Source organism: Liolophura sinensis, chromosome 8 (genome assembly GCF_032854445.1).
Source record: "Liolophura sinensis isolate JHLJ2023 chromosome 8, CUHK_Ljap_v2, whole genome shotgun sequence".
Lineage (NCBI taxonomy): Eukaryota > Metazoa > Mollusca > Polyplacophora > Chitonida > Chitonidae > Liolophura > Liolophura sinensis.
The window spans coordinates 35,230,344-35,497,302 of record NC_088302.1 but is presented as its reverse complement, the minus strand read 5'-3'; the positions used below and the strand labels follow the sequence as shown (position 1 = coordinate 35,497,302).

The 266,959-nt window shown below is 38.7% G+C and overlaps 12 protein-coding genes and 1 non-coding gene across 15 annotated transcripts; 6 read left to right on the top strand and 7 right to left on the bottom strand.

The window, feature by feature from the left end:
* The first annotated feature begins 10,001 nt into the window (after positions 1-10,001).
* On the top strand, positions 10,002-14,115 carry LOC135473748 (tripartite motif containing 13-like). Its single transcript, XM_064753627.1, has 2 exons — positions 10,002-10,157; positions 12,387-14,115. The coding sequence occupies exon 2, from the start codon at positions 12,395-12,397 to the stop codon at positions 13,790-13,792; it is 1,398 nt and encodes a 465-aa protein (XP_064609697.1). The 5' UTR covers positions 10,002-10,157; positions 12,387-12,394; the 3' UTR covers positions 13,793-14,115.
* A 3,763-nt stretch (positions 14,116-17,878) lies between these two features.
* Positions 17,879-26,968, bottom strand: LOC135473464 (protein SGT1 homolog). Its single transcript, XM_064753315.1, has 13 exons — positions 26,949-26,968; positions 26,799-26,847; positions 25,668-25,758; positions 24,875-24,944; positions 24,080-24,150; positions 23,753-23,806; positions 23,300-23,334; positions 22,623-22,738; positions 22,040-22,136; positions 21,039-21,146; positions 20,043-20,136; positions 18,942-19,138; positions 17,879-18,401 (listed from the first exon to the last, which is right to left on the bottom strand). The coding sequence occupies exons 1-13, from the start codon at positions 26,966-26,968 to the stop codon at positions 18,294-18,296; spliced, it is 1,110 nt and encodes a 369-aa protein (XP_064609385.1). The 3' UTR covers positions 17,879-18,293.
* Positions 26,969-29,748: 2,780 nt separating this feature from the next.
* Positions 29,749-39,800, top strand: LOC135472925 (nocturnin-like). Its single transcript, XM_064752658.1, has 2 exons — positions 29,749-29,901; positions 37,734-39,800. The coding sequence occupies exons 1-2, from the start codon at positions 29,754-29,756 to the stop codon at positions 38,843-38,845; spliced, it is 1,260 nt and encodes a 419-aa protein (XP_064608728.1). The 5' UTR covers positions 29,749-29,753; the 3' UTR covers positions 38,846-39,800.
* An 85-nt stretch (positions 39,801-39,885) lies between these two features.
* LOC135472486 (macrophage-expressed gene 1 protein-like) lies at positions 39,886-42,550 on the bottom strand. The gene has a single exon (XM_064752008.1). It carries the CDS (start codon positions 42,416-42,418, stop codon positions 40,082-40,084), a length of 2,337 nt encoding a protein of 778 aa, XP_064608078.1. The 5' UTR covers positions 42,419-42,550; the 3' UTR covers positions 39,886-40,081.
* Positions 42,551-49,087: 6,537 nt separating this feature from the next.
* Positions 49,088-72,188, bottom strand: LOC135472456 (uncharacterized). The gene is made up of 21 exons (XM_064751973.1): positions 72,087-72,188; positions 67,589-67,913; positions 67,115-67,223; positions 65,221-65,337; positions 64,537-64,598; positions 63,784-63,960; positions 63,046-63,159; positions 62,421-62,501; positions 61,873-61,975; positions 59,659-59,735; positions 58,812-58,876; positions 57,649-57,800; positions 57,324-57,355; positions 56,677-56,776; positions 56,130-56,266; positions 55,474-55,642; positions 54,695-54,831; positions 53,227-53,321; positions 52,880-52,958; positions 51,915-52,023; positions 49,088-50,870 (listed from the first exon to the last, which is right to left on the bottom strand). The coding sequence occupies exons 2-21, from the start codon at positions 67,910-67,912 to the stop codon at positions 50,776-50,778; spliced, it is 2,334 nt and encodes a 777-aa protein (XP_064608043.1). The 5' UTR covers position 67,913; positions 72,087-72,188; the 3' UTR covers positions 49,088-50,775.
* Positions 72,189-87,106: 14,918 nt separating this feature from the next.
* LOC135473463 (uncharacterized) lies at positions 87,107-102,267 on the bottom strand. Its single transcript, XM_064753314.1, has 20 exons — positions 102,013-102,267; positions 101,571-101,670; positions 100,888-101,004; positions 99,308-99,375; positions 98,841-99,014; positions 98,062-98,175; positions 97,644-97,724; positions 95,659-95,761; positions 95,003-95,079; positions 94,569-94,633; positions 94,021-94,172; positions 93,141-93,172; positions 92,291-92,390; positions 91,557-91,693; positions 90,434-90,599; positions 89,795-89,931; positions 89,199-89,293; positions 87,947-88,025; positions 87,478-87,586; positions 87,107-87,201 (listed from the first exon to the last, which is right to left on the bottom strand). The coding sequence occupies exons 1-20, from the start codon at positions 102,265-102,267 to the stop codon at positions 87,119-87,121; spliced, it is 2,244 nt and encodes a 747-aa protein (XP_064609384.1). The 3' UTR covers positions 87,107-87,118.
* Positions 102,268-118,974: 16,707 nt separating this feature from the next.
* LOC135472893 (alpha-amylase-like) lies at positions 118,975-122,920 on the bottom strand. Its single transcript, XM_064752610.1, has 5 exons — positions 122,770-122,920; positions 121,330-122,459; positions 120,307-120,495; positions 119,442-119,673; positions 118,975-119,221 (listed from the first exon to the last, which is right to left on the bottom strand). Exons 1-5 carry the CDS (start codon positions 122,799-122,801, stop codon positions 118,978-118,980), a joined length of 1,827 nt encoding a protein of 608 aa, XP_064608680.1. The 5' UTR covers positions 122,802-122,920; the 3' UTR covers positions 118,975-118,977.
* Positions 122,921-126,791: 3,871 nt separating this feature from the next.
* LOC135473841 (stromal interaction molecule 1-like) lies at positions 126,792-181,635 on the bottom strand. 3 transcript variants are annotated; one of them, XM_064753754.1, is made up of 15 exons: positions 180,938-181,635; positions 173,347-173,468; positions 165,493-165,607; positions 163,082-163,193; positions 152,404-152,519; positions 151,946-152,120; positions 148,780-148,870; positions 147,206-147,292; positions 146,400-146,564; positions 145,951-146,051; positions 140,798-140,960; positions 136,104-136,199; positions 134,261-134,320; positions 132,261-132,437; positions 126,792-131,494 (listed from the first exon to the last, which is right to left on the bottom strand). In XM_064753754.1, exons 1-11 carry the CDS (start codon positions 181,272-181,274, stop codon positions 140,897-140,899), a joined length of 1,485 nt encoding a protein of 494 aa, XP_064609824.1. In that variant the 5' UTR covers positions 181,275-181,635; the 3' UTR covers positions 126,792-131,494; positions 132,261-132,437; positions 134,261-134,320; positions 136,104-136,199; positions 140,798-140,896. The 3 variants fall into 3 exon arrangements, with proteins under 3 accessions (XP_064609824.1, XP_064609823.1, XP_064609825.1); XM_064753753.1 differs by lacking the exon at positions 134,261-134,320; XM_064753755.1 differs by lacking the exons at positions 134,261-134,320; positions 136,104-136,199.
* A 76-nt stretch (positions 181,636-181,711) lies between these two features.
* Positions 181,712-194,716, top strand: LOC135473462 (steroid receptor RNA activator 1-like). Its single transcript, XM_064753313.1, has 6 exons — positions 181,712-181,730; positions 186,333-186,494; positions 188,771-189,048; positions 189,950-190,058; positions 190,518-190,588; positions 191,096-194,716. The coding sequence occupies exons 1-6, from the start codon at positions 181,712-181,714 to the stop codon at positions 191,297-191,299; spliced, it is 843 nt and encodes a 280-aa protein (XP_064609383.1). The 3' UTR covers positions 191,300-194,716.
* Positions 194,717-196,881: 2,165 nt separating this feature from the next.
* Positions 196,882-218,389, top strand: LOC135472966 (PGAP2-interacting protein-like). Its single transcript, XM_064752714.1, has 15 exons — positions 196,882-197,020; positions 200,512-200,824; positions 202,081-202,235; positions 202,469-202,649; positions 203,691-203,827; positions 205,378-205,614; positions 205,836-205,916; positions 206,622-206,701; positions 207,623-207,728; positions 208,535-208,670; positions 210,052-210,116; positions 210,448-210,589; positions 212,435-212,584; positions 214,627-214,782; positions 215,424-218,389. The coding sequence occupies exons 1-15, from the start codon at positions 196,906-196,908 to the stop codon at positions 215,503-215,505; spliced, it is 2,136 nt and encodes a 711-aa protein (XP_064608784.1). The 5' UTR covers positions 196,882-196,905; the 3' UTR covers positions 215,506-218,389.
* Positions 218,390-225,544: 7,155 nt separating this feature from the next.
* Positions 225,545-233,563, top strand: LOC135474027 (testis-expressed protein 26-like). Its single transcript, XM_064754010.1, has 8 exons — positions 225,545-225,632; positions 226,054-226,264; positions 228,237-228,327; positions 229,094-229,256; positions 230,194-230,347; positions 232,029-232,205; positions 232,750-232,911; positions 233,263-233,563. The coding sequence occupies exons 1-8, from the start codon at positions 225,561-225,563 to the stop codon at positions 233,469-233,471; spliced, it is 1,239 nt and encodes a 412-aa protein (XP_064610080.1). The 5' UTR covers positions 225,545-225,560; the 3' UTR covers positions 233,472-233,563.
* Positions 233,564-236,485: 2,922 nt separating this feature from the next.
* Trnan-guu (transfer RNA asparagine (anticodon GUU)) lies at positions 236,486-236,559 on the top strand. The gene has a single exon. It is a non-coding gene; the product is annotated as a tRNA-Asn (tRNA).
* Positions 236,560-239,360: 2,801 nt separating this feature from the next.
* Positions 239,361-248,658, bottom strand: LOC135473461 (aquaporin-11-like). The gene is made up of 3 exons (XM_064753312.1): positions 248,538-248,658; positions 243,018-243,683; positions 239,361-239,554 (listed from the first exon to the last, which is right to left on the bottom strand). The coding sequence occupies exons 2-3, from the start codon at positions 243,658-243,660 to the stop codon at positions 239,361-239,363; spliced, it is 837 nt and encodes a 278-aa protein (XP_064609382.1). The 5' UTR covers positions 243,661-243,683; positions 248,538-248,658.
* Between the last annotated feature and the right edge of the window lie 18,301 nt (positions 248,659-266,959).

The window sequence follows — 266,959 nt, the reverse complement described above, 5'->3', positions numbered from 1 at the left end:
TATACTTCTCGTCGATTTAGCTATGTCTGTTACTGGTGGCTTACCAAGTGCCTCCATGCCAAGGGGTCAAAGATTTTCCCCGGACGTGCAGAGTTGAGTTTCCTTTATGATCGTGCCAATATAAACCTAATCGTGAATCATTTGTGAGGAGCGGCATCGAATAAGTTAAATTGTAGGCCTACATTTGGTACCCTCATTGTGTTGTCGCAGCTAAGAAGTGTGAAAAAAGGGATAGCACAATTTGCGGAGTTTTTCGCATCATGGTTGTGTTTTCTGGGGTATATAGACATACATAAATAGCAATGATACAGAGTGTGCACGTGTCCAGACTCAACATTTGTGTTGTAATCCTTTGGAGAGGGTATGTCACCCAACCCCTACCCCTCCTCCCCGCCCCCCTCAATAAATGCGAGTGAAACATTCGCAGCTAAGAAGTGTGAAAAAAGGGATAGCACAATTTGCGGAGTATTTCGCATCATGGTTGTGTTTTCTGGGGTATATAGACATACATAAAAAGCAATGATACAGAGTGTGCACGTGTCCAGACTCAACATTTGTGTTGTAATCCTTTGGAGAGGGTATGTCACCCAACCCCTACCCCTCCTCACCGCCCCCGCCCCCCTCAATAAATGCGAGCGAAAATAACTTGAAACTTAATATTCACGTATTCATGCTCTCCGGAGTTGTGGGCGAGACACTTGCTGTATTCCACTACTTGTTGGATTCAATGTATATAACTGTAGCTATTTATACATAAGACGTGTAGACTTACTATAGTACTCTATACTACAGAGTTCCGTAGAAATATGCTTTTATATATGCATAAGCACATACAGATATGCATGTGATCTCCCGTTTGATCCTATACCTTACAGCTGCTTAAATGCTAAACGTGTCAAAATAAAACCACACGCAGGCAAAAACAGCACCCGTACATTGTATCCCAGTGCAACCCTTGTGTGAAAAAAAAAATCACAATAGTTGTTAAATTAGTTCACTTTATATAATAGATCAAAGGCAGATAGCTAACTGAATTTTTTGTCCTAGCGTTACCGGTATGTATACCGTATATACTTAAGATTGTATATAGTATATGTACATGGCATTGGTTTTTTTTTGTTTAGATGGTTTTTGTTACAGATAATAGCCGGGTAACTTCAGAAGGCATAATAACTACATCCAGTTATACGTCTGTTACACTTCACATTCACGTGGCAGAGACCAGACATATATATCCGTGAAAAGACCGACGAGACGTCTTTTCAGTACTAGTTTGGCTCAAGGTCACTCTGTTTGACATGAGATATAGGGTATATATAGGCCTAAGTTTAGCTTTGTTCCAGTGACGTTTTGTTTGGTTCTAATTGATTCGTCCATCTTAAAGGCACACTTAAAAGGGTTTTGTAAATTTGATTAATTTCTCATTAGAACAAACTGAAGTGTTGATATCAAAAGTACCGGCGTGATTTTAAGGCCTTTGTATATGTGCTTCTAAAGGCTCATTTCTACAGGCCAAACTTTAGGTGAAATACTGTAGGTATGAGTAACCCGAAGCTGAACAACTGTTATAATACGGGATCACACCTTACCTGATAATACCAGGGGTAGTTGTGTGCTTTATGACACGGTGCATCAAACAAAGTTCCATGATAGCTGTAAGAATAGGTCTGACATAAAACACCATAATTTGCAGCTCGTTTGTTGTGGGAAACATCAGCTTGGATACACTCGCAGAGCTATGCCCCTACTTTTTATTGAGGAAATGGAGTGGGGAGGGGGGTATGTTGATATATTTGTCACGCTAGTGTGATTTACTCATTTTCTTCGGGTGCCACCGATCGCGGTAGCTTCTGCTGAATACAGTGACTCATATCAGTCTATCACCCAATCTACAGAACGCCTGCGGAAATGTTTGAGAGTACACCAACAACCAAACCTTATAGCTATTGTATGCCGGTTGTACATCAGATTTACCTCATGACAATTCCCTGCATGTTTGTCATGGGGTATAGTACGAGGCACCCGACCGCGTGTGATCGGCGCTCTGTTCAGCCGAATGCGCCCAGTCCTGTTCAGGATAAATGGGCAGTGTCAGTTGGTAAAGCGGGATAGAGTTCATATGATGAGACGCACTCGATCTAACCACATACTTTGATCACCAGTCGACAGACCCAGTTATAATTCTGTGTTTGTATGCATTCACCGTTGACAGAGGCATCGAAGTGTAGGATATGGTTGAAAAGATCATGCGCACGGGAACAGACTATATCAGTATATAGGTATATCTCGGCTAAAATGCAGGGTGCATTCTGGAGTCGCCTTCACAGGAGGTATGTACATTTTTTTCGTCGGTGCGGGAATTTTTTTCTGTGAAATGCGGCGTTTATCCGTTGGAGTAAATGATTATGGGAGGCTGTCTGAAATACTCAACGCTGGAGCAAGAAGATTCTGTGGTATATATCTGTCACCCGTTTCGATGCTCTTTGTATGCGCCCACCTTTAAACTCTGACTTTACTTCCTGTCTATTGTCAAGAGTTTTCAGCATCTAGGATCGATGCTATTTTCAGTTTCTTGGATTGAATGGAGTCTCGTGTACTTAGGAAACCGAGGCTGGTGTTCACCATGCAAACGGAGGAGGCGTACCGTCAACTACAGCTAGACTGTGGAACATTATCGGAGGGACAGTCATGGACGGGCGACAGTGAAATGGTACCTGACGGACAAGTATCTACCGCCGACTGTGGGATGGTGCCCAGAAGACAAGCATCTACCGCCGACAGTAGAATGATACCTGAAGGACAACCATATAGGGGCAGTTGTGGACAGATACAGTTGGGCGACGTACCTGTACCATCGTCTGGGGAGAGGGTTTCCATTGAAAAAGAAACGAACAGAAGAACAATTATGACAAGAGAAGACAGTGACAATAGTAACCGAAACTGTACCACGCGTCACGAAGCAACACGTTCCCCTACGTTTCAAAAGACCTCTGGAACCTCCTTGGTGTCTCCAAATAATGAAAATTTGAGTGACAGCTCTCAAGACCACCAAGGCAAGACAATTGGACAGATGACCAAGGGGTTTGACCGAAGTGAACAACGTGACCGATGTGCATCACAACGGGTTAGTGGAACAGTCACTCATCGCCCAGAACCCGATAGCAACGTTGATGCAGGATCTTCAAGGTGTGTAGCACGGTGTGAAAAGGACACGACTGTCACTAGATGCAGCGTCCAAGTGGGAGCCAACAGAAACTATTGCTCTGTCTGGAAGAAGCCAGACGGCAATAAAACTCGCCTTCCTAAAGCGTTAAGAGATTTTCCTCGAAAAGCAAACTCCTGTACACAAACTGCAATGCTGTCCTTCAGCGCCCCGGCTCAACTTGGCGGAGCCAACCCAGCCGTCTCCAGTCAAGACTGCTCCTCCACAGCACTTCAGCAAAACGCTAACAACGACTCGGGAGGTCCATCAAATAGTCCAAGCCTGGATGTAGGTGTGCACGACGATTTGCCGACATACGAGGAAATTTCTCGCACCCACCTGCTGACACCTTCCTCGGACCCGCCTCCAGGTTATCAGGAATTGTTCGGCACCGTCATCCCGGAGTCTCTCAACCGAGTACACTCCGGCGGAGGTCCGTCTCTGCCGAGGGGTCCGGCAGCCAGGACCTTCTGGAAACCGCAAACGACACGCCGCCAGAAGCGCGGGTGTTGTTTTGGTTGTTTGAATGACAAAGAGTGTTGGATTCTTGTGTTAGCCAATAGCGGTTTTATCCTGATATTTATTTTAGCTGCAATATATTCCAAATAATTGTTTGACGGTGGTGGTGTGGAAAAACTCACCAGAAGGGTTTCTCCGACACTAGAGCCAGACAATTTTTCCACACGACACTTCAGTGACGTGTGTTACACAGATGCAGCGCGCGCTCTACTCACGACACCTGATAGGTGATGCAATGTGGGTCACCGGAACGTGCGTTTTTGAGGCTTTGTTTTCATTTTAACAATGTGTACAGACTACTCAAGCTATGACCTTGAAAATTAGTCAGTGTATTAACAAAATCATGCCATTTGAATATCTAAAGTTTGAAAGGGTTTGAACAAAGGATAATGGAGCAATGCAGCTTCAAAATACGGCCCATTTTTTATGCCCACCGGATATACACTCTTGCGGAAAATGTATACACTCAGCAATTAACTTATGCAATGTCGAATGCATTGAGCTTTGAATATATTTTTTAACTTTTATTAAAAAAATTGACCGCAATGTCCAAAGAAGTATATGTGCGTTTTCGCGCTGCATCATAGCGGATAGTTCATAAGTCAGAACCATTCAGCTCATCATGTGCAATGCAGTGTGCGCTTGCATGAAGATTTTGTATCGTCACGTGCTCCTAATTACCATGATAACACCACGTCCTTACTAATGGTCGGTATGGTAATTAATAAGCACGTAACTCTAACAGTGCTTAGGGAATTAGCAACAGAGTGGGTTGTCCCATTCTGAAGGATAGATCACTTCTGATGACATGACCGTTTGGTCGTTCTTAAAGATCAAAAGGGAATACCACATGTTCCACTAATTTGGACGCAATAGGTGATATATGGTGATGTAATATAATATATAGTTAAGTAAATGACCTGTATACGCATGATATTGTCGTGCAGTGAAACTAACAATCTTATAGATAGTGAGACGCTTTAACGCTATTATATTACTTATCCTAAAACCGATTGTTTTATTTGCTTAGAGGCATAACGGGGCGTTCTTGTAGAATGCTGATCTCTTTGCTGACACAGGTGTAGTGCAGCCTCACTGGAACGCCATTCGAAAACCGCCAAATATGCCTGAAATCACGCGCACGTTATAGGCTATGCCAGACGTCCATTACCTAGAAGTATGCAACTTTCGTATAGCAGGTCTCCACGGTACAGTACACAATTTACGTCATCTGTATAAGCTCGGGCCACCCGGTGGAGAAATATGCCAGGCTCTTTGGTGGAAATTGTGAATGTCATGGGAAATCTAACTGTAAACGGCTGCAGACCAGGCCACACATTAAAAACGAAACTTCTTATTTAATAACTACGATTTCAATAATCATAATTGGTATGCAGTTATAAACCCATTGACTATTTTTATACTTCTAATCAACTCTAAAACAATTACTATCAAAGAACTCTGCGTTCTCGTAAGTTTTCAAGTCTATTTCAACACAACTGCGTTTGGATCCCACCTGCGCATTAGAGAGACAAAAAAAAAAAATACATGGCTGCGCATATACGTCACATAATGTGTTAGAAATGGAAGAAAAGTGTGAGTGAGTGAGTGAGTGCTTGGGGTTTAACGTCGTACTCAACAATTTTTCAGTCATATGACGACGAAGGAATCATTAGGGTGCATGTACGTGTAATTTGCCTCCTTGTTGCAGGACGGATTTCCACCGCTCTTTTATTTAGTGCTGCTTCACTGAGACGACTTACCGAAGGCAAGTAAGCCGTCCCGCCCGAGCCGTTATACTGATACGGGTCAACCAGTCGTTGCACTATCCCCTTCATGCTGAACGCCAAGCGAGGAAGTTACAACTTCCTCTTTTAAAGTCTTAGGTGTGACTCGATCAAGAATTGATCCTGGATCTACCGGTCCCGAAAGAAAAGTGTGAAGTGCTGTGAAGATCAGCTGTAGGGAAGTTGCATACTTTAATGTAATGGACTTTTGACTATACTGATGTCGCGCTGATCGATAGAAGGTCTATTTCTATATATGATGAGCACTGTAAACCAATGAATTACACAATACGCCTATTTTTAAGGTCTTGCAGAATGATGAGAATTTTACTTGGGTATCTCGCCTGAGAGGAAATCGGTGTAACAAATTGTTGTTCTACGCTGCTGTTCTCAATTGCTGCTGTCACGAAGGCCTATATCCCCTGCCATGATACGTGTATTCACAAGTAAATCATTCTTATTTTTGAAAAATGTTATTTTATAATGTAGGTATTTTTATACTGTTGAACGAGGAGCAAATAAAGATGGTGCCTATAAATAAAACGAAGCTATGTTAAATCTGCAGCACTTCATTAATCTATATAGCTATTCCTAGATACCTATAGATGAGTGGCACCAGTGTAATATTACTGCGGCCATGTATACAGAGATGGCGGCAGTATACGAGTACAAACTGCACTTGTAACATTAAGCCGGCAAAAACTGGTCGACTGTTGATAGTGTATAAACAAATATCAGATCCAGTGCTGAAATCTCGCAGATTATTTCTACAGTCGTATATACGTTGTTTATATCGCTGACCCAGCTTTTCCCATATCAGATTTAGGAATTATAAATGTTTAGAGGCTGTCGTCTATTATATAATGTTTTCAAGAAGTGCACAGGTTGATTGTTCCATTAAGGGGTTCCATATGCTAACGTAAATCTCAGTTATGGAAAGTCAGTGTCCATAATAGGAAAAAAAATCAGTTCATTTTTTCGGTGGTCAGCTTTTTTAAAATTTATAGCTGTCTACTTTTAGCGTGCATTCGTTGTTTTTTTCCATCGATCGAATAATGGAAATTGAGGTTTGTATAAATATAATATACAACTTTTGTTTTTGCTTAAAAATGTCTTATTAGTTTTTGCATCTCGTTATTGTTACTTTCTAGTAGTGTTCCGAGGGAGAGAAGTTTGTGAAGCAGCCAGAACAATTGTAAAACTGATGAACTGATCTTGCTGATACGATTAGCAGCTAGACATTTTGTGGTTTTCAGCAAAACATTTTGAAGGGTTATCGGTAAGAAAAGACCTGGTACGGTCAGGCGGGGAATTGGCCCCAGTGCAAGGGACAATGCACCTCGAGAAGCGAAACTGTCTATAGCTGTGATTGACAGCTGCTGGCACACTCGTAAGACAATTTCTTTTTTCAGTTTTATTTTGCTCCGGTCACGCTGAAATCTGTTTTTTTCTTTGTGCATTAGACACTGTATCACTGCACCACAAAATTCTTGAGCACATAGTTATGCACTAATCAGTTAAGTACATATATGGCAAATGATCAGGCTTATACTTCAACGCATAACATGTTAATGTTAATGATATTTGGAGGACCCCGTAATTCACGTATGATTTCGCAATAGTTGCCACACGTGGCTTAATAACTTTGATTCATGATAACACTTATTTAATTCAAGACTGCCTACATCTTTACTCACACAAAAAGAGTGTTGCCAAAGAAAAAACCCCACCAAGATTCGAATTCCCTCACGAGGTGAAACCTGTTCTCTATCGTTACTTTAATAGTTCGCTGTACTATAAACGATACATGACAGTGTATAAACATGAAATACGGATTTTAAACTTGCGAAAAATATGACAAAACTTATTGCATGATAATTTTTTTTTTTTTACATATGAAGACAAACGTTAATCAGAACGAAACTTTGACAGCATGTAGAAATGCACACATGAAAGTTTCAGTAAAGATATTTTTCTGGTTAGCGTTAATTTTCATACTGTAAATGAAAGACAGTCCCTCGTTTGAAGGAAAAATTGGCGTTTTTGATCGAGAGTATTTTTTTGCGAGTTATTACTAAACAACCTTTGCTTTCATGGCCATATAGCTTTTATGGGTGATTCGACCAAGCTTTGTACTTCTGATTTTGAAATTTACAGAATTTTAATGGGATTTTGAAATTTGCACTTATCTTATCGTACATCTGTGGGACCGATTCTCCGCCTTACTGTACCAGGTCCTTTGGCCAATGTGGTATAGACAATATAATTCCTGATATGTACTTCATGGTTAACAGTATTGGCCTGTATGAATCTTAGATGAAGTTGATTGTCCAAAACGTTGAACTTCAATCGTTTAATCATTAGTGGTATAATGATTTGATATATGGTACGTGTTATGTGTATATGTCCGATAAGGACGTATTTTGACAGATGTTTTGGATTCTTTTATGGATATATTTAAGTCAAACGTTCTTGATCGAAGGTCAGACAGCGCAAACGGCCAATCAGGCGTTGTAGACCGCTTATAGACCCTTTAGAACCGTCAATCAAAAACACACAGACCAATCAGAAACAGTATTTTTGCAAATAGGTCAACCAGGTGTCCCACACATTGGTTACAGATGTTCAGTCTTTCTGTGACGTAACGAGATCACGATTACTTTCACCACGAATGGAATGGAATGAAATATAATGTATGAAGAATGGAATGGAATGAAATAAAACGTAACGTAACGTAAATCCATTGGGTGAGTCCATTGTCACCAAGGACTCAACAACAGTAGCAGCGGAGGAGTCCACAAATTCCCAGTCCAAAGCCTTGACTGAACACGTATCTCGTGATTCCTATTGAGTGATTGATATCGACATTATATTACATGTCACAATAAACCCGCCCTTATTCTTTGCACGCGAATGCATAGTATATGGTTGAGCTACGAACCGCATTTATGGCTGTGCCGGATAGTCTATTCATAGTCCCGTGTCAAACGGTAATTGCATGTCAACCGTAGAGGTTGTCCCTGCATGGGGCCCGTTTCCAAAATAACGTGTACCCAAAGACTACAGTTTACTTCTATTCAACCAAGACCTATTATCTTCCCTGATTGCTCCCGGTATGGGGCCTATGAACGTTTCTTGTTTATTATATGTCATTCAGTTAGCAGTCACCACTGTTTAGTGCCAAAAATACCTTACCAGTGTTCTTGGAACTTTTGAAATAGGTCTATACACCTTAAACATTGTTTTATCATTTTTTGTATGGTAGGCCTAGGCCTACATATCTTGTAGCGGCTGTATATAGGATTTCATAGCCCGGACGCCAATTTTCATGAGATGTACTCGCTTATGCTGTAGCTAAATCGACCCGTATGTATACATGAGTATTCTTCCACCACGCAGGCTATCGCTGCATGTATAGGCCTGGTCGTTCGAAAGAGTAGGCATATTAAGTATAAAGCTAGCTCTCTATTAACATATTTAGTCTACGATGAAGTATAGATTATATTACAACAAGACCGATATTATAACTTAAACCTGGCGCTAACTTTAACTACTCAATGAAATAACTCTTCAATCGGTTGGCGGTATTCTTAAGTTCGGCGTAAAACACCAGTCAAATAAATAAATTGAATCGGTTGGCAAATCCATCTCGGAAAGCTTCAGGGAAGGTAACTCTAATCCTACTGTTTGCAAAGGGAGACAACTTTTCAGTGAAACCTTACTTGCACCAGAAAGCAGTTTTTATAAACGTTCTTGCTTAAATATAATGTATGAAGAATAAAAAAATGTACCACAATCTATGGTGCACACGAACGTCGGTCAAATACTAAAATTTTTATTCTTTTTAGATTTTTAACTTTTTTCTTTGACGTATTTAATTCAACCGTTCGCGCGCCGAAGGGACGCATGTCCGGACTTGTCTCCATCGTTACTCTCTCTCGAGCATTGTAACCACAGTCGCTCATGGCTCCGACAAAGGACTCGCAGTTTCGGACCGCAAAGGTGAGTGTACATTGTCTTCTCTCTGACCCGTACCTACAGGCTTATTTATAGCGGATGAACATCAAAGTGGTGCATGTGTTGAACAAAGTCTCTTGGCCATGCATTCTACCATAAGCCTACCCGACATACGGACGTCTACTTCAAACACGCTTGTCCTCACATATTAAAACGTCTGGCTTTCTTTGGCAACGTGCCCGGTCTATTCCCGACGGCCCAACTGTATCTTTGACCCAGCACACTGGACAGATGTCCCTATTTGGATTATAATTTGTATTTATACAGCCCTTTTCGTCACATGGTGACCCTGTGTATTTTTGTTGATGTCAGCTTTATGACGACACTGGGCCTGCACTCACAAGTACGTAGTATTGGTAAAGGTTTTCTGCCAAGCCTTTCCCCCGTAGCGTCAGCTGATCGACACGCATACCTTTGTACAAGGAGTGATTACTAATACTGTACACAAGTGAGATCAGCTTTGTGACTATGGTTCCAACATAAACAGTCAACATTGTCTTCTGGCTTCATAAAGCGAATGTAACATACTTTGTGTCGAAATATAGAACAAGAAAGTTTGAACTGAAGCACTGGATGAAATTCGGCGTCGTACCAGTACTGAATAGGTAGAACAGTGTCGGCGTCAATATAAGGTAAAGGTTACATTATTACGTGATATTGATGAAATATTCAAGTGATGAAAAATTGTTAAACCCCTTAATTCAAAGTACGATAGTCAATCGATCTGACACAAAATAACATGTTTTGTTTTACACATTTTTCCCGGACCACTGATTTAGCCTTGATCCCAACAAGATTTTTTCCCCGTGTTTAGGACTGTATATAATGACATATACGTAAGCTACATCTTGTATTACACTACACACCACGGGGACTTGCATTTTATTTACTGTATCATATCTCATATTACAAAGAGGTTCATTAAGAGTATATGGAGAAAAATCGATCGTGGCAACTGACTGGTTGTGCTAAGTATACGGGCAACGCAACGTCTCGTAGGCTACACTGTGGTTACCTATAGTTCGATCTCTGATCAATAAAAGATCATAGATCTAGTGTAGATATATGAAGCGGAACATGTATATGCCTTAATGCTGCAAAGCGTCTTACGGAGTGTTCCACTTGGCAGCATTCATAAGATATGTATACAAATTTCAACATCTAATCAAAACGGACAACAGAATCTAATTAACGGTGGCCACACCACGCGCTAATTACTTGGCATTTATATACATGCATGCGTGCTGTTTATACGTCTAATGTCAACATCTGTCAAACAATGCTGGCAGTTTGCCAAAACTGTGTTTCCTCTACACAACTTACTAAGGTGGGTTAATCGGTTATTGATCAGTAAGTTTAACGGTTTGCCTGTTCAACGTTCTGTCTAGGAGGCAGTGACCATAAAAATTACTGCGTCTTACATTACAACTGTGATTTATACATGTATAAGTGTACTGACCAATAGAGCGCTGCGTTAGACACATTTTAAAGGGATAGATCAACGTGACTGTAAGCTACACGAACGCTATATATATATATATATATATATATATATATATATATATATATATATATATATATATATATATAATATATATATGAGGCAAAGTTCTATTTAGAGAACAATTGATATTGCTACACTTACTAGTGATACTTAAAAAGCTTTAGAAATTAGGCATGGAAATCCACCCGTGACGTGCGGCCTCGTAGCTAACAAAGAAACTTTCGTAACAAATTTTTGCTTGTTTACTTCTAACTTGTGTAATATTAAACTTGGCCTGGTATTTCCTATAGCTATCTTAATATAAAAAAAATTGAAGTTTGTTTTCTTCTAATATATTTATCTTTTGTTTTAGTGACACCACCATTGAATTTACTGCCTGAGTACATAAGCTTTAAGTCTGCAAGATGACATACATAGTATTTGTGTTTTGTTGTGGAATGTACTGTCAGACTTATTATTCACATGGAGGGCCTCCGTGACAGAGGGAGTTAGCACGACAGCGCGGCGCAATGACCCAGGAGCCTCCCCCACCAATGTGGTCGCGGTAAATTCAAGTCCAGCTCATGCTGACTTCCTCTCCGACCGTACGTGGAAAGGTTTTCCGGCAACCTGCGGATGGTCGTGGGTTTCCCCCGCGCTCCGCCAAATTTTCACCCACCATAATGCTGGCCGCCGTCGTATAAGTGAAATATTCTTACACATGATGTAAAACACCCATCAGATAAATACATAACTAATACTTACGTGCACGTATTTCGTAATAACATTTTGTAATTCAATATGTAAAAAGGTGAAATATTAGGATTTCATTTAGTGACCAAATAATTTTTTACGTTCTTTGCACGTTTAGCTTTAACATGTATCCAATTTCTTATTACTCACAAAACTGTTAATATAAACAGGGATTGGAATATTGCACAATAAAGCTTTAATACCATGAATGCGTATATGCATATTATTATTATTATTATTATTAGGTTTTATTGCAATCTCAAGTGCATGGAATTCAAACATGCATAATAAATACTGAGATTACATATAATGAGCGCTTAGAGCCAGGCGATGTATTGATAGTATATGTGACAGTATATGTGACTCCACTTGGCACACATTGCTGAATGAACACGGACATCTGAGGTCCGTACAGGAGCTACTGTTTGCTTGTTACTGTATTCAAGTCACGTCAACAAGGAGTAAAATGGACCTAAAATGTAGTCCGTTACTAAGATACTTATTATTTTGTCTGATGAAAAGTGTTTTGAACATTTTTGAAGGCAGATGATATAGAAAAATGAAATATTTTATTACCATTTTTTACTTTAAGTTTAACGCCATAAATTCCGTATTATGCTTTCAGGTAGCACAATGGCTACGAGCGCCGTAGAAGATGACAGTATGGCCAGACGGAGCGTCGTTGTGGACGAGGAAGCGTTTGAGGAGCAGTTTCTCAGATGCAACATCTGCCACGAGAAGTTCAACGAGAACGAAAGACTGCCAAAATCTCTCCCGTGTAACCACACGTTCTGTCAGCCATGTTTGCAGAGAGTGTTCGACATGCACGAGCAGACAGGCAGACGTGGCCTACTCTGGCACGACGAAGACAGGGAGGGGGTTCTCAAATGTCCAAGCTGCCGGGTCGAGATTTACATCAGCAGATCCGAGATCAACGCCTTACCCAGCGACCATCGGGTCATACAAATGATTGACTTTCTGTCCAAGGCCGTTTCCAAAGCGAGCAACAACTGCCCGAAGCATGAGAATCAACCCTTGAACTTCTTCTGTAAGCGCTGTTTAGTGCCAGTGTGCAGAGATTGCACTGTCTTGGATCATAAAGAAAACCAGGGCCACGATATCGTGGATGTGTCGAAGACGTTGGACGAATTCAATGCAGAATTCGATAATATTGAGATCAAGGGTCGCGAAACGATGGGGCATTTGAAAGAGAAATCGGACAGTTTGGCAAACGCTTCGAAACGGTTGGATCTCCTCGAGAGACAACTAAGGAGCAAAATAAAGGACACGTTTATAGAATATCGCCTTTTGTTGGAGCGTCGACAAGACGCCATGATCTCGGACATGAAGGAGATGATACAAGCTCAGAAATCCAAGATAAACGCGGCCTTCGTGAAAATTTGCGAGAACGGGAATGACATGCAGAAGAAACTGGACACATTTACTCAGGCGAGATCCACGAACGACGTGAAACAGCTGTTCGAGCTACATCAGAACATTAAGGAGACGGAATTGGAGAGCGAAGAAACAGTCCAGGGCATAAACGAAGAGGAGATGTTTGTAGGTTTTGACTTCGATGTGAAGACAGAAGGACAGTTTCTGGTGGACATGAGTGGGCTAGGAGAGCTCTCGTCACACCAGGATCTCGGTCTGAAGGCGCCATTGCCGGCCCATCAGCTTGTCATTCTGGAAACCCCCGAACAACCGCCATACAATCCCGACCCAGACGACGTCGTTCTCCACTGTGACGACAGTGACGACACCGCTGAAGAGATGTTAGGCGTCATAGACTCTGATAGGTTGAGAGAAAGAGCTGCTGTCATAGCAACGGCAGAACGATTGGCTCAGCGGGCTGCAGCAGCCGTTGTGCAGGCGCAGCAGGCAACAAACTCCGCGAGATCACGCTCTTCGAGTTCCCGGAGACCGCGTAGATCTGAGAGCTACAGAGTGGTTCGCCACCCCACCAGTAGCCGGCCTGCTGAGTACTCATCCACAAGGTACTCTACCGACAGAGACATGGACGAAACGTGAAGTCTGAATAAACATGTCTGAGACAATTTGTTTGTCCAGCTTATTGACATATATGACAATTCCAGATATAAACGCACGATAAATTTGTTGACATTTTCACTGCTACGACATAAATCAACCCCAAAGTTTTTTTCACAGTGGTGAAAATCACAAAAACTGTGAATTTGGTACATATTCACAAGATTTAGGTGTTTGAATGCTAATACAAGTTGTTAATATTTTGTAAATTTCCCATTTAGACCTTTAAATGGAAAAAGCTTTGTGTCAGCTAAAAGTCCTTTCACATTCAGTTAAGACCACTTCATTATTGTCGACTTGTATTACACACCATTTTGCTTTTTTGTTCATCATGAATGTTTATATATATATATATATATATATATATATATATATATATATATATATATATATACATACATACATATGTACATGCACGTGTATTTTCTTTCAAACATCGACCGGAGCATTAAATCATGACTAAGTATATCTTTCGCTGAGTTCTTGTTGTTGATTCATGCACCATATTGTCATTGTTCTTGGTGTTAAGCAAAATAAGAAAAAATAATAATAATAATAAATAAATAAGTAAATAGCCATAAAGTGTTTCCATGGCACCTTCAGCTTTATGACGTCCAGAGATCTAGAACTTTGAAAGCAAGCATGATCTAAAAATCCCATATCGGTAAGGAAAATAATCTTTGTTTCATTAAACACGAAGCCATCCATAGCTTTTGATTAACTGATTTATTGGGATTTGGCCAAACGCCGTACTTTAGAATATTTTCCATAGGCCTTTATACCGACGAAGCCCCTGGGATACAGTATATCATCTTTTGCTAATTATCTTCACTACGCACATACTCGCAGAGCGAAATTAATGTGTGGACCAAACATTTCCAAGGAACTTCCGCAAGCTCACATAAACACGAGCATTGTGGACAACTTGTTGGACCGTTCCTTGAATGAAATCTGGGTTGGAACCAAAACGTCGTGTGTCTGATTGATTTAGACCACTGCCTCTACCGATAGTCGATATACAGGGCTTAAAGCCACCGAGCAGAGATGTATAACGAAAGGTTTGGCTACAAAACTCAAACGCCTATAAACAGTTTACTACAAGTCGGTAAGCGGACTTAGCACGGGGGAACTGGTCTCGATGTTTGGCAGGCTTTGGACATGATTTTCTTCCTAAATTAAACCTCCACCAATATCATTCTCGCACCAAAATTGTGAGCAGTGGCACAAGTTTGCAGCTTTCTTAGCCAGTGGCTTCAGCTGAATCAAATGGCACAAGAAATTTTAAAATGACAAAACTTGCCCGGACAAGCAATTTCGTCGGAACAGTTTGCTGTAAAACTTTTCTCTTTGATCGTGATCAAAGTAAGCGTTTAACGACAAAGTTTAAAGACATTAAAATCTTGTAGACCAGTGATTACGTCGACTTAAGTGTTTGGAATGTGTTCTTGTGCATTACTGTATTACTTACTGACACGGAGTTCCGCTGAAGGCAAGATAAAGCACGATCAGCTTTCTTTGCGGTAAAAAGCCGGATAGCCGGGCGAAACCCAATGACCTTTGGCAAGGAACTGAAGAATTTATTTTGTGAAGTTCAGATCTATGTCATATTCATGGACGGCAAGTACCAGCCTTCAAACTCCATTTAAGGCCACTTAAACGGTCCTACTAGCGCTGTAGACCTCTACATAAGCTTCAAAGACTAGAGAATGTCAGTGATTCCAAGTTTGATGCCCAGACTGAACTAATACGATGCCCTTCCTAATGATAGCATAGCAATCGTATCTCAACGGCGCACGCCATATCGTTATCTTTTTCAAAACTCCGAAATCACAGGACTTGTTTATCAGAAAGCCATGCAACATGCTTCTGAAGGCGACTGGATGACAAAAGTTGTTTGGCTTCCAGGTAATAACCATCACAATTGTCACACTCAGGGAAGAACTGCTATTAGACATAAGGCTACATGTGTGAATGTTATCAAGCGTGCACACCTTTACATCCCACGCCTGTAAAGTTGTTTAAAGACAACAAAAGTTGTTTGGCTTCCAGGTAATAACCATCATAATTGTCACACTCAGGGTAGTACTGCTATTAGACATAAGGCTACATGTGTGAATGTGATCAAGTGTGCACACATTTACATACTACGCCTGTAAAGTTGTTTAAAGACAACAAAAGTTGTTTGGCTTCCAGGTAATAACCATCACAATTGTCACACTCAGGGAAGAACTGCTATTAGACATAAGGCTACATGTGTGAATGTTATTAAGTGTGCACACCTTTACATCCTACGCCTGTAAAGTTGTTTAAAGTAAAAACAACAAAAGTTGTTTGGCTTCCAGGTAATAACCATCACAATTGTCACACTCAGGGAAGAACTGCTATTAGACATAAGGCTACATGTGTGAATGTTATTAAGTGTGCACACCTTTACATCCTACGCCTGTAAAGTTGTTTAGAGTAAAAACAACAAAAGTTGTTTGGTTTCCAGGTAATAACCATCACAATTGTCACACTCAGGGAAGAGCTGCTATTAGACATAAGGCTACATGTGTGAATGTTATCAAGTGTGCACAACTTTACATCCCACGCCTGCCATGCCAACGGATAAACGCAACATGCTCCTACAGGCAACTGCATGACAAAAGCTGTTTGTCTTCCAGGTAATAACCATCACAATTGTCACACTCAGGGTAGTACTGCTATTACACACGAGTCTACACGTGTGAATATTATCAAGCGTGCACAACTTTACATCCCACGCCTACCATGCCAGCAGATAAATGCAACATGTTCCTACAGGTGACTGGATGACAAAAGTTGTTTGGCTTGCAAATAATAACCATCACAATTGTCACACTCAGGGAAGAACTGCTATTAGACATAAGGCTACATGTGTGAATGTTATCAAGCGTGCACAACTTTACATCCCACGCCTGTAAAGTTGTTTAAAGACAACAAAAGTTGTTTGGCTTCCAGGTAATAACCATCACAATTGTCACACTCAGGGTAGTACTGCTATTAGACATAAGGCTACATGTGTGAATATTATCAAGCGTGCACACCTTTAAATCCCAGGCCTACCATGCCAGCAGATAAACGCAACATGCTCCTACAGGCAACTGGATGACAAAAGTTGTTTGGCCTCCAGGTAATAACCATCACAATTGTCACATTCAGGGTAGTACAGCTATTACACACGAGTCTACAGGTGTGAATATTATCAAGTGTGCACACCTTTAAATCCCACGCCTACCATGCCAGCAGATAAACGCAACATGCTCCTACAGGCAACTGGATGACAAAAGTTGTTTGGCTTCCAGGTAATGAACATCACAATTGTCACATTCAGTACAGCTATTACACATGAGTCTACACGTGTGAATGTTATCAAGCGTGCACACCTTTACATCCCACGCCTGTAAAGTTGTTTAAAGTAAAGACAACACAAGTTGTTTGTCTTCCAAGTAATAACCATCACAATTGTCACACTCAGGGAAGAACTGCTATTAGACATAAGGCTACACGTGTGAATATTATCAGGCATGCACACCTTTACATCCCACGCCTGTAAAGTTGTTTAAAGTAAAAAAAAACAAAAGTTGTTTGGCTTCCAGGTAATAACCATCACAATTGTCACACTCAGGGAAGAACTGCTATTAGACATAAGGCTACATGTGTGAATGTGATCAAGTGTGCACACCTTTACATCCTACGCCTGTAAAGTTGTTTAAAGTAAAAACAACAAAAGTTGTTTGGCTTCCAGGCAATAACCATCACAATTGTCACAATCAGGGTAGAACTGCTATTAGACATAAGGCTACATGTGTGAATGTTATCAAGCGTGCACACCTTTACACCCCATGCCTACCATGCCAGAAGACAAACGCAACATGCTCCAAACAAGTATCGGAAACAAGTTATACCCTTTTGAACAGTTGGCAAGCCTAGAAATACTAAATACTAAAAATGTTGGTAACATGACCGGTGATAATCAATTGTGAGATTCTCATGCTCAAATACCATCAAGAGATAGAAAAAGACGAGTCTTTATGTTTTTTTGTACCATTTATTTTGGAAGGAAAATTCCCGCACAGTAAATATATTATACAGCTGTAGTAACTGCACGCAGGTAATTCAATTTTCACACAGGCACGTGTATAAGCTCTTCCTGGCTACCAATCTCATTGGTTTCCTGAAGCTCCAAGGTTACAGCAATGATGTGTTGGCCTTGGTGTTCAATGCCAATACTGACCAGTTCAAACCATCAAAAACCAGCCAGAGCTGGCAATATGGAGGCTTGGGTGGTAACCTGCTTGTTAACGAGTGTTCTCTGATAATGACTGACTGCTGTGATTGTGGTTAATGAGAATTCAATAAAACCTGTGAGTTGATGATCCAGTACTGACCATCTCACAGGAAAGATACCGACTCAAATCATACACAGAATGGAGAGTCAGGAAATTGTCATTAGGGCCTTCGATCAGCTCTCCCATTTCTTAAACTCCATCCCATCTGGTGGTTTTACTTCAACTTTTTGACTTCCAATTTCATTCCAGTTGGTGCTTAACACAGTTCCACCGGATTCATACTGCAGAAAGAAAAGACAAAAAGTCAACAAATAAGTAAATGTCTGAGGTAAACATGACTTACAAGCATTTGCAACTAATAAAAATTAAATACACCATTTGTTTATATTTGTCCATTTTAACAAAGTTTAATATACACATGTACACGTCTGTCCTGGATTTGGGGATGATTAAAAAAAATATCCATTTATTTATTTGATTGGTGTTTTACGCCGTACTCAAAAATATTTCACTTATATGAAGGCAGTCAGCATTGTGGTGGGAGGAAACTGGGCATAGCCCAGGGGAAACCCATGACCATCTGCAGGCTGCTGACAGACCTTCCCACTTACAGCCTAAAAAAAAAAAATTAGACATGGTTCATCCCACAGTATTGCTATACTACTATGCAAATAAATTAGCCTTTGCTTAAACTCTTGTTTAAAGATAAGAAAATTGTTTGAAACGAGCCAAAATATTATAATCCATGTCAAGTATAAGTCGACATAGGACTTAATCTCTTGGAAATGGTAACGTATCATATGAACTACAGCAGAACTTACAAAGGATTTCATCATGGCTTTTTTAACCTCATCACTGCCATCAGCATAGATCTGCTGGAACAGCTGATTCAATGCAGCATCTCCTTCCAGTTTCTCATCTTTCTCTTCCTTGGCAATGTTCTGGGCCAGTTTGTCCCAGTCTGTGGTGTGATGGCTAGACGTTGGGTACTTGGGTTTGGCATCTGCCCCTGAGGCACCTACAATATGCATGGTTAGATCACACCCACACAAGTTGAAGGGTTTTGAAGACTTTGGATCACCATGCACTGACTCCTAGTAAGATTAAGTACAGTGCTTAGGCAGCATACATTTAACATCCATAATCATGAGAATTTAGAGCAAACTGTTCAGGTATAGTGCAAGTATGTTTTATTAAGGAAACAAAACTAAAAGACCTGTTTGGAACACCATATTTGAACCATGTGGGGGAAATGGAAAGAGTCAAGTTATTTTAATTTGGTGAAAACATTAAGGTGACATGTTACATGAAGACACCAGATATGACACCAACCAGTTACATGAATGACTACGCCCAAACCAGGCCAGCCAGGATCTAATGGCTAGATGCAATGATATCATGTGATCTTGCAGTGGCATCAGAAGCAGTATGGCCCTGGTCATACCACTTTTCATCAAAAAAAAAAAAAGATAAAAAAGTAACAAAAAAAAAATATATCAAATTAATCTAAAGTGAAATCAAACCGCTATAATGGCCACCATCAAACTGAAGGCACATGCACATGCATGCACTTACACGCATAAAATTACAAGTTTCCTCGTATATTTTTCACTGACCTAACAAAAGATGAACAATGGTAACAAAACTGAACACAACTTCCTTGTTTAGTTTTAAATAAGCATTCAACAAACAATTTATAAATTCACTAGTTTCTTTTCTTTCCCTTTCAAGCCACTTTCTCTGATGTTAAGAAACAACAGGTCACATTTCCCCAGTCCAGACCAGTCCCCAGTTTCATGAAGAATACTTAATGTAGAGTAGTCCTTAGCTAAGTCCACTTTGTAAATCTACAAAGTACGTAATCAACTGCTTACTTTAAGTGGACCTCATGAAACTGACCCCTGACCCCTACCTGAGCTTACCTGATACACCGATCTGTTTGATATTGGAAGGCTCTCCTTTGGATTCCAAAGATGACCACTGGATACCTTCTACCTTCTTCAACTTTACTTCAATCTGCAAACGTTAACAAATCAATCACTCAATCCTGTGGTGAAATAATTGACCTTAAATTGTTTTTACCTATTTATCTGATTCCCGTTTAATGCCATGTTAATGCATTTTTCACATACATGATGGCTGTAAGTTTTATAGGTAAGGGAACCATATAGCTTTTGTCAAGTTACTGACGAACTTTTTCACATGTAAGGTACAGATATGTACACAATATTGACATAGGGCAAGTGGTTGTAAAACTGCCCACACAGCCACATGCGCGTCTCTCACTGCTTACTGTCCCCTAGGACCCACGAACAATGACAAAAGACAGGAATTTACAAATTTCCTGTTTGCCACCATATTCGACCCCATACCTTGTGTGTCCCAGTGACTAAAAGGCAATCAGATTGTAAAGTGTCATTTAGAAAGTGGATGTTAAGGGACAGTATTATTGTTATTAGGGAACTGTGTCATTTCTGATCATCAGAGGGGTAATGCATGTTTGCTGTAAAGTCTATCGATCAGCTACCTTCTGCTTTTGAGGTCAAGTGGTCTAAATGGTTCGCCTGTATAACTGGCAATTTGGTGTCTGACTCTGAGGTTCGAATCCTGGATTCGTCTCAGCCAACTTTGGACACTAGACACTATAGTGACACTATATACTCTAATTCCTCAACCTTTTTTGCATATGAAAGAACAACTGTGAGTGCAATTTTTACACATTATTAATTTGATTCTGGAGACAAAACTACATTTTCAGCGTTTCACAAAAGGTAAACTTATATCACTCTACACAGAATAACGCCTTCATAATATGTCTGAATAAACACCATGCAAACATGCCAGAGAAAAATTACAGTAGATGTTCCTGTCTTGACGTATTGCAAAAACTTTTGAGTTGTGAGCCACAAACCACTGACCTTTGTAGTGAGGAGTTTAATCTGAGACTGGTCAGGAACCACCTCATGGGCCAGGTCCAGGTTAAGCTGGTAGTCACGGCCACTGGACAGCTTGATGGTAATACAGAGCTGAGAAGAAAAGAGGAACGGGTAAAAAACAGAGTGTGTGAAGCCTTATCTGCCGATAGAAGGCGAATGATTAGGTACAGGATATCTTCTCGTACATTCATCACGTGACATGTGAATTATGTTGATGGCTAGTTAGGTCAGTGTTATGAATGCAGGGGATCAAGGAGAGACCTGGAAAAACCCTCATTTTATCAGTATTTCAAAAATATTCTGACTATGATATAAACAAAACTTCAGCACCACCTGAGACTTAAATTACAAGTGCTTAAAAAGCACCCCCCCCCCAAAAAAAATGAATCCATGTACAAATTTTCTACACCAAAACATTTTAATTGTGGCTGTGTTTGAATTTTTGACTTAAGTCTTAAGACAATAAATATCAGCATGGGTCTAACTGATTACAGTTGTCATGATATAGTATTAGCGATGTGGCACTCAGCCATAATCATTAATTCCTTAAGTATTAGTGATGTGGCACAAAACCATAATCAGTGATTGCTGAAGCATCAGTGATGAGGCACTAAGCCATAATCAGTGACTCCTGAAGTATTAGTGATGAGGCACTAAGCCATAATCAGTGTTTGCTGAAGTATTAGTGATGTGGCAGTAAACCATAATCAGTGACTCCTGAAGTATTAGTGATGAGGCACTAAGCCATAATCAGCTATTGTTGAAGTATGAGTGATGTGACACTAAGCCATAATCAGATATTTATTCATTCACTAATTATAAATATACAGTGGTCATTAGTTTTTCTTTCAACAAATATTTTAATATCCTTGTACTAGACAGGAGTTTAAAATCAAAGGATGCTATTTACAACATAAGTTTTCATTATACTGGGTGCTATAACTGCATCTTTTCACATTTGCCTCGTGAAGTAAAGCACTTACAGATGTAGGTTCAATGTTAACACTCAAGTCTTCTTTCTTCACATTCTTCTGCATGACAGCCACAATAACCTGGGACTGGGTCTGGTACCAATCATGCCTGAATCACAACCACCATCAACATATAATGTCAACTTTTAATGTGCAAAGATATGCATGTATTTGTCAAAATCTACATACAGAGTTCTGAAGATAGTGGGTGATATGCTAATATTCACAAGTGTAGAATAAACCAAATTATAACCTCTGGATTAAACATGCTTTAGTACATCTAAAGAAAGCAAGTTATGATCTCTTGTGATAAATGGCCCATTTTTTTCCATGGTTTGTCCAGGTATTAACTTCAATCTCTGCTGAGCATTGGGTTTGATCTAAAGAAGGGAAATTAGGTTTTCTCTTCTGTTTCATTTTAGTCTGACATTATCAAAAATAACTGCAAATATAGTGTCTTCAAAGCTTTTTCCTACTTATTTACTGTAAATTAAAAAAGAAAAATCAAGAAAAAAAATTAGCATTATCTGAATATACAAAATCAACATTTCCTTTATTTTATGAAGAGGACTAAGTTAAAAGAGGTTGTTCAAACCTTATTTTTGGCACCGATTCTTCTGCAGGGGGGACAACTTTGGTGGTTTCTTGTTTTGCATCCATCACAGAGTTTGAGGATGTTTGCTCCTTCATGTCTCCCCCACCAACAGATGGCTAATAACAACAGATAATGAAATGGTTCTTTCACTTATTTATTTCAAGGTGTAACACGTATAACAACATAAACCATTTTAGGATACAAAAATGTCTAATAATTTGTGAAAAACTGAATACAAAGCAAGAGTTAAAACACATTTGAAATGAAAAATCTGCATTACATTCTGCATGGGAAAGGCCCACAACAAAATGCAAATTCCAAAGTTATTTCCCCTGCATGGCCTGATCTCGTAATAACGACAAGTCAGTAAAAACCTTCTTTATAAAGACAAATCAGGACAGATCATGTAACAACGACAAGTCAGTACAGATCTTTTAATAATGACAAGCTAGTACAGATCTTGTAATAACAAGTCAGTACAGCTTTCATAACAACAACAACTCAGTATGAATCTTGTTTAAGTCAGATCTTACAAGTGTTTACAAGTCAGCACAGGGTTCACCTACCAGATTTCAGTGACTTCAGTGAGATTGTGTTCTCTTGTATAAGTAAGTGCCTGACAAAGCACACCACTGTTTGAATAAAAGGCAAGTACATACATGATGCTTGGTGCTTACCCCTTTCTGGGATGGTAAATCATCCTTAGATTGCACTAAAAAAGAATGAGACCAAAGGTAAAGGCTTCATGTCAACAATATCATGGGTCATTTTTTCATCAAAAATAATTCACTCAAAAAGTGGCAGTATAAACTCACAAACAGGCTAAAACAGCAAAAAACCCCCACAAATTTCTAAACAACATACGTGCATAAGCAAGAAAGCTTTTCATAAAAGATCCTAAATGAATACACATCAAATGTTAAATCTCCAACTGTAGAAAAACACAAAAAAGTACTGAAATTACTCATTATAGTTGCAAATTTTTTATTAGTCACAAAAATCAACATTTCAGTTGCATACATGTATGTAGTCAGATTGCTGTAATCATTGTGGCAAGACATGCATATCCTCCATCAACTACAGTAAGAGTAAAAGTCCTTTAACATATAAAAAAATGAAATTTCACTTACATTCCATTTCAGCCTCACACTTTCTTATCAAAGTCTTCAAACTTGTGTCAGACTCTACAAAACAAATAACACTGATGACTTAAAAAGCACAAAAAGTAAACTAAAATGCAAACATGCCAATTTATCAGTTTTTGCAATTAGCTTAAGTGATCAGGCTAGAATAAAAATTAAATACACACATCAATCCAATAGTATTATCTGAAATACACTGGATATTATGGCTTGAAAGTGACTGTTAGCATTAAACTCTGTATTTCTTGTAACTGGAATGAAATGATTTCTCTTTCTCCTTATGCCATGGCGTTTTAAGTGGAAATAAGAACAAACCGTCAATCTCAGCTCCTTTGACAAACTCCTCCTTAGCAGACTTGAAATTCTTCTGAGCAAAAAGGGCTGTTCTATAAAGAAAAGGATATGTAAAAAAAACTTACGCAGAAGATCTCATGACTATCAGCTAAATTTGTATTTCGAATTATCTTGTTATCTAAATAGGCCTGCTGTGAATTACCTCCCTTGTTACACAACAACAACTGTGACATAACATGAGATTAGTTTTTCAGGCATGATACTACGAAAAGCGGGACCTCATCTATTAAAACATGTAGTATGTAGGCTATGCCACAACAGTGACAACTATTTTCTAGGCAACTGAATGTAAAAAAACATGATATCACCCGTTGGGTCTCGCAGAAATGTTGACAGATCTTAAGTAAACGAAAACTTTTTCAGCTCAGATAGAATATATATATTTGATGGGAGTTCACTCAAGCTGGAAATATGGCCAGGACTTTAAATTAACTTCAAATGGATTAAAGAAATACATCTTGTTTATCCTGCGCTTTCCAAATTATAATTTGTCCTCAAATCGTGCCTTCAACTAGTCTGCGCTGTTTGACTCCGAAACTTGCCATTAGCCATTCACTGATGTCCCTCCTAACCACAGCTTACTCATTGAGACGTACCTTTTAAACTGGAGAGTGAAATCAAGGGAGGTAATTTGGAGTGGCTCCATTAAACCTTACAGAAGTTTTGTGTACTGAAATTTTATTATGTACAGGTACATCTGTATGCATGGAAAAAACCACTCCAGATCAATCCACATAAATATGTACATTAACTTACCCTTTTCTCAAATAAGCTTTAGCATTTTTGGGATTTAATTTAATAGCTTGGTCTGCATCCACAACAGCATCTAAAAGGAAATAAAAAAACATACCACGTCATTTTGATGTCCGCCAACAAAATGTATTTTCTAAGCTAACAGTGTATCTCTATAAAGCCTACCGGGGCATTGAATCACCATCAAAATTTCATCCACACCCGTCCAGAACTTTGTATGACAGACCAACAAATAAACAAACGCCTCGCAAATCATCCCTTTGCAGAGATAATAAATAAACAAGTCAAGTATTTGTGTCCATTTCTCCAAGGTGTTCCTGTTGCTTCATGAACGTGTAGTCGTTTGATCTTGGCTCTGGTAAGATACTTAAACCCACAAATCTGACCACTGCCTTGATTACCCATACAGTGTTACTGTGTACATCATCATCCATTCATTTCTCATTCATAAGCCGCCATAAATCACACATGGTATGCTCAGTAATGCTTCAAAGCTAACTTTTGCATGCACATTCGTGTAGCACAAGCTACCTGTGACCACTCAAATATAATCAGCAAATCAGGGGCAACAACTATAACTTTACATGTTACATTTTAAACAACGACCAAAAAATCAATCCCTCTATACACAAATTCTGCCAGTGTCCGTCACATCACTTCCTCTATACTGCCATCTAAAGAAAAGTATGTAATGAAATTCTTGACCCTTATAAGTTTTATATAAAGAAAATATCCCCATTCAATGTACAGACATACATGTACACACAAAGTAAAAAAGGAAAAATGACACAATCACCTTTGTACTTTTCTAATTTGATGTTGGCATGGGACCTGTTGACATAGTACTCATCCTTGGTACTGTCACCATTGATAGCCAGAGTATACAGCTGAAACAAGGAATGGTTCCGCCATAAGTGCGAAGTCTTCTTAGCGTTATGTAGAAGCCAAATTTCACAAAGGTAGAGTCTTCATTCAAAACGCTTAAACTCTTCACTTTTATTTGACTTTCACTAACATTCAGATTCTGTGAGTTAAATCATTTGCCTCCTTGTTTAACATTCAGACATTTACCTTGTCAGTCGACATTTAGCCCAATGAATTCCGCTGTTGGCAGCCACTGTCATGTCTAATTGCCGTGTTTATTTGCAAGAGCTCCCACTTTGTTTCACTAAACTTGCGTGAACTTGTGAGGCTCCTGAAATGTCGTTCAATTAAATTAAACATTGAGGCCTATATTCAACAATTTCTGATATTTTTACCTGTCTGAACATTTAATCGTTGAATTAAACGAGATAGGTGCATACCACAAAGGAAATATTTCCTTCTCGCTCATCAAAATAACTTTGTACTCTCATGGCGAATCAAGAATACTAAAATCTCCGAACCCCGCACCAAAAATGGAAATGGAAACAATCCAGATTTTGGATATACTTGATGAGCCGCACGTACACACCGCGATTTTGAAGAGAAAAAAGTCAACACACTGTCAGGTTTTCTGCATATAACTAGTCTGAAATTAACTGAAACTTGCAGGAGTGATCAAAAAGACAAATTTCTTATCAGTAGGCTACACACCAAAAGTCGGCTCTTTCGTTCCGCAAAGAGCCATGCAGAATGGACCTACCACAGTTTTGAATTCAACGATTAAACTGAGGCTGGTAAATATCAGAAATTGCTGAAAATACACCACATCGTTTAATCTAATTGAACTACATGAAATGATTATTCGGCTTCTTACACAGCAATAACTTTTCTACCCAAACGAAGCTCACTCTGCCCTACTGTACATATTGTCGTGACGGCACGCCCGTATGCCTCTGTCACGCTTTCAGAATGTGCATTGATGACTGGAAGTGATCACTTACTACTCCGCGAGTGGCTTTTTTTCTATCTACACTTAAGCAGACGTTGTTGTTGTAATGTTTACCTCAAGTGCGCGTTGGTAATTCTCTGCTACAAATTCAGCATTGGCCTGGCTGAAACACAGAACATAACAACGTAAGCATGACTTCTATATATATGTCACGGATCGAATTTAATAACACGCTAAAATGAGGATAAAATTTTGTCAACAAACCCGAACAAATCGGCAGCCATCGTTGCTCTGACAGCACGTTTGCGCGAGAATGTTCGCTACAAAAGGACGTACGTTGAGTTCGGAAATTGTCATCTGGTTCACTTCTTGTGGAGCGCGTTGTATGCGTCTGTTTCACCGTAAAATATTTTGACCTGTCTCAGTAATAACTCGTCTGTCCACAGTCCCGTACAGTACTTTACTTCAAGTTTTAACACGCTCGGATTCAAAGTTGTTTATTTTAGGAGGATTAATGGCCTATTATCTTAATCCTACTTATGCAGCTCCCTTCTTCCCAGTTTTATAATCAACGTAAACTTTTTAACGGTGGACCTGATATCCGGAGATTAAAATTTAATCCCAGATGGAATTCATAACCTTTATACTATTTGACCTAATATTTCAAACTGTTTTAGCCTGCACAATAAGACATATTAAATACAGGACCCGGTTGTTCAAAGCTGCTTTAAGACTTAATACCAGATCGAGTTAGCTTTAAGCCAAGTCTTCAAATTTGCACTTCGCGTAAAAAAAAAAAGAACATGTGTACCATTATTGGCCTATTAAATATGAACTAAAACTGCTATACTGCGACTTTGGACAACTGCGATTATTACAGTCCCCATGTATTCGAAAGTGTATTAGCTGTATAATACCGGTATAAATTTATATTATTTCAAATTTAGCAAAACCAGCCAATGCAGCTTTCCAGATTCAAAGCTACAATTGGGCTCAGTACAAAGCTGAAGGCTTTGCTTAAAATTTAATTCTCGTATCTTAAAACAGTTTTGAACAATTGGGCCTACCTGAGTTTTTATATAGTATACCAGTTTTCTTAAACCAAAAAGATAGGCTTCACACAGCGTTGCCGGTAAACAATCCTGAAGATGACAAATAAAATAAGGGCGAAATATGGATATGTCAAATATGCGACGTCTCATTTTTTTCCCCCGGGAATACAGGATATTTCTTAATCCAAGAGTAATTATGCAGGTGATAAATTTTTTTTAGGACTACCCGGTATATTGTTTCGTGCTTTGTTTTGTTTTCAGACTACCAGTAATGCACCTGTGTTTACCGTTCTTTATCAGAAACCGATTTATTCGTTACCAGGAATGCAATCCGTCATCAATTTTGGAACGGATTTAACTTAAGGTATATTTTAAGGGTAGGCTTGTATGGTAGGCATCTCTTGGTGATATAAGAGTTTCACACCAGCATATAGTAGGCCTGCCTACTCATCAATCCGTTATTTAAAACTCTTTTTTTTAAAGAAAAAAAATGCATTTGTGAATTTGTAAGAGGACAGAGCGGATTTCCCACAGGTCCATAACCAATGCTGTCTAAATCCAAACGCAACGCACGGGGCACCTGCTGTGGTTCAACTGTTGACTGTAGAACAACCCTGTTCAGCGCTTGTTGACAGCTCTTGACTAATGTGGTTGGTGAGTCCGAAGTGACATGAACAGGCGTGTGGGCACACATTTGTTCCGCCCTCACATCAGTATGTTTAAAATATTGCAAATGCGTGTCATGCTCTGATCAACTCGAGTCGACACTGAGTCAAACAGGTATTGCCAGTGGTCTGAGGACCCTGATCCCAACAACTTCATAAGCCCATGACCCAGCACCAACCAGGAAAAGGCGTAACGTCAGACAGCTAAAGCATCGATCCCCGTCTGTAATTTCTTCCTTTGTAGTAAAAATGCGCCGCTATGGGCCTCTGTATTAAAACAGCCAACTGCCATTTATCTGTCTTTTTCAAGGTCTCGCGCTATGTTTATAATGTGCACTTTCCTAATATTTATTTATTCAGCTATTCCTATTTATTTGATTGGTGTTTGACGCCCTACTCAAGAATACTTCACTTATACGACGGCATTATGGTGGAAGGAAAGTGAACAGAGCTCGGGGTGAACCCACAACCATCCGCAGGTTGCTAACAGACAGTCCCACTTATGGCCTTTGAGGAAGCTCATCAGAAGCTGGACTTCAACTCAAAGCGACTGCATTGGTGTGCCAATTCTTCGCGGATTTTCAGTAGAAATGGCAAATGAATCAGGATAACCAGAATCATATTGTATAGGACTTGGTACATGTCATATTGTTTTCACATTATTGCATGACGACATACACAGCTAACAATTAATAACTTGGTGTGCGTAAAACAGCAAGACTAATATATTATAACCATCATAAAGTATTTATTATTATTTACTGAATTATTATATTTTCCTTGATGTATGCTTAATTGTACAAAAGATAACAAAAACATCAAATTTGTGTACGTGAGTACCAGTGCTGTTTTTCTTATCTATTTTTGACATATTTTAATCATACTTTTTAAGATTTTATTACAGTAGGTCTACTACCCTCTCAGTTGTGAATAATTGTATTTTATGTAAATTTATAATAGTTTTAATTGTTGCAGATTTCTTTCTTCAAGTTTTGCAGAATTGAAAAATCTTGTGTACCAGAAAACTCTTGGTAATGGGTAAGCAGTTGGTTAACTGAAGATGTTAAATGTCGACTTGGGGTGACTTTTGAATGTCACATGTTGACTTGGGGTGACTTTTGAATATTAAATGTTAACTTGGGGTGACTTTTGAATGCTACAGTAAGAAACAAATGTGCATATTGGAATAATTACTTCATTTAGTTCTTACAAGCAGTTATCATTATACAGGAATGTATGTTATGATGTTTTTTTTCTGTAGTAAGAGACTTCCTTACTGTAAACTTTTTTTTTTTAGATAAAAAAAAATAATTTTGTTTTGACTGTTTTTTTTTCTGGTTAGTTTGAAAAACATGATGAGTGACAGACTTAAGGCGTTGAAGCAGAAGAGTGATGACCTGGGACTTCCGTCATTGTTGCCCAGACCATGGTGTCAGCTAAAGGCTCCAGCTGCTGATGATCAGATTATCCGTGTGATGCAGTGGAATGTTTTAGCTCAAGGTCAGCCATACATCTCAAGGTCAGCCATACCTTGATACATTGTTTTAGCATTACAAACTTGCTTTATATGTAACTAACAATGGAGGATAGAAGACACAATGAAGCGACTCATTCAGCAGTAACCAACCACCCAGTGGTAACCCTACACTCATTCAGCAGTAACCAACCCACCCAGTGGTAACTCCACACTCATTCAGCAGTAACCAACCCACCCAGTGGTAACCCCACACTCATTCAGCAGTAACCAACCCACCCAGTGGTAACTCCACACTCATTCAGCAGTAACCAACCCACCCAGTGGTAACCCCACACTCATTCAGCAGTAACCAACCCACCCAGTGGTAACCCCACACTCATTCAGCAGTAACCAACCACCCAGTGGTAACCCTACACTCATTCAGCAGTAACCAACCACCCAGTGGTAACCCTACACTCATTCAGCAGTAACCAACCCACCCAGTGGTAACTCCACACTCCTTCAGCAGTAACCAACCCATCCAGTGGTAACTCCACACTCCTTCAGCAGTAACCAACCCATCCAGTGGTAACCCCACACTGATTCAGCAGTAACCAACCCACCCAGTGGTAACCCTACACTCATTCAGCAGTAACCAACCCACCCAGTGGTAACTCCACACTCCTTCAGCAGTAACCAACCCATCCAGTGGTAACCCCACACTGATTCAGCAGTAACCAACGCACCCAGTGGTAACCCCACACTGATTCAGCAGTAACCAACCCACCCAGTGGTAGCTCCACACTGATTCAGCAGTAACCAACCCAACCAGTGGTAACCCCACACTGATTCAGCAGTAACCAACCCACCCAGTGGTAACCCCACACTGATTCAGCAGTAACCAACCCACCCAGTGGTAGCTCCACACTCATTCAGCAGTAACAACCCACCCAGTGGTAACCCCACACTGATTCAGCAGTAACCAACTCACCCAGTGGTAACCCCACACTGATTCAACAGTAACCAACCCACCCAGTGGTAGCTCCACACTCATTCAGCAGCAACCAACCCACCCAGTTGGTAACCCCACACTGATTCAGCAGTAACCAACCCACCCAGTGGTAACCCCACACTCATTCAGCAGTAACCAACCCACCCAGTGGTAACTCCACACTTTTTCAGCATTAAGCTAATAATCCACCCAGTGGTAACTCCACACTCATTCACCTGTAAGCTACATGTAACCAACTCGCTCGCTTATAGCCCTCATTTTTTCAGCACTAAGCTAACCAACCCACCCATTCGATCGGGTTTAAGTGCTGTGTAATAATCGCTAAGCTGCATGAATTTCGGGATTGCTGTTCTGTCCTGTGTCAGCTCATGCATTCAAAGGTGTAATCTTTGTATACCAGTAAAATGTGTTCTGGGTATGTACTGCTCAGTATCCTCGTGGAGAGACTGCACGGACTTCCCCGATCACAGGGGCGGTTGTGTTCGTAAATTTGTGTTATTATATTATGTAATCGTGCCAGATTTGACCAGCGGACTTTAAAACGGATCATTCTGTTGGTAGAAAGCTCCGGTGTCATCCAGGCATCTTAATGTGTCTTCATGTCAGGATCATCTAAACTGAATGTAAATACCACACCTGTCAGATTTATCAATCTCTTTTATCAACTTTGGATGAAGATGAGTTTCTTTTTGATTGGTGTTTTACGTCGTACTCAAGAATATTTCACTTGTACAACGGTGGCCAGCATTCTGGTGAGTGGAAACCGGGCAGAGCCCGCGGGAAACCCACGACCATCTGCAGGTTGCTGGCAGACCTTCCCACGTACGGCCGGAGAGGAAGCCAGCATCAGCTGGACATGAACTCAAATCGACCGCATTGGTGAGAGGCTTCTGGGTCATAACGCTGCGCTAGCGCGCCAACCAACTGAGCCATGGAGGCCCCCTCATAGTAAATTAACCCTCCCTTTGTTATGCCATACTTTAGGTATTCACCTAACTCATGCTGTGTATAGTGTTATGTTTTTATTTTGTGTCACTTTGCTTTGTAAGGGAACAATCAGTTGGATCGTTTTGGTTAATTTGGTCAAGAAATACGGTATTTTGGATCAACAGTTACTGTTACATTTAATAATCTTGAAAAAGTTCATTATGTCTTTGAGGAACTGGATATTTACATGAAGGTTTTAGTGCATGTGCTTTCACTCGCTATCTCTTTGTTTATTATGGGTACATCATGGATAACATAAATCAGTACAGAGTGGCAATTGGGGCATGGCACAATTTTATGTGTTATAAAGTGAGTCTACATCTTCGAAAATTATTTACATTATTTGAAGACATGCTAATTATGTTCCTGGGAATTGAATCCCTAACTGGTATATTTATTTTTTCTTTTCTGAGTACATTATGCAATCTGCATTACTCATTAGTTTTAAACATATGGCAGTCTTAATGAGGTGTGGTGATGTACATAGAAACCCGGAACCCCCAAATCAGCACAATTTATCTTGTTGTCATTTTAATGCCTGGAGTTTATTGGGCCAAGGTGATGATCAGCTGTCATCTTATTTTAAGTTAGATGAATTGTCCACTGTATTATCAAAGGAATATAATGGTGATGTTATGTGTGTGAGTGAAACCTGGCTTAGTGGTGATATTCCTGATGATACTGTTTATCTAGATGGGTATTGTATAGAAAGAAAGGACGGAGACGGATATGGAGGAGGGGTGGCAATTTATTGCAAGGAATCTCTTAATGTTACTAGACGTAAGGATTTAGAGAATGGCACTGAGATGTTATGGATAATGGTGGAACAGAATAACAAAAGTGTGCTGATCGCATCGTGTTACCAGCCACCTAACCAACCGGCTCATTTACGTAATCTGGAAGAAAATTTAACTTCAATCTTAAGAGAAAATCCCAATGCCATGTTAATAATGGGTGATTTTAATGATAGATGTCTACACTGGGAAAAATACCACGATACGAGCGAATTGAAAATGAGCCTTTATGATAGGGTAGCTGAGAAAAATCTTTTTCAATTAATTAATGAACCCACTGGATATACTGATGATGCTGCTTAAGTATTGGACTTAATTAGGAAGGATTGTATTGGTTATGTAATTGACTATGGAGTTGCCTCACCAATGGCTAATCTTGACCATTGTAGTATTTATTGTACTGTAAACATCTTATGTAACGAAAAACCGAAGGCTTTTGTAAGACATGTGTGGGACTTCAAATGTGCCGATTGGTATGGTCTGCACAACCTTCCCTCTGTTACATCATTTGATGCCATTGGTAATACTTTCTCTCATGTTAATGACAAATTATTTGTCTGGAACAGTTTGTTTTTGTCATGTTGCAATGAATGTATTCTGAATAAGAAAGTCATTATTAGACCACGTGACAAGCCTTGGATGACCAACGATGTTGGATACAAGATAAGAGTGAGGAGTCGTTTCAAAAAATACAAAAAAAAAGAGGACGAAGTCCAATGGGGATAAGTTTCGATATTATATATCTAGAAGGGAGGCCAATAATGCTAAACGTCAGGCAATACTCCACAAATTACTCCACAAATTTAAAAGGTAAACTCTCCAACCCTTAGCTGGATACAAAAACATACTGGTCGATAATGAAATCTCTACTAGGATCGAAAGCAAAATCGCCTATTCCTCCTCTTGCTGTCAATGGCAAAAACGTGTCAAATGACGTTGAAAAGACAAATGAATTCTTTACATTTTTGGCATCTCGGTCAGCCCCTCACCACACCCCTCTTACCACCTTTCACGTATGTTACAAAATCACGTCTCAGTTGTATACAAACCTGTGAAAATCAGATTAAACATTTCCTTGAGACTCTGAATACACGGAAAGCCTCAGATACCGATGGTATAAACAACTTCATGCTTAAAAATTCTGCTGATTGTATTGCAGCTTCCCTGACAAATCTTTTTAATTATTCCTTATGGACAGCTGTCTTTCCAGCAGCACTCTCAAGTCTGCCCTGTGTTTAAAAAAGGAGATAGACATGACGTTTCTGATTATCGATCAGTGTCCCTTCAACCCTCTCTTTCTAAGGCCTTGGAGAAGGTCATGTAAAAACATCTGTATGAGTATTGTATGTCAAATAATCTTCTTATACCACAGAACTCTGGAATTAAACGTGGGGATTCAACTCTATGCCAGCTTACAAAAATTGTTTATGACATATACAAAAGTCTTGACAGCGGAAATGACACCTGTTTACTATTTTTAGATGTCAGTAAGACATTTGATAAAGCCTGGCAAGATGGTCTCTTAAGTTAGAGCTGTTGGGTATTGAAGATCCTCTGCTTGTGTGGTTAAAAGATTATTTGTGTGACAGACAAATTAAGGTTTGCCTTAACGGCACAGAGTCCAAAACTTATCCAATATATGCTGGTGTCCCGCAAGGCTCTGTATTGGGTCCTATTTCTCTTCTTAATTTGTCAATGATATAAGTATGAATATTGAATGTGATATTAACATATTTGCAGATGCAAATTTAGCAATATCTTAGGCTAAACTTTATCGTGATCTTGAACGTCTGTCCATCTGGGCTAGTCAATGGCTTGTGTCATTTAATGCTACCGAAACTGTTGATCTCTTAATATCATTGAAAAATAATCCCTCACATCCGAGATTGCATTTAGATTGCGTAGCTGTGAAGAGCATTCCGTCCGATAAACATCTCGGAATTATTCTGCAACACAATGGTAAATGGAATGAGTATGTAAGGGCTATAGTTAAGAAAAGTAATATGAAATTGAGTATGATCTTCTATTGAATATGGAGACTGCAGCGATTCAGTATCCAACTCATTGGAAAATGTCCAACGCCGAGCAGCATTGGTATTGGCAGGGGGCTTACGTCCAACTTCATATAAATCTCTTTTAAATGAACTAAAATGGGAACCCTTATACAGTCAGCGTAGATCCAAGCGCATTCTGTTTTTTCATAAAATCATCAATGGGCTCTCACCTCCATACCTAAAGACCTTACTAATTCAAAGGTATAACAGTGAAACAGATGCCTACAATCTTTGAATATAGACATATCTTTCGATTATTTAAATGCCGATTTCAGATTTTCTCTTCTTCCTTCTTTCCTGAGACTACCAAAGAATGGAATTCAGTACCTGTTCATGTCCAAAACTCTTCATTGGAAACAGTTAAGAACTTTTTGTACTCTTAAGACAGTATTAACCGTGATCTAACATCTGTGTATAATTCATTCGACACCTTTCCCTCTATTGTGCTCTGTAGAATTAGAATGGGACTGAGCGCTCTTCATGGTGACCTCTTTAAATATAACATTATTGACGATCAGCCATGTAGTAAATGTAAACATAAATGTGAAAATGCATCTAATTATTTCCTTGACTGCCCTGCCTATGCCACTCATAGAAAGCATATGCTAAAAAGCATCTTTAGAATTATATCTCCTGGGGTTGACCCTTCTGTATTTTTGACCAGTTGTTCTAAACACATTTGTACTATACTCTTATTTGGTTCACCTGAACTAATCGTTAATAATAATCAATTGATCTTAAAATCTGTACATACTTATAATCATGTCCAATAGATTCACCATCCAAGTCCAGCAGTAATATGATTTGATTTTGATCTTTCTTTGTTCCAATCACTTTATTCTGTACATGTACATGTCATTTGTTCTCTTTGTTGTCTATGTTATTTTATGTATATACGTTGATTTTATTGTTTTGATTGTTGATTTTTTATTGTTTTATTGAGATCCCCTCGTGGCTATCGAGCTGTGGGAAATACTTGATAAACAAACAAAGAATTACAATTACCCATTGGAAATCCCACAATCTCCAGCATTAAGCTAACAAATTTGCACATTGGTAATCCCACACTCATTCAGCAGTAAGCTAACCAACTCACCCAGTGGTAACTCCACACTTTTTCAGCATTAAACTGACCAACTCATCCAGTGGTAAGCCCACACTTTTTCAGCATTAAGCTAACCAACTCACCCAGTGGTAAGCCCACACTCATCCAGCTGTAAGCTTGCTAACCAACTCACCCAGTGGTAATTCCACTCTTATTCAACAGTAGGGTAACCAACCCACCCAGTGATAAGCCCACACTCATTCAACAGTAAGGTAACTAACTCACCCAGTGGTAACCCTCCACTTTTTCAGCATTAGGCTGACCAGCTCACCCAGTGGTAATCCCACACTCATTCAACATTAAGCTAACCAATTCATACAGTGTTAATCCTACACTCATTCAGCATTGAGCTAACCAACTCAACAAAGTGGTATTCCTACATTCATTAAGCAGTATGCTGACAAATCTACCTAGTGGTAATCCCACACTCATTCAGCAGTATTCTAACCAACTCGCACAGTGGTAATCCTACATTCATTCAGCATTAAGCTAACCAATTCGCACAGTGGTAATCATACGCTCATTCAGCATTAAGCCAACCAATTCGCACAGTGGTAATCCCACACGCATTCAGCAGTATTCTAACCAACTCGCACAGCGGTAATCCTACATTCATTCAGCACTAAGCTCACCAACTCGCACAGTGGTATATCTACACTCATTTAGCAGTAAGCTAATCAACTTGCACAGTGGTAATCCCACACTCATTCAGCAGTAAGCTAACCAAATTGCACAGTGGTAATCCTACATTCATTCAGCATTAAGCTCACTAACTTGCACAGTGGTACCCTATACTCATTCAGCAGTAAGCTAACCAACTCGCACAGTGGTAATTCAACGCTCATTCAGCATTAAGCCAACCAATTCGCACAGTGGTAATCCCACACTCATTCAGCAGTAAGCTAACCAAATTGCACAGTGGTAATCCTACATTCATTCAGCATTAAGCTCACCAACTTACACAGTGGTACCCTATACTCATTCAGCAGTAAGCTAACCAACTTGCACAGTGGTAATCTTACGCTCATTCAGCAGTAATCTAACCAACTTGCACAGTGGTAATCCCACACTCATTCAGCAGTAATCTAACCAACTTGCACAGTGGTAATCCCACACTCATTCAGCAGTAAGCTTATCAACTTGCACAGTGGTAATCCTACGCTCATTCAGCATTAAGCTCACCAACGCGCACAGTGGTAATCCTACACTCATTCAGCAGTAAGCTAATCAACTTGCACAGTGGCAATCTCACACTCATTCAGCATTAAGCTCACCAACTCGCACAGTGGTATACCTACACTCATTTAGCAGTAAGCTAATCAACTTGCACAGTGGCAATCTCACACTCATTCAGCATTAAGCTCACCAACTCGCACAGTGGTATATCTACACTCATTTAGCAGTAAGCTAATCAACTTGCACAGTGGTAAGTCTTACACTCATTTAGCAGTAACCAATCAACCAAGTGGTAATCCCAGTGTCATTCAGCAGTAATCTTTCCAGCTCGCACAGAGATAAGCACTCATTCTGCAACCTTCAAGCCCTTCACTAATGTGGTTGCAAGTTCAAATCCAGCTCTCACTGCTTCAGTTGCAACTTTAAGTCAGGGAGGTATGTTAGGTGACTGACAAATGTTGGTGTTTTTCTCCGGACATCCAATTTTCTCCACCTAAAAACCTGATTGCCGTTGTATGAGCGAACTATTCTTGACCAAGGACAAGTCAATTCAGTAAAATGAATCCATCAGTCAGAAGTAGAATCACCAACATCCGCACCAGATACAGTCCTTCAACATTCAGGTTCCACTGAGTCAGATCAGATCTATTCAGTTAAACAATGGGTCAATAATTGACTGACTGACCTATCCCAGTATGGTATTTTTTAAGATTTTTGGTGTTTTTGACAATTTTTTTTTACGTTTCAGCTCTAAGCAAGGGAGAAGATAACTTTGTGCTGTGTCCTGGGAAAGCCCTCCAATGGGAGGTGAGGAGAGTGCGCCTGATAGAGGAGATTTTGACTCGCACTCCTGGTATTGTATGTTTGGAGGAGGTTGACATGATGACTCATTTTAATGCTGAATTGTCACAGGTTGGATATGAAGGCCTGTTCTTCTCAAAACTCTGGTCACCTTGTCTTGATGTCCAGGATAACTCTGGACCAGATGGTTGCGCCATTTTTTACCTCAAAGACCGACTGACACTCCTCAGTCATGATGACATTAAGATTTATGTCCCACCTGGCCGGACCTTATGTAATCAGGTAGGGCTTCTGGCAACCTTCAGTCAGAAGTGTGTCAGTCAACCCCGAGCATTCCATGTGGTGGTCACACACCTGAAGGCTAAGTCAGGCTATGAGGACTTGAGACGAAAGCAGGCTGAATACTTGACTGATTGGGTGTGGCAGAGGGTGGGAGAAGAACCAGTTATTATTTGTGGTGATTTTAATGGACAGCCGACAGAACCTTTCTACGAGGTTATGCAGAACAGTAAGCTCAACTTAACCTCTGTGTATAGACTGCTAACACAGGGTCACCAGGAACCTCCATACACAACCTGGAAGGTCAGAGGTATGGTGAATGGGCAGGCAAAGGTTATTGTGGAGGAGCAACACATGACAAAGGTCATAGGAGAGAAGCAAGAAACAGCAGAGGTCAAGAGGGAGGAGCAAAGGAAAGCAGAGGCCAAGGGGGAGGAACAAAGGAAAGCAGAGATCAAGAGGGAGGAGCAAAGGAAAGCAGAGATCAAGAGGGAGGAGCAAAGGAAAGCAGAGGTCAAGAGGGAGGAGCAAAGGAAAGCAGAGGTCAAGAGTGAGGAGCAACAGAGACAAGAGGTCAAGGAGACTGTGCAAGGCAGAAGAATAGCCACAACAGAAAGCTGCTCCACTATTGACTACATTTGGTTAAGTGAAGGTCAGTTTTCTGCTCTTGGCCTCCTTGGACTTCCACGTGAGCAGGATATAGGGTCTGGTAGACTGCCAAGCCTGGCTTATCCTTCTGATCACCTCTCCCTTGTGTGTGACTTAATACTAAAGAACTGATGGGTGGGACATTTTGGGAAATAATATAACAAAAATCAACAGCCAAAATTCGGTTAGAAATTGATATTTCTAACAAAATCACAAATATTTTCCCTTCCCAGTGGTGTTTCAAAGAATAAATTATCTCGGAGAAATAAGAAAAAATCAACAGCCACTGTTGTATAACAATAGCATGAGTTTCTGAGAGCATTGTTTTTATAATTCTCTGTCATTCCTCTAGGCAGACATTTCCATAATTATTCATTCGTCTTAAAGTCATAATAATATAATATTATTAATGGTGTTTCTGAGAATAAATTATCAAACTTTTTTGACCCATTTCGTCGTCATTCAGTTCGTATAGCTTATAAATGCCCTCTGTATTGTATCATCTAGATGATAACAATTGAAACTATATGTGACGGAAAGCGGACAAAGCCCAAAAAGGACATCACCTGTCATCAGGTAATTTTCAAATTGGGCTTGACTTGAGGAGTGTTTTACGGTCGCAGACTTTCCCATTTACGACTGGCGAGGAAGCCAAAATAAGCTGGACTTGAACTCAGAGTAAACGCATTTCTTCGGACTTGAATCCGCAACCTAGCCAGCTGTAGTTAGATTGGAACTGGCTGGATTTGATGGTGAAGAGCTATTCTGCTACAGCGTAAGATAAACGAGCCATTGAGTTGTTATCAACACGTATAAATGACATGTTGTTATCACACTTTATCTGTGTGTGTGTTTTTTTCTTGGCACTAATCGGTGCATTACACCTTATTCAAGAATACCTTGTCCACACGTCAGGAATCAAGTTCATGGATCGTAGAGTTCTGGTAGAGCACGGAGAAACCACGGCACTTCGTCAGGTAGCAGAACACCATGTTCCATGATCCCAAAACTCTAATCCAACGGTCACGGGTTTTGAACAGACGACAGTCTTAGTCAAGGGCTAATTTCTCTTCCTGTAAAATCTCTGTTCGGCCGAAAACTCATGTGTCTTACATGTGTCTTACTAGACATGCCCAAAGCAAATAAAGTCTAATTTTATTATGAATTTACCGAAATAAAACTAATTTTTTTATTTCAAAAATAAAGAAGATCAGGACAAGTACATATTATTTACAGAACAAGTGAACTTTGATAAAACAAAACAGAGTACCCTGACAAAAAACACGCATACCAAAAAAAACTGTCACATGATCACCTCCTCCTTTCACACATGGTTTGACTGATTGCTGTAGACGCCAGTTGGCTTATTTACTGAATGAGAAGTCTGGTTTCATTCACATATGTATCAGAATTGACTTCATCCACAGTTCCGTACTTTTCCGTCTGCGAGTTGATGGGTATCTCTCGCTCTTCGATTCTGTTTCGCCGGCCTCGGATGCGAACCACGATCACTACAACGATAAGACCGCACAGGACCGTGGCAGCTATACCAATACCAGCCCCTACCCCAGCGGAAACCTCTGTCTGGTCATCACCGTTGCTTCCCTCCCCCATTTTCTTTAGATGCTGCTTAGCCCACTGCGCTAAAGTTTTATCAGACTTGTTGTCAAGGCGAACCCAATCGCCTCGAGTTTCGTTTTTGATCCAGACTCTTCCAGCAACACCATAAACGATGATTGTGGTGGTAGTGTTGGGGTTGTCGCTAGGCTGAGGTATAAATGGGGGTCGGCGGATGCTTGGTAACGTTTTGTCATCCAGAGCTCCCATTTTGATGCAGAAGTTAATTTCACACGACTGGTCCAATGCGGCCAAATGTTGGCTGTAGCCATCTGGACAGCGATGAGGCCATTTTTGTGGTCCGGAGCTTTCCATGAACATTCGTAGTGGTTTGGATTCGCCTTGACGGAGGAGATGGCTGGGGGTCCCAGAATTCGGAAGAACCGTCAGGGGGTTTCCTGACGCACAACTGAAGAAACCAGCAAACGGCAAGGCATACTTACTTCCGAGTTCATAGTCGTCACTTACGCACACGTCAAGGTCTGTCCCGACCCTAAGTGGATAGAAGGCAACAGGGCATGACCTTCCTCCTGTCATTGGGTTGTTCGTTCGAGATGTGAACAGCCCTCCAAACAAGTAGCCCGAATTTTGGCTGACTTCTCCCTTCGCGGCGCACCAGTAAGCTTCATATCTGGCCATACTCGAGTAGCGCTTGTCTCCACATTCATCATGGCAACATTTCGCGAACAACCAGCACCGATGGCACTTTCTGTCGCATTCTCTTCGTGTGTCCGACTTTGTGGCGTATCCTTGGTGGAGAAGAACACTCTGGTATTCATCAGGACAGCTGTTACGTCCAGTAAGTGGGTTTTTCTGGGCAAGATTCGTGCACAGGTTTCCTGCGCCGAATGAACTCTGAGAGCACGTTTGGTACACGCCTCCAAAAGTGAAATTTGTCAGAGTTTGTTTACAGGAGCCGTCGTCAATGTTTGCTTGAAAACTGAAGTTGGGGGAGTCTTGCTTCGTGCAGCCAGCATACGTGTTGAACTTGTAGTAGAGGTCGATGGAAGACCGGACGAGTTCGGACAGATCTTTAATGGTGGGTTCCGGGAGTTCCGGCAGCGTTGAAGGTGTGATCACGAAGTGTAGAGGATCACCAGATCGGTCCACGGCCACGAGCTCGTTTTGCAAGCCGTCCTCCCAGAACTGGATGGTGAAATTGGCGCGTATGGCTGGACCGCCATTGGTTCTCACAGTCGAGTGTGTCATGTTGCCCATATACTGGTCTTGAAAGGTTTTGCTGGTTTGCTGAGAATACCCGGCGTCGAACTTCAGAACTGAGAAAAACGACGCACTGGCCGAAGCGGAGATGGAACTCTTGGAGTTCTCGTAGTTACTGGTGAAGGAATTTTTCACTTGGTCCTCCTTGACGAGCGCCGCTCCAGCGTCTGCACTGGTGACCACGTGGGTCCCGTAATCCCGCACCAGGAGCTGACTCAGGTATCCGGCGACTGCCGTGTTGTTGTTTTGGATTTGCGCAGCGATGTTCATCAACCTGCCCTTGAAGGCCGGGTGGAGCGGGGCGTCAGGCTGGAGCTTGGCCGTGTATAACGTATGGCGTATTTGAACCCGGGTCGTCGTGGCCTTGTCCTGAACCTGATGTTTCTTCACCGATTCGAACTCTGAGGAAAATTTGCCACTGATGCTGACGTGAGAGAAACCGACACCGACGTCGGCGTTGATGCTCCTGGAGGTGGCGCTGGAATAAGATGACCAGTGTTCGAACATCTCGGCAAAGACGTCTAGCTCGCTGGACTTGATCGGCACCACGAATACAGAGTCCGGGATCAGGTAACGACCGTCCTCCGTCGTCTTACACTGGTCAAATGTCCAGGTGACTACCTGTCCAGCATCCAGGTTTCTCAAGTTGTCGAAGCCGACTCCGGGGAGCACTTCGAAGCGGGTGAGAGGGGCAGCGGTACCTGACGTTTGTGAAGCGGACAGGCATCGACGTGGATCGTTCTGATCATACACGGGGACGAGTGACGGAGCGGCGTCTGTGGCGTAGACCTCAATCACTGTAAATGTAACTGTTAGCAGTGTTAGGGGAAGAGCCATCCACAATATGTTGTGAGATACTTGCCCCATTGTCTCGTATAATGTTAGTGCCCGACTTTAAAATAAACTGTGCCACCGTTGTATTTAGCAAGGAGCTTTCAGAGATAACCTGGACTGACTGCCAGTTAAATGTTCATCTCTAGGCGCCCAGCACAAGACTGGACTGTTTATTGTAATGCGAACAGATCATATGCCTAAGTATAGGTTGTGTTTGAATAACCACACACTTGTCACGAGGGATAACTTCCTGGTAGATATAACCCACTGTAGTTTCGTTTTCCCGCGATGACTCAAAGTCACACACTGTATTCAGGACCTACCGTCTACGCGCAGATCATGGCATTTCATCTGCTCTTGCTTTGCCGTCTTACCGTCTTCTCTTGCCCCCTCACTAAATTCCCCTAAATAGGAAAAGCTGTGGCAGTGATAATAGAACTGCTTACCCTTGCGTGTTTGTGAAAAGCCCCGTCATATACGCACACTGACGCACCCCACTATTTCAGTGACAATGTCAGTGTATACAACGTTTACATATATTTAGTGAGAGTATAGAACACGAACATATGAGGTCTCTACCATTAGAATTTGTACATGTGAATGAAGAGGGCTGAATTTGTCACATGAAATAAGGGACATATACTGGAGATGTTGCCGTCTATTGTCAGGAAATGATGTATTTAGAGCTCACGTCGACCAGAAGCAGTTATACAGTACCTCGGCAGAAGTCTTCTTATTTCGGTGAGAATCGCAACTCAAAATAGATACCTGATGAACTTTCAACTGCTAATAGCGGTATTTGAAGGGCTCTATATTGGACCGAGTTACTCCCAAATCTGCATATGTCGATACAGCAAAAATGTTAAAATAATTTTTTTTCAATTTAGCACACAATTAATTTGGCTGGTGTATTCAAATCTCTTAATTATTAATTTATGCACATAATTATTCTGTAATTTATTTACAGTATATTGTTTATAATGAATGTTTTTTCCCCATTATGTCTAGTTATAGTCTATTTCTTTTTGAGAGTCGCCTATATTCATCTGTCTGTAAAATCAGTCATACTGGCTACCAAAACTACCTTTAATCAGTGACACGTAGCAACACAAGCTCTACACATGGATAAGTTTGAAGTTCACATTCTTGCTAGGAAAATGAAGTAAGAACACTTTTTCTAATTCATAATGTTAAAGTTCATAAGCTCGGTTTCTACCGCAAGAAGCAATTGCCTCGGGTGACGTCATAATTATTCAAAAAGCAGTGGTATGCTGGGTACTGAGCGGAGTTCAACATGTTTTGAAGGAGGGTGACACCAGTTACCTGAACTGCTGTTTCTGACATTGCCATATTTGAAATCGTTCGCACGTTTTAATATAATATAATCTTAATAAATGAATTTTACTTTATCTCTTATAGTATATGATCACACGACGGTATATTTCAGAGGTGGATATTAGGAAATTAAAGCAATCTATTTATTCTCAGAGACACCAGTGTAGGCTGTGTTATTGCATGGGGTTTGCTCTAACTGCTTGTTGGTGCAGCAAGTGTAAAACAAATTACTCTCCACGCCCAAAAACAAGCATGCAACTTGAATATTTTTTTTTTTATTTTTTTTTTCTTATTGGTGTTTTACGCCGTACTCAAGAATATTTCACTTATACGACGGCGGCCAGCATTATGGTGGGTGGAAACCGGGAAGAGCCAGGGGGAAACCCACGACCACCCAGCTGAATATAGGCGACTCTCTGAAGGAAATGGACTATATAGCTACAAGTACATTTTGCGATTTTACATTGTCTCTATATGGTATTTAGGAAAGAGGGTTAATTGTGGAATGAACATAAGTTAAATGGGAACAGCTATGCTTAATTCTGTGTAATTAGTTATTTTAGTGACGAAATGCTTGTAATTGTGAGAATCCTCAGGCCATTGCTTGCACCAACAAACACATCGTTTTCCTCACTATACATTCATCAAGTGTTTTAAAGCGTGAAATGTTACACGAAAGATCAAAGAGTAATCATATATAGCTGTGGACAACTTATTGAATGGTGACCGAGTTAAGACGAGTTCGCTCTTTCCTATACATCTTGCCAGAAAGATCCCAAAGCACACATACCTTCAGTACTTTGTGTATGGTACATGATAAGTGACTGTCTAACATCGTTATCAAGTTACAAGTTGTTATCCATAAAGAAACTTTGTGATGCTATTCTGTCAACTTCTGTATGACTTCTGTAATAAGAACTTGTGCCTATTGTAGTTTTGAACTTAGCCGTCTTCGATCGCATCGTTAAAATGTGCCTGACATGCCTAAACCGTGAACTTAATACAGTAAAAAAGAAATATATAGATAATTTTAATAGTTCTAGCACAAGTTGTAGAGTGTGTTGCATGGCCTGTATTTAACATTATAGGCGAATTTTCCTTAACGTTACCTGTACATATGATGTATAAGGTCTTATTTAGTTGTTTGGTCACTGTAGCATGTGCTCTACCACCAAATCCCGTTGAAGTGATTCAAGTACATTTAACTCAACTCAACTTCCGTATCTTGTTGACATCAGTTGGGTAGGACAAACTATTATTGTCAGCCCTTAACTTCCTCATTGGTGTGGTATAGTGCCTATATTTATTGAACATGTGATGAACAATAACGATATCTGTGTTGTGACATTGAAAGATTACATCATCATGCAGCTCCATCATTATCTATTGTGGTTTCTGTTTTACCATAAATAGTAAGTTGTCAGCACTATTACATGGTTATTAAACATGTTAATCATACTTTGCCGACACATTCGTATATTGGTCTAAATATCAGCCAATAATCGCAGGCTGTCGCCCTTTGCTAGATATATATAGCTGAAGATCCGGACGGCTCTGTGCCGGTATATCGAGACTGGGTCTTTTTTCATATATACACAAACTGGCATATTATCAGATATCGTCTGCCTTCGGGTTGATGACTCGGTTCAGCATTTTTGTGGAAGGAAATATAGCCGTCCCATTCTGGGTCGACATTTTGTTGAGAGTTTTCTTTTGTTTTTCTTCTCCTCTTGTTTGTATATATAGTAATATCAGTCTGAGCTGGACATTGAACTCACTCACATAAGTTAAGACTTATATACTTCGACGCAGTTTTTCTGTTGAAATCAAAGTACGGTACTATAGGAAGTGTTCCTGGCCTTTACCTTGACCAGCTGTTCAGTGTTTCGTTAAAACATATGTAAACGACGTTAATTTAGGCAATATTTCAGTATGTGTGAAATGTTACCCTTATTGGAGATGCAAGAATACCGTAAAGTAAACCAGAGCGTCGTATACATGTAGACCAGAGCGTATATATATATATATATATATATATATATATATATATATATATATATATATCGGCCTATACCAGTCAACTATAATGGAGATTCCAGCTTGATAACCGCAAGATCATTTACCAAAGCAATGTTTAACAGAAACCACTAACCAAACAGGAAATGTAAAAAGTATGAAACTTTGATGGAGTTTTGTTAAGGGGAATAAGTGAAGACGCAAAAGAATGTTTTAGGCGCGTTAATTTAATCAATAACAAATCATTTACCACGTGTATAGATAGCAGATCATCAGTATTCAAGACTTATAAAGAGGAAACACAGACAGTGTGATGGTTTATCAATGGTCACAGGCCACCGATGAAATACGGTCTCTTTGTCAGTTTACCTCAGTTCGAATTTTATCCTAACTGTTCATGTAAGAGCGTAAATAAATGCACATTACATGCCTTCAAGTACAATGGCTAAAGCAGATTTAGGTAAAAAAGGAATGCAGTGATGTTACTTGCAGTTTATTGGTGATCAGTATGTTGATTTTAGAACATCAAAATCAACACTCCAGCTAAACCCTGTGACTGTAAACAAGTGGCCGCGTTTAATTGGTTCTATATGATCAGATATAAGATCTTTAATTCGTCTGGTGTCTTTCTTCAATTCCAAATAGAAACGTCATTGTATGAGTGAAAATATTCTCTAGTAAAGCGTACGAGCCAGCGGTTTCTCCACAGGCTTTGTCGGGTTTCCTCCTTCCACCAACCTGACAGCCGTCAAATCATTGTAAATTTCGAGAATAGCAATCCTATAAAAAAATCAAATGCAAATGACGCCACCCAAAGTTTTACCATTTACATAGCAATTTATTCAAAAACACTGGTTGTATAAAACGTTTTGTTCCCATTGTAACGATCAAATTACTCGTGGTTATATTTACTACAATTATCTGCTGATCTCTTATAAACAGTGGAGAGATCGAGCTGGACTTTAACAAATAGCATCTATTTAAATACAACATGGTTTTAACCATACACATAACACAATAAACATCCCGTCACAAGCCACGCCATAAGGACAGTAATTTTTAAGACAATTATTTTCACGACTTGATATAACAGTTTAATATTCATATACTATATTTTTTACGAATTGGACAATATGGAAAATACACATGTATATAACAATATATACCTGCACCACCGCAATGCATCGCTGACTAAAATTGTCATGTTCCCAAATGGTACAGTCTGGACTTTAATGAAGTTGCTTCACATTAACATCATATGCAAAACTACTTATGCATAACACATAATTACTATATAATCCTGTCTGAAATACTGCATAAGACAATGCCCACCTGTAATAATTAGGTTACAATCAATACAATGTCTTCTTTTTTCTCTGTGACAGTACTTGTTTGTAAAGCGAATGAAACGAAAAGTGCATTCTAATATAAATTACGTTTAGTCTGCATATATATATATATATATATATATATAGAGAGAGAGAGAGAGAGAGATTGCTCTTTTGAAATGTGTATTCAAAAATTTTTTCGTCTACAAATAAACAGGCTTAAGTCCCTCAAATCAAACTTGCTGTAGCAAGTGACCATTGTTATATCCTGATCATGAGTAGAGGCAGCCAATGAACTCAACTTCCGCCTACGTAAATTGGGCCACACACACATAATTGGCGTGTACCAATTATGGCATGACCAATGTGGGAAAATGGACGCCTCCGTCTTTTCACAAGCATTTTATCACCATTCAGAGGATTCTTAAAAAATGCATTAAATACTTAAAATCAAATCTGAAAAGAGCAAAGACATCTTTTAGGTGATGTATAGTGTTTTGTTAGAGATTTATAGATTGTTTGTTCTGCTGGAGTCTTTTATATTTCGCATAATTTGTTTTCCTTTCAGTTTATTTTTATGTTAAAGTGAAAGACAGCACCTGACTAATGTTTACGTCCACTGAAAGACTCATTCCAGACTGTAAGACTGTATCTTAAACCACCGGCATTAAATATTTTTCTTTTTTTTTAAATATTTTTTAAAACCCAGTAAAAGTTTAGAGAAACTTGTCGGGTCACAGCTTTAGCGAGTCTCCATTGTCGACAGCAAAGTGATGTCACGTTGACTCTAGCTCTCTAACGCCCAAGGTACTTCCCGTATAATAGCCTAAGCAATAGCCTATGATAGATTAAAGTTGTGGTCTTCGACCATGGAGGCCCAACTGAAAAATAGCATTCGCGGAAACTGGATATACTGGAAGGATATTTCTTCCACTGCTTGAACTGTTCATACAGTAGACCCACTATATCATTTATACAGTTTACGAGTATGTCCACTGAACGCCTCAGATATCTCACAAGCATTTTATCATCATTCAGGGGATTCTTAACTCCAACTTACGACTCGTCTTACGGCATTTGTGCAGTATTGTCTTGTTCTACATGTTATTCGATGAAATCCCATTGAAATAATAAAGTATGATATTTTTTAAGAAAACTTGACTATCCTGCTTTCGACTGAAATAAGTTTTAGCCAGGCGCTGTCTTGTCCTTTAAACGAAGTTGTGGTCATGCTTAATACCATAATCAGCAATTTTAACCTTACATTTATACACATAATAATACTACATCATAACCCAATTGCTTATTTCTATACATATGCGTCACTAAGACTGGACCAAAACAACATATACCAGAATATATGTTTATGTACATACAAAACAAACTTTCTCGTCATTCACATACAAAAAATGATTTTCATTTGTTCTGGCTTTCCCATCTCACTCATAAAATTTGGACTTTGTGGTTAAAATTAGAACTACTGGCCGGTAAAACTGAAGCTAATGACAGCAGAACCTCTACAAACCCAAATAATATTAGAAATTTGATATTTTGAAATAAATGTTATGCATTAAAGTAGATATGCATTTTTTAGTCATCAAATGTAACTGTTGCCTAATGAAACAATACTGTTATCACGATCAAATATACCTGTAATGCCCTTTTAGCTGTTTGTTCGTTTAAGAAATCCATTCAACAGAGGTATAATTCAGAGGTGCACAGTTTGTGATAGTAATACAATTGGGGAATGGACTGAGACACTGATAAGAGTGGTCTCGCAACAAATCCACATGGCATGTATGTTAATCAAACATACTTTACCTGAGCTCTACTTGTGGCAGAGCGACACAGTGTATGAATATACATATAATACTGTTGCAAATTTTTATACAGAACTTTCCATACCATTTTTTGCTTTCACATAACTATGTCAGTTTTCAAAGGGATAGCTACATCACATCCTGAAGTCTCTGTTTCGTGCATTACAAAAAAACAGCAGAAAATTGTACCTGTAATGTACTAAATGTATTAAAGAAGAGGCAAAGCGCATATATGTTCAATATGTACTATGTAGAATTACTGGACCACATAACCAGATCAAGTAATACCCAATTCTAACAAGTATATTTTCAACTAGAAAATACATCCTTATAAAAACTGATATGTCGCTAACAAGTATTCTGGACATTCTGTATACATCAGGGCCCAGTTTTACAAAGCAGCATATGATATTTTTTTTACCGTACATTTATCGGATGATATTTTGTACGTCACTATTACGGTACCATTGCCCTGTATGTCGGATTATCGTACATGTGAAATAGGGCCCTGGTTATCTGACATATATAGGTCAAGGCAATTAACAGGGGAAATAGAACACCATAGAAATCATGTTGTATTACAGCTTGCAAACAAGGTTGTGCTTGTGTGATATGAACTGATGTACACGTTTCATGTCAACTTCTTGCACGTAACTGTCCAATCACCCAAATCACAATGGAGAAATAAACCAATGACTGTTTTATATGTAAAATCATAGGTTCAGGAAGAAAAAAAAAAGTGTCATATTGCATGATAATTACCATAATGAACTCCTCACCAGGAATGAGCACTAGTTTGGTCACCTCTCAATCTCTCATGACCCACAGGCCCATGATTTAATATAATTACATTAGTTCACATTTACCGTCAAAGACTTACTGCATTTGCCTTCAAATTTTGTCCGTGTCTAAGTTTCTGAGTTTAAATCATTTTCGGCGTTTCATTGATCTTACAATATTGGTTTGAGGTTTGTTTGGAAAGTAGAACATTCTAACAGAAAATATAAGGTTCAGCACAAAAAGTAATAATTTATAAATACAATTTGCAATCCCCCCCCCCCCCACCACCCCCCTTTTTTTTGGGACAAACTTAGTTCTGAAACTAATTCTATCTAAAAAAAGAATTAAGTCAAGCATTTATATGTAAAGTAATTTAAACATATAAATCATATACAAGTAGCTCATTTTTTGTGCACACTAATAGCAATTGTAACACTTCCAACACATATACGAGTACTTCTACATTTGTTTAAATACTAATACTTGAAACGCACAAAAAATTTGCTGAGTATTTTCACCTTCATGTACTGGAGAAGTAAAATCACATTTAATCATGTAAAAACGATTCATACTTCCCCATAACACTATAAAGCTGAGGTAAACAGGTGATCACATATACATGTAGGTGGCCCACTTGTATGAAACCCACTTAACCTTACGGGCATCTAACAGCCATGGCAACGTAATGCCTACATCGCTGGTAGCCATGCTTGTAACATTAACAAGGCTTCGTACAAGCAGGCTCATGTCCCTGTCTTGCCACCCACATTGTAACTGCAAGCATAACCTTGTCTGTTAACAGGTCTTTAGCTATCAAAATCATTTATGATGTAATCCCCACTTCTTCTGGCAGTTATAAGCGCATAAAAGAATTTCTGGTAGCTTTCGTAAAACGTAAGATTTCACCAAAATGGCATTTGAACTACACTCAAATGTGAGCACTGCATTAAAATTTGAACAACGCCACCTTAGAAAGTTTTGTTCTCATATAAAATAAGCCGAAATAAACTTCATGTTCCCTCCTGGACGCACTATGAAAGACATAGCATTGAGGTACAAGGTGACTTTCACTTTCAGTCAGCACTTTATTCCAAATGCGTTGATCTGAGGGCTAGTCTGGGGTAGCAGAGCACCTGGCTTCTGGTGGTACAGGAGTGAAGAAATACATGGCCAGTATCACCAGGTAAATACCAACCAGTATCCAACCTGCAAAAGGTAAAACAGGAGCATTTATTATTTATACAAAGATGAAATGTCGGGACTTCTATCACTGATAAGTGATATCTCACTGGCTAGAGTTAGATATCACTTTTGTTACTGCACACACCGGCATCATGAAGTGAAAAAAGAACCATGTTGTTTTATGACGTTCCAATATGAGCTCAGTACAATGACATCATAATACAACTTCAGCCAATTTTAACATTTCTTGCACTTCAAACAAATTTAACGTTTTCTTACAGAAGACATTACGTTCCACGTAACGCTATATGTATATACACATGTCCATGAAGGCCTACAGCTAGAAACAACATTTTAAACCTGTTCCAATACAAGAAATCACAACATTGTCAACATGTAAATATTAAATAGAATATTGCACAGTGAAAGTGAAATATCTCATGAATATTCTTGTGAAAGATGCGAATGATAATCCACTTGACGCTTCGCATCTTTTGGGATATCATTTTCACCTCTCACACGAAGAAGAGTTATGATATTCACCCTTCACTGCGTATTATCTGCTTTTCATTACCACCGATGTATTTCACACAAATGTAGTTTAGAAGAAATGAAGATGACAATGAAATATTTTACACGAGCACATCAGGGTGATGTATGCAGCCAACCTACACTGTTCTACTGTAAAAGTACAACACAAGGTATACAGAGACCTACGATGATGAAAATCTGATTGTCTGAGCCATTGGTGTTTCATGCCTTGCTCAAGAAGTTTTCGCTATCATGACCGTGGTCAGGAACCGACTTTTGCTGGGCGATCCTCCTGACTTAAAGCCGCAGCCAAAACAGTGAGAGCAGAATTCAAACACACAACCTCATCCCTCAAGGGTCTGGTAGTTGCAGTGAGGCAGAGTTTTATTATAAACCATTTAAGAATAACATAAAAAGAATCAATTCCTCTTAACAACCCACAAAGCAAGGACTGTAGACAGTAAAACAGACTGTAGACAGTAAAACAGATTGTAGATAGTAAAACATGCTATGTTGTTTTCAAAGAAAGAGGCTTACCTTGAAAATAGTCGCTCTTGCCATCTTGAAAGGTGTAATTCATCACAATCACAGAAAATATCACAGCCCATAGATGAATATCATTGAAAACCAGATAGAAATCAAAAGGCTGAAACAGAGAATACCACAAACCAAAGATAACACTGAAATTCAGCAAGAAACCAAAAGGCTGAAAGAGAAAATATCACAGACCAAATATAACACTGAAATTCAGCAAGAAACCAAAAGGTTGAAAGAGAAAATATCACAGACCAAAGATAACATTTAAATTCAGCAAGAAACCAAAAGGCTGAAAGAGAAAATATCACAGACCAAAGATAACACTAAAATACAGCAAGAAACCAAAAGGCTGAAAGAGAAAATATAAGAAAAGGAATATCCTAGTACAAAAATTAGTATCATTGATAAAGATATATTAAAGGGTTGGAAGACAAAAAAAATTAATGGTTAAGAAAAAATCCCAGACTGTCTGCTTATTGTGAGCATAAAGTTCAAGACGAATAAAATGTTTGTGTCATTACTTCACTCTGGTGAATGTGTAAAAGAGATGACCTTATCCCAATCACTGTGTACACAATTTGGATATCTTACCTTAAGCTGAATTGATTTCTGATATGTAATATGTTTTTCTTAAGACACAAACTATAAACATGGCAAACCTGATAGAAGTTCACAAAACAGGTTTCAGGGTTTACAGTAGCATAGTATCTTCTAGAAAAAAACATCTTTTTCATTCATAATTTAAATTTGGGAAAAAATCTGATAAATTCCTTTTATCTTGGATTTTGTTTTTATGAATGCTCACAATATTGATTACTGTAATTCCTCAACCTTTTCACATGTTTGCAGGGTGTTTATTTTATGCATATTCTAAAGGCATTGTCCTGTGTGGACTGATAAGGCATTGTTCTGTGTGGACTGATAAGGTATTGTTCTGTTTGTCACTGTTGTTTTCCATTACTTACATAAATAAGATCAACCAGAACCATCAGTGGAATCTGGACCAAGCAGACCTGGACCGCTGTTGAACTGCCGATTTCCAACCTAACAGTAACAAGGGAAAATAACCTTAAACTCATGAAGATCAAGGGGAATAACTCACATGCTACTTTTTATCCAGACTATGTAAAGTATACCCAAGAAAATGTTACGCGCAATATGAAAATTATGTTCCATCCTATTTTCATAAAAAAATACATCATACATGTAAGAAAACAAAGTGTTAAATCATGTTTCATATGGATTTATACTGCCTTAACAAATAATGTAAAAATTCTTCAGTCAAAAGACTCCTTATTTGTGAATTACATACCCTAATGCCACATTGTTCTGTAAAGCAAACTGTATTCCATTGACCACTTCCGGTAACTCTGGTACTACTGCTAGAAGCGTCACTCCAATGAAGTACTGAAATCACAATGCAGAATATCTGGTCATTTGCGAAATACAATGCAGTGATTCCAAGCTACTTTTAAGTGAATTTTACAGTTATGGAAAGAAGTACCTTATAGCTGTAGTAACATAAATCAGTGGATTCATACCAAACACATGTACCTCAAAGACCGAAACACCTGAAGATGAAGCTGATCCTTCATCTCAGAGATACCAGACACCTTGAGTAGAGGATGATGACTTAATATTTCATAGATACCAGACACCAGGAGTTGAGGTTGACCACCTACCTTATGAGATACCAGACACCTGGAGTAGAGGCTGATGACTTACCTCAGAGATACCAGACACCTCCATGTAGAGTAGAGGTTGATAACTTACCTCAGAGATACCAGACACCTGGACTGGAGCTTGATAACTTACCTCAGAGATAGCAGACACTTCCATGTAGAGTAGATGTTGATAACTTACCTCAGAGATACCAGACACCTGGAGTGGAGAATGATGACTGAGAGCTATCAGACATCTGGATTGATCATTTAGCTCAGAGATACCAGACACCTACATGTAGAGTAGAGGTTGATAACTTACCTCAAGAGATACCAGACACCTGGAGTGGAGACTGATGACTGAGAGATATCAGACATCTGGATTGATCATTTAGCTCAGAGATACCAGACACCTACATGTGGAGTAGAGGTTGATAACTTACCTTAGAGATACCAGTTACCAGACATATGGAGTGGAGACTGATGACTAACCTGAGGGCTACCAGACACCTGAATAAGACTGATCATTTACCTCAGAAATACCAGACACCTCCATGTAGAGTAGAGGTTGATAACTTACTTCAGAGATACCAGACACCTGGATTGGAGCTTGATAACTTACCTCAGAGATACCAGACACTTCCATGTAGAGTAGAGGTTGATAACTTACCTCAGATATACCAGACACCTGGATAGGACTAATCACTTACCTATGAGATACTCGACTCCTCCATGTAGAGTAGAGGTTGATAACTTACCTCAGAGATACCAGACACCTCCATGTAGAGTAGAGGTTGATAACTTACCTCAGAGATACCACACACCTGGAGTAGAGGCTGGTGACTTACCTCAGAGATACCAGACACCTCCATGTAGAGTAGAGGTTGATAACTTAGAGATACCAGACACCTGGACTGGAGCTTGATAACTTACCTCAGAGATACCAGACACTTCCATGTAGAGTACAGGTTGATAACTTACCTCAGAGATACCAGACACCTCCATGTAGAGTAGAGGTTGATAACTTACCTCAAAGATACCAGACACCTGGAGTAGAGGCTGGTGACTTACCTCAGAGATACCAGACACCTCCATGTAGAGTAGAGGTTGATAACTTACCTCAGAGATACCAGACACCTGGAGTAGAGGCTGGATATTCTCAGTAACCAGGTCTGCACAGAGGGAGATCAGCACAGCACAGGCCAGCATTATGATGGCAGACTTCAGCTTAGACCAGTGTGCTTTGGCATGGTGACCTACAACAATCCACCAGTGTCAAAGAACATGCACAAATTATTTAGCTACTTCTAAATGATATGCAATAGACGGGATAACCTTTCATCCAACTCCAATTTGCTCAATTTGCCTGATTTTGATGTTATAAAGGTGTTTTGAGGTTTGAGTGGAAAGTAGGATGATATGGCAGTGGGAAATGTAAGTTTCAGCACCGGAAGAAATATTTACCTTTAGACATAATAATAAACCTTTATTTGCCTCTAATAATTCATTTTTTGGGGTGAATTATTAGGTCAAACACCGTAATTCATTTTTATTGATACCAAGGTCTATGCTTATGACATTCCTCAACATTTCTGCACGTAAAAGAGCAACTTTCAGTGCAATTTATACACATTCTTGATTTGATTCTGGATGGATGGGCCAGTTTGAGTTTGGGCTTCACAAAAAGTATAAATTTATCAGTCTACACAGAATAATGGCTTGAAAACATGCTTAAGTAAACTCCAAGCAAACATTCCAACAGGTTGAAGAATTATAGTAGTTAGCAATCTATATGATAGGTGTTAAAAGCCATACCCAAACTGAAATACACAGTTCCATAACTTCGGGTGTTAAAATCAAATCCATAATCAGACAAGTCTCCTAATCAGTGCTCTTACCCTGTGACTGTGGTTCCCCTTCATCCGTTGTCTCGTACAAAACAGACTTGTGTGTCTTCAAGGTGAATATCAGTCCTATTATGTAGGAGATCGGCAGCATGATGGCACAAGCATACACAAGGGGCTTGATGTGAGAGTCGTACAGAGTTTTGTCCCCATTTAGACCAAACTGGAAACAAGGTTCATACATGGAATAATTGCAATGTGAATTAAGACAAGATTCACCATATTTTTCTCTCGGTTTTGCTTCTGAAGAATGACAAATTCTCAGCAGTTCTAAACCAGATTAAAAGCTATATCCCTCTAATTTTTTGCCCCAAAATTGCCACATGCTGTCCTTGTCGACAAATTTGAAGATCACACAACTATTTCTTACCAATACAAGCCATTGCCCAGCTGTGTAAAACTACATCATTTTATGATGTTATGCTGCAGTGTTTGTGAATTACCTCCTTGCTCTGCAAGTAAAACTATACAGAGACAATGACATACATGTATATGTGTTACAGAAAAGAACCAAAGACTACACTGCTTGGAATAAATGTATAATTCTTTCAAGCACTGATATAGGTCAACACAAAAACATATTTATAAACACACAAAAAACTTGATTCATGAATAAAAAGAGTGCTGAATAATTCAACAAGTGATCTTACAATAGATTGTTCACACTCAGAGCACTGAATCCCGACATTCGATCCATTGCCTGTGGTACTATTTGTGGTATAGTTTTCACACTTCTGACACTGAAGAGTTCCATAAACCTTAGAGAAGATTGTTGGGGCAAAAATCCCTGGACAAATAAAAATGATCAACAAAATGGTAATATAAAACAATTTAAAAGAAGTAAAATTAATAATAATGGCAATAGTACATACATATATCTAAAAAAGTTAAATGCATTACAAATAATTCCAACTGTGTAATTGTTGTAAACATCAGTGATGATATCTCATTATCTTTTACTGCAATTTTATAGCAGCTTGAACATAACGAATTCAAATTCAAACTGTTGACATTGAAAATATGATTTTACCCATTAACCGATGTACTACAAATTTTTCTGGAGGGACTTTTCACTCAGATTTTTGAATTTTTCAAGATTACCATGCCAATGACACAGCTAAGGAGAGGTAATTTTAAGGCTTACATACCAGCCAATATCTATACCCGAGTAGAACTTTATTTCTTAAGCCAACCTACCTGCTACAGAGACAAAGAGCAGTGATGCGCTGACCCCAGCAGACTGAGGGTTGAACCTCTGTGTTCGATACTTCAGGCCCCCTGCCACCATGCTTAAGCCCTGCAACCATCATACTGTGTTAAGTGCACATTCTTGTTCATGCAAACTGCCAATAGCTGGATTTGAATTCCGTAAGTCAGGCTCTCAGATACAAGAGGAGCTACCTCATGCCGTAATATTAACCACTCCCCTCACACATGGGGCACCTTTCAATTGATTCATTCAAAAAAATAAGGAAATACTGACTCATAAAGAGATTAGTGACGGATTGTTCAGAGTTCACACCCACCTCCCAAAAATGTCCATCCTGTACTCTACTGGACTTTCGGCTCTGAGAGGCCTAAACAACTACATGTACATGTAAACTTCCACAAATCACATCTGCTATATTATATTAAGATGAAATATATGACAGTAGTTAGTTCTTGGCAACAACTGAGTGAGTGAGTGCTTGGGGTTTAATGTCGTACTTAACAATTTTTCGGTCATAGGACGACGAAGTAATCATTAGAGTGCATGTAATGTGCCTCCTTTGTTGCAGGATGTTTTACCACCGCTCTTTTATCTAGTGCTGGCAACAAGATTTAGAACCTTGAATGTCACTCACCGGAATTAACATCATGGTAGCCAGCAATGTTCCTACAAGCAAACAACAGATAAATCACCATTCCAAAAATAATACATATGTTATTAATTAATAAAATCATACTCAAAAACACTGCAAGTATAAATGGTATTTAAGTAAATAGAGCAACAACCGATACCTATGTCTGACAATAACACAGCTTCTACAAGAGACTACCGTGCTAATCAAAACAGGTTTTCTCTTCGTAAATGATTCAATAATTTTAATCCAGGTAAAGATATACATAGGGTACAGAATCAAATTCCAAAGCCATAAGATTCATTCAAATTAAAATAAGCAGGCTTACCTGCCATGGCTGACTTCACTAGTTCAACATAACAGTTGTTCTTAGCCTTTAGTCCATTCACAAGAAAGATGATGTACAGGATCACCTCCACAGCTGATCCAAATGTGGCATTCATGATAGCTCCCACGGCCAGAACGCTCTGAGCTGCTATACTAATGGCCAAAACAGAAACAGTCAGTTACAACAGCTGATCCAAATGTGGCATTCATGATAGCTCCCACAGTCAGAACACTCTGAGCTGCTATACTAATGGCCAAAACAGAAACAGTCAGTTACAACAGCTGATCCAAATGTGGCATTCATTATAGCTCCCACGGCCAGAATGCTCTGAGCTGCTATACTAATGGCCAAAACAGAAATAGTCAGTTACAACAGCTGATCCAAATGTGGCATTCATGATAGCTCCCACGGCCAGAATGCTCTGAGCTACTATACTAATGGCTAAAACAGAAATAGTCAGTTACAACAGCTGATCCAAATGTGGCATTCATGATAGCTCCCACGGCTAAAACGCTCTGAGCTGCTATACTAATGGCCAAAACAGAAATAGTCAGTTACAACAGCTGATCCAAATGTGGCATTCATGATAGCTCCCACGGCTAAAACGCTCTGAGCTGCTATACTAATGGCCAAAACAGAAATAGTCAGTTACAACAGCTGATCCAAATGTGGCATTCATGATAGCTCCCACAGCCAAAACGCTCTGAGCTGCTATACTAATGGCCAAAACAGAAATAGTCAGTTAGAACAGATGGGCCAAATGTGGCTTTCATGATAGCTCCCATGGTCAGAACACTGAGCTGCTATACGGATGGCCAAAACACAAGAAAAACAATTATATGGCTAAGAATACCCACCAACAACCAAAGCACTCTGCTACACATATCAATGCGCAAAAATGGCAAACACCCTAGTCTCTTTATCTGATATAAATGCCACATTTAAGAGGGGCAGGTAAAAACACACAGGTAAATAACCATCATGCACATAAATCACTTTCTTTACAACTACATTAAATACACATATTTTGTGAAAAAGAAGACAACTATTAAAATCTGCCTAAAGAACACACAAAAATCTGTAACTGTCAGTAATGCTTGTACATTGTCAAACCTGATTACACTTAATCAGTCTAAACAATTTGTTCTCCCTGGAGGACTTACCATGCTATGCCCATTCCGATGTAGTAAGTAAGAGGAACAATAGCCAACAGGGACATGATACATTTCTGTGAGGGAGTAAGAAGGCAGAGTTAGGACATTTATTTCTTAATACAATACTGTATGCAGCAATACTCAGGTACACAACTACTGATAATAAGATGTGCTGCTGCAAACGGCACCTCACTTTAAAATTAATTCTTCATTTTCCAATGTTGGAATTACATGTTCTTGTAGGACAACAATCACATGTGGGGTCTTGGGGTGACCTCAAGATCACACGCTACCATATTGTGATCAATCTGTGAAATAATCTTTTTCTTTCCTATTATTGATTTGTTTGTTTGTTTGATTGGTGTTTTACGCCGTACTCAAGAATATTTCACTCATATGACGGCGGCCAGCATTATGGTGGGTGGAAATCGGGCACAGCCCGGGGGAAACCCACGACCATCTGCACGTTGCTGGCAGACCTTCCCACTTACGGCTGGAGAGGAAGCCAGCATGAGCTCACAGCGACCGCATTGGTGAGAGGCTCCTGGGTCATTACGCCGCGCTAGCGCGCTAACCGACTGAGCCACAGAGGCCCCTTCCTATTATTGAAACTAAAATAGTTTTAGTCTCCACTGACACTTGCCCACTCATAGAAATTTCAGTTAAAAACCGAAATCTAAATTCTGATGTTTAATAAAGCAATATTCCTTCCACACCAACCAGCTGGTGTTTTAAACAAAATCAAAATATAATAACCAGTTTGACCAACATTTGCTCTTTCTTACACTTTTTTTATTGTTTTTTTTTTTGCTTCAGGTGAATGCTCCATACATGAATTCATAGGTGTAGTACTTACCACAAAGCCACTGGTGTAGTTATTGTCAGGATCAGAGTAGCCAAGGATAAGAGCAACAACCACAAACACCAATAAATCTGATGGCATTAAGGAACCAGCATATGCGAAGACAAGTTGGCAACAAATTTACATCACAGATTCACAACATTTATCCTAAAATAAACCTTTAAGCAACATGGCTCCATACAATGTACATTTATATAAGGTCATTGTATCTCTGCCCTTAATATATTATTTGAGCAACTGTAAAATACTTTTACAAATGAAAGAAGAGAAAGTATGCTTAATAGCAAAAATGTGTAATTATGCGTGTGAAGAAAAATTTTCTTTAAAATTGACTTCATGTTCATGCAAAATTTAAGTAACGTGTTGAGAAAGAAAACTGGAATAAATGTATACTGCAACATGGTACATAGTCAACATGGCCTACTGTCCTGCTAAATATTGATTTCAGTACACTCCTGCCAAATATAAATCTTACTAATGTTGATCAGGAATAAAAATCTGTTCAAATATTAAAGCTCACTTCCAATACACATCTGTGTTCACTTCAGTTTGGTAGAATGCAAGGCATCCTCTACTGTGAAAATCTACTTTAGGTGACTTCTTTCGTAATAATGTTTTGTTATATGATATTATTTCATTCTGTAGTATTACATTATAGTATAATCCTATCCTGGATAACACTTGTTATTTATATACTTGCACACAGCTAATTTTTTTTGCACTCCACTGAACGTCTTAATTGTTAACAATTCTGTATATGGACTTGCAGAGCATGGAATAAATGAAATCAAAAAAAAAAAAAAAAAATTAGAATTGATAGCAAGGCAAGGCTCCCAAATTCTGTTTGAGACTCAAGAATGCAAAACTTCAGCTCAATGCATAAAGAACTGAAATTGTGAATTTGGTTATTTAGGGTAATTAACAGAGCATCAGCGATGGAACATCCCCTTTGTGTGCTGTATATGCATGTAAAACTTCAGGTCATTATTTACAATACTTTTTAAGACAAAACCCTAGCATTTTGTTCAATAGTGATTCTTATACACTATACACTAAGCCAGGAATTCAGCAATTTACGATATTTAATATGTACACACGGAATCAACGATGGAATATCCCCCCCTTTTGATTCTGCTCTACATGTGTGCGAACCCTGAGCTCAATACATGCAGTACTTCTTGAGAAACCACCCTTAACACTTTGTTTAACATTGATTTTTACATGCACACACAATACAGTCAGGAATTCAGTGATTTACAGTACTTCATATCCACAAATCAACGATGGAATATCCCCGTTGTGTTATTGTGCTCTACATGTGGGCAAACCCTGAGCTCAATACATGCAGTACTTTTTGAGAAACCACCCTTAACACTTTAACATTGATTTTTACATGCACACACAATACAGTCAGGAATTCAGTGATTTACAGTACTTCATATCCACAAATCAACGATGGAATATCCCCGTTGTGTTATTGTGCTCTACATGTGTGCAAACCCTGAGCTCAATACCTGCAGTACTTCTTGAGAAACCACCTTTAACACTTTGTTTAACATTGATTTTTACATGCACCCACAATACAGTCAGGAATTCAGTGATTTACAGTACTTCATATCCACAAATCAACGATGGAATATCCCCGTTGTGTTATTGTGTTCTACATGTGTGCGAACCCTGAGCTCAATACATGCAGTACTTCTTGAGAAACCACCCTTAACACTTTGTTTAACATTGATTTTTACATGCACACACAATAGTCAGGAATTCAGTGATTTACAGTACTTCATATCCACAAATCAACGATGGAATATCCCCGTTGTGTTATTGTGCTCTACATGTGGGCAAACCCTGAGCTCAATACATGCAGTACTTTTTGAGAAACCACCCTTAACACTTTAACATTGATTTTTACATGCACACACAATACAGTCAGGAATTCAGTGATTTACAGTACTTGATATCCACAAATCAACGATGGAATATCCCCCGTTGTGTTATTGTGCTCTACATGTGTGCAAACCCTGAGCTCAACACCTGCAGTACTTTTTGAGATATCACCCCTATTCATCAGCCCCCTATTTTTTTAACACTGCTTTCTCTATAATTGGACTATAACGTCGACACTCAGGGTGCCACCCATACTTTTTACAGGCGAGCTAATAAATACAATATCATGAAAATAACGATCCACTCCAACAAGGATACTGACAAGAATGACATTCATGCCATCCACTGTGTACTTGTAGTAGTAGATGTTCACAGACTGGTGTGTGTACATGATGATCTCACTGTGAAGGACACTCAAGTCCTAGAAATCAAATCAAGGAAGAATTACTGCATGAGACACAAGACACAAGTTTCTAAACACAAACGAAAAAGCCATTCTTGTTCACAACTATTCACAGAACTACAATTATAAAATTTACTCCAGACCTGCAATATCTGAATGAAGCCAGATTCACAGCCTTAATTAATCTGTATGTTGAAAGGCTTATGGTAAATGACCTTAAAAATCCCCTCCAAAATGCCTTTTTAGAGGCCAATAAACGTCAGAAGATATTTTGGTGCTGAAACTGTTTTCCAGCAGGTGTCACATTCTATGTTCCAAACAAACCTCAAAATACCTTTCTATTTAGGGCCAATAAAACTCTCAAAATCAGGTTAAATGTGAAGCTAAGTCATGGGTGAAATTTTGGTACCATTTATATTATTACTAACACATTGGCAGCAGCTAGCACACTGGTATGCCTTACCACTGTCATGACCCCGGAGTCCCCAATCTGAACTTGTTCAGGGGGCAGAAATAGGATCTTCTGAACTGTCTTAATATTGACCTGTAAGAGAGTATAATAAGGCAGACATGTGTTCATTGTAGTCACAAATTTATTTTTTAAAGAACAGGGCAAAACGGTAATGGTTTCATAACTGTTAAAACTTTTGCCAGATTTGCCAACACTTGAAGTTCTGTCTACTGTACAGTTACAATTAGTCCATACTGTAAAGATGGATAACCAAAAACGCATTAGAAGCCAATTTCTGATGCACCAATAAAAGTTAATATGCTTGACAACAAAGTAAGAAGATGCCGGCCGTAAGTGGGAAGGTCTGCGGATGGTCGTGGGTTTCCACCCACCATAATGCTGGCTGCCGTCTTATAAGTGAAATATTCTTGAGTACGGCGTAAAACACCAATCAAAAAAAAAAAAAAAAAAAAAAAAAAAAAAAAAAAAAAAAAAAAAAAAGAAGATGCCTGCAGCCACTTTCACAAAAACTTCTTAGTTTGTTTTAATTGTTTCGTGTAGCCTCCTAACTCTATGGTCTTATAACACATAGGATGTGGCCTAAGGTTTGTGAAAGTTGCTCTTGTGTTCTGAATACCTTAGCAATAGGTATGGTAACCACCAACAGCCAGCTGATGAAAATGGTTATCCCATGAGCCAGCAGCAACAGTGGACAGCCCAGGATCAGCCACACTATGGTTCTGGGACGACACTATGAAGAAAAGACATTCAGAATTAAATCTTAGTTTTACCAAGGCGTTCATATCAGCTATATGTACATGTATACAGCTAACTGTGGAACAACACTGAAATCGAGGTGAGAATTCACAGAAAAAATCCTCTTAAATGAAGTTTTACATGGATATTTCACCTGTCATGTGGTATCAGTATTGTAATGCAATTCTGTCAAAATGAAGTCTTGCAGCTGCATCAATGTGGTAGCTAAATTTTGACAAAATGAATTACATTACTGGTTAAAATCTTCAGTAGCTGTCGCCTAAAAATTTCACTTGAGAATCGTCATGACATTCAGCAGAATAAAAACTGCAACCGTCTTCAAGAAACAGGACATAATGGCAAATCTTCCACCCATTCATATTATTAAAACAGTTACTTACAATGTTACTTACACGGAAATTTGGCCCTGAACCAAACAGTTGGATTCTGTCAACATACTATTTTGGTACAGGACACTGATCTTGTCCTTCTGCTTATTTTCAGGGTTGGAAAAGGAACGGGATGAGTAAGGAAGTCATCAATGATTGATAGTTTTTTTTTTTTTTTTTTTGTTTATTATATACATCTATTTTACAGATGTATAGTAAGGGGAACTAACCCAGTATGACTTGTCACATTTGAATCTCTTGGGTTTTTCTGGCTCTGTGACTTCCAGAGATACATTGCCGGACAGAAGAGCTGTAGTCTCTGCCACATAAATTCCACCCTCGGGCGACGGGACCAGGCCGTTTTCACTCGTCTTCTCAGCTACATACGCCAAAGGAACAGGATGGATCTGATGGTAAGAATGTTAAGTCCCAGTCAAAGATTTTGTTCACAATTTCTATTCATACAAATTATTAAATGTACATTTAATCTTAAAGTAATTTAAAGATTCAAGACATGTCAGACATGAAAGAAATTCTTAAACCAAATCTGAGGAAATTACATCTATATCCAATGTTTGCAGATGTATTAAAATAATATCAAGTATTGTGCTGCTCCAACAAAGTATGAAGTATTAAAGCAGTATCACCAACCACATCACAACCATAAAACCAATAGCAACCATAAACATTCATATCCAACTTACCTAGAGGCCTCCATAGCTCAGTTGGTTAGCGCGCTAGCGCAGAGTAATGACCCAGGAGCCTCTCACCAATGCGGTCAATGTGAGTTCAAGTCCAGCTCATGCTGGCTTCCTCTTTGGCCGTACGTGGGAAGGTTTGTCACAACTCTGTGGGTGGTCGTGGGTTTCCCTCGGGATCTGCCCAGTTTCCACCCAAAATAATGCTGCTGGCTGTCCTATAAGTGAAACATTCTCGAGTATGGCGTACAACACCAGTCAAATAAATCAAATCAATCAACTTACCTGATGAACAAACTTTCCAAAGGGCCATATGAAATATTTTGCCATCTTCCAACAGAATGGACCTGCAAAATACATCAGCACTTTTAGATTACTACAGAAGAAAGGACAGTGTAAACATGAAATGTCTTGAAAACAGATTTGTTTGTGATCATTGGTCAGTGACCATTTCTGCACTGTTGCCACAATTACACATGTGTATCTTCTTAGTTTATATCAAAATCTTGCTTTATTAACACTGAACTGATTGATTTGTGTTATCTTCAGCCCTTGTACATTTTTTTGCACTACACTTTCATCAACCTGTGCTAACTTAATTACCATGTCCTCTTCAGAAAATAGTTTGTGCCAACTTCCCACATAAAGCTTTCCCACAATAATATTCATCAGCCTGTGCTAACTTACCATAAGCTTTCCCACAATAATATTCATCAGCCTGTGCCAACTTCCCACATAAAGCTTTCCCACAATAATATTCATCAGCCTGTGCTAACTTCCCACATAAAGCTTTCCCACAATAATATTCATCAGCCTGTGCTAACTTACCATAAGCTTTCCCACAATAATATTCATCAGCCTGTGCCAACTTCCCACATAAAGCTTTCCCACAATAATATTCATCAGCCTGTGCTAACTTCCCACATAAAGCTTTCCCACAATAATATTCATCAGCCTGTGCTAACTTACCATAAACTCTACCAACAATTGTGATCATCAACAAGGCTCCAACAAACAGATAGATCAGTGATATCCACCAGCCAAATAATAAAACATATAGCAGATTACTCGGTCGCACTGTTGACACTGAAATAAAGACAAAGAACTTATTATTTATTTGTAAGCTGTAACAGAGCCAAATCCCGAGAATGCACAGCCTTTCAGGAATTTGACAAGGTATGAAACAAGGTTCAGCAGTATTGGGTTACACAACAAACACCAAGACGAAAGTGTTAAACCCTTAAAACATATGCCAGATGAAAGACCACCAAACCACGTCTTGGAAAACAGTTCAATTCATATTTTGGAATTTTTCCAAAATTGGTGAAAAATTAGTGTTATATCATAGGTGACAATATGTTTCAAAAGCATCTTAACTGGTTGAAATAATTCCAACTTACATTTGGTAGTAAATGTAAGTTGCAAAAGGTTCACCTGTAGGAACCACACGAAGGCAAAACTTCAGCTCAATACAAAAAGTACTGAAATCGTGAATTTGGTCATTTACAGTCATTAATATGCACAGAGAGCATCAGTGATGGGACATTCTCCTTGTGTGTCATTGTGCTTTATACGCATTTAAAACTTCAGGTTAATACATGCTCTACTTTTTGAGATACAACGTACCACCCCTCACATTTTGCTTAACTTCGATTCTGATACACAATACACTGAGTCAGGAAGCCGCTAATTTACCATATTTAATATGCACATGCAGTATCAATGATTGAATACCCTCCCCTCATGTTATTCTGCTCTACACATGTACAAAACCTGAGCTCAATAAGTCCTGTACTTTTTGAGATACCACCTATAAACTTTTCTTTCATACTGATTTTGATACACAATACATTAAGTCAGGAATTCAGTACTTTATGGTATTTAGTATGTACACACCAAATCAACAATGAAATTTCCCCCTTGTGTTATTGTGCTCTACATGTGTTCAAACCCTGATGTCAGTACCTGTAGTACTTTTTAAGAAACCACCCCTAACATTTTGTTTAATACTGCTTTCCCTGTTATTGATTGCCAACAGTCAGGGTACAATATATTGCTACGCCTGTACTTTGTACAGGTGAGCTAAAAAACATATCCAACTATGTTCCTGAACAGTGTTTAATGGTCTTTCATTTGACATGTACATTCTACTTCGTGTTGGTATTTTTAAATGTACAGAAATTTTATATCCATGTATTTCACCCATATTTCATTACTAAATTACTAAAGCTGAATGTACTAGTATATCACAGATAAATAAACTGAGGTTAAGGCACATTTTTACAACCCAGAATTGACCAATCACAAGCAAAAACTTCCCACTAAATGGTGACAAAGGTTATTATGCCCTATAAATTGAAGGCAAAGAAACTACTTAAAGGTGTGAAAGTATATATATATATATATATATATATATATATATACATAAGATGAAAGACCATCAATCACTGTGCAGGAAAATCATGTGATATGTTTTTTTAGGATTTTCCCCAACCAAGTAAAATGGTTTTAAAGCATAAGATTCTACAATGGTCGGTAAACCCAGAGAGCATCACATAAATATTTATTGCTTGATATATTTTAGAAAAGATTCAAATGCATTTTACTACATGAAGAAAATAACAAAATAAATCAAATTACTGTGTTTTTATCTTTCATCTGTGATATACATCATATTGGTGTTTTCTTTGCCTGTAAGTCTACAGGTCACTGCAAAAAGGACTGACAAGCATGTACCTGTGCATGTGCTAAGTACTCAGCACCTGTACAAAATTAGCCTTTTAAGTATAACGATCAACATGCATGACCGGTGCCAAATTTAGAACTGTGACTTGGTGGTGTAAATAAGGTTCTATTTTCTCACCTCTGACAGGTTTGATCTTGTTGATGTCATCATATAGCTCCTTCACAACATCTGAGCGCTCAGACAGAGGTCGAGAACTCAAATGACTTTTCCACTTCTTGAAACCAAACTTTGAATCAAGAAGAAAATAAAAATAAGCATGACCAAGACCTTTTTAGTTCCCATATGCAAAAACATTGAATTGGACCACAGTTAGATTCCACTGTGTATGGAGCCGCTTTGAAAAAAAAAATTTTTGTGTACAAGACGTTGTCTACGTAACAGCACTATACGGGGACAAGATTTAAAAGAATTTCAGATAATCAAAAATAGATTTTTAAGTTTTGTGCAAGAGGGCCAAAAGATATTAGTACCTTACAAGCTGATTGAACAACATGACAAACAGATGCCGTAAAACAAGATCACTTAACATCCAAAATTATGGTGAGTTTTGTAACTGTAAAAATATAAAAAAAAATAAAAAATTGTATTTACCAAGTGATTGTTTGCGATCTTGTGTGCCTCTATCTCATTGTTTGGTCGGCCTACCACTACGTAGGTGTCCATGTTTGCTGGGGTAGACGACACAGACGTCTGTGATTTGTAGGAATGGTGGAAGACATCGGTAGGCTCTATACCTCCAGCAGACTTGACAATGGGCCCGTTGACACTACTGTAGGTGTTCCTCCTCCCAGCCGCGGTTTCTGAGAACGACTGTGATAATGGGTCAGTCTGTACTTCCTCGTTGGTGGTCGCCATGTAGCTGGGCAGAGGAGACGGCGGTAGCGAGGAAGTTAGGTTCTTTCCAGGTTCAGCCATTCTGCAAACACCAAAATATACAACACTATAAAATTCAGTCATTTTGCAAACAACAAAATATGCAATAAGATGAAGTTCAGACTTTTTAGAAATAACAAAATATACAATCAGATAATGTTCAGCAACTTTCCAAACATCAAGAACACAATATTCTGAAGACAAATGTCAATCAGCCATCCTGCAAACCCCAAGAATACAATAAGATAAAATTTAACAAAATGCACCACCAAAAGACAAGTTTCAGCAATTCTGCCAAAAAAAGGTCTGCCACCTGTTGATGATTGTGGGTTTCCGCCGGGCTCTGCCCGGTTCCCTCCCACTATAATGCTGGCTGCAGTCGTATAAGTGAAATATTCTTTAGTATGGCGTAAAACACCAATCAAATAAATATGTAAATAAATAGATAAATCAAAAGGCAACAAATAATGAAGAGGGGTGAAAACAGATTAAAACAGTCATGCACACTTTTTTCCGACTGTCTTACTAAATGTGCATAATTTTGCTTCCTTTGAAACTGCGATATCTCTGTTGTGAAACACCAAAAAAATAAAATGTTATGCTGTTTAAACATGCTGCTGAATACTTTATCAAGGCATATACATTTATTCTAGCATTGTCTTTTCCTTTCACATGGATTCTAATACATATAAGAGACGTGAAATCATGAATTTTGTCATATGCAGTAATTAAAACACATGCAGTGCATCAACAACAGAACATCCTACTTATGTTTCTCTGCTTTATACATACATATATATATGCACAACCTGAGCCCAATACATGTAGTACTTTTTAGATAAGACCTTTAACATTTAACACCTTTGATTCCAATTAAAACACAAGAGGGCTACAAGCAGGATATGTATTGGACTTCCAATGCCTTTGGGGCCATTCCAAATACATCACTCACAGACAGAACACATGATCTACACTACAGGCACGTGTATGGATGAGTGAAGCACTCCCATCCCCACCCATTCAAAGGTGACAAGTTGAGGATTACACATATCCAGTATATGAAAATGCTACACTACATGAGTCATAAACATGTGATATGAGGGGTGGCCTGTAGGCAGAGATAACAGCTTCTAACAAAGCAATTATGAGCTGTCCGATTACTAGGTAAAACCACAAGTTTAATCTAAACATGCACAATGTACAAGTATATATAACAATGTTCCTGAAATCATCAATTCCAATTTTCTGAAATCTGATCAACAGGTATTCTAATTCAATTGAGAGAAGCCACACAAATACTCAGATTTAACAGAAATCAAGATACAGGCTAAACAAAATTTTGCATACTGTACAAGCGTTCTATACTGACACCACAATATTAACCCCTAAATGAATCAGCTGTTCCACACACATGTATTACATGTGTGTGTTGGGCAGAACATGTCAGTTCAAATCAGGGTCAGGTACAAGCACACACACAGTCCTGACCCTTATTAATGGTGAATCAGGTCAGCTCTATTGGGTGTGAATCTAGAACAGACAGCTAGGACTGGACTAACATGAGGGGTAGTTCATATTGCCAGTATGACAAATAATTGTTGCAGCATAAAATCTGGCTAATAATGACTAAATTTGTTACCTTCCAAGCAAACAAAAGCTACCTAAATTAATTTTCCTTCACTTTTATGAATTTTTGCCCTGGCATAACCCAAAAAGGAAGGCAATAAAAATATTAAGCCTAAGATCAAAACTATATGAAAATCGAGGCAAAATTAGTTAATGGCATTGACTCCATTGACATATTATTTACTTTCTGATAATGGCTGTGGGAAGAAATCACTTTACAAATTTGACTATACTGTAGATTACTTCCGCCTTACCCTTACCATCTATCCTTTACTCTTTTCCAACCAAGTACAAAATGAAACTCTTGTGAGATGAAGGGATTGGGCATAAACCATAATTTTATGAGGATTCTGTATGATTTCAGGACTGGACTGGAAAAAATAGGTTCTTTTAAATGGAAAGTTCGGCAACACCAATCACATCAGCATGACATCACAAAGTGCGGACAGCAGTTTCTGTTTAAATGCTGCTCTATCATACAACCAATATTTTAACCCCTGAAGTTCTTTTAATTTATAGAATTTTCTGTTGAATATTTATACCATTATATTTGCTGTTCACGGAATCAGAAAAGCTAAAAATCACTCAAGTATATGTATATAAATAAAATGTAAATCCTCCAGGTCAGTCATTTTAACACTTTAGCACAGACAACATTATGATCTCGTCTATAGCATCAAGCCTTAATAATGTCTAATGGCCACCAGTGTGATCTGCAACTGCTTCAAGTTATTCACCATTCCTTTAAAAAGGTCATCTGTTAGATCTACTATCAGCACCACAAAAACAATTACATGTAGAAGGCTATTAATCATATATCACAAGAAAGTGAAGGATTGGCCGACAAAACAAGGTTCAATATTGGGAGCTCAAACAGGATGAGTCTGAACAAATAGTCATTCAGCACAGAGAGAGTCGTCACATTTATATGGTGCTACCATGCTGGTCATAGACCCTGTGCGTTGTTAGAATCTAATGCTGACAAAAATACACTGTAGATGTAGTCTGAATTTTTTGACTAGAACTTACAGAACTGACATTGCGATAAGCATGTGACAGCACTTTGTGTACACAAAGGGGAAAGTGGGGGGAGGAGTGTCAACGAAAGTGAAAGACAGTAAAATAGTGTGGACGGAGCAGATGTGTCAAACAATTTGTTTGTCAAAATATTGTTCAAAATGGACTTACCAGGCAAAAGCTAACCTTGGATGAGGAGAGAAGAAGTGCCCGAACGTAGGTGAAACAAGAGGATAAGGTGGGTAATATAAATAGAATGTTATATGGCTCTACCAGAGTGTTAGGAAAGGTAGATATCAAGCTATGTAGGGCTAGTGTGGAAGTCGGTACCGGTATAACCAAACCCGAGCCATACGTAATAGTACAAAGTGACTAATTAGCTCAGTTAGCTAGCTGAGCAACCTCAGCTTAAAAGCTCTCGAAAAAATATTTTGTCCTGCCATCTTTTCTGCACCTCAGTTTCTTTGATTGCTTTCTGCATGTATCTCACTTGCTGAACTTAGTTGGGCATTGGAATATTAAGATGCAATCGAAGAAACCGATAAGAATTTAAGTTCAGACTGTTATCGCAAGGTGCAGTGTCATCAATAAGCCTAGTCAGCATCGCAAGAATCCTGTGAGTTCAAGCAAGCTGAGACAAAATAGGGTGGACGTTCTTGCGAACTAATGGTGCTAAAGGCGTGATTTTATGGCAGCTGCTGATAGTAGTTCATCTAGAATTTTTTGTTTGAATAACACAGATTGAAGTTGTTCTTGCGGACGACTATGGAAATACAATAGTTTTCTAGAGGATTTCAATGCATTTTAAGACCAGAAGTGTCACACGACACTTCAAAATGGCTGTCTTCGGCGAGGCATTCAGTACCGCTGAAGTTCTAGCAGTAAGTGTAACCGTAAGGCAGCGTGTGAACTAGTTTCACTGGTGTGAATACTAAATTAAAACGATAGTATTCGAGATTCAACCAGAAAATTACATTTAAATGTGCAGAGGGTGCGAGTTGGACTGCCATAATTTGGAACGAAGAGGGAGTTCGAAAATACGCCCCATGTTTCTTGAGAGGCGGCGATGGACTCAGTGTTACCATGGAATGTCAGAATTATAAAATAGCACTCCGAGTCTATCTACATGGACCATTGCTGATGGCAGATGTGTATTAAGTCTTGCTAGTATCATAAAACCTCGCCTTTTAGCTGCGTTAGTTTGCAAGAAAACACATTGTGTCTTGTCCATATCTCGTGGAACTCCTGAAATGCTGGCACAGCTTATTCCTTGATGAACCAGCTTTCAAAAATGAATATCTGAGAAGGGGTTCATGCATGGACTAACAAAAGCATCAACCTAGTCTTCACAATTACCCAAAATTCTATCATAAGTTGCAATTTGCGTCTAAAGTACATCTTCAAGGTAACCCAAAGACAACATAAAAATGACATTATGGACATTCTTTAAAAAAAAAAAAAAAAAATCTCCGCAGCAACAACAACGGTGTGTTTGGGCCTAACCAGTGTTTTGGTGCTTAACTGTCGCCTTTCAAGAAATAAATGTGTCATTTGTCCACAAATAGTTACATACCTCCATTCCTAAACGGAAGCCAGACGCTACGAGCCCAAAGGAAGTAGACAAGTCAGTTTTACTTCAGTAAGCTGCATTCGGAGTCATGTGCATACCTTGGCTGACAGCTAGAGACGGTCCTCGTGACTGGCTTACGAGCGCCCCCTAGACAATAACAACTCGAGCACGTGGTCAGACGAGCGTAGCGGTCAATGAACCCATTCGGATGTTCTCCGTGAACTCTGTCGTTACCGGAAGTTCACCTGTGGACTTTAAATTCCCTGACCCATATACTGTTCAGACGACGAATGCATCACACTAAACAAGCTGTAGGTTTACGGGTGAAAACATTTAGTCCCTTTGACCGTACCGCGAACTGCTGCCTATTCTGTTATTTCAAACGACTGTGCCCATGTGACTTGTCATTAGCCTGTACTATCTTTATACATTAAAAATGTACTGTGCATCTTTAAAGGCTTGCTCTCCTTGACTGGGGCCGTTATTAACACAATATATCGCCTATATATAGCTCCACTCACCGGCTGCCAATAACAGACCGTTAGTTTGTTAAACTACGGGGGTTCATCAGTTGCTTGTGAACATTTGTTTGGGGGGGGGGGGGGGGCTCCGCAGTGTGGAAAGAGGTGATTGAACTGGTCGTTTGCTACAACAGTGGCACGATGCACGATGCACTTCCATTTTTATACAGGCCTGTTTATCGTCGACATTGTCGCTACATATAAAATTGTAAAAAGCACTTATCCCTATATAGCTGTAACAAAGGAAGCAGAAGCAGAAATTTTAGCTATTTTTGTTTTTGCATATTATTTTATTTATTTATTGATTTATTTTTTATTTATTTATTTATTTATTTTTCTTTTTTCTTTTTGGTTGTGGTTTTAAGCCCATACTCAAGAATATTTACTCATGAAATGATGTCGGCTAACATTGGAAGGAAAGCTACTGCCATCCGTAGGTTGCTGGCAGAACTTATCACGTATGTAGGCCTACGGACTGGAGAGGAACCCAGCAGGGGCTACGTGGACTTGAAATCACAATGACCGCATTGTTTGAGAGTCTACTGGGTCATAATGCGAAGCTAGCACGCTAATCACTTGGCCACGGAGGCCTCCTCATCGCTATTAAGCCTACTGTGTTTACATATATGATATTTGGAATTATTCTGGAAACATCCGTGTCTATAGTTATATAGAACCGTATTATGTCCAGTTCTTTTTTACAGGTGTACCATTTCTTGTACATGTGTGAAATAGCCTACATTTGCATAGGATTTAATGGATAAATACGAAAATGGCTTGCCATAGCCGATTGGCCCATAATTGACCAATAGGAGATGCGTAGATGAAATCAAACGCTGCAGATTATAGCATTCTTTTATTATCTCGCGCTTTCTCGTTTGTCTATCTGTCAGGATTTGATTTTCCGTGCTCCTCCAAATATTGTCCGATTTCGATAAAATTTTGTGTGCAAGTTGACAGAGTCAAACCTCAAGTCTTAAAAGCAACCCGATCAGTACATAAATTTTGCACATTATGGATTCCGTGTTTCAATGTTTGTTTTTTTGGTCGGTGATGGTCAGGTTTATGTCCAATAATAACTAAATGCAAAATGATTTAAAAGCTAGTTTTATGCGGAAAACATTCTTATGAAATGGTATAAATGATGGTATCTCATGATATATAGCTATAATTTTTTTAACCGCCTTTTATTTTACGTTTATCCGACAAATTCTTTGTTACAAGCATCTCAGTCTGAACGTGATCTCGGACAATTGTATTGAACTATAAAAGCTTGTACTCACATTGAGGTTTCCTCAACACCTACTATATATTGCTCGTCTTCGTCGTCCAAGTCATCGTTTACTTTGTCTTTCATTATATAATGCTGCCTGAAGCAAAATCACAGCGTACAATTTTCCCCGCAGTAGTTCTGTGTCAAACGTCTTCCATGAGCTGGGGAACTCTTCTAAAGCATTTGACGAATATCTTTACCCACTCAGCGTCAGGTGCTGTTAATTTTTGCCCAACAATAATCATATATAGCTACATCTGTTACGCGGTGAAGTTATTATTAATTGTATAAGTCTCGTAGACATATAACGTTACAGAAATGTACATATATTTGCCATAGAATGATTAAGTCATTAAGGTAGCGAATGACCACGATCATGAGACTATAACAACTGAATGGTTTTTGCACACTTATTGTCACGACTGACCTATGACAGTTAGTCACGGGTCCAAGATGTGCTGCTAAGATGTATAAATAATTACACATAATCTCTTTTATGACACTCAGTTAATGTGAAGTTGTCGGATGGATGTTTAATTTGTCATGCATATATAATACTGTTTTGCTTTCAGATCTATATTTCCATATATATTTATATACGCCACCTATACACACCTCGAAACAGATGGTGCATATACACTATATATACTACTGTTCTTTTAAGTGTCCGGACCAAAACCTATTAAAGGCATGCGATTTTTATATAATAACGTCTTGAAAACTTCAGCTAAACGTCATTGTGATATTTCAATAGTACCAAAGACGATAGGACGGCAGCTGGATGATATGGAATCCCGATGAGGACATCTCGCCCCAGCGAGATTGGTGCGGTCGCGGACCGCGGCACGAGGACGGTGCAAATCGCGCGCGAACAATACCGTTCTCGTGGCGTTCTCCCGCGGGACGCGACACGAGGGGACGAGGACGGTACCGTTCGCGCCCCGCGGCATGCGGCCACGTCGTGTAGGACTACGTGCTACAGATCAATAGTAGTCTATTAGTCTGGAGGGCAACCCGCTAACAGAAACTGACACGTGTTTGTCGGAGTCATCTTTAAACCTTGCACTCGACTTATGAAATGGACAAACCTGTAGACGCTAGCAATGAAAATTATACACGAACGGAGTTCTTACATATCGTCTGAGTAGAAAAATGCTTAGAATCTATGTATAAATGTTTTACAAAGTCAACCATGGAATATGCAGATGTGGCTTGGGACTATATCACTGAAGTCCTGAACAAGTCTGGTTTGGAATTAAAGTCAGTAATCTACATGGAATTAAAGTCAGTAAAATAAAACACTGATTAACCTGTAGCTTAGTTTATACCTTGAATCCCGGACCTGAGGTTAGTATCGATAAAACTGACCTAACCGAGGCCACACACACACATGCACATATGTACCAATATAAATGCGCACATGCAAAGTATACGTGTTTGCGTATGTTTTATTTATTTGTTTGATTGTTGTTTTACGCCGAACTCAAAAATATTTCACTTATACGACGGCGGCCAGCATTACGGTAGGAGGAAACCGGGCAGAGCCCAGGGGAATCCCACAACCATCCTCAAGTTCCTGACAGATCTTCCCACATACGACGGGAGAGAAGCCAGCATGAGCTGGAATTGAACACACAGTGATCGCATTGGTGAGAGACGCCTTTGTCATTGTGCCCGCGTTGACACGTTAACCAAACGGCTTGCCTGTTCGAGAGCTATTTATGAAATATATCATGAAACATGAAATAAATAATATATCATAAAATCGGAGAGTATCTGGGTACACAAGAAAAATTCAGGGGAAAATGGACATGAACTAGAATCTTATAGAAATTATATTACATTGTCACTGAACGAGCTACATCAAATTCATAGTCTTCAGAAGATTATACTTGAATATCGGTTACCAAGATTATACCATGCAAGCTATATACAGTATGTGCATATTCCATTGTTGATGTTATAAAACATTTATACATACTTTCTAAGCATTTTTTTACTCAGAGAATATGTAAGAACTCTATACATGTATAATTTTCATTGGTAGCACCTACAAGTTGGTCCATTTCATAAGTCTAGGGCAAGGTTTAAGGATGACTCCAACAAACACATGTCATTTCTATCAGCGTGTTGCCCTCCAGACTACCACTATTGGTCTATAGCATGTAGGCCTACATCACGTGGTCGCCGGCCTTGGGGCGCAAGCGGGACTGTCCTCGTCCCCTCGTGTCGCGCCTCGCGGGGGAATGGAACGTACCATTCGCGCGCGATTTGCACCGTCCTCGTGACGGGGCGAGATGTCCTCATCCGGCTTTCATACGATAGCATGCATGAAGAGTAAAACTAGAGCAGCAACGACGGTGTGATATATAGATGGAAAATGATCACACATAACCGGCGAAGTACGGTCTCTTGTCAATTTATCCCAGGGCTTTATTCTTTAACTGTTGACGTAAATGCTTAAAAATCAACAGCTTAAACGCCCCCCTCGAACCACAGAGCATCAAACAATTAAGTCATAGCGGTTAATGAGACTTGCACACAATTAAAGCGAAATTCATGCATACTGAATTCCTAAACACAAACACATTTTTAGTGATTGTGGTGAAAACACCTAAATACTGTACCTTTCATCCTTAGCAAAATCGTAACTATGTATTGTTCTATCTGACTTAAACCCACGCTTAGGGTGCCAGATACCATGAAACATTTTACATTATACTTACATGTTAATGTGTAGAGACATAACTCGGCCCTTGAATCTTGCTAGACCAAACGCCTAAATACCCTTACAACTATTCAGCCGTCTGGATATCCCTGGACGGCCAAACACTGATAACGCATGGTCAGTGACATTTTGAACAACACGGATGTAGGCCTAAAGATTATCAGGGGGTCATGGCCAGAAACGTCGTTTAGGAACACCCGAAACTTGGACTGCGTCATTCACTCGTATGGACAGACATGCACAAAATTATTTCTTTATTTGTTTATTTGTTTATTTGTTGGTGTATTTTTTTTATCGCAATACATTTGACTAACTGAATCTTTCATTATATAACGGTGGTCAGTTTTATGGTGTACGACGTATAGGATCAGGAGTGCCCGTGCAGAGTAAACTCACCCTAAAATAGGACTGACCCTGTCCTATATACTGTTAGGAAGACGATGATAGCGATGCACCTCGATCTGACCAGGAAGATAGCCCGGCACAGTGGTCGAAAATGTGAGGAAATTCCGACTAAGATGAAGGACAGGCCTTACTGCCCCCCCCCCCCCCCCCCCCCCAACCCCTGGCCAACCCCCAATCCTGCGAGGATCCCATTCCCTCCACTCGACCTCATTGATCAGTAACCAATGCTTCTCTCTTGACAAAATGATCACAGCTTCTCTAGGAGCTTCTCAGCTTCTGACATAAGCTGAGGATTTCTTCGAACTTTCTGACCTTATTGAAAACTTCTTACATCACTGAAAATGGACGACTGTCTCGTTTATCCTGACATAGTCACGATATCATGTTAAATCGTAATTAGTCATCCGCTATATTGAAACGACATGATGACTGCATCTCACATCAGTGAAAAATGATGACTGCTTCTCTTTTTCTGACATCAATGAAAAATGATAACTACTTCCCTTTTTCGAACATCAATGAAAACTGATGACTACTTCTCTTTTTCGAACATCAATGAAAACTGATGACTGCTTCTCTTTTTCGGACATGATTAAAAGCTTCTTCCTGACAACGGAGTTAAAGGTGGAGAAAATATAAAAATAACATAAAGTTCACATGAAAGAGTGCGAAAAGTTATTCTTCTTCAATATTTTTTTCCGATTTTTCCTTAAGGAGAAAAAGACACTTGAAAATAATTTTTGTATGACGGGTATATGGGACCACCTTGGTATTTAAAATCTTTGTTTAATAATGTCATAAATGAGGATGCAACACAGGTTTAATAAATATGTTTGCGCTAGAATTTGTTCTTTTCAGCTAACACATGTATTAAAGGAAAAGAAAATTTAAATATCAACCAAATACCATTGAAAGAGTATGCAATTTACTGGCAGGTGCATGCCATAAAAATTCTAATATGTACCTCAAGTTGATAAATTATAAATAAAGTCAGCGCCAAAATCCGCTGTGGGCCACTCCATTTTGCCTAAGAACTAGTCCTGAAGTCTTCTGTGTTAGGAAGAAAATTGCCGTCGGAAACCGCTGAAATGCAGTTCGTACATTTCCCGTAGAACTCTTCTTCGCAGAGGGTAGCGAACAGTACAGTTCGTTTTCCGTTTGACGATCGGGAAACCGGAATGTTGGACGTAGGTTCCGAGTTTACACCAACAAGCGGGCAGTTTTAACGACTCACATTGGCTGAGAAGCAACACACTCCCAGCATAAATAACAGGGTGTTAAAGATGGAGGACGGTATGGACTAAGCGATTTATGGCCAGCTTTGCCGTTTTCAGGCTTTACGTGTATGGCGAGGAAAAATCGCAAAATTATGCAACAGGCACCACCAGATATAAAAAGAAAATGTGCTCTTTTCAGCCTATAGTGTCATGTTTTTAAGTTTTCTTCTCCTTTATACTCAGTTTGGATCATATTTATATTTTTAATATGTTCATAAATATTATCATAATTTTGGTTAAATGCATGTGTTTCGATATAAACAACAAATTTACATTCAAATAAATTTATTAAACAAGCATCACATTCCTTATTTAGGACATGATTATGCAACAACGATAACTACCAAAAGTTGGTCCAAATACCCACCATACAAAAATATTTTCAAATACCCTTTTCTCTTGAAATATGAAATCCAAAAAAAATTATATAACATTATATTTGCAAATAAGTTTTGACGCTCTTTCATCTGATTTTGGCATCATTTTTATGTTTTCTTCCCTTTAAGACATGGATTTTAAGTTAGTAGAAATCAGAAAACAATTGTTTATTAATTAAGCCGAATTATTATGAATCCTCACGGTTATGACAGTTACGATTTGTCTATATATGTAGAAATGCTGCTCAAAACATTAAACGCCAAAGCAATATGTTGGCAAAACGTCAAGAATTGCAGATAAAAACTGTCATATTTGTTATTAATTACGTAATTACGGGATAAGACAATTCGTACTTTTGACAGAAACATTTGAATTAAATGCGTTTGATGTTATTGCGGCTGAGGCCCGGGGATCACGAAGTGATCTTATGCATAAATCAAAATTTAAAATCACTTTAAAATTGTTATTTCTGATGTAACCAGGCCAAAATATTGCTTGACAACGTAAATCCTGAGAGTGTAAGTTATTGTTCAACAAATTTGTGCTAAAACAACAAAAGGAACATACCAAATTTAATGATTAATATTTCGACTTAAGTTTAAGATCGCTTCGTGACCCCTTGGCCAGGTATATATGATCTATTCATAGTTTCACGGTCCGTCCGCAGGGCCAAGGAGAGACGGAGCAACAGTGATAAGCATTATCCTTATTCATGCCGAGTCATGCAAATCTGCAATCCATACCAATCTTGATGAAGAACTTTGGTCGACACAGAAGAATACTCCATGTCTACCATTATCACTCTTCTTCTCTCCACCATATATTGGGACTTGCCGAATGACTGAGCCAACATTTTAATTTTGCAGCTTGATGGAACACTCTCCACTATGTATTCTAAGACGCTGTCAACCAAGCCGATTGTTTTCACTCTGTATAAACAAGCGATTTTTACCATGCGTGGTGAAAAGCTTCTCGTAACCACATGCCAATTTGGAAAATAAAGAAAAGAAGAAAAGTGGGATCAGTGTACATTTAAACTAAAATATGTATGTTGTAAAACCAGACTTACAATTTTTTTGGACTCCGCTGTCCATCCTTTTTTTTTGGCGTATTGAGCTCCGATGATTTATGTATCTTCCCAAGGAAAGTGTATCAGCTTTTGTGTTCAGGCACAGTATCTCCTCGTCTTCAACACACAATATGAACTTGACTGTTAAGTTTACAGGACTAGCGTAGAAACTTTTCCAGAGATTTTATATACAGTACGAATATGTTTCCAGTATGTGCTATCTTATCTAGATTCCACATACATATGCACACACTATACCCTTTCACAGGTCATATATCCTATTGTCTTCAGACATGTCCCTTCAGGGTCAAATCCTAAGCTTCACGAATGTCCCCGTTCTCTGAAGCCAGATGTCCAACAAATGTGATTATAGGACCATGGTTCACGTGCACAGCTAGGCTATATCGCCAAGGTGCTCACTCTGAGCCAGCGACAACATGTAATCCGTATACTTGAATTGTGAAACATGTATATAGCAGAGATATAACACACAAGAAGATATTCAAGACATGCTTCATGTTTGTCCTGATTTCATAATTAAATTCATAGCCATGAGTCATTGAAGTTTCGTGGTCATGTGTGTATAGGAACCCGTACCTAATTGTGCATACATGTAAGCATGTAGCCTGCTAACTGAATCATAAGAAGGATATTCATGCATACGTACTTTTAAGCTTTTAAGCTCACAAAATGCCGGGCTTTAACGGCTTTTTAACGTCTATCTTCTAACCAATTACTGAATTGACTGAAGCTAGAGACATACATTCGGCATTCAGAATGAATGAACTACCTTTAAGTAGTTTCTGTGTGTTTATTGGCAGATGGCCTTTAGTTGTTGAGAAACACCCGCGTGGTAAATCTATTTGAGACTGTAAAAGTATTTGATGGCCTATATACTTGAAAACCAAAAGGAATACAACTTGTCTTGTATATTTTCGTATTGGTGTTGGCGGATTATATAATTATTATTGTATGTATGCATTTATACAATAAAACATGAAGTCTGGTTTGAAGTATAAATGTGAAGGTTTATTTAAGGAAAGTGTGTGTATGAATCTTAGTACGCTGGAAGGACGTCAAGCACGTGTCAGATCGAGTTCCGGTGGAACAAACACCATGTTGCGCATATACATGAATGTTCATGCCTCTTTATAATGTTCGTGGCCATTCAGTAGGACTACCGCATGTCGAAATTAAGTAAGACGCCATTTAGACATGGTTTTTGCACATAATTGATTTAATATGTGGTGGTGTTAACTCCAAGTGTTAATTTCAATAGCTAAGTAAGATGTTTTACAGTTACATTACACAACATGTCATTACACATTATATACTGAGGTATCGTGATTGGGGAAAACACGTGTAGTGCAGATTCCAACGGTTTTTTTTAGTTTCTTGGATTCTCTCTCTACTGGACGGAATTCTGAAAGAAAAAACGCTTTATCATAACTCTTAACTTGTGAAATGGCAAAGAAATCAGTAAAGCTTTGCTAGAAATTAATCAGCAACGAGAATGTGTGGAGGAATGGGTGTATATTTGCACCAGTACACAGTTTTAAGTCGTTAAGTTGGTCATTAACCAGTAGAGGTTCGGGTGTTTCCCATTGCTCGGCCTGATTTCCTTCACCCTGACCCTCCTGAGAGTTAATTATGGTTGAGTATTGCTCAAACATCAGTCTAACAAACAAACGATTTGACAAATACGTAAATAAATAGTACACATCGGAAATCCGCTTAACCCAAGGTTACAGGATTTATGAAACGCATACAAAAAAACTTCTAATCTTTCTTCTCGGGTGACCAAAATTGAATTTAAAATAAACTTTTCTAATTTCCAGCGGTTTCGGAAATTAAGTAGCCTACTTTGGTGAGGTCAGCGGTGAGTGAGTGAATGAAATTATAAATTTGGCGTTTACCAAGCCCTGAAAAGGATAATGCACGCCACACCTAACTGCAAGAGTAAATCTATACTACATTACTAGAGATAACACTCAAATAAACAGGATGAGGGTTGGGGCGACTCAAAATCGCCTTGAATTAACAATGAATTTCGCCACTTCATAGAAAACTTTAACTCTGTTTCGTGGAGGACACAGAACTGCCTGTAATGCCTGCTGAAAAATACCATAATGTGATAGCTTTGCAAACATTTGAGTTCTGACTATATTACATCTGGGACATCTTAAAGGAAAATGTACTTCAGACTCATCTACATCACAAAAATCACACCAGCCAGCTTGTTGACAGTTTATCTTGAAAAGGCGTAAATTAAGAGGTAAGACACCAGACATTAATCTGAAAAATAAGACATCGTGTCGTCTTGGAGATAAGCTTACATAACCACTGGAAATAAAAGGCTGAAATTGAAAATAAAAACGACCATTATTGTATCCCACTCATTCTGCCAAAGCGAGTAGAAGTGTGACTTGACTTCGTTGAACATTTCTCGACATGGTAACGTGTAAGAGACAGATAATTAATTCTTAATTGCCTGCAATGCAGCAAGTGAATCAGAAAAAATCACATCCCTCACTGGTCTATATTCCTCAAGCCAGCGTAAAGAACAGAGGATTGCTAATAACTCACATGTGAAGACCGACAATTTATCAGACACTCTAAGTGATTGGCATAATTTTATATCCGGTACTGAAAACCCAATACCACACCTCCCTGTTTCTGGGCACTTTGATGCATCTGAGAATAGTTTTTAAAAAGCAGACCAGTTGTCAGACACATAGTTTTTAAAAGACAAGCAGATAAGGTTAGGTTGGTCAGATTTGCGGGTATACTCACGTAACGCCATGCAAACATTAAGTACATGGAGGAGCGAAAGTATACATGGAAGGTCCCTTTAAAGGTCAACGGTGATGGCCGTCTGCAGAAATTTATTAGGGGCAGAGCCCGGCTTGGGGGCGCTAAGCTGGTCCCGCGCTCCCAGTATAGTCATCGATGACGTCGATTAAATGCTAGTATATGACGGATATATATGCATGAAATAGGGCGGTTATTTAAAATTATAAAATACAAAGAAAATGATCTTTTTTCTCCTTTTTTGGCAAGTTTTTCTTCATTTTCCTTAAAATTATCCTCTTCGTTTACAATACCTTTTCATGTATCCTTTAATGTTAAAAAGAATAATTGAAAACATCATCGGTTTCGTTGTGTTATTTCAGATACAAACAAAATCTCATCCTGCTCAAAATGCACTTGTTTAATTCAGCCAGATATTGAGTGCTTGTAATATTTTAGAAATGGAGACTTATTTATTATGGAGGGAGAAAACCTGGCAGAGTCTGGGGAAATCCCACGACCATCAGCAGCTTGCTGGAAGATCTTCCCATGTATGGCCGAAGAGGAAACCAGCTTGACCTGTACTTGAACTTACCGCAACCGCATTGGTGAGAGGCTCTTGGGCCTACGGGCCGCGCTGGCACACTAACGACCACGGCCACGGCTCCTGGTTACACTTGATCCACAATTTATCAAAGACAATATACACTCAAGAAAATTTCACTTATGAACATTTTTTGATGGCGGAAACTGAATTGCTTGGAGAAAACCACCGACCTTGGCAGGAAACTGGTGGACTTTCCTACATGAGACGCCTTAACTGCCATATATGCGAGACCACTTATTACCAAAGTCCTCCAGAATCAATGACATCGATTTTTGACAATTAACCTAGCTGGATGGTATTTGCAGATGACCCCAAACTGACCCTTTCTGAGTATTCAGGTCAGACTCTTTAAGTTTAGCTATGCTAATCCAGCTAGGTCACCCCGGCAGTTACATGACATACACTATGACCTTGTATGTGTGATGTCAGAGTTTAAACAGCCGTTGCAGATAAAACGTAGGGCAAACACGCAAGCCTATCTAGATTGACACCGTGGTGAACTTGACACTGGACACTTGACATCTTTAGGCCTGTATATCTTATTCAGTCAAGATTTTGTTCTGACTTCATAGCCATTATTAGCCCTTAATACACCCCTTTATCAACTCAAACGCGGTTTGAACAGAAGTTAGAAAAAGATATTATATAACATATCTTGATACAATATAATTAATGATTCACTACTTAAAAGGTTTGTTAGTTTACTGTATACTGGTATACACCTTAAACGTTAACCTCATGCTGAACGGACAAATGGGCAATGGGCAATCTCCCAACATTTGTAAAAAGATTTTTCAGCGCCCACTGTTATGGCACAGATTTCACACTTGGCTCTGTCTGCTCACTTCCACACATAAATCTGTCCGATGTCATATATATTTGAGCACGGTGTATAATACCTAAAACACCAATAAATGAATAATTAAAGTTTAATCAAATGACCAAAAACTATTTTAGCTACATACATTAAAGAATTGTTTGCTTCTATGACGGTCCGGTGCACCGCCCTTCGCCATAGGTACCTGACTTACGGCCGCAACGACAACTGGCTTCGAACACACAATCAAGGGTGCTTCAACCGTATGATTCAGCGAAGGCCACGGGACCATTTTAGGACGCGAAAGAGCCTAATACAGTATAAAAATACGTCAATATTTTTGTTAGTAATATCAGCATAACTTGCTCACAGGTATGTACACGTGTATAGAAACCTTTGTGCTGGAAATGCCTCCACACTGTAGGCTACAGTATTTGTTGCTGTACCATCTTTCGCTAGTTCGGTTGCGACTTTATGTCAGGAATTTTGTCATTTATCTGACGAAAGGCGGTGGTTTACTCCGGGTACTCCCGTTTACTCCACTCGTAATCCTAACAGCTGTCGGTCATATAAGTGAAAAATCTTAAAGCTGTAAACACCAGTCAAATAAATAAAATACATCACAACGGCCTCTAACAAAGTCCCTTTATTTCGTAAAAAATTAATTATGTGAGATTCTTAGCTGTCACTGAATACTGTTTATCAAGAAAATTGTTGAGGCGATTTAGGCTCCAGAATACATGTCTCAGTTTACTGACTGACAAAGTAACCATTGAAAAGCCACAGGTCTTTCATTGAAAGGAACAGAATTTATTTAAATTTGATATTAATTTACAAAGATTTGACTCCTAAAAATAATATGGTATACAAGCAAGTACAATCAGGTTTCTCTTTATACAGGCAGGAACTGCATCTTTAAACCGGTGTACAAAGAGGTAATGGAGATAGTTATACCTATATATATATTTTGTGCATTTCTTGTTTTGTTGTTTTGTTTTTCTGCCTGAAGTCAGATTAACCCCATTGGAATCAGGGCAGTTCGTTTGCATTACCATTTTTGACTTCTACAAGAAGAATTTTCAAGTGACAATATCTCAGAAGGTTATTGGAATTTTGTAATGAAATAATACACAAAGTTCGTAAAAATAGACAATTTTCCTCCGATAACAATATATAGGATCAAATGAGTTTAGAATATGATATCTCTGTGTCTTGAAAACGTCTATCCCATAAACACCAGCGTGTAGCTGTAAATGTGTGTCATGACGTGTTAGAATAAAACGCTGATTGAGGCGAATTGGAAAGAGACTAACCGGTATTTCACCGGTTACGTGTGACCATTTGCCAGCTATCACACCGTCGTACTCTCTATGCTGTACGTCTTAAAATATATTCATTGTCTAACCAGATACCAATATTTGACTGCCATAATAAGGCTCACTGCCGCTTTGACTCACCTTTATCTATAATTACAGGCTGTTTCCTGGTTCCCGATTAACATTTGGATTGGGGGGGGGGGGGGGGAGAGCAAGCACTGGTTTCCTCGTGTATTTAATCTTTGACTGACCTGGAGGGATCCAGATTCACAAAGCGATCGTAGTCTAAGTTGATTATAAGCACCATGACAATACATGTTGTGTTGGAATGGCATTAAGCTTGATGAAGTCGTCATAATATATGTATGTACGTTTGCTGGAACTGCCCTAACAGCGGATATGCTGTCGTTATATGGCAGAAATATATTCAAAACCGAGACAAACATGAAATAATGAACAATGAAAACAATGAAGTAAACGGCAACGGTAAACTGTACTGAGCACAGGCTCCAATATACAACATTTATTTACCTATATATACATCCAAGTCAGTTTTTTTTTAATTAAGTAAAAAAAAAATTAATTTTAATAATATTTTTGTCAGTCCTATACGACCTCATATATTCCGTGCTAACAAACATGAACATGTGGCCTTATCTGAAGCCAGCACTTCCTCGAGAAAATGCCTGCAGCTCTTCGTGTAGTCCGGCTTGTCTCTCCCACTTAAATACACACTGCGTGGAGCAAGTACACAGGAACTAAGGAAGCAGGATGGAGTCATGTTCTCTTCTGGACAGGCAAGGATGTGGGAACGTGAAAGTAATGGCGGTGTGATTTATCTTTACTTGATTGTATATAGTCCCACAGTAATGATTATGAATGGCGATTTTAACATCAAAAATTAGGCTGTAACAAATTTAAAAAATATATATACATATTTTTAGAAAATGCTGTATATATACCATTTAGTGTAGGAGAAAGTGGGCAGAGGTCAATGTCACATGATGTTAGAACATTATATCTATTCATTAAAGGCAACAAACACAGCAGCTAGGGCTACAGAGATATGATACAGACCACAAGAATTGTGGTGGTATTATTTATTTACAATCCTTAAAGTCTTTAAGAAGTCTTATTGTAAATGAATTTACAACCCCTAAACCACGCAATGGTCAATTTCTCCGAACATTGTAGCTCTAACAACATTTAACCAAGAACTTTAGATTCTTATATTACTATAGTTGATATGTATGACTTATATTATTAATATATCTAATATTATGACTTATTGTGGTTTATACATCAAAAGCTAAGTTAAGTCTTTCAAGAAATGTTCGACTGGTGCAATATGCGATCACACAGACTATCATCACATATATGGGTCTACTGTAACTGTCATCACATATAAAAATATATTGCCAAAATGTTTTTCATCATGTTCCTTTCTCCTCTTGAGTAGCATATGTGTTTCATACTTTATCTGACAGATGCTAGTCTCGCATCATTGGGTTATTTGCGAGACTTAATGTGAAATGTAATCCAGTCCCTATTGTCCAACTGTCACGGAAAGCGACACCTATATGCATACATATACCAGTATGCATCACACAGTAATTACTGTGTTTTCATCCATTCAATCGTCGTTGGACTCATGGCAGCGTGGAATCATGATGGCCACATTTTATACCTCAAAACGAAACCTTGCCAAAAGTCAATCTAACCATGTTGTATCATGTACAAATTGTTAACTGACCAGTTTTATGTTATCCACGTTTAGATCCATCACGGACACAATTTTCAAAATTTTCTGGCAAGGAGTAAAACCGACAGTCATAAGCTTAGTGAGGGAGACAACTAGGAACATCTGACATCAGGAGGTACTGGTGTGAAGAAATACATAGCCAGTATAACGAAGTAAATACCGAGCAATATCCAGCCTGAAACAGATGAAAAGATGCAGGGTCACTTAAGTATCATTAAACGTAATCCTGCAATGATTTCAACATTAAATGTAATAATGTGATAATTAAACGCGTTTTAGTTCAATGGTTAAACGGGTATTAATTTAATCATTAAATAGCATAATGTAACCATTAAATGTAATGATATAATCATTAATCATTTAATGTAATTATTTAAATGAAATAGTTTAATTGAAAGCGCAGGTTCTCTCGAGCTCATAAGTGTATGAACCTCTGAACAAAGTTAATTACCTTGAAAGTAGTTGCTTTTGCCATCTTGGATCGTGTAGTTCATCACAATGACAGAAAAAATCACAGCCCAGAAATGAATATCATTGAATACCAGGTAAAATCCGAAAGGCTGGAATAGAAAAAAAATTACATCTCATATGTGATTATTATTGAATAACAGGTAAAATCCGAAAGGCTCGAATAAAAAAAAGAACACAGCCCAGAAATGAATATCATTGAATACTGGTCAAATCTAAAAGACTGGAACACAAAGTAAATCACAGACCAGAAAGGAATATTATTGAACGCCAATCAAATACGAAAGGTTAAAAGAGTAAAGTCGTATTGCGTAAGTTACCGTTTTACCGTTTAACTATACAGGTAACCCACTGCGCATGTGTCTCTAGACTTATTATAAATCAAAGATTAAGTTTCGAGAGGGCCAGAGAAGAGTATTTAAAGTATCAGGCTCCGGGGTTGTGTCACTTACATAAATCAGATCAATGAGCACGAGGGTAGGAATCTGCACCAGGCAAACCTGGACAGCCGCTGAACTGCCGATCTCTAACCTGGAAGAAAAACAGGTTGATAGAAACAGAGCTTACACATACACATACTCTTCACAGCGCATGTGCCGCTCCTTAGGCTCGCTTTACATAACTGCCATCACTGGACAAGCTTGGCCTGTGTAGTCTGTGCGAATTACGTAGACTTGTTTAGACTTAGCGTTACCGCTATTGTCATCTCGCGTACCTATATTCAGCACCCATCCATAAAATTGTTTCAGATGCCTAACAGAATCATGCTGTGCGTGTTTTTAGATAAAGAAATCGCATGTGTATCAAGTTTAGATGGAAACAAATGTCGACACAGGGTTAGCATTTTATGACATCGCTGCATGCCTTATTACCCTGACCCCATTGACATTGGCGTTGTTTTCTGGACAAAATTTGCTTGTGGTGACAGTGATCAGCGAATGTAAAGAGTGGTGCATGCGCGGTAAGGAGTTTGGGTGTGTACCGGTGACAGGGATAGATTGGAATATTTGTACATTCAATTGGACATGAAATACATTCAAACATATGTGATGTGATAGTTACTGAATCAAAGATTTTCGTTGTGACTGTAAGATTTCTGTGATTGAGTCAACTATAAATCCATTCAATGCTGACGCCAAGACCTTGATATTTCAAAGTGTCTCTTTGTAGGCTAGTCGTTGGACTCCCCAAAATATGGCATGGTGAGGTAGTATTTTTTTCGGATTTGCATAATATACGTATAAATGTTTGTATATATTTAACTTTGTTTGTTCTCTATCAACATGTTATACTCAAGAATTAATCTATTAATTTTAACAGAAAGCCTATACCTGAGCGATGCCAGGATGTATATATTCTGTTATTATAACACAATGTTCTGTCATACTCAACATAATATCTCGTTAGTCTAACAGAACAGAATATGTGTGTTACATTTAACAGATCAGTCGGTTGTAATTTTAGCTGTACATTCTAGAATCACCAGACTTTCTGTTAAACCTAACAGATCAGTTTTTTTAGTGTACCTGCATTTGGACTGTCCAAGCTTTAGTCACATACAGCGTGTAAACTGTAATCAAATTTACAGAACTCAGCAGAGATTTAACCAGCAGATAAAAGACAATTAAATCATTTAATCATATAAGTGCTAACCGTGGTGGTCCATGGACATAATATAGTTGCATTCGGTTAAGTATGACATACCCTAATGCCACATTGTTCTGTAAAGCGAACAATACGCCGTTGACCACTTCCGGTAGATCGGGGACGATTGCCAGCAGCGTTACCCCGATGAAATACTGCAAGGACAAAATGAGTTATGAATAAACAATCTTATAATACCAGTTAATAAACGTATCTTAGTTTTTTGTTGCTTATAAGAGCCTAACCAAGTAGTAGGATAATCCATACATATACACAGAACTAGGAAGTTAAACCTAAATAAAGTCAGGGATTAAGCGGAATGCTAGGCAATATGATGTAGGATTCTTGCCAGCCCGTTCATATACAGCATTGGACCACTGGTCAATGAGGTCGCGTTTTCGAATCCAACTTCTCTGGTTCGTTTGCGACCTTAAGTCTCTGAGTGCCTAACAAATGTCGGTGGTTGTGTCCTGGATCTGCACTCTGACCTGGCTGGCTGTCTCACTCTGCAGCGAAAGCTGATCACTTACCTCAGAGATACCAGACATCTTTAGTATACTGTCACGACTTACGATGAAGATACCAGACACCCGAAGTAATCTGTGACCACTCACCTAAGAGATACCAGACTACTTCATTTTGTTGTGATAACTTACCTCAGATATACCAGATACCTGCAGCAAAGGTTGTATATTCTCTGTAGCCACATCAGCACAGAGAGAGATGAGGACAGCGCCGATTAGCATGATGACGGCTGACTTGAGGATGGACCACTGGGCCTGACCACGGTGAGCTGGTAAAAACAGAGGGTCAACAGGAATGTCACGCAGAAATTAATATATTACGTCTTTGATATAATTTTGCATATAGTCAGTTTGGAAAAAACAAAACAAAACAAAAAAAACAAAAAAAAAAAGAGCAACAATGTGCTTGCTAGTTTCCGGTCACATATGCATCACTGGCGGAGATTATAAAACGATGACAAATGCTTAACTCCGAGAGCACAAGAGGCCTCCACAGCTAAATGTACAAATCCTCACACTATAGACAATACTCTGCATTTTGGACCTATCTGTAAATCTTAAAGTATCGTTTAAACACGACCTTTGATCCGGACCCCTATTTGGATAACAACCAAAATTTAACTGATTGGTCCCTAGCCCTAAGTCAGTGATTTCATTCCTGCATGCATAGCTTTTTTCTGAAAAAGTAGCAGAAAGACAGATAGACAAATACAGGCCGACAAAAAACACAACCGTACCGGAGGAGGTAAATTTGTTTAATGAATCTACTACCGTTTGACTGTTCCTCGCCACTGTCCTTCCCGTATAACAGCTCTTTGTGTGTCTTCAGGGTGAACACCAGTCCTATTATGTAGGAGATCGGCAGCATGATGGCACAAGCATACACAAGGGGTTTGATGTGTGAGTCGTAAAGCTTTGTGTCACCATTAATTCCAAACTGTAAAGAAAATCAGCGATGTTTATTTATTACAGGTTATTTCTTAATTACTTGATTGGTGCTTATCGCCATCCTCAAGTATTTGTCATTATATATATGACGGTGCTTATGTTGACATGTACATGTATACGTAGCAAATTGTTATACGTAGACCGATCGTTCATTGTTGTTTTATTCCGTACTCAAAAATATTTCACTGGACACATCAGTATTTCGATGGACTGGTTCATGTGTGTAGAAAGACGGGCAGTGCACAAAGAAAACATCGGCATAAACTTGATCAGTCTCCCAAACCGAGCTTCAAATGAATCCAGCAAGAGCTAGATTCGCACATGCGACTTCTTAGGTTAATGAATGTAGTTGTCTTGCGGGAAATCTCGTTACATTTATTTATTTATTTATTTATTTACAAGGGACCTCCGTGGCTCAGTTGGTTATCTAATGACCCAGGAGTCTCTCACCAATGAGGTAGCTGTGAGTTCAAGTCCAGCTCATGCTGGCTTCCTCTCCGGCCGTATGTGGGAAGGTCTGTTTGCAACCTGCGGATGGTCGTGGGTTTCTCCCGAGCTGTGCCCGATTTCCTCCCACCATAATGCTGGCCGCCGTCGTATAAGTGAAATATTCTTGAGTACGGCGTAAAACACCAATCAAATAAATAAATAAATAAATAAATAAATATTAATTTATTTATTTGATTGGTATTTTACGTCGTGCTCAAGAATATTCCGCTTAAAATTTCACTGGAAACCCACAATCTTCTGTAGTTTACTGTCGGACCTTTCCACGTATGACCAGAGAGGAATCCAGCAGGAGCTACACGGGAGTTCACAGGGGTCGGATTGCTGAGAGACTCATCGATCGTTGCCCTGAACTAACACGCTAGCCATTTGACAACGGAGGACACATCCCGTTACATGGCGAGTAGCTGAAGTTAGGCAGCGGCATATTGAGACTTACAAGGGAATGGCTACAGTCCGAACACTGAAGACCGACATGCGTTCCGTTGGTTGAGGTACTGTTTGTTGTATAATCCTCGCACTTTTTACACTGTAGCGTTCCATACACTTTGGAAAAAATCGTTGGGGCAAATATCCCTGATGAGAAAAGATAAGGAAATGTGACTTAATTTTTGGAATCACTTGATTAGGAAACTATTACACAATGGCCCATTCCATCGCGGTGTCTACATTTGGTACGAAAATTGTGAATTCCTCTAGAAGAAAGTCTAACGAAACAAAATAAAGTTGTATAACAAAGTTGAGCCTAGCTAATAAACGATACCATTTTCTTATCAGAAAATAACACTAATATGATGGATCTCAGTTTTGGTATATAAACAATTTTTAAAAAAACTGAATGGTAAAGGTATCAGAAGTGAGCATATAGCTCATTTAAGTGTCCCCACCATTAGATATTCGACAGCATTCAATACCGGTAACAAAAACAGAAATAATACATATGAACAGTTTCGATATGCGTGACTCTTTTCTACAACTGTATAGTCAGACAATGAACACATCATTCTATACTGGCACGACGAAAAAACCTGATATTTGAGCGTACAGTGCATTGTTACGAAAAATTGTGAAATTTGAAATAAATTTTTAAACGTAAATGCTTCGACATATCTTTTCAGCCAATCAATAATACTTCATCTGTGGAAAGTTTTTAAAGTTGTGGTCTTATCATACCTGCCACAGATACGAAGAGAAGCGAAGCGCTGACGCCGGCAGATTGAGGGTTGAAGCTCTGAGTTCTGTACTTCAAGCCCCCAGCCACCATGCTCAAACCCTACAAATGAACCATGCCCAAAATAACCTGCCACATCCCGTGCAAATACCGTACAGCCTTATCCTACACTTTATGTCCCTCAGTAAATGAATGTCTCATGTTAAAACGCAGAATTCTATAATGTGTTTGACTGGTCTCATGTTAAAAAAGAGGAGTCAATAACTTGATCGACAGACAGACAGATAGACAGACACAGACTTTTAAAGCTGCTTGCTGCCGCTCACAGTTACATTCACACATTCATCTGAAGTTGTTACCAACGACATAGCAAAAAACTTCGCAGTGGGAAGACAGAAAAAGTATGGTAAAAGTTATATCCGAACCGAGCAATCAGAAGTACATGGAAGTTAGTCTGAAGTTCTTTCCAGAAATACAAACAATCTGAACGCAGTGGGAATAGACTGTATGAGAGTTTATTTTGTTTTGCTTTGGATTTATTGCGTCGCTTCCATCATTAGTTTGGTCAAATCACGACCCCCCCCCCCCCCGCAATGCGAATCAACAAACTCTCATTGTCTCATGCATGATAAGCGTCATTAGTACTTGCTCTACCGCACTCTGCAAAAAAAAACAAACAAACCAAAACTGTCCCCTAAAGTCCTTGGAAAATCACCAATGGAATGTGATAAGCAATGTATAGTAATATCAGAAGAGAAGTACAGCAAATCGACATATTTACTTTAGTTAGGGTTTTTATTGTAAAACAAGTCAAGCTTTAAGGTCTTAGGACTGGAGGATTATTCTACTCACGGGAATAAACATCATAGTAGCCAGCAAAGTACCTGCAAGCAGAGAAGTTATAAATTTTTGCGTCAAAACATTTCGTGTATCAGCCGTCAACCAAAATGGACGGCCCGGGTCAATAATTGCTAGGCCAATTCTCAAAGCGACGTTCAGCACAATTTAAAAAGAATTCAAAAGTATGTGAAGTACGAAATTAGGACGGAATCATGCAAAGAAAAGCAGTTGACAGTTTTCATTTAAAGCTGGAAAGACGTAAGGAATGTTCTAGGCGAATGAATGAAATCTGTACTCCAATCGTGTACCTTGCAAGTATATAAGCTATCGACGATCGAAATATGTATCTCGATTGAACTTTGACTGCAGCTGTTCAAATATCCAACGTGGCGATCTAATTCATCACGATGATTATATAGCCCCTAGGCCGGGATAATCGGAACTGGACACAATTATGAACAGAGCGCAAGAGATTCTGGGCTTTTTGTACTTATTTATTTAGCAGAAAACTATACTCATTGTGAAAGGTGATTACTTAGTACTTGCTAGATCGGTGATTTGATTAAATTTTAAGGCAGAACTCTACACTATTTCACTTATACCACGGCGATCAGGATCTTGGGTGATGAAATTTGCGTCCTTTGGATTAAGGGCCCATCAAGAATATAAAACAAGGCCTTAGATGAAAAAAACTAGGTTTAGACAAGTTACAGCTCCGCAGGGTATAGCCACGGACTAAAAGTTGTAACCAAACTCCGGGCGGTATCCTGGCATTATCTTTCATAAAATATGATCCATGTAAAATGATGCTCCTCGTGTGCCCAAAGGAATTGATGTAATGTGGTATTTCTGATGTTAGTTTTATTGTTGTTGTCAGGTGCCAAAGATGTACCTGCCATAGCCGACTTCACCAGCTCTACGAAGCAGTTACTGGCATTTTCCAGACCGTTAGCCAGAAATAGCACGTACAGGATGATCTCAACAAGTGAACCAAATGTTGCATTGAGGATAGCTCCTACAGCCAGTATACTCTGAGCTGCAATGCTGGAACAAAAGCAGTAAAGAGTTTAACAGCAGGGCCAAATGTTGCATTGAGGATAGCTCCTACAGCCAGCATACTCTGAGCTACAATGCTCGAACAGAAGCAACAAAGAGTTTAACAGTGTGGTCAATGTAGCACCTAGGACATCTCCTACAGCCAGTATACTCTGAACTGACATAGTAAATAGAGAAACAGTTTATAGCGCAAGTGCTATGTGATCTGGAAGATTTTTAATGTATCCTGTGAACGGTATATTATTTTGCTGATCAATATAACATCATTTTAACTTTACAAATTAGAAACAGCAGTCCTCTTAACACGGCAATCAAGCTTACTGATAACAGCATAATGACGTCAATTTGTATTACACTTGGAAGATTTTTTCTCTCTTAACTTACCATGCTATTCCCATTCCAATGTAGTAGGTTAGGGGAACGATAGCCAGTAGAGATAAGATGCATTTCTGATAACATAAATTGCAGGCTAACAATTATAAAATATGCAACAAAAAATTCTATTTTTTTAAAACTTATATTTCCGTTTACTAATAGGCTCTTACTTTATTAACACTAGTAATAAATACATTGTTGGGATTATTATTTTTCTGATTAGTGAGATCATTTTTGATTACCTTTGATATCTCCTTCCGAAAACTAAATAAATCATTAACATATACACCAAACGAAACACAGGTCAATATTGCTCTACACTGCCTTACACGTTTCCACAATTTTATCTTGACACGAACATTTGGACCATCATGAATCGCCAATACAATGTTGTGGTAAGCGTGACGTCACAGTGTTCACGTCATTGATTTTTGTGTACTTACGACAAACCCACTCGTGTATTCGTGTTCTTTGTCTGAATAACCAAGGACCAGGGTTATCACCACAAACAGAAGCAGGTCTGAACGCGCTAAGGAAAATGATATTTGGATTGGATGATTGATTCATTGACTGATCGGTTGATCGTTGTTCACAAACATGATAAAGAGTTTATCATGCCTCACATGACGTGATCAGTTTTATTGGTGGAGGAAACCGGATATTAGATATCACGCACCTTTCTACGTGACCCCAAAGTGCCGAGACTCATCGTGAGTAGTCTCAACGGAAGCAGTAGGTACATTTCTAGTTTAGAATAGAAACCGGAGTGTCAGGGGTAGATGTTTAGAGATTGCAACATTATTTTGTTATAACTGTTTCACCAGGGGTTTTTTTTCTTCTTTTCAACACGGAAAGCTAGTTTTAACAACATTTTGTCCAACAGGCTTTAAGAGATTAGAATATTTGATACTTTTTGCAGTTTCTGACCTATCTGTCTAACCTTCAGAAGACGACAGTTGGCATAGAAATGGTACATTTCGGGTTTTGATGTACTAGAGCCTGCAGAAGCAGTCACGTGTAGCCGGGTCATATCATCAGCATACGCATCTCTGGAACGTCATGCCTTGACATGCTATCTTGACATGCTATCAAAGGATACTGACGAGGACGATGTTCATCCCATCAATTGTGTACTTGTAGTAGTAGAAATTGACAGACTGTTGGGTGTACATGATGATCTCGCTGTGTTCAATTCTTGAATACTACAAAAACACGCAATATGCTATAAATAAACCATAAAAGGAGCATATAATAAAACAAACTGAAATAAAACAAATTAATCTTACTTGTGTATGTTTGTATGATATGCTTGGTGTTTTACGTCGTACTAAACAATTTTTCAGTCATATGATGACGAGGAGTCAGTGCTGTGTCATTTTGTGGCAAGGCGAGTCCATGCCGCCAAAGTGCTGCCATCACTGAAGTATCATATCGAAAACATGACACCCCACCAAGTCACACTGTACCGACACCAGGACAAGAAGTTTCTTTGTTCTAACCTGTCAATCTTGAGAGTCAAACCGTGCAGCAACAAGAACCATTTTAAAAGTCTTTGGTATGACCCGACCCGGGTTTGATCCCATGTGTCCCGAGTTCGAGGCGGTCGCAACCCTGTCTGTGATTATTTGGGGTATGTACTAGTATGTTCAGTGTTAACCTTAGCCTTAGGGCATGTCACCGTGAACCGAAGCAGCTCGAATCTACTTTGGGTTGGGTTTCTCACAAAATTCATTTACATGTAATATAAAAGGCTACAGCATTGAGAGTAAAACCAGAGTACTGATGACAGTGTGGTAGTAAATACAAATTTAAGATCTGAAATCGGTTTTATGAGACAAGTCTAATTTATTCTTGATCTATCGTGCAGTTTTACCGAAGTGATGGGTTTTGTTGTGAGAATTAACAACAAATGCTTTAGAAATTTTGGCATTAATCTTCTTTGGATATGACTTCAAATTAATCAAGTTGGCTCTATGCGATATAAGGGAATTGTTAAGATGATAATAAATTAGCCCTTTGCTTTGGGACAACATTTAATGAGTGAGTGCTTGGGCTTTAACGTCGTACTCAACGTCATATGTCGGCGAAGGAATCCTTAGAATGTATGTAATGTGCCTCCTTGTTGCAGGACGAATTTCCACCGTTCTTTTTCCTCGTGCTGCTTCACTGAGACGCCTTACCGAAGGCAAGTAAGCTGCCCCGCCCAAGCCATTATACTGATACGGGCCAACCAGTCGTTCCACTATCCCTTTAATGCTGAAAGCCAGGCGAGGAAGCTGCCCCTGGATCTGCCGCTCCCCAAGCGGGCGCTCTACCAACTGTGCTAGCGGGACCGATTGAAGAACTTTTATGACAGGTGGGTCTTAAGATAATTGTCAAAGATAATATGCGATCTTTCATTTTCGAACAACTGTTACGCCCGATGCTTGGTTTACACAAGACCGGAAAACAAATGTCACTCGGAGAAACTGAGTCCCTTGCACGCATGGTTGCAAGCAGCAAAGGGACTGAATTCATGGGCGTATTTGTACCAGGAGCATGTTACAAAGTGCAATGTCCGAGGAGAGTGAGGGTTATTTTGTCTTGACGGGACTTAATCAAGAATACAATTGAAACATACGGGTAAATTTGAAACAGATTTTGCGCACGCTGCATTAACGGATAATAATCTTGGCAAAGAAAGTGTAAGAACGAATAGCATGTGAAATTATTATTACTCTTTGCACATAATATATAACACATGTGATGACCATATGTAATAAATACCACTTGCTCAAGGAATATATATGGGCGAGGTCTACCATGAAATATGAAATAATTATCACCGTATCAAATGAATATATAGGAACGATTACCATGTGAAACATGGTAATCTGTATTTCTATCTGTATAGTTGAAATAACTATATCCGTATTTCTATCTGTATAGTTGAAATAACTATCACTCTTCCAAGCAATATATAATAAAGATCAACATGTAAATCAGTATCACTGTTTCCAAAGAACGTATACGAATTGAAATAATTATCACTCTTTTCCAGGAATATATGAGGACGACCGACATGTGAAATAAACTTAAGATTACCAGGTGTATGGTTCCAGTGTCTTCTATTTGAACCGCCTCTGGAGGCAGGAATAAGATCTTCTGGATAGTTTTAACATTCACCTGAAAGAGAGTGAAATAAGTGTGAATGATAATATTGTTGAATAGGAAAAATGTCAAAAAAGTATGGTAACATTCATAAAAAAACCTTTTGCAATAAAGTTAGATCAATAATTTAGTCACAAATATTTTCAATGAACACTGCATATGACATGCTGGGTTTGTACACAAAACTTACGTCTCCCGATCTACAAAACGGTCTAAAGCGACTGTAAAACGATGTCTAACACAAAAAACTAGGTTCCTTGGATCTCGAATACGGCTGAATGACAGTTACACGGTTTCTGACATATATTTTACTGGTACTGCACCAATTTTTATAAATTTCTCAGGAACATACCTTAGCAATAGGTATCGTGACCACCAGTATCCAGCTTATGAAAATGGTTATCCCGTGAACCAGCAGTAACAGTGGACAACCCAAGATCAGCCACACTATGGTTCTGGGGTTCGTCTGAGAACAGCAAAAAATATTATCTTAGTTCAGTTAATATTCCACCAATGATAATTTCAATTTTAGGATCGTAATGTACTTATTCTAAGAGAGCAGTGAACTGAAACAGTCTGCCTTTCTCACACCAACTTTCTTCACAACGCCCGGTGAAGCCTTCAAATCTTTGTCGCAGACACGACTTTTCCAATTCTTTTTAAAATTTTACAACCTGCATACCACATTTCTCGGCCTTCTTTCACAAACCATTGTAATTCAGTTTTTATTCAGTTTTCTGTGTAACTCTGAAAACGATATCAACGAAGAAAGTTACGAGAAAATGTTTGCAAAGTTTTACAAAACGTTTCAAGTTTGCTTCGTTATTTAATATTTATCTCATTGGTGTCTAACGTGGCACTCATTAATTATTTATCTACATGACGGCTAACAGTTTTATGCACAAAACGTAAAATGAACATGGGACGTCAGTGAAGAACCTTTCTTGCCTAAAATAGTTCGGACCTGTGTAAAGAAAATTGTTCATTAATTTCGATGTTTGCAATATTGTTTTTTCGCAAGCTGGTTTAACGTATGACTCATGAGAACAAGGACCAATTGCGCTTGGGCCCTAGTCGCCACATTGTACAGGAAAAGGTATTCCCTGATTATATATGCAACGGGTCACTTACCCAATAGTCCTTGTCAACCGTGACATCTTTGAGTGCGGCATGCTCAGAACCAGACCACGTGCCCGTCAACAGAGCCGTCGTCTCCTTGGCGGCTGGAGTGGCGCCCTCTGACGGGATCGCTCCGTTCAGGTGAGACTTAACTACTGCCAAATACATCGACGGAGAGTTGTTGATCTGAGGACAAAGCATGCGCAAAACACCGTGATTACACCGAGTTGTCTTAAGCCTTGCACAAACTCAACCTTAATTTCTGGTCTTATTCCTGAACTTGAACTTACTCCTGCCCTGACCCTCAGAGTAATAAGGGTGGGAAAATTCCTTTTCCAAGACAAAGCATGCAATCCAGTGATTGTCCACAAGCAAGAGCTTGGCCGAAATATGATGTGGAAGTACGCATACAGTTGGCCTCGTTATGATTACAGGAGTGTAGATAGTTCACTGTGAAGGTTACCATTATTCATACTTACATGTATTTGGTGGACAAACTTCCCAAAAGGCCATAGGAAGTATTTGGCCAACTTCCAACAGAAGGGACCTGTCAACAGTATTGGTACAATTTGAGCGACATGTTGTATCAGTTAAGGAATGTGCTTCACCAAGCTTTAAGTCACGTCAAGCTTTTAACCGTGATACATTAAGTTAATCTGTGGTAATTTACAGTACGCTCTACAGTACATCATAATCCAGAGGTCAGTTATCGGAAGCTTTCCCCACAATGTAGATCATTAGGCTGTGGCAACTTATAGTACGCTTTACCACCGACGAAGACCGTTAATCTACGGCAACTTATTGTAAACTTTTCCCACAGAGTAGACCATCATTCTGGGATAACTAGATCATTATCCTGTGGTAACATTACTGTTATCTTCCTCCACAATGAAGATCATTGTCTTGTGTTAATTTACAATAAGCTTTTTCTGACAATGTAGATCATTATCCTGTGGTAACTTACAGTAAGCTTTTCTCACAGTGTAGATCATTATCCTTTGGTAACATTACTGTTGTCTTCCTCTACAATCTAGATCGTTGTCTTGTGGTAATTTACAGCAAGCTTTTTCTGACAATGTAGATCATTATCCTGTGGTAACTTACAGTAAGCTTTTCTCACAATGTGGTCAGTTACAGTAAGCTTTTTCCCACAATGTGGTAAGTTACAGTAAGCTTTTCTAACAATGTGATAAGTCACAGTAAGCTTTTCCCCATAATGTGGTAAGTTACAGTAAGCTTTTCCTACAATGTGGTAAGTGACAGTAAGGTTTTCCCACAACGTGGTAAGTGATAGTAAGCTTTTCCCCATAATGTGGTAAGTTACAGTAAGCTTTTCCTACAATGTGGTAAGTGATAGTAAGCTTTTCCCCATAATGTGGTAAGTTACAGTAAGCTTTTCCTACAATGTGGTAAGTGACAGTAAGGTTTTCCCACAACGTGGTAAGTGACAGTAAGCTTTTCCCCATAATGTGGTAAGTTACAGTAAGCTTTTCCTACAATGTGGTAAGTGATAGTAAGCTTTTCCCCACAATGTGGTAAGTTACAGTAAACTTTTCCCCACAATGTGGTAAATTACATATAGCTTTTCCCACAATGTGATAAGTTACAGTAAGCTTTTCCCACAATGTGATAAGTTACAGTTAGCTTTCTCCCACAATGTGGTAAGTTACAGTTTTTTCGACAATGTGATAAGTTACAGTTAGCTTTTCCCCACAATGTAGTAAGTTATAGTAAGCTTTTTCTACAATGTGGTAAGTGACAGTAAGCTTTTCACCACAATGTGGTAAGTTACAGTAAGCTTTTCCAACAATGTATTAGGTGACATTAAGCTTTTCCCAAGTTACAGAAAGCTTTTCACCACAATGTGGTAAGTTACAGAAAGCTTTCCCCACAATGTAGATCATTATCCTGTGGTAACACAGTAAGCTTTCCCCACAATGTAGATCATGAGGACATTCTTGAGTGAACACCAATCAATCAGTCAAAAATGGATCATTAGGCTGTGTAAACATAGGGTAAGATTTGCTATTATGGTGGTCATCACCCAGTGTTAACTTACGGTAAGATCTCCCCACAATGGTGATCATCAACAAGACCCCGACAATCAGATAGACGAGAGATATCCACCAGCCAAACACTAAGACATACAGCAGGTTACTCAGCCGTATCGTGGACACTGAAATAAAGACATTCTGAAGGCTTAAACATTGATATTAATCAATTGTGAAATAGTTACACTGAAGAATGAAGACAAAACTTCGGAGTTGATACGAACTGAATCTCATCTCTGGAACGACTGTACTTTATAAACTAAAATCTTCACTCTGGGTGAGGCGGGGTGGAAATCGATTGGACACTTTCAGTGTTTCAGTTGGCAGAACACTCGGAGAGGGAGAGGGTTCAAGGCTATGAGTAGAGGATTTGTGAATTCCCCGGCTGTCAATGTCCGTGAGCCCTTGGGGACATTCAGGTTCCCCCACACATAACACTTACAGCAATAGTATAAGTAAAAAATCACAACCATGGTTTTCAACAAGAACAAAATAAATAAATCCTCACGCTGAAGTTAAAGATTATATCTGTCATAGCGTTACCGGGTACGTCGTGAGCTCAAGTGCGTATTTTTAAGTCTATAATATAAAATCACATTTCAACATATAAATCTGTGATGATACTCAGCGTTTTGAAATCGAGAACTGTACTAGATAATTTCAAATTCCCAGTTCGTTTTTGTTCATTTACCTGTGACAGGCTTTATCTTGCTGTCGTCATCGTACAGTTCCTGGATGGCGTCTGGTTGGTCATCCAGTGTCAAACGAGTCTTCCATTTCTTAAAGCCGAACTTAAAAAAAATTACAACAGTGTTAAAACAACTTTAACGCTTCAAATTAATCAATCATAGATTATATTTCTCCATCTCTGAACTTTGGGTTCGAGATTCAGAAGAAATCTGTGCATCAGTTCACGAAGAAAAAAGTGCGAACCTAAATCAACATTTCTATGACATATTTCCAAAATAATAACGAAATTCAGGGGAAAAAAATGAAACTGATGTCTTGAGTAAAATCTGTTTTTGTGAAATATTCACCCGTCTGTAAGTATTTAAACATACTAGAAATGCTGAAAAGTTATGATTTTGAATATTTTAGGAATGCTTTTATTTGCATGTACGTGTCCAACTTACCAGATAATTGTTTATTGCTTTCTGGGCCTCAATGGAGTTTTCGGCTTCATCGATTGAGTTGTATATTTCCAGGTTTCCAGCGGACTTTGACATGGGTTTCGTTATGCCATTTTCGGTTGGCCTCCGTCTCGGTGTAATATCCGAACACGAAGAAGAGAAGGGATCTGACTGGACTTCCTCTTGTGACGTCGACCAGTAACTAGGCAGAGCTGATGTCCCGGCAGAAGTAGATTGCTTCTTCTCAGAGTCAGCCATTCTGAAGGATGAAAATAGGCTGTTTATTAGTAAAATAAATAAATAAAAAAATAAATAAATAAATAAATAAATAAATGTCATGAAGATGATCAGCAGTTCACAGCTGATAAAGTTGTCAATATTGGTACAGTAAAGGTAAAGAGAAGCAGCTGAACAAAACTCGCCATATTTTACTGCCACATATGTTACATAAAACACATAGTCATCATTATCGGTGTGCACTTTTGCCTTCTTGCAGGAATGGTTAGGCCGTGGTTGGTGGTCATCTTACAATCGCTGGGACACACTAGGTGCGGGTTCAAATCCGGCCCTAAGCAGAGAATTTGTAGATTCTCCCGTTTTTATAAGTGAACAATTCTTGAATATGGCGTTAAACAACAATTAAAATCAAAATTAAAATCAAATTCATTGCCTATCGTGTTCAATCAAGGTTGCATGCGTTCTACTGTGAAAAGTCGAGTCTAAGTTATCCTTCTCGTATACACCATAGCTGCCCTGGGCAGATGACTTAAGTAGAATTTATATGCATCAAAATGTGCTACGGTCATAATGCAAGCTAATATATAATCGTGAGGTTTGATATCTTTCCACCATTTCTCTACGCACATTACGTGTGTGTATTCGTCTGTCAACGTCAATCCTTGATAACTCCATATCAAAATGTGCGAATTCTAGGTGTGAATTATTTCAGCTGTCATTCCCTTGAAGAAGGCTAAACCCTTAACCTTGAATCCCAGCTCTAATTCGTTGGGTCTCAACCTGCGACCAAGGGATAAAAAGTCTACATCTGGTAAGCCAGATGCCGGGTTTATGTCGAGTCGTGTCAACCCGAAGGCTTATATAGTCAGTCACAGTATTTGTGCGCCTGATATTCCGCACATGTAAGCAATGCCCAGTGCATGCACTGTGTGAATATTGTGACCGTGTGCGGTGTTCCACTGAGGTAGTATCCACTATTAATATGTTGGCATTATATACAACCGCATATGCACTGACACAAAAGGAACAAAATCACCGCATATGCACTGACACAAGGAAACAATATCACCACATATGCACTGACACAAGGGAACAATATCACCACATATGCACTGACACAAGGAAACAATATCACCACATATGCACTGACACGAGGGAACAATATCACCGCATATGCACTGACACAAGGAAACAGTATCACCGCATATGCACTGACACAAGGGGACAATATCACCCTGTAGGCACTGACACAAGGGAACAATAACACCGCATATGCACTGACACAAGGGGACAATATCACCGCATATGCACTGACACAAGGAAACAATATCACCGCATATGCAGACACAAGGGGGACAATATCACCCTGTAGGCACTGACACAAGGGAACAATAACACCGCATATGCACTGACACAAGGGGACAATATCACCGCATATGCACTGACACAAGGGAACAATAATAAACAGAAGGACATGTTTTCTTAATTTGAAGGGATCGTGTAGTAAGAGAGAATTACGTAAGAAAGCATTGCGTTGAGCAGCAATCAGTCATTCAATCAAATGAATTGTATTCAATTAAAATTTTCATCTCGCATAACATAGGGTGGGGAAATTATAAATTATGGGCGTGCATGGGACTCCATGGAATATTTACTTTTTTTACGGGAAAAATATGTATAAGGTTATGCGATTTCTGGAATATACTATAGCAAAATGCGGGATACCTTGATATTGACAGTAGTCCAGCATTGGTAAGGTCTAATGCAACATATGATCAGAGAAATGTTTGAATTGCCTGACGGCTAGATTTAACTTACAGTTATATGTATGTATACTCAAAAATGTTAACATTTACCTATACTTTTGTTCACAGTAGTGGCCTCAGTGGCTCAGTTGGTCAGCGCGCTAGCGCAGCGTAACGACCCAGAAGCCTCTCATCAATGCGGTCGCTGTGAGTTGAAGCCCAGCTCATGCTGGCTTCCTCTCCGGCCGTACGTGGGAAGGTCTGACAGCAACCTGCGGATGGTCGTGGGTTTCCGCCGGGCTCTGTCCAGTTTTCTCCCACCATAATGCTGGCCGCCGTCGTACAAGTGAAATATTCTTGAGTATGGCGTAAAACACCAATCCAATAAATAAACAAATAAATTCTACATAGTATTTAACAGAATATTCCGCTTCATGAACGGGCTATGGTCTTCAAATACAACGCAACCATATATAGGGTGTCAGACATCCAAACCCATGCGGTGTCTCGTCCTATACGGATTTTCAACACAACATCAACTCGTACAAAACCATTCCAGAATTTAGAAAACACTTCACAATAACCTAATAGAGTGATGTAAAATCGCAGATCTATACAACAAATCAGTTTTTTGACATATCGAAATTTAAAATGTTTGTATACAACACTTATTTTGTGGTTCAAAAAGCTTTGTGCAAATGTTAAATTTTGTGCGTTATCGGATATTCAACACCTAGAGGAGAAAGGGCTTCTGGCAACTAGATAGGGAATCGTCCCACTTCGGTGCAGCAGTGAGATGTAATTTTTTTTTTCATGCAGAATCTTAGCAGAAGTTCGTGAAAAATTGGAGTAATGCGATAAATACTTTTTCTTCTATCGAAAGACAAAACTAGGGTTAAAAACAGATTTTGCTATTTTAAGGCATTTTCTGCGGGGATTCCCTTCATAATAACAATATGATTACGTGATCCAAAATCATTGCCACATATTTCGTGTCTAGGTACGGAGTAGTAAGCTATAACGAAGTATCGTGTTGGTTCACGCAATCATATTTTTTCACATCGAAAAAACAGAAATAATTTGGAAGCTCAGAAGAACCGTATATTCACCCTTATATTTTATGGCTTTTAACGTATTAACGGCATTGATCCAGTTGTGACATGATTATTTTGAAACCGTTCTGTCGAATACGATGACACGTTCCATTCCTATAATCACAAGCTTTTTTTTTAGGGCTTAACAAAGTGAGATAATGGAGGGAGTGTTGAAATTGAAAAACACAAGAAATTCTTTTTTTTATATTTCTTCATATACTGTCAAGTTACCTGTTAGATAAGTTTAAATATATTATTGTAAATAGATACAGATTATATGTAGTATTATTCCAATCAATCCAATAATCGTACAATTACACTGAGAAATGGGGTGTTTTCAGTTTAGCTTCGTAATATATGTTTATTAAAGACACTCTCATATATTCACTGTATAATTCGTAAGACAAAACTTGTTTCCAACACCAACATCAGACGAAAAAAGATATTATCCTATGCAGATTGTTAACAACGAATAGTTTAGCTTGGCCTTTTTCATCGGCTACACCTGTAACATTACATTTTAAATCGTATACCGGGGAAGCCCTTGCGTCAGTTCACAGACGATATGTCGCCGTTAGCAGGTTGGCAATAGATCTGAGTGACAGCGGGACGATTTCCCATCTTGTTGCCAGGGGTTCTTTAGGAATAAATTATGGTTTCAGACTATGATACAGGCTTTGTGGAATTTTCCCCACATGTATACGTTTCAGTCCGACATATATTCAATGACCTCTGTAGTCTAGAAGCGATGAAACCATTTACGGAGGGCTACCTCCTAGGGTATCTAAAGAGTGGCTGCTTGTGGGTGGTGCCTTGTACGTTACGTCAGTTCTGGCTGTCTTAGACAATGGTGCACATAACTAAACTCTGGTAAATTGAATCCTTGTTTACACTGACTATACATAACCAAGTTATCTTGTATACGGTCAGTTGTCACGGGTGGGGACAGCTGCTAAGTCACACAGTTCTTAACCTCAATGATAAGTCATACACGCTTAATGTATATATGGTATCCTTTATACAGTGCAACACCAAACCAACTGAAATACAGTATTATGCTTTTCACAGTAGTTTTCGTTTATTTCCTGTTCAACAGTTATTTATTCTATAGAATTTGGTATTGATTTATCTCTTGGAAAATGCAACATGCATGCAGTCAAATTATAGTGTTAAAAATTAAGGTTAGGTAATAAGAGGTGATTTACAAGAAAAGTTATGAAAAATAGATTTACATTTATTCTGACTATGGGTTCCAGTGTCTTTTGAGTGAAGGAATAAGTCATATTTTGACAGTTCTCATGCTTATTTTGTATTCAAATGAATAATAATCTCTTAAAAGTGTCTTGAAAACTTTTCAGAATGGTTGACTAGCTAGAACTGCACCTCAAAGCCATGACGAGGTAAGGCTGCACGTACTTTTCACGAGGAAAGTTGAGAAAGGCATTGCGATCATTAAACCGTTCAAGGAGCACTTTTTCCTGCAAACTAACGATTCTTCAGACTGCTTAGAGAGTAACATAACTGCAACCAGATTTTAAAAAAAAAGCCCAACCTACCTGTCCGAAACGCATCAACTGACTGAGACGAAAACTCTAGCTGATCATGTTATCAAATGTGTTGTCGTCTGCCCTTTCATGACTTGGTGGGATATAGATAAGTACACAAAGATTTTCCCCATAGTAAGAAAAGGTTAGATACTAGCTGAAGATTAGCACCTGTCCATTTTATATCTAACACCGGGCTCTATCAGTAGTCCAAATTCCATTTGTATAACATAACCGATTTTAAAAGGCTTCACTTACGCCTCAACTCTCAACTATGATGTCATTATGTCTGTCCAAGAAAACGATACCTTATTAAATAATTTGTGCGACGTCAATAATCAAGTACGTGTCCAGGCATGTAGGTCTGTTCGTGAAATGAATTTCACGAGCAAGTTTTCAGTAGAACGACGATATCCTGGTAAGTCTGAAACAAAACGATGACAATGTTACAAACTTGTATTCGTCTTATCCTGCGCGTGCTTCTGTCCCTTTTCAAGGTGACACCTCTGTTGGATGAAAATTGACAGAATATCTGGTATACTTGTGGAGTTCCGAATTCCTCTGATCGAATATTTCAAATTGAACGATTTCAATCTGACCATAAAACGGGGGATGTCATAAAGTGGATAAGGTTAGACCAATGAAGATGACAGTCCTTCGCCTTTGCGGTGGCAACGTAAACTCATTAAAAGAATTCCGTTCGATGGAAAACAATATGTATGGTAAGATTAACATTATATCATGATATGAATTGACTTGGTCAGTTAGCCAATATTTACATAACAATAGAATTTAGTGATCCAGTCCACTTTGCAAAATATATATGTTTGAGTCATATATAGTGCTACCTCAATAAAATGCTATGGCATGAGACATGCCATTTAAGACATCAGACATGACACCCTGCACATTCACAGTATGATAATATTGTACTGACCAATACTAGGCTTGTAGACCTGTATCCTTCACAAGTAATGAAATAATAAGAATGTCCACAGAATTTGACCAATATCTGGACTCAGCCTGGGTCTTTTCCTTACGAAGAAGTTAACTTCATTGGTCACCGGTTTCTGGTTATCAAAATTGACACATTAGATATGACACCCCAAACAATCCTAGTATACCCACACCGGACCATTTAGTACTTGGCCAATTCACTTATTATTAACCTCAAGCGAGCAATTACCTATATTGTATTTAAAACAATTTTGACTTGACCCAATTTTTCACAGATTTGGAGTAACAAACTTTCGGGAGGGGAGAAACAAGAAGTTAACTGATGAGTGAAGATGTATTTATAAGGCTTATATAGAAAATATTATTACTGAAACAACAAACATTGGCATTTCCAGTTTATTTAAGACGCATGTGAGCTTTTAAATATCATGAAGACCATTGACTACGATGATGAGGTATAATAATTAAACAAAAAAGCAGGGGAACAAACTAAATACAATCGTAAAAGTAAAGGGCAATTCAGGACAGTTTCAGAATATTAGTATTCTATTAAAATTGATCAATCTTAAGTGCTGGTGTTGGCTACATCTGATATAATAATGCCATAAGCAACCCATGCCAGTTTCAGAGTATAGCATAAAAATACAGATTAACAATAAAAGAAATACTTATCCAGTTAAGAAAGATGTTTACACACAACACAGCACCAAGCATGTTACTATTTATTTCAGGTACAGGATGCAAAAATGATTCCAGAGAATTAATTTTAACGTATGGGCTGTATTTCATATCTCATGCATCTTGCAGTGAACTTCACTTTCATTTCTTTCCAAGATGATGTATATTTAATAACTGATCATTTCACAATAATTTTATTAGCATATAGGTATTATATATAGGTACGAGATATAGTGAAGTAAACTTGAACTACAAACAGTTAAATAGCTTTAAAAGCAAGCACCTTACGGTCACCATATCTGACCGTTAATTTTACAAGATAACTACAAATCCAGCACATTCAGACTCAACATGCTGAGGGACTGCTTCTTAGGGTTGTACAGCCGCTTTCTGGGTAGACTCGTACCTTGCAGTTTCTTAAAGTTTCCTAAATTTCTTTTCCCCTTAGTTTTGTTGTTGGAGGATATGTTAACTCGGCGCGTGGCGGGAACTGATATATGACTGTCTGATAAATAATTCACTTCCTGGTCATCGACGTCTTCTAGTCTGAAGTGAGATATCTCTGTGTCAGTTTCTGTGTCCTTCTCTAATTCAGTCGTGGAATCAAAAATCCCGCTCTTTCCCGGTCCATTGACGACGATGAGACGCGAGGTGCTGGACCGCCAGTCCACGTCACTATCCTCTTCGTCGGTTGAAAAGACAACTTTTGCTTTGGGGCGCAGGAAGCTTTTCGGGGTGCTCGGCGACTTTGGAGTGGCTGCTACATCCACATTTGATTTGCGATTCAGTTTAGTGCCAAACGACCAAGCATTTGTCAACATGCCATCAGCCACCGGAGGATTTTCGGGTGTTGGCTGCGAATCTTGTTTTTCACTTGACCCATTATTTTTCTGCGCCTTCTTACTATTGCCGTCCTCTAAGTTTGATTTGTTTGGTAATGGTCTACCCAATGGTTGCTGTGTCACTACGGTGTCAGGTTTCGCTTTTCTTGTCTGCTCAGTTTTGGGTTTCACATCTTCGGCCACCCAAGACTTATTGGCTCTAGACGGTCCCGTGGTTTGAGCTTCATCGCCAAAGTGAACTGATCGTCTATGACTGGGTATGGCTGTGACGGGCCTCTGTGGCGCGGCCTCCGACCGGGCGTACTCATCCATGCCATTCCCCATAATTCTGCTCAACGCGCCGTCCGTGGTCCGTCGAATTTCCTTCAAAATGCTCTTCGGTTTACTTAAAAATTTTCCATGTTTATCCTTTTTAACTTTGTTAAAATACGCAACCTGCCCGTCAGACACGACAGAGTCACACGGGGACGTCGACGTCAGACCGGAAGAGTCGGAGTCCAAAGTATCACAAGACAAATCGCTTCCGGATTCGCTTCGGGTAAAGCGTCTTTGCTCCTTAAATTGTTTATTTTTAAACCTTTGCACGTGAGTATTCAATCCATTTTCTTTACCTTTTACTGTCTTCTGCGGGGACCTACTTGCGGGACTGTCCGTGCCTGTCGTCCCAGAGGATGAAGATGAGTCTTCCCCCAAGGATATCACATCGCCCCCCTTGTATGCGTGACCTTTGCGTTGGATGTGACCTTCGTCTTGGCCCCGCTCATAAATCTTACTAAATCTTGTCAACTCTACTGGGTCAGCCGTCAGAAGCATTTCACTTGTGACAACACGATTGGTCAGTCCTGAACGCTCGTTCTTCGGCTTTCCGGAACCCAGTCCAGGTGACTCCACCTGGCGGATATTATCGGCGTAAAGAGGAGAGGGCGTGTTACCGGAAGTATTGCTACTTTCGGACAACTCAAAACCAGAGTTGTCTTCGCCATTCCGCCTGGAAAGTCTAGGCGTTCTTTTGTCCTTTCGTTTCCTAACCCTGGGTGATTTATTCCCTCCATTGGTGTTCCGTGTCTGCTCTAGTGTTTCACTGCCTTGCATCACTTCGCTTATATTGTCAGAGACATGTTCATCTTTTGGTTTGCAATTTGACTTCCGTCTGTTGTGTTTAGGGGACGAGCATCCACTATCATCTGATGTCTCTGTGACACAAAGGAAATCGTTATATATTTTACTTTTGATAAATATAAATACTTTAGAGACTGTATTTTTAGACCAAACTTCAAAATTACCACACCGTAATTTAAAATATAAGAAAGTGATGTTTTTTTAAATACATTTTTTGTTCATAAAAAAGGAAGAATGTGTGTAATCTGAAACGAATATCTATTCAAACGTTATCTATACTGACTTCCGCGTCGACAAGAAATGGCTGCCGTCTGATAAACAGTCCGTGGATAAACTGGATGATGTTACGTATTTCCCAAAAAAATAATCACGATTTAATTAATACCTATTTTCGACAAGCATCAAACGACATTCAATACACACCGTTTGCTGACCTTCGTTCCTTTTTTACCCAACAACCATCATGCAGTCTTACATCAAGGTTAGGACTGATGTTGTAGTCATCGTATGTACTCTTTCTTTGGATCTGAAACAGTTTAAGGGCCGTTTTTGTGAGAAGAATTCATCCTATAACTACTGATACGCGGGTTTGTTAAAATAGGTATCACAGAGATAGGTATAGTATATGTTTATTTGATTTATTTGATTGGCGGCCGTACGTGGGAAGGTCTGGCAGCAACCTGCGGATGGTCGTGGGTTCCCCCCCTCCCCACCATAATGCTGGCCGCCGTCGAATAAGTGAAATATTCTTGAGTATGGTGTAAAACACCAATCAAATAAATAAATAAATTTATTTGATTGATATTTTACGCCGTTCTCAAAAATGTTACACTTATACGGCGACGGCTAGGAGGAAATCGGGCAGAGCCCGGTTGAAGCACACGACCATCCGCAGGTCGATTATAGACCTTCTCACGTGCGACCTGAGAAAAAACAGCATGAACTGGACTTGAACTCACCGCAGCCACATTGGTGAGAGGCTCCTGGTTCATTGTGCTGCGCTATGTAGTCTAACGATTAGGCCGAGACACCCTCCGCCCCACCCCTCCTGCACCACCCCTCCGTCCCGCCCGCAAGATAAGTATAATAAGTTTCAAATATAACTGCCCAATGACAACTATGTTAGAGCAGATATTTTAGTTCACTGGCGCTCCGCGTCGTGCTTTGTTTTTCATGACTCCGGCTACTGGATTCTATGGTGAATAGCTTATCATTCAAACAGCCTGCTCTTACTCTTATTAAAAGACGGCGGACGTTGGTGAGGCTTCTTCGATTCAAAAATTTAAACGGCTGTAAAATGGACTGGCTCCTTGCAAGAGACTGTTAACCTCGGAATCCAATGATCAATTACATTTAAAGGAAGAAAAAAGATGCGATACAAATCCTCGGCGGAGAATTTTGGAACCGCCATCACTTACCCTGCCCGAACTTCGCGAAAGTTCGAATTCAAAACATGGTGGACGTTAGTCCGAATACTCCGATTCAAAAGTTTAAACGGATGGATTATTATCAAAAGATAGTTTACTGGTGCACGCTTTGCCTTGTCTACTCTTCTGATGCGTTATGTAATCAGTGCATACCAAATATAAGGACGGGCTCGTGTTGCATCGAAGCTGAGTTGCCCGCTTCGGGAGGGTCCAGGGTCAATCCTGGGCCGAGTCCCACCTAAGACCTTAAAAGAGGAAGTTGCAACTTCCTCGCTTGGAGTTCAGCATGAAGGGGATAGTGCAACGACTGCTTGACCCGTATCAGTATAATAGCTTGGGTGGGACGTCTTACTTGCCTTCGGTAAGGCGTCTCAGTGAAGCAGCACAGGATAAAAGAGCGGTGGAAGTCCGTCCTGCAACAAGGAGGCACATTGCATGCACTCTAAGGATTTCTTCATCGTCATATGACTGAAAAATTGTTAAGTACGACATAAAATCCCAAGCACTCACTCACTCACTCGAAGTGAGTTTTACGTAAGGATGGGCCAAGCCTACCTTTACGATATCACAGATACATCACCTGGTACAGACAGGACTGGACACCCCAAAGCGGCAGGCACAGCACGCAGCAGAGAACTCGGTCCCGGGAGAGGACTGGCTGGTACGGCTCCCCGCTCGTCACGATCAGTTTGGCACCTAAAGATTCGCACCTTGGCCCCAGGACCGCCCGACACCATGCCTCAACACTGCCGTTCAGATCAATCTAACAACACCACACCATATACAGTTTGCAGGAAATCAAACGTCAGTTTTCAAACAAAATGTCAGCTGTGAGTTACGGACCGATTTTCAAATAAACTTTTACCACTTTTGAAGTATGTTACGCCTTTGAAATAAAAGTTACCACTTCTGTAATAATCCTGCTGACTACTTTTGAAATAGTATTATTAGTTGACCTATTACAATGAAAGTTACTCTTTCGGAAAAAAAATTACCAGTCTTGAATAAAATGCTTTTTGTATTTCCAAAGTGGTCATTTTTCAATTTCAAAAATGGAACTTATATTTCAGCATGGCCAATTCTTTACAATAAAGTGGTTTTGTTCATACCTGGTATTTATTTTAAAAGTAGCAGTTGCAAACAAGAATTAGAGACAAAAAATGATTTTAAAGAATCGGTTTTCAGTACATGAAAAGCTTTCCTTGGTTAAAGTGCAAACGTTGCTAGCATATAGCTTAAACAGAAAGAACGACAGAAAGAACACAAAGTATATTTCATAAGAAATACAATTTAACACTGCCCATGAAAATAGATTAATTTACCTTTTTGTCAACCGAGTAAATTACATTAGAAGCAATGGATCCAAAGTACGATTAACAGACCACGGGGAAGTCCTGTATTCTAAAAGAGTCTTTCACTTTTAAATGTAAAGCCAAATGTATATTTGCTAGAAGAGGAGGTTTGTATTCCACGGGATCTGCCCGGTTCCCTCTGTCCATAAACCTGGCCTGAAAAATTCTTGACTGTGGCGTAATAAATAAATAATAAATAATAAATGTAATAATAATGTAAATAAATAATACATAAATAAACAGAATGATATTCTAATCATCACAATAAACATACCTGAAGACAGAAGTTCTTGCCTGTACTCAGACTTTGTTCGGCCTCGTTGAAAGCCGAATCGAAGGTTTCCCTGACTGAGTCGTCATCGGGATCTATCATCAGCAGGCATGGCACTGAGGAGGAAACCAGAGCAAACTGGCGTTAAAGCATGTCGTTCTGGTGGTTGTATCGCGAGTTAACATTGCATTTACAGCATAAAGTCATGTAACATAAGTCGAAGGTTTCCCTGACTGAGTCGTCGTCCGATTCCATCGTCAGCAGCTGGTTATATGTGGTTTAAGTGACTTGGAATGTAACAAAGCTCTACTGACATATCAGGATATTGTGGAGTTCACCAAACCATAGCTGTACCGGCAATTTGTACCTAAACTTAAAATCAACGTGCGCTCGTGTCGCCTGTCCCATGATTTTTTTCTACGATCATTGAAAACTGCTGACTGTTTCTCTTTGCGTGAATTATTTTCTTAATGTCGTACTTTCTTAGTTCTTTCTTGGTTTGTATCGAACGTTGAATTGGCCTTGCGATTATTGGCGTGGAACGTCTATTTTAGTTGGCGGCTAGTGTAAGAATATATGTGTTGACGCCTCGATTCGTAAAGTATAATGCCGTAAGTGTTAAGCCATCGTAGGTTTCTTGCCTGTTCAAAGTAATACTGGCTTTCGGTAAAGCCAAGGTGTTGGCTATCTGCCCTATACGTAACCGTGCTCAAGTCTACAAATGCCAGTTCCATTAGACAGCGCTTGTGACCTCAGCAAAACCCAATGAATGTCTCTTCGGCCTACATTAATATTACCACACGTATGTCATAACGTCGGGCGCTTAACATCTGATTAAGATATTTATACAAGGCGTTCTTTATAATGTCCTGCTCGAAACGTGAGATAAACCATTCCATAAGGCATTGTTTACCATCTTCCAATCGAGATACGAATTATTGTATTCATTGTCTTCATATTCACCTCTAATCTAGATAAGACATTCTTCAGCATGCTCTAGATTTGTGATGGAAATATGTTTTACGGTACCGCTATCCTTTATCTATGTTATTATGTAAGCTTGGGGTTTTACATCGTGCTTAGCAATTTTTTAGTCATATGACTACGAGGAGTCATTAGGTGTGTGAAGGCTACATGTACTGTTTGTGTCTTCTTGTGGCAGGGCGAGTCCATGTGACCAAAGATCATGCTGGACGCCAAGGTCTTAGGTGTGACTCGATCCAGGATTGACACTGGATCTACCGCTCCCGAAGCGGATGCTCTACCAACTGTGCTATCGGGACCGGTTGCATAGTTTGCCACAGTGTTTACCAGTACCAGTTTATTTCATGGCAATTTTATTAATATAAATATTTTTAAATACTACATGATGCGACAGATATGTGTATTGATTTTGTCTTACCCCTGGTAGCGGTGCCCCACCTTGTGGTATAGCGGGCTATTGACATCCCGAGTATGGACATCCGGCCCGTCAGTAACGTCCTCAGTTTACCAAGTTCCCGAATACTCTCCACTGTGATTACCCTGAACATTAAGATCTCAAGTAAAGGGAAAGTAGCAACTGGGCAACATTTCAATTAAGAGTGGAATAAACACGATTCTGACAATTTCTGCAAAATGCTTAAACTCAAGATGTTTGGACCAATTTTGATCTAGGTAAATTTGAGCGTTTTGATTGGCCTGAAATGTCGACTTTTGCTTTGATGCAAAATCTCCAGACAATCTTCACAGTATTAGTTCAAACCTCTGGCCGGTGACCATTCATGTCGTTTTATCTGACGTAGTTAGGTCATAAACTTGACCACCGTCACATAGGAAAAAAAATCCCTGTGCTCAGTCGACAACAACAAATACATAAATATATATACTGATCCATGCGAGAAATAATACACATGTTGTTTGCGTGCATCTTTTGCTTAGTGCCCACAAAGTTCCTTTTAATATTATTTTTTTCCCATTTCATTATTCTTGTTTCCTTTCATCAGAAATGTCCTCATGATGATATATTTATATTGCCCGACCCAGTGGCTATATAGTAACACTGGTCAAATCATCACTAGCATTGCCTCTCCGGGAAAGTGCCAAAAGTGCAGGGTTTAAAGCCTAAAAGTTATGAACCGCCTGGAAATTCAAATACAAATTTTCGGCTTCATTCAGGTAACCATTTGGGAAGATAATTACAATTCTTGTCAAGCAATAAACAGTTCCTATACCAGTAGCTTCTTTCTTTTAGCCAGTCGCCTATATCCAGCTGTCTTTAAAATCAACCAAATTCGCTACCACAATTGCCCTTAATCAGTGACACGTAACTACTCAAGTTTTAAACATGGATATGCTGGAAGTCCATATTCTTGCGCAGAAAATGGAAACAGGAACACTTTTTCTAATTCATAATGTAAACCGCATAGGCTCACTTTCAAAAACCAATGGCGTGCTGCATAGTGAGCGGAGTTCAATACGTTTTGATGAAGGGCAACACCAGTTACCTGAACTACCATCCACCTCAGTCTAAACCCTGTTTCTGACACTGTCATATTTGACATTATTCGCACGTTTTAGTATAATATAACCTTCATGAATGAATTTTATTTTATCTCTGGTAGTACATGGTCACACGGCAGCCTGATTTCAGAGATGGATGCTCGGAAATTTTGTTATAAAAAACGATGTGGTCTGTTCGCCGAGATAGTAGCATGTTGGTGCAGCTATTGTAAAGCAAATTACTCTCTACGCGCATTGTCCATCATGCAACTTGTTTTTGAATAATTATGGCGCCACCCAGAGCAATGAGTTCTTTCCGTCGAAACACGGCTTCCGGTTAAAATTATGAATTAGAAAAAGTATTCTAACTGTATTTTCCTTGCAAAAATACAGACATGCAATATATCAATGTTCAACTACTGCTGTTGCTGTGCATTCTATGTGAAGATTAACAAAACGCTGGAATCAGATTTTGTTTGCTCGGCCTGGTGGTGTCATAGATCACTACTTCAGATATTCTGTGAAACCTTTGTTTATGGACTCTGAGCCTGAAACAAAGACTTTATTAGTACTAACAATGCCGCATGAGTCCACAGATACAAGTAACCTTACCAAGAATCTCCTTGTGCTGAAATGTCGCCAAAAGCCGGATTGTCCATGAAGGTCGCCCGGAACAAAGCATTGACAGTGTCTGGGTCGTAGGAGATATGGTTATTCGCACCAAGCTGGAGGATGTCTCTCAGTTTGTCCGGGTCCCGGAGGAACATTTCCCAGGGCAGAACGGAGACTCCTCCGGACGTGACCCGCCTTCTGGGTGCTGACTGCCCCTCCAAGAGGAGAGAGGGGACGTCGCTTGGATCACCGGTGTCCGGGTTACTGTACAGGAGTTCCAGTACTTCCCTGATAGCCTGTTTACCGGGGTGACAGGGTGAGGACTTCTCCGGGGTAAGATCTCCGGACTGTCCCTTTGCCAGTCGCTGAGTCTTCGTCCGGTCCGGTCGTATTTTGGCCACAATGGACGCCATCACCCGTGTGTATTTCGGGTACCAGTTGAAATTAAGTGAACGCCAACCGCAACAACGACTAAGATGGCCTCCGAACAGGTAGACCTATGTCGATACTATTACACTATACACGTAAATCCATCTTTGACACTCAATTAGCTTTTTGGTCTTTCAGTTGACAGAAGGTAAATAGGCACTAAAACCGGTAACTAAAATTCCCTGCGATTCCACAGAAGTTTCTTCAAGCAGTTTCGATGTTAACAGATCGATCTATACCATCGAAACGTTTCCACCACTGTATTTCCGAACTTGGTTACGTCGACTGGAGCCAACACAAGAACACAGTATATACATGTCAGAACGCTTTCCTAAATCTCGTTTTCACTTCTCCCCAAAGCTCTAACCTTAATCCAAAACCCCCTGTGTGTGTTAATAACTTAATCTATTCCGCCTTCCGTCGTCAGTGGTTCACTTAAGAGTAAAAAGTCACAACTGTGCAATCTTAATCTTCTTACGGGGACCTAAGTCTTCGTTAGAACAACTCGTTCAGGCGTTTAACAGTATACTCGCGCATTATAAGGACAGGCGTTACAGCGTGTTCCCTTCGAAACCATTAAATATTTAGTCCTCAGCATGTACCTGTATAATGAACTGTTATTAATTGTGCATAACTCAGGACGGAATGTGGCGGACTTGTTTCGGGAAACTCTTTTGTTTTTGATCTACCACTGATCCAACGTTGGACTAGCAGAGAAGATCATCTATGTATTTGAGAAGTGATGGTCTCTCCTGTTGCACTCTAGATTATTTCGGTGTGTATACGACTCCGGTAAAGGTTTGTGGATGAAAGACACATGACTGAGTCTGAGAACTGAGTAAACACCTGGCTAGATCTTGGAAGATGACAAATTATCGTCTTAGCACAAGCGGCAGCTAGATTCGAACACGTTGCCTTATTAACAATGTATCAATATTCTTAATTATTTCGATCATTTCACGACGTTGTCTCCCTGTCCACTGTCACCTTATTTATATGGTGCTGCCTGACTATAACGCCATGTTAAAAACAGCATAGCGGTTTCCGCAGTCGAACTGCACTGACAATAGGCCTAACACCACTTGGCCTATCCAGATATGGTGAGAGCTAAGCCATAAAGGACCAGATCGTTAAGTTTATAGTGTAGGACACTTTAATACAGTAAAGTTTATTGTCAACCTGACAACGTAATCATTACGTCAGTCATAGAAAAATGATCGTGTCATGGTCGTTCAGTAAAGATGGAAACAACAAATTGGAGCTTCTCGACTACTAACCGAATCTGCGTACTGTGTTGTATTACATATAGGCCTACACCTTCTAGGATCAAACGATCAGTGTACTGTGCTGTATTATATGTAGGCCTACACCTTGCACTGTGCTGTATTACATATAAGCCTACACATTGTAGAGGTAGACGTTGTAAGTACCGCGCTGTATTAGATATAGGCCTACACCTTGTAGAGGTAAACGTTCTGCGTACCGTGCTGTATTACATATAGGCCTACACCTTGTAGGGGTAAACGTTCTGGGTACCGTGCTGTATTACATATAGGCCTACACTTTGTTGGGATAAATGTTGTACGTGCCGTGCTGTATTTCATATAGGCCTACACCTTCTAGGGGTAAACGTTTTGTGTACTGTGTTGCATTGCATATAGGCATACACCTTAAAGGACCAACCGATCTGCGTACTATGCTATATTATATATAGGCCTTTACCTTGTATGAGCAAACGTTTTGTGTACTGTGCTGTCTTACATATAGGCCTACACCTTGTAGGAGCAAACGTTGTGCGTACCGTGCTGTATTACATATCGGCCTAAATCTTGTAGGGGTAACGTTGTACGTACCGTGCTGTATTACATATAGGCCTACACCTATATCATGATCATCATTCCCACCAAGTTTAATAAAGATCATGTGAAAACGGTGAGACTAGCAGACCCAAACATAAAACCTTAGTCAGCTGACCCAAACATAAAAGCTTACTCGGACACCGACACCAACACCGACCCCACTTACCCCCCGCCTCCACCACACACACTTACAATACTTCGCCCTACTTCGTAACGGCGAGCTAAAATGTCAGATTAAAAAAAGAATAAAAGTCGATTAAAAACTCAGACACGTATGAAACAAAAGCGTAAGCTATATATTTAGGGGTTAAAGGCTTAGGGTCAGAATTCGTTGATTTCACAGGCGTTGCTGTCGAAGTGCAAGACGTTAATAAAGCCGCAGCGTGCCGCATGGTTGGCAGACGTGAACGGTGCGCTTCCCCCAGCCGTCCCGGTGCATGACGCCGCTCCTGTTGATAATCTACCCTCCCAGCCACCGTTAACCACTGCTTTAACTTCAAACCAACCGCCCAGGGTCCGTGAGCAGTCCATGTCCACGTCCACCATCCAGTAGTGGTCACCGTACCTGTAACACAGAAGAACATCTGACATATATATGATTAACTGACGTAGCTTATTGGTTATCACCGTATCCGTAACACTGACGGACAACTGAAAATCGACTTAGATGGTCACCGTATTTGTTACACAGATGGACAAATATCTACATGACCACCCGGTATCTGTCACCCAGATGGGCATCTCAGATACATAATCCAGTTAGAGAAACACAGGTAAACACGTACTTATTTAAGGGGTCGTATGACGGGTTACTGGGTTTGTTGGTTGTCCACAGCGCCGGGGTTCCCTCGGCTCGTTGCCCGTTGTATGAACCTTGTCCAGTTTCGGCACCATACCAATCCAAATAGTTATCTCCTTTTAACCATGCGTGGAATTTACCGTAGCTTCCTGTTCCGGCTTCCGGTCTGTGTTTGATGGGAATGGCACATTTGCTCGTCGTGGCGTCGTTAACGCAGCCTGTAATTCGGATGGATTTATAAACTATCTATTAGACATGATCGACATTTCTTCTCCATTTCGTATACCATTACTTAGTTACGTGTACCTACGTGTGGAATATATCACACTATATCACACTAGTACTATATCAAGTATTTCAATTTTTGCTTTGTTTATGTAATCTTCTACCAGTATACCTGCTCTGCTTCATTTCAGTGAAATATGACGTAATGCATGGTGTAAAACCCCAGATCAATAAAGTTCATCGCTGATGTTAAGGGTATAGTAGCTTGTCACGATTAACAGAGCAATCATGAAAATGTCAAACATCACTAAAAAAAAAAAAAAAACAATCTTCTTTTAGAAAGTCTGTTGTCTGAGTGTTGCAAGAATGTATTCTGTTATTATAACACAATAGTGTGTCATATTCAACATAACATCATCTTAGTCTAATAGAATCGCTGTGTTGAATTAATAGAATATGTGTGTTATATTCAGTAGAATTATCTGCTGCCATAACAGAATGCATTGTAGCATCACTCAGATAACAGAGTTTTTGTTAAATTTAGCAGATTATTTTTTGATAGATGTTGTAACGTATAAAAGCTTTGCTATGACCAATAGCTCCGTAATCGCATTACTACATTTTACCAGGTCGTCTGGTGTGATCTAGCCCGCCTCTCACGAACATGTCCTGGCCTGGCATGGTCGGTTTGTAGATGAAGATCACCGTTCTCTCCCATCCTTCAGTGAAGCCCGGCCCAGAGGTGCCCGGGGGTAACGTCACATGAGGCTGGGTGACGACCGGACCCTGGGTATGACCATCCCCACCGTGCCCACCTTCAACAAAATATTTATTTATTTATTTGATCTGTGTTTTACGCCGTACGACGGCGAAACAAAAAAGATAAGCCATAAGTAAAAATGGTACGCATATGTCTGGCGATTGACGTACTTCTGATGGAAACCTATTTTTCTGAAACCTCACCTCGATAACACGACGTGCATGCATGTAGTTCGAGTCTCGGAGTAACCTCCCTTGTTACAGGACTATGACGTACGCATGATTAGTTTTTGAGGCGTGAATGTTTGAGGCGTGAATGTTTGAGGCGTGAATTTTTGAGGCGTGAAACTATGAGACTTCGCCTGTTAAAGTATGTAGAATGTAAACAGAATGTGAAAAAAAAACAAAAACAACATGATATCATCCTTTACGAGTCGGAGAAATGTCGAGATCTTGAATGAAGCCCATGTTTTCCAGCTTAACAATGTGTCGAAGCTGTTTATTGTGTTTAATTAGGGTAAGGATTTTAAAAATACCTCCGAATGGATTGAAAAAATACATACCGTCTATCATGGGCTTTCCAAATGAGTCAAATAAACAAAATTAAAGCATTCCTTAATGTTAAATCTTCAACTAGCTTACACCGCTCACTCCGAAACTTGTCAGTCATTTGCTGAGGTCACACCAAAGCACACTTTACTCCTAAAAGCCTGGGACTAATACATATTCACTAATTCACCTGGGACAAATACATAATGCGTTTCAGTCAAAACGCATCTTTGAAACTGGAGAGGGACTTCAGGGGAGGTAATTCAGTGCAATAAACGCATATGGTTTGACTGAATTGTTTTGCTATAAGTGTTACAGCGATTATATTGTCCAAGACTTACCTACGTAGAATGCCGCAATAGGCTCATCATTGTTGCTGATAACAATATGGGCCATTCCGCTCCCGTCCACGTTGATCTTTGTTGCACAGTCATGGATGATATCACAGTATTCACCGGGTGGCAACCCCGTATTTAACGTGACATCCATGTGGCCTTTCTTTGCCATGGCGAAGAAACCTTTCCCGCCCCTGGAAAAGGAGACCTCGTCGTTTTCATTCCTCCAATGAGATTTGCCGGTTCCCGCCACCGCATTCCTGAACTTCACCATGTTGGCGATTGGTTTCCAGCGATGCTCGCAGACCCAGCCGTTGCCACAGCTCCCGTCGGCGTTGATGGTCACATCCTTGGCGGAGTAATCGGCGTTATGGGGTGGACCGTCGGAGTCGCCGTTGAAATTGTAACTGCTCATCACCCGTGTGAACCCATAGTCATTGGCCAACATGAAGGCAACGGCGAACTTGTACTTGCGAGGGTCTTTAAACGTGACGACATCCCCGCCACCACCATGACCACGCTGGTTGTCATGGTTATCTACGAACACAAGCGCGCGATCCGACTTCTCCATCCCCCAACCGTAGTCGACGACGCCGTTGAGTTGGCCGAAATTCCCTGTGCCCCAGGCAAGTTTCTGGGAGTATCGGAACTCTGTTACAATCCCCAGATTCTCATAGTCCTGTGTTTTCACCGCTCCGTCATTCCTGTCAATGACTTCGTGCATGAAAAAGGCTCTGGCTCCCGGTTTGAACCACTTGCTGTTGAGATCCTTTGTGGCGTGGATGATGGCGCCTAAGTCGTTTGGCCACATATGTTTAGAGGCATCTAACCTGAACCCCGCTACACCGATGTCAATCAGGCTGTTGAGGTAAGCGACTTGTTTCTGGCGGACGTAAGACTGACTCTGATCCAGGTCCGTCAGTCCCACCAGGTAACAGTTCCGTACGTTCTTCGGGTCCCCGTAATTGTTCACATTGCCGTCCCCAGAAGGACAATCGGACCTTGAGTGGAAGTTGGACTTGCTGTAGGGGACACCTGGAAAGTCGAAATCATCCGAGTTAAAACTGCTGCCGGCTATCCCGGTACCTCGTCTGTTCAGTCCAGCCATGTGATTCAGCACGCCGTCCACGAATATCCTACAAAATCAATCCGGCATTACAACATACCTAACTCCAGTATTAAAGCAAACCACAAGAACAAAACTTCCGCATTACAGTAATTATGTTACGTACATCTGACGTTCAACAAACAATATTACCTAAACCTGGCATTACAACAAACCACATAACCTAAACTTCTCTATGAAAGTTAAACCGCATTACTTAAATCTGGCATCACAACAAACCACCTTACCTAACTACCGCATTGCAACAAACCACATTACCTAACTCTGGCATTATAACAAACCACATTACCTAACCCTGCCATCACAACAAACCGCATTACCTAACCCCCGCATTATTACAGGTGGCGACCATGTCCTTCAGCTGCTGCTCAGTCCCGCCTCTACTCTTCAGCTAGTAGCTGATTGGTTGATAGCGCTCCCACCATGGCCTATCCGCTTCCGGCTTGGTTATCATGATATGTTCATTAGGCGGGGAAATCTGCGGACAAACATATAATTACACACCTAAAGGAGTGAATTAGAATTTTTCAAATATTTAATTTGCTAGGGTAGTTACTTTTGTAGTTGCTTTGTGTGGATAGTTATTAGTAACAGTAATGCCATTCAATGCTAAGGCTTTCAGGTTATCATCACCAGTGACAACCAAGTAAGGAGTAGAAGTTTAGCAAAATTTTCAATTATTTGAAGACATTGCGATGAATCGAAGCTTCATTTGATTTATTTCAATTAACGATTTCTCTATATTACTGTGTTCTGTGGAAAAGAAGGTATATCCTTAAATGACCACACAACTGAGTGTGAACAGGTAGAATGAAGAAGCTAATTCAGCCTAAAATTTCAGGTTAAGCCAGTAGTGTGAATCTTCACCAATTTGTTTATGGCCATTCCTATTCAATAAAAGAGCTCAACGTTTATTTGCACACCTGAATAATTTTTATATTCAATTCAGGACAGTCCATAACCTTATTTTACTCTTGCGAATAAAAATATTATCGCAAACCGAGATTCTTACATCGATATTGTTTAAAATTTCATTACAGTTTATTTATCGTGGTGTTGGGTACCACGACTAGTTATACAAGGGGAAATTTAAAATATCATTTCGTTTTTATGACTGGATATTTCATTCTGTGTGACTTACGAAGTATTTCAATCGATTTCAACAATTCTCTCTGTTTTATTAGTTATCCTTCCCGTGAAAAAATTCTGACTGCCAAGGAATTTCTATGTTTGTATTTGGGCATGGACACGAAAACCCTTGAACTTACAGTACCCCTGGAAACAGTGGCAAGATGCTAATTATATAGTATGAATTCTTGGTCAGAATTCTAGGAGAAACATATATTTGTTTATGTAAACTCTTTTTATCCACCAGGGCTTAACTGTATAGGCCACCATAAGTAGTTTATGTAAGCAGGAGTGATTTCCGGCTTATGTACATATGACATGTATAGGTGAGTCTGAAAAGGTCGGTTTGCACGCCACGTGCGTGCTTAGTTTGACTAACTGCAATGAATTTGGTAGGGTCAGTATGTGGCATAACAAAAAAAAATGTATTAAGATTATGCCTGTATAACCTTTGCAGATATGGTTAACTCCAGATTCATGATTATTATTGATATATTTACTAGGAGTTCAAGCCATTCAGGCATTGTATGTGTTAGGATTATCATTATTCTTCTGCTGCTTATATTTAGTGGTACACGTAAACTCAAGTTAAAATCAGGGATCTTTGTCAGACATGGGTTCTGAAAAGGCCTCCAAAAGCCTGCGATTTTAATGACTGTCCATTCTTTACATTGTTGTTACATTGAAATAACCTTGTATTTGGATAAGACAGTCATAAAGGATAAATAGGAATATAATAATCATTTAAGCCTTCTCGAACAAAACCGATTGGCTTTTTGGTGTGAATGAAAAATTCATAAAAGAGACGAGTAACTGACAAAGCATAATTTCTTTATTATTTCTAAATGTCTGAGGACAGTCAACTAGATGCTAAGGTGCTTCGAGTGCATATGTGGCAACGGTGTTGCACTTGATAAAAAGAAAAGAGGCATCTATATTTTCCCTTTTCCTATACAGGCGCAGTTGTTTGAATGAACTTATTGGGTTGAATGCTAGAAACTATATACAGTTGAAGTTATGGATACAGCGAGGGTCCTTCTCGACCACCATACTGATTACACACGGCAGGCTGTTGCTTGCTGAACTCACCTGCACACCACAGAACCCCATCGGCCCAAGGAAGCGCGTACATTCTTTGGCAATATCTGTCCATTTCCACTCGAACAGGTGAACGATGACCTGCTTTCCGTCACAGTTAGGATCGAACTGCGCGCTGGCCAGCCCTGAGCATGACACATATATACATGTATAGTCAGATGTTATACAATAAATATAACATCCAAATTAGGGACTAAATAATTTAGACCTAATGTTGTCTCCATCTGACATTCTCTTTATATGTAATTATAAAGTCACTGGCTTATTAAGACAATATCTGAAAAAACTGATATGATCAAAACTTGTATGAATAAAGGATTCCATGCATCGCAGAATAAGCTATTAAGAATGTGTCCTATAGCAATCAAGCCTGTACATATTCACATAAGATATTTGTTCACAGAATATTGCATTTCACTACTTTTATAAGCTTATAAATACGAAGATCGTCGAAAGACCAGTGCTCACACAGTGCCATTGCTAAAATCAATGTATAGCAGGTCTTTATATAGACTTCCTTAGGAGCAAAAAATGCATAACCCTTCCTCTGTTGAACATTTACTCGTTTTCTTGGCCTCTGATATGTCCCAATATGCATTTAGGGAAGATCTCGAAAGCAGAACTCCAATACTAGTCAAGTGCATTCAATATTGTTTTCACGTTTAATTTTTCTGGATATCTTGTCTGTGATTCTGCTTTTCGACGACTCCATGCATTTCCCTTACCTTAGATCAATATCTCAATCAAAAAACCCGACAAACAATGCGTCTATATTTCAGTTAAATGAAACCAACACAAGATCACATAAGAAACTTAAAATGCATTGATCGTCGTTTCAATCACAAGTATTCCCGTTAACATTTCTTCACACGTTGAAAAATTTTTCGGTTCATTATTCCCCGGTAAAAGTTGCACGGGTAAAACATATGCCTGGGTCAGATCTAGTATTAATCGGGATATAACTAGACCTTAGTACATCCTCACATGTACAAGAGGTCAGATATTCCCGTGGTTTAAAACTAAATGAAAAACTACAATGCACATCCCAATATCAAAATGGTCAATCAGTCCCGAGCAGAACAGAAGCAGGGTGTGTAGGTTACATTGAACGATTTGTTGAATTTCTTCACCTGCCTCCTGAAAAGAAAAGACCTCAACAAACGGTGCCTGAATATTTTGAAGTCATTAATTAGTTGAACAAGGACATTTTTTCAAAACCTTGTATGGATTGGAATAACCACTTACCAAAGGTCACCGCTCCAACCAAGAGCAGTAAATAGGACATGTCTATTCGCTGGAATCTACGTGCCAAGTGCACACATAACATAAGAGTGGAAGGTACAATAGTATATGCAGGCACCGGTACTTACAGGCCTTATCTTGAAACTTTCACTAGCCCAGGTGTTTTAATACCAGTTTTTATCAGTGTCCAGGTGGTTGTTCATTGATGACTCTTGCTTTTAAATCTTAAATCTGAACTCACATTTTAAGTGCAGTGTTTATAAGCAAGTGTATCGCATTCAAATGATCCAAGTTGTGAAAAGATTATGGAAACCGCGCAAGAAGTAACCAGTGGAGATATTTTCATTAAATTTGATCGTCTTTTAACGGCTACATTAACGACAATATAATATTGCATCATATCTAAAGGAACCTAAATTGGTGAGTGTATTTCAGATGTCCTCGGGATCGATTTAAGTTTGCCACAGACCGATCTTAATATTTAAAACAGATTTCTGTCCAAAACATAAGATTCGCAGTCACATGACCTTCCGTGATATCGACCAAGTCAAACTTAAATTTTAGTGTGAAATCTTGATATAAAACAGATCTTTGACTCAAGTTTGCTTCGTGATCCCCAGATCTGATGTTAATTAAACGACGCCAGTCTGTTCGAGATATAAAGGAAAATCAGGGTAAATTATCCACCTTTCTAGACATACAGACGAACTTTCCAGAAAAAGATTTGCTGGTCATACTGGTGAAAGACGATCGGTATTCGATAAACTTTAGAATGTTCAAAAGTGTCACAATGTTTGTGGTGGTATCAGCATCTTTCTATACAGGAATAGATAAAAAAAAATGAATGAAAGAAGGCAAATCACGTGGAGCTTCTGTTTCAGTTTTTAATCATCAACAATTTTATGTTTACCTGTATATCATCAACGGGGCAAATACAATCAACAATTTGCACTCGTTCGCCATAAAAATATGTCCACATTCGATTTCTGTACAACAGACGAGCGTCATAAACAACCATTCAACGGCTTAATTGTACATGTGGACTTTACATCAGCAGAGGACATTCACGAACAAGTATCAGAGAAACCATCATCATCATCACATATGGCGACATTAATGTTAAAAAAAAATGAATACATCCAACCTGAAGAAAAGTATTGGTCACCAAAATTGCTAACATCAGGAACGAAGAACATCAGGCTATTAAATTATGAGGTCATGCCTTCAAAACTTTCCAACATGGCTGCAGACATGGCGTAAACCAAGGCCTACAACTCTGGATAGATTCCACAGAGCGATATTTTTCCTCAAAAATTAAAATCACAAAGTGAAGTCAAAACTGGATTTGTGGAATGGGTCTAGGATGTGATCAAAACTGCATTTACAAATTCAAACAATCACCTTTGTTACCAAGATGACAAGATTTCCAGTTCCGTACCATGACCAGTACCAAAATACAAGTCTTCCTCAGTGTGGGCCTCGAGTTGACACAAATAATGTCTTTTAAGGCCCTTGTCTAATTTGTATATATGTATATACATGTCTGGTATAAAATTCGACTTGTTTGCTCGTTTTAAAAGACACTGGAAGCGTAAAAAAAACTGTAACTCTGTAAGACGTATCACAGGAGCTGATGTGCACAGTAAATAATACCACAGAACATATTCAAAAGTTGCATACCCTAAAAACAGCCATAAGAATCGAATAATAAGGCATAGAGAAACTCCCTACACGCAATAATACAGAGCAATTTAGCCGTCACTTTACATTTTAAGACAAAATATGATATGTTTTAAAGTACGACTCGGAACACATTCTGTACTTTAGCATAGTAATTTTGGTTGAAACGAAACGAATTGCTCTGATTATATTTCTATGATTAGTTCCACACACACAAAAAAATTGATCACACATACTACTAAGTTGTTAACTACAGATCTAAATGGCGAATGGTTGGTGGGGAGAAGTTTGTGTTAATCCTGGAAAAGGTGGATTAAAATCCAGAATTCGGGTTAATCTGAAAAAGATCACAGCTAATGCCTTTGCTACAGGCATTGTTTGACAGAGAGAGTGATAGTGTCCAATGTATTTGACAGAGATGATATCACATCTGCCCACCACGTTCCCTGGACATTCTCACAGGCATTTTCTGAAGGAGATTATATCTTATTTAGGCATCAAGATTAACCTGTCCACATGCATCCACTACTATGTCTTAATTAACCGACAACATACAAAGACTTCAGAAGATGCAAATATATTTCTTTGTGTTACAATCTTAAAGAAGAAAATATAAAACTGATTCCAAAATCAGAAGAAACATCATCAAAACTTATTTGCAAATATGGTCTTTTTATATTTGATTCAATTTTTTTTTCCAGAAGAAAATACTATCTGAAAATATCTTTTGTATGGTGGATATATGGGTCATCTTTTCGGTATTTATGGTTGTTGCATAATAATGTTCTAAATAAGGATAAGGTGCACATATAATAAATTTATTTGAATGCAAATTTGTTGTTTATATCCAAACATATGCATTTAATCTGAATTATGATAATATTTATGAATATAATAAAAATATAAATCTGATCAAAATCCATGATGAACACATTTGTTTGCAGAAAGAACTAAAATCTAGCGCAAATGTATTTATTAAGCATGTGTTACATCTTCATTTATAACATTATTTCACAAGGATTATATATACCAAAAGATGGTCCCAAATACCCACCATACAAAAATTATTTTCTAGTGTCTTTTTCTTTTTACAGAAAAACTGAAAAAAAAGTTGAAGACCACATTTGCAACTAACTTTCCTCACTCTTTCATCTGAACTTCATGTAATTTTTCTGTTTTCTACACCTTTAATACAATATACCTGTGGTGACCAGAAGTGATATATAGTCAGGTGATATAGCACTGCACCCAATAACATCACTGAAACCAGAAACATCAAATGTAATTTGACCTTACTAGATGTCACCACTACAAACAATCTATTAGCTTGAGGAAACAGATACACAATGAACCACAGCGATCCTACATACACTGTCCAGTCAGAGTAAAAACAGGCTCACATCAGCTAATTAACTCCATCTCCTGATGTTTATTCTATTTCGTAAAATGCCCACGCAATGTCTAGATACTCATAACAAACCTGAAACATAACTGCCAGACTGACCAGTGTTGACAGTAAATATTGCATCAACAACAATTGCATGCTCTGCCTAAGCTGTCAACATATTAAAAAGAATCTTCCTAAATGTTAGGAATAAACAGGCTAAATACTAAACAGCAGCAGTTTCATTTATCCAAAGATAAATTCATGTTGAATTTGACTTGACTGTGATGTTCATCAATGAAAGAAAGAAAAATTCACTCTGTACCTTGTTTGGCCACAATGGAAGAGGAATACATGCTATACATCTAGTTACATAACTGCTTAGTACAACTACTGACTGTATTCACCCTCATAATTCCCCCCAAAAATGTATTTTTAAAGCAAATAAAGGTTATAAAATATTGGTATTGAATGGTATAACTTACATTTTCCATTAAGATATCATCTTACCCTCTGCTCAAACCTCGAAAGATGAACAGTACTCTGACAAAGGGCAAAAAGAGGAGCTTACGAAAGAAATTTTGGGTCAAATACAGTAGTTCAGGTATTGTTTATTGTTACCCTTTGCCAGGAATCATGAAGATTAAGAAGACAAGACTGTTTACTCTTGTATGGTCTACATGTAGTTGCTCAAAATGTACACTAAGATTCATTACTATTGCATTTCAGAATTGTGTTCATGGAATAAAACAGGTTTGACACAGACACATGTTTATCTTGTATCTTTGTACTCTTCACCAAACATAGTCACATGTATTACAAAATGAACATGGTTGAGTTGCTGTAGTTTACAAATGACCATTATCAGAAACAAAACAAAAACACATGTCCACATCAGACAATACAGGGTTAAATATGTACACCTAGAGCTAGGGAGAAATAAGGGGCTTTTGTGAGCCTTAAGGAATGTCTTACAATAGGTACATGTAACTCTCAATAGTTCATCCAACACAAATTCGGTTCTACTGGTCAACGACAACAATAATTCCACAATACAAACATGACACAACATCAAAATATTTCAAAGAAAAAGTCTACCAAAAAATAAATCTAAATCAAACATGGATTACATCAATGAACAGAAGAAAACGACACTTTACCGAACATTAAGGTAGTCAATAGTATTTACAAGATCAGTGGAAGTACACAAATCAGTACAGTCTCACAAAATCTCACTGTTTTGTGCTACCTGTCATCCAGGAGACGGTCCTAGAACAGAACTGTGTGAAAGTCCCACATACAGCAACAACATGCACCTGATGTGAGCAAACTGACTCAGTCTAAAGTCTGATATGCGTTCATCTATTATAAAGTTCCTGCTCACTAGCATGTACTGGTTGGGGCTCATGTGCCTGGAAATACCATTTTGAACAGCCATGTGTCAACTGTGTGTTTGAACTTTGTGATGCATCTGTTGCAAGACTGTCTGCAGGATGCCAGATAATGCGAGACAGTCATCGTTTTGAGAGACTAACTAACAGGGAATCTGCACAGAAATAGGACAGTAGACATCTCAGGCACCAGAAAACATATCAGACTTTGTTACACTAGGGACAACGCATTGTATATGCATATTCATTTCTCAGTACACTTCAACAGACCACATGTGACACTGTACAACAAACAACTGAGTTTGACAGAAAATAATAAACATCAAAAATTTGTCCTAATAACTACCCCATTAACTATCTACACAAAGAGCTACATTTAAGTTATGAAAACAAAAACATTTAACTTTTCCAAATAAAATCCACTTTGACACAAAAAAAAAAACAAAAAAAAAAAACACCCAAAGACGATTGACATGTACAAAGTACAGTATCCTGACAGAGCATAAACTAACCTTTTATGATAGAGGAGAAGATTTCAAGGAGACAGGTATAAAGTGGAGAAAACTATACATGTAATTTCTACATCAAAAAATAAAACCAAACATGTCAAAGACATAGACAATAAATTAAAAACAGCTTACACATGATAAATAAGGTATCACAAATATCCTTGTATCTTTATAGAAAGGTTTCTGATCTGACAATGTCAATTGGCTTTTTTTCTAGGAGGACTTCTCTTTCTTCAGGAAATTGTGCAGAAATTTCCTGCGCTTTTTCTCCTTGTCTTTCTTGCGATCATTATCGGTGCTATCTGTGGACTCGGTGCCAGAGTAGCTGTCCTCCCTCTGCACGTTGGCTGACCGGTTCGAGCTGTTGGAATTCACTCTAGGCCGGTTGGGCTCCCCAGGTCTGTGGTCACTGAGATTTGGCACCGAATGATGTGAAGACAGATCCCCACAGCCATTCTCTGCCCGTTGCTGACCATCGATCAGAAAATGGGACTTGGACTTTGTCATACCCTTCGAGGGGCCTCTTGTAGTGACCATTTCTTTACCATTCCTCGCAGATATGCCATTGGTATACAACTGACGAGGTAAACTCTTGCCTCGCAAACTGTCAGAGCTGTAAAACAACAAAACTCATACAAAACTTCCGCCAGCATTTTTAAATACAATTTATTCTATCCTGCTATTCAAACGTTGCATTAAACAGATTTCCTGATCAACAGTATTTGCATTTTAGATGTTACTGATGTGTCAGCCATTAAACTTCCACATAAACATAAAATAGTAAATCTCTACAGATTCCAAATAGTTTTAGATATTACATGCAGTTAATAAGTTTTAAGGAGAAAAAAAAAACATGATGCAAAAATCAGATGAAAGAGTGGGAAAACTTCTTTGCAAATATGTTCTTGGAAAATATTTTTGTAAGCTGGGTATTTGGGACCTCTTGTCGGTATGTATCATCTTTGGATAATAACTGTCTAAATAAGTATGTGATGCATGTCGAATAAATTCATTCGAATGTAAATTTGCTGCTAGCATCCCAAACACATGTATTTAATCTGCATTACGATAGTAATAATGGATATTTTCAAAAAATAAATATGATAAAAATTCAGTCTGAACACATTTGTTGGCTGAAAAGACTGAATTATAGTACAGTTTTATTTATTAAACATGTGTTATATCCTCATTTATAACATCATCAAGAAGTGGTCCAAAAAACCCACAATACAAAAATTATTTTCGAAAGTCTTTTCTTCTTTAATGGGAAATCAACAAAAATATTGAAGACAACTTTTACAGCTAAGTTTTCACTAAACTTTTAATTTTTATGTTTTCTCCACATTTAACAACAACAGATACCAACATGAAGAACTTACTTTTCACCGAGATCAAATGTAACTCTTCCCTCCGGTGTCACAGAGTTACTGGTCTGGATGTTTCAGAATCACTTATGGTGGCCAATGAATGTCTTCGAACATCTTTGATGGTTGTACGTTTGGATAATGTGTTTGATGAAGGGGACTTTTTCTTCAACGTCTCCAACGGACTAACAACTGGAAAAACACAGACAATAACGGTTTCCTTGTATCCTGGCATCCAGTTTTGACAGCTTCTTATAACTAAACAATGCCTGATTTTTTTTATCGTTAAGTAGCTTTTGATGCTTTGTGACTATAGAATTGAAGGACTGTTAATGCGATGATAAAATTGAGTCTTCTCTTTCATTTATTTCAAATCCATAAAAATTGCATATGGTATTGGTATTTAATACATACATTCCACTGAAAAAAGCATTTAAACTAAAATTCATCAATGAAAGGAAATGTACCAGTCAACCAACAAACGATTTTATTCAGTGATCCTTAGCTTTAAAAAGGTCCAGAAGCAAACACACCTTAAGCCAGGACCAAGTTTAAGATATGCATTTGGGACAGAACATGTTTACAAGCATCATGTCTATATATTGTCATTGAATCGGGCTAATGGAGCTTGCTGCAATAGTAAGCATTACTTTGCACAATATTGCTGAAGAAAATAACAAGTACAACAGTATTTTCCAAAATAATATCTCCGGTATTCCAACGCATTTCAATCAAATTTTAAGAGCGACAACATTTCTTTTGCAGATATGACATGCAAGGAAACTTCCTTCTTAGCTCCAAGTAGATATGGCAGCCATTACAAGACAACAAAGCAACCTTGTCAAACAGTCAGGAATGTACACATTATCTTATAGCTAACACAAACATGTATGCAATGCAGACTTCTGAGATAGACAAGCAAAGAAGAACTTTTATTATTCAGACAAACAAGGGACAAGGAGTTGAAGTTACATTTCAAATCAAATAAACCAAAATGCTGTGTGGGGGAAAACTGAAAAAACGTACAACACAGGCTTATTGGCTGGGTACTGCACACCCTTCCCCCATTGGAAAGCTGTTAAGGTATTGCTAATGTCACCATAATGCAGTTTTGGTGCCGACAGTATCATCTGTTTATTTTATTGTAATGCGGCACTCAAGAATTTTTCATGTACATGATGGCAGTCAGGAATATGTGCTGATGAATGTGGATTAAACCCTCACTCTTCGTCCAGTTCTTGACAAATCTCCTAACTTAAAGTGCATCCGGATCAGCGACAACTGGATTCAAACAAGCAACCTCATTGGCCTGACAGTTGCAGCAAACCAGGGCTTTATCAGTCTATGTAAAGTGAGCTAGGCCCTCAATCAGCAGTACTGTATAATGTACCCCCATTATGCATCACAGTTAATATGGTTGACATACTCAGCTATCATCCTAATGACCTGTCTTAATGACAGTCAAGAAGTGTTCTTATATCCTCAAGGTTATATCCAGATTTTTCATATTTTGGAAGAAAATATAATCAAAGGGTTTTAGGGCAATAGAAATTACTATGAAAACAAACAGTTCATAGTAAAATGTCAAATTAGCCAGAAAGAGTTCTTGAAGAGAATGTCAATTTCATTTCATGCCACAGGGTGAAATTTTTTTTACCATTTGATTTTCCGAGTACACGAAGGGATCTTGTGTAGATACAGATATTTCACTATCAACACAAGGTAACAAGTGTCCTTTTGGAGGGAAGCGTTGCAAGTGCATGTAGAGTTAAAAACAAATCAGCATAAAGCGCATTATCAAAGAGAACAAGCAATACTTGCATTCACAACAACCAAGGAGTGTATAACTCATCTACTCAAGACGCACACGCCTGTACTCATACTCATACTGCTTGATTTCCTTAACATTCTACATTTCTGAAGTTACAAGAAAACCATAATATATCAACACAATCGTACAAAATGCAACACGGTGCTCCATCCTACAAAATCAAAACAACTCAAATGCTCCATACCTGAATAAGGGTGAAATGATTTTAGACAACCATTAATATAAGCAGAGTTGTACAAAGTAGCTGAAACAAAAATGTGAGGACACTATTACGGAACCTCCTAAAGTGACATGGACAACGTGAAACAGTTTGCACACATATGTGTATACAGTTCTAATAACATACTAATAACCTAAATATCAGAAAAAAATTCACAGTTCACTCTATCGACAGGAAATGTGAAAACCTGATTGGCCAGGTTGGAAAAGGTGCACAAAACATATATCAAATAATAATGAAAAACTGGTACACTGCACGCACAAAACAACTAAAGTATGTTAAAGAAACTGCAAAAAATAATACCTTCACACCGAACACTCAACAAAACATTATTTGATTTTCAACTCAAAGCATTATAAAAAAAGAAAAGTGCCATAACTTCAAAAACAGTATTTAAACATTAAATCAAAATACAAATGGGGGAAGAGAAATGACTTGGACTTCTTAAATGCCAATGTAAATATATTTGACTATTCAATTTAAGAACATAAAAGGTAAAAAAATTAAGCAAAAGTACAGAAGTGTATAAATTAAGGTACAGTTTTCAACAGTCTCTCGAATGGTTAGTTAAATCTTGAATTTTCATTTGCCCCTTCAAATTTATACCCTTTATTAAAATGAAAACAAAGAAAATTCAAGGTTCTTAAAATGTTTACATCATATCTATGCCACAGCCCAACATGATACGTGAATAAAGACACAAAAAACAAGCTTCTACTCAAGTTACCATATTAAATCATATTTTCTTAACAATATGCAATTTGCCAAAGCATTTTACTGAGTGCAGTTTTCTCAGGAATGTCAAAATTTTCGCAGCATGTGTAATGTTTCCTTACTCTTTTATCTACGGTAATTCCTCCAATTATTTTCATGCAGTTATGTTTACATATTTAGTTGCAAGCAGAGACCACTTGTCACCTCTGAATTTCTAATCAAAGCAAGAATAGTAGAGAAAACGGTTACATGGATTTAATAGAAAAGTATTCATTTACTTGATTTCAAACTTTGACCCAATAAAAATATATACGCGCAGAATATCCTGTAACATTTTTTATTATCGTCACTGATTTCGTTTTCAGAAAAAAAGTGTAATGGAGTGAATTCATATCCAGATCTTTCAAAAGAAATTTAAATCAAAAGAGTCTTGTCAAAATTTTATTAAAAGTTTATATTAAAGACTTAATTAACATTCAACAGAAAAACACCCAAGAAACAGAAGTGTCAGTGTGAATGTGTGCATCTAAAACAAGTGTAGGAAAAACAACACCAGTGCCAAAATATAAAAGAACCCAAGAGACTATACCATTTCCAAAACTGGACAAAAGCAAACCAAGCCTGCTACACAGAAAACACACAATCCAAAGACTGCTCTACAGGCCATTTGGTCAACAGTGACATAATGTCCTCAAAATAAACTATTGAATTTTCCCTAACCTCAAATCCAGAAAATAAGGTTTAAAAACTGATTTTCTATGATGATAAATGAAATTTGCTTGGCTTATTTCAGTATCTCCTGTATAAAAGGAATGTAAAAAGCAATATAAAACCTTAACATAAAGGTCTTCAAGTCTGTGTCATCCTTTTAATAATGTGGCCCTTAATCTGTTAAGAACTTTTAATGACATCTGGTCCCATGTATTTGAACATGAACAAAATTTCTTTTCTCGGACTGACCTTTCCATCAGTTAGTCTCTACATTACTGTTGACAATAATGGCCATGAGCAGAGTTTGATCAGATTCATATTCACAGAGATTCTGACAGTGAATCTGTGTGACCATCACCCCAGGGCTAGTTTGACAATGTACCTGTAGCGCTGGTGTAAGATGGGGGCAGATCCTCATCAGCATCATCTAGATTAACTGGACCCAGCAAGGGGACAGGCAGAGCGACCCGCGCAGCTCCTAAAGGTAACACAGGCATGGCGGAAGAGTTAACACAGGTTTGACCAACAGTAGGCTGGCTGACCTGACTTTGATGTGAGGGGAGGGGAGAAGTAGCAAAGTCTATCTGCATTAATTATCATTTATTAATCATAATTATCATGACCAAATACTTATGTGTATACAGCTTATACATAAAATAAGGCGTGCTACCATGAGTGTGATAAAGTGAAATGAACATTTAACAAACATGAAATGAATTATTTGCAGGTCACAATAATCTATGCATTTTTACCGAAGTGAGCCATTTTAGTGCACCCTTCTGTGCACCAGGAGCGAAGTCCCAAGGTTGGATAAGTGAGCTAAAGCAGTCCTGTTCAATGTTTTAATTTTTTGTTGAAGTGATTTATGGTGGAGCACACTTCTGTGCATACTGAGTCCAGGCTGTGTACAGGAATTCCAATGTGTGACAAGTGAGTCAAAGCTGTCCTGTCCAGTGTGTATAAGTTATGGTGAGTAAGCTTTGACGGAACACACTTCTGTGCATACTAAGTGCAGGAATACCAATGTGTGACAAGTGAATCAAAGCTGTCCTGTACAGTGTGTACAAGTTGTGTTAAAGTAAGCTTTGACGGAACACACTTCTGTGCATACTGAGTCCAGGAATACAATGTGTGACAAGTGAGTCAAAGCTGTCCTGTACAGTGTGTACAAGTTGTGGTGAAGTGAGCTTTGACGGAACACACTTCTGTGCATACTGAGTCCAGGCTGTGCACAGGAATACCAATGTGTGACAAGTGAGTCAAAGCTATCCTGTCCAGTGTGTACAAGTTGCGTTTGAAGTAAGCTTTGACGGAACACACTTCTGTGCATACTGAGTCAAGACTTGCACAGGAAAACCAATATGTGACAAGTGAGTCAAAGCTGTCCTGTCCAGTGTGTACAAGTTGTGTGTTGAAGTAAGCTTCGAAGGAATACACTTCTGTGCATACTGAGTCCAGGCTGTGTACAGGAATTCCAATGTGTGACAAGTGAGTCAAAGCTGTCCTGTCTATTGTGTACAAGTTGTGTTGAAGTAAGCTTTGACGGAACACACTTCTGTGCATACTGAGTCAAGACTGTGCACAAGAATACCAATGTGTGACAAGTGAGTCAAACCTGTCCTGTCCAGTGTGTGCAAGTTGTGCTGAAGTGAGCTTTGACGGAACACACTTCTGTGCATACTGAGTCCCAGGCTGTGCACAGGAATACCAATGTGTGACAAGTGAGTCAAACCTGTCCTGTCCAGTGTGTGCAAGTTGTGGTGAAGTGAGCTTTGACGGAACACACTTCTGTGCATACTGAGTCAAGACTGTGCACAGGAATTACCAATGTGTGACAAGTGAGTCAAAGCTGTCCTGTCCAGTGTGTACAAGTTGTGGTGAAGTGAGCTTTGACGGAACACACTTCTGTGGCATACTGAGTCCAGGATGTTCACAGGGAATACCAATGTTTGACAAGTGAGTCAAAGCTGTCCTGTCCACTGTGTACAAGTTGTGCTGAAGTAAGCTTTGACGGAACACACTTTCTGTGCATACTGAGTCAAGACTGTGCACAGGAATACCAATATGTGACAAGTGAGTCAAAGCTGTCCTGTCCAGTGTGTACAAGTTGTGCTGAAGTGAGCTTTGATGAAACTTACTGAGTCAAGACTGTGTACATTGAAGTACAATATATGGTGAACACTTTCAAAAGTAAGAGTAAGAGTTCCAACTTCAATAACAAAAAGTTTTTTTGTTTTTTTTTGTACTCTCCCAGATACCCTAATTATGGTATATGAACCTACACAAAAGGATTAACATACATAAGTGATTTCCAGTGACAGACACATCTTTTGGCAGTGTACCGGTATCAGCAGGTATATAGTGTGCAGTAGCAAAACAAACAAAACTGGCACTTATCTGCCTAATTCCTCAACATTTTTCGCATACAAAAGAGCAACTTTCAGTATAATTTAGTATAATTTAACCTTTTGCATTGATTTTGAAGACAAAACTATATTGGTTGAATTGGCAAATTTCAGGGCTTCACAAAAAGTATAATTTTATCAGTCTACACAGACTAATGCCCTCAGGATATGCTTAAACAGCTTGCAAACATGCAAAAAGGTTGAAGAATTACATTAACTGAACCATACCAAGTGAAAGAGAGTAAGAAAATCTGTGTCAGAAAGATTTATAACAACTTGTCTGCTAAACACAAATTTTGTAAAATCAGAAGTTGCACGGGTATAACATCCATGTGAAAGTGTCAGTGATTTTTTCATACTCTCAGTCTTGTAACATAAGTCAGAAATCAAAGGCATTAAAGACTGTTTGAACCAAGACAACATCACGCCTTGAATCCAAACACAATCTATTAACAAATACAGCTATAATACAGGTAAAACCAAACATACATGTTGTTGCCATTTAGTAAAACAAAGACTCTTCTTTGTTATATACAAGAAATACATAAATGTGAAATGCTCTTGTCCATGACCTCCATGTACACAAGACTGACAGACAAAGGGCTGTGATCTAAACATCACACAGACGGAAAATAGCTTAAAAACATTTGGAGTTATGCTAAATTTTACCAATTATTGCATCACTTTTACTGTCCATCAGAATCAAATCCAGTCTAATGCATAAACAAGTCAGGAGAACTGTGTTTATGTTGACAAATTTGTTCATACAGTGAGCACAAAGCTAATGTTACTTTTAAAACATAAAGTAAAACCCAACAGTTTCTTGATGCATGCTCATGTCAGAATACAAAACAGTATACATGTATGCTTTACATGTTATTAACTCCTGCACAAACTTGCATTTCAACACTGAATACTGCATATAACCACAAAAAAACAACCACTCCTTGTTTACAGTAATCTAGATCACGTCACCTCTAGCATAGGGGGTTTGAATTGTGTAACATCCAAATTTGATAATTCTGACCCTAAAACCGACCACTTGAACCTTAAGTATCTCTGCCCTGTTTCTGAGTTACCTTACATCACCTAAAGTTTAGGGCTATATTTCTGCTTTCTTAAGAGTTTCTTGTAAAGTCTAATTAATTTTCTTACACATAGCAATAAAAACTTACAGTTTGGCATCAAAAGTATAATAATAAGGCCCTTATCTGCTTCTGAAAGTGGATTTTTACATACACTCTTCAGGTGAAATATGGTAATGCAAATTGACACCTATCCACCATGCCCTTCGGAGTACCAGGGCATGTGTGATATTTGTTATTAAATGAGGCCAACACTGAGATGACATGACAATGATACAGACATTATATTCCATAAATGGTTCTGAAGCACACCTACCCACTGAGGTGAGAATGGTCAGGTGTGATTGAGTTGTTGATAAGACAAGTACAGAACAACAGATAATCTATGTAAACTACACTTATCACTGGTGGCAAATGTCAGACAGGGACTCATGCTCAATTGTGGACATTATGCACATCTATATACAATGTATACCATATTTCTTAAAGCGATACATGATTCTGATTGGTTGATGTGATAGATAGGCAAGTCAAGGCTACGCCTATCCTAAACTGAACTCTTTAGTATGGTAGATTTATTCAAGGATGACCAAGGCTGCAAGATTTAACTCCAGAAACCCTCTCTCCACTATCAGCCAATCAGTGTCCATTCTGCATCCCATTAATCTGATGACTAAAAATGACTAAAACATACTAAAAAGGTCTTTTATACGTAACAAACGTGATATGTTTTTTTCAACAAGTTGCCAAAAATTATAATCAACACAACAGAGAAATAATCAACTAGAATGATGTACATGATCCTATTCTTCTCAATATGACTAGGGAAGGTTTAGAGGGGTATACCAGAGATTTTTGGCAAAAAATTAATATTGCCTGTATATAATTTTTCTGTACTTACCAAGATCAGCACATAGTATTGCCTTTCGGTAAATGTCAGACTTGTACCCTGCACTATTTATACTGTTAAAATGATTCTAAATTTGAAAAAAGTTACAATTTGACCCAATCTGAACATTTTAAGCACTTTGGAATAATAAGACATGCGCAGACGAGGCTGACGTTGGCAAAAGGTAATTATTTGGGGTATTCTAAAATAATAGCCAAAATTTCACTGGATTTGCGCTGATTGATTTTTTGCAAAGAATCTCTGGTAAAGCCTCTTTAAAGCTTACAATCAAGCTATTTTATGAGTTGGGACAAATTCCACAAAACAAATTTAGACTAATTTGCAGTTCATAGCATCTCACTGATACAAACTTCTTGTATATTTGTCCTAAAGCAAAACTAGTTATTAACATGTTTCTCAGTTTCAACTCCAATGGTCTAAGAATATTCAGCATTTAAATTTCAAATGCCAACTTCGTAGATCAAAACTTGCTGTGTGACATTTGCCCCTGGCACACACGTTGTGGTGATGAGTGGATGATAATTACGACATAAAGCAACAATAACTTCACATGAGGGCAGTTTACATGATGACTTCTACACACAGAGAAACATGAAAATCGTTTCCAATGAAAACACAAAATACTGTACACACTAATATACAGGGAGTTAACTCTGTGAAAGCTCCTTGCCCTTACCATAGGCTACAGTGCCTGACGGGGTGACACTTCTCTGTAACAGGCCACAGAGAGCGGATAGCCCTGGGTTTGTTACGATGGAGAAGCCACAGAGGTGTTCTATAGGAAGCCCCAGCGGTGCAATCGCTCCTGTAATGTGATTCTAACTTCCTCAAGGGCTGCCCTGTGAACACAAACAAATAGAACATGATCATTATCATTGTATTCACATCACATACATCATTATCACCTCTCCTGTAAGGTGATTTAGACTTTCTCAAGGGCTGACCTGTGAACACGAACGCACGGATCATGATGATGATCATCATTGTATTCACATCACATACATCATCATCACCTCTCCTGTAAGGTGATTTAGACTTTCTCAAGGGCTGCCCTGTGAACACGAACGCACAGATCATGATGATGATCATCATCATTGTATTCACATCACATACATCATTATCAACCTCTCCTGTAAGGTGATTTAGACATTCTCAAGGGCTGCCCTGTGAACACGAACGCACAGATCATGATAATGATCATCATCATTGTATTCACATCACATACATCATCATCACCTCTCCTGTAAGTTGATTTAGACTTTCTCAAGGGCTGACCTATGAACACTGAACTCACAGATCATGATGATGATCATGATCATTGGTATTCCACATCATATACATCATCATCACCTCTCCCTGTAAGGTGATTCAGACTTTCTCAAGGGCTGACCTGTGAACACGAACGCACAGAACATGATGATGATCATCATCATTGTATTCACATCACATACATCATCATCACCTCTCCTGTAAGGTGATTTAGACTTTCTCAAGGGCTGACCTGTGAACACGAACGCACAGATCATGATGATGATCATCATCATTTATCTTCATATCACATACATCATCATCACCTCTCCTGTAAGGTGATTCAGACTTTCTCAAGGCTGACCTGTGAACACGAACGCACAGATCATGATGATGATCACCATCATTATATTCACATCACATACATCATTATCACCTCTCCTGTAAGGTGATTTAGACTTTCTCATGGACTACCCTGTGAACACGAACGCACAGATCATGATCATGATGATGATCATCATTGTATTCACATCACATACATCATTATCACCCTCTCCTGTAAGGTGATTTAGACTTTCTCAAGATGAACGCACAAATCATGATGAACAGTGAACAGAATATAAAGTGCACACCTATTAAGATGTACCAACATGAATGGCACAGGTTAACTGAATGTTCAGCATACATGTACTTGACAGGCAGACATGTACATATGTGCAGTTTTGATTGCTAGTTACCAATCAAAGAAATAAATTGGTTGCCTAGCTGCTTTGCTGCATCTCTATTTAGTGGTTTGTACTTTCTGTCTGATGGTCTACCACAGTTTTGGACATCCTCTTTTTTTACATGGGCTTAATTTTTAAACATCGTTCATTCACATATCAAATGGAAAAGAGACGAAATCCTACACAACTGCCAATTTTTCTTGTTCTGAAATGGATTTGTGACTTGTATTTATATCTGAGGGGAAAACAGCAAGGTCCATGCAGGCTGGAAAGTACTTTCCAGCAATCTATCCTGAATTTGACAACTGTTTTCAACTGTTTCCTTCAAGACAATATTCCAAATTTGTTCACTTTCTGGAATTTCCCAAAACTAACTCTCTAAAAAGAATAATAATCATGAAACATACAAATTGTAGATATGCTTTTGAAAAACAGGAGATCATTGGAGTTTACATTCCTGAACGTTACACCAAAACCAAAAACTGGCCATCCCAGGGAATTTTTTCTTATAAAATTTTCACTGATAGCCTTAAAAAAAAGTTCTTATTTCGAAGTACATGTACATGTTAGCAGTGATTTTTACTACAGTTTGTACTAGAAAAATAGAACCATGTATTTCACAAAGTTAATGCAACAGCTACATGTGTAATTTTGACTGAGACTCTAACCTAGCTGGCTTTATATAGAGCTGTAAGGTAAGAACAACAGCCCCATCAGTGACAGAAGACCCTACATTAGACAGGTCACTGGTGTACTCCACTAGTTACCACCTGTGTAGTGAAGTGGCTTGACATTATCCAGTGCCAGAGTAAAGCAGATAAGAGTTAATCTCATGTATGATGTACAGGTATAAGGTTCAGACACACACAGACAGAAGGACTTGACACATTTTCTGAAAGAATACGGAAGTGAAACTTTCAGGACTTCTACCTACCAGTATCTACCAGTCCCTTCACAACACTGATAATTAGAAATAAATCAATGTTCACTCAGTAAAGTAAACATGGCATTAGGTTATGTAAATTAGTTAGTTCAAGTACCAGGTGAAGGGTGAGGGTAACTCCAGTTTCCGAGTACGGTATACTACATGATCTTTCCATCAATTTATACATGTATACATATGTCTACATCGAAGTTCTTTATAAAAACAAAACATAAAAACAGAATAATTTGAAACATTTAGTAGTATCACAAACTGTACGTGTAACATACATTTGTCAAGTTATGATTCCACATACAAAAATCTGCGCAAATGGCTTCCTGTTGAAGATTTGGACAGGTTTTTGGAAAAAAAAAAAAAGAAAGAAAAACAAACAAACAGTTGAACAATGAACAATGAATACACCTCCAAAACTCACTCAGATAGGCATCAAAGAACACATGCGAAAATGAAAAGTGTAGATGATATGGTTAAATAACACTATACATGTGACATGGGATGAACTCAAATGTTGGCAAGCATTCTTTTACCATAGACTAAATTCTACTCATTAGCAAAAATATGGAATTCTAAAAGTAGATATATGTACAGGGCACATTAATGCGATACATTATACAGCTACTAGACAGCGAAAAAAAAAATTCCCTGGAAAAAAAACCTAATGTTTGGAGGAGACTACAAGTAAGATAGAACAAATCACACCATTGTTTTTTGAAACTTGACAGTTAAAACTGTCTTAATGCATATAGGTGTATACCACTTTAGGTGTTGCGTAGATAGACATAAAGGTGTTACGCTAATTTCATGAAAAGAAAACCAGTTTTTTCCCCTAAATCTTCATTTATACAAATATAATTTGTGTGTACATATACACATATGTATCTACATGTATATAACACAACAACAACAGGTTGTTTTGAATATGTGGCATCAAATCAACTACATGTACTGCCTTTTCCGAGTGATAAGCACCTCTAATAAACCTGTGCTAATTGCTGACATGGGAATCAGAATGGGTGTTTGTGTTTACACAGGTGTCAAAACAAACAAGCCATTCATATCCCAGCAGTACATGTACACATAGGGAATGGTACACAGATGAACGCTCAGACAGAGGTTTTGTAATACAAACTGTATTGTACATACGGCAAATCTTTCATCTTTTCAACCTCTATAGCACCTTTTGCAGTGGAAATTTATTCACACACTTATTATGAAAATGACACTAAAATGATTTGCTTGTGTCACTAAAGATACAAGCTCCAGGGAACTGTGCAAATTATTTCTCTACACCCCATAGTTCTCTCAGAATGTTTCAAAATATAGGTCATGGAGGCGGTTGAAAAGTCTGAAGAATTAAGAGTACATGTATTGTCTCTGGGCTCTGCCCGGTTTCCTCCCACCATAATGCTGGCCGCCTTTGTATGAGGGAAATATTCTTGAGTATGGTGTAAAGCACCAATCAAATAAATAAATTGCCTCAGCATACAGTTTCAAATCAGTATCCTGGACAACAGTGAGAAAAGACCCTTGTTAATACTGGCATGTGGAAGCAGGTGCTAATGGCTAGGTAGACAAAATTATCATTCAACCACTGGGCACAGATAAATACCACCTGTTCTAAATACATGGCAAAGAGAAACTGCTGGCACGTCATGGAAAGTACTGACATTAGGTTTACTAGCATTACAAACAGTTTTACATAATTGGCACCGTGCATACAAGTCCAGTCTTGGAAATTAGACATCATTATTATTCCTGGCCCATTATGTTTTTGGGTTTGTGTTTTTTGTTTCTCAGTAGTTAATTGAATGAAATTGTAGTTTGTTACTTTTCTTGTTGGCTGCAAGTTTCACAAACATGAATTCCTGCAGTATTATCACGTGATAAAGCCAGATGCTACAGACATCATTAGAAGAAATTACACTGGAATGTTATATTGCTATAAAAAATCTCTTTCCTTCCACAATAGCTAAGCGAACCAGAGAAAATTCAATGTTCTAAAAAAGAATGTCGACACCGGCCGTCCAGTTCTTTGCCCATTCTTCTTGTGCTGAATTCCAAGCACGGTAGTACCACGAATATCTATTTTAAAATCTTGCATGCGACTTGATTCTGGATTGAACTCTAGATCTAGCATTCATCAGGCAGACACTCTATCCACTACACCACCACAGCTTTATGACCCTTATGTGACCTATTATGTGAAAAAAATTACCTGATATATAACTTCCCTTGACTAAAGTGTATTTGTCTTTAAAATCTTTTGAAAATGAAACTCATATTTTTCTAGCAGGATATCACTCTATCTTCCAAACATACTAAACATATATTATAAAAGAATCCAGATTTAGCTACTTCAATGACAATGTGGGCTGGTAAGCTATAGCTTTAACGCCTAAATTTCGTGCATATATCAGATTTAATATTTACTATTCTTTCCTTCTGTCTGCTTCATGTACCTTTTTCAATATTTTTTTTTACACTCAACTTAACAATATATACAGGGGTAGCTAATTATGAATAAATAACCAATCTGGACACTTAATCCTTTAAGAATTCTCAGAATCAGGCAAAAATGAGTCACTTAAACACTGGCAAAATAAGTCACTTAAGCCACTGTAGAAATTTTAGGTCAAATACAGTGGGCAGTTTGGAGTCAAGGAGAATCAAAACAGGCATGGGAAGCTTGAAGGTGTGTAGAAACCGCGCCCACAAGTTTCCAATAATGACAAGTGGTTCCTCATCAGAGATGATCAATACCAAGTGCATAAATCTATGATAAATCCAACTGTGATGCCACCTGAAGGTTTCTATTTTCAACAACATTTTTCAGTTAGCTGGACAACTATCACAGGGATCTGGAAACTCATCTCTCTTATCTCTGCCTGGTTGCCATGGTAACTGCATCCTTACCTCGCATTGGCTATCCTCTGATCAATTTCATCCATGGAGTTACTGTGCGCCATTCTCATCGCTCCCATCACTGTGTTTCTCTTCTTACGAATTCGCTCACACTGGTGGATAAATATACCAAACAACACTAAACATTTCTTAATATACCATAACCAAAACTATTATACATGTATGTATGTATGCCACATAGCAATGTTTCAATCAAGGACCAAACAAATTTGAAATTTCCAAATTCCTTTTTATCTGCACACAAATTAAGATTGTGTAAAAACTGTTGTTTACCTGTTTATCTCACTGAATTTACACTTGAACATGTCCTGGGATTGAATAATTACTCAATAATAGAGGTTGACGATCAAAGCAAACTTATTTCTGAATAAAAATAAAAAAACAATTTAAGGTATATTTCAATGAGTTACGTGTTAACATGATGGCCCTACATGAGTTACCTCCTCTCTGGCTGATATGAGCTGGCGTTCTGCTGCATGGCGCTTGGCATGGTAATGCATTAGTTCTATCTCGTGGGTTAATTGTAAGTATGGTTGAAGTTCCGACGGGGCTCCTGCCTCTCGTGACTCTATTTCCTTCTCTGCTCGTTTTAAGGCTGATCGCACCTGGAGGCAATTCGGTATAAATAATTCTCACAGCAAATATACAAACCAAAACAAAACAGTGGTTTTTATTAAATGATCAAAAATAAATGAGCTTCAGCTGCTGTAATTATTAGAAATGCTAGTACACGTAGCTAACTGAACAAATGGAATTATTGATTGCATCTTTTTCTTTTATTCCCCAACATCTGTCATCACATCATCACCTGAGTAGATGTACATGATACTATAACAAGTCAACAATGCCATTTCTGACTGAAGTCAAAATTTGAAACACACAAAATCTCATCACAAAACTTAGTTTTTGGAACAGGAAGTTGAAATTTGGAAATATTTGTCTTAAGATAACATTGATGTGGGGACAAACTTTTTACTTTCTAAAGACGAATAATAAGCTTTGAGGAATCGGCCGCTGCACTGGTGATAATAAAGTCCAAAATGTTCTATCCCAAAGAATTTAGACAATATACATGTAAAGTGTACTTTAGGCACTCTATAGTGTTGAGAACTCATACACTACTGGAAATTGTGTTCACAAAGAAACAAAAAAATAAGCAAACAATGAAATAATCATGTAAACAGGCAAACCTTGAACATCATAATGTTTTATTGTAAATCATAAGGTTTACACAAATAAAATTTACCTGTTTTAGTTCTTCTTCCGCCAACTTTAACCGCGACATTTCTTCTAGACTTCCTTCTCTAGCATTTTTTAACCGCTCTGCTTCAGCCTGAAATACCAACAATCCTTCTAACTAAAGATTTCTACAATACACCTGATTAATTTATCTCATCATCTGTATCCAGGAATTAATTACCTCAAATCTGCATTCAAACAAATGTACCATAGTCTTTAATCACATCTAGAAGGTCTTCGGGCAGTCGCAAAACTCCACCTACAATACCTAAACATGCTTTTATCACCACACATTGTGGTCAACAGCTCAGGGGTCTTGTAAGTCTAGGCAGGGGTTCAATCCCAAGTAAGGTCAAGCTCAAGCCTATAAAACTGGTGATCTTCCACTCTGCTTGGTGATCAACATCATGGATAGGCTAAGAACACATCTAACTGGGAATGCTGGGAATGCTGGGACTGAGATTTGCATGCTGTATGGTTCCTTCAGCGGTTTCGTTTCAGTAAAACTGTAAGTGACAGCTTTTATCAGTGACAAACCCCAGATGTACCATTACACCTTTGTCACTGTGATAAACCTCAGGCTTACTGTTACAGTTATTACCATAGTGATAAACCTCAGATTTACTGTTACTGCTGTTATACTGATCAAAAGCCTCTTTTCTGTACAATGTCTAAAGACTCAATACTGCTGTTTCTATGTCCCACTCCTAAACACCATCTAAGATCTGCTTGTACCTATTATCAGTCTCCCTACTGGGTCCACACTGATCTAACGGATCTGATGTGAGGAAAACAAATCAAAACAAAGCACTGTAATATTAGTTCGTTCTTGTACCCTCAAGCTTAATGTTAATGCTGCTTCTATCCTATCCCTGTATATTATCTAAGAACTTAACACATGCACTATGGTACCCATTATTCGCGGAAACTGTTTAATTTTCCTATATGGCTTAAATAACTCAAGCACGTCCACCAGGTATAATCAAGGGTGGCTTTAATCCTTTTCTGTTTCCTGTGATGTCGTTACTCTAAGTAATTTGGATCAGAGATTAAAACAATGGGGGATGATTATAACTATGTAAGAGCATTATTTCACCACCTACCATGAGCAGTACTCGAAGACACAAGATGCCACTAAGTTAGTTCTCGCAATGATGAGTACTTTTAATGAACTGGCTAAGTGGCCTGTCACCTTTTGAGCAGATCAATGCAAAACATACCATGTTAAACCCCAAGCACTCACTCACTTAATGCAAAACATATAAATTCACCATTATCGGAGCCAGTCATTAATTCTTGATGAATGACATAGCTGTCTAATGGCCAATGCGTTCTTGTATACAGTTCACAATTTGTTAGAGCCTCACTCATTGGCCCACAGGAAAGACACAGCCAATGTGATAGCACGTATCAATGCGACATTTATTGGAAGCCGGCACGTGTTGGTATCTACCTTTCTTTCAATTTACCAGCACAGTGAAAATTGATCAAATTAAAGACGAATGTACTCCCACGATAACCAGAGTTTTAAAATTCTTAAAGCCTAATTCACCTGAGCCTAATTCATTATCTGAGACTTACTTTAGCTGCCTCTATCTCATCTCTGTATTTTTCCTCCAGGTTTTTCTTTTCTCGGCTCACAGATAGCTGTTCTTGTTCTGCTTTTTCCAGCCTGCAAATCAAAGGAAAACATTGCAACTGTCCAAGAAGATTTCCATTACAATATAAACGATTTGTGCATACTGTTTGACTGATCCAACGAACATGCTGTTAACTTTTGTCAGCAACATTCCAATAATATATCTTATACTGTATGTCTAAATTTACTCTCACTGTCAGAAGGGCTAATAGAGGCCACTTGTCTTCCATAGCTTTATGGTGTGCACATCTATAGGTCACACTTAGGAAAGTTTGTTAGTATAAATTGCCAGAAGTTGGTTGTCTACCTGGTGCACCAATGTTCAAAAGGGATTGAAAGAGAGTGTTTGTAAAGGATATTATTACGGACAGTGGGACAGACAGACTGCGATGGCTTTGACAATTCTTGTAGACAAATTTGGGCTAGAGGTAACAATCAAACATGTATGCATGTATTTGGGTCCCCATGTGAACACACTGTACATGTACATGTATCTCGCACTGTATCTTTCAACAGCACCAGAATTCATCACAATGGGAGACTAGAGGGCGAGCCACACAGATGGTCCAAATGACTGTAGAATGCAGCATTTTCTTCTGTAATGTTGCAATGCCTGTGCACTTGATGTATGTTTTATGAGCACATAAAATGCCGATAGTTGTGACGTACTAAAGGAAAGAACAAATAAGCGCACAGCTGTCTTGACACAGGCGAGAAGGAGTTTTACCAGTTCCCCATTGTCTTACATGACCTACATGTACTAGAATTTCTTGTGTATAAACTACCCAATTGTACACATTCTACATGTACACATTCTACATGTACATGTACACATTCTACATGTGCACGTACACATTCTACATGTACACTACAAATGTACACATTCTACATGTACACGTGTACATACACGTAATACATCTGTATGTATACAGGGTATGTTCATCCAACAACTGTAGACGGGTATGAAATCAATTGTGAGACTCGACTCAGCAAGGCACGTATGATAGGTACATGGATGTGGGGGGGGGGGGGGACCCATCTCCTGGGGTGCCAGCAAACAAATAAGCCTGAAGCAAATTAGTGAGGATGTACAGGGAGAGACCAGGTAATAAGCCTTCGGATAGAAGGTGTGCCACAAGGGTTTAATCATCTCTGGCAATCAATTCATCGAGGACCAGATATACACTGGTAATAATGGTGAAATCATCATTGGGATCTAATTTGTAAACTTCCCACATGATTCCCTATACAAAACCTATTTACTCTGGCATAATTAATACAGTCATTTTGTACTTCATGATAATAAACAATAGTTAAGCAGTGGAGCTGTATTATCAGACTAACTGAAAATGACTTGATGAGAACACATTCATGTATAATTCTTGGATATCTTAATACACACAAATATCCTAAATGACCCTAAAAATTTCATCCACAAAAGTGCATTTTTAGAAGCAAATAAATGTCACAAAATATTATTTTTGGTGCTGAAACTTACAATTTTCCACTGGAATAGCATCCCATGTTGCAAGCAAACCTCAAAATGCCTTTCTAAACTCAACAAAACTCTCAGGACCAAGGAAAATGCACACGTTTGTCAGGGGCGAAATGTAAGGTCATTTAGAGTATTTCAGTACTACATTAGGATTTACTGTATATGACCCAAAACTCCGTCCATCATTCCATGTAAGTTACTCATTTTGCCCGATAAGAGAATTCATTTAATCTCAGCAAGATGGATTATTTCCAAGGTACATATAAGGTGATATCTCAACCAGTGGAGAAATATAGTCAGCAATAAAATTAACATTTTCTGACCATTATGTGCCCAGTACACTACACTGGGCAAATACACTAGTTGCCTTTACAAATGCTACTAATTCAAAGAGCTGAGAACACAGCTGCACTGACTGGTATATGCACTTACTATTTCCATTATGACTAACATTTTGTTTCTGTTTTCACTACTCCAAAAGGCACTAGAGGGCAGGAGAAAGCTTTGTCACTTGAACTCATCCATTGTCACTATGATAAATATCTGATCAATACAGACTGGGTCAACCCAGTACAGTTGCACTGACACTATGCTCTCATAATAACAATGAATTCTATCACACAGATGTCTATATTACAATCCTATCAACAACTTTACCACATAAATTGGTAAGCAGTACCTATGCTTGATAATATCAGTTACAAGTTTACTCAGTGAAAGGACACGGAAATATACGTGGTCAGAACCTTCCTATTGCACTCAATCTAAAAAACTAGCAATAAACTCATCAATGGGGAGGCGGAAAAATTTTTTAAACCCGTGAGGGGGCACTAGTGAGAAGCAGAACATTGAGCCATTGTTACGTGAGGAATTGATTATAGCGTAACATCAGGAATGGATTGTAGTGTAACGTCTACACTGTTACAATGTATCAGTTTCAATTGTATAGTCATACTGCCTTTAATGTGATGTCATCATGATGAATTGGGAAAGAAACATTTGATACCAATAAATGACATCAAGATCTGTTTTCACAGCTGAACAAACAGAGATAATCTAGTCAACAGGTGCATATAGTATCAACTGTAGGATATGGGAATATATAGCCGTTACTGTCCAATGAAACCCGAAGTACAACATTGGCCAGTTTTATGGGTGGAGGGCTCGGCACTGTCTTTCTGTGTGGTCATGCAAGGCAACATTACGATCAGGAAATGTTTTCCCTTCAGCATCTGTACTGGAGTTACATGAACATCTTTCCTGGACATGAAGCCTGACAATGTAAAGGAGATGTATACTTGGTTATACCCCTTTTGGCTTCATGTCTATGTTATTCTCTGACCAAGCAGGACAACATGGCATCCAGGTAAAGCATTCAAGCTGGCACACTGCCTTGGTTTGATATCTACCGTACAGCGTGGCAGAGCAAGATTTGGTAATCGGGGAGCACATTCATTCCTGCTCTAAACTTTTCATATCTGCATTACTATGTGTCCAAAGCATGACCAAATGTCAGTTTTAAATGACATGCCATTGTATCGGCAATCCTGGCTTGACGTCTTCAATCACATGCAACACCACATTTACCTATTTTTTGACAAATTGACACTTACTTGTTTTGCATCTCAATGAGTGACTCCTCAGCCTTCTGTAGTGACTCCATATCCTTCATCATGCGCTTGACGTTGTTTTGCGAGTATTTGTGTTGAGCGTAGGCAAACCAGCAACCCCCTAACGCTATGACTAGAGACGCCACTACAGCCACGTCCTTTATGTAACTGTGCGCTTCTGCAGAAAAAAAAAAAAAAAAAAAAAAAAATCACCAAGTCCCACATTAGACAGAAATTGATGTAAAACCTTGTGTAGATCAGCTGGCACTCAATTCATCTTCAGCCCTAATAATGTATCTTACCTGTTAAACATACCATATTTTGCTTAGACAGAGTGCACCAAATTCGAATCTTAACATACCCATGCACAATACATAATGAACATAGTCACATCAATGCTGTCAGTAGTGTTGAAGACAAGACACGCATCAGAAAAAAAAACAAAAACACGTGGGTCTTACTTTTTGGAGGCCCGAACAAAACAACATCCATAGCTTTGACAGACAGCTTCTGTTTGTGCACAGGGTTCTTAATCCCCAGAACTCCACTGATATAATGATGGGTGTTCGTGGCAAGTCTGAAATAGCAAAAAGAGACTAAAGTTATTTTCTAACCTTGTATTACAAATAAACTAGCATACTTTTCAAACGAACATAGAAACTGGTTTTCTGAAAAGCAATAATGCAATAAACATGTAAATACATGAATATATTTAAATGATCCTTTTACAGGGACTCAACTGCACATATATGTATGCAATAGTTGAATGCAACGTCCTGCAAAAACTTGATGTGGTCATGCAGTTAAGCTTCTGGTCAATGGCCCATGTTAAAAGACAGAATGTCAAACATTTTACAGATCAACAGACCAAGTGACCGATGGAGCTGTTTGTCACAGTAAAGAAAAAAAAAACAACAAAAAACCCCCCAGAAAAATCACAAAGCAAGACAGAAAGAAAACAAATGTTAATGGTGATCTTGTATACCATGGCTGAGCATCAAAAGATAATGAAATGATTGTTGAAGGTTTCAACCATTCTCACTAGAGTGGTTGATCGTATTGGCACTAACAGGGATTACCATCAGAGAGACGACGACGCTCAGGTGCAGTAAACATGACAATGGAAAGCAGGATGCTCAAATTTCTTCACGACACTCTTTAGACAGTAAACAAGCAAAGTGAAGTCACAGGTGTGCCTACAGGCCATATTTTGTTCCTACCTGCACTGCTATAAATACATGTTATAAATCTATGCAATGCGCAAACAGGTAATAACTGGTATTACAAAATTTGCATTTACAAGGTGACACCAATTTTATTTTGTGTCTTACAGTCGAGCCAAAACTAAAAAAGTAAAAAAAAGAAAAAGTAAAAAAAATAAAACTGAAAATTCAGTTTTCATATTGTCTGATTTTGATTTTCCGATTATGTAAATATGTCTTCAACAGGAGAAATTGCTGGGATAGTCCACATTTTCCACAAATTAGATGATTTTCAAGTTTTGTTTTTATGTTTATACAATCCATTGAAAATAAGATTTTAACAAGAAAAGTAGGGTGGGCTTACGGAGATATAAACCATGCAAACTCATACAAAACCACACACCCTCAAAACGTACATGTACATTTTCCTAACTCAAAGCTGCAATGGTTAGATTTGAACAAGTGACCTCACTGGTCACAGTAAAATTGGTTATGGTGAGAACTGTGCTCCTATACCAGGATGGGCAAGCCAAAAAGAAAAAAAAAACATATAAGGCTGATTTCACAAAACAATTTTTTCACTTCAGCTAAACATGGACACTACGTTTTAAATCGTAAGAATAAAAACTGTTGACACAAGAAGACAAAGCAATACAAATTTTAAAAAAAAAATTTTCAACCTACACTGTATGTATAAAATCACTTTCTGGTGTAAGTCAGATTTTTATGTTCAAGTAGCTGGCTGTATCTTCTGCTTACCCGCAGTAGCTATGAATAGTATATCTGTGTGACAATGTCCACTGAATTTGCTGCAGCCCCATTCATATGTGCCACTGTGTTTCTTACAGATCATCTGTTAAAGTCTATGATATACAGCACCCAAGAGCAAGGAATGCCTAAGAGAACCGATTCTGAGTACTACCCTATAGCTGCCACTATTATATCCACACTACAGGTATTTCAGAATACTTCACATACTTCTTTAATAAAGATGCATCCAAAAGCATATGACATGGAGTGTCTCAGAATTGAGATGACCTGGGTTACATGTAGCATTATGGATACCACAGAGAATACATCTGTAACATGCCAGCCTCCATTTGATGAATGTATCAAGTCACTTGGCCACCAAGGTGGTTATTTATTTACCATAATTCTTCTAAAATTTGGGACAGATATTAGTAGTGTTGTCTAACCATGTGAGAAAAAAGGAACTCAATATTCCTGATATAATCAAATATATATTGCCTAAAATAAGCAGACCAGGTGTCCTCACATTTTAGAGGAAATAGGGTACTTAAACACAATCACATGACCAGAGCTACCATGGCTATACCAGTCAATACACTGGCTGGATGGCTCTAAAACTGGAATTCATGTAATTTAGTTGTTTTGGGAAAAGTTGAAGTGACATAAGACTTAACAATTCTGTGACATCTATGATCCAGAAAACTGGACTTTACTAACTGAAGAAGCTAATAATAACAAAACAACAACCACTTTCACAAAATTTCTCGATCCAATTTAAACGATGAATACTCTTCTTTGCAAGTGATAATATAATATATGACAAATGTAACAAACAGTGACAGAGACAGTTTTGTGAAAATGGGCTGGTGTGGGTATCTGCCCCGATGCCAGACTGTTGTTAGCGCCATCTACATTAGCATACATCACACTTATTACAACAGCAGATGAACCCCAGGACATCTGATTTACATTACCCAATTTCCTTAAACTTTTTTCACATAAAGAGCAACTTTCAGCACCTTTTATGCTCATTCTCAATTTGGAGATAAAACTACACTGGTTGGGTTGGCCAATTTCAAGGCTTCATAAAAAGTATGATCAATCTACATAGAATAATGCCTTCAGAATATGTTTCATTAAACATCTTGCAAACATGGGAAAAGGTTGAAGAATTACAGTACAGGGTACATGTATTTCCCCCAGATTAATTACTGCTATCATCAAGAACACCTTTGCTTTACATGACCTAAGTCCTTTGCTGGCACATTCAACTACAGCATTGTTCTTGACACAGTCCCTGACTGATAGGTCACAGGCTTGAATCCAGCTCATAATTATTAGGTTTGCTGTGGCTATAACAATAAAGGAGGCTGAACAGGACCACTGCCATGTGAATGATAATTTCTTGTGTCAACCCATTAATAAATCCCTCACTTATTATAAAGGTTCTGTATATGTATTTATGGGCACTTAGGCATCAGTGCCTTAGCTGTTGTGGTCTCTTTCACAATCCCACTGTAATACAAAGGCTACAGAGCTCATGGGCACTTTGATACTTCAGTATAACACATACACAATGCATATTTTATATATGCCCATTGACTTATTACAAAGGTACATTTACATATACTGGGCATATGAACCATTTCCTTCTGCTTGTGCATCGGTGTGGCATAACATAAAATGAACCGCCATGTACCTAAGGACCTTCAGTGACAGATGGAGCGCCCTGTAGTTCTAGTGTCCTTAGGGAGACTGGTTAACCTGCAGACAGGCATGACCACATTACTAATACATGGCCAAGACAAGAGCTTGAGGGGGAGAGGAGTAAACCTGTAGTGCTGTAACATAAGCCTTTGTCTACAGGGGCGTACAGACTGAAGACAAGAGACTGGCTCTCAGCATCGACCCTTCGTCAATATTCATCGTATTACTCAGGTACAAACCTCCCACTCTCTCCAGCCAAGAGAAAAAACAGACTTGTCTATCAGTCAACAGAACCTATTAAATTACCAGTTCCAGTGACGAGTCTATACATGTGGTAAACTCTATACATGTGGTAAACTCGAAGGTACATGTAGTCTGTGTGAAGGAAATTCCAGACCAGAATGCACGCATGTTAACAGAAAGGGCATGTTCGCAGTTAAACAGCTTGAATGAAAAACATGCTCTAACCAACTGCAATGTTCAACAAGCATAGGAGACCACTGTACACCATATCTGGACACCTACATTGTAGCAACAACAACAAAGGTTGAAACAACTGTGAAATTTATAAGAATTAGATTAATAACAATGACCTTTAGTTTTTTTGACAACGTCATGCAACTACATGTACTCATTGTCCTTCCACAAAGTTCGCTTGCACATTCCCTTGAAAAGAAGCGTGATTCAAATACAGAGGTTCAAATAAAGCAGTTCGCACTATATCTCGTCATCATATACAACAGCATAATTCAAGATTATTTTATAATCAACCTTTTCTTTAAAAGCCATTTTCAATGCCATACTCGTATATGTTAACCTCAATTATAAACCACAGATGAATGAATCATATGTAATGTAATGCCAGGTCTAGGGCCTGATAGTGGTCAAGGACACCAATATAATATGAAATGTATTAGTACATGTACGTTTCTGAAATATTCACAAGGTTCGCCCAAAAACTGAAATAAAAAAAACATGAAAACTAAAGATTCGCTGACCTACATGTACAACAACTCTCTTACCAACTTGTATTTTGCAAAACCAAGGCTACATCCAAAAATTCCAAATATAACTCTGGTAACACCTCAACAAAGTTGGAAATACATTCAAGATGCAACCATTTACAGTTGAATCATTTACTCGGGTAACACCATAGTTGCAGACAGTAGCTACACCTGTATGTATACACAGTCTGGTATTCAGATCAGTAACATGGAGCAATAAACCCGCCATTCCACAACATCTGCCACATAGGAGAGTTTATCTGGGGAGTTTCACTCTCCAAGGAATTCTTGTCCTGACTCAAACAGTGCAGTCAGTTATTTCTGATTAGGTTTATCCACACCCTATGAGACCACAGAGCCTGCATGGGAGTGAGGAGCTTACTCATGAACCCACATTCCACAGACACTAAGACTATCATACTATATCAACCAATTAGTCAGTTCTCTTTCTCAGAGTATTAACATATAGGCCTATGTACGTGTACGTTCAACTGACTGGTCAAACATTCACATTCATACAGTCTTTGCTGCATTGCAACACAGACAAAGCAAAGCTGTTACATTTTGTTGGATTCTCCACCACATGGCATCAATTTTTGACTGACAATACGATGAATTCCAGGAAATTAGTCACCAGCAGAGACTGTAAGCAGGAATAACCAGTTACAAACACAGTAGCAATCGAACCCTGTTTGGCTTCCAAGGGTTCCACTTGAAAAAAACAAACCACCTGAGTTACATGTTCTTTGACATTTGACATGCAGTGCTGTAGGACGGCTGTTGCCATGGTTATTTTGTAGATACACATGCATGTAACAATATGTGTGTTTCGTGAAATGGACGATGTATACACATGTATTATTTATGGTCCAGGGATTCAAGACTATAACTACATGTAGCTGATAACAAAAAGCACAGGAAATCAAGCCACATCCAGCCAAAAAACAATGCTTTAAATCCTTTAAATTTACCAAGAAGTTCTGATCATGATTCTGATGGGTCCACTTATTGGATGAAATTGTTTCACTGTACGCAAAGTGATGCTGTGGGAAGGTACCAAACAGAAGTATGATATGAATTACACCTGCAGCACAGCAATCCCATCTTAGCACTGTCCCAGGGTACTAAGATGCAAGCAAAGCACTCTTTTATACAGCAAATTTACTGAAAATATGGCATGAAGATAGCTGAACAAAGCAAGTTCTGAGAAATATTGAACCCTGTCAACATTTTGAGGATCTTGCTACTTATCCTGGCACCATTTCACCTCTGGACTGAAAATGGAAATTCTCTACAATTGAATTTGCTGAACGCTCATTAGAAGTGCCTCCCTAAAACGGTCCCACTTCGCCTCATTATGCTATGCTGACCAGTGCTTGTAGTGGCTGTTGACTGACCTGCGACAGATGTGCCTGGCATGTGCTCATATTATGTCCAGTGAGACAACTTTATACAGTAGAGGGAAAATCCCTATGTTGTTTCCATGTACAGCAGCAATCAGATCCTCACAGCCTGGCAACATCCTAATCACTATCTTGCAAGCCATACTACTAGTCTATAAACGGTTCATGGCTCAGTTGTCAATACTGATGATTATATCTTTTCTGATCAAAGGGGTTCTCACCAGATCAGTCAGATTCTCTCGCCACAGCTGATTGGCTCATAACCAAAGATCTTTTACATGTTCTGCTGCAATCAGGAGCTTTACCACAAACCTGGTAAAGACTGACTGCACAGTGTTAAAGCCCAAATAAATAAATAATAAATACTGTATTTCATCTAAAGTTCGATGAGAAAAATGCATTTTCAGAAATACATAAAGGCCTTAAATGGCCACCTCTAATGCCAACACTCATGTTTTTATGATAACAAATTAATCAAACTTCATAAAAAAACTCTTAACTTGCATTACAGGATGAATGTATCAAATCAGAATTAAGCAAAATGTGTTAGTTGGAAATTGCTATACTTTCAGTGAAAAATATGCATTCCTTTCTTTTTTTCAGAGTTGTCCATAGATCAAAGATAAACCACACTATGGTGACATGCTGAAGGATGACAAATATACATTGTCTTAATTCCTCAATCTTTTTGTTTATGAAAGAGTAACTTTCAGTGCAATTTATACACATTTTTGATTTTGGAGATAAAAGTACATTGGTTGGATTGGCTAGTGTCAGGGCGTAACAAAAAGGTAATTTTATATTTTAACAGAGCAATGCCTCCAGAACATGCTTGAACAAACACCTTGCAAACATGCAAAAATGTTGAAGAATTACAATAATATACTTCTGAAAGTCACTAATGCTAGTAGCAGTTGTACGGTCTTAATTAAATATACCATATATTTCCCCACACAAATTTCTTATCGAAGATGAAGAGAAACTTTCCTCAGATCAAGCCAAACATGTGCTAACGTCTGGCACTCTCAAGGGACATATGGTAAACCACAGACCCATCTGCACCTCATGGTATTTGAAGTGGACAGAGTGGCTAAAGCACCACTTTATGGTAAAATCAATCCAGACCACACAGATCTCAGCCCTTTGACGCCACAGACTTCTTGGCAAGTGATTTATGAGGGAATAGAAAATACAGTACTTGTAAGGGGCATCATACGCAGGTGAAGGTAATTCCTCTAAGTGCTCTACATACATATACTAGGAATGATCCATAGTATCACCAGTTCAACATAAACAATATGCATACAGGATAACTTCTACTGAGTTTACAGAAGAACTGGTAATAACAAGCACTAGATACATGCTGGCAGAACCGATGGCATCCATGTACATGTACAATTTCAATATTTACCAGAAACCATATCAGCCAGAGCTGCATTCCAAGGCAAGTGACATCATTGGCGAAATTTATTTATTCACTGGTATTTCACTAGCGTTTAACATTGACCTCAAGAAATATGATGGTAGTCATGTTTGTCACTGGCTTACATTACAGTGAGTGATCTTAACCAAGGTAAGTAAGACCACTTGGTCAATAAAAGGCCATTGCTGTCACAATACGCGCATACTACATACATGAGAAGAACAGAAGATTGCCAGGATCTTTAACTGTCTTGACATCAAAAGGCCTGATTTCAATGTACCTTAATTAATTTTATAAGTCTGAAAAAAGGCACACATATATGCACACTGTGGTATATAAACAAATGTCAGCAAATCTGGCAAAGGTTGGCAAATAGCCCTGGAAAGCATAAAGACAAGTTAATATTTCATAAGCTTCACAAATGCTTGCTACACCAGACTGCATACAGTATATAGCCTCTGGATTTTTTGATCACAATGACGCCCTGTCCACAAAGCAATCTGTTCGAGCTTAATCCAATTTATTTCAATATCCGGACAACATCGTACTACACCAAACCAGAATGAATCTACTTCAATTTCATTCTCGATCGAAATTAGATTTATACAAAGCTGGTTCAGAACAAATGTGTTTCATATAACAATGTTTGATGTAAACTACATCAGCGATAGTGTGATGACAGCATCAGAATAAGCTTAGGCTCTTTCACTGAAGCTGAATAAGTGTGCTTTGGCTGAAAGCTGAGCTCATACAGACTTCAGACGAAGTCCCAGTTAATCCTGACACGGCTACATGCATACATGAAACCACAATAAAACTGTTCAAATAATACACCTTTACAAAACAGCACGAAGAAACCATCAAGTTTTTCTCTGACAAATCAATGCTCAATTTCTTGGCTCTCCAATGGTATAGTATACAAATACATGACCACATTTTAACATAAAGACATACACTCTTTGAGAGTTAGTTCTGAGAACTTCTTCAGTTTAAGAACCTTCGGCTACCATATACTTAACCTTTACGACATCAAAAGTGAATGAGCTTTTAATATAATGAGTTTATTTAATGCATCACACAAATATTTAACAAGTCTGTCATAATCGTGGGCAATATTGCTTCAGGCAACTACTATTCAGGACAAACATACTGTAAGGGGACGTTTGGACAAGCTCATTAATTTAAGGTACACGAAACTTTAATCCTGAGTGGAAACAGCACTCGATGCATAATGCGACTTTACATCAAGATGTTGTTTTAAATTCAATTTAAACTTTGCTGAAAATTAATGGTGCACTACTGTTTACCCAAGTGATTGTGGAAGGGTTTCCATGAGAGAGAATGTGTGTGTGTATGGGTACTGTAACCACTGACTTCCTAAACAAACAATGTTCAATTAACTAAGCTTTAGATGATTATAAACTGCTTGGAGATATGTTGATTCTACTTTTAAATTTAGTTTGGTCTATTAAAATCAAAACGGCTAGAGTTCACCTAGTAAAATGAGGTCAGCCGCTGCATAGCTAGGCCTCGGGTTAACCCAGAGGAAGGGTGGCATGGAGGGTATGTCCACCCCCAAGGTTCTGTCTGATTTGTTCACCCAGACCTGGCCATTACCAGCAAATGTGATTTTCATGAGTATGGCAGGATACAAGTACATCACTAATAAATAAATAAATCAACCACTTCCAAAAGAATTCCATTACAGTATAAAGGAATGCACATGTAAAGTTTCACAGCACTTTTACACACATCCTCTAGACAGCTATTATTCACTGCCACACAGCCACTAAAAGGTTATTACATAGTATACAGTTTGTGTCCACAGGTAGTCAATTATATATTGATTTGCCTCTATTACCATGAACACATATGGACTGTGTTAAGATAAGCTAACATACAGAGTCACAGCAGGTTGAATAATCACTAATAGCAAGTTTAATTTGGTCAAGAAGGTGACCTGTTAAAGGCTACAGAGCAGGAGACAGACACAAGGGTCAGCATGACCGAGGGCTGGGCCTATCACTGTACCTCTTAAATATCACCCTAGATTACCTGAAGACAACATTCAAACTGATCTCACATATTCATATATGAATGGATGTGAATTAAAATCACAAATGAATGTACAGTATGTATATGTAACTGTAGTAAAAAAAAAATCATGGCACGTATGTGTGATAAGTCATTAAGTACATCATATATCAATTGTCTGAGCTAACAAATACATTGTAGTGTCTATTCCTCACTAAATTCAGCCTCACATGAGGGTCTATTTACTGTTTGACCCTGTTATAATACAGCTGGTAATGATTACATGTACTACATGTATAACTGACATACATGTACGTAAACAATTCAAGTCATAACAGCTGCCCTGGACTTGCAACATTATACACATATCCAAATACTAAAACCTACATGTACTGTGCACGGGGGTCTGGTCTTTAGTTCTGATGACTGGCTTAAGACTTCATCACAAATTCAGTTTACAATTAAAGCGTATATGTAGCTTGACATAGCTATTCTAATTTTAACACATGTAGAATCTTTCTTAGCCTATAGAAACGGACTCCTATTCATAATCATATATCTTAAGGCCCATGTTCTACAAAGTCGGTTGTTGGTTCCCGAAAGTTCTGTCGGTTTCCTCCCACCATAATGCTAGTCAACGTCATATAAGTCAAATAGTCTAGAGTACAGCTTAAAACACCAATCAATTAAATTAAATTCCACAAAGTCATTACAGGCTAAGTTGATAGTAACTTTCGTTGCTACGTAAGTCTAAACTGTGTTGCGGTAGTAATTACAATGAACTTATGATACTCTGTGAAACTGGAGCCAGGATAACAGATCTGATCACAGTGAATAGTATACATACAAATGCACTATTCAGAACTATGGAACACCAAATTATATAAATAGATGTGTCTCACGGCATATTTTTCATTCTCCATAAAACACACTGCCAGTCTGATGCACAATATATATACATGTAATAAACTTATAAATGTGATACCCATCTTATTTACAGCTTGTACTGAGAAAGGAATTTCAGTGCACAAATAGATGTAGCAGAAAGATGTACTGAATTTGTATGCTATGGTCCTTTTTTCTTAGGGTTTTTCAAAACTGCTTTGTAAAAAACCTGTAGACATGAAATGTTACAAATTGATTTTTTTCTTTCTTTCCCCACCCCCCACCCCCCCCCCCCCCCCCACCCAGATTTTGCACAAATTCAATACCTGCTCAAAAACTGTTCCATGTATACTGGATTTTGTGCTTCCAACAGCTGTTATAAATAGCATACATGTATATATTATTGTCTAGCTAAAGGGGAAAAAAATGACTACTATGCACAGAAATGACCTATCAGCCACCATGTGTTCATCAGAAATATTTAACTATTTTACATCTCACATTTCTTCAATTCTTAGCTGAAGACTTTTGTACAATTTTATCATGGATTACAAAGGTATTATCCAACACAGCATAGTCCATGATTTTTGTTGTATCTTTTCAATGGTAGAGTAACATGTACATCTATATACAGATAAATGCATTCATCCAAAAAATCAAATCAAGAATAAATGTAGTAAAATCCTGGGACATGATGTCAAAAGTACTTCAGAGATACAAGATATTCCTACCTGGGTAACTGTGTGCCATCCACGATATTGAGCCTGAAGATATCCACATACTGGGGCAATTCCACATGATAGACAAGCCAGTCCACCACATCATCCACTGTCCAGTTATACACTGAAAGAAGAATACCAAACTATACACCAAAACAAAACAAATCATCCTCTGTAAAGATATACACTGGAATAATACACCACATTATATTCTGAGACAAAACACCACAGCCTACATTGCCCTCTTATACACAGTACCAAAATACCATGCCATTCACTGCCCAAACAAAATCAAGCTATAGTTAAGTTAAATTAAATTAAATTCAATTGAATTAAACGATGAGGTCTATTTTCAACCATTTCTGATATTTATCTGCCTCAACGTTTAATCAAACACTGAATTAAAAAACCTGGTAGGTCTACTCCGCAAGGCTCTTTGCGGGACGGAGCGGCCGTGGCGGCACACGCCATTTTCTGGTGTGCATTAAAGAACTTTATTACAACTCCTGCGAATGCAAATTCACTCCAGGGTTGAAAAGTTATTCAAATCCACAAAATGTTTTCTTATCGCTTGACAAAATAACTTTGTGCTGTCATGGCGAGATGGGTGTATTTAAATATTGGAACCACGCTCCAAAAGTTATGAAAATCAACCTAACCAGGCAAGACCATGCAACCAGTCTTAAATGACAACTAGTCATCATTAGAATAGAAACAACAATTTGCCCAGTCAGTCAAGAAAAATTTTACAGGCTACAGTCAAGGCTTTGACTGTGGCCTTAAATACACTCCGGATTTTGGACGCATCTGATTGCGAGTATACACTATGATTTTAAAGAGGGAAACGTTAACACTTCATCAGGTTTTCTGCATATAACAAGTCTGAAACTGACTGAAACTTGCAGGAGTGATCGAAAAAAACCCATCTCTTCTCAGTCAACACCAGAAATCAGCTTGTGCCGCTGTTTTGGAGTGGATTTAACAGCCCACTTCGTTCTGCAAAGTGCCTTGCAGGTAGCCTAAATATCAGAAACTTGAAAATTGACCATAACGTTTAATTTAATTAAACCACATTTTGAGTTGCATTTTACAATATTTCTCTGTGTCACCTTTAAAGTTAGAGACCAGATCCTTCAATTTTTTTCTAGATATGGCCTTGTAAGCTTTACGCTAAATTTATATTAGATCACTAATACAGATGTGTAACAGTGAAACGCATTTAAGAAACAATGTTTAGGCCTATGGCCATATACCGAATTACTGATATGAGTAGGCTATAGTTTATACATGTACATATCGATGTTCAATATTATCATATGCGACACAAATAGGCCTATATTAACCTGACTGATGTGACCTAGGGCTAGGATATGGGCCAACACAAAAGCTTACATCAAATCAGTGGGGCCAAGGAACCAGAAAACCGAGGTGTATAGATGCACTTCCACTAAGTTTTACACAAATATTCATTAAGATTTGTTCAAAGTTGTCTCCTTTGACACAAAATTCAACCAAATTTTGAGCCGCCTTTATATAATATTGACTTTTAGTATTTAATATGGATATCATAAGCTACGATTAGATTTGCAATTAGATTTCGTTTTCAAGGTACAGTATGAAGCCTGTGTCCAGTTATACACTGTAGAAAAAGACCACAATATACCCTAACACAACACATATTATCCATTGTTTGGATATACACTAAAACACTTGCTTTTACGCAGAACAAAAATATCATCCACTGTCGAGATATACACAGAAACGTAACACCTCAATAGACATGTAAATGCATCCTCCACTGTCCAATTACGAAAAAAAAAACACCACATAGTACATAGAAAAAAAAGTTGCTCTGAATGGTTGGATTTTAGACAAGTGAGCATACCTGTTTCCATGTTCGTTATTTTCCACTCGTGAAAATGACAGACGTCCAATAGTTGAAACATTATTTCTATAATTTGTGATCACTATCTACCCTATTTCCTCAACCTTTTTGCATATGAAAGAACGACTTTCAGCACCATTTGTACAGATTTTAAGCTTGCTTTTGGAGATAACACTACACTGGTTGGGTTTGCCAGTTTCTGGGCGTTACAAAAAGTATCATTTTATTAGTCTACGCAGAATAATGCCCTCAGCATGTGCTTCAATAAACATCTTCCTAACATGCCAAAAGGTTGAAGAATTACTGTACTTGTCCGCTTCTATTCTATTATACAGGAAGAAAAAGTTGTCCTGAATGCCTAGATACAGACAGGTGAGAACTTCCATGTTCGTTTTATTCCACCCATGAAACTGACAGTTGTCCTATAGTTGGAACATTACTGCATTAGTGCAATGGTCTGTCACCGTTATCCGAATGTGAACGCGTCTTATGGACACATAAAAAAAAAATTCAGCCATGTATAGACTAGTGAGCATACCTGAAGACAGCTTCCATGTTCGCCACAGGTCATCCACACTGATTAGTTTATCCCCACCGTGGAACAACATATTTCGTTCAAACCCATCTGTGTACTGTAACTCGTCTCGCAGAAACTGCAAAGTTAAAGATTTTGGTCATTAAGAATAAAATACATTGGCATCTCAAAGAATTTACACAAATAGTGACTTGCAAATATTACACTTTTAATAGCAGTTGAGGGGGCTGTTTGTAAATGTGCACATCAAGTACAACATGACAGGTGATCTGTTTGTAAAGTTGATGAATAATAGCAATTTTTGTCAGTTGGTAAGTCCAAAAGGGAAAACAGTTTATGTGCAGTCAAGGAAAGGAATAAAGTGTACGTGGAGATGATGTAGGGCTAAGTTGAATGTTACCATAATTCTTCAACCTTTTCAACTAATTCTGCAACCAGTAATTTTATAAATTCTGAGAGAACTACATGTATGGGAAATACATGTTTAGAGAAATAATTTGCACAGTTTCATGAAGCTTGCATCTTTAATGGCAGAAAGAAACTACATTCAGCATCATTTTCATCATAAAAGTTTGCATAAATTCCATTGAAAAAAGTGCCATGGTGGTTGAAAGGTTGATGATTTACAACATGTCACAGTGACCGCATTGGTGAAAGGCTCCTGGGTCATTACGCTGCGTTAGCGCTCTAACCAACTGAGCCACAGAGGCCCTGCGAGTATAAAGAGCTAAACACACATACCACTTATGCAGTGAATATGTACAATACACACTAAACCAAACTGGCTAGCGAGGTAACACTTTCTATGACCTCAAAGTATTTTAAGTCCATATATATATAAAAAGACCCTCACAGAAGTTTATTACACGAAATTCAGTAGAATGTAGATGCATTATTGTACACCATTACACACCGGTGCATGCATCTTATATATACATGTTCTGTAAGGGCAACTCTACTGGACCTCTTTATACAACAGTGAATGACATGGATTAAGGGCAAATAAACCAAAGAACATATATACAGTTCCCACACTTTTGAATACCTTGTGAATGTATGCTTTAGGTAACCCAGACAGCTCAATGAAAGTACATGTATATTACCCATGTGGCTGCACAGGTCATTTATTAATACATACAAGACAAGAGATAGATGTACAAATAAGCAGTACACATAGACTGTATAACAACTGTGCTCGATGTAGGAACTAGAAAGTTGGTGCTGCGTGGGAATATCAAAATATTTCTGATGGCATGTGTTAAGCAGACACTGGGCAGGTGAGGTCCAAGGAATACACAGAGCACAGATGTTCATGATGTTTACTATTATACAATTATACTAATTTTAATACAATTGTTCATTAAACTTTGGTAAAGGTGGGATGGATACCAGAATGAATGTGCTAATCAAAGTCTTACTCCTTTACATGAGGAGGCATTTAGGGTACATGGTAAACATCAGCACTATCTGCTGACATGCTCCTGGATGTGTCCATCCAAAAACCTGACTGTAATATAAAGGCAAACATTATTCAGTATGATGTAAAACTCAATTCAAACTCAAAAGTCTTTTGATTATATCAAACCACAGGTGTCTCAGCTCTGTCTCATCATGGAAAAAATAAACGTCTACAAATCATCAACTACTGCTGGATCTTAACTGATAATATCTCTGTAATATTAGACTCACAGTTTAGAATGTTTCAAATGTGCTACATTTCATGCATATCACATTCCACTGACAATGTAGTCAAGTGGCCCCAACAACTTATTTCATCATTATATCCCCCATCAGACAAAAAACTGCGCTTTTCATTGGACAACAACAGTCACATGGGGTACAGATATATTCTCAAATCCTGCTGACGACGTCAAATGTGTCTGCTGAGTAGGTTATCTCCTTCTGTTGGGCTGTGAATACAATGGTCACATCTGAAGCGATTCACCTATATCTCGTTTTTTTTTGCACTGAATTGATGGGTTTTTGCAGGATAAATTTGTTTCATGGTTAATCAGTGATAGGATACGCAAATATGTGGTGTCAATAATCCTCATATTGGGGAGGATTGAGGATTATTCACACCATATATTTTCGTATTCTATCACTAAGTAACCACGTAACTAATAAAGCAAGGAATGGAAACTGTGTCTCATGGCTCGAGTCATGTGCCTTAGGTTACCACTGAGCCTAAAGTGTATGTCACAACAATGACACATCTAGTCAGATGTTCAGTGATACATTATCCCCATTTACTTACTAGCTGGCCCTACTGTAGGCTCTTGAGTTGTTTCATTCATTTCATCCCTGTTTCTCTGAACAAGAGCCCTGATAAGCTTCCACCATTCGCAATAAAATACAATTCAGTGGATGAGGTGCTAGATCCCCTATTACATAATCGTGTACCAGGCCCCGGGGTCAAGAAGTAATCACAGACTAAAGTCAAACTTTCAAATCACATTAAAATGGTTGTTTCTTACGCTACGAAGTCCAAAGTTTGCTTGGCAACATAGATTGTAGGTAAGTTATCATACAACAAATTTCAGCTAAAATAACTGAAAGGAACACAGAAAATTTAATGAATAATGTTTTGAATTAAGTCTAAGATCGATCCTGATCCCGGGGCCAGGTGTACATGTATAACCGAGATCAAATATCTCACGCTTCGGTGATAACATCTGTAACTCTTCACCTTAATATCAACTAACTAGAGTTCAGGTGGACACAACATATGTCCCAACAAACGCATTTGTTTGAAATGTATAAAAGAATACCAGCAGCATTGTGGTGAGTATAAGCCTGTGGGGAACCCTCATGGGTGTTGATGATAGGTATGTGGTTACCATGATAACCTTGCAGGTGGACAGATGTTTCCACCACAAATGAAAACTTTACGCGGAAAACAATTGGGGTTGTAGCCTGGAGACAAAATCATTTTTATTCATATAGTAAATATAAGGAAAATGGCTATCAGGTCGCCATGACAACAGCAAAAAATGGACACATGTCATGACACATTGTCATCTGTGTATCTATGTATCCACCAAAAAATAAAACTGTATGTGCAAAACTGTTGCAATTATAGCACGGGCACGAAATCATATCAATTTATATAGTATACACAGGAACATGGCATTCTGGTAACCATGACAACCGTGGAAATGGAAAAATGTGAGTTGTTACACATTGTCATCTGTGTATCTACGTATCCACCAAAAATTAAAACTGTATGTGGAAAACTGTTGGAGTTATAGCACGGGCACGAAATCATATCAATTTATATAGTATACAGAGGAACATGGCATTCTGGTAACCATGACAACCATGGAAATGGAAAAATGTGAGTTGTTACACATCGTCATCTGTGTATCTACGTATCCACCAAGAATTAAAACTGTATGTGGAAAACTGTTGGAGTTATAGCATGGGCACAAAATCATATCGCTTTATATAATATACACAGGAACATGGAATTTTGGTAACCATGACAACCATGGAAATGGAAAAATGTGTGGTTACTCATCATTATCTGTGTATCCATGTATCCACCAAGAATTAAAACTGTATGTGGAAAACTGTCGTAGTTATACTCTGGACATGAAATCATATCTATTTATATAGTACAAGTAGGGAAATAGCATTCTGATAACCAAGACAACCGCAGAAATGGACAAATGTGAGTTTGTGACACATCTTCATCTATGTATCAACCAAAACTTAGAAACATTAAGCTGGATGGTGTAAATGTAATTATGACACCTGCCTATTAAGAAGTCTTGTTTTTCTTCAGTTGAGTCACACAATGGGTAATGCTATTAACACCTAATTTGGCATGTCTGGGAACTAAATACATGATATTTCTTAGTCTTTGATTCACATGTCTGCATTGCCTTACAGCCTTGATAATCTGTGCTAAGTCTCTGTGACGCACAGTCTTAGATCCTGATTGTAAGATAATAAACCTCCCTCTCCCCCTCAGTCGCACAGGATTCTACACTACTACCACTCCTCCCATGACACAGGCTTGTCTATAACAGCTCTTCCAGGCGAATCAATACCAGAGCAAACCTGCAGAATAATGATTTGGGGATACAGTATATAAGGCTGTCTGCTAGCAGATTTGATTGATCCTCTTTGAGAAGTTCAAATAGCTTTGTTACTATTAATACCTGGGTTTCTCTTGCTACTTAAAAGACAACAAAAGTAAAGTATTGGAAACTAAGGTTACATCCTCAGACATTTCCAGTGGATGACTCAGGTGGAAAGTGCAGATTAATCAGGTTTGACACCCCATAACAGGCTTTAAAGCCTTCAAGTTGCACATTTCCTTTGAACAATAGAGCAGTGACAAAACATGAAAAGGGCAGATATACAGGGTAATTTTCGTAACCTTTCAGACTAAAAGATGCAAATCTGTTACCAGTTTCAGGGATATTTTCAAAACTGAGTTAAAGTACGTGTCAGAGGCTGCATAAACCAGTGTATCATTTTCCCACTCCAAACCAACTTTGAACACTGTTACAATTTATAAAATGAACCCAACAAAATATGTATTTTGATTTTATTCAGCCACTCATTTAGATTTTAGTTCTATTCTTCTTCTCTCTTTATAATGAAACTCCTGAGTTTCTATGTACATCTACTTACAAAACAACTAACAATGTTACAAAGTTTGTAGTTGCATCTTTGGACTTATTTATCCAATATTTTCTCTCTCTCAGTTTAAAAAAAAACAAAAAACATTTACATAAATATTTAGGTATTTGACAGGTGTTTTACACCATACTCATGAAGTAGAATGCTACATGTATTTCACCTATAAGAGCCAGCATTATGATGGGAGCAAATACTTTCATATGCATATGTTATAATATATACATTATTATATCCTATAAAGCTATGTAAAATATGTGAACAAACTGTTATCGATCAAGCATCGCAGTGCCTGGTATTAGAAAGATATTAACGATTATCATAAATGGATTACTGTCACATGCTCAGACTATTATACTGTCAATAGTATGATCTTCTGTGATCTTTCCTCCGTATCTACCAGTAAATGGTCTACTAATATGCAGCACAAGCAGAAATCATCGATATGACTTGGATATATACCATAATCCCATTCACTGATTCTGCAAAATTTTCTGGACTTGCCACACTAACAACATTCACACCAAACATTATTTGTCATTTTCAGATCTAGACTTGTAGTAAGTGTACATGTAATTCATTTTCTATCTTGGGTACAGAAAATGATTTATAAATTACTCATATACTGTAATTCTTCAACCTTGTTGCATGTTTGCAAGGTGTTTATTTAAGCATATTCTGAAGGTATTATTCCATGTAGATGGATAAAATCACATTTTTGTGAAGCCCTGAAACTGACCAATTTAACCAATGTAGTATTTTTTTCTAAAATCAAATTAAAAACATTATATTATAAACATAACATGAAACTTACTCATTCATATGTGAAATGGTTGAGGAATTAAATATTATTCATTTAGTTATCACTTGATTGCTAAATAATGCTACCTGCTCAAGAATATTTTAGACTTACAATGTATACGATAGTGGTTAGTTTTCTTGGTGTATAGGAAACCAGAGTGCAAGAGTTAACCAATGACCTTTGAAAAGTTACTGGAAATCTTTTAAAAAGATGCAACAGGGATGGAAGAAAAGCAGTCTTGAAAACGCCTTGGACTGCTTAACAGCCACACTAGTCTCATCAACAACTTATTGTTTAAAGCGCTCCATAAAAATGCTCAAAATGAACCTGCACCTTGTATATCCTTGCAAATAAGAAACAATCATCTTTAACATCACAGCCTAGACCCGCTCTTCTACTGCTCATTTAAAATGCACCGTCTTGTGCAAGTAACATTATTACTGCAATCCTACATTGGTAATTAAATACTGTAAGAGTTTAAAAGTGTATGGTTTCTTAATACTTTTTACATACATGCACATGCTAATGCTCTGTAACAGCAATAGTACATGCATGTACGGTAATGCATTTTTTATTTTATTGACATTTCCCTCAAAGTTATAAACAGACTTGGCTTTGGGGTTTTGCTTAGATAGGCCAAAAGAGAGCAGCTGCAGTTCCTATTGTTAGTCAATGCTTCATCAGCAGATCTCCCAGCATTATCTGGCAATGCCAACATGATGGATCCCCATGCAGAGGCTGCCAACCACCAACCACCTCCAGTACATCCACAGGAAATGTGCCCTCAGTCTTACTGTACATGTATACTTCCTGGGTGCTCGAGTATTGGGTATCTGCATCAATAGCAATAGCCTTAGGTTACATCATGTAGGTCTAACCAAGACACAAACCTCCAAGGAATTAGAGCTATGATTGACAAACATAATTGTAGAATGTCAATTTTATAGATCCAAATTTGCATGGTCACACTGACTCCAGCAATTAAATATGTTCACTTAATTGCATGTGCAAGCTCACTTCCCTGGATACCACAGTAGGTGTCTACAAGTGCTTAAATCTGACCCAGTTCAGCAAAGCTTACACTCTCTGTTATTAAAACTACATGAGTACTGTACACTCATTTGTGAAAACTTATTGAAATTTCTAAGCATCAGGAATATCGATGAAATGATACAGTATGCTAAAGAACTTCAAATTGAAATTTACTACAAATGAAAAACTATTACAATGGAGGCAGTGATTGTGTTCTACGCAGAAAAGGATGCTTTTATACAGATTTGTCAAACGTAACATGTACGTCTTCATTTTGAAATAACCTACATGTATTATGAACAGTACATGTATGCGTTTTGTCTTCAAGAAACAAAACTAACATATAAATCATTAGCATACTGAGCGGCAGAGCACACTTATATTGACTCCTGTATTACTTCCCTTGCAGCACTGCACATTTATGACCAGTATCCCCTTGTAGTGGGATGGAATTACATGAATTTGGAGCTTCCTATTCGGAAGGGTTTTTCTCCTTATTTCGAGGAAGCAATGCGGATATTGATGATCTTGCGGAGAGGTACAGACTGCCTGAGGCGAGTCAGTGCCCATGTAAATGTCAGAGAGAGAAGAGGTGACACAATCACATCAAAACAACCACCACAGCTCCTAATGAGGTACGCCTTACAAGGACAAACTGCCAGCACCCACAAAAACGTAAAGACTAGACGCAAAATCGACGCACAAAATATTAATGTGTAGTAAGTGATGTCATTGTAGTGTTCTTGTCCGATTGCAGCTGTTAAATGTATTGAAGTATTGAGTTTCATGATAAAATACAAAGTGCACAATTCTTACGGATTTTTAAAGTTACGTAACAAATCTGGACTTTTAATTTTGTTGTGGCTAGGTAATTCTAATATTTATATACTCCTTTTATTAACAGTTTTTTTATTTAGAAACATACGTAAATGACTGGAATTGTGCATGTTCATCATAAATTTATATGATATTTCATCCCGAAACCTAAATGTATTGCATGTATGTACATGTATGAAAAATAACCATCTTACTCCTGATGCAGCCTTGTCATGTGTCAACCTTTGACAGAATACTTTAAAGTATGAAAGTCATGTTCACTGGTACTAATTTGTCTTACGGATGTTAAGTTTTACATTTTCGTCTGATCTATTTTCGTTTTATGCAGACACTTAGACAGATTTATATTGTGTATGTGTAAGACTCTATTGTACCAATTCATATTTTTAGGCATAATACTGCTACAATATATTACAAAGTTCACAGTAAACAGTGTAACACAATATGTTATACATGCAGTTACATGTATGTGACACTGGTCATCTTTAAAATTTAAAACTAAATTCTAAAGTTAAAACTTGATTCTAAAAACCCACCTCATCGCTTTCTGACTGGTCCACATTACCATTGCGATCATCATCTAGCAGACTGTGTAACATGATGATCGCATCCATACTGATCTTATCTTTGGTACACTCAAAGTCATGTTTGGAACATACTGAAATGAAATGGCAGAAAAAGAGACATGTTAACTTAAAATTTTATGTTAAAATGTTAAACTTAAATTACTTGATGAACAGCTGCATGCAGGCATAAAAAAAAAAAATGAAAACAACCAAGAAATTTTGAAAATCTGATTTTAGATACTCTCTACAAGAAGATACACTGTAATTCTTCAATCTTTCCCCATGCTTTCAAGATGTTTAACCATATTCTGTCGGCATTATTCTATGTAGACTAACAAAATCATACTTTTTGTGAAGCCCCGAAATTGGCCAGACCAACCAGTGTAGTTTTCTCTCAAACATCAAATTTAAAATGTGCATAAATGGTGCTGAAAGATGCCCTATCATGCAAAAAGGCTGAGGAAATAGGGTATATAAAGAAATAATTTGAACCACTATAATCAATGTAGCAGAGACAACAGGTTTTCCATGTGGTCATACAACCTAAGAAGTTTTCGACATTAACTTCCTTCATCAATCCATCATTATCAGGTGTAGGTTAACTCTAATTTACATAATTACAGGTAGTTATTTAATGTCACTGCTGGGGTCATAAAATGTCTATGTGTCTACAGCCACAAGAACTTAACAAGTGAGGGGAAATTGAAGGAGAGAACATATCGCATGTTAAATGTAACAGTTTAATCAAGTTAGCACTTCAAAGTGGATGCTTCCCTAAATAGTTATTAATGACACTTCAAGTCTCATGATTGTGAAACCCTGAGAGTTATCTATTTCTTTGTACATGTAAGTGTGAAGGCTTCATGCAAGTGACCCAGTGCATCAACATGTCACTACATGCATGGTTAATGTACAGAATATCAGATCTCAATGCAGCATAATAAAACATACACTGGACTATACTTTGACAATTTTGGGGAATGAAAACATTATAAAGCTGTTTAGCCATATTCACATAATTCACAAATCTGACACAGCATCAGAGCTCACCAGGTAGTGATCACAGACAAACTGTCCTAGGTAGTACATTAATCTAAAGCCTTTTAAGCTTGTCAACTCTTATCAGATGTGATGGATCACCTACTTCCTCCTGAACTGTGAAACAACATAAAAACACAGAAGCAGATATACATGTATTTAATAGACTTGTAGAGGTTCATGCTGTCACATCACAGAATTACCAATCTACATGACTCATATCGTGATTCGAAGTCAATGTGAAAGCCGAGGGATGAGATACAGATGTACATGTACTATTAAACTCAACGTGATAACAAGAAAATGTTTTTCAAGGACTTTCGAGAACCTAATATCCCATGTTTTCTAACCATTTCAAGGACCATAATAACAAAATGTTTTTCAAGGATTTTCGAGAGCCTCATATCCCATGTTTTCTAACCACTTCAAGGACCACAATGAGAAAATGTTTTTCAAGGATTTTCGAGAGCCTCATACCCCATGTTTTCTAACCATTTCAAAGACCATAATAAGAAAATGTTTTTCAAGGATTTTCGAGAGCGTCATATCCCATGTTTTCTAACCACCTAAGGGCCACTCAGTCTAAATACAAAACCTCCTTGCTGAGATTAATGCATACTATTTTGGTAGCTTATTTATTGTTCCATTTTGAAAACAATGCAGTATTCTTTTAACATTGAAAAATCCAAAAATGACCAAATTGTCCAAAACGAAACTCTTTGGCAAGGACTTCTAAGGTCATGAAAACATTTTCAAGTACTTTCAATTATTTACACAAGTACATGCACATGAATCTATGCAAACCACAGTTTTATTTCCACTATTTTCCCAATTTGTTTCCATGTTACTTTATTAGTATAGGCTGTCTCAAATTTTCGGAGACACATCTTTAGCTAAGCCAAGGAATTTGATATCTAGTGTACAACATGTATGTACATCTCACAAGAAACAATGAATGCACACTCTATCATATAATGAGAATCACACTGATATGCTTTTAGTGTGGAGAGAACATATTACATTCACATGTACATGAAGTTACAGTTTGTACCAGCCAATTGTATAATTAGAATTAACAGAATCATGGCTGGGCTATTAAAACCAGTGGGTGGAGTACAGCCGTCAGGTAAAATGTGTGCACAACATGCTAGACAATATCCAACTGGTTAATCACTTCTTACCACCTCACAAAGCCACACATCAAGTCCAGCAGAGCAGTGCCTGTTGTGTATGACAGGATTCTTTATTAACTATAGGTAGATGAACATGTAGAACATGCGCCACCAGATTATGACATCTTTTGTATAGACTGTGTGGGAGGCAGATTTGGAACAAACAACAGAAAAAGAAGGGTCTAACTGTCAAAATCACAATGTAATAAATCTATGCTAATGACAACAAATCAGCTGTCTTGTATAGCCCATACACTGCCATTCCCATCAAATGGGACATAAAATTTACATCTGTCAGAAACAGAAACAACCTTCAGTCCTCCAGGGAAACAGTAAAACGAATTCACAATAGTTCCAAAAACATGCAAAAAGTCGATGCTGCCTTCATTCAGGCCCCTCTTTTAGAGAATGATCGATGTTAACAGATAGGATGTCAAAACTCTGACCGACTGACAGACAGACATACAGACAAAGAGACAGAGGGATTTTTACTGTAGGGCTCCAGGCCACAACTAAAACTAACAATCTCATTAGGCTGCATCGTGCCAATTTGATAAAAACATCATAAAGTCAACTACATGTAAAGAATTTATAACTGAACTGAATTACATGTACATTTAAATATAGACCAACTAATGAGAAAATTGCATATGCTTGGCCGTAAAAGAGCACAGAATCAGTGGAATGCCTATTCTAGACAAGGATAAAACTGCTCCTATACAAATTTACAGTGTACAATGGGAAATTACAGCTTGTATCACAACTTTATTTTATATTCCCATTTATCCGTGGTAACACTACAATTTTGTATTATTGTGCGTAAGTATGGTGGGGACTAGGAGCTTAAATAAGGAGATTATTATTAAAGGGTTAAGTAACAATGAAAATAACCTGGTTATAACATTTCCACTCCAATTATTGTTGATTGAATATAAATTTTCCTGGCACACTGTCATTGTTCAAACACATGCTGGTGAGTGTAAAATGAAAATATGTTTATGGGGAACTCATAAAACTCCTTCCCAGCTGTATCAAGAGGGTCCAGAGCTGTGAACTCATTAGTTCGTTCCTTTATTACGTCACAATTATCAGTGTATATGTGCTCATAAAATATATATCAAGTACACACGCACTGCAACATCACAGAAGAAAATGATGCATTCTACTGTCATTTGGACCATCTATGTACATGTAGCTTGTCTTCGAGTCCCCCATTTCGTAAGTTGTATTTTAGTTTCTCAGCCTTTCCTTAGCAAAAAAATAGTAAAACCACTGAATAAAAACATCTTTTACATGACTCAGTTATTTGATATACCTCCATGTAACTGGTATGCTTATTCCACATGGGATACAACTTTCTTTACAGCCACGTGTAGAAGTATCCTTACAGGCTTCCTCTTACAATGTCCTGTATGTATACAGTAGAGATCCAAAAGACTGGCAGCTTAATATGTATGTATGTATGTATGTATGTTTGGGGTTGAATGTTGTACTTAAAAGTTTTTCAGTCATATGATGATGTGGAGTCATTAGGTGTGTGTACATACCTAAATGACCTTACATTTCACCCACAAAAGTGCATTTTTAGAGGTACACAAATGTCACAAAATATTATTTTCAGTGCTGAAACCCACAATTTTCCAGTAGAATATCATCCCATGTTCCGAGCAAACCTCAAAACATTTTTGTAAAATCAATACAACTCTCAGAATCAGGAAAAATGGGCAAGTTAATCATGCACAAAATTTACGGTAATTTCTGGTATATTGTTTCTCATGTAGCTGGACGAGTCCAAAACACGAAGCGCTGCCCCTACTGAAGTATCATGCTGAATATTTATTTATTTATTTATTTGATTGGTGTTTTATTGCCGTACTCAAGAATATTTCACTTATATGACGGCGGCCAGCATTATGGTGGGTGGAAACCGGGCAGAGCTTGGGGGAAACCCACAACCATCTGCAGGTTGCTGACAGACCTCCCCACGTACGGCCGGAGAGGAAGCCAGCGTGAGCTGGCCTTGAACTCACAGCAACCGTATTGGTGAGAGACTCCTGGGTCATTGCGCTGCGCTAGAGCGCTAACCAACTGAGCCACAGAGGTCTCCTCATGCTGAATAAACCAGACACGGCATCCCATGCAATCACATTATACTAGCACTGGGCCGACCAGCCATGTTTCGTTGCTCTATAAAGCTTTATATGACAATGAATGAAATCATTTTACACAGTGTTAAAGGTTAATATTTCCTGAGCTTGTGGGCACTTTGACTCAAATAGAGACTAAATCAAGCTCAGGCAGTTGTCAAGATGACGTAAATTTAAAAAATCAAATGCGTTACTATGATTTAATATTATTTCTTATTACCTTGTTTTCAGTTCCAGTACATATGTTTCGTTTAAACACATGTAACATATTTTAAAACTTTCTCGATCTCAGCCTAAATTCTGACACCTAAGACACGTGCCCAAACTAAGAAGCTAGTCAGTGCTGTTTTGCGATGAGTATTTACTTTTGCAAAGTGTAACAAACACACAATGCCACAGTGCTCAGACCATGGTTTGTGCCTACAAGTGCATACACGTATGTACTGTTGACCACAGTTAATGCAGTGCATTGTAAAACAGTACACAATGTGTGGCCATTCCTTAGTGTTTCCCAGGTCATATCTAACAGCCTAAATCTCAGTGCATCTGTGCAAAGAAGAGTGAAATAAAAGTAAAAGAGGCTTATCCATTAACAGCAATACACCATTTCAAAGACACCCTACAGCATGCACTTAATGGCTAACCATGAGAATAACCTGACCGCAATAAAGCCAACAAACTCCCAGAATACTGTGGTTATGACACCGCTTGGTACATTTACTGTGCGGGTATGTCTAAATGGCCTACAAGCACTATGTGTGCTCAATCAAATATATATATATATACAAAACATTCTCCAGAGTACAATATTGTAGTTATGGTGACAAACAACCAGAAAGTCTGAAATGCCTCAATTGGTACATTAATTTACAAGTAATTCATCAAAATATCTGTGCTGTGCACATGAAGTTGCACAGAAATAAAGCCATAATGCGCATGAAAAGCCTCTCAAACATTGGGTTGATAGGCCATTTGATAACTACATACACTTTTAATACAGGGATGTTCATGCTGGCTTCCTCTCCGGCTGTATGTGGGAAGGTCTGCCAGCAACCTGCGGATGGTCGTGGGTTTCCACCGCGCTCTGCCCGGTTTCCTCCCACCATAATGCTGGCCGCCGTCGTATAAGTGAAATATTCTTGAGTACTGCGTAAAACACCAATCAAATAAATAAATAAATAAATAAATACAGGGATGTCTGAATCACCAAATCATGAAAGATAGTGCTGGCTTTACTGCTACAGCCTGAATCTTCCAAATTGTCAGTATTGAGCAAAATAACCTTTATTTGCATTTTACAGAGTACATGTACATCACCAATGTCTAGATTCTTTTTTAATTAATTGCACATATTGTACATGTACCTCACATTATCATGAAGCGTTGAATACATTGATTATTCATTATTTTATTCATGTCATATATTTTTCTTTTTCACTTTCACAATGGTGCCAAGTTGCCATTAAGATCCTGTGAGCAAATGAAGTACTGGATTCTTTCAAAAATTTCGACCTGTTCGAGAATCATGGGATGTGCCAGGAATCCGAAGTGTTTCCAAAGGGTCTCCAAACAGCCCAGTTCAAGACTATTTTGTCTGAGTAGTTTGCCCACATTTCTTTTTTCCTCATCTCACCTCTCTTATGAGACAAGTGTTGAAAACACTGAGTCTTAAAATATGTGATATAGCAATAATGTCCTCCATCCATGTAGACAGGTGAACAAGAAACTGGCTAAGTTTAATCCTAAGCAGGAAATAAAATGGAGCCAACATTCATGTGACCTAGTGACTAGGGTAAGCATCTTACCTATGCAGCAATGACTCGATCCCTGTGATATCACTAATACATCATTATGCAATTGATCTGTTGCCATTTGGAGGTCATGGGATTCCTTCCGGGCTCTGCCCAGTTTCCTCCCACCATAATGCTCACCGTCGTCACATAGGTGAAATATTCTTGAGTATGGCACAAAAATTTTATGGAAAAAAATAAATTAATACCATTTGGAGGAAGTACAGAAATCTTTAAATCATAAATCTTTATCGCACAATGCAAATAGCCACATGCCATCAGCATGGGTCAACCACTTCTTGTTATCAAGGTAGCCACTGACATGTACACTGAGAGTGGGGAACGTGGGGCCACTTTCACAAAGATGTCATACTTGCACGATACTGCACATATAAGACAATGGTATGTTAACAGTGAAGATAAAATTAACATGGGATTGCAGGGCTGCTCATAAACCCCACTGACTGTTGCACATGGCTAACTTGATGTAACAGTATCACTTTGTCTGAACACCTATTCACTCTTATTAATTGTTACATTTAATCCATTATATATAATTATGAAACAGCACACACTTTGCAACTCTTACAGTTGTCATTGTGACTCCAAGAAAAGTATGAAACATCCTAAAATGTTGCTTGCAGTGCAACAATAAAAAGAGGCAACATTGCATAAATGCACTGGGACTTGCTACAAAGGACATGACATTAGTATGCAGGTCAATGATGCCAAATCTCTGATATTATATATGTCAAAGTTTAAAATAGTAACCGATCTGATACTCAGTCTAACATGGGATGCTGAGAGGACATTTTTGTAATACACGAACAAAGAACAAACAAATTAAAAAAGATATCCATTAAAATAGATATAGTGTGTATAAGTTAACTCGGCTGTGCAGGACCTACAGCTTTACTGTTTACATTATACACTTGTAGCTGTACAAAGTATGGACAGTGAAGTTATTAAGAATTGGGAAAATACTTCCCTTGATATGCCAAAAAGCGGCTTTTTGATGTGTGCACATAAATGTATCAAATAAAATGCACTTTGCACCAGCATCACATTGGATTCATGGTTTTTCATCACCGCCCCTCACTAATTATTTTGGGGGAGATTGTTTTCGAAAAGAAGCTGTCACAAATGTTGACATCATCATATAATGACAATGAAGAAATCAAAATTGTTTTGCCTCCACACCAATTTCCAATAGGGCTTTGACAGAAAAAAGAAGTGAAGTGTCTGTGACCTAAGCAATAACCTGCTTAGGTTATGTTATTTTATGTTTTTACCCTCATCTACACAGTACAAATTTCAAACAACCTTACTTCACACCATTACCTTTCTTTGTTTACAGTCACGTACATGTTAAGTAATTTGGTGTCAAACTGCATGACCGTCAAGGCTCACTTACCTCTGTCTATCCCAACACGTGGAACTCGCCGCAGTTTGTTTTCATCCGGCCTGTTGCGTCCGCTACCCGCCGATTTGTAGTTAATAATTTCACCGGTACGTAGTAAATGTTGAGATTCATCCGAACTGGGGACCTGAATAATAGCCTGAGATTGTGGTTTGCTACTTTCAATGGAATTTCGGTTCGATGTGTGTGTTGGTCTTTGACACAATGTCCGTCCAGACAGCAACAAAACGACAGAGAACATCAAGAGAACACCCGCCGGGCATTTGGCAGCCTTCGAAGTCCTTCCATACAGGGTAATCCTCCACATTATCACTCTCTCCGTTTTCACCATATCTACCGAAAGACTTTACCATCACCGGGATTCAGGATGGCACGTTGACGAACCGATCACAACATATTTGTCCCTTTGTAACCTCACAATCGCGAAGAAAAGTTCCATTCCCGCAGTCGATATATCCGTCGTAGGACTGAACGGGTGGTCGTCAGCTGGGCTGTTATTCGATACAAAAGCCCCCTTCGGAAACCACAGGATTTCTCCACAGTATTAACTCTGTCATCAACCCACAATGGTGTATAGTAGAGCGCAACAAATTAAAATATTCACTGTTTGCCATCAAATATACAATGAGCAGAAATCCAGATGAGTTACATAAAATAACATCGAACATTAATCATGGTTGTTGCGGTGAATGCTGAGTTGATGGCACTGCCCGGAAAGGTTTATTTGTGGGTTTCTGATTGGTCGAAGGTGGTTGTGGGACAGCAAAAATGGCGGAATCCAAACCCGGTGAGTTGGCAATCCGAGCGACGCATTATCTTCTGCTGTGCTGTTTAGATAGCGAAGAATGCCTAATTTTTTAGAAGGCTTTTATGTGTGTACATACACTAATGAGCTTAGTCAGTCATCATTGGTGACTTCCTCCCCATGCCTTGCTATGACTGATGTGTCAGTTGAGGAAGATAGACAACACTCACGCATGGAACATTTACATCAACAACAACAACATAACAATGAGAACATGACAGTCGCCTAACTCCATTTAGTGTATCAAGAGATAATTATGGAATTGGTTTCATGCTTGTCAATACCGTTACGCGTTGACGTTGATTTTGATGATACTTCAACTGAATGTGAAAATACGACAGGGACATTGTGAAAATCAGGAAATCCTGTCATGTTTTCCACTGCTGCAGTGTCAATCAGTGGTTAGTGGTCAACTTGCTGTTATTCTTGTTTCATGGTAGTTTTTCGTGTCAGTATCGCCTTGATCAAACGTTAGTCAATCCTCCACTGATGAACAGTGGGTAGCCATAAAATCTATTCAGATGAAAGCAGTGCCTGCATCCACAGCTATCATTGGTAGTATTCGAACATTTAATGCTGTACAGGGCTTTACTTTTGACGGGAATCCGATTCATGCCATGACTACGGTCAAGCAAATTCTCAGGAATCCCGTATGAAAGTCACAAAAATAATACGACCATAAACATCGCCATGATATGTGTTTTGTTAGACTATTTACACGTTATCTTGAATGGGTGTTGTTGTTGTTTGCCATGATACATGTAACTTTCAAAACATACAAATACTAGAACATCTATATTGACGAACCAAAATCAAAATAAACTGTGAATTAAATTTTAATTTTTGAAATGAATCACCAAACTATTGGTTTTATCCAACATTGCAAGCAAATTATTCATCACAAACTAACTGACAAATAATGAAATACAGCAGGGGTCGAAGTAACCCCTGGCCTGCTGATAGTGAAATCTTTGACATGCTGTCGAATACGAATGTTGGGATATGAAAGTCCAGCAGCCAAGCTAAATTTTAACAGTAGGGAAGGAAATTAAGAGCTTTAAATGTGTACACAAATTCTGATGAATTAGGGCATGGTGGGTAAACAAAGTGGGAGTTCATTCGTCTTTAGTTTCATAAATCTTCAGCATGCAGGTAAAAGTGAAAGGAAAGCAGATAACAGGTGCTGGTTTCTAGTGAACGTTGCTATGATACAGGCTATCCTCATTGATTGTCTCTCTCCTGTGGACCTATGAGGGAGCTTCTAACAAATTGTGGGAAATACCACCTGTGTTCAATAGCGCAATGGCTGTTTGACAGCTACAGTAGTGGTGGTTGTTACAGAGGACGATTAAAACCGAAATATATCCAAAACTAATCAGAAGATTGCAGTGAAATGGACGTGAAACTGTGAAAAAGGGTGTGTGAAGACATTTTTGTAAAAATATTTTGTTGGCTACTAAGCAGCAATGAAACACCGAAAGCAGCAGGAATTGGGACGACTTAAAACAGTTTGCTTGTCAATTTGTTCGCATCTGCAATTGAGCTTTGGAACCAAAGGAAAGATTTTATTGTGGCATGCTCCTGTCAAATGTCTCAGGAATGTAGCAAGTCCACCACAAATGTCAGCAACTCAATCAGATACAGCTGACATCTGTAGTTGAAAGCTTTGGTCTAAGGATGGTTTATATTTTACTAATAGGGCCCTTGCGAGGATCGCTGGCCCCCAACATCTTACCCAATATTAAAAGCTCACTGCTGATTTCTAGGTTGCAACACTCTAGTACCTGAACTTTTAAAAAAAATTGTTCATGTCATCAGTAACCATTAATCATGTAATTCTTTGAACAAAGATAATAATAAACTACACATATCAGATCAAACTACAATGTTAAAACGTTATTGGCATGGTGCTTTTTTTATCATGAAGGACCTGAAAAAATTGGGAAAAGGCCATTTGATTTCCAAGTCATCTTGCCCTGCTGGCCTTTTAATTTGTGGGGCATATTTCTACACCTGTGTAGTGATATTTTTGTCACCTGGAATCCCCGAAACTGTTCGATTTTATTTACCACATATTAAAAGTTGCGGCAACTGCATACTATGTAGTACTAGATTTGACCTACATTCTGGTGGATTCCCACAAGGCAAACCTATGGGAATCCATTTAGATTCTGGTAAAGGATTAGGAAAATAAAGGCCTGCTATGAAGAGAAATACCACCGATAAACCGCATTTCCGTTTTGTCTCCTTTTTCTGAAAGTTTTCACACTTTTTGTCTCTGCACAGCTACCTCAAAAGAGTGCATTGTAGTCAAGGTATCAGACTAAAATACAATTTATCTGCAAAGATGATGGAGCAAAATATCCTACAACACATTCAGTCATATTTCTCGTTGTAACTCTTGTGGTGGTTTACAAGCACTGTATATTCCTTTTTATTCACGTGGTACTAACATTCGCGTAAATAAGCAAACACATTTCCGCAAAAATAAGTGCCATGGAATATAAAACCCACGTGAGTAATTTATTAACTTAGCATGCATTACAGGTAAAAATTCATTAACAAGCACTACAGTTTTAATGCTTTTTCAAACATGTTAATTAGAAATACCTAATAAGAATGTATTCCAGCTTTCACAAATCCATCTTAATTGATCGTCAGGTAATCTTGCTTTCCTTTAGGGAGGCTTGGCCCTGTCTAAGTATCGCCACATTACGATATTGTTGTTGTTGATTTACTGCCGCGGTTAGAGACGTGCAAATTGATAATTTGTACTGGTGATGTGGTATGTGATACGATATACATACGATGAGAGGGGCTATTTTTTTATCGACTGTACTTGCTTTCCTGTCAGATCACCTTTTCGATGCGCCCGATACACCTCTCGGAGGTTTCCGTACTTAAAACTTCCTTTTCATAATGATCATTTCTGAGAAATTTACTCAAATCTGTCACACTTCGCTCAAAGTTTCACTCACACCACTGATGCATGAGAATTAAACAGAGGGATTTATTTATATCAAATTTAATCCTTTGTCGTCACCCGAAGTGAGTTACACAAATATTTGCTCACATAGCAGGTAAGGGCTTCTTTTTATAAAGATTTACAGTCTTCAAAAGATTAAAAGCTTAGGAGGATTAACTTCCTATCGTCTGATTAAGTTACTGTATTGTATAGAATTTTTGTCACATCTTACAGGTACAAACAAGTTTAAATGATAACATTGTTACTTGAATGCTTGGGTAGTTTTATTACTTGACGTTTCTGTATTGAAGTTTGATTTCCCTTTATCAGTTGTCCAGAAATTCTGTTAAGGTCATCCAAAGTTGATTCCCGCGAATGTGTCTTCTTACCCAATCCGCGAAAGTTTATGCCTTTCAAAGTAAAAAGGCATTTACAGTAAAAAGTGATAAAATGAAGTGGTTGATTGTTTATGCTCTATTATGCTCTAATAATGTGCTCTGGAAAACTCAGTAACATTTGGCTATGATCATAAGGGTGAACTATTGCTATAACTTTATCAGTATGTAATGCCTTATCCCGAGTTCAAGATTTTTATTGAAAAAAAAACAAACATTTTGTTGCTGAAATTGCCAATGTGGTGTTATACTGTAATCATTGGTTATGATTAATTTTCTAAATTACTCTGGTGTTATTATTCATAGAGTTGTGGTGACAAAATGTGAATGTCAGCACTGTAGGGACTGTTTGCACAGTATTGAGTTTGTTGACTATTTGTCCAACACGGCGTGAAATTCAGTATTCGTTTGTGGAAGAGTTTGTCTGTAACTTATGAAAGGTTAGTAATCAGGGCACTCCTGTTTCCGCCAGCTGTAAAACTGAAAAAAGTTACTGGTAACATTTTAAGAGAACTAATGCTTAGCTCTTCTACCATTCAGATGTTTCGGAGCTAGAATTTTCATTTAAACAAAAATAGTAACGCTGTTTGCATTGAAGATAGCAAGATCATATCTGTGTGTAAAAGTCAATTGGATTTAGGAAGTTGTTTCATCTTCTCATTTACATATTCGCCAACCAATCTGGAAATACTGTGAAAGTGCCAGAAAACATAAATCGAACTAATGAACTAATATTTACATGTAGTTGGTTTCTGTACTCGTTATAGACAGCCAGAATTGCCTTATAGATTTGTTATGCAGAGTCAACTGTTTGTCCGTCTTAGAAAATGAAAATCCTTTGAAGAGGGAGTACCCCAATAAAATTAAGCAAACGCATGTGGAAAAGATGATCAGCATTATACATGTAGGGGAGATAACTCTGAATTTGCACACAATGTTCTTTGGAAATTGTGCCTTCGACTAGCTTTATATATTCAGCTTAAGCATGCCAGTTAATTGCCCCCCGCCCCCAGTCGTTAATAATAATGCAGTGTTGGATTTTGGTTTTATTTTTCATTTTATACTACTGTTTTACAGAATTCAATAGTGTATGATCATGTTTCCCAGCTTGTCAACAAGGACTTCAAATTTAGTGTTGGTCCATATGCTTTATGTGTGCTTTTCAACTGTAAACTCCAGTCTTGTAGAATAGCATATATTTCTGCTATATCTTATGTAATGTAGGAAATCCTGAACGAGGTTGGAACGACCCACCTGTCTTCTCATTCGCTCCCAGCTCTACCAATACAGCTGAGAGCTCACCCAGGAGAACAGTACTGAACAAGCGAGTGGCTTTCCCCCTTAGTGGGCCTACTAACATTCCTGCATCATCAGACAGTGGTGATGGTAAATATTCCTCTCCTTCATTTTCACTGCTTCAGTATTAAGTTTATATTTGCCTGTTTCTTTACAGCTTTCGTATAGCGACTAACTATCCTTGCATGAATCTAAATCTCTTTTCTTTTATAATTTTATTTTTCAAACATTTTCAGATACCAGTATGTGTATACGTTTTTGCTGTTTATGATCGTGTTTGCCTTGCATCTGAATTTGTGTAGCCTGTTTAACTTTGTTAATACTTAGTTTTAGCATATTAATACTGTACTTTGTTAGGTTATAAGGTTATTTATTCATCCATGAGAATAATGGCAGGGAAAAAAACACTGAAGTTACAGTAAATCGCGAGAGTTTACCGGAAAATTTCTGACCATAAGTTGACTTTAGTAAGTCGATTTTAGATGACAGCAGTAAGGGATCAACCCCCACCTCTGCAGTAATCCCCAGTGGTGGTCTGGCTGTAGACCCTCGCCACACTGGGTAGACTCCCCAGGCATGGACTGAGAGAAGAGTGATTACACACCCACTAGTCCATCCAGACTCTCATTGAAACATTCTTGGTTGCGACTAACAAGCCAGTGACTTGCTCTCAAGTTTAGGTCCTTTGGTCACCAAAAAAAAATTATGTTTTTTTGACCCGTGAAATAACTTGCGGAAAATGACGTATGGTTGGGGGTGGCATGACATATGAGATATTAGCAACCCCCCCCCCCCCCCCCCCCCCCAAACACACACACTCTCCCAATAAACTTCATGAAGACTTAGGCTGTTAATCCACACCGTATGGGGGGTCAACTGCAGTACTTGACTGAGGCTTAAAGATTTCCCGACCAGTTACACCTTTGTTTTTACTCTTGAATTAAAGTGAATAAAGTGAACAAACCTGTTTATTCCAAAAATGTCCACATTCAAAGGGCTACTTGACGTATTACTTCTCAGGCTGACAGGCTAAATTTGTGGGTTACACTGGCTGGTCTCAATTAAATGAGCGAATGCTTAATTGTTCAGGTTACCTTGAGGTCAACCGATGACAGCATTATGGGGAGTACGGTGTTGTCTGTTCACAGACCAGTCAATAAATTTAACAAATCGGCATACAAAGGTATTTTAGCGACATAGGTGTCGTTGTCAACCTCTGGCAAAATAGAAGTTAAGTTTGCCACATCTCGGGCACATGTTATTTTGTTACATTTGAAACTCTCCTCCCATTTCAGAAGAATTCCATTTTCTTGCCTTATCAAATCGGGTACCTTCAGTTCAAAACAGAAGCACATTTTGGCAAAGTTTCCGAAACTAGATACAACGTTTAACTGCAATCCACCTGTTTTGGCTCGACATACTATTGCAAACTATACGTGAAACAGGCATTCTGGTCGAAGATATGCTCTTGTGCTAACATTTCGTTTCTCACTGATGCGTTTTGGCATGTGGCATGTGGCACACTATACGTGAAATGTGCCTTCTGGCAGTAGCTGTGTAGCGATTCTACTTGAGCCAGCAGTTGCATGGTCAGTGAAGAGTGAGAGTGTTTACTGGTCTTGTCACAGGTATGTACAATCTTGTGAACACACTCCTCATACCCCTACTGCCCTACAGCTGTGTCTCATTTCCAAGAATCACAACCAAACACAAGGAATCATGGGATACACTTTTAAAATCATCAGCTTAACTCTACGCGATTTACTGTAACTGGATTTAATTTTTCCCACTTTACACAGGTTGCGAAACCAATCTGTACTCTCTTGTACTCTATTTGTTGTTATGCCATTTCCCTCTAATAGGGCTGACGTTAAGCCCCAAGCGCTCACTCTAATAGGGCCTAAGAAAGGTAAGAGTTCTCAGGAATTCCGCGTGGGGGGCGCTCGAGCATATACCGGAAGTTGTGGTTACAAAATGCTCCATTTGCCGAAAGCTCATGCACGAAGGCCATGTGCTGCAGAGTTCTAACCCCAACTTCCGGTATATGCACAAGCGCCACCAGGCAGATCTCTGAGAACTCGTATCTCTCATAGGCCATACACAACAAGTTAACTGACGTGAAATTTCGCCCAGGGCTAAGCTGCACATTTTGCTTGATTCTGAGTGTTTATGGATCACAGATAGGCCTTTTGAGGTGCATAGATTGTAGGGTGTAATACTATTAGGGAAAAGTAGTTTTACTTTTAGGGTAAAATTTTAGGTCATTTCCCATACATACATAGAAGGAAATGGTAGAAATTCAAGCTTTCCTTGACCTGTACGTTTCGCCATATGGTTGTTTGATTTTGTCACCTTAACGTTTACAGGCAGCTTGTTACCCCCCGAGTCAGGCCCGCCTGTCACCAGTGGGGTTCTCCTGTTGCCCCCAGCCCTGGACACCACCACCCCTCTGCCAGTGCCCCTGGTTGTCCCTAACCTAGTGCCTGCCAGCCCTCCCGTATCACCCACCCTGGGAACAGACAAGTTGACAGAGTCAGTGGAGCGGTGTATGGAAAGACTAGGCTGTTCCACAGACGGGGAGTTTCTCACTCTAGTGGAGGGTCACTTACAGACAGCTTTTGAAAGTTGTAAAGAATGCTTGAAAGTGAGTATCTGTTATATATTTTGTGAGGGGGGTGACCTGGTTGGGGTTTAAACAAACAATCTTGGCACTTCTACCAATGAACCAAAGGGAAATTTTACTGGGCCAGTTGTTACCTGGACTTCTACCATTAAACCATAGGGAAATTCCCACAGGGCCGCCTGTATCCTGCGCTTCTACCATTAAACCAAAGGGAAATAACCCACTGGACCAGTTGTAACCTGCACTTCTACAATTCAACCAAAGGGAAATTCCCACCGGGCCATTTGTTACCTGCACTTCTACCATTAAACTAAAGGGAAATGCTTGAGTGAGTGAGAGAGTGCCTGGGGTTTAACGTCGTACTTAACAATTTTTCAGTCATATGACAATGAAGGAATCCTTCAAGTGCATGTGATGTGCCTCTTTGTTGCAGGACGGATTTCCACTGCTGTCTAGTGTTAGTATATTCTAAAAAAGGCAAGTAAGCCGCCCCCAAAGCGGACGCTCTGCCCACTGTGCTATCGGGGGCCAGTAAGAAATGTTGAATGCATTGTTGATAGGGTGACCCAGTTTGGGTGTTAAAATATTGGGGTTTGATGTTTGGGATCAAGGACTGCTTTTCTACTGCTTGGAGGTAAGGGAAATCTCTGTAGGGCCAGTGTATTACACTTGTTTACCGTTTTATTTTCACTGGATGTCAGCTTTTGATTATATTACAGAGGTTATTTTTAAGCTGCACATCTGCCATATCACAGCAACAAATGTACTGGAAACTGAAAGTAAATTTCCATTCATTCAAAGTTCAAATTCATATATGTATTTCATAATTGTATGTAGGATAGTGGATTTATCAATTTAGATCTCTCTAATTTGCTAATTGAACATCACGATCAGTGTGTGTATGCATTTTATCTTTTATTAGGAAAGGGCTAAAGAGGAAATCAGGAAGAAGATGTTATTGTTCAGGGAGGCATGGGAGCAGAATAACATATCTTCACCAGTCAAAGTCAAGATGTCATATTTAGCCATTGGTACGATTATGGAAATGTTCATTATGTGTGCAGTAACTAGCTTACTTGCTGAAAATTTCTTTCTGTAAATCTGTGAATTTTTTTCCTGTTAATAGTGAAGTTAGTTTATAGAGTGCCTTTTTTTCTACATCCTGGTGTAGCTGAAAAAGCTGTTAGAATTGCTCCATGATATGCTATGTAGCAATTGTGGCAATGCATTCTTACTTCTTTAAAGCCACTTGCTCTGCTTTTACATTGTAAACGTGCAGACCACATTTAGAAGCTGACCAGAGTTCATACTGCAAGATGGTAAATCTTGTAAACAGTTTCACTACCAGAAGACAGGGAAAGGTGAGCTGTTACATGACGAGTATCTATTAGTTTCTGAAAACTTTGGCAAAGTGTCATGGGCCTCTGTAGCTGTATACTAGACTTTTATCCATGCTACCAACCCTTTCATCAATCTGTTTGCTATTACAGCATTAACTGAGAAACGGTTTGCCGCAGCCTTTGATATACACCTGGGGTTAATGGTTGACTACACAGCAGAGGTAAGCAACATTATCGGAATATGCTCCTTTAATGCTAACATATTGCACATACATTATTCATGTGAGCACTGACTACCCCTGTGCAACATTTGAATGACCCAAATCCCAAAACCTCAAAATTCTCAGCTGGCAAAAGGAAAGACAGGTCTACTGGTGGTCTGCAGAAGCGGTTTGGTGAATTGTGGCTCTTGCCTAAACCCAGTATCTCTTGCCAAGAACATAAAGTATTTCCTACTGAACATTGAAACAATTTTGACGAAAATTTTGCCATTTTGTCATTTTGCCATTTTCCTCTCCAGTCAGATAATGGTGTTAGTGTTTGTTTTAAGGTTGTATTGTAGTGGAGTTTTATTGTTTATATAATCATGTATAATTAAAGCTCTCCATGCTTGTCAGATATCATTAATGGATATCGAGTTCGTTATGAGATACTCAAAACTTTTTCGATATATTTTTTTATTATTATTATTTTTATTTTTGTTTTTGTTTGCTTTTCTTCTTATGCAGGTAAATAATTGGATGGTTGGGATCAAAAGGTTAATTCATGAGTGTAAGCTGCGGTCAGAGGCTATTCAAGGAGGGGAGGTCTGCCAGGGCAAGAGAAGCGGCGAAGGGGAATCCCCAGAAAATACCCAATCAGATAATGGTTCGTCCGAAGCACACTGTGACAAAAAGCCTAAACTAGAGGAATCTCCATCAACTGGCAGCTGATCTTGATTTTGTAACTCTTATGTTTACATACCAAATGTGTATACTTGTAATTATCCTTGTAAACTGTGATATTTATAAATTTTGGGACATTGGTTAAGAATAATGGTATAATAATGGTAGTGCAGTGACATTAATGGTTGCTAGTTAGTTTAACTTGACATATTCACCCCTGCCTGTTCGTGCTGTAGCATTTTTACTGCAGTTACACTGAGAGAAAGAAATTGGAGAGATATTAAGCTTGGGCTCTGTTTAAAAAAAAAATGAATTTCCTCATCTTTGAAATAGCTGAAGTACATAACTAAATGGAAATACTCATGTCTATAAAATGTTTCACTTAATAAAACAGTTTCTGACTTACTGAACCTTTTCAGGTAGACTGAGATAACAGCTGAACTCATAGGCATTCGTGTTGTAGTCCAAAAGCTTTGCCCGAATTATTCCAACTGGGAATGAAAAATTTGTTTGTACATGTAATCTCTTACTGCAAGTGAAACCTTCTTGAAACTTATGTGCATAAGTTTTTTTTTTCCTTTAAGATAATACATGTACATTGATTTCTTTATATTCAGAGAATACGCCTACCCATAAGCTATTCTTCTGTTTCTATACTTGACTTTCTCATAATTTTTATGTATAAGAAAACCTTTGACTCAAACTACTGAAACAACCAGAAACCCTAATGTGTAATTGACCAAAATTATTAGAATGGGTAGTTATCATTCACCTCCAGTAGCCATACCACTGCACTCACTGTATGTAGTGAATGAAATACAGCTAATCTTCTGGGTAGTACAACAGCTGCACACGTAAAGTTACGCATAGTATTAGTATATTCTAAAAAAAATTAAATTATTCCACTCTAATTTCGACAATTCTCATTTATGACATTGCTCGTCTTAATCTGTTAATTGCAGATTAAGAAACTGTTTTGTTGATGTATTATGATGGGATTTTATTGAGAGCCTGTGTATATATTTCTGATGAAATTTCGATCAGATATTTAGGCTAATCATGTCGAAGTTATTTTAATGGATGAACAATTTTTAATAAGCAAATTTTTTTTACTGTCACCAGTAGTTTAGTTTACACTTTGTTGTAGGGATAGGATTTCATGGTTTTGCCGAGTAGTGTCTTAATTTTTAGAGTTTTCCTCTTGTACAAAGGCCTAAATGTATATACACTATAAAAATTGTTTTATTTATGCCATTTACATTTACAGCAATTGTATTCCCTAGGTCATAGCTGATTCTATTTGAAAACTGTTGGTGCTAGCTTCATATTAGTAAATATGGCCATAACCATGTTCCATATAATTTTAATTTAGTTCTTCAACATTAACCAAAATGTGGTGTTTGATTGATTTTAGAAAGTCTTTTGACATTTGTTTGGAAGGTAGGATGTTATCCTACCGGAAACATATGAGCATCAGCAACTAGTAATATTTGATGGTATTTATTTGCGTCTTAAAAATGCACTTTTTGGGGCAGAATTTTACGTCATTTAATGTAACCTTGATTTCCATATGGTAGCTCTTTCTGATACAGATTGTTTTGTCAGTGTCAGTACTATGAATAACTCAGGTGTGCATAAATAGTTCTGGTTTAGTTTTTGTGTGAGTCATTAGCCACAAAATACCTGGCTGCTTTAACAATTTTTCGTGCTTTCATTTATGCGAATGAACAAATAGGATTTTTTCTGGTCCAGTAGCGGATGAAAATGTACTGAAGTGTGCCTTTTTACAGCAATCTGAGGTCCTCCTTGAAGTATTCCTTGGTCTTATCACATGGCTTGAGGAACATTAATTAATATAATGACTATAAAAAGTGTTAGTATTTTCTCAATAACTCCATTTCATTGACTGGATGGGGGTGGCGAAGTATTTGATGATTGTGAATCTAGCTGAACCAAATTTTTTAGGTATCTAATTGGGTTGGCATCGTGAAACATGTGCTGGACACGTCAGGCTTCATCTGACAAGTGCTTTATAGGAATAGGAACAAAAAAAAAAATATGAAATGGTACAGTGAACGATAGAGGGATTTTTGATGTATAGGCATTTATTGGTTGTGGGGTGATGTTCTTTTTCCTACGCCATTTGCATATATGGATATATACATGAATCATGCATGCATAGCAAATGGAACAGCTTTAACTTCTTTATGTATTGAAAATAACTACCGGTCATGGAGATTTCTCTTTAGCTCAGTTAGTAGACTGGTGGATTACGGGGTAGGAGATCAGAGTTCAAGTCCAGGTGTGACCTACAGAGTAAATGCTTCAGCAAAGACATCTGGGTTACAGTGGATGGGATATCATGATAGCAGTTTTAACCACACCAACCAGTGTCAGAGATGTAAGGAAATGCCAAAGGAAGAAAGACCTTCACACCTGATACAGAAAAAAATGTGTATTTTTTAACTGGATGAGAAACATTTGTAAGAATTAAAATAACTTATGCAGGTTCAAGGGGTTCAAGCATGGTTGATATATACATTCTAGAAATATTTTGAACCCATAAGTATCATCAAATAATGAACAGTGTTGCATAAAGTCTGGTTAGGGCTTGTTGGGTTTATCTCTACTCTACTGCCAGCTGCATCTCTAAAAAAGACATATTAAATATGTAATGATGATGTTACTTTTATATTAAACTGATAATTGTTTTTAAGGCAGTGAGGTTTTGTGATGTGACACTAAAATTTTGTAAAATAGGTAAATTTTGATACGTTTAAGTTCTGGGGGAAACAATAGAGTGATTTTGCAACCAGTTTAGTGCCTGCCTGTTCAGGATGTCGTTCAAGGAGTAAGATGCGCAGATCACGGGTGTCCATCGTGGTTTTGGGGTTGTATCCACTTAATCCTCTTTTTTTTCTGCTGATGCACTAACTACACTGCCGATATTTTACCTGATATACCATAATGGTCAAAATGATACCCTTAATTAATAATCATTGCTGTATGATCATTTATAAAACATTGATTTCTGTATTAAATTGTATGTTGTCTGACTGCCCTCCACTAACATATTTAACATTTAAGATGTATTCAAGGAAATCTTTACAGGGACGAACCCATAATTTTCATATATAGGCAATGTAGTCATCAAATTCAAAATTACAGATGTAAATGATGTCATTGTCATATATGCAACAAGATTTCAGTCTGAAGTTATGGTAAATAATGTATATAAATAACATTTGCATCAAATTAACTAGACTGTTTCATCATCAGTGTCATTAGTATTTATGCAGCTCATAATTTCTACTTCTACATCAAGGACAACATGCATTAGGTTCATCAGAATACCATCCACTGATGTTACAACAATGTTTATAAGCATACCAACATGGATACATTGTATACAGTGCAGTATATTACAAATGGAGTAAGATCAAATAAACACAATGTGTCTGACATCAGCCAGTAATGTTTGTTGTTATTTTGTATGAATGTGATTATTATTATTAACAGTGCTCTGATTATTGTCTGAAGGGATGAACAAAAGTGCAAAACTGATAAGGTGTACTAGCAGTCTACTAGGGCACACTAGGTGCAGATTCAAATCTGCCTTTAGACAGAGATTTTGTAGATTACCCCCATTCTCGCTGCTTGTGGACTCTTGGTGACGGTAAACAGTCAACAACACAAGGAAAGTTGGTTGTAGATCACGTCTCCCACCGATATGAAACCCTGATCAGGTCATACCAACTTACTTTATTGCTGCCTCGCTTGGCTCTCAGCACTAAGGGGTTAGAGAAAGTAAAACAGGACTGGTTGGCCTGGTGTTCGCATAATGTGACTGGTGTCTCTGGCATGATACTTCAGTGGAGGCAGCACTTTGGCAGTATGGACTCGCCTTGCCACAAGAAGATACATTATATGTACACACACCTAATGATTCTTCGTTGTCAGATGACTGAAAAGTTGTTAAGTATAACGTAAAACCCCAAGCACTCATTCCCCCAGTATGGTGTATGATGTCAAGTGTGAAAGTTCATCATAAGTGGTTTCTTCCACCTATCAAATTAAATACCATCATATAAGTGAAAACTTCTTGAGTGTGGTGTCAAATAAATGAAATAAACATTGTGCTGGGCCTTTACTACAAAGTGGTGTCCTGTCCAATTCTGTTAATAATAAATGACAGAAGTCACCTGAGATGCTTCCAGAAAAGGAACCATAATAAAAATGTGACAGATGTTCATCAAGTGTTATGGCATACGACTGACCTGAATCAGATGATTGTAAGTGGCTTTTAAGTCAAGAGGCTGTTCGTATCTATGGTAAGTGCATGTCTGTTTCCAGTCTGCACTTCTGTGGACCATTTTATGCCGGAGTGAATACAGTCACATACAGTGAAGATGGAAGTTACCATGGTAAACTTGGCAAGCACCTTAACGTTACAAATTCATCGCCAATATATGTATAATAAATCTAGAATACAATCAAAATGGGAAAAATGAGACTTAAATACTGGTATGCTAATTTTCAAATAGAGGGTAAAATCTTGACAAGATTTTCTGTTCTCCTGCTACTGAATGCAGAAAAATTAAGAGTTTATCTCATCATGAATGGGATATAGAATTGTCACTGATTGGCAGATAGTAGAGATATGATGGTTAAACTCTATAGTAGCTTTCAACTGGTCATCCTTCAATGAATATACAATACTTGGTACATGCAATTCAGCTTAGGCTAGGTATAACCTGTCCTTGACAATCTCTCTCAATCAGTGATTTATTTATTTTTTTGATTGGTGTTTTACACTGTACTCAAGAATATTTCACTTATACGATGGCACCCAGCATTATGGTGGGAGGAAACTGATCAGATCCTGCAGAAACCTAGACCATCCGCAGGTTGCTGACAGAGCTTCTTACGTATGGCCGGAGAGGAAGTCAGCATGCGCTGGAGTTGAACTCACAGCGACTGCATTGGTGAGAGGCTCATGGGTCACTCAATCAGTGAGGATTCTGTACTGATACCATACCAGTAAGTTATTTCCTTTAACTTTTCACAAATTTCTCATCACCGGGGACTAGTTTTAGCACGAGTATGCAATCTCCTAAGGCGACACCAATTTTACTTTGTGTTTTACAAACGATCTGACAGTAACTAAAAAAGTCAAGAATGGAATAAAACCTGAAAATCCACCTTAAGTTCCTAATCTGTCTGATCTTGATGTTTCTTTACGAATATGTAAATAGAGATTTTTAGTTAGAAGTTACAAACTCAACTTGTAAGAGTTGAAAGTTTACCTTGTGTCTTGTAACTTCAAACTATAGAATAGGTAAACTAATTATAGCTTGCCTGGTTTCTAAAGTGTCTTCAACAGGAAAATCAAAATGTCAAGTTAACAAATTTGATGATTTTCAGATCTATCTTATTTTATACCGTCTTCCGATAAAGAAAAAAAGATCTATTCTCCTCGTAAAACAACAATTAAAATTAGCCTGACCTAAACGAAGGCACATCGCTCATAATTGACACCCCGGCCCAGATACCGTCTCGGCAGAAGCCCAACTTTTGCAGCTACTCTTCTCTGCGCGGAGGCGGAAATGTCCCTACAGAGCAAAGAGGACTCTTAGAAAACGAAATTGAAAGAAATGCGCGAAAACAAGCCTTACAAAAAATCAGAGTCGACTTCGATTCGTGACTCGAAAAATGCAGATCACAAACCTTTGTTCTCTTTAACATCCATTTTGACAGAAACTGTACTTGGTAAGAATGGATATAGACGCAGTTTATATGGTTTGAACTAAAGCAGGAAAATGTCGTTGTTGTTCAAGGTGACGGTTGTTGTTGGTAGACAAGTAAGAGTGAACACATTAAACTAATGCTGCCAATTAGCTCTATGGTGAGTCTTATGAGTATGCGAAAGGCCAGTAAGTACAGATGATGCAGAATTTGCATAATTACTTAAATTATACAGTGTTATATCTTCAAGTCTACTCCAACGAATTCAAACTAAATTTCTAGAAACTCAGTTTGAATTCGCAAGAATCATAAGAACTGGAAGCTATCTCCCTTTATAAATAAGTCACACACTAATATATATATGGACAGGTGTGAAACACTGTGGGCAAGAAATCACCAAACAGCAATAAAAAAAAACCTTTGTTTCTTGATTGTTATCGCACCTACTCACATTAGACACTTATCTCTTTTAAATCCCCTTCCATTAAACAGCTCGAATTCCACAAGAATATCACCTGATAGCCAAGCATCTTGGCTGTGATCTTTTAATATGGTTTAGGCTGAGCTCGCAGAAACTCTGTGCCACAAAATTCCGTGCCAAATGAACCAATACATACATTTACAGGGCAAAACGCCAATAAATTATGTTCCCCAAGGCATTCTCTGTTCCGATTTATGCCATTAAGGCTGGTAAATCCAAGATAATTCACATTTGTGACTTACGCTCACGTGCCATGTGGACATCGTGACCCAATAAATCGGGTTGTTGCTTGAAGCGCATGCGTGGTTCACCTTTCACCACATCTCCATGTTTTGATCAACTGGCTGTCAGTTCTGACAGACAGAAAGCCATGATACTGTGTATTCAGGACAAATCTCGCATGCTTGTATCGGAATTGAATAAGGGGGTAGCTCTTTGTAAGCATTATACCGGAATCGGGCTCACATAACTCTCGGGCTAAGGGTGGCCAGTGGTTCCCACGTTTCGGTATATATAAACCACCCTTAGACCAAGGCCTCAGGCTGTACCTTTAAAGGAAACATCCAAAATCTATCAGTTTCATCGTTTACCTTGGTGCTCTGCCATTTATAGCCTCTTCAGCTCGCCTTTGGGAGTTGATGGTGATTCACGAACTGGTAAGAGAATTGCTTTAATGATATTGATAGCTAAACAGTGGCTGATTTCTGACTCTTTACAATGCTTAGTTTTTAGTTCTGGAAGTAGAATTTGGGACAGATTTGTCTTCAGTTAATACAGATGAGGGTGACAAAATTTTAATTTTTGAAGTGGAAAAACAAGTTTTATGATGGTATTTCAATTTTCGATTTCGGTCAGAAATGGTTTTGTGGAATCGGCCTTAGTACAGCACATTTGTGGGAGAAAAAAACTAGATGAAGAATTATTGAGAGGACTAAAGGCAGGATTGCCTATGTATGTGCACTGGGTTTCACTTTTGTTGAACATTTGTACGTTTGCCATAGACATATTTTTTAGGTTTCATTTTCTCTATGGGGAAATAGGACACAATAAAAATAGTTACACAGTTTTGACTGATAATTAATTGAACTGTGGATGTACTTAGTATGGCTACATACATGTGACCACAAAGTAGGGGCTACTATGGGAATTTCAATCAGTCCATTATTCCTTCTTTTTTTCTGTTGTCTTCAGGCTTTTTCAACAATTACTTTGCACATCAATTCATGTAACTAGACATGAAAATGCAGTTAAAATGTGATATCTTTATGTCAGCATGGATTAAAAAATTATACCTCCATATTTTCAACTGATAAATAAATATTTGCCATGGTGTCTTCTGCTTTGGATTTATAATATGCTCGTAAAAAGCTGGTTGGTATCTGTGTCAAATATGATGCGCGTACACTCCAGTTCGCGAATCTCGGTCATCTCCTGAAGAGGCTATAAATGGCAGATTGCTGGGGTAAAGGATAGAGTTGATAGATTTCGGACATTTCCTTCAAAAGTGATATTCATGCGAAATTCAAGCCGTTTAATGGACTGCGATTAGGAAAGATATACATGTATGTCTAGTGCAAGCAGGTGCGATAACAATTGAGAAACAAAGATACTTTTATTACTGTTTCGTGATTTCTCGCCAAATGTGTTTCTTGCCTGTCCATATGATTAGTGTTTGACTGACTAATAAAGGGAGATAACTTACAGTGCCTGTGGTTGGAATAGACCCATCCATGACTATGTGAGCGCAGTCCAAATATGAAGCGAACATAGTCTCCCAAGGCTCATTTTCACAACATTGTTAACGTTGTGAACATGCGTCATAAAATTTCGGAAAAACTGTCAGTTACTAACCTCCATGGCCTGTCTTGTCAACATATATCTGAATGGATATTTACGTTTAGGATGATCGACAGCCCAGGATTTTATCAGTCTGGCAGCCTAGGACCCTAGGCACTGTAAAGTAGTAACTGGACAGGGCAGAGATGTTAGTAATTGACTGTTTTCCAAAATTTTGCAATGCATCCTTCAGGGGTGAATAGAACCATCGCATGAATATGTGACGATAGGCCAAATATAGAGCGAACAAAGTCATCCAGGGCTATTTAAGTGAAAATAACATTGCAAACATGGGGATTTTGTAAAGGTGAGTACTTTGTCACATGATAGAGGGACTCAAGAAGGTCATATTTTTAAAGAATCTGCTTTTCACTGTGAACATCTGAGAAGGGGGTCAGCACCTAACAAAGGCATTAACCTATAGTCTTTACAACAACCCACGAACATGATACACATCGCTGACAAAATGCCGTCTAATGGCATATTACAAAATTGATAGAAAGCAGGCACTCGCCATTAGTCCCTTTATCCTGTGTTCTTGTGCATACTCCGTGACTCAGTTGGTTAGCGCGCTAGCACAGTGTTATGACCCAGGAGTCTCTCACCAATATGGTCGCTGTGAGTTCAAGTCCAGCTCATGCTCGCTTCCTCTCTGGTCGTAAGTGGGAAGGTCTGCCAGCAACGTGCGGATGGTCTTGGGTTTCCCCCGGGCTCTGCCCAGTTTCCTCCCACCATAATGCTGGCCGCTGTCGTATAAGTGAAATATTCTTGAGTATGGCGTAAAACACCAATCAAATAAATAAATAAATAAATCTTGTGCATATGGAGAGTTTGTTTGATATCTGTGCTACATTTAACCCTGTGCCCTGTGATCAATCCTCGTAGCCATTTGCCAACACATAATACTTGTTCTAGTGGGGCAACCACCAGGGTTACAGCGCAAAACAGGACGCAGTTTGGCAGTCCCTGACGAGGAATATTTTGGGCATGATTTCTTTAAGTAAAACTTGATTTTACTGAGCAACTAGTACTCGAATACAGTGTACTATCACCGGTGATTGTTGGGGATGAAGGCATTGCTTTTATTTGAAGAAGTCCTGCTCAAATATCCCTCTTATGTTCACATTGTGATTGTGTTTGAAGTTTCTGATGTGAGAAAAATTACAATTATAAATAATGTTTTTTTTTTACTTTGTAGGTTTCATTTTTTGGTCACTCTTTCAAGGGCTGGGTCCCATGGTCTGGTTTTATCCTCTCAATGAGTTAGAGATCTCAGGCTACGAATGTGCTGTTGTTGTGTGGTTTAGCCCTCTGCTCGTGGGAATTCCTGGAGTTTTAAGGCTGATACAGAACAAATGGGTTCTTGCGGTTTTAAGGCTCTTCAGCCTGGCAACGTTAGGATCATTTCAGGCTAAAACAACATTGTCCAGATTGATCATTTTAGCAGCGGGCAATATGTCTGCAATGTTGGTCCTCACATCTACTCTGTGGTCTTCTGATCACAGTGTCAGGTTAGTATTATGCATGTTTAGTCTACTTGTTTACAGTGCTGCTGTAAATGATTCTTGGCATTTTAGACATTGACGTCATGTATGTGTTCTAGATAAAGGCATAATTAAACTGTCAAGGAATATACACATATAATATATATATTATATGTATTATTCTATACATTATACGTATTATTCTATTGTTTTTGCAATTAATATTCAGACAGATATCTTAATTTTCTATATATAAGCATCTATACATTATGCATTTATGTTGTCACGGTTTCCCATACCTTCTGTCTAGCTGCCATACCCTTTGGGTGCATAAATTATTCTATTTTATATATAGGGGTTTTGTTAATACAAGATTAGATTTTGTGATGATTTTTTTTTTTTTTTTTTTTGATTGGTGTTTTACGCCGTACTTAAGAATATTTCACTTATACGACGGCGGCCAGCATTATGGTGGGTGGAAACCGGGCTGAGCCCGGGGGAAACCCACGACCATCCGCAGGTTGCTGACAGACCTTCTCACTTACGGCCGGAGAGGAAGCCAGCATGAGCTGGACTTGAACTCACAGCGACCACATTGGTGAGAGGCTCCTGGGTCATTACGCTGCGCTAGCGCGCTAACCGACTGAGCCATGGAGGCCCCCGATTTTGTGATGAGAATATTATTTAAACTAAATGTGAACAAATAAAAATGGTAGATGACCTAATGTTTTGACCAAGACTTTTTCTCACGTTACCTAATTCTAAGGGCTCTGTACATTTTAGAACAGTGTTATGAGGTTTGTATGGAATGTAGCATAATGTCTTACTTGAAATATGTAAGTTTCAGCTGCAAAACTGATATTTTATAACAATTATTTGCCGCTAAATATGCCCTTTTTTATGCAAAATTTTAGATCACTTACCATGTTTGATTTCTGAAGTCCTTTCCAGTTTTTTTTCCAAGCCGGCTAGACTGCATCAATTTAGACCAGCAGCCTTAACCAGTGAACCCAAGCTCCCTCTGGGTTTTTGTGCTTGTCAGGTACCTAACATGGTCCAGTGGTTTACTCCAAGCTTTTCCTGGTTTCCTCGACACCTAAACAAAATAATTAATAATAAATTATTTCCATAACATTTAACTTAAATGTTCAAGCTAGTCAAGAGTGGACAAATTAAGATAAAGAATCAGTGTCGTCAATTTCAGCTATATTTTACAAGTTAAAGTGTTTCATACCACCATGAATCTGCTGATTTTTGTTCCTTGTCACGTTTATGTTCCTCAGGTATAAGAGTTTCTGGGGCCTGATCCTGGGATTACAGGTGTTCATATGCAGTAGGATTTGGTTCACATCATTTGTACCCACCTGGTGGAGTGTCCCAGCTAACTCAGCTGTCATCGCTATTGGAGCTGTTGCTACTTTTAGTAAAATTTTATCGGGTACATATAGATTAGATTTCATTGCACTGAATTACCACTCTTGATGATGTCCAATATTTATAAGTAAAATAATTTATGTGGGTCCTTGTCTGGCAGGAAATATTGTAAACCCCGTTAAAAAAAGCTAAACTTGCATTTTGTTGTCTTAGAAATTCATTACAATTCAAGACAAGAATCTCTTTTTTGAGTATAGCTTTAATGTAATAAAATAATTGACCTATTTGTCATTTCAGACCGTCCAGTTCCTATCCAAATCCCACTACCAGGTGTAACGCGTCCTAACTGGCTGGCTACAGGGCTGGGATTTGGAAGCCTGCTTTACCTCACTCACTGGTGTTTTGGGGAGGTGTCGCTAATCACACGCTGGGTGGTAAGAGGATACCCTGACCCTGGACCCAGTGGCAACCCATGGGGGTAAGTTAAACCAACTTGTTGAATTGGTTTACATCTCATAAATTTATTAACTTTTCCTTGGATTGATATGATATTTATTGAATGGGCTTGACATAGCATGAGTGTTAGGTTGTCAACAGGTGTATGGATTGAGAAAATCTTGATAACCAGGTACCTAACACACCTGACTAGTCTACCACTAGGCAGCAGGTGAATTTCATCAGAAAGAAATTAAAGATTAACCTAATTCTCCAACCTTTTCAACTGCCTCTGTAATCAGTGCTTTAGAACATTCTGAGAGCATTAAAGGGGTAATGAAAAAATTTGCACCGTTTTTTAGAAACTTGCATCTTTAGGGTCACAAAAAAATCATTTTAGTGTCATTTTAATAACAATTATATGCATAAATTCCACTGAAAAAGTGCTTTAGAGCTTGAAGAGATTAAAGATTTGGAGTACCAGTTATTGTAAATGTCTTAAAATTTGTATCAAAATGCAGTTTTATAGGGAAATAAATATCTTAAAATACTAGTTTTAATGCTGATACTTACATTTCTGCAGTAGGAGATTGTCAAAGCTGTCAAACCTCAAATCACCTTTCTAACACTAGTAGGACACACACTCAGGGAAAATGAGCAGCTTTACACATCATTTACACATCATGAACATGAATTCCAACTCAAAGGATACAACAATAACAATACATGTATTTACCCTAATTCCTCAACCTTCTTTGATATAACAGAGCAACCTTCAGCACAGTTTTGCACATTTTTAATTTGATTTTGGAGCCAAAAGTTGAGGGCTTCAAACAGTATTTTACCATCGCTGCCCAGATTAATGCCTTCAGAACATGCTTGAATAAACATCTTTCAAAAATGCGAAAAATTGAAGAATTACAATACTCAGAATTACTTGTGCTGTCTTCTATTCAAGTGGACTTGTAAATTACCTGTGCTGTCTTCTATTCAAGTGGACTTGTAAATTACCTGTGTTGTCTTCTGTTCAAGAGGACTTGTAAATTACATGTATTAGAAATATTTGTATTCACTTTTATTACAGAGGACTTGTTTTAGTGATGGTCACCTTAGGTATTCTACTGTCCTGGACAGGTGTATCTCGTTATCTCACCTGGTGGCTCTTAGGGACATGCAGCCTGTGTGCTCTTTATTATTTGCCCACCTGGCAAGGTTTTACAGGTGAGTTTAAGGTATGAAAACAGGATTATTTAAGGAACTTGCCAAAAGCATGTCTGTGTTCTACCTATTCATACTATTTACGAGGGACTGGACTTTTATTCATGGATATAAAAAAGTGGCATACTGTATTTCATCTACAGCCTAGCACTTTTCAAGTGACACATTTTCCTTAATTCTGATGTATTCATCCACCTTAAAGAGCCACTTAAGATTTTTGGGGAACTTTGATTCTTATGAGCCAAGTGTTGGCATGAGCAGTATCATTTTATTTATTTATTTATTTGATTGGTGTTTTATGCCATACTCAAGAATATTTCACTTATACGATGGCGGCCAGTATTATGGTGGGAGGAAACCAGGCAGAGCCTGGGGGAAACCCATAACCATCCGCAGGTTGCTGAAAGACCTTCCCACGTACGGCCGGAGAGTATCATTTTAAGGCCCATGCGTGCTTCTAAAAATGCATTATACAAACCAATCTTTAGGTGAAATCAGTTTAATGAGTTTACATGAGACGCTTTGGTTTTATTTCTTAATGTACAGATTATCATGTGTAATAACATATAACAGTACAAACAAAGTTTTCAGCTTTCACTTTGTGAGGTAAAAATGGCTTCAAAGTACAGTTTTCATAAGGCCTTAAGTGGTCAGTCCAGAAATTAAGTGGTCAGTGACAATCCCTGTTTAAAAAGAACTCTGTTGGGGGACAGATGGAACTTGTCTGGCCGAATGAGGGCAGAGGTTTGAGGAGCAGACTGAATGGGGGAGGAGAGGGTATGGGCACTAAGGTAGCCCCAAGAAGACTTGCGGTATATGTTCACCTTGCCTAGTTCGGAGCAAGATCAACGATGGTGTAATTTCTGAAAAGACAAACGTTGAGAGAAAATATGTATAATATAGAGGGGTAATTATCAGGTATATAAATACCTCCAAAATGAAAATTACAAGATCTCTACATCGAATCGTGAAGGAAGGCTATATAAATCCACTACTCTGAATATACTAATGAGATGGCGCTTGAATGTCTTGTAAGCTGGCTTCGCTCTTCTCTTCCCAGTTCCATTTGTTTATATTGGAATAATACACATGTGGAAGACATCTGTCACTACCTTTATATTGTACTAACTGTACTGCTTATTCCATATTCATAATACATAGGTTACTTCCTTTTTCATGGATTTACCTCCCTTCATGGTGGGTATCTGTTCAATCTTCCAGTGCTGTTAACATTTGAAAGTACCAGTCTGACGGAATTTAAGAAACCACAGTGGACATTTAACTGTGAACATTTCACCTGTGAAATTTCTTGTAAACGTTAACTACTTTTGAATAAGTGCAACTTGTTTCTGTGCATTTTGAAATTGACAAAGTAAACAGCAATATTTTCCATAGTCCCATATGCTTTAGTAGTGAAATAGAAGACAGATGCCTACTGTCAAGGGAGGTAATTCCCTGATAAGGGAAGTAACCTATGTATTATGAAAATACCGAATAGTATCATGGATAAATGTTGATATATGTGTACATCTATTAACTGTCTATTTATTTAGGTGGTCTAATATTAGCAGTTGTCACTTTCTCTCTGTGGCCAGAGATAACAGAGAATTTGACACTGTGTCCTCCAGCCAGAACGCTGTTTGTTGCCATGGTAATCTACCTGGTGGAAATATTTTTCTTCGTTTGGACGGTGGCGTATAACTTCGTCCCTGGAGGGGTGTACACGCGAGAACATACAGACTACCTGATTATATGTGTATGCGTATTCATATTTCTGGGTTTACTTTCAGGTGAGAGAAACAAGATTACCATTTAAAAGTTGCAAACTTAAATTTCAAAGTGAGAAAAAAAAATTCTGGGTTAAAAATTAAATCAAGGTTTGCTATTATTTAAATTAGTTGTGTTTTTATGTCACTCTATGCAAATGTTGGTTTAAATGGAGGAAATGAGAAAAACATGCTGTTGTCACCATGTAAAGTTTTCACGTATTCTTCTCTTTCTCTTCAAACAGGTAGAAACAAAGATGAGTTCCGTTTGTTTACTGAATGTCAAAGCGAAATCTTCAAACAGGCAGCAAAAACTATAGAAAGGGGTAAGATCATGCAAAACTTTAATTTGTAAAATACATAAGTCATTTTCCTCTACCTGGCTTAATATTTTATCAGATGCCAGATGATAATAGACATTTTTATTCCTCTCTGGCCGTACGTGGGAAAGTCTGTCAGCAACCTGCAGATGGTCGTAGGTTTCGGCTGGACTCCTACAATAATGCTGGCCGCCGTCATATAAGTGAAATATTCTTGAGTGCAGCGTAAAACACCAATCAAATAAATAAATAAATAAATAGACATTTTTATCATGCTATGAAATGAACACAGTGTTAGAACTGATTGGATTATAACATATTTATTTATTTACTTGATTGGTGTTTTAGACTGTACTCAAGAATATTTCACTTATTTCATTTCACTAAGATGGCAGCCAGCATTACGGTGGGAGGAAACTGGGCAAAGACCAGTGGAAACCCATGACCATCAGCAGGTTGGAAGTGGACCTTCCCACGTACGGACGCAGAGGAAGCCAGCATGAGCTGGACTTGACTCACATCGATGGCTTCAGGGAGAGGCTGACGCATCATTGCGCACCACCTCACCCACATAGACCCTCGAATAATAACATACACCTTGCAGTGTATTTTTTCTATCATTTATGTTAGGTGTACTCTCAAATGTTCGATTGTTCATTTTAAAATGTTTTAAAATCAGACAACTTCCAACAATTTTTTTGTTTATTTCAGTTGTGATATTGACAGCAGTGATTGGACTGTCTGGGTTTATATATCGCCATAACCCAGAATTTGTTCATCACCGTGAGAAGGTAAGCTTTAGACTCTTTTTACCCTATTAGATGGACAGTAAATGCCAAGGGTTGTATACCATGAGCATTGATTTACAGCAGGAACAACAAAAGATTTATTTATTTATCTTATTGGTGTTTTACACAGTACTCATACTCACACGAATATTTCACTTATATGATGACGACCAGCATTATGGTGAGGGGAAACAGGGCAGAGCCTATGGAAAACTCTCTACCATCCGTAGGCTGCTGACAGTCCTTTCTACATATGACCAGAGAGGAAGCCATCAAGAACTGGAGTTGACCAGAGAGCGACTGGATTAGTGTGGGGCTCCTGGAGCATTGTGTTGTGCTAGCATGCTAACCACTAGTCCATGGGGACCACTTGACAGGAAGAGCACGCCACTCTCTTCTGCATATGAATCCATGAGGCATAATGTTTATGAATAATAAGCTAAACTCTGAAGAAAGTACTGCTCCTCAAGAATTATTGTATAAACAGAGCATTTGAGCCACTAAACCTGGATTTGAACATGGTTCATTGTATTGCTTCAAGGAGTTTTGATCTAAGAGACTTTGTAAAACATTAAAGAAAACCTAGGGACGATAAACACAAAATAAATATGTCTTGAAGTAATTTAGTCATGTTGGTAGGATGACCTTGTGCCTTTTGGCATGTTTTTGTGATGCAGTGTTTCTGCCTTGTGCCGTGATAAAATTTTGAACAGTGTACATAAAGCTGTCCCCAAATCTGCGGTAGACAGGTTTAGATCCACTTGTTTGGCCTAAGTTTTACCTGTGGAGATGGGTTGGATACCTAGCAGTGCAGTGATTTACTCTGCCCAATATTTCATCTGCCATAAACCTTCACTGTATAGCTGAAATAATCGTTTGTATGGTTTAAATATCAGTGAAATTAAATAATCTCATTGTTTGCAGAGTGAACCCAAGGAGTTTGTTGCAGCTATTTGGACCTATCATTTTGGTTATGACAACAAAGGCTGGCCAAGTCTGGAGAGATCAGCCAAGATGCTCAATAACACAGGTACTATACATAAAACCTTCCACATATATACGTAACACGGCTACTTCATGACACAACAGCTGTGTAGCACAGCTTAAGCGTAACAAAGTGGCTGTGTAATATAGCTAAGGCATAACACAGCAGCTGTGTAACATAGCTAAAACATAACACAGCAGCTGTGTAACATAGCTAAAATATAACACAGCAGCTGTGTAACATAGCTAAAACATAACACAGCAGCTGTGTAACATGGCTAAGGCATCAAACGGCCGCTGTGGTTCATAGCTAAGGCATCAAACGGCAGCTGTGTAACATAGCTAAGACATAACGCAGCAGCTGTGTAACATAGCTAAAACATAAAACAGCAGCTGTGTAACATAGCTAAAACATAACACAGCAGCTGTGTAACATAGCTAAAACATAACACAGCAGCTGTGTAACATAGCTAAAACATAACACAGCAGCTGTGTAACATAGCTAAGGCATCAAACAGCAGCTGTGCTTCATAGCTAAGGCATCAAACAGCAGTTGTATAACATAGGTAAGATATAACATAGCAGCTGTGTAACATAGCTAAGGCATCAAGCAGCAGCGCTGCATTTCTAAGGCATAACACAGCAGCTGTGTAACATAGCTTAGGCATCAAACAGCAGCTGTGTAACATATCTAAGGCATAATACAGCAAAAGATTAGAAAAGATGACAAATGGTTATAGAAGATTACATACAATGCAACTTTTCCATCTTTTTCTTGTTTTTTTATATTATGTTTTTTGTTGTATTTGTATGTATTACGTGGAATCCATGGTTGAGTTTTGGTTAACACAGGTGCAGACTTTATTACCCTGCTGGAGAGTGATGCCTCCAAACCGTTCCTGGGGAACAATGACCTGGGAATGTGGCTTGGGGAAAAGCTGGGTATGTATGTGGACTTTGGCCCATCTACAAAGGACCATACCTGGGGGTAAGTTTGAATTGGTTTTCCATCATTGAAGTTTTGCTTTGTTCAATGAAAACCATTAAGCCCTTAATCATTGGTTCCAATGATGCTTTACATAAAAGCTGGTTGTCGTGATATGTGAAAAATGGCAATGAATAGAATAAATGCCATCCATTCCCTTTATGTATGTACTTCATGTGTCCATGAATACAAATACAGTAAACACAAGTAAGCTCCAATTGACTGAAAATAGATTGTCCATTCATTGTGCTGCATGTGTATATGAATACATGTACATGTGTATGCTACTCATGGTTGAGGGAGTGGCCATGGTCTGGTCATGGGTTCAGATCTGACCCCTGTCATGTTTTGGCCATGGTCTGACCATGGGTTCAGATCTGACTCCTGTCATATTGTGGCCATGGTCTGGTCATGGGTTCAGATCTGACTCCTGTCATGTTGTGGCCATGGTCTGGTCATGGGTTCAGATCTGACCCTGTCCTATTTCGACCATGGTCTGGTCATGGGCTCAGATCTGACTCCTGTCATGTTGTGGCCATGGTCTGGTCATGGATTCAGATCTGACTCCTGTCATGTTGTGACCATGGTCTGGTCATGGGTTCAGATCTGACTCCTGTCATGTTGTGGCCATGGTCTGGTCATGGGTTCAGATCTGACTCCTGTCATATTGCGGCCATGGTCAGTTCATGGGTTCAGATCTGACTCCTGTCATATTGTGGCCATGGTCTGGTCATGGGTACAGATCTGATTTCTGTCATATTGCGGCCATGGTCAGATCATGGGTTCAGATCTGACTCCTGCCATATTGCAGCCATGGTCTGGTCATGGGTTCAGATCTCATTTCTGTCATATTACGGCCATAGTCTGGTCATGGGTTCAGATCTGACTCCTGTCATATTGTGGCCATAGTCTGGTCATGGGTTCAGATCTGAATCCTTATGAACTACAATACCAGCTCAAAAGAATTTCTTATTTCCTAAAATGCTGTTGTATATTTGTATGTGTCGTTCTTTTTTAACTCTTCGGCTTAAGAATTACATCACGCAAAACAACAAATAAATTGTTGTATTTCATCTAAAGTTAAGCCTTTTTCAAGTGACATGTTTTTTTTATTCTGATTGATTCACCCACCTTATTGGGCTGTTTAGTAAGGGTGTTTTTTTTTTTGTTAAGTTCGATTAATTTCTTAATATATTCGGAAAATATTTTTTATGCCATGTTTCATTTGCATCTCAAAGTGCATTTCATGGACAGGACTTCAGGTGAAATACAATGAGGTAAGACAAATATCTCCACATACATCATTGCAGAATTTATTTACTCAGGTGAAAACATTTGTTTTATTTGGGTGTGATTAAGATTATCCTCACTGTTGAATTTTCAGAAATTTGATTATGTCAAAATATCCAATAGTGAAATCAACACATCATTTATTACCGTCACCAAAAGGTAAGTTGCAGACTATTAGACATTTCATTTATTTATACATATATGTAAATGTTTAATTGTATAATTTGATATTCAATTTTAATCAGTTGTTTATGTTCTTCTGGTGTTTTTGTTTTTGATAATACTATATATGCTAGACATGGATACAAATCTGACAGACAATTCATTTATGTATCAGATACATGAATTTTAATATTAAATTTTAACCAGCTGCTCGTACTATTTCTGATTTTGTCTGGACTGTACCTTATGATACTAGATTTGCTAGACATTGTTGCAAATTAGATTGTCATTTTGTCATGTTTTTGGACTTTTTCACCCTCCACCACAGGAGAGCTTGCACCTGCTATAACAGCCACTGTGAACTTTAGCGGGAGTTTGGTGGACTTCGTGGTTACTCACATGGGCAATGACCGAGACAAACTGGACAGGAAACTACAAGCTAAATTTCTGTCTAAGGAGCTGAAACAAAGGTTTGTGTAAAGAAATTTTCATAACTTTCAAACTTTTGACTTTGAAATTTGAATGTCCAAAGGGTGGTGGCAGTTTTTGTCCATTTTATACCAGAAAAGCTCATTTTGAAAACTACAAGTGTGCAACTGTCATATACACCATATAAAAACAATAGAGACTGTGGCATCCTCAGAAAAAAGCATGAATGGTGACACAGTAAATAAATATTTTAAGTCCACCCAGAATTGTGTGATGCATGATGGGAAATTGTCTTGTCCAATACTTAAAATGATTTACTGACACTGTCAAAAGCAAATTAATAAAATTAATTGCCATCCTGTTGATATCTGCAAAGTCCTAATTCCAAATAAAAAACAAAAGTTTTGGTTCATACTGATAAATGGGTTTTTTAATTAGCAGATAATTTTATCTGACAACGGTAAACCCTGGCCCAGACATATGGTATTTTAGTCTTAAATTTGAAACAGTGTACTGTATTAAAATTTTGACTTACCTCAGGAATTTTTATTTTAATACTAAGAATTGTCTTTTGTGACAAAATTCAGAATTAGTGTTCTGTTCAGATTTACCTTCAGGAATGATACTAAGAGATTAGACTAATAGAGTCTGACTTAGTATCATTCCTGAACATAGATTTCAACTCAAAATTCAATTTGAAATTCATTTAGAATTGAATTAGACTAAATCTGACTTAAACTTTGTCATAATCTTACAATCTTTGTACTACCTGTAACAATATACATGTATACTTTGCCAAGTCAATACCCAGCATTTTATAAGAATCATAGTGGTAAGGGGGCTAATTTGTGACACACCTAGTTTCTGTCAGCCCCTATTAAACAATGCCTTTTGCTTAGAGGGGTCACATCCACCCATTGTACATTCTCATCTTACATTGAATCCATGACTCCACCCATCCTTTCACTGAATCCATGACTCCACCCATCCTTTCACTGAACCCATGACTCCACCCATCCTTTTCATTGAATCCATGGTTCCATCCATCCTTCAACTGAATCCATGATTCCATCCATCCTTTAACTGAATCCATGACTCCATCCATCCTTTAACTGAATCCATGACTCCATCCATGCTTCAACTGAATCCATGACTACGTCCATCCTTTAACTGAATCCATGACTACATCCATCCTTGCCAGCAACCTGTGAATGGTTGTGAATTTTCCCCGGTCTCTGCCTGGATTCCTCCCACCATAATGCTATTTGGCGTCATATAAGTGAAATGTTCTTGATTACAGTGTAAAACACCAATCATATGAATAACTCATCCTTTGTTTGAATCCCTGATTGACCCATCCATCCTTTCACTGAATCTGTGGAATCCATCCAACCGTTCATTGAAAACATGGCTTGCCCATCCTTTCATTGAATCCATTACCCACCCATCCTTTCACTGAATCTATGATGCACTCATCATTTCACTGAATACATGACCCATCCATCCATTCGCTGAATATGTGACTCACTCACTCCTTTCACTGAATCTGTCACCTTTCCATCCTTTCACTGACTCCATGACCCACCTTTCCTTCACTGAATACATGACCATGGTTATTGAACATGTTTATTGCTAGCAGACTAGTGAGTTTGAAATTGGGGTACACTGATGTAAGGAGCAGTTACTTAAATGGATGAAAGAGTCATTAGGTATTGTCTCTTAACAGTCACTTACCAGCTGATGGCTGAATATTTACAGGTATGTATATGTGAACCAGAAATGTCATAGGCCATGGGTAAAAGAACTAAGATTTTGCACAGTTCAACTTCTAGTTCTTTGAACAGTTAAAGAAGTACAGAAGGTGTGGTATTGTTTTCTGTCTTCAGCCCCAGGTCAGCTGTTTTCCTGGGATACATGACATCCTCACCCCACACCAGTAACTACAGGCAGCTGATAGAAGAAGGCGGGGTCAAGGATATTGATGGCGGGGACATGGACCGGTGGTGTGAGTACATCATGTACAAGAAACTCATCAGGTCAGTGGCTAATCTGTGTGAACCAAGGGATTAACTGAATTAACATCTCATGTCCACTGAGTCTGTCCATCATACTGCCAAACTGAAGTAGTCAGCCATTGAGACTCTGTGCTGTTAAACTGTCTCCCAAGGCTACTGAAGTGGTTGTGATACTTATTTTTTATTTATTTGATTGTTGTTCATTGCTATACTTTGTGAGTTCAAGTCCAGCTCTTACTGGCTTCCTTTCCGGTTGTACGTGGGAAGGTCTGTCAGCAACATGCTGATGGTCGTAGACTTCCACCAGGCTCTTTCCAGTTTCCTTGTACTATGACTGTGGCGGCCATCATATAAGTGAAGTATTCTTCAAGCAACACCATTCAGATAAATAAATAGAATGATGTTATATCAGAAATAAGGGTTTAAACCATATTCATAACAAACACTTTGTGCTTTCCCGGCATACTTGATAATCAGAAGATTTGAGGAGATGGAAATAATATACTATGAAAAGTACCGTAAATGCACGAGCATACTTTGCATTCGCGTATAGTTCTCTGGGTAAACTTGGCCATAAGTATTCTGGAAAAAATGTCTGTACCTGTGTATTTGACGCACCCCCATCACTCACTCACTCGGTGTATGTCCTCATAATAACATGCTTACAAAAGGCTGCTTACACAGTGTGGGATCTCTTATCGGTTGTAGTCAGCCATAATCAGCTGATACAATGTGCTGTGCGCCAGCAGGTTTTGACACCTGCCAACACGTGGTCAAGTAGCAGTGTTAGACCTACCAAGTTGCATTATAAAGCCATACCTGTGTATATGTCATGTAAATACATGTATTGTCTGAGTTCTGTTCTATTTAGAGATATTGCAATTTACTTGTTAGACCTCTTGTACCAATGTGCAAGTGGCTGGTAAATTGGCTATGCAACTTAAGATATTGGCCGCATCGATCGGGTGAGGGTTTGCTGTATCCTTACAAGAGCTTCCAAAGCTAGTGGCTCCTCTATTAAAAATAATTGGCTCAACCAAAACTTAAAAATGTTTGATGACAAGGACTCGAGACTTTGAAGGATTTGGAACGGACAATTTGCCGCTGAGCAACCTGAAGAACCATTAATGGGAGTTCAGCCCGAAACCATGTGCTTGTGCAAATTAACACATGACCTACATGTACATGTGGCGTTGATGTGACCTTGTTTTGATTTTAATATTTATTCTCCAGATTCGATCTTACAAAACTTCATTTTTGCTTTCTTAAAAATCTCTCTTATATATTATGAATTAATTTCTTTTGTTGTTTGTTTTGAACATTTTTATTGAATACATGCTGGCAAGTACCGGGTAGCCATGTTTACTTTCCCACACATTTTCTGAGCACTCATGGCAGTTATCAGCAGCCAGTTTTGATTCTTAATTCTTGAGGGGAAAAGTGCGAAGTATACAGATGTATTTACGGTAATATTGACATAAGTGGAAAAGATTCCCTGTGTTAAGGCTGACATGTCATGGTGTCCACTTCATGTGTAACAATTTTATGATGAACACGTACTATGCACTGTTCCTTTGCAGACTTGGCTATGCCCGGGAAAAGTGCGAAGTATACAGGTGTATTTACGGTAATATTGACATAAGTGGAAAAGATTCCCTGTGTTAAGGCTGACATGTCATGGTGTCCACTTCATGTGTAACAATTTTATGATGAACACATACTATGCACTGTTCCTTTGCAGACTTGGCTACGCCCGGGAAAAGTGCGAAGTATACAGGTGTATTTACGGTAATATTGACATAAGTGGAAAAGATTCCCTGTGTTAAGGCTGACATGTCATGGTGTCCACTTCATGTGTAACAATTTTATGATGAACACATACTATGCACTGTTCCTTTGCAGACTTGGCTACGCCCGGGAAAAGTGCGAAGTATACAGGTGTATTTACGGTAATATTGGCATATGTGGAAAAGATTCCCCGTGTTAAGGCTGACATGTCATGGTGTCCACTTCATGTGTAACAATTTTATGATGAACACGTACTATGCACTGTTCCTTTGCAGACTTGGCTACGCCCGTATTTCACACGCAGGCTTGAGCGACACCGAGGTACAGATGGCTAAGTTTCGTATCCCAGAAGACCTCTCTGATTACAAAGATCACGATCGAATCATCACCGATCCCAAACAGGTTCCCAAACAACAGAAGTTCACCAAAAAGTAAGTCATGTGCTTTCCTTGATCATGAGGCCTTTCAGTTTAAGCCTATACCAAGTTTTATCAGGCTCTTGATTAATTCATAAAATTAAGATACATGTACCCTGTTGCCTACTACTGGAGTTCTCACAGGCCTTTCTTCCATTTATCATTTGTATAAAACAAACAGTTGTGGCTTGTTAATGTCAATAATTCTGTTTTGGAGTCCAGGACAATAGCTGCTCAGTAATAGAAATATTGTTATGATTATTGTGATAGATTCTGCATTAATATAAACAGTACAGATACCCATGTACATAATTACAGTATTTCACCCAAAGTTTGGCATTTCTCAATGGACAAATTTGGCTTGATCCTGATACATTCAGCTTATTTTTTGGTGAAGTTTGATTAATTTTATTATCAGAAAAACTTATCAAAATGTTTGCATCAAAAGTGTCATTTTGTGGTCTTTATGTGCTTCTGAAAGTACATTTGCACTTACCAAATTTTAGTTGAAATTCAGTAATTTTTGAAGCATAGAAGTGACTCAACTGCTCATGATTCTGATCCTTTAAAGTTAACACTGCTCTCCAGTGAAATTGTTATTTCAGCAAGATTTGATTAGTAACTTATTAATTTTCATTTTTTTTTTTCTGTATTAGGTTTGGGTCTTATCACGAAGGTCATGGGTACTTCAGGAGACACGGCTATCACATGAGCACCCCAAAGTATTTCTTACCTTAGAGATGAACTGCAAAGGTTTTTGTTTCGCTTCATGTCAATACATGGTGATGGTTGTGCCACATATTTCTGTACTTTTCTGTAATTTTGTGTATATTCATATCGTTTATAGCCTACTTTTGGCGAGAAATAACTTCACAAATACATAAGGTCAATAATTTGCTCAAAACACTGTGGCTTGTTCTCCTTGGATTTCCTGTTGACCTGGCTCATTCATCTGACAATAAACAGCATCAGACAAAATTAACATTTTTGTAAACTTGAATAAGAGGCACCACTGATGACATTGCAGTGTTGTAAAAACATATGTAGAATTTGATGGACATTTGCCAGACAAAGTTACATTGGATAATTTTAAACATTTATATTAGAATTACACAGAAAACTTCCACAATCTTATACAATACTGTAATTTTTCAACCTTTTCGCATGTTTGCAAGGTGTTCATTCAAGCATATTCTGAAGGCATTATTATTTGATGATTGATAAAATTGCACTTTCTTAAGAAGCTCTGAAATAGTCCAATCCAACCAATTTAGTTTTGTCTCAAAAATCGAACTGTAAATGTGTTTAAATTGCACTGAAAGTTGCTTGTTCAAATAAGAAAAGGTTGAGAAACTAGGGTCACAAGTGATGCATATTGATAACAATTTTTATGAAAATTAACAGCCTTGTTCACTTTTAAGGTGTCAGATGGACGGTGTTTCTTTAATATTGCTTGCCATTTGCTGTGTGATACAAACATGTCTGTAATGTCCGTGCTTTTAATATAGTCCCAGGAACAAGGAACGTTTTAAATACTATATTGAGTATTATATTAAAGAATATTGCTTGCCATTTGCTGTGTGATACAAACATGTCTGTAATGTCCATGCTTTTAATATAGTGCCAAAACATGGAGGTTATTTAATACTCATTTATAATGGAAATAATTGGCCAAAAACCCTTAAGCACATGTAGGAGCACATAGAAGCATGTAATAGCAAGCTTTTATTACACAGCACTTGATAGTTACATGTGTCCGTTTGCATTCCCATAAAGAAACCACCAAAAAAATGATTTTCTAAGCTGTCACAAAGGATTGTATTTGTAAGAAGAATTAAGTATTGATCTCTGAGACAGTCGATGCATTTTATCAAATATTTGCCTTGAGAGTAAGGATTAAAGGATACATGAAACGGTTTTATTTCTTAATATGGAGTTCAGGATGTGGTCTAACATGTGAAAGTGTTAAAAAGCTTCTCAGCCTTCTTCTTGGGATGTAAAATTGCTATATTTATTTATTTATTTATTTGATTGGTGTTTTACGCCGTACTCAAGAATATTTCACTTATACCAAGGCGGCCAGCATTATGGTGGGAGGAAACCGAGCAGAGCCCGGGGGAAACCCATGACCATCCGCAGGTTGCTGCAGATCTTCCCACGTACAGTTGGAGAGGAAGCCAGAATGAGCTGGACTTGAACTCGCCGTGACCGCATTGGTGAGAGACTCCTGGGTCCTTACGCTGCACTAGCGCACTAACTAACTGAGCCACAGAGGCCCCTAAAATGCCTGTAAACTACATTCCTTAGACCCCAGTGGTTAGTCTCGAAATTAAGTAGCCTGCAATGGTGACGTCAAGGGTAATAGTTGTCTAAAGAACTTTGTTTGTGGGGAAGGGTGGGGGTAGAGCCTGAATTGGGTCCCACTTTCCCAGTATTTTATCGATGACTTCATTTCTGAATATTCCCAGTATGTAAAATCCCAGTATAAGTATGTATAAAATGTATTCTCCTTTTTTAGGCTTATTTTTCTTCATTTTCCTTAAAACCATACTCTTCACTTTATAATACCTCTTCATGTATCCTTAAAACCAATAATTCAAAATGGCTTTGAAGGAATTCAAAAATGGCTTTATATGGATTCCTGCATGACCAGTTATGGGAAACTGATTGGATTCTGGTAAAATTTTACCAAAGATGAGCACTGTCTTTTAACTGCTAGCTTCATCAAGTGGTTTTTATTTTTTTTTTTTGCCTGTTTCCATGTGAAAGCTACAAGTATTATTGTTACTTCAAGTATTATCCAGTAGGCCTATTAAATGTTGGGTTTAGAGAAATCTCTCACAAACCAGTGCTTCCTACTCTTCCAACTGCAGCTTCCTTGTAGTTTGCCAGGGAAAAAAGTATCACATGCTTCGGGTTGTTTCATTTCTGTACTAGACCTAAAATTTTGTCCCTGACTGTCTTTTATTTTGCTCGATTTTGAGGGTTGATCTTTAGAAAGGTGTTTAAAGGATGATATCCTACTTGAAAAATATAAGTTTCTTCACCTTGAGGAATATTTTATAACCTTTATTTGCCCCTTCTTGCCTTTGTTGGATCAATGTTTAAGTCAAATACAGAATTGCATTATTACATGCCTCTATGTAGCCTCTGTTATAGGTTCACACATTCAAATGAGCGGGGATGTGGATTGAGGCCTCCGTGGTCGAGTGAGGATGGCGTAAAAAAAACAAATCAAATAAATAAAGAAATAAATCTATTCAGCGGATGGTTATTGGAAGGCATACCCGGCAAAGGAAAGAAGGATAAGAGACTCCATATGTTGGAGGTCAGATGTAATCTCAAACGTACCAGTATTCAGGAACATTTTTGTATCTCATAGCAAAGTCTGTATCATGTTTTGTTTCAGTATCTTTGGTTACAAATGCATACATGTATATTTAACCTCCTTTGACCTCGTCGGACAGATGTAACCAGAACCACTGTACCGTTTGTATTGTCAGCCAATATTGTTTTTCACTTTTGAGCAAATTCGGTATCTTGCTTGGTTCGGCTACAAATACTTACTTTTGAGTTGTGACCTCTGAGGTCAGAGGTGTACCTACAATTACTGTGTTTCTTACCCCAATGGCTGCGGGAGCTGTACAGGTAGGCTAAAGTCAGAAGTGCTGCTATAGGAGGTATTTAAGTTGTTCTCATTACTTGATTCATATCTAGTCAGGATTATAGAGTATTGGTTGAAGGGAAGGGGTCATATGAGTTATTATCTCTGTCATAGGAGTTGGGGTATCTCCTGGCTTTTATTTGTGTGTCGTCAGCAACTTCACAGTACAGGTTATAAACTGATTTGGATGAAATTTTGTGCCCAGGTTGGCTTTGGGCTAAGGAACAATTCATTAGGATCGAGGAATGTGTTAGTCAATTCTTCGCTATTAAGAAATCAGAGAATCTTTTTGTCCATCGTGTTCAAAGGAATTTGTACATTTTGCTGAGGTGGATGTTTGCGCTTTCAGGGTGCCATCTACTTGTGAATGAATTAATATTGAACTGTATTTACTATCACTTTATTTGTAAATTTTTAGCTTTGTGCATTGGGCGTGACAATCAAATAAATGCTTTGTGATAGTATTTAGTAAACAGAATGAAAGTAGTAACACATCATGCGACTTGTATTTGAGCAAAAGAAAATTTTCTTGAAAACAGGATATAGAGGATATCTTGACGACGGTAAAATGCAATAACACGTTTATCCATTAATCAAAAAAACTTTGATTGTATTTTTAATTGGCTATAGTCAAGACCACTTGTAAACTTTCAATGTGTTAAGCTATGTTTTCTGAAATAAAAGCACAGTTTTACTTTATGTGTGGACAGAAAATGTTCAGATTTGTGAACAGGAATTTCTACATCATTATCGCATTTTAATTTCCTGGCCGTAAGCGGGAAGGTCTGCCAGCAACCTGCAGATGGATTTCCCCCGGGCTCTGCCCGATTTCCTCCCACCATAATGCTGGCCGCCGTCGTATAAGTGAAATATTCTTGAGCACGGCGTATAACACCAGTCAAATAAATAAACAGATATTTTAATGTCCATGGACATTGACTGTGAGATGTCACAGCTATTGCGAAATTGCGTATGTCAGGTTTACGTACAAGACAGCCTTGTACGTTTTCTCCAGTTGGGCTCAGTTTCACGAAGCTCTCTTAACGTTAAGAGCTAGCAACTACCATGACGACGTAATGCCTATGCTACTGGTTGCCGTAGCAGTTAACTGAACGTAACGATTAGAGTGCTTCGTGAAAACGGACCCTCTATTTGAAGACGTTGGAATTAATTGCCCTGTTTCAACGCTTTGAAAATGGTTCTCAACAATTCGTAAATGTTTTCGAAGCTTTTGGAAACAAAGAATGAGAGAACTGTGACAACCCATAACTTACATGTACGTTTGTAAATACATATAACTTTTCACATCAGCCGTTAGCACAAGTTATCCCATGGATAGTGTATGTACATGGAGGTCTACACGCCATGTACATCATGCACCCCAAACATGATTCGTATTTAAAGGAGAAGAAAACTTAAAAACATAACACAATCGGCTGAAAGAGCACATTTTTTCCTATCTGGTGGTGTCTGCTGCAAAATTTTGCGATATTTCCTCGCCATACACGTAAATCCTGAAAATGGTAAAGCTGGTATAAATCGCGGAATCCATCGCATCCTTCATCTTTAACACCCTGTAATTTATGCTGGGGGTGTGTTGCCTCTCAGCCAATGAGAGTCGTTAAAACTGCCGGCTTGTTCGTGTAACCTACGTCCAACATTACAGTTTCCGGATCGTCAAGCGGAAAACGAACTGTACTGTTCTATCTAATGTGCGAACTGCACTTCGGCGGTTTTAGCCGATTTTTTGTCAACTTTAGCTGCTTTTGAAAACGTCCGTTTCCTATTTGTTGGGTTTTGGGATGTTGTCGTTCTCGTGTCGTCGGACAAACATGCTTCCGCTGGTTCTCAGGTGTTCTCGTCATGCAAGGTTCGGCCTGAAAATCACACTGCCAATGTCAATCTTTCATTCAATCATTAATTCCTTCAAATGTTTGTGAATCATCGTCTTGGTTACGTTTCCTTTATAACTTGCTATTATATTCTCACGTTACGACCGACCTATAACGCCTTATATAGTGGACACAAAATTTACGACCTGTCTTGCGCTTAAATTTGGTTTGAGAAACGTAAATTATAGGACTTAAGACAAGCCTAAGTCTCTACGATCGTTGCAAGTCCTCTTTGAGAAATAGTTTCGCCATGGATGGTGCAAACGCAATATTGATGGCTCATGAGTTGGTCACTTAATTAACTGGTATATTTGTCGATTGGGGTTTATTTACCTTCCTCAATAACATTTCACGTATACAATCACGTCCTACGCGGGAACGTCCTCAGCAGCTACCTGCAGATGGTTGTAGGTTTCCCCCGGACTCTGTCCGGCTTCTTCCCACCTTAACGTTGGCTGCCGCCAAATAAGTGAAATATTCTCGAGTACGGCGTAAAACAACAATCAAACAAATAAATAAATAAACAATCGTGTACGGGTTTTGGGGTAAGCGGTATTTATTAACCGGTGCAACAGGTTGCGCTGCGGACGTTTTCAACCCTTTCTAAGCAGAAGCGAAACATTTTTTTTACCTCTACAAAATACAGGACAAATTTAATGGTCCAACACACTGTAATTACAGCTGTATTTATACAGCTGTAATGAAGTTCACGCCATTCATAGGACCATGCTATTTTGGGTTATCATTGGAAATATTGGAGTGTTTTTTCGTGTTTTTTTCCCTTTCTTTTGTGACAAAAGTTGTATTTGCACATGTCCTCCTGTAGTACACTTATATAGGAGGAAGAAACCGGACAGTTGGGAATAAAACCACAACCGTTTAGGTCTCTTGACAAACCTGACAGAAACCACCATCCATTGCCCGTCTATATCGATTAGACTACAAGAAGTAATTGCTCAAGCACTGGTCCTTTCGGGGATGGAACCCAGTTCACATTTGAATTCATGATCGCGTGTCGGCCTGCCCATCTGTCCTAGAATATACACTTAAGCAGGCATTATTAAAAACGCACCGAATCTCTTTCTTGCATTAAAGAAGAAAATTTAAATATCAGTCAAATACTGTGTAAACAGTATCATTTACATTATATGTTTAAAATATCTTAAACAAATATTTAGCTGCAGCACCACCTGAAACGCCGTCAAACAACCAGAACACAAATTCTTCTGCTTGTCGCATGGAAAACATGTAGGGCTGTTTCAGCGATATGGGTTGACCGACATCAGTCGCCTTCTGTGTCAGGCTTGCCCAATGGGCTTAGGCCCTGGGGCCGATTTCACATAGCCATTTCTGACTTAAGTCAAAATTTAAAATCATATCATAATGCAGATAGTTTTTTGTGCAGAAAGTTGAAATTTTGACACATTTGCCTTAATATAGTTTTGATAAGGTGGCCGAAAAATAAGCTTTAAGAGCGTATTTCAAATTTTTACTTAAGTCAGAAATGGCTATGTGGAATCGGCCCCTGTTCTTTTCATTCTTGGAAATCTAGTAAATAGGTGTTTTATTCCGGGAAACCGGCTTCCTTCACTCTAAAACCTGATCGTCGTCACATAAGTGAAACATATTTGAGCACGGCTTTCAACACAAACCAAACAACTAAATGAATTCAGACAGTGAAAAAATACTGCTATTTTCTCCCAAGAATCTAAATGTTCGTCCATCGATGTATATGTTATCTTTATTGTGACGTTGACTTCGATACGCGTTTTTCGTGAAAGTCAGGAAGTCGTTCACGTCGTCGACGTTGTGTTTTGCGTTGGATACGTGTCAGAGGTTATTGGATGGCGTCACAATGGGTATGCACTTGGCCATGTTGCCATGTGGAAAAACAAGCCCACTTCGCGTGTTACTCGCTAATCAAAGCAGCCGTGCCAAACAGCCTTAATCAGAGTTGAGACAAACTTGTCTGTCAACTGGACTAATTAAGGCTTCTGTTTGTAACGCGGTTTGGTGAAGCGGATTAACGTATAAGTGTATGTTGACTTCTGTACCACTGTAGGTAAGTCAACATTGATTATTTTAACCGCATTGCTCAGATCAACAATCCGTCTATCTGCGTCCCAAGCGTGTTGCTGCCAGTATCTGGATTTAAGTTATTCTCTCACTTTAAATGCCATTATTGGGTTTTCGTCCCTTGATTGTCGCAACACTTCTTGGTTATCATTTATTATAGGTAAGTCTTCACGCCTGTCTAACTATATAGACTATGCCTTGCTGATTTTAACAATGATTTTATTAACCCGTGCAAGGACCAATGGTGTATGTCATGCAGTGATTTTAGTATAGATTGCGGATGACCGCACGCATGCACAGAGTTCTCTAACTTGTTCTGGTTTCAGGCTATATATCCAACGCCGATATTCTGACATCCTGTATCTCTGGCCTGTGTTTGTTGTCTCTAAAACCGTAACCGCCGTCTAACAAGAGAAATACTCTTGTGCGGCTTCAGACCACTAATCAATTCATCACTGTATGCAGTTTAGGTTGGTGGTTATTTCAACGCTGTAACATACAGACGCAACTTAACCAACGACAGAGAGCTGGAGCCAAATAGGCATCAATGGCTGCAAATGTCTCCGGATGCAACAGCTTTGACACTCATCCATCAAGGCCATTATAACAAAATATGCATGCTGTTACATTGTTTTCTGGTATCGCTGACTGCCAATCATAAGATGCCTGTTGTATGTGTATAGATGATTGCATCCAGATGACTGCGTCAAGTCTGTTTATTTGACAGTTTATATCATCTTGGTTGGTGAAAGGAATAGAACCTCTTTCTCGTGCGCCATTGTGTCAAGTTAACGTTCTGTTAAGGTTCAGTTTAACTCCAGTCTATGCTGTCCAATCATTGTCAAACTTAATAGTGTACACAACAAGTAACATCCAAGGATGGGAATACAGTAAATTCAGTAGATTTGATATATATTAGTTTGTGTCGTTGTGTGGATAGGTAGCTATTTGTTAAGGTCCGCTATAACTCCAACATACTGGCCCAAATGACGTATATGTCAGCGTATCTAGGCCCTGTAACTAGAAACTGAGCCTAATTCAAATTATGTTAAGGGCATTCTACTCCGATCTACTGGTGCATGGAATTAATATCAGACTTTGTACAAACATTACCAAAATATTAAGTAAGAGGATATTTCTAATTCAACATGACTGAAGTATGCATAATAACTCGGCCAAGGTTCTTTTACTCTGATGTACTGGCCTATTCTCAAAGTTAGTTCACAGTTTACCCAACACGTTCAGATGAGACTATTAGCTTACTGATGAGTTTAACAAGTGGTTAATATAAACTGTGCACATTAACGTATAATTCATTATGTTATAGAGGATATCATTAATTCTGCAGATTATATTTATTTATTTGATTTACTTGATTGGTGTTTTACGCCGTGCTCACGAATATTTCACTTATACGACGGCGGCCAGCATTACGGTAGGAGGAAACCGGGCAGAGCCCGGGGGAATGCAGATTATAAGCTTACTAATGAGTTTAACAAGTGGTTAATATAAACTATGCACATTAACGTATAATTCATTATGTTATATTTTAAGGTGATTCGTTAGGAGTGCGTTTCGGATGGGGAGGTGGGCTGCATGGGGGTCCTGATTCCCCTACTTAAGATTTTATTAGGAAATTTCCCTGACTTCACGTAAAAATGTAAATAATATCGGACAAAAGTTTCTATATCTTAATTTCTATATTTAGATGTACTGTCAACATAACCTGAGGTAAAAAGTGAAATATCTTATTCCATTGACAGTTAAGGCCTATATACATACATGTACTTTTATAAAATACTTTTCCAAAACAATCTCTGTTTCTATTATAGGGTTCTAATTTGTGTTCCTCTGTGGAAGTGGAAGTGGAGATTTGGCATAGCTCTTTTATTGCATTTTTAGGCGTCCTCATTATATGTCTCTAGCTAATACAAGCTATCTCGCTTTCGTTCAGATCAGATATTGATGTTAGTACTAAACCGAAATATGTACAAATACATGCATGCTAACATCCAGTTTTGTAACCACAGCATTTGAAACTCGTCCATTTTGGAGCTTTTGTGGTAATCATAAGAAGACAGATAAAAGACATCAGGAAAGGGACAAATGTACATTTTATCCCGGCTTCCTATCATAAGTTTAGTCACCAGAAATTTCCTACAACGTGTCTATCTGAAAAAAATAAAAGACAAAGCGGCATTACTAAGATGGGGTAGTACTTCCGCCTGGTTCCACCGCTCCATAAAAACGCTTTGACTTTCTACCACCCACGATGAACACATACATGTGAAAGCAAACTAAGATTTCTCTTTTACTCAGTTACATCATCCTCAAATAAATACCGGTAATTTTACCAAACTGAATGACTTGGTAATATTCCATAAAGCCACAATTTTGTTGCCCAAACTCGGCAGACGTTGGAAAGTTCGTTTGTAATTTGCAATAGGTCACAAATTTACACAGGGCAATCCGGTTTCTTCCACCCATAAAACTGGACACCATCTTGCAAGTTCGGGATTCTTAAATCTAAGCAACAATCAATTAGTTAATCAGACAATCAATCCGAATTGTGTTGTGTGTATACATATGTGAGGGCGTTCATATATGTAAATAGAGCCCTCAGCATTTGCAAAACAACGTGTTCAAAATCGTTGTGAAGTAAAAACTTAGACCTGGAATCGTGGAAAATGAAATGATGAGATCTCTGCCAGCTAGTTCACAGGCGTGTATTAAATAAGAGGGTCCATTAATTCTTCATGCCTGTTTAAACCATGCGTGGATCGCTGTGTGACTGCTCTTAGCAACCGCGACGCGGTTCGAGGGCAACAACAAACGGCCTACTGAAAAATTGCTTGGAGGCTCTAGTGGGTCCCTCCCTTTGTCGGTCTTTCAACTTTCAGAATGAACGGTGCTTATCGTGTGTGCTTTGACCCGGCGAAAGCATGCATATTTATCTGTTAAGGAAAGCGAGTTTTTTTCTTGATTTTTTTCTACATGTATTAGTATACTTCATACTATAAGTATAGTGCTGATAGCACAGGCAACATACCGGAACAGGGCATGTGGTACTACCCTGTAGGGACCCTCCCAATGTGTGCTGGTGTAGTTCAACTTGTTTAAACAAATAGGTAGCATTATAGACACACACATCTAGCGTGAAAATGGCCAGTCTGGACTTAGGTTTGGCCAGCACTGAAATTCCAGCAGACATGGCTACCAAACTACGAACGAACGTAAGTGTGAAACAATTCGGCACATCACACTTGTGGGGTTTTCAAATAACCAATGTCGTGGCAACGTCACATATTATTTATGTGATGTAAGCCTACATAAGCCTAGGTAACTCGTCGACTTTTAATCAGGCATATTTTGAAAACATCGTTCGGTGTGTACCAACATTAAACTGTGTCGTATTGTCTTTTAAATGAAAACAAAAATGTGGCTAATTCGTATTGAAAGTTGCGCTTTCAGTTGCGCAATGTTTTATAAATTACAGTACGTATGCTTACCGTGGACTCCGATTGCCACTTCTTGCAAATCGTCAGTTGCACTCGGTCTGCTTTAATTGGTGGCCTGGTGTCATAAATGCTACACTTAACCATTGATTTATGGCTGGTGAAAATAGCCTGATGCTATATCTGCTTGTTATTTCAGGTTGGTCAAGATTATATCACGCACAACTTCCAGAAACACTTAGAGGGTTATTACAATAAGGCTACCCCGACAGACCAGGCGAAGTGCTTAGAACTGGTGACAGCCCTACACCTAGGAGAGGGCCTCGCGCCACAGTACACCACTCACCCTCCCTACACGTCCAAGATACCCAAAGATATCAGGCGCTGTAAATCAGCCATGGCCAAAATAGGTACATATATCAACACCTACTTATGCAAATAATTACACATTTATTTATTTTCACTGTGTTCTTTGAGGGTTGTATAAGTGAAATATTCTTGACAACATCGTCCATCACCGATCAGATAAATATTCATGGCGGAAGAGTTGTACCATCATGTTGTATTTCATCAGATTTGTACCGTATGTTAAAATGCACCTTTTGAACCATCTAAAGGCTTTAAATGATAGTTTTGATGGTAGTATTTATACTTTTCGCATAAGATTGATCAAACTTCTCACAAAACTCTAAAGTGGACCTATAAGGTGGATGAATCAAGCAAAATTTGCCATTTGTCAACTCCAGGTAATTTATTCTTAAACGACTAAACTAAACAACTTTTGATAATCAGACATGTATGGGCTGAGCAGCCCTGACTGTGAAGGCAAAGTATTTTTTTCTATGATTTGTGTTTTACGCCGTACTCAAGAATATTTCACTTATACGACAGCATTATGGTGGGAGGAAACCAGACAGAGCCTGGGGGAAACCCACGACCATCTGCAGGTTGCTGGCAGACCTCCCCACATACTAGGCAGTTTTGAATCATGCATATGTACTTAAAAGCCCCTGCTCTAAGTATAGTTAACACATGTATAACTTCCATATAGATAATAAATATCTAAATAGTTTTAAAGATTTAACTACCCTACATGACCTAAAATTTTGTCAACAAATGCACATTTTTAGAGATAAATTAATGTCACAAATTATTATTTTTGGTGCTGAAACTTAGAATTTTCCAGTAGAATATCATCCCATGTTTTGAGCAAACCTCAGAATAACTTTGTAACATCAGTAAAACTCCCAGAATCAGGAAAAATGTGCAAGTTGGTCATGAACGAAATTGATGGTCATTTAAGGTATGTGCTCTAACGAGCCCTTGTGTGCTGACCAGTCTCATCCTAGACAACCTCAGTTCTGACCACTGTAGCCTTTCACCAGGGACTCCAAGGATTCATATCCAGGTGACGATTAGAATGGCTAGAACCATATTCCAGAGCATTGGAGGTGCCTATATGGTTTCCTTCACACATCTTCCTGCCATAATAAACAGGAAATATACCCAACAAATAAATACATTATGTCTGTAGGTTATGTTGTGTTTGTGAACAACAGTATAAACCCTTATATCATTTACTACACAAGACATTTTTTTTTTACTTCCTACAGTTCATCTTTTTTATGCTTTACGTTATGTTCAAAGTTGTTCAATATGTACAAGCATAGAAGCTTCTAAAACATCAACTCATTGCCAGCTACCAGAAAAGCATCCCATCTTCCAATCATGGAATACATGACTTGATAGTAGCCAATCAGACTGGAACAAAGTGCTGTACTTCACTAAGCAATTAATGATGTATTAAATTAATTGTTTGATGTATGGGTACACAGCCTTACATAAAACACTCAAGAAATTAATCTTAAGTTTAAGCTTGGTGTTTGAGTGATGCTAGAATGTATTCTGTTGTTATAACACAATGTTGAGTCATATCCAACCTGTATGCCTTGTTAGTCTAATAGAATCCTTATGTTAAATTAATAAATTCCTGTGTTAAATTTAACAGAATAATCTACTGTGGTAAAAGAGTTTATTCTAGCAGATGGCAGACTTTCTGTTAAGATTAACAGATTAATTTTTTGAGTTCAGGAATGGTTAGTTGTACTATCAGTAAATCTTTGTTCTTAATCATCTACCTGGGTTCTGCCGGGTTTCGTCCCACCATAATGCTGGCCGCTGTCGTATAAGTGAATATTCTTGAGTACAGCGTAAAACACCGATCAAATAAATAAAAAAATTAATGAGCTATCTTCAAGTTAACCTGTGGGTCTCCTCCACCCACAAAACCTGATTGACACCATAGAAGTGACATATTCTAGATTGAGTAGAGAATTAAATCCCAAATGAAATAAATATGTGATATGAATAATTTATCTACAGGTAGTACAGATAAGGATGGTATTCAGGCATTCAGCACATCCTATAGCAGAGACTACACTTCTAAACTGACACCCACAGTTGTAGCTCACAGGTATGTATTTTTTTTTTTTAATTTTTCAAGCATATTTTATTGCTTGTTGGAACAGTTTAGAAAACCATTTCAGAAGCAGAGACCTTTTACTGCTTAAGTGTGGAGATCTATTGTCAATATCAAATTCTAAAAATAAATGTCCAGGTGAAAAAGTTAAAGTGACTGTGAACACCTTATCTTAGTATCCTTAAACAGTTGAAATATCTCCCTTTAACTTATCCGATGTGTTTAAACACAAAGGGAGCTCAGTTAAGTCATGCTCACCTGGAAGACCTTTTCACTGAAAAGATCTTATATTTATTTTTTACGTTTAATTTATTTTTTGCATTAAAATGAATAGTCAAATACCTGATTTGTAAGTCTGCTTTTTGAGCAATATTTACAGATAAGTTTGGTTATATTATATTGGCTTTTCTCTTTTGTTATGTGAATCTGTAACCAAAATTTTGTGCATAAATTTTGTGCAGTTCTACATGAAATGTTTTAACATGAAAAACTCAATGATGCACCTGTCTTCAGTTGACCTAATCATTTGGTCCCTATGCAGCCATCTTGAAATTCAAGCATTGTACTGTAAATTCGTAATAAAAAAATAAACCAAAAATTTTTTTTGATATATTTCAGCTTTTCAGTTTACTTTGCCTTTAATAAGCAACTTACTTATAAGGACTGCATTTAATGTATTATCTCACATATTTGGTTTTTCATACTGAGTGTGAAATTAAGCTTCAACTTTATGATAAATGTACCCTTGTTAACATTCAAGGCCATCAACGTCCCAAGGTTACGCGACCACAAATGACAAGAGAGGTCCCATCGGTATGACCTTGTACACAGAGGACTTTGGAAATAAACCTATCAACCTGTGCGACCCAATCCGCTCTGGGACTTCCTCTGGGGAGAGAAACAATAACCCCCACCCAAAACAGGTAAGACTATCTGTGATTGTAAGATTTTATTGCAATTAGATTACTGTATTTCACCCCAAATTTAGTCCATGACATCTTGAAGTAGGTAAGTTTTTCTGAATCTGAGAGTTCTGTTTATTTTTGGAAGGTGGTATGATATCCTTAGTATGATATCCCTAAAAATGAGTTTCAGCAAAGAAAATAATATTTTTTGACCTTTATTTCCCTCTTAATTTTTAGGGCAAACACAGTCATATTAAGAAGATGTACAATTGTTTATATATATATATATGTATATATGTGTGTGTGAGAGATATTGACATTGTCCTATTGATGATACACTGTACCCATATTGTATTTCTTGATCTACATCATTGTCCTTTATTAAAATGAACTACTGAAGTCTTAGTATGTACAGGGGGCCTCCATGTGATTTGCGCGCCAGCACGGCACAATGATCCGTAAGCCTCTCACCCATGCGGTCACTGTGAGTTCAAATCCAGCTCATGCTGGCTTCCTCTCCGGCTGTACTTTTGAAGGTCTGTCAGCAACGTGCAGATGGTCATGGGTTTTCCTCTGGGCTCTGACTGGTTTCCTTCCACCATATTGCTGGCTGCTGATGTACAAGTGAAATATTCTTGAATATGGCATAAAACCCCAATCAAATAAATACATAAATTTTACTATATATATGTATCTGTTGCAAATATTTCATTTATTGCCAGCATGTCTGTTAATACTAGAAATGTCCCATAAAATATTTTGGACATGAAATATGACATGTCATCTATTGTATATACACAGCCACTGTGCTTTAAGTACTTCAATATACCATTTAGTCTATTGCAAACATGTTTATAACACACATGACGTACGCCATCTAATCTGATGAATACCAATCCAGTGCAACGTCATGTCTATGAAATGTTTCATTTAGTCTGTTTTGTCTCTCCTACAGGCTTTCATGACGTGGCGTTTTCCATCGCATGGCAGAAAAAAATATGTCCGACAGTTAACCTGTAACGAGCCTCTGACCAAAGAGAAGATAAATTATATCCACAGAAGGATGTGTTGCTCCACCTACCAGAAGGACTACCTGGGTATCCCCCAGGGTGAGGAAAGACTGCAACAGTAGCCTGATCATTCATAAGATAGGCCTACGGCTGGTGTTTGATCTTGTGGAAAACATTGCTTTTCTAGTGAAAAATTCTCTTTATAACTGCATTATTTTATAGGGCCTACTTTCAGGTTCCTTAGGCCTTACCATGTAAAGTATTAATAACTCAACCAACACATCCTCCACCATAGGAACTCGCTAACTACACTTCCTCAAATGTTTGCCATCCACCATTGTAATTCCCAAACACCTGGTCCCACATGTCATCCACTATGGTATTTCTCAAGCAACTGGTCTCACATATCATCCACCATTGTAATTCCCAAACACCTGGTCCCACATATCATCCACTATGGCATTTCTCAAGCAACTGGTCCCACATATCATCCACTATGGTATTTCCCAAACATCTGGTCCCACATATCATCCACTATGGTATTTCCTAAACACCTGGACCCACATATCATCCACTTTGGTATTTCTCAAGCAACTTGTCCCACATATCATCCACCATTGTAATTCCCAAACATCTGGTCTCACATATCATCCACTATGGTATTTCCCAAACACCTGGTCCCACATATCATCCACTATGGTATTTCCCAAACACCTGGTCCCACATATCATCCACTATGGTATTTCCCAAACACCTGGTCCCGCATATCATCCACTATGGTATTTCCCAAACACATCCACTATGGTATTTCCCAAACACCTGGTCCCACATATCATCCACTATGGTATTTCCCAAACACCTGGTCCCACATATCATTCACTATGGTATTTCCCAAACACCTGGTCCCACATATCATTCACTATGGTATTTCCCAAACACCTGGTCCCACATATCATCCACTATGGTATTTCCCAAACACCTGGTCCCACATATCATCCACTATGGTATTTCCCAAACACCTGGTCCCACATATCATCCACTATGGTATTTCCCAAACACCTGGTCCCACATATCATTCACTATGGTATTTCCCAAACACCTGGTCCCACATATCATCCACTATGGTATTTCCCAAACACCTGGTCCCATATATCATCCACTATGGTATTTCCCAAACACCTGGTCCCACATATTCACTATGGTACTTCCCAAACACCTGGTCCCACATATCATCCACTGTGGTATTTCCCAAACACCTGGTCCCACATATCATCCACTATGGTATTTCCCAAACACCTGGTCTCACACATTATCTAGTGCATTGGCTTCCAATGCTCGGTCGATCCTGATTTCAGACATTATATACCAAAAGAAACCCCACATATCCACCATTTCCATCATACAGATTACAACACCTATGCTGGCTTGGGCAGCTAGTGTTTGTCAGTAAGTTGCCGTGGTCGATGGTTTTACCCTAAGGGCACTCATGTGTCCTGCACCCATAAAACTCAAGCACAAAACTTCTTGAATATGACAATAAAATGAATAAATATTTCCACTCTTCCTATAAAACCATGGGAACTTTTAAAAACCAACACAAAAGACTGTCCTCTTGTTACCTTTTTAAATCCGATACATTTCTGGACACCACAGGAAAAAAATATACTGCTTTTCTGATGCCAGCTTAATTCTTTATATGCAAGGTGAATCTATATAAAAACATACCTGTGAAGTTGAGGCTATACTTTGGTAATTCCCTGTATTTGTGGATTGTCATTAGGTTTTCAGATGAAGTCTGCCTATGACCTGCCTCCAGACTGGAAGCGTAATGTGGTGTACAGTGTAGAGACCAGCAACAGGATGGCTTATCAGAACCCTAAAGGAGTTCCTGAGTTAGCCCTACCCTCCACGCGCTACGGCTCCAATCGCACTAAGAACAAGGCAGCTGTGGGCACAAGTAAGTGATCAACATAAAGCTCATTCTTTAGTGAAAGTGAGTGAGTGAGTACTTTGGATTTTAACGTCGTACTTAACAATTTTTCAGTCTTGTGGCGTTGAAGGAATCCTTAGTGCATGTGACGTTCCTCCTTATTGCAGAACGGATTTCCACCGCTATTTTCTCAGTGCTGCTTCACTGAGATGCCTTACCAAAGGCAAGTAAGCTGCACCGCCCGAGCCATTATACTGATATGGGTCAACCAATCGTTGCACTATCCTCTTCCTGCTGAACGCCAGACGAGGAGGTTACAACTTCCTCTTTTAAAGTCTTAGGTGTGACTCAACCCAGGACTGACCCTGGATCTACTGCTCTCGAAGCGAATGCTCTACCAACTGTGCAGTCAGGGCCAGTCTCTTCAGTGAAAAGTTAAAATGCTGTTTTCATTATCCTTAATGGCAACGACCCTATATTAAACTGCTGTGGTGTTCAGCTGTAGTCATTCATTCATTTATCTGCCTATTAGCCAAATATCATGATAAATTTTTCCTGCTTCCTCTTACAGTTCCTATGATAAACAGGTGTCTCCTGGACTTGAAAACAAAGACGACATATGATAGGCACTTCAACGAAAATGCCTCTGCTGTCACACAGCAGATTCGTGATGTCTCTCGTGACATTAACATCGATGCCCTGGAGAAGTTTTACAATACGTCACTTGGAAAAGGTCAGTCAGCTTTCCTTACCACTGTTTGTCTGTATTCTTAGCATGCCATTTTTTCCACTTCGGACAGTTTTGCTAGTATCATTTTTGTGAAACAGTTGTTGCATTAAATGTAACCAAGTTCACCTAAGTCACAAGTTTTACCAGACTAGAATTTCATTACTGGTAATGCTCTCGAAAATGTTGTATATGCATAGTTTTACTACTGAAATTGGTTAACGCTCATTTTAAACTTTTTGTGTGAAGTTAGGAGGCTGAACAGACATAAAGTAAAGATAATACTGGGTGCATTGGTATGCCATGCTATTTTTAAATGACAATCTTTTCTTAAACAAAATTAATTTGACTTTTCAGAGAAAGAAATTGTTGGTAAAATGCTCCACAGTTTAAAACCAGACAGATACCAGCAACCAAGATGTCACACTGCAAGCCAAGGCAGGAAAAGCCGCACACCAGGCCCACATAGCCCAGTCGCCACGGCAACTACTCCATCCCATCAGCTGTTAGAACAAGACCAACCCATTGGTGGCCCAATAAGCACTCAGCATCTAGTCCCTGCCTAATTTCAAACTCATTAGTAACGGGAAGTTATATTCTACATGTACATATTTGTCACATAATTCAAAAATTTTGTGTACTTTTTATGAGTTTTAAATCTTGACAAGTCAATATTTTCCAGTATTATACATGGCTTTCAATGTACATATTTATGCTAATATTGTTAACATCTAGATTATTCAACTTCGGTGAATGTTTATTTTGAAAATATGCATGAATTTTATACTATGCTGAAGCAAGATTTTACCAAATTCAGTTTATTGTGTATTGGTTACGTCACTGGGGCCTGTATGCAAACCTGATAAATGTCATATTGTTATTAATTGAATGTTATCTTGTTGACCGATCAGTATAAATATAATATACAATAATGTGTAGTCTAGTCCATTTTTATGTACATGTGTAGATAAATGATCACTGATTTTAACTCTGGTACATGTACTATAAAGTACTGGTATCTGTAAAGTTTAACTATATACGCAATATATATACCTACACTGTGTAAAAAAAAAATTACAAAAGTAGCTAATAAATGTAAATATTTCACATAAAAACAAAGAATAAAATTCTGCTGTTGTATCACATATATTCTCATGTGACTGGACGTAAACATGTACGCTTCAAAATATGCATAAAAATTTTTCCGTATGTACTGATACCACACGCTGACACGCAGTTTCAGTGGCATGACGTGCCAACCGCCCGTCATCAGGGTAGGCTACATATGAGTCGCAGGTCTTGCAACACGGCACCTAAAAGTACACAGGCCTACAAGTAGGCCCTATATATAGCAAGCAAATTCAATTTTATATCTCACGCTAAGAATATACAAAGCTTATGCCTCAATCAAACGTATTTTGACACGATCTGAACGAACAGCAAATGAGCCTGCACACAAAATTTGGTGAGGTCGGGCACGGTAATATTTTGAAAATTATGGAAGTCAGAAAATATAGGCCTACAAAACATCTGCCTTAATCGAGGTGGGTTTCATTTTTCATGTGCTGCTCCCCAAAAAGTGAAGCCGTACAAAACTTTTTACTCAAAATTGGACAATAGGCCTATTTTGAAGCACGGAAACCAGCAATCGCGATCAATGAGAATTACGGAATTCATGAAATACGCAAAACTTTTTTAAGCGAGAATCGAGATGGTTTTCACTTTTTGTACACAAAATTTTATTCAAAATCGGATAATATCTGAAGCAGTCGTTGTTCGGAAACCCAAAAACTCGACGCACAGACTCAAATTGATATCATTTATAGGTAGGCCTATACGGCCCACTTCCGCTAAGGGGTATAAAAAATCTGTGTCAGGGCACCATAAAATCAAAACTTACACAATTAAAAAATTTGGGGCAAACATTAGCCTATGATTGTGTTAGCCAACATTCAATATAGTTTAAAGTTTCCACCCACCATAGACACTGGCGCTATATACTTAATCAGATTGGGCTATAGGCCAACCGGTACATCATTCATGAATAAATACGTAAGGGTCTTGTACTGGAACAAGACCGATAGTCAATAAGAATGACGAGGTTAAAAAAGGTGGACAAATATTAACCTCGGCCACATTATGTTGACTAAAACTGCCGAGAGACACCCATAGCACGAACATTATTTCTTAAATCATTCTTCCGTCTCAACACATCACACACACACACACACACGTATATATATATAGGCCCTTAATATAGTTAACTTCATTTTTCCCTATAAGCCAGGTAGCCTAAGGGCCCTCGTAGTGTTAGGTATGGGTTGAACTGTCTTTCGTTATGGGTCAAACAAGGACCACTTTTCCTTCACAAAGTCCTAGCAGTTTTATGCAGGCGATTATCACGCCGGGCAGTTCGATTCCAGCTTCCGTAAATGTTAACATCCATGTAGGCCTAATTTAATATTAACATCCATGTAGGTCTTAATTGTTTTGCTTTAAACTTTGTTTTATTGACAATCGTCAGATGGGATCAGGGAAAGTTCTGACATGCCCTTCGCCACATGCAGAGAATATACACAAATTTTATAGGCCTACATGTCTGCATGGTTACAAAACATTTTACAGGCGTAAACCAAATAATACTATAACAAAAGATACAAACGTAAACGGTGAGTTGTGGGCAAAGGACTACATGTACCAGAGCCTTGGTTATAGGTTAATATAAAAGAAAACAAAAACAAAGAAGTGTGATATCAGAAAGCGAAATAGTAGGCCTATTTTAATCTTTTCATCTTCGGGTAGCTAAAGAATAAATATTTTAGTTTCTATTATATATCTAATCACCGCTGCGAAAATATGTTTAGACTAAGTTAGTAGGATCATTGCATGTCTTTCCCACAGGTTAACACTGTTCCACCGTCGTATAAGTGAAATATTCTTGGGTGCGCGGTAAAACACCAATGAAATAAAAGTAAATAAAGTTAAACCCTATGGCTTGGGGACGTTTGGAGCGGGATGCGGATATAAGACTCTGGGCTGTCTTCTGTTACCGGTACAAGTATATATCTTATATGTGTGTACTTGGACTATGACAGCCCCTGCCAATGGTCACAGCGCAGCGTGCGGTAGGCCTACAGCTAAAGGTGTACAGGGAAGCCTGTCCGTGGGCTGGACATCGATCGGATTTTAAGGCCAATCAACATTAGTTAATACATGCCAAAGCCCTTTTGGGATATATCATCATTGTTTTGGTTTCAAACTAGCAGAAGAATGTTGGGAACTTGTTCTTTACGCTGACAGTAGGCCAACACCTTACGAACAAAATGCGTAGGGCATTCTGTAGGGTCTACAGCGTACAACATATAAGGGTGAAAGGTCACTTCACGGACGGCTGCCATTCGACGTACATTGCGTTGATTTCTTTTGTATCACACGGAAATATCATTGGTGTTTAAATTAAACATAAGCAAGCGCGCCATTGATGAACATCGATGATAGTAAATTAGAGAAACTGAACCCACTTTTGTATAAGCTGTGAACCTCCTATAACTAGCTTAGAAAGGCAGGCGGTAGCATGGCTGTCTCCGTGGCGCAATCGGTTAGCGCGTTCGGCTGTTAACCGAAAGGTTGGTGGTTCGAGCCCACCCGGGGACGGTAGCTTCTTTTTTTTTGTACAACTCTTTTTATGTCTCATATTCATACTCATATTCTCATATATTTTGTGATACTAATGTTGAACTGAAATGAAGACAACTTTTGTGTATATTTGTACATGGTACACCAAACGTGGTAACGCGTTCCATTTGTCATTATAGGGTCTACAGGAGGGTTATAAGTAACAGTATTTAGGCGCCAGTGAAGGATAAGTTTGTGTTTTAATTTTAATTTATTTTGGGGGAAATTGAATCAAAAGGCATATAATAATTTAAATTATAAAAGATCAAGGTACATGTGCAACATGGAAATGTTGTAAGTTCAAAGTCCATTTGATATATAATACTATCAGTGTGTATATATGTATATGTTATTGGGTATACAATATGTGTCAGGAAAAATAAACAAATTTTTCAACTGTTTGATATCTCGACATACAAACGACCTCGTCCACAAATATGTGTAGTGGACACGTTTAATTTCCGACATATATCTTCGGATTTTCACAACAAAAATTATACAGTGGCGCATGAAGTTTGTCATGAAGATTAACACCGTACATAAAGTATCCAAACATCAGAGGGTAAATATATTTGCTATATATACATTCGTAAGTTTATATCGATAAAATATAGTTTGCCTGCATTTCTTATTTATCAAGTTTATTTATTTGACTGGAGTGTCCTATATGTGCTTTTCACTTATACATTCAAAAATTAATCTGTTAATTTTAACAGAAAGTCTGTTGCCTCAGTGATGCTAGAATGTATTCTGCTGTTGCGTCAGATTATTCTAACACCCATATTTTATTAATTCAACATTAAGATTCTATTAGACTAACAGGATATTATGTTGACTATAACAGAATATTATGTTATAAATAACAGAATATATTCTAGCATCACTCAGACAACAGACATTCTGATAAAATTAAGAGATTACTTTTTTGAGTGTACAACTTCACGAACCCCTTAAATGAACTATACGAGAGCTGTACAGTAAGTACATAGATTTACTCCAGTACGGTTCTATGTACAGGTTATATTGGTACAAATATTATACATACTCAATACACAGGTAAGCCTGTACAGATTTGTGGAAAACTTCTTTATTGGGTTAACACAACATGGTAACAGTAAATACGTGTATATAGAGGTTTCGGGAATGTGAGAAGGGAAACACTATGCGAAATTGCTAACATTTTCTTGATCATGATTGAATCGTTGAAAATCAACATGTTTCCAAATGTAGCTGGCTTAAAGAAAGGTAGCACTCTACAGTGGGTATCACCTTAACTTGAAATTTAATTGGTGTTTGATTGGTGTTTTACACCATGTTCACCACCGTCACATAAAGTGAAATATTCGTGAGTATACGGCGTAAAACACCAATCAAATAAAAAAAACCCCCAAATATATGGCTGTGGTAAATGCTTTCAAAGCTCATATACTGATTTCACGCAACAGCCAAAACACACAGCATGAACTGATTCGCCTACAACTTGACCTTACAGCCCTTTATATGTGGATGGAATCTGGTATGAACGCGTTGTGAAAACTATACTATGTATACACGTATGTGGATGCTTAAAGGTGACAGCATGTGTAGCCAACGTTCAGATTTGTCAAACAGAGGACTGGACTATGCTGTGCAATCATGTTGAGCATTAAATGTAGGACACTATACCATAATGTAATCATTTGTATGAGGCTTACCTACAGACTTATTTATTTATTGGATTGGCGTTTTACGCCGTACTCAAGAATATTTCACTTATACGACAGCGGCTAGCATTATGGAGGGAGGAAACCGGGCAGAGCCCGCGGGGAATCACACGACCATCCGCAGGTTGCGGGAAACCTTCCCACGTACGGCCGGAGAGGAAGCCAGCAGGAGCTGGACTTGCACTCGCGGTAACTGCATTGGTGGGAGGCTCTTGGGTCATTGCGCCGCACTGACGTGCTAACTCCCTCGGCCACGGAGGCTCACTACTACAAGCTTAGGCCCAACCCGATTGTAATACATCTATGTACATGCATTATGGCCGAATATACAATGGCCGCTTTCACAAAACTTTGTAAATCATTTCGTAAATTATTTTGTAAATCACGTCGCTATAAAATACACACATATTGTATGAAAAAAAAAATTACAAAAAATTGACATTAGGTGTTTTGTGAAAGAGGGCCCATAATCCCACTTCACAAAGCCAACTATATCATGGAAAAACAATTTAAAGGATTCATGAAACGTATGTGTGATATATAGACATTTCCTTAAAAAAAAATTCGGGCATATTTGCTATCTTGTATTCTGTGCAATATCCGATTATGCATTTTTTCCGTTTTCCCCCGGGCTCTGCCCGGTTTCCTCCCACCATAATGCTGGCCGCCGTCGTATAAGTGAAATATTCTTGAGTACGGCGTAAAACACCAATCAAATAAATAAATAAAATAAAATTTTTCCGTCAGCATTGGGGATTTTTCCAAAATGATGTTAGACGTATATCTAGTGATGGTATAATTTTCTCTGTACCTCCTCTCTTAATACTTGGTTCGTGGAGGTTTGCTGATGATGGTATACCAACAATCAACGAGCCTACAACAGTTTTCTGGAACAGTACTTCAATCAGGCCGTCAAGTCCGTTTACCACTTGCTACACATCATATTTATGGCAGTGTTCTTTTACTCATGGAATCATTGTACGAAATGGGATATACATCTAAAAGTATATATATATATATATATATATATATAATATATATATATATATATATATATATATATATATATTTTAAAATCTACTGTGTCTTTTTCTCGGAGATTTCAGCGCGGGACAGATGATAAGTACGGTTAGCAATACTGGCGAGTAGACAGCCCACAAACGGTCCCACCCAGTAGACGACCACGTGCTCCCACACGTCCGTGCCTTTACAGCCGAATGTGTTAGCGGACGCCATCGACGGGTTGAAATACATTCCCGTCAATTGCAAACCTACAACAAAAGAGCAGGGACAAAACAACATCAGAAGTGTATTACTATTGCATGCAGAGTATCAGATCTATGATCACAGATAAGTTTTGTGTAAAACAAAACAAGAAGACTCCGAGAAATATTGTCTTTGTTATTTTGTGAATGTACACGGTTGATTTCCTCTTGCTCTCTACTGTGCATGTATAAGCCTGGGCATTTCTTTCTGCTGTTCAATCATGAAATTGGCTACTTAGTTACGTCGAGGTATTGATTATATATAAGTTGACTTCAATATTCAGAGACTCTTTCTCTGCTTTCATATTGAGCACCAGAACCCTGTCTCTATTTTACCTCCAGTGTCATGCAGATGACATTTGAAAACCGTCGACGTATTAAAACACGCAAACATTTATTTATTTCCTATGATATGAAATTCTTATTTTGTCTTAAAGTAAACTAGATTTCCTATGTCTATGAGATGTTTATGTAGTATGTTAAAGCCTGCAATCATAGTCTGCATGTACACATGCAAGTATTTACAACTGTGCACCACTGACGTTACTGAATGAACGGAGAGCGTTCCCAAGCGCAAAATGTGGGTAATATAAGGTATAACTGAGCGATATCTTCCATAACACTAACTACTTCTTATATTTATCGGTTGGGCTGTCCAAGATAACTACTGGTGCCCGAGACTATAGGTTTAATGCACGCGGCATAAATATGTGAATCGTGAATAATTCAATTACACGGAGTATACTTTGGGAAGAGTTTGTCAATTAGAGTTATGTCCCTTCTTCCGCACATCATTTCTTAACAAGCCTTTTCTTATACCCATGACCTGAGTTTTAACATCGCCAAATACCTAAATGTAAGCGACAGAAGATATATTTAAATTATTACTTTGGCAGTTGAGATACATTTGTAAATGTTGAATAAGGCACTTCAAAAACCTATAGCTATACTGTTATAAGGCTTTTGCTATGGTGGCCATGATCAATAAATGTTTAAAAGATTAGTGTCCAGATTCAGTTACTTAAGTCGCGTTAGTGTAAAGACATTTGCTATCAGCTTTCAGTTCAGTTTTTTTAACAGTACTTTAAAAACACTGTGTGCAGGTGTTGCTGTGGAAATTGCCTAAAGATTCCGACGGAATTTGAAAGTCTGTTGTTCTATAGGAGTCAGCGAGGCTGAGAGAAAAGCCTCAGAGGAAGGCCAATTATCGTGCATATGTCAACATCGAGTTTCAAGGAAATTGCGTCAGTATAGACGTCCTGGTTGTGTCTGTCACCGGGGTGACTACGGTGGGTATAGCTTCAGGTTTTAGTCGATTACTGCGCCGGCACATAGTAGCCAAATCTTTCGAGTTCATCTGTATTCCGCGCGTAGCTTTCTGCTGGAAAATGGAGAGAGCAGATACGGCTGTGTTTGGTGGGTATAAAACTCTTCTGTCTTGTACTGTGAATCGACGCTTTGTTGAGGGCAAAACCGTCTGGAAACTTGAAAAAAACTAACTCCAGGGTGTTTTGACCACATGTTTTTACAACCGTATGCAATACAGAAAACTATTTCGTGGAGAAATTTGATTGTCAGTTTGTCAGTTATCAATTTTATGGCTGAACTAAATGGCGACGCTCTCACATCTCGTACAGGTTGGACTTATCTGACGTCATTCGGCGAAAACTACCGAATGTCGGCGGAAAAATGCATAAACCTAGCCTCATTATCTAGTGACTTTAATGCCATATTACTCAGATTAATGTACTTTTTCAATTTTTTTTACACTCAGTTTAACGATATATACAAGCGTAGCTAATCTGGACATTAATCCTTTAGCACGACACCTTCAGTCCAAGAATTTATTTATTTATTTATTTGATTGGTGTTTTACGCCGTACTCAAGAATATTTCACTTATACGACGGCGGCCAGCATAATGGTGGGAGGAAACCGGGCAGAGCCCGGGGAAAACCCACGACCATCCGCAGGTTGGTGGCAGACCTTCCCACGTACGGCCGGAGAGGAATCAGTCCAAGAAAGTAGTATATATAAATATAATTTACTTGTGAGGAGACTACCGAACTTAATAATTGTTGAAAATTGATTAATGTTGCAGCTACGCTATGCTATTCTGGTAATGTGCATTGCTACTTCAGCACAAGGGGTCGATTCCACAAACCATTTCTGACTTAAGTCAAAATTTAAGACCGCTTCACAATGTTCAGTCTTAGGTACTGAAAACTGAAATTTGGTCATGTTTGTCTTAAGATGAAACGGATGGGGTGGACACAATTTTACTTTCTAAAGCCTAAAAATGGTACAGGTAGGAATAATTTGACATTCAGCGATTAAAGAGTTAGAACTTCAGACTCCCCTTTTCAGCTGTAGGCGTAAACCAGGGTATCGTGCGTGGAAAATCGTGTAACAGTTATCATGATTATTTGCTTAAGGCCATCGCTTCACTCCATTTTCTTCCACCCATAAAACTGACTGGAATGGCACTTTTAATGTGGTTACATATATGAATCCAGGCTGTAGGGTCACGAAGTTTTCTTATACTTAAGTCAAAATATCATATCATTAAATTTGAAATGCTCCTGTCTGTTATTTTATTTGAAATAAATTTTACAATAATTTACCCGAAATTTACGTTGTCAAGCAATATTTGACCTTGTTGTGTAAGAAATAATAATTTTAAAGTGATCTGAAATTTTGAAGTCTAAGATCGATTCATAATCCCGGAACCAGGTACAATCTGAATGGTAAAAATCATAAGGAAACCTTGGCGCTTAGATCAGGGCATGTTGAAGGGGGACACCTTTGCCCTTTTCTTGCACTATCATCATAATTTGTTTGACAGCTTCGGCATACTTGTTTAAAGGACACATTTAAACCAAGCAAACACTATTATAAAGGTTCAATGACAAGGGAATCTTGGTGCTTGAAGACATTAGATCTTCATTTTAATACCTATAGTACTATGATAATGCTTTCTCTTTTATAAGGAAAGTTTGGCACATTTGTTACAAAAGTTTTTAAGGAGTCATCTGCTTGCACCTACACTGTACCTAGTGCCATCATAACGGTTCTCTTGTATGAGCAAAGTTTGTTACAGAAATTCTGAATGAGACACCTGCATGCAGCTACCTATACTATTGTAAGAGGTATTCAATTATATAAGGAACGTTTGGCACATGCGTTAAACAATACTTTAAGGAGACACCTGGTTCCATCTCGCTAGGGCAGTCACGGTAGTTCATATATATAAGGAACATTTGGCACGTGTTGAGGGAATTTTGAATTAGACACTTGGGTGCACCTAGCTTTAGTGCTATCATCATGATTCTCTTGTATAAGGACAGTTTGGCGCATGTTACAAAAATTTTGAAGCAGACACCTGCATGCACCTATCTACAGTGTCACCACAATGATCGTCTTATGGAAGCTTACAGAATACAAAGGCTTCAGGTTCTATATAGACTTACCTAGCACTATCATGATCGTTTGTATGGCAGCTTTGACGCTGGTGTCGAGCCTCTGGGAGTTGAGGAGGATTTGCATACCCATCCAGGTATCCAGAAGCGTTGCGCCGGTTTCCAGCCCGAACCCTGTGAGCAAGCTAACGTTCAGGTCAGTCATACATTCCGTGGCCTCAAGTTTGACCTTGTGTTCTGGTAGCAAGTCCACCGCCCACACAGCCAACGCGTATTTGTACGACGCGTAGGCCGCCAGGATCTGCAAGGCGATCCGGAACAGGGCGTTGTTCACCGAGAGCCCCCCTTCAAACCACCTCTGGAAGTTGCCCGTGGGTGAGGCTTGTGAGTCTCCGTAAGTCACAATGAAGATGACACACTGGATGAAGATGTACACGGAGAGGCCGGGGAACCCGTAATGTTTTAAGACGTGCGCATTCTCCAGACTGCTCGCGCAGGTTTGGAAGGTCGAGATGAAGTCAGCGACGGGTCTTCTTAGCTCGGCTGGGGTCACAGCTCTGTTGATGACCCTCAGAGAAGAGCCGACCATGGTGGTAATGATGAGAAAAAAGATGGAACCGATGTAGTGTGGGGGGTAATCAACTGGAGGTTCCCCCCCAAGGCTGTATCGCCAGGCATCGCGCCAGTCCACCATCTCTGAGGTAGATGTATCGTTCTCTGTGAAATATGCAGAAAACAAAAAAATATCATACAACTTTGAGTAAAAATTTGCTTAAACGGTTCTACAACGATCATAGATTATATCCGAAAATAAAAACACAAAGATGAAATAAAACGGATGCAAAAAAGTGAATCAAATAGAAATCATTCATTGAGACATCACACCACAGGCTATTCTGTCTTCGTTATGAAGTCCGAAGGACATTGGGATATGACAATTAATATAGATAACCGTAAAACCCATTTCCGACAAAAATAAAAATAAGAAATAGCTATGTCCTCGAAATGTCCATCGAACTCATCTATTCGTCGTATATACAATGAGGTGAAAAGGACCACAGTGTTCGAAGATTTTCCACCTGAAAGATACACGCTTATAATAAATGAAGTGACAAAACACCACACCCAAACGTGAAGTCACATGCAGGAATCAAACTAAACGTGAACTTGCAAGCAACCAAATTACATGTAAGCCACTAGCTGTTCATAAATATACATAGTTTATATTTGAAATTGCGATTGCAAGAACATGGCATAAATCACTATTAAAAAATGAATATGAGCGTCTAGACGTTGGCGATACACAAAACCTCATGGAAGTCGAAAATCCGTCCGCAGGACTTGATCTGGCACGATAAGGTCTCCAATGCAGATGCCAAATCTCCTATATCTGTTGTGAATACTTAATTATACATGCGACAGTGGTATTGTGTATATGACTGTTAGGCAATATAAGAATTCAGTTGATCTGTTATCGACAGTCACAATCTATGGTTTTGGGGCGTGCGTCCGTCCAAGCTCGATAAAGATGCCGAGAGGAACATGACGAATGTTGATGGCTTTAAGGTCCCATTTTAGACAATGGCAATCTAGGCATATAGTAATAAAACTAATCGTTAACCACCACAGACGTTAAAGGTCTATGATCACAAGGCCTATTTACAAAACAGTCACAAATAAAATAATAACATCTATTCATTATTTATTTATTTAACTGGTGTTTTACGCCGTACTCAAGGATATTTCACTAATATGGCGGTGGCCAGCATTATGGTAGGAGGAAACCGGGTAGAACCCGGGGGAAACTCACCACCATCCGCAGGTTCCTGACAGGCCTTCCCACGCGCGACCAGAGAGGAAACAAGCGTGAGCTGGACTTTAACTCACAGCGACGGCACTGGTGAGAGGCTCCTGGGTCATTGCGCCGCGCGGGCTAACCACCTCGGCCACTTAAGAGAACGTAAGAATTTATGGGACTGAGTTAGATAAAGAGAAGCAGTCAACAGTTTTCAACGATGGTTGAAAGACACCACGGAAATCTTGTATAGTAGTATATCGTTAATCAAGAATATATGAGTTTTGCGTATAATAAATTGCAATTAACATCAATGAATATGATATTTATTTTTACCTTATTCTGTTTCATCCATGGATCTAGGGGATCTCTGGATTGTAATACCAACATTGGAACGCCCCATCATGGTTCACGAGTGGTATATGAATGTCGGACTAGACGATTATTGCTATTATTTAAGCGTTTACATAAACATCTAGAATAAGACCCTAACTGAGATAAGCAAGGGACAGGGTTCCCAGGTTACCTGTGACGACTGTAATACTGACTATCACGCTGTCGTCCCCTCTCTGGTTTTATACCATCCATGTTGCAGAATTACATATTATTGAATAAATGTAAAATATGGCTCAGTATCATCTATAACTGTCCATTTGATTAGTCATGTAATAAATATTTTTAAAAAAAATGCCTTTACCCCTGAGGTTTTTGTGTTGTTAACATTCTGTTACATGTATTATTATATGACGAGGACTATTGCATCTGTTAAGCTCAGAGGCTTGCGAATTCAGGTCACGTAAATGGCTACATAGTGTTTGATCGTTATTGTAGATATGATGATAAAATGTTATCTTTTCTAGCTTGTACAGCGATAGAGATATGATTGTTTGTTTTGTTCCATACTTCAGGGAAATCATAAACATGTACAAATGTTAGCTTTAAATATGTGACATGTATGTACATGCCTAAAGCGATGGCAAATTGACTGACTTACTGGTGGTATACATGATGGCCCGGCCATGCGCATAAATTGTCTTTTCAACTATTTTTGGTTAATAATTTGTTAAATAAAAACCGGTCGTTTTCACGATTGGTCGAGTACTAAAGTAATTATTATTTTTTTGTTATTTATTTCATTGGTGTTTTACGCCGTACTCAGGAGTATTTCACTTATCCGACGGTGGCCAGCATTATTTGTCAGGAGGAAATCGATTTATTTATTTATTGATTGGTTTTTTACGCCGTACTCAAGAATATTTCACTAATACGACGAAGGCCAGCATTATGGTGAACGGAAACTGGGCAGAGCCCGGGGGAAACCCACGACCATCTGCAGGTAGCTGGAAGACCTTCCCACGTACGGCCGGAGAGGAAGCCAGCATGAGCTGGACTTGAACTCACAGCGACCGCATTGGTCAGAGCCTCCTGGGTCATTGCGCTGCGCTAGAGCGCTAACCAACTGAGCCACGGAGGCCCCGGAGGAAATCGACAGTAACCCAAGATCATCTGAGGGTTACAGTGAAATAATTGACTGATTGTTTGATTGATTGTGTCAATTTTAACCAATAATTCTTGAAGAACTGGAGCATTGACCATTAGTTAATTGTCTTCCGTGTAATTGGCCATTAAAGCATGATTGCCATTTGCATGGCTGATGATTAATCAACTGATGGATTAATGGCATAGACGAAATGCATGATTGATGATAAATAAATTTACCGATTCAGTTGGTGGGTTTCTGGGTATTCATTAGACCCGAGTCAGGGAACCTACGTGGCTGAGGTGGTTAGCGTGTCAGCGCGGTGCAATGACTCAGGAGCCTCTCACCAATGCAATCGCTGTGAGTTCAAGTCCAGCTCATGCTGGCTTCCTATGCACAGTCTCACAGCAATCTGCGAATGGTCGTGAGTTTCCCCCAGGGTGCGCCCTATTTCCTGCCACCATAATGCTGGCTGCCGCCGTATAAGTGAAATATTCTTGAATACGGCGTAAGACACATATGGGACACGCACATGGGAGTGCGTCGTGGGAGCGAAGTTGAGACGCTTGTCATTCAACGCAAGGTGTTGTTTTAATCCCAGTCTTCACCAAAATGCTGGCCGCCGTCGTATAAGTGAAATATTATTCAGGACGGCGTAAAACACCAATCAAATAGATAAATAAATAAATAATCACAGTCTTGGGCAGAGACATTCCTCAATGACACTGACTAACATCGTCTATAAGCGTTATATTAGTGGGTTTGGCGTTAAATGGTAGTGAAACAGAACATCTTTGGATATTGTTTCACCGGTTGACATTTGTCTGTCATATGGACACTTCGCTTTATATTGAACGCCAATCCATTGGTGCAATCATATGACCATGTTTCACAATTACCTTGTGGCGTGTGATCAATACATTTGTCGACAACAGAATAAGACAATTTTATAACTAATGCTACATAATATATGCATTTTGTGTAACACATGCGAGCAAAAGGCGAAATAAGATGAATGTCAATTTTAGGGGATATGCATGACCACAGTTCCTACACATAGTATGATAGGCGTGTCCAACACATAGGACACGGATGACTGCATGAACGCCTCGGTGAGTCCTGCACACGCATACAAAACGCCTAACGTATACAACAACCTGCCGGTGGAATGCAGGTCTACCGCTGTACAATAGATGGTACGTTCTTATGTTTCCCAATATATGGTCCCCCAGAATAGTATATATATACTGTATGTCCTACTGTAGTCCTACTATTATATATATATATATATATATATATATATATATATATATATATATATACAGTACGACTACAGTAGGACTGTAGGACTGTTGACCATATGCTAGTATATACGAGATTCGTTCTTCAATAGAAATGTGTTGTCCCATTGTATGTCTAATATAACACAATAGGCCTAGTAGCCTAGCCATGTCCTATACGTTCTTATGGAAGTATGTGTTGTTGTTGTCACACTGTTTATTGCAAAAGAGTAGAAGCCTAACCATGTTCTGCATACTCAATTAACTGTACACACGTCAAAATGGTCACTGAGGTCCCTACATTCTATATACAAGTCTTTGGCACATCTAATCCGTACTATAAACACATAGAGGATATGTATAGATGTACAGTTCAGGATTCGTCCTTTTACTGAGCAGTACATGTGTTCTTGTCCCACTGTATGTTTAATGTTACATGGTAGTATATAGCCTACTCTCGATCTTCCCACGATGATCTCTACGGGCTAAAGTTCCAGTACCGTCAATTATTCAGGCTCACGGCCTGAGGCCTGAAGATCACAGAGTTCAGCTAACATGCAGAATAAGGGATAATATACTTGCAAACCAGCTGTTGCCCACACAACAATTAAGCCACTATACTTATCGGCCATCGTCTACACAACGAATACGCGTTACATAAGATTAGTACTATGCATTTTCACAAGGGATAATGACAAGTAACTTGCTCGCCTCAACGTCCGTGTTAGAATGCTCTCAAGGGCCTCTTTACTTAACAAGTGAAAGTATTGTGAATTGCTTTGAAGAGCAAACTCACACAGATCATTCGGTAGCTTAATTGACAGCTAATGTGTACACGTACAAGCAATACAACTGTTATTTTACGCACTGATACAAGAGTACGTTTTTCAAGGGGAGATTATAAAATTTAACCTAATATCGCGTAACTGTCAGATACACAGGCAAGCTATATGTGAACGTGTATATGATGAGTTCATGATGAGTATGATAGAAGTTATTAACACTTATACACTTACCTCCGAACACACTGTATATGCCTATTTGCCGCTATGTATACGTGCAGATCCGAGTCGGCTGTAGTACCGGTACCATGTGTTCAGAACAACAAGACCGATAACATGCATACAGACACCGGCGTATCAGCCAAGTTGATAAAAAGTAGGCCCGTACACTGCTGAACATACGGCTTTGCACTATTCACACGGAAACTAAACTATTCAGTGGTCAGAATCTGCCCGACAAACTTGTATAGAAGAAAGCATTCTAAACCAGTCGGGCAGGTCCGCACGCTACAGGCAGTTGACACGTTACGTGCGCAACTCGATCTCTCGTATATATCATGCATGTGGTAAGTGTTCCTATACCGGTTATTTTCGGCGACTGTCTATTATTGTTCAGAGTCCAGATCTAGAACCTGCAGCAACAAGCCAGCACAGATGAACTACACGGAAAGCGACTACAGCTGTTCATACGCACTCGCACGTATTAAGCAGAGCTTTTGTGTAAATTAACGTAACCCTAGATGCCCCCATCTTCGTCCCGATATTTAGTTTTCGCATTCCAAATATCGGAGCGAAATTTGGAGTGAATGAGTATGGCTTAACGCCACGTCGGCAATATTTCAGCCATATCGTGGCGAGAGCGAAGCTGGAGAAATTCAGGACTAATGTATGTAACTGTATGCATGCATGCATGCAACGAAGGCAGTGCGCTGAAAACCGTGGGTATAGGCATATGGCTGTTGGGAAGTTTGAGTGTATGGAATTATTTATTTATCTATTTGATTGGAGTTTTACGCCGTACTCAAGCAATCCCTGTCAGCATTGTGGCGGGAGGAAATCGGGCAGAGCCCACGACCATTGCAGGTTGCTAGCAGACCTTCTTGCGTTAGATTACCGTTGTATTCATGTCTCAGTGTGGATTACGAATGTGGTGGCCGAATTCTTACAGTGTCCACTCTGCACGGTTTCCTCCCACCATCGTGATGGCCACCGTCGTATAAGAGAAATATTCTTGAGCGCTGCGTAAAACACCACTCAAATAAATAAACAGATACAGTGTCCGCCAGGAAAGTCGGATACCATGGTTCACCCAAAGACGCTCGATCGTGCTTAAGATTTTGGAATAGGCGGTCCTCAACATAAGGAGATGGCACAAGTTCTGAGTATCTGTATCAGCTCTGTGACTGGATGGAGCTCCGTGTCTGGTGTCTCCGACATAGCATTTCGGTGAGGCAGCATGCACACTGACGTATACTATACTGTATGTTGTACCGAAATAAACTGGTGGTGCAGTATCAGCCTCGTATTTGAGGTGGGCATACCCGAAGTTCAGTCTAAAGATATATATTACCAACGAAACACAGCGTACAGCTTGAGTTGATACCGGTATCGTGCATGTAACATACAGGTTAGTAACGAAATGGTGATGTAACGGAGAATACAACTTAATGTGTAAACCAACGCACAGCGTTAAACATGGAATACAGCATCCTGGTTTATCGCCACGCAGCGTACCGCTGATTGTGACACTATGAAGGAACTTGACATCAGTGCAACACAACATACACCATGATACCGTAACGAACAACGGTGCAATATGCAGTCATATGCCTTATACCTGCAATGTAGCGCAACATACAGCTGGTGCAGTAGACATTGATGTAGTACGGACACTGCAAATCAAGAATCGGCTCGATACCTTACTGGCAATGTGTGACAAAAAGCAGCTTGCTGCCCTAGCGGCACTACGACATGCAGCACATAAAACTGTAACGCTACCCCTGCATCATACCGTTTGAAGGCCAATCCGACGCTAACATACAGAGGGAAATCCTGTTTCTGTATTCAGCACAGTTTAATGCCATAACCAAGTTATTAGATGATAGTGATTTTATTTATTTGATTGGTATTTTACGTCGTGCTCGATAGTATTTCACTTATTTACGACATTGGACCGGACAGGGCCCGAAGGGAACCCGCGACCACCGGCAGTTCGATCACAGACGTTCTCATGTACCATAGATGGTGGTAATAAACAATACACTATAACCCCTCGGTGCACACAATGCAAACCATACGGTGAATTCCTGACAACCTCTTCTTCACCGTCTACCTTTGTTTTATCCCTTGTCTTTACTTTAACACTCTACGGCTTAAACGGGCAACACGGACAACTACAAAGGACTGGACTTTGTAACTACAGGGACATTCACACGGAATATAGATTTCGCAAAAAAACAGTTTCTTGCCATATATTGACAATCACAGAAAAAGGGCTTACTTCTGGAAAGTCGGTGTCAAGTGGGATGCTATGTCGATATACAATATAGCATGCCTGATTCGAAAATAAGTATTCCGTTACAGCGGAAGTTCTAAATACTAAAGCATGAAGACTAAAACTAGATCTCCGATGAAATACTGGTAACTGGCAAATGGTCACACGTAACCAATGAAACTCGGCCTCTTTTCAGCTTACCTTGGTTAGAGTTTTACTCTAACTGACCATGTAAATGCTTGAAAGGTATCAGCGTAGACACCCTTTATCACCATGGGTCAACCAACAACCTGCGGATGGTCGTGTGTTTCCCCCGGGCTCTTCCTGGTTTCCTCCCACCATAATGCTGGCCGCCGTCGTATAAGTGAAATATTCTTGAGTACGGCGTAAAACACCAATCAAATAAATAAATAAATTAATAAATAAATAAATTTACCACCATGACTTAAGCAGAATTAAACATCACTCCATGATCTAGAATTTCTCAGAATGCAGTGTTGTCCTCACATTCAAATAACAAGAGTCAAGGTGTCCGGATTGCTGAGTCAGTCATAGACTATTTATATTTCAGAGAAGTCTCTCCGAATTTTCTCCATAAACAGTTATACGACGAAAATGGATCCTTTTGTTCTTTTCAGAATTGCCCACGAGAGAGTCTAAAAGTAAGAGTCTATAATAACTATATTTATTTATTTGGTTGGCGTTTTACACCATTCTCAAGAATATTTCACTTAAACGACGGCGTCCAGCATTATGGTGGGAGGGGGGGAACCCTTGTAGTGTCCCGAGGAAAATACACGACCATCCGTTTAGGTTGGTTACAGACCTTCCCACGTACGGTCGGAGAGGAAGCCAGCATAAGCTGAACTCACATCGACCGCATTGGTGAGAGGCTCATGGGTCACTGAGGCGCGATGGCGTGCTAACCAGCACGGCCACGGAAGCCCCTATAATAACTATAACTCCAACTCTTCCTTATGGTGTAAAAGTGCAGTTGTATATTGTAGCCTTGACTTATCTTCTGGAGATTCACATTCACAAATTATAACACTGTTACTCTTGTGACATTTATAACAGGGTTTGAGATCGATCAATCCTGATAACGCATGCATAAATGGTTTTATCAAAGACCTGTAAGATCAATAAAAGCAAGCAAACAAAATATAGATATCTAGTTTAGTTTTATCTATCTATCTATCTGACCAACAAACGACCGCGAAGTTAAAAGGCTGTATGTTATCAGTAAAATCTATTGATACACATTGATATATCGCTGTCTTTCTGACAAAAAAAAAATGCGCATACGACTAGAACCCTTTAACAAAGTATCCTCTCTAGAACCCTTTAACAATGTATCTTCTCTGGAACCCTTTATCCAACTGCCTGAAATCTGATGTGGACTACACAGTTTGAAAAAATATTCAAAGCGACAGGAAACTGTAGAAACTTGGTCTTGGTCGATATTTCACGCTATGACCCACGCAGAAGTACATAGTCTGAACTGCAGAAGACGAACCTGGTTTTATTTTCTGTAAAATGCAGTTAAAAGTCGAAAACTGCGTTTTTATACATATTTGAAGGTCATTTAACCAAAAATCATTGCCGTAATTTGGTGGCGGTAAAGTCTTGAAATAAAATGAAAAAAAGGGGTTTAAAATCAGCAAAATGGCTATTATCATATTTACATATACTTTATACAGTGCTTAATAGGTTCTCCCCTTTTCTGGAAAAGTGCAAATCACAGCTGTTATAAGTTACACATTTCATTATCAAAGTGACTGTACTTCAACCTTGATTAGAACGCTAAAGAATTATTATATTGCTATATATATGCAACTTAAGCCTCTTCCCTGTGATAGAAAACAAGAAATAGTTTTCCATTTTGTAACCTTTTACAATTATCTTAGGCTGTAAGTGTTTTACATTTTCGGGGAAGAAGACTTTTAACATATTCAGGTCATGTTTTTTTTTACAAATTTAAGCGATTTTACAAATCCTACCAATTATATTACATTTTCGGGTGATTTTACATATTTTGGTGGTATGGAGAACAGCAGTTGTCATTATATAAACATTACAGCGCTAAAATACGATTAACACATTTTGAATTCAATCGAGCCTACACTATGAGGCCCATGGGCATTTAAGCATGTCGACGAACAACTAGAACAAATTAAACACTAACAAGGGGCAGTATTTCATCGGTTACGAGTGATCATTTGACAACTATCACACTGTCGTCGCTGCTGTGGTTTTACTTTCTATACCGTAAGCCTGTAATTATATTCATATTCGTTAATACATCGAACAGGGTAATTAGGCTAATACCAAGAGCTGCATCCAAACACAAACTTCCCTCACGCATGTAAACTGAAGGATAAAGTTGATCTAGGCGTCGACACTTGTATATCATAATGAGCCATCAGGGTCAATAATCGCAAGACCGATTTTCAAAACAGTGTTCGTCACAAACCATTAAAGAACTAAGAATGCATATAAAAAAGTAATAAATTAGGAAATGAATCATGCAAAGAGGAGCAGTCCACACCTTCAATGATGGCGAAAAAAACGCAAGGAATGTCGAAGGTGGCAGGAGAATGAAATAATTCAGCATCCAAACCGTGCACCATCCAAGTTTATAAGTTGTCGTTAGACGAAATGCGTCTCTGCTGAACTCTGATTGCAACTGTTCATATATCCAACGTGACGATCTAATTCAACACGATGAATATACTACCCCTATCCACATTGCGCTCCATCTGACAACTTTTTGAGAGTAGTATGCCATCAGGAGTGGTCGCCCTTTGTTCGCTAACCGCGTTAAATCCTGCTTAGTGGGCAAACTTTGACAGATACATTAACCTACCTAACGTATTATGCAGCGTAGTCGATAATGTTAGCACATCGTAGTTCATTATATACTGACTACTTCGAGAAATATCCTACATCGTAAACATCGTGCTAAGACGCACAGCACAGAGAGTAAGACCCAGAGCATCGACGACAGTGTGATAACTGGCAAATGGTCACACGTAACCGGTGAAATACGGCTACAGCCATAGAGAGTTGCGCTCCATCTGATAACTTTTTGAGCGTTTTATGCCATCAGGAGTGGTCGCCCTTTGTTCGCTAACCGCGTTAAATCCTGATTAGTGGGCAAACTTTGACAGATACATTAACCTACCTAACGTATTATGCAGCGTAGTCGATAATGTTAGCACATCGTAGTTCTTTATATACTGACTACTTCGAGAAATATCCTACATCGTAAATATCGTGCTAAGACGCACAGCACAGAGAGTAAGACCCAGAGCAGTGACAGTGTGATAACTGGCAAATGGTCACATGTAACTGGTGAAGTGCGGCCTCTTGTCAATTACCTCAGTTAAGGTTCATTCCAACTGTTCATGTAAATGCTTAAATAGCGGCAAATTACACGCCCCCTAGCACCATGGCTTAAGCAGAATTAGGGGGGGGGGGATGCGGTGAGGTTAATTGAAATTTATCAGACGTCACTGGCCTAGAAATAGAAAAATCATTTTACAAAAAACGCTCAACACAACGCACTAAACAATTAAGAAAGTATACATAAAGTAAGAAATTAGGACGGATAAAGAAATTAGGACGGAATGGTGTAAGAAGAATCAGTCAACAGTTTTGTTTGTTTGTTTGTTTGTTTGACTGGTGTTTAACACCGCTTTCAACTTTTTTTCGTCATATCTAACGGTATCCGCTTGTAGTCAGTAGTTTCATGCTGGAAAGACTCAAGTCAGATTCTGTAAGGATAGTTATATTTAATCAGTACCCACATCAGTATATCATCCTAGTTTGTAAGTTGTCAGTAATCAAAAAGATATATCTCAGTTGCGCTCTGATTGCAATAGTGCATAAACCCAACGTGGCTATTGAATTGATTGATTGATTGATTGATTGATTGATTGATTGATTGATTATTCACCAATGTACCATATATATTACACAGAGATATACCGATACATAGGACAATATTGGCGGGAATAAAGCTCCACAGAGCTTGCTCTATCCCAGCGTTGTTATTAGTCAATACTAATGACGGTACTGGCGAATGATATAATACAGATTTTTTTATCTTCAAAGAAATATGAAGCAAAAACGAAATCCATGTGCATGATCCATTTATGCTACTGAGTGAACACTACATAATAAGCATCTGTTGAAGGAGTTCAGATTTTAGTTTAAATTTTTGATTTTTATTTTGATTATTTTATTTTTGAGATGTAGAAGTGAGATTCCTGATTTGTGTTGACAATCTGTTCCATTTCCTGGCCGCGCAAACTTGAAATGAATAGTACGACATGTTACTAATATAGAGTGGCCTATTTAAGTTAAGAGATCTTCCTCGGGTAGTGGTGCACATCATTTTGTGGAACAAGATAGGTATTAAAGGTGGCTGGGATTAGCGCTGGATGGTGGATGAATCTATGCGTAAGATCGAGGATTGAGAAGTTGTTAAGTTGCATACTCTCAATATAATTATGCTCATTGAAAAATTTAAGAAACCTATAGTGGGAAGGTGTTTGGTGGATATCCTTGACACGCATGCGTACGCCAAATGCAGCACCCTGGGTGTATTACTATCGAAGTAAGGATAACCTTACAAGAGGCCTTATTTCACCGGTTACGTGTGACCATTTGCCAACCACTAGTATTATACTCTCGTTGCTGCTCAGCTTTTAGGACTTCTCTTCATGTTATGATCTGTCACATCCTTTGACTTACTTTTTCTGTCTTGAACGTTTTAAATTAGTGGGTCATTGTGTTCGCCTGTTTCAATCTGGTTTAAGTTTCGAAAAGTAACATTCTTATTTTCATTACAAATTACACCTTGGGCAGACACCTATTCATAACTGTGTTTCTATGACAACATGGCGCGTAAACAGCTGACCGACACCGCACCTGGTCAGGTGTCAACAGGCAATTAATGGCAGTGTTTACCTATGCCATTGTTTATTCGATCCCCGATTCACTGCTAGTTTCCGGGTTTGTTGTATACTGATCATTGTATCGTACCTTTGACCTTTCTGGCTATCCACTTCAAAACGTGAGTGTACACTGGCAGACGGATGGTCAGAATGACGTTTTCAAGGGTGAGGATACAGAATCTGTCTGTGGGGCATTAGGGTGAAGTGTTTTGTTTATACACTGTTTCCGATCATCGTGTTTGTTAACTGGACAGATTACCTGTTGGGGTAACCTCTGGGTGAACCCTTGCACCCGGCGTTGTAGCAACCCTATACCCACCCCACACAACATAAGTCTGCAGCTAAAACCGCTTGTACCACTCCGCATCCTCTAAATGAATAACAACAATTGTCAAGTTATTGCATATTTGCATAAAATACTAACGAAGTGATACCTTGGCTGATTGATTAATCGAACTAGTTGCTGCATGGTTTCTTGAAGATTTTGAGGACTTTGAAGTGTTTTGCTTAGGCAATTAGACAAAAACATGACGTAATAAATAAGAATGCTTATACCGTCCCAAGACCAAGGTAAAAGGGAATTAGACACAATTATGACAAGAAGTCATAGTTGACCAGGTCAAAATTTGATGCAGGATTTCACGGTGATGTATTTGTGCGTCGAAACAGGCATTCGTATATCAGCCGTCAAGCAATAAGGACGTTCCAGGTCAATAATCGCAAAACCGACTCCTCAAAACGACGTAAAACACAACACAGAAGAACTAAGAAAGTATATTAAGTACGAAAATAGGACGGAACCAGGCAAAGAGAAGCAGTCAGCAGTTTTCAATGATATCGGAAAGACGCAAGGTATGCTCTAGGTGACTGAGTGAAATCAGTATTCAAATCGTGTACCATGCTAGAATATCAGTTGTCGATAACAAAATATTCATTTCAGTTGGGCTTAGATTGCAACTGTTCATATATCCAACGTGGCGTACAACATGTACGGTTAAGCGGAATTTGACACAATCAAGAAGCAGAGCGTCAGAGATTCTTCACGCTCTGTCCATAATTACCACAAAAGAATTATACTCGTTGTAATACAGTTTAAACTTGGAGTGAAGACATTTGATGGAATAACCTTGACACACTAGTTTTTGCAGTAACAACTTGTGGCGAGAACGATCACATGGTCGTTGCTGCTCTGCATTGGTTTTACTACGTATATATGCTGTAGTATTTTTTCTTAAATATTTAAAACCAGTTATTAAATCTATGTCCAAAATGGTTTTGTTTGAATGGTCCTTCCTGTGTTTACAATTGAGGAGCAGATGCCTCTGAAACATAGGTGTTATTTGAGATATTACCCCCCCCCCCCCCCCCCGATAGGTGTTTGTGCTGTGTTTTCGCTGTTAAATCTTATCTTGAAACTTAATAATCACATTAACACCTAAAATTTTCGGAAGATGGAATATAATATTATTTATTAGGCGCTTTGCCCACGGATGCACCTGTTTGTTCAATCAGTGGTTTTCAGGACTGCGTTTCCCATCATGCGTCGTGTTGCCATGGAAGTGTGCCTCTGACTCAGACAACCTGGTGATCTTATCCTCACGTTCATCGACAGGCTACGAGCCAACACTCTGTTATACTGTGTCAATGCCTATATCAGCTCACTCTTTCGATTTTACATTTATCTCGCTAACCCAACAACTCACATATTATTACATGCCGAAGTTTGTTTTTGGAGCTGTATTTACACCGGAAATGACAGAGCAATGACAAATCTGCTTTTTGTGATTTGGTGCAGCGATAAGTTTTTAGGAACTGTTGGATCTGGATTTGTTTTTCATTTTTTTTTATTGGACTGACCCGTCATTAGTTATTCTAGGCAGAAGATGTAGTTTGGTTTCAGATGACGATTTTTGCTAAAGCTTAAACTTTATCTTGGTTTACATAAATACATACAACTTTTATAGGTTGTAGAACACACCCATCTCCCAAATGATCTGTTGAGGGTTACATAAGAAGCCCAGTGATGGCGCATAGTAGTCAGTCAGCTAATTACGATGACTCTCGGCGCCTGCATACTATACTCAGTAGTGCATTATTGTCGTCGGGTAAAGAATCAAACATATACGTATGAATCGGAAAAAGAGTATATTCATCGTGGTGAATAAAATCTCAACGAGAAATTCGCCATGATGTGTAAACAGTTGCAATCACACTGCATCATTTATTTATTTATTTATTTGATTGGTGTTTTACGCCGTACTCAAGAATATTTCACTTATACGACGGCGGCGAGCATTATGGTGGGAGGAAACCGAGAAGAGCCCGGTGGAAACCCACGACCATCCGCAGGTTGCTGGTAGGCCTATACATATATATAATTAAAGGCTTATGGTGCAGAGAGTAAACCCAGAGCACCGACGACAGTGTGATACCTGACAAATGGTCACACGTAACCGGTGAAATACGGCCTCTTGTAACTTTACCTATTTCATTGCGCTTAGGAACATCACAAACCCAGACCCTATAGAAGCAGAATGTGCATTAGGAAGTAGAGTCTGTAGTAACAATTATGGCTGGACGTCAGAGTGGTAATTTGCAGAAGGTTTACGTCAGGCTTACAAATGAAGCGTGTTACCCAAGGCTCCTATGGTCGACTGAAACTTTATCTGCGTTGGGAGAGTTCCAGTACCGCAGTACCCAAGTGCTAGCAATACACCAATACGCCTTATATGTGCACAGCTGTGACGCCATATTGGCATCTTCGAGGAGGCTGCAGAAAGGGGGACGCTCCTCTTACAAAAGTTCGAGAAATGAAAAAAATATTAGGCCTATACCTGAAGATTTCAGGTTTTTGCTAATTTTGAGTAGCTCGGTATTGAATTAAAATCGAACATAAAATACTATACAGTGCATAGTATAGTATATATTATATAAAGAGTACGTGTATGTAAGAAACGTTGCGGGTGCCCGACGGAAGTCTCCTTGAATACGACAACTTGTAAGCACCATGTTCTGTGTGTGTTTAACAGCATTCCATTTAGACATTTTTTAAAATCAGCGGATAACATAATGAAAAGTAATCACCGTTTCTCTGATGGAGTACATTTTTTGCATTTCTATAATGCGTGTAGAATCCCGACTCCAACAGAATGTTTTTGATATTAATAAAATCTGACCCTCTCAGGTTGAACCCATTACAATCAGATGGACTGAGGGCCACTTGATTCAGATAAACACCGCATATACTGCCCCGGGGGTAAGCTTCATGCGATCTCCGCTTGGGATCAGGCTCCAGGTTCTGTCTGCTTCACCCTGACAAAGAGGGATGTTACGGCAGAGTTAAACATCTCCTTCTTCCAGGGTACCCAGATCCTAGCCGGTCTAAGGCACCCCGCTACAGAATTAGTGGACGTACAACCAGCGAGGACTACTACTGTGTACTACTATACTGCAGAGAACACGGGGATATTCAATAATCTCTGCTCTACTAGTGCATTATTCTGTGAGTTCTGGATCAGAGAGTCTCTGGGATGGTTGGATCAGGGCCTATTACAATTGCACCGCTGTGACATACTTCTTCTGAGACCAAGAGAGACTTGAAAGATAAAACTAAGCGGTCCACACCCTTTATTTCTCCTAAACCGAGTAACTTGTGAGATAAAGCTTCCAACATGATCTCCCAAGTGCCCAGACCGAGTCGCTGTGCAATGGCTGCCCAGTGGAAATGGGTTACATAGTACACGAGATGTGAGAAAGTCCCGAAGCTCATAAACAGTAAGTATTTCTATCTTTCTGCCACTGTGCTCTTATCATGAACCGCTGTCCATGTCTAATATACGCTATTATTTATTAGACATGTATCCAGATAACACATTTATGGACGGAACAAAACCACACGCCTATAGATAGATCTACACACGACAAAAAACGTCGGCGTTTTTTTGCAAACCTGCATCAGCGTAAAGCAAGTGGTTGTGATGGTAACATCTGTCATTTTAGTTAGTTTTCCAAAAGACTCATCCTGTCCTGTTGTGTGAAGATGACAGATAAACTGCCAAACACATGCTTACATATATCTGAAGAATATTCAGCACTGCTGGTCTGTCTATGTAATATACATATAGATTGTTGCCAGTCCATGGCAACCGTCCAGTTTTCATGTACGTCACTGGTTGTCACTAACTGTTTATTTCACACTGATACTACATTCGCTTTGTTTTGATTTCTTCTGCCAGCTGGGCTTGTATATTAATACTTCATGTTTGCAATGCTCGTCTGGTTTGCCACTTCATGATCCGGTCTTGAAAAAGCCACTAATTCTGCTCTGATAAGTATGCGATAGTTTACCATTGTCTTTCCGTTTGTTTTCCATAGACGTCATCTACATACTTCGCACTTAAAACTTATATTATTGTTTTTATTATTATTTTTCCCAATTTACATCATCTGAACTAATCTGAATATTACCCTTACCAGAGCGTCTTGTATGTGTTTTGAGTATTTCGTCATCATCACTGCATAGAGATGAAAACAAACCTAGAGCACTGTGAAATCGTAGCTTGTGATCCCGATCCCTCGTGTACGCTTGTTCCTGAGTAACATACAAAGCGCAAAGTACTTTAAACACGACTTGACGCCAGGTTTTCAGTATAAAAGCAGACCATGGTGAAAAGTGACATTTGTGAAAAAAAAGAAGACAGACGCAAAGCGGGCAGAGAGATGCAAAAGCTTCGCAGACGACCACCAGCGTGGAGGAGCAAAGAGGGTGATGTTTAAAGAGTTTGGTCGTCATCGGAAGATGATTGGAGTTTAATGACGTTCAGATATGATACCTGCAGTTTTACTGAAGACGTGCACTGGGGAAGCTTTGATACAAACCAGACTCAATCCCGTCAAGCGGAGGGACAGTTTAATCTTCGAGCCTTTAAGGGGGTTGCACACTGCGAAGGGGCGAATGCAGTATGGTCACCTGGTGTACAAGAGCCGAATTGTACCATTTTTATTCATATTATCATATATAACAGCATTTTTACAATAGTAGCTGAATGTTACTGCACAAAATCCAAGAAATTACGAAAAAACGCCTTTAACAAAACTATATAGTATTTTGATTTCTTATGCCGACTGGAGGTATAAGCATCGACACCACGCAGCCCGGTGTATTGTAGGGTTTGCTATGAGCTGTATATGTGGAGAATTCACGCTATTACAAAATGTAATAATTAATAAAAATGATTACAAAAATGAGTAAAAATATCAAAGCAGCCACTGAAGCACACACACACACACACACACACACACACACATATATATATATATATATATATATATATATATATATATATATATATATATATATATATATATATATATATATATATATATATATATATATATATTATATATATTAAACTATCATTGGATATGAAAGAATACAGCACAATTTCTTGGATTTTGTGCTATATTTCAATTATACGGATAATGCAATAATTTTAAAATCAAGCTCTTACAGATCAGGTAACCGTGTAACACAGGCTGTTTATTTCGGAAGACGATGCCGCAGCAGTACCTACACTTATTCCAAGCTTATGGGAAGTGTGTACAAAACAACGAGGTGGGCTGGGGTGGATTCCGTATCAGGCTTGTTATCGAAATCTGTGCGCGAACAAAAATACTATTATATTGCGACGGTATGGATAAAAAAAAAGCTATAATTTCTACAATCCAGCTTTTACAGGCCAGATATAGGTGACCGTTTCATAGAGACCGTTCATGATTCGCAAACCGAACCCAGTATCGCTTTAACACCTACAGTTACACCAAGCCTATGGAAATGTGTACAAAACAACAAGCTGGCCCGGGGTGGATGCCGAAGCGGCCGCTGTGGCAAAATGTGTGCACGAGACTTCAGTTACGACACCTGTCAAAATGGATGAGCACACAGCTGACCTTTCCGCTGAAGGTTTGAGCGCTTCGGATAACATCCACGGCCCCCATGTGATGTGTTCTCTCGCCAGTCAGTGCTGTAGCCAGCTGTATGAAGCTATAAGACTCTCTTGTAAACACTGTCCAAATTACCAGGGATAGGCTACGAAAATAGTGGAGTTTTTGCCTGTGTTTCTTATTATCAGGTAGGCGCGAATCGTGGTGACGACTGCCCGGATGGACCAGAGGGTTGTTGATCCTAATTCGAGTATTAAGTATTATACTTGGCTATCTAGAAGAAAAAATGAGAAAGACGTTAAATCATATCTGAAAAGGCTGTGAAGTGTCAAATAAATCAATGTAGCTTCAAATTACATCAATTTAAATTTATCAGACCACACCGTTTTCAGACGCATATGATATTGAGATCACAAAACCGATATGTTTGCATACATTACATCTGAATATTGTATATAAAAGTCAAGTAGACACAGTACTTCTGAAAGTTACCTTTATGAGAGAAATGTATTATTGATAAACAATAAACTAATAAGGGTAAACAAACTATCTTCGTGTTCCCCTAAAATGCAACGATATTAACCTTCCAACCCATGTTCTGCATAGTAATATCTCCTATCCTTCCTATACTGATAATACCAATATCGCCTTTCCTACCTGGAGCACTAAACTCAACGACCCCTGTACCATTTTATTTCCACACTCTCAGTCAATCTAGTAAAAGTTCCTTCAGGGTGCATTTCTCGTGAAAGTATATCAAAGGGGCTAAAATGGGTGTTGTGTGTTTATAAGCGTCTTGAGCCGTACCATTCGTCTCGACTACTGAGCCCCCCGACACCTCTGACCAATGCTGCTGGGTCGGCGCATAAGGGTGGGGGAAGGGGGTGGGGAAAGAGAGCACTGGGGGTCAGGCAGACAAGCTTTGATATTTAACATCTAGAGACCAGGAACTCGTCATAGTGGTTTACCTGACGACCCTGAATCTGCTTGGGCAATAAGGTGTTAAGAACAGCATCTTAATTGCACCCGAGGTTCCATGAGCAGGCTAAATTTACCCTTTCCATCTTTTGTAATAGCCACTGTTACCTATTATACCCACATTATGCCGACATCTGCCGGTTCTGGTCCATGGGCTTTTCTCCATTTTGGGATCGCCAGTCTGTCCAGAGCTGCCAGACTTAGATAACCTTTTGCACTTCGTATCCCTGGCCACATTTTCCTGACCGCTACCCCCCGTGGGCCCTAGATACGATTACCTTTGCCGACTGGACTTGTAAACATCGACACCAACACGGTAGATACAGTTCGGTTTGCTGTGAGCTGTGTATGTGAGAGAATTCGCGCCTAGCAGAAATGGACGGGAAATCAAAAGCAGCCATTTTGAAAAGACCGCATAAGAATACTTAATGATACACAGCTGCTGAATATTTGCCTATGAAATAAAAATGCCCGAGCAAAGTAAATGAAAATAGAAACAAATTAAAGCTTCAATTTTGTTAAATTTAAATATCATACGCCGTTGCAAACCTAAAATACACGAAAGGCACAGTATCACAATAACAAATGTTGCATAACCCATGCATTTTCCGGTATAATTTAGAAGACCGAAAAAAGTACAGTTGCCGTTTTCTTTGATAGAAGTATAAGATGCAGCTCCCAACTTGCAGTATCCGAAAGAATGCCGTATATCACATGAGCTAAAGTTGGATAATTGTGTATGAAATGACGAAATATCACCGCAACAGAAAACACATACACTGATATAGAGTGTGGATATAAAATATGTAAAAAAAGAGAAGGGAATAACTATGTTATATTCAGCGTAAAGCGCATTAAGACATTCTACACCTGAAATGTGTTTGAAGAATTTTTTGATTAGCTCTTGTCTTGAAATTATGTGGATTTTAGTCATCAAACAATAGATCCTCACACGAATGTCTACTGTAACAGCGTGCATGCTATAACCATATAACGGTGTGAAACTGTCACATGAGGGGTAGTTCATTTTGGACTTCACTAAGGATTTCCCATGGCAATGCACATCAGGGCCTACCATGGCAACACATACCATGCAATGTACTTTCCATGGCAATTCCTACTAGGTCCTTTCATGTACCCCAACATAATACATACCCGGACCACTATGGCAATGCACACCTTGACCTTCCATGGCAGGGTACACTTGAGCCCTCCCTCAGTTGCAATACATACCACGACCTTCATGACAACGCACAACAGGTCCCTCAGTGGCAATACACCCCAGGACCTTCCATGGCAATGCACACCATCGCCTTCCATTGCAATATGCATACTCGATTGGCAGGATATTGTCTGTGGATACAGCCTTCTGGGCTGGGTCAAACGCAAGCGCAATACTAAGAACAAAACATACATGGATCCTGTTTCGCAATGGTGATAATCTTGGTGTAAAATAGGTGCCAGAAACATAACAAGAGAGTCGCTAATTGTTCGTTGCATCCGTATTGCAGGCTAATGCCGGAAGAGTCGAATGGTGGCAGTAAACAATGACTTGAGATCTCGGTCATTTTCTTACAGGTGCTTCCGGCGGGTTACTGTTTTCGGGGTCTAATTAGACGGCGGTTGTGCAATCGGCTGCGAGTGTCGGGTCCTGGCAAAGGAACACAGGCATTTCTCCGCGCTTGCTACTCATTTATAGCCCAAGGCCTCCAGCATGGTTTAATGTCTTTGTATTTACCAACGTTAACAACTGTTGCCAAAGCTTGAAGAGTTGTAGAAAATAGAACGGTTTGGGCCTTTTTCGCAAAAGTGCCAAGCCTGTGCATGCATTCAGTAAAATACCCGAGCCATGAGTAGATGGTGGAGCACCAAGAAGGTTGTCTTGGGGGAAACGCAGTTTTGACAACCTATTACGTACGGCCCGCGTTATAGCCGACTGGTGAAAGTGTCTTAGTTACTAACAGCCAAACCAGACCCACCAGTTGCCTGCCTGTGAGCGGGGTAGGATTTAACGGCAGGTAACTAAGCGCTTAGTATCATCATGGAGTGCGGTGAACAAGACAGTGTCGACTCGGAGCCCAGGGCACCGCTTTTCTACCTGGACGCAGAATCATGGATTATAGACGCGGATGATCCGGATAATCCGCAGCATCCGGAGGAAGATGGCGGGAATGTCGTTCCCGTAGTGGAATCAGTTGAATGTGTCGAGTTCACGATTAAATTGTCCGAATCCGGAAATATGATATTGGATAATGAAACGAAAGAAACCACAACAACCGTCGAGCTCACACCGCCAAAGGGTAAGCCAGTAAGACTGTGCAGATTTTCTTTAATAAGGAATGTGATTTTTGATATTTCGTTTTCCGCAAGCATATGCTAAAGCAAGGGTCATAATGTCGGTGATAGTTTACGTATATTCATAAAGATATCACTACTTATCGCCAACTTCATCAGTATGTCCTTCATCATCCTTCTACATTGGCTTCTTCCTTCGAGTCATGAACTAAATATATGCTACCGAAACTATATATCGACCCCGATTATTTTGCATTCATCTTCAGTTGTCATTTATCTTTTAAATAAAGCATTGCATCTTTCAGCTTTGTATATAGAAGGCCATTCTAACGCTACAGTTTTAAGTGGGCAAGTTGCATGGGGGTCACGTTGACGTGCAATGGGAGAACGTTATTATAAAGATGAGTTGTGAAGTTGTGTCGCACGTGTACGTATGTTAGTACGTGTGCGTGTACGTGTATGTATATGCGCTCCACATCTATAGTTCTGGTGTTAGACAGCAAGCTGCATAGGGCCTATTTGTACAGATGCTAAAGTAATCAGCGTATCATCATCGCTAGGGCATCTTTTACAGTTAGCATGTGAAACAATCTCTCCAAGGTCAGATCTTCTGACCGTAACCTTGACCTCTAATCAGCAATTCAGGATCACTAGAGCATCTTCCCTCATTGGATACATGTATATGTGAAACAGTCTCTTCAAAGTCAGATCTTCTGACCATATCCTTGACCTTCAATCGACAAGTCATGATCACTAGAGCATCTTCCACATTGGATAAAATGTATATGTGAACAATCTCTTCAAGTCAGATCTTCTGACTGTAACCTTGACCTTCGTGTTTGTGATTCACTGGGTTGAATTTGCCTGTTGAATGACCATGAGCAACATTCCTCTATAAATGAGTTTATAAACACGAATAAGCACAGCTATGAATTTCATCAAATGTACATAATACCTACGGATACATATTCTGCTCTAACCCCAAGAGCTATATATACTGATGCAGGAATCCTCAGTTTAGCACGGGGTTGCCTTCGCTTTGTAAACATGCCACAGCCTCCTACAAGTCCCGCTGCCATATCACTCTTTCACTTTACGATATGTTGACATTTACTCATCGTTTCTCCAGTTCTTCGCACCTTTTTTTTTATCTAACTATAAAGCATACGGAAATGTGACTTACCAATCCAAATATAAACAATCGCATCTGTAGTTTGTGGACAAGAAGTGTAAATATAGAAATGGAAAGTGGTCAGAGATAAAAAAAAAAAAGATATATATGTTAACGACCACACATTTTTTTCTAGACAACCCTGGCAATTTGGTCTGAGTAAAACCGTGTTAGTAGCCTGCTGACAGAAAAAGCTCTCTAGCTTCTGCCGGATTTCACATGAAAACTCCAGGTGTTGTCCCATTAATCTTCTGCGCATGCCTAGTCTCCTGACGAACGAGGAGCGGGACTGGCCCTGTTTGTTGTTTACTTTATTTTTCCCGTAGTTGTCAGAAAGCAACAAGGTAGACAAATGCCAGTGCCACATAGATGGGGTTTTCCTCTTTGTCCTCAGATGCCTGCACTTTAGGGGAGAGAAATAAATGCACTTTGTGTTATAAATGAGCATTTCAATTTGTCTAACCCTGTCGCTCTTTCGCATGTGGTTGTCTTGGACTGAGGTGGTCACCGTGATATGGTAATTGTGTTTAGTGAATGCCCAGTGATATTTATAAGCATGCATAGCGTTTTTTTCTCTTTTTTTACTTTGTTGTTGTTGGTATTGGGATGAGGGATAGAGGAAGGTGTGGTACGTGGTGAAGGAGTGTGATTTTGATTTATTGACATATTTTCTTAGCTGTGACAAGCTGTGACAAGCATCTATTTATATATATGTCACTGTGTCTATCTGTCGCTCTCATGCTCGGTCATGTCTTAGACATTCTGTTTTTCAGCATGGGTTATTCGCTTTCCGAGGTGCCTGACTGGTGTTGCA

Coding starts and splice junctions, on each gene's coding strand:
- LOC135472893 (XM_064752610.1), bottom strand. CDS start 122,801: ATGGTCGCCACCTGTAATAATGCGGGGGTTAG. Junction 119,674..120,306: donor AGATCACACCAGACGACCTG/GTAAAATGTAGT, acceptor TCCGAATTACAG/GCTGCGTTAACGACGCCACG. Junction 119,222..119,441: donor TCATACGACCCCTTAAATAA/GTACGTGTTTAC, acceptor TCTGTGTTACAG/GTACGGTGACCACTACTGGA.
- LOC135473461 (XM_064753312.1), bottom strand. CDS start 243,660: ATGGTGGACTGGCGCGATGCCTGGCGATACAGCCTTGGGGGGGAACCT. Junction 239,555..243,017: donor AACGATCATGATAGTGCTAG/GTAAGTCTATAT, acceptor CTTTTGTTGTAG/GTTTGCAATTGACGGGAATG.
- LOC135473463 (XM_064753314.1), bottom strand. CDS start 102,267: ATGGCTGACTCTGAGAAGAAGCAATCTACTTCTGCCGGGACATCAGCT. Junction 95,762..97,643: donor ACACTGGAACCATACACCTG/GTAATCTTAAGT, acceptor GTGTTTTTGTAG/TATTCAAGAATTGAACACAG. Junction 87,202..87,477: donor CAAAAGCAACTACTTTCAAG/GTAATTAACTTT, acceptor CATCTGTTTCAG/GCTGGATATTGCTCGGTATT.
- LOC135473462 (XM_064753313.1), top strand. Junction 186,495..188,770: donor ATCATCAGACAGTGGTGATG/GTAAATATTCCT, acceptor TAACGTTTACAG/GCAGCTTGTTACCCCCCGAG. Junction 190,589..191,095: donor TGGTTGACTACACAGCAGAG/GTAAGCAACATT, acceptor CTTCTTATGCAG/GTAAATAATTGGATGGTTGG.
- LOC135473748 (XM_064753627.1), top strand. CDS start 12,395: ATGGCTACGAGCGCCGTAGAAGATGACAGTATGGCCAGACGGAGCGTC.
- LOC135472925 (XM_064752658.1), top strand. CDS start 29,754: ATGATGAGTGACAGACTTAAGGCGTTGAAGCAGAAGAGTGATGACCTG. Junction 29,902..37,733: donor GTGGAATGTTTTAGCTCAAG/GTCAGCCATACA, acceptor TTTACGTTTCAG/CTCTAAGCAAGGGAGAAGAT.
- LOC135472486 (XM_064752008.1), bottom strand. CDS start 42,418: ATGGGGCAAGTATCTCACAACATATTGTGGATGGCTCTTCCCCTAACA.
- LOC135472456 (XM_064751973.1), bottom strand. CDS start 67,912: ATGGCTGAACCTGGAAAGAACCTAACTTCCTCGCTACCGCCGTCTCCT. Junction 67,224..67,588: donor AGATCGCAAACAATCACTTG/GTAAATACAATT, acceptor CTTGATTCAAAG/TTTGGTTTCAAGAAGTGGAA. Junction 64,599..65,220: donor AATTGTTGGTAGAGTTTATG/GTAAGTTAGCAC, acceptor TGTATTTTGCAG/GTCCATTCTGTTGGAAGATG.
- LOC135473841 (XM_064753754.1), bottom strand. CDS start 181,274: ATGGTGAAAACGGAGAGAGTGATAATGTGGAGGATTACCCTGTATGGA. Junction 165,608..173,346: donor ACCAGTCAGAAAGCGATGAG/GTGGGTTTTTAG, acceptor TTAACTTTGCAG/TTTCTGCGAGACGAGTTACA. Junction 146,565..147,205: donor CGGAAGAAGAACTAAAACAG/GTAAATTTTATT, acceptor AATTGCCTCCAG/GTGCGATCAGCCTTAAAACG.
- LOC135472966 (XM_064752714.1), top strand. CDS start 196,906: ATGCGCGAAAACAAGCCTTACAAAAAATCAGAGTCGACTTCGATTCGT. Junction 203,828..205,377: donor CACCTGGCAAGGTTTTACAG/GTGAGTTTAAGG, acceptor CTATTTATTTAG/GTGGTCTAATATTAGCAGTT. Junction 208,671..210,051: donor ACAAAGGACCATACCTGGGG/GTAAGTTTGAAT, acceptor TTGAATTTTCAG/AAATTTGATTATGTCAAAAT.
- LOC135473464 (XM_064753315.1), bottom strand. CDS start 26,968: ATGGCTGCCGATTTGTTCGG. Junction 26,848..26,948: donor ATGGCTGCCGATTTGTTCGG/GTTTGTTGACAA, acceptor TCTGTGTTTCAG/CCAGGCCAATGCTGAATTTG. Junction 24,151..24,874: donor AAAGCTTATTTGAGAAAAGG/GTAAGTTAATGT, acceptor TTTTCTTTATAG/AACAGCCCTTTTTGCTCAGA.
- LOC135474027 (XM_064754010.1), top strand. CDS start 225,561: ATGGCCAGTCTGGACTTAGGTTTGGCCAGCACTGAAATTCCAGCAGAC. Junction 225,633..226,053: donor CTACCAAACTACGAACGAAC/GTAAGTGTGAAA, acceptor TTGTTATTTCAG/GTTGGTCAAGATTATATCAC. Junction 228,328..229,093: donor CCCACAGTTGTAGCTCACAG/GTATGTATTTTT, acceptor TTAACATTCAAG/GCCATCAACGTCCCAAGGTT.